Below are 288,358 nucleotides of genomic sequence, written 5' to 3' on the forward strand. Positions count from 1 at the left end.
CTTGAGCAAGAAAGAAGGTGCTCACAGATGTGAATATTAACAAACTATCAGTCATGCTTGCAATATATTGAGACGAATTGTTTGCAGATGAATGGAAATACTAGCAGAAGCTAACCCTGAAGAAGATCACTTTGGACTGCCGAGAAATGTAGGTACACTCGAGGCAATATTTCACCTACAACTTATTTTACAAGATAGATTAAAGAAAGACAAAATTAAGTTTATAGCATTTGTAACTACTGGCCAAGAGAAATGTGCTATATCGGACATAGGCCATAATCTGAGGAAGAAATTTCTGAGAATGTACGTTGGATCACAGCATTGTGTGGTAGTGGCACATAGACTGTGGCAACAGCAGAACAGAAGAGAATGGAAAAATCTGAGAAGTAGTGTTACAAAAGAATGCTAAAAATAACGCGTACTGATAAGGTAAGGAATGAGGAGTTTCTCCGTCGAGGATGCGAGGAAAGGAATACATGGAAAAACTGACAAGAAGAAGGGACAGGATCGTCATCTGTTAAGGCATCATGGTATAACTTCCATGATATAGAGGCAGCTGTAGGGGGTAAAAACTGTAGGGGAAGACAGGGATTGTAATACATCCAGCAAGTAATTGAGGACGTAGGTTGCTGGTGCTACTCTGAAATGAAAAGATTCGCAAAGGAGAGGGATTCGTGGCGAGTCGCATCAAGACAGGTAAATCAAAAAATTGAAAATTGAAAATATTTATAGAAAGCTTTTGTCAGTGTTGACGGGAGTACATTCTGAAATCGTGAAGGCAGCAATCATGAAATGCAATGCGCGAAATCATATCAACAGTTTGTACTGCAATCAGTGTGCGTTTATGATAGCGAAGGGCATGAAAGGAAAGCGGTAGTTGGGAAAGGAGTCAGACCGGGTAGCAGCCTCCCCCCCCCCCCTCCCCCCAGCGTTAATCAATCTTTACATTGAGCTAGCAATAAATGAAACCAAAGGAAAAAGTGCAGAAGCTGTTAATGTTCAGAGAGAATAAATGAAAACTTTGAGATCTGTCGATGACACTGTGATTTTGTCAGATACAGCAAATAACTTGGAAGAGCAGTTAACGGAATATATAATGTCTTGACAAGTTGCTGTAAATTCAGTACCAACAAGAGTAAAATACGGGTATTAAAATGTAGTTGAAGTAAATCAATCATACTGAATGAATTAATTTAGTAAATGAGACTCTAGGAGTAGGAGATAAATTTCGCTATTTGGGCTGGAAGATAACTTACGACAGCCGAAGTGGAGAGGACACAGAAAGCAGACTGTCGAGGAGTTATTAACGTACTACTGGAAGAACGTACGCCTTTATGATGAAAAAGAAGTTGATGAAGAGGATGAAATGAGTCAGAATCCAGAATATCGTCCTGAGCGAGAGAACTGAATACATATCCGTAGATACTGTCAACCTATTGCCAATCCAGCCGCATCAGTACTTTCACTATAACATTCCGTCCAGGAACAGTTTACTGAAACTGTTTCTATTTTTATATAATTCCCTAAAAACATTCGGAGAGTAAAGTTCCCTGCAAATTTAAGTACCTTAAGTGGCAAAACAGTCTAGAAAACCACAAGCCTTGTATAACACAGCATACTTTTTAGTTGCTTTCTTGAATGCTAGCTCACTTGGATTGGTCTGAGGCCTGCAAAAAACATGTTAGCTAGGGGCCTATTCTGGGACTGGACGTATCTGACGCCATCCACAACTTCAGTGTAGTTCATGAGTACACAGTTAGGATCCAAAAATAAGAGGAAGTTGAGGAAGGCAACCTCGAAAGGAAAGGGTCCTCCATTAAGAAATAAATAAGAAGACTGACACCCGGGCAAAGAAGGAAACGACTGAAAGAAACGACATTCCCCACACATAAGCACTCTCACGGATTACAGTCAAAGTGCTTAGCAATGTACTGATAATGGGAAGTGTATGATTCAATTTAATACACTATCAATCGTGAAGTTATCGAAGTAAATAGTTTGTTACTATTACAAGGGGTGGTTGTGATAAAAGTGCAGCTACTCGGGGAGGTCCAGTGTGAACTGTAATTATCGTAGGGGAAGCGAAGGTTGGTAGGTATGCTAATGCTTTCATGTTGATCTGATCGACGCTGGACAAAAATTTGTTCCAGTATTGGCCACCAAGTGCAAATGTGCTGTACATTGTGTGACCGTATGGCAGCCACGCTGTCATTTGACAAGCCATAACGGGAATGAACTGTATGGCTATCTCAAAGAGAGACCGTGCGCTATTAAGTGAAACTCGTTTGCGTGAACGGCAGCAATTATAGTTTTGCATTGAGACAGTAACGCCGACTGAAAGGTCTGAGGAGATAGTTTAAAGAAGATGCTAATGAAATTCCAAAACACAAGTGACCTTGTAGTGGAAGAGGAAGGCATCCTATCCCAGTAGGAGTTATGGACGAGCTTGCTGTTGGCCATGCAGCACATGCCCCGTGCAGTGCTAGCACTTGGCAGTGTCACAAGAATTGTTCATCCCATGGTCAACAGCATGGAAAGTTTTGCTGTCTGTTTTGCACTGGTACCCGTTCAAGATACAGACGATGTAGCAACTAAAACCTCATGCTCTGCAGCAACGTTCTGAATTTGCTCTTCGGTTACTGTGACGGATCGAAGTTGACAATATGTGACTGGACAATATTCTGTAGAGTGGTGAGGCACGTCTTTAAAGGTACTGGGTGAAGTGAACACACATATCTGCCGAATCTGAGGTACTGCTAAAGCACGTGTTGTGCACGAAGAGCCTTTGCAGCTGCAGTATGCTACTGTGTGGTGTGGATTCACTAGCATCTTTATTCTCGATCCGTCCGTCTTTGAAGAGAATACATCCAGATGGCCAATCATATGGATCGATTTCATTCAAACTTGGTACACATATTACTTACTCTGGAAAAAAAATAGTGGGGTGGGTGAAACCAGCAGTCTCCTATTGGGTTGGGGGGTGGTAACATGGAGGCAGAAAGGGAGACACACACAGAGTTAGAAGGGAGATGGACAGAGATAAAAGGAGGAGGAGGTGGATAGGGAGAGGAGGAGGGGGAATGGACAGCGAAAGGAAGTGGAAGAGATGGAAAGGGAGGGTGGAGAAGGAGACAGGGCGAGGAGACAGGTAGTAGAAGGAAGTGAACAGAGGGAAGGAGCCTATGGAGAGAGGGGGAAGAGTAGATGGACAGAGAGAGTGGGGTTAGGAGGAGATGGTCAGAGAGAGAAGGGGAGTAGCAGATGGGGAGAGAGAGGGGGGGGGCAAGGGGTTATGGACACAGAGTACAGGGTGGAAAACTTGCACGTACGGAGAGGAAGAAATATATGGGCAGAGAGGGAGATGGACTAATGGAATACATACTTACCCACATAACACAGTGTACTCAGGTAGTTAAGATAAAAACTAACTATGCTTAGGAATACAAGGCTTTTAATTTCAAAAGGTATGTATTTTACTTTAATACACTTACAACCTTGGAGTACTTTTTACATTTAACTTTAGGATCAACGCTTTTATTTCCGTTTCATAGCCGCGCGGGATTAGCCGAGCGGTCTAGGGCGATGCAGTCACGGACTGTGAGTCTGCTCCCGGCGGAGGTTCGAGTCTCCCTCGGGCATGGGCGAGTGTGTTTGTCCTTAGGATAATTTAGGTTAAGTGGTGTGTAAGCTTAAGGACTGATGACCTTGACAGTTAAGTCCCGTAAGATATCACACACATTTGAACATTTTTCCCTTTCATAAACGTTAATGTGCTCTCCGCTGGCCGCATGACAAACCTCCAAACGATAGTCAAACTTATACTTTCGCCAGCATTGCTTCAGTTACTGCATTCACTGCTATCTCTATCCGACTTCGCAGCTCACCTAAATCTGTTAGAAGGATAGAATAGAAACCAAGCCTTTAACAAAAACCCTGGAAAGAAAATCATATAAGGTAAGATCAGGCTACATTGGAGGTGAATAGTGGAATGCAAGTTCGTTACGTCCCCTAGGGCCGATGCATCACTGAGGAACCACACTGTTCACAGATGCTCTTACACTCAGGTGGCATCGAGGTGGTTCTTACGTCCCATTGAAAACTTAAATTTTTAGCTTATTCTTGCAAATGGGAGAAAAGACAGAACACCAACATACCCAGCTGGATGATTTATGTAACCGTACGCAAAAGAGGAATTGGCCGTAAATTTTTTCATGGGAACGCCGGAAAAACGCGAGAGGTTTTAGAGGATTTCCCTTGGTATGTGGCTGCTATGTTCTCCATATCCTTGCTGTAGCAGTTAGCTTTCCCACTGAAATGCAACGTAATCTCATGACTGAACACTACAAGTGAAAGTAAGTTACACTACATCTCGACACATAGAAAGCATTCAGAAAACTCTACACGTTGTTGTTTACCACCATCATGAAAGGCTTGCACCAACTGAATCGTGTGTGTTTCGAAATATAAACTTCGCTACACAACACGTCAGACATATTCAAGAAAAATGTATGAGGGCTGTTTAAGACGTAAGATCCCATGGGTCGCGAAATGAAAACCACAGTGAAAATCAAAATTTTTTTATCCACAACCGTTAGCCACACCTTCCACCTACCTCTCTAAATAGTCGCCACCCCGACTTAGACACTTATGTGGCGTTGAAGAAACTATCTGGTATCCTCGTCACAGGAAGCAGCCGCCTGTGCTTTCTGTCAACTCTCTACGCTTGTCTGCCTTTCGTTGTTTATGCCAAAATATTTTCCTCGTAGCCAGCGGTTCATATGAGCAGAGATAAACAATGAAGGGATGTGTTGTTGGTGATCAAACACTTTCCATCGAAAACGCTGCAGGTGTGTCTACATTGCCCCTGCACAATGCAGCTGAAAATTGTGTTGAAGAAAGAAAGGCATCACATTTATGTTATGTGGGCAGCATAGCTTCAGGAGAAATCTCCCATCAGATACACATACTTGGTGGAAAACACTGTTGTTTCAGGCATTTCTACTTAATTACCGAGCTCTGAACTGAAAAGAGCGACGTGAACCGATCGACAGGCACACTAAAGACACTGCCCAAGAGATCTGTACGAAGTACCACAGTGGTTTCCATTTTGCGCCTAATCGGACATTACTTTCCGAATACGCCTCGTGTAATTCTTGGCTGACATGGCGAGTAGACTCCTGTGAACTACGTATTCAACTCTGGTGAACGAGCGCTACGTGTAGACCTAACCCATGCGGGCAACTTGTGGATTCCCAATTACATAAACAAAAACTGCCTTGAAACTTCCTGGCAGATTAAAACTGTGTGCCCGACCGAGACTCGAACTCGGGACCTTTGCCTTTCACAGGCAAGTGCTCTACCAACTGAGCTACCAAAGCACGACTCACGCCCGGTACTCACAGCTTTACTTCTGCCAGTACCTCGTCTCCTACCTTCCCGAGTTCGAGTCTCGGTCGGGCACACAGTTTTAATCTGCCAGGAAGTTTCATATCAGCGCACACTCCGCTGCAGAGTGAAAATCTCATTCTGGAAAAACTGCCTTGAAAATGCTTATGCCATTTTGGTTGGTTTGAGGGTGTGCATTATTTTAATCTCGAAGAAAATGACATTCCAGACGTAACTGAACTAAACTTGTTGAAACAGAAAACGCACAATACTGTTTCTTCCCATGTTATTCACATTCAATCTACGATAGCTAACGAAAGAGTAATGGCGTCAAGGTAAACCTGTTGAGCCGTGCCCCTCGGGCGCGATTTAAGCATGTGCGCAGCTCAGACTTGAAGTCGGTCTGCTAGGGGTGCGGGGAGGGGGAGCTGACTTAGTTGACTTGGTAGAACCCTAGAGCTTCCTAGCCGAAGAGGTCTACCCGCTGCAGTTGGATACCAGATGTTTACTCTGAGGAGCATACTGGAGAGTCGCTACTTTCGCTCTGTCTGTGCAGTAGCAAGCCACACTCTGCTGTTCGACTTCCTGTCTCCTGCTGCGCTGATTGATCGATGTGGCTGCGTACGCCGTCGTTATTCTCCTAGGTATGACGCAGGAATGACGGCGGGCACCGTTTCTTGCGAGCAGTTAAGTGCCCGCCCCGGATCGTGAAAATCCCTGTGCTTTGCTTCTCATTTTATGGTCTTGCCGAAAGCGGTTTTTACTTGTATGGCTGACCGATGCTTTGACTAAAGCCCTCAACATTAATCAGGATACCGGTAATAAGGACGCGCTCGAGTTACACATTTATTCGGTTTCATTTTATCTCTCTATGTTCTTCTTGCATCTACTAGCATTACTGGTGCGAATGGTTTATAGGTTTAGCTGCCTATAGATTTATTCGTTGTCAGTTAACTTGGATCTAAAAAATTATCCTTTACCTGCTCCACTCGAGCATGCCCCGTAGGAGATTAGGCATCTCTTTCATTCACAGTTAAACTTAGAAGGCCCATATGTATTTTGTGAATTTATTTAGTTATGTAAAGAGTATAAACATTTCGGTCTTCGTAAGTTTTTTTCAAGTAGCCAAAACTGTTGTAAATGCCAGTAAACGCCTTTGAGACGAATTTCTAGTGTGGTACACTGGGGTGATAAAAGTCATGTCATAGCTTCATGAACATATACAGATGACTGTAGTATCACGTATACAAGGTATAAAAGGCCACTGCGTTGGCGGAGCTGTCATTTTTACTCATGTGATTTATGTGAAAAGGTTTCCGACGTGATTATAATCGCACGATGGAAATAAACAGACTTTGAAGGGGGAATGGAGATAGACGTGTGGAATATTCCATCTCGGAAATCGTTACGGAATTCATTATTCCGCGATCCACAGTGTCACGAGTGTGCCAAGAACTGCAAATTCCAGACATTACCTCTCACCATGGACGACGCAGTTGCCAACGGCCTTCACTTAACGGCGGAGGACAAAGACGATTGCGTAGAGTTGTCACCGCTAACAGACAAGCAACAGTGCGTGAAATACGCTCAGAAATCAATTCAGTACGATGAATGTATCCGTTACTACAGCACAGCGAAATTTGGCGTTAATGGGCTATGGCAGCAGACGACCGACGTGAGTGTCGTTGCCAAGTGCACGACATCGCATGCAGCGCCTTTCTTGACGGGTTCTCTTGTCCAACTGCTCCGATCATTGATTTGGAACGGTTATTTACGGCTACTTGGAGACCATTTGGAGCCATTCATGGACTTCATGTTCCCAAATAATTATGGAAACTTTATGGATGACAATGCTCCATCACACTAGGCCACAACTGTTCGCGATTGGTTTGAAGAACATTCTAGACAATTATAAACAATGATTTGTCCACCAAGATCGTCTGATGTGAATTCCATCGAACGTTTGTGGAACATAATCGAGAGGACAGTTCGCGCACGAAGTCCTGCACCTGCAACACTTCCGCGGTTATGGATGTTTGCAGAGGCAGCACGTTCAGTATTTCTTCGGGAGACTGCCAACAACTTGTTGTGTCCACATCACGTCGAGTTGCTGCACTAGGACGGGCAAAAGGAGGATCGACACGATGTTATAAGGTATCCCATGACTTTTGCCACATCGATACAGAATTCTAAGAGTTTCTTTGGTTTCAAAATTATAAATACTATTACAGAAACTGTAATTCAGAATTTAGCCTTCGTAATAAATAAACATGTTTAAAGATTATTATTCTTATGCTTAGCACCATACCACTTACAGGTCGTTGGCTTCCTACCTTTTCCACTCAAATATCGACTCCTCAGTTATACTCATGTAGAATATATAGTCTTGTGTGAGTGCATGAATTTTTTTGATGCATCCAATATATTTCGTTCGGTACGCTTACTCTCTGTTGCACTCCACCGTCCACCCAGCAAAAAATTTTTGAGCCTTTGCTTAACTGTTACTCTTACTGCTGGCAAACCTTTCGGGACTTGACGTCTTTGTCCAAGAAACTCTTCCGTTTCTGACGTTTCATCCAGGACTGCGCTCTCCTGTTGAGTTTTGCCGACTGACTGGTCGGACGTCCGAGAGCGACATATATACTGTAGGAAAGGGGGCGGGATCGAAGTATCACGTGATGAGCGAAGATAATCCTTGTCAAAGATTCACAAATATCGGACGTATTATAGTATTTGAGAGTTGTAGCATCGCGTTTTAGTAACTGAATGGTGTAAATAAAAAAAGGCGCCTTTCTTAGCAATGATATACAACCGCTCACTTGACGAAAGATCTGTTCCTAGAGACTGGAAAGTAGCGCAGGTCACACCAATATTCAAGAAAGGAAATAGGAGTAACGCATTGAATTACAGACCCTTATCACTGACCTCAATTTGCAGTAGGACTTTGGAGCAAATAGTATACTCGAACATTATGAATCACCTTGAAGAAAATGACTTATTGATACATAACCAACACGGATTCAGAAAGTATCTTCGTTGTGTAACACAGCTAGCTCTTTATTTCCATGAAGTAATGAGTACTGTCGACAAGGGATCTCAGATCGATTCCATGTTCCTAGATTTCCAGAAGGCTTTTGATACCGTTCCTCATAGGCGACTATTAATCAAATTGCGTGCATATGGAGTATCGTCTCAGTTGTGTGACTGGATTCGTGATTTCCTCTCAGAAAAGTCACATTTCGTAGTGATGGACGGTAAATCATCGAGTACAACAGGACTGATATCTGGCGTTCCGCAAGGTAGTATCATAGTCCCTCTGCCGTTCCTGATTTACATAAATGATCTAGCTGATAATCTGAGCAGCCCTCTTAGACTGTTTGCAAATGACGCTGTAATTTACCGTCTAGTAAAATGATCAGACGATCAATTCCAAATACAAAATAATCCAGAGAGGATTTCTGTATGGTGCGAAAAGTGGCAATTAGCACGAAACAAAGAAAAGTGCGAGGTCATCCACATGGGTACTAAAAGAAATCCGAAAAATTTTGGGTATACGATAAATCGCACAAATCTAAGGGATGTCAATTCGACTAAATACCTAGGAATTACAATTACGATCAACTTAAATTGGAAAGACCACATAGATAATATTGTGGGGAAGGCGAAACAAAGACTGCGCTTTGTTGGCAGAACACTTAGAAAATGCGACAAACCCACCAAAGAGACAGCCTACATTACACTTGTCCGTCCTCTGCTGGAATACTGCTGCGTGGAGTAGGATCCTTACCAGGTAGGATTGACGGAGAACATCGAAAACTGCAAAGAAAGGCAGCTCGTTTCGTGTTACCGCGCAGTAGGGGTGAGAGTGTCACTGATATGATACACGAGTTGGGGTGACAGTCACTGAAACAAAGGCGGTTTTCTTTGCGGTGAGATCTGTTTACGAAATTTCAATCACCAAATTTCTCTTCCAAATGCGAAAATATTTTGTTGACACCCACCTACGTAGGGAGAAATCATCATCATAATAAAATAAGAGAAATCACAGTTCGAACGGAAAGATTTAGGTGTTCCTTTCTCCCACTCGCCATTCGAGAGTGGAATGGTAGAAATGTACTATGAATGGTTCGTTGAAACCTCTGCCAGGCACTTAAGTGCGAATTGCAGAGTAACCATGTAGATGTAGATGTAGAAAGATAAAACTCAAATATCGATTAACGTCTTGCCAAAGATAAAATTGTCTAGCAGTTCTGTAGAGCTACTGTCCATATGTCGCTAAGTTTCATACGCGGCTAAAAGAGAACAAAAGTCTTTGCCGACTAGGAAAAATAGAGAAATCAGCTATAGCAGAACATGCTCTTCAGTCAGGAAACCATGAAGTGAAGTTTTCTGTAACAGAAATTTTAACTTCAATTATTATCCACGACTTTGTAAGGAAGCCATTGAAATTTATAAGCATCAGGATAATTTTAATAGAAAAGAGTAGGGCAATGAAACTTAGCGACATATGGACACCAACTCTACAGAATTTCTAGACAATTTTATCTTTGACAAGACGACAATCGATAGTTAAGTTTTATCTTTGACAATGATTATTTCCACTCATCACGTGTTATTTCGACCATGCCCCATTTCCTACAGTATACAGGGTGAGTCACCTAACATTACCGATGGATATATTTCGTAAACCACATCAAATACTGACGAATCGAACGTGAGGAGACGGGCTAGTGTAACTGGTTAATACAAACCATAAAAAAATGCACGGCAGTATGTTTTTTAACACAAACCTACGTTTTTTTAATGGAACCACGTTAGTTTTCTTAGCACATCCGAACATATAAACATATACGTAATCAGTGCCGTTTTTTGCATTGTAAAATGTTAATTACATCCGGAGATATTGTAACCTAAAGTTGACGCTTGAGTACCACTCCTCCGCTGTTCGATCGTGTGTATCGGAGAGCACCGAATTACGTAGGGATCCAAAGGGAAGGGTGATGGACCTTAGGTACAGAAGAGAATGGAACAGCACATTACGTCCACATGCTAACACCTTTTTATTGATCTTTTTCACCGACGCACATGTACATTACCATGAGGGGTGAGGTACACGTACACACGTGGTTTCCGTTTTCAATTACAGAGTGGAATAGAGTGTGTCCCGACATGTCAGGCCAATAGATGTTCAATGTGGTGGCCATCATTTGCTGCACACAATTGCAATCTCTGGCGTAATGAATGTCGTACACGCCGCAGTACATTTGGTGCAATGTCGCCGCAGGCTGCCACAATACGTTGTTTCATATCCTCTGGGGTTGTAGGCACATCACGGTACACATTCTCATTTAACGTACTCCACAGAAAGAAGTCCAGAGGTGTAAGATCAGGAGAACGGGCTGGCCAATTTATGCGTCCTCCACGTCCTATGAAACGCCCGTCGAACATCCTGTCAAAGGTCAGCCTAGTGTTAATTGCGGAATGTGCAGGTGCACCATAATGCTGATACCACATACATCGACGCGTTTCCAGTGGGACATTTTCGAGCAACGTTGGCAGATCATTCTGTAGAAACGCGATGTATGTTGCAACTGAACGTCGGAGGTTTCAAGCGTCAACTTTAGGTTACAATATCTCCGGATGTAATTAACATTTTACAATGCAACAAACGGCACTGATTACGTATATGTTTATATGTTCAGATGTGCTAACAAAACTAACGTGGTTCCATTTCAAAAAACGTAGGTTTGTGTTAAAAAACATACTTCCGTGCATTTTTGTACGGTTTATATTAAACAATTACACTAGCCCCTCTCCTCATGTTCGGTCTGTGGAATCGGTTCGTCAGTAGTTGATGTGGTTTACGAAATATATCCAGCGGTAACGTTAGGTGACTCACCCTGTATATGTCGCTCTCGGACGTCCGGCCAATCAGTCGGTTAGACTAAGCGGAAGAGTGCCTCTGAGGATGTCGAGCGCAGTCCTGAACGAAATGTCAGGAGCGGAAGAGTTTGTTCGACCACGACCTAACATCCCGAAAGGTTTACCAGCAGCTTTGTCATCCGGTCGTGAAAGCCTTCATTCTATGTTATTCTCGTCATACACCGTTGCAGCTGCGCGTCATCTTTTCCCTTCATAATCGTTCTACATCCTTCATAAAGGAGGTACTATTTTTTTCGGCGTAACCACTACTCGATAAACATGAACTACACACCTACACACACACACACACACACACACACACACACACACACACACACACACACACACACACGGAGAGAGAGGACAGATTGGTAATTTCCTCCGTGTATTTATATACCGGTGTAGTTTAGGGTACAGAATCACGACTTCACATAAAACAGCAGTTGCCTTCGTTTTAGAAATATATAAATATTGCAGCACCTTCTATACTAATACCTGGTTTCGAGCAACTGAATTCCTCTCCTTAAGAGTACGATGATAGCAGCAAAAACTGCTATAATTAATGTGTTAAAAAACATAGCTGATACTGATACCTCTCTGATTAAGATACTGGAGCTTGGCAACCGCAGAGCCTTTTGTTTTCAGACACTTCGTTCCTCCGTGGCGGATTGATTTGATTTGGTGTATCTTGCAGGATCGCTGAGCCTGTATGAGACCGGCAGACGCTGGGTCGCCGGTCGCTGGTGCGTGGCGCGACAGAGTCGCTGCTCGTCGAACATAGTGACCGCATCGGTCGCGCACCGGACGGAAGGAACCCGAGCGGAAGATGGCAGCACCGCTGGCGGTGCGATATTTGCATACGGGGTCATCTGATTAGGCGGCTGCTGGCGCCAGCTGCAGATCAGTATCTGCAATTTACAACAACGTGTTGCGCGCCGCTCGACCGCGGGATCGATATGCGCCGACAGCGGCGGCGCTGACCGAACGACAACACCGCGGGAATCGCAATCAGTGTCGTTCGCCTCTGATGCGCTCTATTTGCACCGTGATCGACCTGGCCAGCTCGACCTGAGCTAAAGTCTGAATGTCACCGGGAGGAAATAAATTTCCCGAATGGTACGCGTTCCTCGACTTCAAACAACGAGCAAGTCACGACCAATTCTAGGCCAGTACCCCACGTGGAACATAGATCGATTCCTGTCAACACTAAAGGCTATACTCGCACGAATTTCTTGCAAGGATTTCAGATGATTCTCGAATTACGTCGTTTGGCAGTATTGCGTGGAAGGTCCGGGGGGCAGGTTCAGCCGCCTAACGGAAAACGCGAACAACTTTCTGGGGAGGCCAACCACAGCCCAGAGACATTGCGAAAACAATAAAAAACACTCAACACTCAATAACCATTCAAAATATAATAACAATCAGAGCAATTAGAAAAGTCAACAATAACCGCATAGCTTTGTGAAGGCGTTTCATTCGCAAATTCCTGTTTCATGTCATTATAGACGCATTATCTGGTTTATCTGCCAGATATGCAAATTACTGTGTGAAATTGTTTGAAATTGTAGAAGTACAGTAGCGCAATGCTGGCATTCAACAAGAAACAATAGCAAATACTCGCAAACACTTACCTTTTTTGTTCGCTGCCAACACTGGTTCTGTATACAAATCACTGTGTGAATTTTTTTTAAATGATATAAATACAGAATCATAGTGTTGGCATTGAACAAAACACGATGACTAGCACACATTTATTTGTGTACTTGGCAGATAGACCTGAAGATGTGTCTATATAGACATGAAACTTGTAGTTGCACATAAAACACCTTCAAATAGCTGCGCGGCCATTGCAAACACCTCCTAATTTCAGATGGTTTTAATTGCTATAATTTTTACGATAATTTGAATGGTTTTTTAGTGTTAAGTGTTTTTTATTGTTATTCGTAATGGAACAAGTTTTCTTCCTCCATTTATAATGGTCCCCTTTCCGCCCTGTGAGTGATGTTTATGTCTTAAGCGCATATGTTGACTGTAATGGACGTTTTAACAAATAAAGAGTTATGGCTACTTCCTGGACAGATCGAATTTGCGAAAACACATTTGTTTCAGTAATGTTTATTCCGATTTTCTGCTCCAGAGCACGAGATTCACGTTTCTCAAGTAATTACGCATAACACACATGCATTTACTGAATTTTATTCTTCCAAATCTTTCGATGTTACTCTTAGTTAATCTTGGCCTGTCAAAATTATTTATCCTACAGACATCATTTCATAATGACCTAGATTCAAAGTACAGCACGCACCTATGCAAAACGTAAGCTGTTTTTTTTATTTATTTTTTCTTGATATTCATAACAAATGCTACTTGTACGGAGTTTATTTTACGTGATGTCAAACAAAAGTTTATTGCTCACCAAACAAATAATCTATTTTATACTTCAAAGTCATAGGTAACGAAATCAGGAATAACATAACTTGATTTGAAGGCTAAATATATGCTTTGTTTTTGACTGATACATTCCACAATTTCAAAAGTTGTATTTAGTTATTATGAAAAATAACTTATGTTAATACATAAAGTTTTGGAAACATCGAAATACGCAGATGAATAACGTATTTCTCTTACTGTTGTGATAAATCAGCATGATTAAAGAGGCTTGTGTAGCGGTAGGATGAAAAAGCGTTTTCACTTAGTTATATAAGACCCTGGGCCTCTGATCAGCTCTTAGAGAATACGACAAGCCTGAATCATGGACAGGTTAAAAGATGATTTTAATTAACATTAATAATTACTTAGAAGGGCAAATATGTACTGAAATTATTAAGATACAAAACACCAATGTAACATAAGGAAGAGCGAAATTACAGTGTACATTGTGTGGTGTCGTGAGTGTGTTTTATTACGAAGAGACAAGAGAAAGGGAGAAACACAGTGTCGAAACATAATCTATTTCTGTTGATGTAAATGTTTTATTCTCTCGAATAGCGCAAAGGGTACCGAACAGCTTAGTGTCCCCAGCTGACAATCAGAACACCATCAACGGTTTGACGTGCTCTCACTACGTGAGACGCAGCGGGGTGCTGTGGAATATAATCGAGGACATTGGCACAAAATGTGATAATCAATAACTGTGCGTAACCGGTCCTCCACCCCTTGGCTGAAAACACTGGCAGAGACAGTTTAGTTTACCTGTCTTACCTCTGTCATTAGGATGAGCACTGCCACACAGTTGCCTTCTGCAGATACGTCTGCAGAGGAAGATATTGAACTGAGACTCATTGTTCATCAAGATAGTTACTCTCGATCCATCCGGCCACAACGATGTCGAATTTGTGAATATATTCAGTTTATTATCCAAACACTTTACGGGACGAATTAAAAATAATAAATGCAATGCTCAAAAGAATTACAGGATCACGTGCTTCAACGTCCTGTATGTTAAATCTCTTTAGATACAGGCAGTACCCACATCTTATTGGATTGCTTGGTATCTTCACTTTCAAGGTATGCAATAAAAAAAGCTATTCATCATCTGTCGGCTGAGTGATGTATTTTAGTATTAGGAGATCCCGCAGAAAGAGGTCACTGTTGGTGGCCCAGTGTTCCCTAGTAAGATGGCTCGAAATGGTTCAAATGGCTCTGAGCGCCATGGGACCTAACATCTGAGGTCATCAGTCCCCTAGAACTTAGAACTACTTAAACCTAACTAACCTAAGGACATCACACACACCCATGCCCGAGGCAGGATTCAAGCCGGCGACCGTAGCGATCACGTGGTTCCAGACTGAAGCGCCTAGAACCGCTCGGCCACACCGGCCGGCCTTCCACTTTGAATTTTATTTCCACTCCTGAACCTTTCTTTATTTCCATCATTGCTTCTTGGAATAGAGATTGAACAGTAGGTGCGTAAGACTACATCCCTGTCTTACACCTCTGGATAGCAATCTCATCAGCGAATCGTATCACTGATATCCTTTCACTTTGGTTCAAATGGTTCAAATGGCTCTGAGCACTATGGGACTTGACTTATGAGGTCATCAGTCCCCTATAACTTAGAACTGCTTAAACCTAACTAACCTAAGGACATCACACACATCCATGCCCGAGGCAGGATTCGAACCTGCGACCGTAGTGGTCGCGCGGTTCCAGACTGAAGTGCCTAGAACCTCTCGCCAACGGCGGCGGCTCTAGTAAGATGCTCAGACGACAGTTTCCATTTGTGGACGTTGTCTTCAACATCACACAATGCGACATTTCAGTGTAGTGCAATGATGCAATGATCCAAGAACAATCGACTCTCTGTAGTGTTGTTGTAGCTGCCAGTGTCACATCATCTGTCATCCATTGGTTGTGGGCACGCTGCAGGGAGACAGGTCACTATACAAGGCGAATTCGGAACACCATTATGGTATTACCTATATTGGACTTATCAAGCTTATTTCTCTGTTTTTGCTTTATTTGACTTCTGTACAACAAAATTCTTTGATGTAGCACACGTTCAATGGTTTTATTCAACATTTATGATAATTTATGTAATTGTAATTAATATATCAATAAAATTTAAAAAGTAATGTGCTGTAAAAATGTAAATGAAATACTGTAGTTGTAATACTGGTTCATGCATATGGAAAGTATGTTTCTAATCATGTAAAACTTGGAGGCAAGTCCCTCCGCAATGGAACTGGCTAGGCGGAAATTGAAAAGGTGGAACTGGCGGTCGAACTGCAAAGCTCCTGTGCGGCATGAGTTAGTCGGTGGCTAGAATGAAATGGGCGTGCGTCTTGTGAACTGAAAGACACGAGTAGAACTGCAAGATTATTTAATATAGCCTCAGATGCAGAAGTAATGCGGCTCTTCATTCACGACATGCACTGGTTAGCTGTGTACTATGAAAGAGAATTCTCAGAGCTTGTTGCACAGGAAGAGACATGCACACTTTTGCCGCCATTTTCGAATAGCACAGGAGATCGACGTTGACATCACCTTCATGTCAAATTATCAATTGAATACTGTATAACTCAATGGATCAGTTATGTGATTTCACTTTCAATAATAAGTTTGTGTTCTGTAAACTTTGTATTGATTCAGTCTTTAACCCTTTGCTATTTACCTAGACATGGTCCTATCCCAAGAGTTACGATGAATATGAGTATCCTGTTTTACTGAGCTGAAAAGCAGTTATTTTCCTCAACAAAAGTTAATAGATTTTGTGGTATAGTAAAGTTCATAATTATTTAGTGAGCATAAGTTTTGAAATACTCCATGTTCTTTGCATAAATGGGAAGTGAAAGTATTTAGTTAAAAGGTTTGTCTCATGAGAAGTAACAGTGTTTACAATATCATGTGTTATGTAGGTAACTGGGAGATGAAGAAGCTTGCACAGGATAGAGTAGCATGGAGAGCTGCATCAAACCAGTCTCATGACTGAAGATCACAACAAACATGTAGGTCACAGTGTTTCCCATATTGTGCTGCGTGTAAAGGTTTCAGCCACTATCTGAATCTATCGATAAAGTAGTTTATGGGTCCCTTTGTTAATAGTTGAGCCAGATATGTATGTCATAGTACAATGACAGCAATCAAGTATAAGCAAATGGTTACAGGAAGTCAATTTATGCTAGATCCATGTATCACAAATTCCACTTGAGCTAAATAAGGAAATGAACGTTCCTTTAGAATGCAAATAATAATCAGCACAAAAGATACAGTTACTTCATAACTATTTCCGTAGTAGTAATTTCCTATAATTAAACCGACAAAAAATCTTCTTGCCCAGATCAGTAGTAAACCACCATTAGTAATAATTTACATATAATTATGATTATATTTCTACTGTAATGTACAAACAGTGTTATTGAGAGCCAATTGCTGCCTGAACGTATTAATATTCCTCCCTGAAGTTCAAATGAAATCAAAGTTACATTAATTGCTAAACTGTGCTATCATCTTGTGTCTTATCAGAAAAACAAAACCGGAGTTCAGTATAAAGTCAACCTCAGTAGTTAACTTCCTTTATGAACAATGTTAGTACTGTGTTGCCTGATTTGGTCGGCTAATGTTTCTTTCAATGTAATTATAGTTTACTAGATTACTGATAAAACCTTGGTGCGATTCCCGTTTACCTTGCTATTGCTTTCTTTCGCTAGAAGCCTTTCGGGAAACAAAATTAGTCCGATACCTTATCACTACTCACAGTCATGGTACCAAACATAAAAGTCCTTCCACAAGAGTAACATTATCGATATATTTCAATGTTAGTAGAAGCCGGTAGGCTTATACGTGGCTTTTCCCATGACAGAACTATTTTCGGGAAGGTTTCAATTCAGCGTCACCGATGGATCACCGTCTTACTGTCTGGGTGGATGGTAAAAGCGTATCTACAGTGATATCATTCCAAGGACACTACTGGAGTGCACGTTGAGGGTGTGGATACCACCCTCCGACAGTGGACGTACACGGTCAAATACAGGCCATAATATACGTATTAAGCGCGAAATAAGTGTATTTCGAGCACAGAATGTCCAGCGACACGAACTTGCAGTAAATTTAATAAAACAAATAATAGCAAATATTAAGGAAATTTAGAAAATAAACTGCAATTCATATTCAGTACAAAATTGATCCAAAAATCTGTAGTAGACAGAAGCGAACACAAGGAGATGCTACGGGGCGTACGGAGAAATATCATTGGTCCCGATAGCGGTTACCGAAATGGGTGCACTGACAGCTCCATAGAACGACAGTTGGAGGCCCTCACAAATAAAATAGGAACCAAAGCACGGAACGAATGAGGAAACTTACGAGGAAGATAATGATTATGTAACTGAATTAACTGATATGTTCAGTACCTCGCAAACAGAGAAAGAAACGACACAATCACATGACGTAGAATCAGAGCATGAGGATACAGAAGAGCGGGATAGCGAAAAACCCTTAAACATGAACGACCTATTTAAACTTTTGTCTGTACAGATTTAAGATCAGAATAAAGCACAAGTTTATATCATTATCAGTGAAATTAAGGCAGAAGCTAGTGGTCCTGATAACCAACTCAAAACACAACTTAGAGGTCTGTAGAATCAACTGACAACAGAGGAAAGTGGTATTAGTAGCCTCAATAATCAAATGAAAACACAGAGGGTATAGATCAGTAAACAGATCAACAAAACAGACGAGGAAGGAAGTGTTTTGAGCTCTGCAATCAAAGACATGAAACTTGAAATAAATACCATAAACGTCAATGCGGCCATTATGCAGGGGCAGGTCAGTATGTCAACGAAAGATTCGTTTTAGAAACTATAAAGATACAAGTGGACGAAAAAGTTTTCATTCTGAAAATCGAAATTGTTGACTAACGTAGAAATTAAATCTAACGTTTGAGAGAGATAGTGGTTGATTCTGACAAAGAAATAAGCAAACAGGTAAATATCTGTGTACAGAAGAGTAACCCGAACACTTCACAAATTCAAGGCAAGATCTGCTACCTTGAAATGAAAATACGAGACAAGCTTAGTTGCGTCAATGATACGATATCTCATAACAATTAGAGGGTGAAGAACGCTTTGATCCTTCCAAAAGACGTACTGGCTGCCACCCAATGGATTTTCTGAAAAGGTTAACGTAGTTAACAGTGTATTAGCAGGTGATGTTAAGCGATGGGGACTAAATCTGAACACTGATCAAATGACTTTTAACAAATTAAAACAAAAGTCTACCAAGGAATGCTGGTCAGAATAAAACCAAGACTGTTTATGGCGAGAATTCATAATTGCTGTATTACATGACAGTAGGGGCAAAAACTCTATGAAAGATTTCTGTGAATCCTGGTACCGAAAATTGACATATTTAAGAAATAAACGATCCAAATGCGAGTTTATTTGGGTGCTGTGGAAACAGCTGCCAGAGGATTTTAAGAGATACGTATGAAGCAATCATAAAATATTTTCTACGTTTTAGGAAGAGTAGAGAATGGCGAAGTAATCGTGATTATCGCTATAATAACAACAATGGGGCTAACCACAATGATAATAAAGAAAATAACGGCGCTAGGTATTACGGTATAATTGTTTCACGATATGAGGGCAGTGGTCGAGGTACATCAAGCGTTCATCGAAGATAATTTGCACCGTGACTTTACAACGACAGCAAGAATGCAGAAAAATGACGACCAGTTATCTTGCAAGAAAAAGTAAGGAGGACAAATTTTCATGGCCCAAATGTAAGAAACAGTGCCGGCATAGACATAATGATTCTTATACTTTCGGCAGATAACGATACTGGGGCAAGAGAAAACGTGAACGTGTTCGTAGGTTAGGATGAAAGCGCCGACGACAGTTTGAATAACGATAAAATTTGCGAAAGTGAGATGTAAGGGATTACTTGTTGGTGTGAACAGATCGATGATCTGTACTAAGGGCTAAAGCAGTACTAGTGGGATGAGTTCAATAGGAATCTTATGACCAAAAGGTTAGGTAGTAGTGAAAGGAGAAAAAGGGACGACGAGAATAGTAAGTGGCCGGTAGCAAGGAGGAAATGAAAATGTGTAGCACCTCGCAAAGTTCGCGAGCAGCAGCTAGTAAAGAGGTGGCAAGTAGTGAGAAAAAGGGCACCGTGTAAATTACGCGAGCTGCCAGTAATACTGAGATTGATAATAAGAAATACGGTCTCACTGAGGGGAATGGAAGAAGATGAAATACTCAGCGTTGCTGAAGAAGCATTTCGGATTAACGAATCGCCAACAGTACAATCTGTTGTTAGAAGGTCGGAAGAAGTAGATCCAGACGATTCTTTACGAATCACTGATGTTCAGGAACACTACACAAAAAACGAAGTAAAGGTAGACGTCGTCAGAGCCGATGTAAATGACAGTTCAGACGAAGACCCTGCTGTGAAAGAAACAGAACTAACAACATTAGGAAGAAACCGAGAGCCTGAGTATTTAAGAATCGACAAAAGTTGTATTAGAAAATTAACATGTGTCGAAGAAAAGTGTTTCTGTTTGAAGCAAACGGTGACCCAGATTGGTCAGAGATAGGAAACACTTCGGATGAAGATTCTATTGAAGAGACAGAAATCGGAGAAGGAGTGACGAAATGTTGTTTTGTAGCACCAGACGAAACAAGTTCAAAACAAGAACCGAAAGTAAACACAGAACCAAGGAAGAAAGGACCTCCAAATTTTAAGATACCTAGCGAACAACAAATTCAAGCCATAAAAGACTTTGAAATCCGAAAACCGAAAAAAATCCCAGACATATGATTTGCAGGTGAATAACATGTCTTGCAATGATCTTATAGTTGACCAAGATTTGTTATGGGAAGAACAAAATAACTCCGACAGTAGAAAAAGTAAACATACCGTCATTAATGTCGAAATTTACGATGTTAGAATAGAAGTCCTTGTAGACACTGGGTCACAAGTCAGTGCCATATCACTGTCATTTCTTGACTATATTTCAGACAAACCTGGATAAGTAATGATACCCGAAAACAGCGTCAAAGTCGTAGGGGCTACTGGCAAAACCAGTAGGCAAATTAAAACTCAAATATTGGCAGAATTCAAAATTAAAAGAAGAAAATTTGAACACGATTTCCTTGGTCGTTCCAGGTTTGAACGCCAAAATGATCTTGGGTATCGATTGGTTGGGTAAAAAAAAGATGGTTGCTGACTGCAGTAAGGAAGTTGTCAGAATTACCAGTAAATGCAATAATTTGGAAGTAGGGTTTTAAGAAACTGAAATTTCTCAAGACGCTAAATTCGAGTAATTGCAATTACAAATTGACCCTGTAAACGAAGGTTCGTCTAGAATTTTTTGAATGTACTATGTTAAAAGCTTAATTGATAACAGTTGGAAAGAGGATGATTTTAAGGAAATCATTGAGAACTTACAGGACCTTACATTAGAACAAAAGTCTGACCTGTTTAGTATTAGATAGAAACCAGAATGTATTTTCGGACAAACCTGGACTAGTTAAGATTTTTGAGTACTGTGTCGAAACTCTGGCACACAAACCTTTTTAAGAGAGACCGTATTTTAAGTCGTTGCCTAAGAAGCAAGCTTCACAGGCAGAAATAGATAGATTGATCGATTGGGGGTGACTGAACGAAGCAACGGACAATATAATAGCACTCTCAATAAGAAAGATGGGGGGATGCGAGTGGTGACTAACGCAGGAACTTTAAAAAAGATTGTCAAAAGTAGACTGATCGGAAAATTTGGATGAAATCTTGCAAAAATTTGATAATGTGCAGTAGTGAACAAGCCTTGATTTGACGGCTGGGTATTGGCGGACTCAGCTGAATGCAGGATCTCGGAGCAAATATAGGCATTTTTAACTGCTGGAGAGTGTTAATAGTTGTCTGTTTTGGTCTTAAAACGTCGGTCTGGGCATTTATCAAGGCTTAAGATTCAGTACTAGAACGGAAACTAAGTTCTAGATTGATAATATATGTAGACCACTTGTTGATTGCCACAGAAGATTGCCATGAACACTGTGAACTGTTAAACAAAGTCTTCTCTGCTCTTCAAGCAGGGGGAATGACATTAAAACTGAAAAACTCTGTATTTCTTGAAGGAAAGGTTAAGTTCCTGGAACATATCATTACCTTTTCTGGGATTGGCGAGGTCCCAGAAAAATTAAATACTGTCGAAAAATGCTCTCCACCCAAGGAAAAATGCAACTTAAAGCCTTCCCTGGGATTTGCGGGTTTTATCACAAACTGGCAAAGAGACAAGCATTTAACAGTCACTCATTTAAACAGCCTGCTTAGAAAGGACAGTGATTTTATTTAGATTAAAGAATGTCAGGATGACTTTGAAAAATTAAGAAGTGAACTAATGAGGAATAATGTTTTGTACCACCCAGTATTAACATAACGCTTTCACACAGGTGCAGATAGCAGTGTGTATGGAATTGGGGTTGAAGTTTTCAAGGAGGAGAAGAACCATGTGACAAAGCAATAGCATTCGCAAGTATATCGTTAACTAGGTGTGAAAGGAATTACATCATATCACAAAAAGAAGCCTTAGAAATAATATGGGATTTGATGAAGTCCGCACTTATTTATGGCGACATAAAATAAGCATACATACTGATCATAACGCACTGACATTTCTGAAGGACTGTCGCCTACTAGTCGGCACATTATGTAGCAGATACGTTACTAGATTACTAGAATATCTAAACTGTGTGCAAAATGAAAGTAATGAGGACTCTACTTTCCAAATAAGGTTCGTTAAAGAGCGAATGGAAAAAGAAAAATTAAACAGATTTATAAAAGCATGAGATATTACAAAATGAAGATAAAGTTAGTTTTTGCAGTGCGAATTATCCCCAAACTGCTATATATTACAAAATCTGTAAAGACCTCTTATGTAAACTACAAAATCTGGATAGGGAGGACTAGGAAGAGAGTTGTCCGTCTCAGTTCGAGACTAGAGTGATGGACTACTTTCACCTCGCATTAGAAAACTGTGGACCCAAAAAATTTGTTGAAAAGCATTCATGTGTAACGGCAATAATCAGTAACGTGACCAGGAAAGTAACTGACTGTATAAAGTCGTGTGACATTAGCCGAAACTAATCAAGGTTCTATGCAAAACAACACACCGGAAGATACACTGGAGTTACTCTCCGTGGATTTTTGTGGGCCCCTTCTAAAAACTTCTTGAATATATATATATATATATATATACCTATATATATATATATATATATATATATATATATATATATATATATATATAGGTAGTATATTGGTAGTATTGCAAGTGTTTTCATGAGTTGTAAAACTTTTCCATGTCAAGAAGGCAAAAGATAAAGCAATACTGAATAGCAATGACAGAATACTTTAATAACACAGAAAAACCTAAATTAGTGTTATCAGTAATGTGCCTCAGTTTATATGAAAGATTTGGAAAGAATGTAGAATGCTGTACAGTGTCCAAGTAGACAGTGTCAGACTATCACCCAGAAAGTAGCCGTGTTGAACGATATATGTGTCAACCAGGTATATTATGCATACTTTACTGCCACCACAACCATAGGGCGTGGAGCATATTTATGTCGAAATTTGAAGTTGTCATAAACGTTCTACACCATGAATCCACAGGCTTTACACCAGAACAAAATTTTGCTAAATAGTAAAAGAAAAAGCATATTAGAAGAGACCTCAGAATTGACACCATACATATACCTGGGACTGGACCGAAAAAAGTATTTGGTGGGAGAGAGAATGAAGCAGAAAACGGAGGCCAGATCCAAGAGGCATGATAAAAACCTCAAAATTACGAAATTCAAAATTGGAGATTTTATTATTGTTAAAACTCACGAGAAATCTAGCGAACTGAATCATGAAATTTCAAAACGTTAATATATTTACATTTGCCCATTTGAAGTGCAAGGAACTTCATGAACTGACGCATACTATCTGGTGTACCCAAAATCAAAGAGGCCCTTAGGTGTTTGATACACATTATCTTGAAACCTTATGTCCAATGAAGAGAACAAAAACCAGCAGTGTTTGTAAACATGTCACGAATAATATGTATTGTATTGCAATATGTTTATATTTTTTACAAAATATGTTTAGCTATTGATGTTACAATCTCGTGAAAAATTATTGCTTAGTTTTGCCAGCATATGTTTGTTAATTTCAGATTCGTAACGATGTAGCTCTGTGTATAGAGTGAAAAGGATATTTCAAAAAAGTAAAATGACATACTAGAAGGCTGCACTGCATGTAAGCTGCAGTTTCATAAAAATGTACTGCCAATGCGTGAAATAGGTAGCATAATTTCTTGCTACATGACTAGAGCAAGAAGGTAGTTTAAAAGTGACTACCAAAAATCTCAGTGGGCAGCCAAGTGATCCCTTGGGAAAGCAAAGTTTGTAAATGAAGATGTTGATGTGGACTGCCTGGAATTATGGAGGGGCAGTGAGAAGGTTTATTCTTATTGTAAATAGTGTTCCATTATTTTGCTGAACTGCATTAAATTAAGGCAGCTAAAAACACTTATCTGGTGAAATTAAGATTTTTTCCTAATTGCTTTCATCTAACATATAGGTATAGCCATTCTTATACACTCCTCTGCGTAATGCAAAATTTTTTCCCATGGTGAAATATTATATAAAATGTAACTAGTTTTCTTCTTGTGTGAATGAGGTGAAATGGTGTTCTTTGTTTTTGTATTCTTATTTATGTAAGGTGAATGTTGTTGTGATGTGTTTGTAAAAAAATTTTCTTTCGCCCAACACTGTTTGAATTGTTACGGATGTTTCAATGAAGTAACCCTAACTGGAAGCATCTCTGAAAACTGGGGCATGTGTGACACTTTTATCCATATTACCTATAATGGGCGTATCTAACTTCTTGGTCTGTTTTTACTTAATGTGACTTTCGTACAACCAAGACCTTTGATGTAATATCGATGTAAATGTTTTATTCGTTATTTATGATAGTTTATGTAACTGTAATTAATCCGTCGATGTATATTCAAAAGTAATGTGCTGTAAAAATGTAAATGTTAATACTTTAATTGTAATACTGACTCATGAACAGGGAAAGTAGGTTTGTAATCATGTAAAATTTGGAGGGAAGTCCCTCCGCAATGGAACTGGCTAGGCGAAAATAGATAGATGGATCTAGCGGTGGAATGCAAAGCCCCTGTGTGGCATGAGTCAGTCGGTGACGAGCAAGCAATGGGTGTGCATCTTTTGAACTGAAAGAGGCGAGAAAAACTTAAAGATTTTGTAACATAGTCTCGTATGTGGAAGTAATGCAGGTTATTACTCGTGGCATACTATGATTATCTCTGTGGTATGAAAACCCGACGCTAAGAAAAGAATTCACGGAGCTTGTTGCACAGGAAGAGACATGGATACCTTTGGCAGCTTTCTTGAATAGCACAGAGATCGATAGTGACACCACCTTCATCTCAAATTATCAATTGTGTGCTGTATAACTCTATGGATCAATTATGTGGTTTCGTTTTCAGTAATAACTTTATATTGTGTAAACTTTGTGTTGATCCACCATATTTAACACTTAGTCATTTATCTACACAGGACCCTATGCCAAGAGCTACGACGAACCAGATTATCCTGTTTTACTGAACTGAAAAGTTAGTAAACGTTGTGGAGCTGTAGAGAATATAATTATTTACCGAACATAGATTTTGAAATACTCCACGTAGTTTTCATAAGTGTACTTTAAAGTATCCAGTTCAAAAATTTTTCTCATTGAAATAACAGTGTTTACAATTTCATGTGTTATGTAGATAACAGTGTTTCCCATAATGTGTTGTGACTAGAGAGTTCATCCACGATCTGAATCTACCGGCAAATTAGTTCCTAGGTCCCCACGCTAATAGTTAAGTGAGATTCGTGTGTTACAGTACAATAACAGCAATCGATAATAAGTAAACGGCTACAAATGTTCAAACTATACTAGACCCTGTTATCACATGTTCCACTCGAGCTAAATACGGAAGAGAATGTTCCTTGAGAATAATGGGTACAAAAGACACAATTACTTAGTAACTGTTTTAGTAGTAGTAATCTCCTGTAACTGAACTGACAAAAAACTTTTTGTCAGAATCGGTACTGCTACACCATTAGTAATCATTTGACTATAATTTTTGTTATATTCCTACTGTACCGTACAGACAGAATTTATCAGAGCCAGTTGTTGCCTAAACCGGTGTAGGTAAAAACAAATCACTGGTATATTAATTGTTAAATTGTGGTACTGCTTTTTACCGTACCAGCAAAACAGGAGTTCAGTGTAAAGCAAAGTCAACCCCAGTTGTTAACTTTCTTTATCAACCATGATGGTAGTGAGTACAACTTTGCTTAATTAGACTGGCTACCGTTTCTTTAGACGGAATTACAGTTTACTATATTACTAGTACAACCTTGGTTCGATTCCATTTTGTTTTGCTATTGCTTTCTTTCAATAGAGACCTTTACAGAAATAAAAGTAGTCCGAGACGTTACCACGATAACACACCGTCGCAGTAACGAAAATAAAAGTCCTTTCATAGGAGCAACATTATCGGTATATTACTATGTTAATAACAGCTGGTGGTGTTATAAGCTGTACAAGGTCGCCGATACATCAAGATCGCTGTCTGACCATATGTGCGATGTATGGCTACCGCCTGACCACTGGGTGACTGGAGCCGCTCTGTCGGACCTCACGTTAAGGAACAGCTAAAGGGAAAGGGTTTAATATTCAAATTGTTCGAGTACCCGGCTTGACACGATAACGTCTCTCACCTCGCCTTCTGTTCTGCCGTTCACAAGTCAACTGGCAAACGTGATAATCACAGACAAGTCCAGGTTTCCTCTGACGCAAGTTGATGGCCATATTCGTGTATGGAGATTCCGTGGTGATCGGTAACTGCCAAAATAATGTTGCCCATGGAATTTTTTTGTGTCCCAGGTACAAACTACCAAATGGAAATTCTGAATTAATTACAACTTAGAAGATTTATTTTGAAAACAAGGAGAAACGTAACTTAGCGTAATCACTCGTGTCTAGGTTCGTAGCCAAAGTTCATCTCCCGTAAACACTTTCACAGTAACAGCGTCGCGACTGAGAGGAAACCTGCTCCATACTTCAGGAGGCCCACTAGGCGACTCTCCTTCCGGGCTGCGACTGCGCGACTTAATCACGTGGGGCTGCATCCTAATTGGCTCCGTAGGCTCCAGCGGTATGCCTCTGCATCTCTTCCGGCGCTTCCACTGTGAGCACTTTGAAGTATGCCGGGCTCCTGCCACTGGAGCGTTGGCACACGGTGCTCGAGAAGGCGGCGGCGACCGCACTTTATGAACGCACGCCAAAACAAAAGCAACAGATTCGGACAAGGTTCTGCAATGGTGTGTGTGTGTGGGAGGGGCGGGGGGAGGGGGGGGGGTATTAGTGCTGACCGCCTTACGGATCTTGTCTTCGTTCATTATCGCCTTACCACCAGACAGTACAACGAACATTGCTGCACCATGTGGTGGCTGCTGGATGCGGTGGGCACGAATTACTTGTCAAACACACGGTAATCCCAATGTGGCGGGCGTCACAAAGAGTGTCCAGCAAAGTCTTGACACTGCAGTAATGGAACGGCCACGGGTGTGTCCCGACTTGGACGCTATTGAACATGTGTGCGACATGCGTCACAGCCGTTTTCATGGCCGTCTTGTTCCACCACAGACTTTACAAGAACTCCCAATGGCTCTCATTGAAGAATGGGAACGATTAGCACAGGGGAGCTTCCGAACACTTCTATGAGGCATGCCACGTAGGTGTCAGGCAGTGATAAACGTTCACGGAGAGTGTAGACGTTACTGATGCTATCAAAGTTCGACGAACAGCACCCTGCGATAACGGTTTGAACAAATCGTCAGAGGTGACATTAATTGGTGTTATCAGTGCAAACCTACCACGAAACGACAAACTGTAGGATAAGTCTCCGGTGGTTCGCCAAGCCCGAATGAAGGTAATGCGTGAGTCGAGCAACATCCGAAGGAAGGACGTTTCCAACAGTTGTACATGTCTGTTTGAACTTTCTTACGATGTACTCAAGTGGGAGGGGTTCGGGGGACTAGGTAGAAGACCGACAGCATTAAAACCACCATCTTAACGTATCTCTACTTTTTATTAAGACAGCTTCTAAACATTTTTGAGTTGACAGGGTATAATTTATCCTATAAGAAGCAATTCTTACTTCTTTGTTTATTTGTAAGTGAGATCAGTGCCACGTCATTTTGCTAATAGTGTATTTCCTATTTACCATATACTTCAAAGGGTGCAAGGCGTGCCTTGAACAATAAAACATAGCTGATTTTGGATTTCCACAACCGTTTTCGATATACTGAAGTTAGCACCTAACTGTGAGCAACGGTGCGTTTAAGTTAAATGAAACGATGCAATGGAGTACACACACACACACACACACACACACACACACACACACACACTTAAAATGATACTGAAGATCTAGAAGCAACAAGTTGCTCTGCTGCAATTAAGGAGCATTTTATCAAGGGTCTAACCAGAGCGGAAAAGGTGAAGTATGCAGCAAGGTATAGTAACGACGAAAAGAACATCCTCAAGGAAAAGTTACATGTGGCGCGGCTGCGCTGACGGAGACTGACAGAGAACGACGGCATCACTTATCATTAATGAGATGCTCACGGATTATAGCTTCACAGCTCTGCTCAAATTTCTCTATTGAGCATGTCTCCCAACATCTGCCTCCAGCAAACCAAAATCACCTCCGATTCTTATCTTGCCCAAGCCAAGGGCAGGCACCTCACACAGAGGGGCCGAAAGTAGTGGGTGTTCCTTGCGTGCTATACCCTTACCGCGACTGGGAGTCTAGGTGTGCCTCCGCGTAAGGGACAAAATTGGTTTCCTTTTCCCATATCAAGACTTTCTAAGCAGCTCTCCTGCTCTCATGTGCGCAGTTACTTTCAACTTCAATAAATATGATATCGATGTCGCACCTCATGGGACCGTTTAGTGAGGAGACAGGCTGTCATTGGAATTTAAAATTATTACGCATAATTAACCGATTAAAGATTGGTAATAAAAGGTGACACAGTCTTAAATTAATTATTTGAGCTACGCACTCTTAAAGAGGGAACGTCAGCTGCAGTTTTTTAGCACCTTTTTCGAAACGAAGTGCTACAATTTGTTAGGTGGCGCAGCCTCTTCCAGTGTGGTCAAACGAGGCGGCAGCGGTCGTTTAACTATGTCAGCCCAACCGGATTAGTTCCTTCGTCACCTAATAACCAAGAATGAGTGATGACTGTATCAGTATGACTAAGAGAGGAAGGGGCGGATCAAGCATTGGAAACATTTGTATTCACCACTGCCGGAAAAGATGAAGGCACAACAATTATCAGGAAAAGTTGTGCTTCACTTATTTTGGGTTTTGGTGTGTTGCTAACAGTCTGTGATCTTAAGGAACAAACGGTCACTGTAGCATACCGTAGAAATCTCGTGACGCGTTAACAGCAAGCTGTCAAGCTGCTCGGGAAGCTGTCTGAAGGGCTGGTTTTACCCTGTGAAAATGTCCGAGCCCTTTCTGCACAAGACACACTGTGTCTGCTTCCTCAGGCTATTAAATTTTACCTCACCGCCACCCCCCACACCAACCCCCTCATTTGTGTTCACTCCTGACGTGACATCCATTGATCCCTGTCCCCTCCCCCTATCCCTCGGATGAAGAAAGCGTTATGTGACAGGCATTCCAGAATGTCTGCAGCTCGTGGTCTAGAGCTGATGGCCCGGTAGCTGAGCATGTTTGCACTGTAGTAAATAAAAATAAATAAGACTGAAGTTCCCGTCGATGGAACTCGAAAGATATTAGGTCTACAACTTCCGCCGTTTTATCTCTCTGTTTGAGGCTTTATTGTGAAAAACAATCAACAAATTTACGAAACACGTGTTGTCAACGGCTGGCCACTACTGCCAAACATCTTTCGGGCAACATACGAATCCCGCGGAGAAAGAACTGGCGTCTTTCCAGGAGACCCATGAATCCATCAAATTTTCGCTTGATCACATGACCGGAGGTGCCGGTCAGCCAAACGATGCTCCACTGATCCAAGAAGGTCGTAGGCAGAGGGAGCAATTTTTGGAGAATACGGCGGTTGGGGTAGGACTTCACATTTCAACGTTTCCAACTTATTTCCGCTTTTCACTCTTAAAACTGCAGTTTCGATATGTTGTCATTTTCAAGCATATTGGGATGTTGTAACCCACTCGGTAATATAAAGCTGTGCTACACTGTATAAGAGCCGTTGAATGAGGTGTTGTGAATTTATCAGCTGTTACATATATTATAAACGCTATAGAGCCGGTGAGATAATGATGTAAACAATGAATCTTTTCCGATTCATTTATCACACCTAGCACATAAAATTTAATTTTCAGTGTTTACATCATTATTTCATCATCTCTACAACGTATGTAGTGTATGCAACCGCTGATAAATCCAGAACACGTCATACAGCTTCTCTTACACATCAGTGTACAGCTTTATATTATTGAGAGGGTTACAACATTTCACGAAGCCTGAAAATGACAACAAATCGAAATTGAAATTGCAATAAATAATGTTTTGACATCCAAAAGCGGAAATAATTCCATTTAAAAATTTTACAGAGGCTGGGGACCTAGTTATCATCAAAACTTCTGTTCCTAAGTGTGTTTGGAAGGGTTCTGCGACATGGGATCGAGCATTTCAGTGCTACAAAACCAGCTTCTCATGCCTGTCGTTGTGTTGTGGCCGTTTGTCTTTCAATGTTCGGCTCAGACGCATCAACTGTTTTCGATAATGAACTCCGCTTTTTCTGTCGATTTCAGTAGTTTCGACAGCCTTCTCTCTTCCACTGTCAAGCCGGTCTTCGACGTCAACATCACAGATCTAGTAGCGTTGAAACCATTCTCTGCACGTTCTTCTACTAATAGGGGTCTCACCGCAGGCCTTACCCAGTAATTTACGAGCCGCAGCCACAGATTTCTTCTTGTTAAAGCAGAAAACTGAAACTTCCCGCAAACGACGAGAAGTAGGCTCGTAAATTGACATATTTGCTGAAGAACAACTTCATGATGGTATCACAAAGCGACTAATATTTTGATGGCGTTATGTTTACAGATTCATAAGCGACCTACCACCTTTGCCACTACTTGCAGCTGTTGCCATTTATTGCAATAGAACGGTAGTAAAGTTGTCGACCTAACGTCATGCCACATCCGCGCAGAGACACTACTGAAAAATTGAAGAAGAAACATATCGAAAGAATGAAGTCCAGAACATAGCTATTTGCGTCAGTGCCTCCTGATTGCGGGGTTCCGGGTCCCATTTCCGGCCAGGTCGGAGATTTTGATCGTTCGGGTATTGGGTGTTCTTGTTGTCTTAAGCATTCTGTCTCATTTTCACCGACGCGGAAGTTCGTCGAAGTGACATTAATAGAAATCCGAATAACCCTAGGTACCAGTAATGCCATATGATCATTTCATTTTCCCTTAATAATGATGGGGTGATTTCTAGTTAGAAAGTTTTCTCAAAAAACAAAATTCAGGTTTTCGTAATTGAGGTGTCCGCCAAAGTCATCGATCGTTGGGAAAAAAAGTGTCGCATTGAAAGGTTGTAGAGAACGACTTACACGATGGCTGCATCTTGGTTTCTTTTTTTTTTTTTTTTCCTTTCAAAATTAAATTTTTATAACTACCGCTCGTGTAGGGGCTGTTATCTGTCGTTTCTTGCCCGCACATCGTTCACGAGTATATCAGCGTGTAGTCTTCATCTCACACTGCAGCGTGTCTGGACACATGCAGATTAAACTCCTGCTGCAACGTCTATGGGTCGTGACGCACTGTCTGTGTGTCACACACAGTAAAGTGCGCTTGTGACGGGTGACACGCCTTGTGACGTCAGCGGCAGGGCTGGCATCTTCCCGATTCGCCGCCATTTCCGGCGTCGAGACAGACTGCGGCCGGATGTGGAGTAATTATGCGCCGGGCGACCGCATCCGCCGGCGGCCGCGATTAACTGCGGAGTCTCTGCGCGGTGCACTTCTTCCCCAACTTGCGAGGGGGACTCATTAGGGAACAGACGGAGACAGAGGCAGAGCCGGGCGGGACGGGGAACTCACCGCCATGATCCTAGCGCCGCGCTTTTCGGCTGCTTACAGGTTCAATTTCCTGCGACTTTTTCGGGTCGTCTCGCTGCGTGCAGTTCTCTTCCCAGAGTGAAATGAAAATTTCCATCAGCCACAATGACGGCTCTTCTGAGACTTCACATTAAATGCATTCCCCACTCTCTTTATAACCAAAAAGGGGGTAATTCTTTTCCGAGTTCCTTTTTGAACGGTGTCCTATAATTTGTTTATTTGATTCTGTCAACAGCTATTTTCATCCGTGGGATAGATTGAAATAATCCGTTTTAATCCGCCAGACAATTATCTGTTGGATAAATCAGTTAATCAAATTAGCATTTTCAGGCTTAACTAAAAAAATTTTAACGTGTTTTCGCAGTGCTTGCTCGCCTATTTTGTTTGTAAACACTCATAAACGCGTAAACATAAATAAACTTCGCCATTAATTTGCCACTACAACGATCTTACCTAACTATAGGCAGCCACTGGTGCTTCAACCTTCATGACCATTAGCTGAATTATGAGCATACTTACTAATCTCAAACGACCTGTAGCATCGATGGTGACAGGATCAACCTAATTTTACTACCTCTGAGCCAACTCTTGCAGAAAACATGAGAAACATGTTTTCCATTTATCACCGTGAGTTCGTTTGCGCCCATTAATGTGAGCTATGCTTACAATAGTGAGAGGCTGTTTTGACTGACGCGTCTTCGGACTTGTGGTGAAGAATGAAAAATACATTTATCACGCTCTCTGTCGGTGGATGAAGCATATGGAAGATTTAGGTTAATTTCTGCTTCTTTATAAGCTACCTAAATATGAAGAAATTTGCCTTTTTAAAAATGTAAATAGTATAAATTTGACATTAATATATACATACCAGTTGAAAAAGGGAATGAAAAGAAAATTAACTTTCCTTCTCTGATTGTTATCAGAATGATGCATTAAAAGTTTCTGTACAAGTACAGCTTTTCTGCTGAAATACTGCTGCCTTTTTTTCTGAAAAAGGTACGTAAACAGCGGCTAAATATTGCATCCAAGTTGGGTACTTCAGGCAACAGTGTAATTTCCTCCTAAGTCCATCTACCAACATTTCATAGGAAAATCGACTGTTGGTAGACCTCTGTATGATCTCCTGTTGCCCTGATTTTCTCGTCCTTGTCATTCCAAGATAAGTGTATGTGGGAAGTAATACTTCCCCCGGATCTTCTTTGGTCGTACGCTGTCGGAAGCTCAGCTGAAATCCTCACCGTGGTGTACAACGCCTCTCTTGTACAATCTGCCACTGGAGTTCACTGATGATCTCCGGAACGCTCTCGTACCGACGAAATGATCGTATGACGAACGATCCGCTCATCATTGGGTCTTCTCTGCCGCTTCCGTTAATCCAAACTAGTAATGATTCCACAGACGAGCAATACTCAGTAATCAGCCTATTCTCATCGTTGTTCTTTCTTTGGTGGATGAATGACGATTCTTAAATACCTATGCTTTCACTTAATCTAAGTCAGATAATTACCAATTGTTTATTGTCAATAGTAACGAGTAGTACTTTACATTTCTTTACGTTGAGGATCAGCTGCCTGACCTGAAGCAATAGTCGATGTTCTGCAGGTTTTCCTGCATGTCTTCTGCCGTTGCAAACTTCCTATCGACATCAGCACCTTCCGCGAACCGCCTTGTGAATCTGGAGACCCTATACTGCTCCTTTATGGTACTACCGAAGTTATTTTTATACGTGTATGTCAGTTTCTTTAGCAAAGAAGTGTTGCATTCCATTCGTAGGGAAGTCCTTACTACAGTCACAAATCAGGTCTGATATAAGTCAGTTTCGTTAGCAAAGGAGTGTTGAATTCCATCTCCAAGGAATTCCTCCCTACAGTGACAAATATGGTCGGATATCCGATAAGCTCGTAATTTGCTCACTAAACAACATTTCGGAATTGTACCGAATGCCTTCCAGAAGCCATTCCTTCAAACTGGGCGTCCTTGTTCACTGCACTGTGGATCTCCTGGACGAACGAAGTGTGTTGAGTTTCGGAAGCATGTCGCTTTTTTTTATGGGAGATATGAATTATCCAAAATTATCTTCGCACATGAGCGTAATACGTTTTCCTCAATTTCAACAGATACATCTCAAACATTAGTCAATAATTACGTATATCTATTCGAAGATGTTTCTTAAATACTTCTTAGGACTTTTCATCAGATTGGTTAGGAAAGTTTTGCTTCTAATTTCTCACAATGCGCTCCTTATGCTAAGTTAGCTTCGTTCAAGAATTTTTTCCAACAGTGCTTGGTTTCATTTGAGTATTTGATGAAACTTGTGGACAAACAGGTGAGGACTTCTACCAGTCTCAGCCAGTTTTCAGAACACGGACAACCACACTGTCCGTTGACAGAACCGGGAGTGTGGCGGTGATGCCACAGATCGTTGTGTACTCATTTACAGTCTCTAAGGAAAGCTTGTGCAGCAAGTATAATGTCGTCAATGCATAAAGAGTACCGAAGACGCATGTTTTCCAAGGTATCTTCAAAATTATATACCTCGTGATATAATAGTGTTTATAGACGTGTTAATGGCTGCTAGGGAGCGGAGTTAGAGGGGTATAATCCAGCAATAGTCTGATGGCATATGCAGCAAACGTTCCATATGCTCATGTGCAAATAACGTGCAATTTGGTCAAGTTGTTGTGAAGTTAATGTTTCACTAAGTACTGAAAAATCTGTTTGGATCTTGTACCGATCATTTTAAGCCGTCAGTACAGGTTTTTGAAGTATTGTACGTTACAGATATAGGTAGGGTTGTGTGGTTCTGAACCAATGTAAAGTTAGTATTGAGATGAAATGAAGTCCTTATGAATTCTTATACAGCCCACAGGTGACCATCCAACATCCTCAACAAATTTCTGTACCTTTGTTTTGGAGACTTGGGCTATACATTTTGCTGGGCATTGCCCTGCAAAAAATTTATGAATGGTAAGAAAATTAGAAAGCCATAGGAGAGGTCCAAAACTGAGACTGCATCCACGTTTTGTGTGAACTTAGATGATCTTTAATCATACAATATTGGTGGACTTAAAAAAAAATCTACCTACTTGATTTCGGACACACAATTTTGTCAAATAACTGAAGCACTGAAAACATTAGAAACTGTTTCTCGAGTAGTGTAAACATATAATACTACATGGCAAATGGGTTCTTTTCATATTAAGAGAATTTGATTGTGCTTTGAGTGTTAACGAATCCATTTTAGAAAGAACTATTAACTGACTTTTGTTGACATAACTTCCAGTTTCTCCATTAATTTTTAAAGTTATGGCGAGTGCAGGCTCCGAATGAGGGGACAACTACGTTGATTTACTGCATAAAAATTGCGGTAAAAGCCTTGGTAGTTTTATATGGTTTTAAACAGTTGGTTTCAGAGTATATCAAGTGATCTACAGAGCGTGTTTCTCTTGTCTGTAGCCAGTTGCCACACATGAACCTGTTTCATAGCTGCAAATGCGGAGCTGTTTTTCCAGGGATAACACCTGCAGGATTCTGCAAGTAGTAAGATAGTAGGATTTGCATTTCTTTAATTAATTTTCAGGTGACAAAACCATCCGTCTTAGACGCCCCGTATAGTGGGATCGACGGTTAACATAATCGTAACTACGAACGGCGGCGATAGAACAACTATGCATCTCCGCAAGCACTTTTCGCATTTTTAGCGACTTTCTAACACGACTATCGAACAGCAGCGTCTGTTTCCCTTTCCTGGGAACTTTGAACGGCACATACCTACAGCATTGAGGTTTATACATTTGTCCTCCAAATCTCCGAACCAAAACCTAAATATCTGATGTTGACCACTTAATTACCTTACAGATTTTTTCTATCACTATGATAAATATATTTTCGCCTCTACCATAAAATTCCTTGCAAGACCCGGAATCGCTCATGCTACTGCAGCCTGAGGGTCACAGGTTCACTTCTGCACGTTAACTGAATCAAAACGTTAGGTATGTTTTTGCTCCCAGAAATTCGTCCACAAATTTTTGTTTTTTTTTCGCCGAGTAACGTTGAGATTAATAAGCCACGATTTACTGTTTCCGGCAGTAATTTTAATTCCATGACTCTCCAATTTCATAATTGGAGAGCTGAAGTGTCCTATTTCAGTATCGTGGCCAGGAAGGAAACTTCTCACTGTATACTGCCAGTTTTCTCTGAAGTGATATACCATTACAACTCCTCAGGCAGGTGGTCCATAAAAGCATCTGATTACCACCTTTGAGGAATCAATGCTGCTTTACTTCCCCTAGATTATTTTACTCTCGAAATCTCAGTATTTACACATGTTATCATCACATAATGTATTAGCTACAGTATTATTATAGCTCTGTGCTCAATTACAATACTCCCTACATATGTTCTTATAATACTATATCATACAAAAAAAATTCTCGGCTCACTCTGTGCCTGAGTCTGAGAGTATGTATATTATTCCGTTCACCCCCATAACCAGTCACTTTACACACAAGTAAATGGTAGATTGATTAGATTTCCCCATACTCACTTTCAGGACTGTCGGATGCGGCCCATTCGTTCATTAGTTGTATATGGTTCAAATGGCTCTGAGCATTATGCGACTTAACGTCTGAGGTCATCAGTCGCCTAGAACTTAGAACTAATTAAACCTAACTAACCTAAGGACATCAGACACATCAATGCCCGAGGGAGGATTCGAACCTGCGACCGTAGCGGTCGCTCGGTTCCAGACAGTACTCATTCAGGCACGGTTCGAAGCTGTTCACAATTTCATATGGAGGTTGAATCCATCGATCTTCTTGTTGGGGTCGCCCACTTAATTTCGATTCTTAGTTCCACTTGCAGCCCATAATTCGTTTCAAACTGTCTCTGAGTTGAAGCCTTGCAGTCTCCGTCGATTTTCCAAAACTAATGGCACCATTCGCCTCTAGCCTACCGTTGCAACGTATATTTCAGTCTGAATTTAGAGTTTCTGTGCTACTCACTTTCGGCTTCAGCCAGCTTTCTATTCCAAATACAGCGCATTCATTATTTTTTCAGTGAACAAGATTACTTCTGTTACCTTATCATGGATGTGCCTGCAGTTTACTAATACTACATTAAATTTTCTCCTTCTGATTTGCAAGGACGAAAACTCTCCTCTGAGAGCAACGAAAGAGACCTTTCTCCACAAGACAACGAAGGTCTCGAAATTTGCAGAATCATTTGAGTCTAAGCTTTAGACCCTCCACTCACTTGCAAACGACATAACTGCTGCCGGTTCTTGGTACGACGCTGCAGATAGCGTGAAGTGCTACACCTTTTGTGACGCCACCAGTCTTCAACAATGCATCCAACCACCTAAGGGAACCTAGAATGACCACAGACTGCAGGCGGAATGCGTCATTTGCGGATCTGCTGTTTGCAGCCTGTTGTACACAGTGCGCCCAATAGACACCGGCAAAACTTCAGCCACATCTCGGACGAGGATTCTCTGAAAAAACACTGAGCACACACTGGTCTTCATTCCCAATCTGCCTGCTTAAAACTGGAGCTCCCAGTGACCAATGCGCATATGTTCTGAGCTTCTCCACACTTCGCACAAGGCAGCAATTCATATCTGCTGCTATGGTGTAAGAAGACAGCTGCACAACCAACTCTCACACTTACGTACGACCCATACGAGATCCCTTCACTGTCTACAGCTCACTCCTGAGTTCGGATAACCAGTCAGATTTTGCTTATCATTGACAGTGCCACGAGGATTTTCAGGGGGTTCCAGAGGCACCAGAGGTGTTACAGCCATTAGACAGGAAGCAACGGGAGAGATGGTAAATGATATTTTACAAAGAATTATAAAATTATTCCAGAAAATTGACTCCCTCTATATTCTATATTCATTTCTGTACAAATGGTCTCATGCCAGAAACTGAGGTAGCATATGAGCTGGAGTCAAAAAAAGAGTAGAATGCTCTGTATTTTTGGGTGTACATATCGATGATGACTTGAACTGAAAAAAATATATTACTGAGCTTCTTAACCATTTGTGTTTAACTCAGAGAGGAGTTCAGTAAGCAGCAGCAAAAAAATTTTTCCCATTTGCCCGATAACACAAAATGTTTGACGTAATTGTTCATTAATGTTAACACTAATCATGTGTAGGTATCCCATAAACTGACTCGTTCAATAAATGATAAGCACCGGTTTGCTTTTGTTCTACAATATTGTTCTACAATATTGTAGAACAAAAGCAATATTGTACAATAGAACAAAAGCAAACTGGTGCTTTTCATTTATTGTAATGTTGTTCCACCAAGAACCGACGGAAGATTCTGTTAATATGACTCGTTCAACATCATTGCGATACAAGAATCGTTCAAATGATCTGTGGACAATTTAACTAGCTAACCAGACAGTATGTGGCTACCCTTACACGCACAAAATTCATGAGCATTGTGCGCACAAAGAATGTGAACCAAGAGACACCTGCAATGGTATTGGGATCAATACTGCCGGATAACCGACGACGGTGGAATTTTCCTGAGGCCTGAAAATCGTGTGTCGATGTGGCAGGTCCCAATGAATACCTCAGGCATGCAGACCAGTGGCTCAATGGGGGTTAGTGGATTAGTGATGTTTTGGAATGGTATCATGAATAGAAGGATTTCCGACACCTGTCGTTACATTTGAGGCTACTCTGAGGACTGTGCAGCATCGGTACAGAATCCTGCAGCACATTCCTGCCTGCTGAAAGAAGGTGTGCGTTGTGCTCGCGCATTATCACATCTAAAGAGGAATTCACAGCCGAAGTGGTACTATAAGGCTCGATAATGTGTTGCAGGATTCTGTACCGATGCTACACAGTCCTCAAATTAGCCTCGACTGTGATCTACGGTTTCTGCTGATACGAACACGAGTGATAATGCTTGTGACCACTTATGATTATCGGCGCGCTGTCGCAGGAATTCTCCACGCCCGCTAGAAGAGCACGGTCCAGCCACAGCAAAAGATCGTTACAGGTTTGGGCAGTGACGCCTCGACAACGTTATGGACGCATATGAAGCAGGATCCAAGGATCTTCTCATACACAAGATGAAACAACACGGTACTGAGTGTTCACCAGCCGCACATTTTTACTTCACAGACATTCTTATTCGGACAGTCTCCCTTCATTTCTTTTTCACCCATAGTTTAGGCTCCACAAATGTTGTTCTTTCATTATCTGCGCGGGCGTCGTGTCGAATTAGGACGTTTACAGACGAGGACGATCAATATGGCACCTCAGCAAACTTGGGGTTAGGGTGGAAATCTGTGTAGACTTCACGACCCCACCAGAAGACTAGCCAACTTTTTTACTATGTACAAGCCTGTCAGTGACAATTTTAACTTAAATTATCACAATAAGCTACAGTAATCTGGCTTATCTCTCTGATGGTGGATCCAATCATTTTTAAAATTATTGACTGAAAGACATATTACCAAGAGTTTCCTAAAAAAACTCTCGCCTGTTCCCTATCCACACATCACCTCCCATCCCTCTTCATTCCCCATGACCCGCTCTTCCGTCCCTCGTACATCATAACAGTCTGACAACAAGCACCTTACCTCTCTGGTCTTCTCTTTCGTAACTTTATAGGAGCTTGCAGCCTTGGCTGTCAGTGTGGATGAGCAATTATAAAGAGTTCATACAAAACTTCACTGAAATAGCAATTCAGGGCCGACTGATTACGCTTTGCTTCAGCGTTAAATCGTATATGGGAAAAATGCATTAAAATTTTTAAGGACAATGCAGTTGAGATTTCATAAATAAAATGAATGTGTAAAAATGTAACGAAAACCAAGGAACATATACACACGCCGTATCTCCGACCGAAACTCAACTCAAGCCAGTGTTAAGAAACAATGGCATATTTGTACCACATTGCGACTGCTACTGTTCGCTGATGCCGCGCCATAGAAACGAAGCTGCAAGAGATTAAAACCAAACAAAATAATTAATTATATTTAAGGAAAAATAAAAGTATTGTGCTACAAGTGCGTTTTCTGCAAGTGTTCGACTTTCTCATTCCAGTTAGCATTCCTCCACAAATTTGTTTTTCTACGCTAATTGCTTTTGTTTGTCTTTCCGTGCCGTGAAGCTTCTCAATTCTTAGAAGAGCTTTGATAGCAATCTGAAGCTTCTCAATTCTTAGAAGAGCTTTGGTAGCAATCCATTTGTTTTCCATCGTAAACGCAGATTTCGGAAAAAGAACTGAAGGGTACAACGTTGACTCGTGAGACTAAAATCGACACACATCGTTAGGCCGTCGGAACGTGGGTCATAGAATCCTTCGTGCCAGCAGTGTATTCAGGATATAACGTATTCTGACCAGCTCCATATTACTTCTGACACTGTACGATCTGCTTAATATCGAACCCAATTAATGAATACATGTTTCCTCAATAAATTCTATCACTATATGTCTATAGTAATCAACGGCATTACGGCAATTAGAAACAAGGAGTTCCCTTAATACAAGACGTATGGGAGGTTGTTCCTAAAGTAAGACCAGAAACAAGGAGTTCCCTTAATACAAGACGTATGGGAGATTGTTCCTAAAGTAAAACCAGAGTCAACCCCATATTCGAGAAATGAGGGATAGTGTAGACGCTTGGAATTCCAAAATGCCGCCCTCAACAATGTAAAAGTGGATGTGGTCTCTCGTTCGCTTTCTCAAAGTCGGTTTTGGTCAAGTGTGTATATGTATTTTGTGTACGATTATGATGAATGCTTGTGTAGTGTAATGACTGTGACTTAATGGTTGAAGCAAAGGGAGAAGACGACAACCAACACTTGCACAGAGCGCACTATTGTCAAATACCAACAAGGGCAGTGCCAGGCTTAACGGCCGCATCCGATGGACGGATTATCATCAAGAGCAAATCGTTCGCTCTCTGTGAGACACTTTGGACCCTCCACTTTCCGATCAAAATTTAGTGTAGAAAACTTCTTCCACCAAAAGGATTCGAACTGATTAACTCTATTCGAACACCACTGCACAGTAGTGAGAAGGTTGTATATAAAAAAGCAGCAAATTCTCTCATTACACTAATTTTTTTAACGTGCTCTCATGTCGATTTTCGAAAAGGAGCGTTAACAAGAATGTTGTTTAGTCTCTTGTGTGAAAGGCAGTAGCTCTGTTCAACGGTAAGTTGAGAACTGTGGGTACTGAAATGGGTACCTGGCTTTTTCCTTTTTTCTTTGCCAATCGGGTGTCGTTAACTTTTACATTATTATAATTAACCCAAGACATCATTGGATCATGACACTGGAGAGCCAAAGAAACTGGTACACCTACCAACTATCGTTTAGGGCGGCCGTGAGCACACAGAAGTGGGGCAAAACGACGTGGCATGGACTCAATTAACGTCTGTAGTAGCGCTGCAGGGAATTGACACCATGAATCCTACAGGACTGTCCAGAAATCCGTAAGAGTACGAGGGGGCTGGAGATCTCTTCTGAACAGAATGTTGCAAGGCATCCCAGATATGCTCAGTAATGTGGATTTCTTGGGAATTTGGTGGCCAGCAGAAATGTTAGAACTCAGAAGAGTGTTGCTGGAGACACCCCGTAGAAATTATGGACGTGTGGGCTGTCACCTTGTCCTACTGGAATTTCCCAAGTCCGTCGGAAGGCACAATGGACACGAATGGATGCAGGTGATCAGACAGGACGCTTACGTACATGTCACCTGTTAGAGTCTTATCTAGACGTGCTCGATAATACGTTTCTTGGAAGTACTACATCCAGGATATTGTACAGAAACTGACTGACGCCATCTTCAATGTAAGAATTGTCTACAAAAAGTACATAGTAACCATAAATATGCGCACCTAACTTCCATGGTCTCTTCCAATACTAATCCTTGACCTCAGACACTGCACTATTTTAATGCCTTTACTATAACATGTTACTTATTATTTATATGTGCCACTGAATGGCCACGACACAGTAGCTTGTCTCATGATATGACAGATAGAAAGGAATGACCTGGAACTGTCAGGAGAGATTTTAACTTTTCTGTTATATGACTTTACATTAATTTCAGCAATATATACTCGTATTGGGTGCTGTCTTAGGCAGTGGGGGTCGAGAGGGTGGTTGCATAAGGTATAATTGTCTACCCTGATGTTACACCATATTGTCATTGAAATGGGCCATACAAAAGGAAATCTTAAACCCAGAAAATAAAAGGAAAAACCAATGACACCAGTGTAGAGTATAGTAAAAGTTCATTGCATCATACCTCTTCATTTTTCAGTTGCCAGGATGAGACTGAAGTGGGATGAAGGTGGAATACTTCCAGTCCTCATCGGTAGTACCCTATATGATTTAATCTGGTTTCCATATATTACATGTTTATAGTTTCTAATTAAATTCTTCTATCTATAGAATTCACAGTTATTCGGGAAGCACGACCTACAGCAATCAAATGTGATTCTATTTTTCATTACCACATTTTTAACAACTTTTCATTTTTATGTTGATAATTTCCAACAAGTTATGTTACATCTAAGCTTTCAATTGAATGAAGTCTGTCATTATTTTTCCATTCTGTTACACTTATCTTTCGTTTTTCCTAACAATTTTTAATACTTGAGGTGTATTTCATACATTCTTAGATGATTAATCATTTGTATCACATTCATCATGAATACCCTTGATATCTGCATACACATTCTCACATTCTATATTGTATGTGACCCTAAGTATGTCGGTAAGTTTCTTAATAACATAGTTCAATTTTTGTGTCATACTAATGTTTCTTTACCTTGTAATGAAAAGTATACATTAAAACATTTGATTTGTCTAAAATACATATACCAATCTAGTTTGTCTTACTGTATTTAATTTTAATTTTAGTCACATACTTGCTGCTAGATTTTCACTAAATGTTGTTTTTTGTTTGAAATTTACCTTCACTATTAATTTATCACATTTTTTCCTCTGTAATACAAATTTCATATTGACTTGATTCTGTACATTTTGCACTGTTTCTCAAAGAGGCTATTATTCATGAGTTTATAGAAATCTTTTACAGATTCCTTGTTTCCTTCCATTCTTATTTCTGTATTGTTATCTATATATTTTTGAAACCAATTACATTCACTAAATTTTAATATTCTATGTATTTTAATTAATGTTAGTCCTAATTTAAATATTGTTTTAAATTTCTGTAATATACCAGATATCAATATTAATTTTCTCAATATAGTTAATAGTTTTTTTTATTTTCAGGTGCAAATGGTAGATCTTTATGACTATCATGTAGCTCATTTCGATATTCCATATCAACTTCTAATATGTATCCAATATCTTAATTATTTTCACACTTAGATACATATTTATCTTTTACTAGACACAATAATTATTAGGTATTTCTATCAGCTGTTAGATTAAAACAAATTAATTATTATACAACTAGATACAAATGCAGCAAATTGATATAAAAGTTATTACGAAATTTTAGTACCTGTGCAGCTCTTATGACTTAATGTTCTTACGTGTCATTTGGACATACATCTTTCTACATGTCTACCACATTCACATGTAACCTTTTCTAAAAGTGTTATCTTTGTGAAGATCATAATATCTCATAGTACCATGTGAGGAGTCCGGTAGGAAAGGTGAGTGGTCGACTTCTGCTTGATGGAAGGACTCGGTGGTGTGGCTCATCTGTAAAGGAGTTTGAAGTGCTATATCTGTTCCATTTTTTTTGTTATTTAGGGTTTGATGTAGCTCCTGGCTCGGTCTTTGTAGCTGAAGCTGAGTTAGAACACCTCATGAAATCTGTCACCTGATGTAACATCTGATTTCTTTACCTTTTTCTTTTAGTCTGGTGGCCGTAGTTGATTCCAACATCACTTCTACTCATATTATGAGAAAGCATGTCCACTACTTTCTTTCTACAAACATATCTTCCTTAAATGGGTGTACATATCATTAATGTGGCATATGAATTTGAGTAGAACACACTTTCATACGACATAAGCATCAAAGGCTCAATGTGACAAACCAGATTACAGTATGTTTTGTTTGTTACCAAGCCATCTTGTCTTGTGTTTTAATTTTTGGAGAGTGTGGTTTCTCTTTGACATTCAAATCACCACCAAGCCACAGCATCAAAATGGAAAAGGACCTGCTGTCAGCAGCTGAAGCCATTTATTTGTCACCAAATCTTGCCATTTTTTGGTATTCCATTACTCCCCTTAATGTCTGCACATATGAAACCAAACATGAACGCACTGTATTTGTTTCACAACTTACTCCCTACTTCATACTATTTTGTTAGGATCATTTTCTCTTGTACCTCACAAGGAATGTGTAATGTTATTTTCCTAAATAGTATGTAACACTTCATATTCCCCCACTTAGAGGAACGATTATGGGACATCTCATAATCTCAAAAAAAATTCTTATTAACATACAACTGTAAACAACCTAATTACTTAAAAACACTGAATATGATGTTCTTCTTTAAAAAGGAATATAATTTCATTTTTAATTAGAAGTCTTTTCAGTTTTGTTGTTTCATTTCAGGTAAATTCTGCTAAACAGTGTTAGTCTACTTTGTGTAGCTTCCTCTTATTAACTTCACATCTTGATCTTGTGTAATGTGAAAAATTGTCCAGTAATATATATATATATATATATATATATATATATATATATATATATATATGTATATATATATATATATATATCTGTATATCTGTGTGTGTGTGTGTGTGTGTGTATTGTGTTAACTTACGGTTATTGCATCTATTCATTTATTTAATATTGTATTTCCTTCAATCCAGTACACCCAACGTTTTACTTTCTATGTCTTGTTTCTTACATTATTATTACCTGAGGAGTTGCATTTTGGGTATATGCCTACTATTCGTTCTCTAGTCAAATCTCACTCAGTACAGGCTCTAGTCATCAAGCTTGGAACATTCCTGCTCCAACCATTTTCACCTCTAGTTCCAGGTAAGTCTATTCGATTATAGAACTAGTTTGGAGAAAACCTTCATATCTTTACCACCAGTCCTTATACAGCTTCATGCTTCTGTATTCACTGAACCTATACTCCTTCTAAGGTCAATCACTTCGTCAAACCTCGGTATCATTGTAGAAGTGGGTTTACTCTTATTTCCCTAAAAAAGAATATGGTACCAATCATTCTCTTAATGGATTCAACTGAGCAAGGTATAGATCATCCCTTCTAAGGGTCAGTTTGACCTTTCCTCTTCCCTACCTACATACAGTAGTACAGGGCATTTCTCCCAAGGATTCACTTGATGAAGGTACAGGCCACTCCTCCAATGGATCCACCTACCCTCTTCCTCTCCCATGCCTCATCCGCTAGTTGGGCATGTCTGTTCTTCACTTCATCAGCATATACAATTACTAACCCCCGTTTTCTATCTTTTCTCATCAAAACAGTAAGAAAGTAAAGGACAGGTTACTTTCTTATAATTTCTAGATTTGGACAATAGACCTTCTATGTCTCTTGTTAGCTATGAAGATCATGTTTCTTACTTGGCTAAGCATATTAGCATACCATGGGTTTGTCCTTCTTTCCACTTGAACTCTTCATCCCTGCAATGTGTGGTGTGATTAACATATATCACTTCCTTGAAATGTTAACTTACAGTTAAGTTTCTTAACTAAGCTCATAGCTATCTTCATAAATGTGCCAATGCTGTTATTATTTAATAGACACTCGATGATATGTGTACAGGTGTTGGGGTCGCATATTTAGTTCTATTTCTGGAAGAAGTGGTAGTATATGGTGTAATATTGATAAAAGATAATACAATAGCCAAACAAGAAGGAAATATGGAAACAATTAAACTCGAACGCCCAGTGTCATCAATCCACCAAATTTGCAAAGACAGCAAACTCTCCATCGGCTTTTAATCATACCTATACCGTATAATCTCTTATCCTGTTGTGTATCAATGTCTGTTAGATATATTGCTTTTGGATGGGGTGTACTGTGAACTTGAAAAGGTCCACCATAAATCTGAAAAAAATTTCTCATTTCCTTCTTTAAATTCGAGCTATGACGAAAATCGCATACTAATACCAAATTCTTTATTTGGAAGTTGGGTACAATAGCTCATTATTAAAACTTCTGACTCCTTTTTGTACCTGTGCAATCATATTCTCTTGTACTTCTGCAGCAACTTTTCCAGATCAGGTACTGAATTTGGGCATGTAAACCATTTTAATAATGACTCTCCTCTAACTGCTTTATTGATTATTTCTACAGGAGGCAATCCTGTTGACATATCTGGTAATTCCTTAAGATTTACTTGAAATTCCAGCACTAGTTGTGATCAGGTTGACCTCTTGGATCAGCATGTCTTACACTGTCATCCTAATTCCTTCATAATACTTTCACAAGTATTAGTTTGTAGAGTACACTTTCATATAGTTACATGCATACCCCTTTCCAAGCCAATAATTCCTTACACTTATGGCTTTTAAATTGTGGGCCATTATCATTTAATAAGCATTGGGGTTTACCCACATCTTGAAAATACTCTTACAAACAATGCACTTCTGTATTTATATTTGCTTGTTTGGTGCGATAATGTTTAACATACTATGCCCAACATTTCAACCAACACCAATACGTAATTTATTTTTCCCTTACCTGTGGGAAAATGTCCAAAGAAGTCCACTCCTGTTAATTCATGTATACCTATCAGAATTACTGGGTGCAATTTGTAGTGCACATGACTATTATCCTCTTTAATGAGCTGAAAGGTCGTACAAGATCTCAACATAGTGACTATGTTCTGACTCATATTCTTGAAACAAAAAAAATTACACATGTGTTTATTACACATCTTCATTCCAGTTTGTGCATAAACCATATTAACACTGTTTCTGCATTACATGGAATGTGCAGTCTCCATCTTGACTGATCTGACAGCACTTTCCAAAATAACACATATTTTATGCTCATCCATTCATAATTTTCCGACTGGGAATGATAGTTCTTTACAACTGTTATATGTATCGGTAAAGTAAGGGTTCTCTTTCATGTCTTGTTTTATCTTTAAGACTAGAATCGTTACAGCATTGTTGTGTAGCTTAATCCCAAAAAACTGATGGCAAAAATCACTTCTGGACCTTCACCCATACCTACTGGTAATTGTGAAACACATTAGGAACTATATTATGCAATCCTTTTCTGTAGTAAATATTTATATGGCTATTTGACAGAATATAGCACAGTGAATGAGTCTTTGATGAAATAACCTGATTTCAATCAAAAACTGCAATGTTCGATGGACTGTATGGATAATAACCTGTGATCTCCATACTAGGGTCTGGAATTTTTTGATACTCCACACTATTACTGACAGTTCTTTCTTGTGGCTGTCTAGTTCATTTCATACATGATGGTACTTCTACTAGCAAAGGCTATCGTTCTGTGTTCCCCATTTCAGGATTCCACTCCCCTAGGAATAGTTCTCCCATGATTCTGTACTCTGATGCATTTGTGGCTAGCTTAAATAGCTCATTCATTATAGGATGACTGAGGAGAGAGGCATATACCAGCCTGTTTAATATTTGTAAATGCTTTCACTGCACCTTCATCCCACGACCTCAAAGACTATAGCTTTAAAAGATGTAGTAAATTTGAATCATCAATGCTTGTCCCTCAATATATCGACAGTAGAACCCCAAGAATCTAAAAGTCAACGCCATGTTTTATCTTTTGAGGTTCTAGACACTACTGTATCACTCTTATTCATTCTGGGCTTGGCTTCATGCCCTTAACCCCAATTAAGGGTCCCAAAACTTTTATTATTCCCTCACAAAATGTGATTTTAACAATTTTATTGTTATTCTCTTTTCATTGAACTTTTTCAGATTTTTCGTGAGTAAATAGCAATGGTCTTCTCGAGTTTTCGATACTAGTAAAATGTCATATACACAAATAATAAGTTCTTGTAACACTTCTTCACATAACTCTTCACTGTACATCTGAATGAAAACCGACTGAATGTTAATACTCTAAATGGGAAAGATTTACCATCAAATTAAAAATGTGGTATATTTTTTAGAGTTATCGTGTTGCCTCATCTGCCAAATACCATTTGTGGCAGATATGTAGGCGAAATATTTGGCCTCTTCGAAATTGGTTAGTAACTACTTTATACTAACATTTTCTATACAGGGTGTTACAAAAAGGTACGGCCAAACTTTAAGGAAATATTCCTCACACACAAAGAAAGAAAATATGTTATGTGGACATGTGTCCGGAAATGCTTACTTTCCATGTTAGAGCTCATTTTATTACTTCTCTTCAAATCACATTAATCATGGAATGGAAACACACAGCAACAGAACGTACCAGCGTTACTTCAAACACTTTGTTACAGGAAATGTTCAAAATGTCCTTCGTTAGCGAGGATACATGCATCCACCCTCTGTCGCATGGAATCCCTGATGCGCTGATGCAGCCCTGGAGAATGGCGTATTGTATCACAGCCATCCACAATACGAGCACGAAGAGTCTCTACATTTGGTACCAGGGTTGCGTAGACAAGAGCTTTCAAATGCCCCCTTAAAAGAAAGTCAAGAGGGTTGAGGTCAGGAGAGCGTGGAGGCCATGGAATCGGTCCGCTTCCACCAATCCATCGGTCACCGAATCTGTTGTTGAGAAGCGTACGAACGCTTCGACTGAAATGTGCAGGATCTCCATCGTGCATTAACCACATGTTGTGTCGTACTTGTAAAGGCACATATTCTAGCAGCACAGGTAGAGTATCCCGTATGAAATCTTGATAACGTGCTCCACTGAGCGTAGGTGGAAGAACAAGGGGCCCAATCAAGACATCACCAACAATGCCTGCCCAATCGTTCACAGAAAATCTGTGTTGATGACGTGATTGAACAATTGCGTGCGGATTCTCGTCAGCCCACACATGTTGATTGTGAAAATTTACAATTTGATCACGTTGGAATGAAGCCTCATCCGTAAAGAGAACATTTGCTCTCAAATGAGGATCGACACATTGTTGGATGAACCATTCGCAGAAGTGTACCCGTGGAGGCTAATCAGCTGCTGATAGTGCCTGCACACGCTATAGATGGTACGGAAACAACTGGTTCTCCCGTAGCACTCTTTATACAGTGACGTGGTCAACGTTACCTTGTACAGCAGTAACTTCTCTGACGCTCACATGAGGGTTATCGTCAACTGCACGAAAAATTGCCTCGTCCATTGCAGGTGTCCTCGTCGTTCTAGGTCTTCCCCAGTCGCGAGTCATAGGCTGGAATGTTCCATGCTCCCTAAGACGCCGATCAATTACTTCGAACGTCTTCCTGTCGGGATACCTTCGTTCTGGAAATCTGTCTCGATACAAACGTACCGCGCCACGGCATTACCCCATGCTAATCCATACATCAAATGGGCATCTGCCAACTCCGCATTTGTAAACATTGCACTGACTGCAAAGCCACGTTCGTGATGAACACTAACTTGTTGATGCTACATACTGATGTGCTTGATGATAGTACTGTAGAGCAATGAGTCACATGTCAACACAAGCATCGAAGTCAACATTACCTTCCTTCAATTGGGCCAACTGGCGGTGAATCGAGTAAGTACAGTACATATTGACGAAACTAAAATGTGCTCTAACATGGAAATTAAGCGTTTCCAAACACATGTCGACATAACATATTTTTTTTCTTTGTGTGTGAGGAATGTTTCCTGAAAGTTTGGCCGTACCTTTTTGTAACACCCTATATAATAATTTAATGTATAAAATAATTTAATGTATGATCAGCAATACTAAACGAACGCCTCATGTAGCCTTTTGCACCACAAGTAATGGATTATTATATACGCTCAAACTTTGTTTGATAACTTCATTACCTACAAAATTTTTGATTTCCACTGGAAATGCTGCTCTACTTATATGTACTGCATATGGATTACAAAACAAAGGATTTGAATCTGTTGTCTAAAATTTACATCTATAATTCCCTATAATTCCTGCTTTGTCAGAAAATACGTTTATATATATATTCATATATATGTATATATATATATATATATATATATATATATATAATGATAATTTTATGTAACTTTATCTTTTGCTCTGCAGTTAACAATGGTGATTTATAAGCTATGTTAAATATTAGCTTTTAAAGAGTTACTATGTCATCTTGCAAAATTAACTCAGTAGTCTCTATTACATATATTTTCGTGTTTAAGGGAAGGGTTGGTTTTATCTCAGCATCTGACTTAAATGATATTTCACTATTACTTCCACTGAAATTACAAAAATGTCTTCATATCAAAATTTTTGACTATGTTTTACTGTAACAACTATTCCACACCAAGCAACATAGGTATATTTATATTTGACACTATTAATAAAGTATATAAAAATTTATGTTCTCCAATGGTTATAGATATCCTACTTTTTGCTTTCTTCTTCTTCTAATAATCATTCTCTTGTAGGCATCTTATGGGTAAAGGAAATTATCTTTTCAATGTATGGGCCTGCTAGATGTTGGTTACATACTTGGTTGTGGCCCCTGTTCCAGGGCATTCCCTGTTTTCCATAATTATTATAGAATAATGCTTTGAAATCACTGCATTCTCTGTTCCTCTCAGATTTCCCAGTGTTCTGTCGTTGTCACTAGTAGCTAATACTTCATGAAGACATATTGATGTTTTGACACTCTTAGCTGTCTAGTGGGCAGGAAATATTTTGCCCACTCATAGGTGCAGTCCTATTTTGATTTCTCTTCATACTTGTCGAAAATTACTATTTTGTTTATTAATGAATTTGTCTGGGAATCGTTTGTTATTCATAACATTACTTCCCCTGTTATCCTCTGGCATATGTTCATTCCTTTCTTTCGTCGGTGTATCTAATTCCTCAGCAAAAGTTAATAAATCATTAATGGTAAACCAGCCTCTACACCACACATCCTTTTGTAGATACAATACCTCCATACCAATATTATAATTAAACTGGACTGCTCTATTGTCTTATTAAAATATTTAAAATGAGTGAAGTGTCATTCAGTATACTTCTTGAAATTTCCCTAAGAATTCTTGTAGTATTTTGGGTGTAATTAGGTAATGTCAATTTCTCTTCAGTGCTAGTAGACCAATATTTTCTTCTAAATTTCTCCTTAAAATCCTTCCAAGACGAAAATTATTCAGAAGGCGCAGAATCTCGTTCTGTTGTATCACTATCAGGGCTGCATCTATCTTTTCGCTATACTCCCAGGTTTTTGGTGAAGATCTAGAAAATAATCTCAAAAAACAGATAAGGTGAACTTCTCCATCATGTTTGAATCTCGGAAATTGCTATAATAAATTCATATTACTTCCCAAATGTAACTCCTCTTATAAAGCACTCGACAACCCACTGTTATCTACACCTACCTTCTTATGGGTTTTCTGTTTAGTACTCTCAACAGCCACCCATAGTCTCCTTAGTTATATTTTATGTAAATTCTTGTAATCGTTCCTCCATATTAGATAGTGTTTTAGGTGTGTTAGCTGTTTCTCTAAACTCTTTTCATTGTTCTAAAGCAGTTACTAGCTCTCAGATTTTTTTCTTTTATGACACATTGAACTAATTTGTTAATTTTACCATCTAATTCTATGACTTGGGCTTTCACTTAATCTCGGACTAAACTGCATTGGTTATTGATCTTATCCTTCAATTCTTGAGGTAACTGGGTCAAAGCCCTTGCAGTGGTAATTAATTTAGGTTCTATTTCCTGTCTGATGTGTTCTTTTATCTCTAATTTAATTCTTCATTAGTATTTCCTATTCTGACAGTGAATTTATTACTTTTAGACTCTGCTTTGACAGATAATTAAATCCCAGTGTCAGATGACTCATTCCTAGTCTCATATCGTTTCTTATTTGTTGAATCTATTATGTTAGATAATATCCAAAAATTAGAATCTACTTTGTCAGGCAGTTCCTTAATATTAGAATCTCCTTTGTCAGATATTTTTTTCCTAAAATACTTCAAATAATTCTGGAGCATTTGCAGCCATTCTTCTAATAATGACTGGCATATAACGCAAATATTACCTGTTATGTACAATTTACTATTTCCTTGAGTCATCAGTCTTCTGACTGGTTTGTTGTGGCCCTCCATGAATTCCTTTTATGTGCCAACCTACTCATCTCAGAGTAGCACTTGCAACCTGCATCCTCAATTATTTGCTGGATGTATTCCAACCTGGGTCTCCCTCTACAGTTTTTTCCTCCTCTACAGTTCCCTCTAGTACTATGGAAATCATTTTCTGATGTCTTAACACATGCCCTATCATCCTGTCCATTCTCCTTTCCTATCTGATTCCGCACAGAACATTCTCATTCCCAACCTTATCAGTCCACCTAATTTTCAATATTCGTCTCTAACACCACTACTCAAATGCCTCGATTCTTCTCTTCCTGTTTTCCCACAAACCATCTCTTACTACAATGCAATGCGGTCCTCCTAACATACGTTCTTAGAAATTTCTTCCACAAATTTAAGGCCTATGTTTGATAATAGTAGATTTCTGTTTGCCAAAAACGCCCTTCTTGCCAGTGTCTACTTTTGATGTCCCCCTTGCTCCATCCATCATTCGTTATTTTGTTGCCAATGTAGCTGGATTTCTTAATTGCATTTACTTCATCACCATCAGTCCTGATGTTAGGTTTCCTACCGTTCTCATGTCTGCTACTTCTCATTACTGTCGTTTCTTCGATTTACTCTAAACCCTTATTCTGGATTCAGTAGATATTTCATTCCATTCAACGGATCGTGTAATTCTTCTTCACTTTCACTCAGGACAGCAATGTCATCAGTGAATCGTATCGCTGGTATCCTTTAACCTTGATTTGTAATTCCACTCCTGACCCTATCTTTTATTTTTGTCATTGCTTCTTCGATATAAAAACTGAACAGTAGGGGTGAAACAATTCATCCCTGTCTTTCACCCTTTTTAATCCGAGAAATTCTTCCTTGGTCGTCCACTCTTCCCTCTTCAGTCTTGTACATATTGGATACTACCTGTCTCTCCTTACGGCTTACTGCTGGTTGTCTCACAATTTCGAAAATCTTGAACCATTTTACAGTGTCGATCGTTTTTTCCAGGTTTTCAAATCCTATGAACTTGCCTTGATTTTCCTTTAGCCTTACTTCCATTATTAACCACAACATCAGAACTGCCTCTTTGGCGCCTTTACCTTTCCTAAAGCCAAACTGATCGTCATCTAACACAGGCTCAGTTTTCTTTTCCAGTCTTCCTTATATTATTCATGTAAGCGACTTGGATGCAGGAGCTGTTAAGCTCATTGTGAGATAAATCTCGTACTTGTCAGCTCTTACAGCCTTCAGAATTTAGTGGATGATATTTTCTCAAATGCCAGATGGTATGTCACCAAACTCATACATTCTACTCACCAACATGAATAATCGTTTTCTTGCCACATCCCCCAGTGATTTTAGAAATTGTGATGAATGTTATCTATGCCTTTCGTCTTATTTGTTCTGAAGTCCTTCAAAGCTCTTGGAAACTCTGATTTTAATATTGGATCCCCTATGACTACTCAATGGACTCCTGAGGCTTCTTCTATCAAATCACACAAATCTTCCTCCTCATAGAAGGCTTCAGCATACTCTTTCACCTATCTGCTCTCTTCGCTGCCTTTAACACTGGAATTCCCACTGCGCTCTTAATGTTATACCCTTGCTTTTAATTTCATTCAACGTTGTTTTGACTTTCCTACATCCTGAGACAGTTCTTTCGACAATCTTTTCTTTTTCGATTTCTTCGCATTTGTCAAGCAGCCATTATGTCTTAGCTTCTCTGCACTTTCTATTTACTTCACTCCTCGGAGACTTGTATTTCTGGATTCCTGAATTTCCCTGAATATTTTTGTACTTTCTTCTTTCATCGATCAACTGAAGTATTTCCTCTGTTACCCCTGTTTACTTTGCAATTACCTTTCTTGTAACTGTGTTTTCTTTCCAACTTCTGTGACTGCCAGTTTTTAGAGATGTCCGTTCCTCTTAAACTGTACTGCTTACTGTGCTATTCCTTGCTGCTATGTCTATAGCTTAGAAAACTTCAAGCATATATTGTCATTCCTTAGTACTTCTTCAGGTATTCACTCTTCCTGATTACTCTCTTAAAGTTCAGCCTACTCTTCAGCACTTCTGCATTGTGATCCAAGTCTGTATCTGTACCTGGATACGCCTTAAAATCCAGTATCTGATTTAGGAATCTCTGCCTTACCATGATCTGATCTAACTGGAATCTTCCTGTGTCATGCTGCCTTTTCCAAGAATACCACCTCCTCTTGTGATTCATGAACATTATTTGCTATTACTAGATGAAATTTATTACAGTGCTCAGTCTCCTATAACTGTGTTTCTTAACTCCTTCCTCAACGGCTGCATTGCAATTACCCCTGACGATTAGATTTCATTTTCATTCATGTACTGTATTACCCTTTCAATATCCTCATATTCTTCTCTTCATCTTCGGCTTGCGACATCGGCACATATATCTGAACTATTGTTGTCAGTGTTGGTTTGTTGCTGGTTCTAATAAGAACAACTGTTCCACTGCACTGTTCGCAGTAACACTCTCTGTGCCCTACCTAATATATATATATATATATATATATATATATATATATATATATGTGTGTGTGTGTGTGTGTGTGTGTGTGTGTGTGTGTGTGTGTGTGTGTGTGTGTGTGTGTAAATATGATTATTTATATTATTTTAGTTTTTTAAAAATTTTTGTTGAACTGAATTGAGATAGGCTGAAGTATATATAGGGTTTCCCAGCTATCTTGTCCACCCAAAATATCTCTGGAACAATAACAGATATTGGAAAACGACTTTCACCGGTATCAATGTAGGGCTGGCGCCCACAAATGTACATATTTGGAAACATTCTGAAACGAATGCATATGTGTTTTTTGACACAAAGTTATGTTTTTTTTTTTTAATGGACCTCCTATATTTTTTCTTCAGCAATCCATAGCATGACAAAGCACATACACAACGGCGTTGGTTACATCGCAATATTCCCATTACATCCCGAGATATTAAGACGCGAAGTTGACGCTTGAAACACCCGACATGCGCTGCTAGCGCACGTCCTGAGGCTCAGGCGTGAACCCCATGCTGCCCGTAATCGCGATGTGATTGACATGCGTAACCACACTTCCATACTTATCAAAAGGTCCGAAACGAATAACACGGTCTGCTGCCATCCTGCATTAACGTCGTACATTCCAGCAGGTATTTATCCCATAGGCTAGGGGTGATGCGGTTCTGTAACATATCTGTGTGTAACCTCCCCTCACTTATCGACCTTAATGACAGTGAAAAATTAAACCGCGTGTACCTAATGGAAATTTGGGAAAAACAATCGTCACCGAAGTTAATCTGTCGGTAAAGTGGGAGGAAAGGGTTACGTCTAAATGAAAGGAAAAATGCAAATGAAACTGGTGGAAATTAATTTTCAAAAGGGGTAAAGTTAGTAAAGAAAGTAAATGGGTGGCCATTACGTTAACAATTAACTAGCGATAACTAGATATTTAAGATTTGGGGGAAATTACGGTCGCCAGTCCTATGGACCATTACTATAATAACTGAAAAAGAACGGTTATTACACATAAAATTAGCATTAGAAGCGTGGCAACTGGAGGTTGACATGTGTAGTGTGAAAACTGAAAGTTTGTCTGAAGTAATAAATTTCGCTACACTCTGACTTAATTTAGCAAAAGAATTAATAAAACCGAAAATTTGAAAGTTAATTTAGTGACTGAAATTAATAGGGAGCTTTGTTTTTGAAGCACATGGAAATTCAGCAAAATACGGTTAGTATTGGGCTACCTCAACAATCATTTCTAAAGCTACTTGAATCTACACAATTTAGAAATAAGAGATTTAACTTATAACTTGAATTAAATGATTCTGAACAATTAACAATAGTGACATTTAGTACGTACCAAGTCACAGGTAAGCTAAAATATGGTAACAAAACTCTGACTCTTAAATTCTGCTTGCGTAATCTAAATATTGTAGCCAGCTATGAATACTTTAATTGAACTTTGAAATTAAATCAGTGAAGTGGAATGATATTACTTTAATGATGGCGTTTGAATTTCAACGACACTCAGGTTCATTCCAGAAAAGGAAGGGACCCTGCTTGGTAATGCAATCGGGACAATGAGCAACAAAGGTTCATGCTAAGTTGCTGTATTTTTGTGATGCAACAGTTTTAAATGCTGAGGTCTGTCACACAGTTCTAAAACTTTACGTGCTTCCAGTCTTCCTTGTTGGTTGATTAAAAGTTTGAAGCCGTCGATCGAGGAGGTGGCGACAGTCACTCATTGTCGGCCGTCGCTGTTGCAGAAGCTAGATGTTGGCGCGCCTTCTTCTCGACACGGTCACCAGGCGAAATTGGCTCTTGATGTGCGCCAGCTAATGCTTCCCGTCCGCGACACCTTGTCAGAAAGTAACATAGCAAGTCGAGCGCAAATACATGCTGCCAAACCCGGAAAGCGCGGCAACTCGCGTGAGCGTCACAGAACACACCTGCTCCACTGCCCTTCTCCAGCCAGACTCTCCTCTGCTCTGCCCGCGCTCCACGCAGCAGAGTTAACACTACCAAAGATCCTAAACACTTAGGTTCTCCACACGACCTATCGATGTATTCATTCGATAGCATAGTTTACCCTAGGCAAGACCCAACGTAAAATACAAATAATATTTACAAAACAAACCAATTATACATCGACATAGATGCATGATTATATATATATATATATATATATATATATACACACACAGATAGTAAAACAACTGCAATATATAAAGGCACAGAAATGTCTTATATTCAGGTAACAAAATAAGGAAAAATCTATAGTACAATAGATGGAAATAGAGGGATATGCATTTCCGGCGTTACACGTGCCCCACATTGTCTGAGGATGTTCGTGTAACGTAAACAGACTCAGAAAATGTCTTAAAAAGGAAAAAAAACAGCGGAAATGCATATGCTCAAAACATCAAGAATATTTTGCATTAAGCTAATTAACCATAAACCAATTTCTAGACCAAAATAATTGAGTGGAGACACTCCTAATCTTATTCCACTCTGTCATCTTACACAAAAGAAAACAGGTTGACAACATATTAAAATTCATAGAAAACATAGAAACAATTCCTAACAGTATCCAGAAATGGAATACTATTTACAAAATTAACCAGAGTACATGGCCATTAAAAACAGGTATATCAAAATACGAAAATTAATAATTAATTACATAGAATACACATTTACATAATTAATATTCTCGTCATGAGAGTCCACTTAACGCTAAACAAGAAAATAATATACAGCAGATCGCCAAAAACATAAATATTGACAACAGAATTCTTTCACATAGGCTGTGCGGGAAAAAAAACAACTCCGCCTTCTGTACCCGCAAGTGCAAAGAATGCCGACAGCGGCACAAGAGCCGACAGCGGCACAAGAGCCGACAGCGGCTCCGCCACGCCAGTATTGTTGCGCCCGCCTGTGCGGCACGGTTGATCTCACTCGCCCTTGTAACGGCATTTCCAGAACGTCCGTTTCACTGAATTCTTTCGGAAAAAGTCACTCTCGAGTAATCTCAAAGAGTCCATTAACACTATCACAGTGGATAACTCAACATTGTCCATCATCACACGCATGTACTAGCCTGAAACTTAAAACAGCGTCTAAGTACATCGGCAATGACTAGTAAATCACATATTTATGAGATATTACAGCTAGTTGCAAAATCATATTTACATTCCTTAATCTACTGTGACTCAGCTTGGATTTTTCAATCGATTAACAATCAGTTACTCTTAAATCATTTAATCAAATTAATTACTTTTTAATGACAACTTCTTTAACGACCTCTAGGTCAGGCAAAAGCATCGCAACATGGCACATCCTTAAATCTTACACTCTATATTCACATACTGTACAAATCACCCTTTCTGTGCTATTAATCCTTGGTTGGTACAATTTCAGGTCTACGATGTTCCGTATACCTAATAGCTTTCCAGAGCTTGGATACTCTAAGCAATAAGCATTTGTGTGAGGTATGCCAATGACTTTATATGGTCCGTTATAAACAAACTTAAATTTAGAGATTTCAATGTCTATCGCGCTCGATTTCTCATGAGCTTTTACAAGTACTAAGTCTCCGATTGCAAACTTAGCAAAACGCGCTTTAGCGTCATGACGACGTATGCGAGCATCGGGTTTTAGCTTCATTATTTCTCGCAAACGATCTTTTCTCACACCAACACTAATGTCAATCCGTGGATTCCTCACGTAACAGTAGTTCAGATTCATGCCTACATCAATGGTATCCGGCCAGTTAACAATGTGTATAGGCTGGTATTGCCTATGCACACCATCTCCTGCCTCTATAAAACTAACCACTATCGTTTTATGTTGTGACGTACATGTCAAAGTTTTGCTTTCGCAATTAATCACTGCACGGTACTTTAATAGCCAATCTAACCCAATAATTATTTTCGTAGTTAAGTCTTGCACGATGACAAACTCTTGTTCAACTCGTGCCCCACATATCTCGAAGTGGACAAAAATCTGTTTTGTGACCGGTTTACTGGCCTTCCCAGTAGGACCGATAAATTTCACCCCTGTTACTGGCTTAACTACGATGCCAGGTCTGTCTTTCAGTAACTGAAATATTTTTCCAGATACAGCACTCAGTTCTGCACCGGTGCCAATCAACACGTTTAGTTGTAGGCCGTGCATATTAACAGACACTACTATCTGTCTACACTCGTCCTCGACTGTTTCTTTATTTTTCCACTGTAACTCCTCGTCTATATCCAGGTCATTCCAGAAAAAAACCATCTGGCTTTGATCCTAATTCGCGGCTTTTTCAGCCTCTGTTCACATACAGTTTTAATTTCAACACGTTTGTCCTGAGGCTTCGTCTGTAGCTCTGCCTCCAATATCGAAACATTGCCGGCCGGTGTGGCCGTGCGGTTCTAGGCGCTTAAGTCTGGAACCGCGTGACCGCAACGGTCGCAGGTTCGAATCCTGCCTCGGGCATGGATGTGTATGATGTCATTAGGTTAGTTAGGTTTAAGTGGTTCTAAGTTCTAGGGGACTGATGACCTTAGATGTTAAGTCCCATAGTGCTCAGAGCCATTTGAACCATTTGAACCGAAACCTTTTCCTGTAACTCGTCAACTAGTGAGTGTTGCTTTGCTATCAATTCACTAATTGTCAACTTCGTTGATTCCTCTTTGGTCAGATTGATCTCATCTGCCAATCTACCTGGAGGAATGTGCCCAGTAGTATCTGCAATTACTTCCTCTGGATATGCGCAACCCACACTGCTACCGTCTGACCGTATAACGTCAGCTCTAACCTCATACACGCTGTAATTTACGTGCTTTTCTACCAATCGTGTCCAGCTATCACTAAAATTCTCGTAATCTTTCTCCTCAATACTTTCGCAATGTTTAAACTGGAGTTTTGCGTCGGATGGGTCGGCCACTTCTAACACTATAACATTCGGTAAAGTCTGCCGGTCAGGGTCAGAACTTTCCGTTACTACTTCAACATCCAACTCTTGCGGTATGAAACACGACGAATCTTGCTGGTGCTCCCCATTAACATCAACTATTTCTGGTAAAGTCTGCCGGTTAGGGCCAGAACTTTCTATCATTTCACAAACGCTATCTTCCTGCGGGACGAGACGCGGAAAATCCTGCACGCGCTCCCCATAAACATTTCTCCCTTACAGGCCCCTATAACCTCTTAGTTCGTTCGCATAAGTGACCGAACTGTCTTAACCAGACCTCATCCCTCTCTGAATCCCCTCGCTCGATGTCGGACGTTTTATCCGACATCTGATCTTCTCTCAACACTTGCGAATCATTCTTAAACTCAATCTCCAGTTTCGCTGTGGGTGTTACAGCTGCCACTTTATAATCGATTTCCGGAACACTGCTTAAATTGTTCTCACTGACAGTGAATGTATGTTCTGCTGCCGTGTCTACAGCTGATCTACTACTTGTGGGCGCACTCCTTTCTCTTAACACTGGCACACACTCCCGCCGTTGATTATTCCATACGGAATTTTCATAACGACGACACCTGGGTTTTCTCCTGTTATTGGACCGCCAAAATTTCTCCACGCCCTGTCGGCCCCTCACCGGTGCGGCTAATGGTTCCCTGTCTCGTCCCAGCAGATTTGTCCTCGTTCTCCACTCTTTCCAGGAAATTAATGATTGTCCAGTAATTGCTTCCTACGTAGCGTTTTGTATCATCTGGAAGCTTCTTGTAGAGTTCCCAGACTATTTCGGATTCCGTGCGGTGATCACGCAAATATTCCAACTTGCAGATCCAGCCCTCACAAAACTCCTTCATCGAGCCACGCGAATTCCCATCGAAAGGCCTCGATACGACAAATTCGCGCCAGACACTTTGTTGTTTTTGCTGTGACCAGTATGCAGCCAGAAACAAATTTTTAAACTCGTCAAAAGTCAGGTTCGTAATGTTGAGGTTTAAGCCCCAACGCTTGGCATCACCAGCCAACACGTCAATAACAGCATTAATTTTTCTCTCATTAGTCCATGTTCTGGGTAAAACTCTTTCACAATTTATAATGAAATCCATCGCGTGTATGTCGCTTTTTTTCAAGGGGTTGAACCGCTCCTCTTACGTCAACAATTTCGAACTATGTACACAGATTGTCACACAGCTCTGTTTTGCGTCAAGTTTCTTTTCTAATTCCGACACTCTCGTAATTACTTGGCAAGTGGTTGTCGCAAGCTTTTCCACTTCCCTCTTTTTCTCTTCGCAAGTATTAGCCTGCTTCCTCACTTTAGTATCTACTTCGGATACTGAAGCCTTTAAAGTTTCCGTCTTCTGTTGATCTCTTTTTTCACTAACTGAATTTGTTCCGTCACCTTATTCTCGATGATCGGAGCAACTGCTTCTCCTACACTTTTCTCGATTCTGCTAATTTCGGAATCAAAACGAGTATTTATGCTCGCAATTTCCGCCTGAACGCCTATCATTTCCTGTTTAAGATTACCAATTTCGGTATTAATTACAACAATATCTTCTTTGGTTTTATCAACTTTTGTGTTAACAACTCCAACATTGTTCTTAACAACATTAATAGCTTTGTTCTGATTGTCTAGCTTCCTGTCAACTTTTTCAGACTGAGCTTTAATTTCTGCCGATTGACTCTTGATTTCGTTAATCAAAACATTCAATAAATCAGTTAAATTCCCGGAAACTACCGGTTTACTTCAGTAGCGGCTTCCTCTTTAATTGTTCACCCGTATTCGTCATCAAGGGGTTCAGATTTGGCTTTCACTACCGATTCCGAAACATTTTCTTAAGTTTGGAATTCCATTTCTGGTCTTTGTTGCGTTTCGGCGGTGGCGTCTTTCATGCTAGCCGCCTGCCCCAGAACAATGGGTTCGGCGGTGCGCGTTTCCCACTTTTCGACCGATTGTTCCGTACCCAAGTCTAACAAATTCTGGTAATTGTAGCCTTTACTCACTTTACCAATTTTCAATATAAATGCCAAATCTCAAATCTAACTAGGATTCCTCCCACTACTTCTTCTCGCTGACGTAACGAGCTGTTTGTAACCAGTACTTTGTTATGAGATTTGCACAGTGCAAAACTCGTGTCCAGAACAACCTCAAAATTGAAGTTTGTCCTGTCACCAGGTCGCCACGTGTAATCTCCCCCTCACTTATCGATCTTAATGACAGTGAAAAATTAAACCGCGTGTATCCAACGGAAATTTGGGAAAAACAATCGTCACCGAAGTTAATCTGTCGGTAAAGGGGGAGGAAAGGGTTACATCTAAATGAAAGGAAAAATGCAAATGAAATTGGTGGAAATTAATTCTGAAAAGAGGTAAAGTTAATAAAGGAAGTAAATGTGCGGTCGTTACGTTAACAATTAACTAGCGATAACTAGATATTTGAGATTTGGGGGAAATTACGGTCGCCAGTCCTATGGACCATTACTATAGTAACTGAAAAAGAAAGGTTATTACACATAAAATTAGCACTAGAAGCGTGGCAACTGGAGGTTGACACGTGTAGTGTGAAAACTGAAAGTTTGTCAGAAGTAATAAATTTCGCTACACTCTGACTTAATTTAGCAAAAGAATTAATAAAACCGAAAATTTGAAAGTTAATTTAGTGACTGAAAGTATTAGTGAGCTTTGTTTCTGAACCACATCGAAATTCAGTAAAATAAGGTTAGTCGTGGGTTACCTCAACAATCGTTTCAAAAGCAACTTGAATCTACACAATTTAGAAATAAGAGATTTAAGTTTTAACTTGAATTAAATGATTCTGAACAATTAACAATAGTAACATTTAGTACGTACCAAGCCGAGCTGCAGTCACAGGTAAGCTAAAATATGGTAACAAAACTCTGACTCTTAATTTCTGCTTGCGTAATCTAAATATTGTAGCCAGCTATGAATACTTTAACTGAACTTTGAAATTAAAGCAGTGAAATGGAATGATATTACTTTAATGATGGCGTTTGAATTTCAACGACACTTGGGTTCATTCCAAAAAAGGAAGGGACCCTGCTTGGTAATGCAATCGGGACAATGAGCAACAAAGGTTCATGCTAAGTTGCTGTATTTTTGTGATGCAACAGTTTTAAAAGCTGAGGTCTGTCATACAGTTCTAAAACTTTACGTGCTTCCAGTCTTCCTTGTTGGTTCATTGAAAGTTCGAAGCCGTCGATCGAGGAGGTGGCGACAGTCACTCATTGTCGGCCGTCGCTGTTGCAGAAGCTGGATGTTGGCGCGCCTTCTTCTCGACACGGTCACCAGGCGAAACGGGCTCTTGATGTGCGCCAGCTAATGCTTCCCGTCCGCGACACCGTGTCAGAAAGTAACATAGCAAGTCGAGAGCAATTACATGTTGCCAAACCCCGAAAGCGCGGCAACCCGCGTGAGCATCACACAACACACCTGCTCCACTGCCCTCCTCCAGCCAGTCTCTCCTCTGCTCTGCCCGCGCTCCACGCAGCAGAGTTAACACTACCAAAGATCCTAAACACTTAGGTTCTCCACACGACCTATCGATGTATTCGTTCGATAGCATAGTTTTCCCTAGGCAAGACCCAGCGTAAAATACAAATAATATTTACAAAACAAACCAATTATACATCGACATAGATGCATTAATATATATGTATATACAAATAGTAATACAATTACAATATATAAAGGAACAGAAATGTCATATATTCAGGTAACAAAATGAGGAAAAATCTGTAGTACAATAGATAGAAATAGAAGGATATGCCTTTCCGGCGTTACATGTGTACCACAACTTCAGTCACAAAGTTAACTTTCCTTATCGTTAACCCGTTACTAAAAAGGTAATGCCGTTCAACGTTGATACTTTACTTTACTGTAGATCTACCGCAAGTGACAGTTAATCATTCACTCGTAATTGTAAAATTCATGTTGATGGTTTTAGTGAAACGAGCAAGTGGACTAAAAGTTTTACCGTTGTTAGGTAAAAATGTTTTGATTTGGGAAGTTCAGGTAGGACACAGAAGATGAATGTAAACATGTTTAACCAATTAATTTTGTTATCACATAATTATCAATGTTATGTTTAACTAATGCATTAAATGGCAAATTGTTGCAAACAAATGTTTCTTAACATCACTGGGTAAAATAGCCCTTTGTAGAAACTTCCACTGTGATATCAGCGCTACGTACTAAACATAGCGTTCACATCTCATGCTCAAAGTGATGCTCATTGGCTTGCATACAGAGGGTCACTCTGCGGATGAAGGATGCCCTACTAGATCCGGTAATGGTATCTCCAATAATCCCAGACCAAACATTAACTTTCCACGGACATTGATGCTCTACCTGACGGAGCCATTTTGGATTGTCTGCGGACCAATAATGCATATTCCTCATATTGACAATTCCTTTGTTGGAGATTGATGCCTCGTCGGTAAAGAGAACATCTGCAAAAAAATTTGGATTAGTCAGAAGTTTTTGCTGAGCCCACCGACTAAATGTTACCCTATTGCGGAAGTCATTTCCATGAAGATCCTGGTTTAAATGAACAAGGTAAGCATGAAATTTATGACATTTAAGAACACACTGTGCACTTGATTTCGACACACCAACTTCACATTCAATTTGACGTGTGCTGATTTGAGGATTCAGAGCTATGGTAGCGAGCACAGCAACTTTAGCACGTTCATCTGTGCGTGTTCTAGTACGATGTCGAGGTCTTAGATTTAAGCTTCCCGTTTCACGTAGACGAGATGTGAGACGACCAAACATCCGGCGCAAAGGCGATGGCTTGTCAGGGAATCGTCTTCTGTACAGTCGTTCTGCCTGAACAGCATTTCGTCCACCTACAACGGGGTACAGTACAGGTATGCAGAGTAGGGTAGAAAGCAGACCTATTTACTTAATGATCATAATGTTCGCTAACAGTACTATCAACAAACAAGCAATCTCATAACGTATTTCCCGTCAACGTACATTCTCCATAGATAAGCAGCATTTCTACCATATCTTCATGTGTGTACATTATACTGTACAGTATAAGTTCCACAACACGTAGTTTATTCACAATGTGTACTACCTCCGTGCCGTCACTAGATTACTCTGATGCACGACTACACTGGCAAGCGGTATACGGCACGCCAAAGCAACAAACAAATGGGATGCTCAGAGGATGGTGGAGTACAGGAGTTTGCATGGATCGCAAATCATAAACAAGGCGAGGTGGTAACTGTGGCAGTAGTGGGAACTACGTTGGACAATTGACTACGTAGAGCCAGGCCCTGTGCGACACGCACAGTGGGTCATAAAATGCATTAGATAAACCTTATTTTGGGTGTGCAGGATAAATAAGACAACATGACGGGTGTACACCGATCGGTACTACTTCATATTGTGTACGTAGATACGTAAAACGTGCAAGAGGGAAACCAATATCTGCTTATGAGAGTTGATGGCAGCAGACCGTATTATTCGTTTCGGACTTTTTGATAAGTATGGAGGTGTGATTACACATGTCAATCACATCGCGATTACGGGCAGCATGGGGTTCACGTCTGAGCCTCAGGACGTGCGCTAGCAGCGCATGTCGGGTGTTTCAAGCGTCAACTTCGCGTCTTAATATCTCGGGATGTAATGGGAATATTGCGATGTAATCAACGCCATTGTGTATGAGCTTTGTCATGCTATGGATTGCTGAAGAAAAAATATAGGAGGTCCATTTAAAAAACATAAATTTGTGTTAAAAAACACATATGTTTTCGTTTTAGAATGTTTCCAAATATGTACGTTCATGGGCCCCAGCCCTACATTGATACTGGTGAAAGTCGTTTTCCAATAGCTGTTATTGTTCCAGAGATATTTTGGGTAGGCAAGATAGCTGGGACACCATGTATATATATATATATATATATATATATATATATATATATATATATATATATATATATATATAATTATATATATATATATATCTCGGGGCGGTTAGTAGACCCGCAACCGAGCGCCTCCCCAGGTGGCGGATAGGGGAATGCCTCCTAGATATAGGTGGTACCGAGGAAATGAAATACTCGGGGCGGACCAAAACTACTAGTAGCGTCTGTTCCCACAGTGGGCGGCTACAAAAGGCGTCTGCTCCACATGTCAGTGGCGGCCTCAACCAACCTCCTGATCTGGAAAGTCAGGTTGTACTCGGCAGCATGCCATACATCCAACTACTAAACATCATGATGGTACAACGAGAAAAATCTCATTACCCCGGGCCCCAGTCAATAGACTGGGATTGTCGTGAGCATCGGATTCCGGGGGCTCACGGACATCATGAGAAGAATCGGAGCTTCTCAAACTCCCTCAAGACCAAACGCAAACACTACATCGGCACACTCAACGTGAACACACTGATGAAGACAGGAAAGATGAAACAACTGACAGACACTCTCGAAAAATTTCAAATCAAAATATGTGCACTGCAAGAAACACGATTCACAGACGAAGACCATTTCAACACGGAGAATTTCAGAATATACAAAGGAAAACCATCGAGACAACTGAAAAACCTAAGGCTTTTTGGCACAGGATTTGCAGTACACAGGTCCATCACGGACAGCATAATCGACTTTTCGTCACCAAACGAAAGAATCAGCACCATCACAGTGAAATCAGCCAATAAATCCTACACAATAATCAACGCACATGCACCAACTAATGACTACAACAGGAAAAACCCGGACGAAATTGATGACTTCTGGACGACAATGGAAGAAACTATCAGAAAAATTCCTGCACATAGAGTCAAAATAATACTGGGAGACTTCAACGCCAAACTCGGAAAGAAAAGATATACAGACATATCACAGGAAAACATACTCCACACAAGGACACCAACAAAAACGGAAAACATCTGATAGACTTTTGCAAAAGCCACGACCTCGCCATTATGTCAACAAAATTCAAGAAACCAACACGAAAACTTACCACATGGAAATTCCCCAGCGGAAAGCAAGAACTACAAATCGACCACGTAATAGTGCAGAAAGACTCACAAAAAGAAATTTTGAACATAGACACCCGTAAAGGCTACTTCGACTCAGACCACCACCTACTACAGATCAGGATTCGTCCTTTGCCCAAGAAAAAGCTCCAGAAGAACAAAATTGTTAGACCAGATCCAGAATACGTTACTTTAAACCAGACACAAATATTACACAAAATTAAAATGGAGAAAACGACAGACTGGACACAACTTTCACGAAGAATCCGAGAGGCCATGAAACTAGCACAAGCACCACGAACACGGAAACACCGTTGGTGGAACCACACATGTGACCAAGCTATTGACCAACGAATCAGTGCATGGAAAAAATTTAGTTGCCATAAATCCCAAGAGAATTGGATGAACTTCTTGAAAACACAGAAGCAATCAAGCAAAATCATTCGCAGTGAAAAACGACAGTATGACAAACGGCGACTGACAGAGATCGAATCAGACTTCATGAAGAACAATACAAGAAACTTCTACAGAACGTTCAGAGAAAATATGACTGGATATCAACCACCCAACTTGTGCTTCAGAAGACCGGATGGAACCCTAGAAACCAATACCAAAAACAATTGTGACATTCTGGCAAAGTACTTTGAAAAACTGCTCAACACGGACCCCCCCATGGAAGAAATGATGACAGAAACGAGCACATACAATCCAGATAGTGAACCTCCAACTCTAGAAGAAGTTAAAGAAATAATAAAGTCACTCAAGAATCGTAGAGCACCAGGAGAAGATGGCATCATCGCGGAAATCTGGAAGTTACAAGACCCAGAACTCACCATAGACATCCACAGGATCTTGGAAGACATCTGGAAGACCATGAAAATTCCTGACGACTGGAAAACTGCCCTGATACACCCACTACACAAAAAAGGTGACAAGACTAACCCGAACAACTACAGAGGAATATCCCTACTACCGGTCACATACAAGATCCTCTCTAAAGCTTTACTGAACAGACTAGAATGCCAAACCGACCACTTGATTGGGGAATACCAAGCAGGCTTCCGTAAAGGGCGGTCTTGTGCGGAACCAATTTGGAACCTGAAAATGATTTTACAACACAAACAGAACCTGATCATTACCTTTGTTGACTTCAAAAAGGCGTACGACTCTATCGACCGGAAAACTCTCTTCAAAATTCTAGCAGAATACAAAGTAGACAACAAAACACGGGCTATCATAGAGCAAACTTTAACCAACACGACCTCCAAAGTAAAGTTCTGTGGGGAACTATCAGAGCCCTTTGAAATTCGCACAGGTGTCCGACAAGGCGATGGCCTCTCACCTCTCCTTTTCAATCTGGTGTTAGATAAGGTCATAAGAGAATGGGAAACATCACAACAGGGGATAACCTTAGGAAACCTACAGATTAAATGCCTGGCTTTTGCAGACGATTTGGCGATTGTCACGAAAGGTATAAAGGAAACAAAAGACGCTATTGAAAAACTGCACGAAATCGCTTCCAAAACTGGACTACAGATCTCTTACGAAAAGACACAGTTTATGAGCACAAAGAAACTCTCATCTCTGAACACAAAGTATGGCACGATTTACAAAACAGCAAACTTCAAATACCTCGGTGAAACACTACAAATGAGTGGACATAACAGAGACTCAAATGAAGAAAGAAAGACTAAACTGGACAAGGCATACAAAGTAGTGTGGAATCATTACAACAAGAAGTCTATCTCACAAAAAGCCAAATTACGCCATTACGACACGGTGGTGCTCCCCGAGGCACTATATGCAGCAGAGACCACACTAATCCGAGGGCATACACGTATCAGACAATTAGAAAAAGTAGAACGGAAAATACTTAGGAAAATATTTGGCGCAACTAACAACAATGGAATATGGATCAAGAAACCTACAGAGGAACTGTACAAACATACGGAGACAATCACAGAAAAGATTAGAAAACGCAGACTACAATTCTATGGACACCTATACAGAATGCCATCACACAGGCTGACCAAACAGATCTTTGACTGGGTAACCACTAGAAACAACAAATGGGTGGCAGAGGTAGAAAACGACCTGAACCAGCTCAACATAACAGCAGACACAATAAACGACAGAATAAAGTTCAGAAACATCATTAAGAAAAGTAAACTACATGAGATACAATGCGACAAACGAACAGGCATAAAATGGACCGAAGAACGCAAGCAAAATCACAGCCAGAAGATGAAAGAAATATGGGCAACCAAAAAGGCAATCAAGATGAAGCCGAAGACACGAAGCCGACAAGAAGCATGGACAGAGGACCGGAAACAGAAACACAGCGAGCGAATGAGGGAAGTTTGGGCAGCAAGGAAGGCAGCAAAAGGAACTGGCCATGTAGTTTAGTCCAAATGCGCTCTTTAAGGGCAAAACACCAATAATAATAATATATATATATATATAAAACAATATTTCCATTTACAAATGTAAAATCATCAAATATTACTGCTGAATTTTCTTCAGGTTCATCTAATTGTATAATATCGACAGTGTTACTAATAACTGCCACTATTTCATCACCTGGTTTAGATTCAGTTACTTTACATATTTTGGTTGATCTGAATGTTTGAAATAAAGAAATAAATGATTAATTTTATTCTAGTTTAACTACCCTTGTGCTAATATTTATGTATGTATTCTTAATGTTGTTTTGCTGCAGCCACTTATTCCAATAACTGCAAATCTTATAGAATTAGATATTAATTTATCGTGACTATTGTTATAGTTTTTCTGGAATTCTTATTTTTGGATTCCAATCTGTCTTCATTTTATTACTAATCAGTGAGTAAACTACTTCAACTGAGCAGTAATTAAGCAGTGCTAAAGAAAAGAGTAACAATACCTATAACAGACAGGTAAGAAGTGCGACATGAGTTGGATTTTATAAAACAGTTTTAACTCAAAGTGTTACATCGGAAAATAACCAATTATAATGTAACAGTGAAACAATAATAAATCCTATTGTTCAGTAATCGTTGGGAAACTTAGGATAATAAATTCATGAATAAAACCTAACACATGCATTAAAGGCGATGAATGTTTAAATAGAAGAGATTGTTGCTGTTGATATTCCTTAAGTTATTCCATTTGAATTGATTAATATTAATTTTAGTGTCATTCTTTGATAAATATTTAGTATTTAAGCTATCACTGCAGTAAAATGTTTATATAGTAAGGCTTTGTCTTCCCAGAATTTCTTTAATATATTTAACAACTCTGTAGTATTATACATTCATCTGATTTAAACATAAACATATGGATTCCTCCACCAGTTGTTTTACAAAAATTCATTAACTGCTGGTTATGAAAATATTTTAATCTGTATAACTAATTGCTATATGGAGGATGTAAAATTTGTACCCTCACTGTGCCACTGCATCCTGACAAAAATCTTGTGTAATATATTAAGATAGATCACATAGCTCAATCACAGCAGCTTTTTGAATCATGTTATATATCATCACTAGTTGAATTACATCATCATCAATGCATACATTTATTTTATTAATTGTTATCAGTAGATGTGTGTATTCCTCACAACTATTTTTATGTATTTCATCCCCATTTGTTTTCATTTATCATCATTCATACATCAAAAAGAGATTTCCAAAAATGTGGTCATTGGATACAAACAGTCTATGGACACATTTTACAGAATTTGTAAATTCTGATAAAATGTCTAAAATTACCCTGTAATTGTATAAAAATGACTCATAGTGGAAAATGAGTTTCACTTATACTGAAACGCTGCATGTCAGCCACTGTGCCTGACACTAAATCTCCATTCATAACAGAACTGTCAATTTCAATTGAATCTTATCAGATGCCACCATATGCTGTGCTTAACCCTTTAATAATGATACTATTATATCAAGTGATGGTTATGACAGCAATTTGACAACAGAAATGGATAAAATTGGAAAACTGTTTGATTGTAATGGTAGATTATCTGACTCAACTCCAGTAAGAGCTGCTTCAACATTTTCACCCAACTGGTGTGAAGATGTTTCCCATTTTGAAATATTCCAGTGAAATTAGAAGAAAACCCAGAGATACAGGTTAATTTATAAAATTCTGATAATAAAAAATACATACCCAGCCTTTACTCACAAACAATCTGTTATTACACTTATATACAAAACAGGAAAGATGTATAGTGAAGTCAGGCAAGAAAACAGATAAAGTAACTTCAACTGGTATGACATAACCATTCATGAACTAAAATGTTTAATAGGAATGCTTACTTCGATAGGTATGCATCAACTCTGAAAATATTAGAGTAGCTATCCTGTTCTTGGTGTGCCTGCTATCTCATCAGTGATGATAAATCATTGATACAAAAAAATTGTTGAGAATCTGCACTGCAATGACAACTGAACAAGTGTAAAGAAAGATACAACACTGACATGACAAGATGCACAATATCCGGTCAGTCATCAGCTTTGTAACAAAGAAGCTGTGTGAAGTAGACAAACCTTCTTCTTTTTTACTAGTTGACGAATGTATGATGCCATTCAAAGGACGTTTAGCACTAAAACAGTATATGCCAATGAAACCAGTAAAGTGTGGGTAGAAAGTGTGCTGCTTAGCTGATGCAAGTGTGGGTACACTATAAACTTTGACAACTGCTCTGGAAAAAAGATAAAGATAATAGGTCTCAGTTCTCATTTGGTAAAGACAATGTACTTACCCTAACAAATTCAATGGGTGGAAGTAAAAGGCTAGTGGCATTTGATAATACTCCTACAACATTTCGAATAATGGAAGTGTTAAAGTCTCATAGACTTTATGATTTTGACACTGTTTGTCCAAACGAGAAGGATCTGCCAGACATACTGAAAAAAAATTTAGCAGAGGAGAGTTCGAATTTGTTGTCAGGTCATGTGTTGCAGCATTTAAGTGGCAGGATAGTAAACCTATGTGTATACTATCAAATTATCACAATCCCAAAAACACAACAATTGTTTTGAGAACAAACAAAGGTGGTGGCAGAAGTGAAGTATTCTACCCTTTGCCCGTGGCAGAGTACAATAAATTAATTAGAGGGGTTGATAGATTTCATCAGCTGCGAGAATGGTATGCCGCATGTCATCGTTTATTGGAGTGGTGGCAGAGACTGTTTTTCTCTCTAGTAGATTTGGCAGTTATCAATTTCTACATTATATAGAAGTTTCAAAAGACAGAATCAGACTAACTATTCAGTTACGGCTGGCAAGACAGCTTATATGTGATTTCTCAAGTCGTAAGCGAAGAGGAAGCCCCGTCCATTTCGAAACACCGAAAAGAGGCGTGTGTGGAGCGCCAGATAAGGTTCGTCTGCAGAAAGTTGGGTCTCATGTGCCCATAGAAGGTGCAACAAGCAGAAGATGCCGCAAATGTAGCACGAAGAACAAAGAAAATAGAACAAAAAGACTACGTAGCATCTGTCGTGTGCCTTTGTGCAAAGCACCATGCTTCTCTAACTTCCATGGCACATCACCTTAGTGAACTCAAAGAACAACAGAACGTAATGCATGAAAACATGAATATTTAAGCCTTTTTTCATAATCACAAATAAACAATAATTTTCTTTTTTTTCAAATCTTCAGGAGCAATCATTCCAGAGTTCAGTGGGAACATTATTTCACACTATTTTTATACCTATAGGCTAACATCTGAGTTTCAAGATTTAAGGTACGATTTTGTATGTGGTTTCTTAGCCCACTAAAGTGCTGATATAAAGTCCACAACTTCTGTAAATCATTTGGTCACGAAAGAGTTCACCAGATCCTCACTGCAGTTTTAGATGCAAACACTGAAGTTGTGATGGTATTCTCTGTCTTGCTGATATTTCTGCTGCGGCAGTCTCCATACTTCCATCGTCTGGTAGTATCTGTTATTTTAAAGCAAATCGTGAGAAACTCAAATGCATTTGCTGCATCACAAGCTTTTGTTCTAACAACTGCTCAAACTTCCCATAGATATCGGAAAATCAAATTGCAAATTTACTGCTTTATGTGTGTACGATAAAAATGTGTGTCCTGCACCAAGGGAATCTGGACTATGCCCCGGGTAATACTGAGTGAATGTTCGGCATTCTGCCCTATATACAGCATTCTTCTCGTAAAATATTATGTTATCTTGATTAATTACCCACTTTGACCAGTGTATACGCAAGATTATAGTCAATACACGTTATTGTTCTAAGAAAATAGCATGATAAAGTGAATCAGTTCCGATTTTTCACCAGTAAAGATGGAGGATATCTCTCTATATGTGAACGAATAAACACTGCGGTCACTAAAGTCATGGTATAGTGATACACACATGTAGTGATGACGGTTGTATCGCGTACACAACTTATAAAGGGGCAGTGCAGTGGTGAAGCTGTTACTTGTACTTACGTGATTCATGAAAAAGGTTTCTTGCATGATGACTATCACCAGATTTTGAATGTGGAATGACAGTTGGAGCATAAAATTTCGGAAATCGTTAATAAATTAAACTTTTCCAGATCCACACTGTAACAGTGTACCAAGATAACCACATTTCAGATATTACCTCTCATCATGGAGAACACAGTGGCGTTTGTGTACAGTTGTCATTGCTAACAGACATGCAACAATGCGTGAAATAACTGCAGAAATCAATGTTGGACGTACGACGAACATGTCCGTTAGGGCGTTAATGGGCTATGGCAGCAGATTAGCGACGTCATTGCACTTTCTAACAACACGTAGTTGCGTGCAGCGTCTCTCCTGGGCTCGTGACGACATCGGTTGGACCCTGGATGACTGGAAACAGTGGCTCAGTCGGATGAATCCCAATTTCAGTTTATAAGAGCTGATGGTAGGGTTCGAGTGTAGCGCAGAACCCCACGAAGCCATGGACCCAAGTTGTCAAGGAACTGTGCAAGCTGGCGGTAGCTCCATAATGGTGTGAGCTGTGATTACATGAAGTGCACTGGGTCCTCTGGTGCAATTTAACCAATCATTGACTGGAAAAGGTTTTGTTTGGCTACTTGGAGACCATTTACATACGTTCAACGATGGAAATTTTTGTGGATGACAATGCGTCCTGTCACTAGGTCACAATTGTTCGTGATTGATTTGCAAAAATACATGGCAGTTCGAGCGAATAATTTTGCCACCCAGATTTCCCGACATGAGTACCAAAGAACTTTTATGGGACTTAATCGAGAGGTCAGTTCGTGCACAAAATCCACCATTGGCAACACTTTCGCAGGTATGAACGGCTATAGAGGCCTTAAGAGTGCATCCAGAATTCCATTGTTAAAGGCAGAGAAAAGAGGGGATAGATGGAAAAAGTACATTGAAGGCCTCTATGAGGGGGAAGATTTGTCTGATGTGGCAGAAGAAGAAACAGGAGTCTATCTAGGGGAGATAGGAACCCAGTATTAGAACCAGCATTTAAGAGAGCTTTCGAGGACTTAAGATCATGTACGGCAGAAACGATAGATAACGCTCCATCAGAATTTCTAAATTCATTGTGGGAAGCGGCAACAAAATCACCATTCACGTTGGTGTGTAGAGAGTATGATTCTAGCCACAAACCATCTTATTTCGAATAAATATCATCCACATAGTCCCAAAGACAGCAAGACCTAATAGGTACGAGAATTATCGCACAATCAGCTTGACACCTCATGCATCAAGTTGCTGACAAGAATAATATACCGAATAATGGAAAATAAAAATGAGGATGTTGAAACCTACAATTATGGATAAAGAAATGTAAGGCAAAAGGTTAGGACCCATATATCATAATGGGTCATTTCATATTACTACCTTTTTGGCATAAATACCTCTGAAACAGACAGGCCTTTGGCAATCACAATTTCAGTTAATTACAACACAGATCGAGTAGGATAACAGATCTCAATAATAGGGCAATAAAAATAGGTAGACTTTGATTAATGACAGTTTCTGCTAACCCAAATTATGAAATAGCCCTCAGTTTAGTTAAAAGTGAACAGACAGGCCTTCAGTAATAACAGCTTCAGTTAATCGAAATTACCAAATAGAAAACAGTTGGCCTCCAATGACAGCAGCTTCAGTTAGGTCAAATTACCAAACAGAGAACAGGCAAGCCTCCAATGATAACAGTTGCAGTTAAGTGGGGTTACCAAAAAGAATACAGGCGTGCCTTCTTTAATAAAAGTTTCAGTTAAATGAAATAAAAAAAACTGGAAACTGGGGGCCTCCTTTAATAACAGCTTCAGCTAAGTAAAATTACAATAAAAAACAGGCAGGCCTTCCTTAATGATAGCTTCAGCTAAGCAAAATTACCAATTACAAAACAGGCAGGCCTTAAATAATAGCAGTGTCAGTTGAGTAAAATTACCAAAACAGAAAACAGGCAGGCCTTTAATAACAGCTTTAGTTCAATAACATTACCAAATAGAAAACAGGTAGGCTTCCTTAAATAACAGCTTCAGTTATGTAAAATCACGAGACAGAAAAGAGGAAGGCCTTCTTAAATTACAGCTTCAATTAAGTAAATTACCAAACAGAAAAGTGCAGGCCTTTAACATTACAAGTTTCAATTAAGCAAAATTACCAAATGCAAAACAAGCAGACCATCAGTAATAACAGTTTCAGTTAAATAAAATTACCATATATAGAACAGATAGGCCTACAGTGATAACAGCTTCAGTTTAGTGAAATTGTCAAATATAAAACAGGCAGGCCATTTGCATTATCAGATTAAGTTAGGTAAAATCACCAAACAGAAAACAGACAAGACTTCTTTAATAATAGGCTCAGTAAAGTAAAATTACCAAACAGAAAACAGTAAGCCTTCTTGAATAACCACTTCAGTTAAGAAAAATTACCAAGTAGAAAACAGGCTGTCCTTTACTAATAACAGCTTAAATTAAGGAAAATTACCAAATAGAAAAACGGACAGGTCAGCTTTAATAACAGCTTAAGTTAAGCAAAATTACCAAATAGAAAATAGGCAGGCCTTCTTTAATTACACTTTCAGCAAAGTAAAATTCCCAATAAATAAAACAGGCAGGCCTTCAGTGATAACAGCTTCGGTAAAATAAAATTACCAGATGCAAAACAGGCAGGCTATCAGTAATAACAGATTCAGTTAAGTAAAATTACCTAGTATAAAACAGTTAGCCCTACAGTGATAGCACCTTCAGTTAAGTGGAATTGTCAAACAGAAATCAAGCAGACTTTCTTGATTAACTGTTTCAGTTAAGTAACCAGGAGTTTGAATTACCTCCTCACAAGTGGTGCACCAGAAGATTTATACCCAAGAGCACATGACTACACCAAATAGGAAGCCCAAGGAAGGTTACAACGAGAGGATCGGCCTTCCAAGGCCTTTTTCGTTGGGTACAGACCGGCGAAAAAATATCAACAAAGCAAGATTAATTACGTGGAAGCAAAAATAACTAGCCGAACTGTATAACGTGTCACTTCAAGATGCAGCCTCTACAACAACGGCGGAACCCCCGAAAGAAAACTAGGCTGTCAATTTCAATCATATAGTCTTAGAAATTGCAAATTTTGAGACACAGACACCTCCTAACCCAATATAATTAACACAGCAATGGCGTCTGCAATGCCTGAAGGTATCACGAAACCGGTACCTGGAAATAATACAAGGGAAAGGTACTTATGTGCTTGTCTGGTGTTCGAAGATATTTGCCAAGGATGTCGGCTAAAACCTAACCATTTAAGTACTGCGTGAGGGGGGGGGGGGGGGGTGAGGGGTGGCATTCTGGCCACAACGTAGAAGAAACACGTCATCGCTGCATCTCAGAAAACACTATCGGCTGACAAAGTTTCGGATATCCTGCTAACAAACAACCAAGGCCAGTACCGACTCAGAAAAAAGCAAACAACAGCCACAATTCACGGAACCAAACGGTAGAGAAACAGATAAGCTAAGAAACCGCAATGATCGCAACAGACCTATATGTGTCAATAAGAAAATAACAGTTGAGACCTCAAAATCCAAAACTTAACTGAAGTTCGTGATTCGAAGGTGGCCCAGAATTCAGCACAGCGAAACTGGCCTGAACTCTCTCATCAGTGTGCCACGTCCCAGAAATGGCTGGTCAGGATACTCACGAAGACAACACTTGAAGTCAGTTAGGGATTCAAATCGGCCCACAAATAATCCAGCAACCACTCACCGAACTCTGTGGCCAAGACGTCTGCGCATGTGCTCGCCTTACACACCGGACTGACATCTCACACCGTCGTCCTAGCTGCATTACTACTCTCCAACGCTCTACGCCACAACACGCCTCGTACCCATCAACAGCCTCGAGAAAACGCCTAAGTGGTCTCAGATCAGAGGGACATTACACGACAGTTCGAGCTAGTGGCGACAGGAATTCGAAAGGCAACGTGAGCAACACCGCCACGGCTTGAATGTCTCTGGCCTTAGGAAAGGTAAGGCACCTGGGATGCAATTATGATGTTGCGATTGACGATGGAAGTAAGATCAAAGACAAACAAGATAATATCATACAATTTGTCGACCCGGAGAAAGCGTTCGACAATGTAAAATGGAGCACGACGTTCGAAATTCTGAGAAGAATACGGGTAAGCTATAGGGAGAGACGGGTGATGTACAAAATGTACAAGAGCCAAGAGGGAATAATGACTGGACGACCAAGAAAAAAGTACTCGAATTAAAAAGGGTATAAGACGGGGATGTAATCTTTCGCCCCTACTGTTCAATCTGCATATCGGAGAAGCAATGATGAAAATAAAAGATAGGGTCAGGAGTGGAGTTAAAATTCAAGGTGAAAGGATATCATTGATAAAATTCGCTGATGAAATTCAAGGATTAAATGGTCTGCTGAATGGAATGAAGAGTCTAATGAGTACAGAATACGGATTGAGAGTAAATCGAAGCTGTACGAAAGTAATGAGGAATAGCAGAAATGAGAACAGTAGGAAAGTTAACATCAGGATTGATGGACACGAAACAGATGAAGTTAGAGAATTTTACTATCTACACAACAGAATAACCAACGACGAACAGAGCAATAGGATATCAAAAGCAGACTAGCACTGGCAAAAAGGGCACTCCTGGCCAAGATAAGTCTAGTAGTATCAAACATAGGCCTTAATTTGTGGAAGAAATTTGTGAGAGTGCTTGGAGCGCCGCATTTTATGGTAGTAAAACATGGACTGTGGAAAAACCGGGAGAGAAGAGAATCAAAGCATTTTATATGTGGTGCTGCAGACGAATGTTGAAAATTAGGTGGACCGATCAGGAATGGAATGAGGAGGTTGTGTGCAGACTCGAAGAGGACAGGAATATGTGGAGAACACTGAAAAGGGGAAGGGACGGGATGATAGGACAGCTGTTAAGACATGACTGAATGACTTCCACGGTGCTAGAGGGAGCTGTAGAGGGCAAAAACTGTAGCTGAAGGTAGAAATTGGAGAATATCCAGCAAGTAATTGAGGGATTAGGCTGCATTTGCTACTTATAGATGAAGAGGTTCGCATAGGAGAGGAATTCGTGACTGACCGCATCAAACCAGTCAAAAGAATGATGACTCAAAAAGGAAAATAGAGATATCATGGCTCAACATTTCTGCGGCGCACTCCCAACCTTTGTTGAGTCATGCCACGTCAAGTTGCTGCAAAAACGGAGCAAAATGAAGTCCGGCACGATATTCGGAGGTTTCGCATGAGGTTCGTCACCTATCCTTATAATATTACACAAGGAATCGCATAACAAATGGTTCAAATGGCTCTGAGCACTATGGGACTTAAGATCTCTGGTCATCAGTCCCCTAGAAATTAGGATTACTTAAACCTAACCAACCTAAGGACATCACACACATCCATGCCCGAGGCAGGATTCGAACCTGCGACCGTAGCGGTCACGCGGTTCCAGACTGAAGCGCCTAGAACCGCACGGCCACACCGGCCGGCGGAATCGTATAACGGGTACATTTGGTAACATCTATAAGGCTGAGTGAATGAGACGTACAAAGCAATCATTAAATAATATTGCCTTGTGGTGCTTTCGCAATTGTAGAGTACTACAGAAGAAAATAAAGGAGACAACTGATTCTGTGTTAGAGTTGAACTTATGTGTTTGTTACTATGAACTAAAAGAGGTCGATAGGATTTTTGTACCCGAAAATCTCCAGAACACCGATACCACGGTGCGTGTGAATTGAGTGGTTTCCTGCTTAAGAGATGAAAACATATTTTGTTCTCATGGTGACACTGCGTCAACACAACTATCTGAATTTCCACACCTGATTGCGAGCGATGTGTTCAATTCATTGTCGCCAAGTCTTTGTGGGTCGGATTCTGAAAATACAGCAGCAGCAGAGACAATGGTTACTAGCGCGAGAATGGAACGGGGGGGAAAAAAAATTACGCTGCCCGATAGAAACACTGCAGTACCGCGCTCGCGAAAAATCCCTCAACGCAGTAAATAAAATTCACGCTGCCAGTAAATCCTGGCTACATAAAATACTTGACCCGCTGCCGCAGCGGCGGCAGGAAGCGAGTGCGTCTGCTGCTTCCCGACCCGGCCGGAGATGATTTAGATGCCGCTGCGGCACCGGAATGAATGAGCGCCGCTTGCTTAAAGTTATAATGGCTGCTCAATTTGTATAAAAGTAGCATTTCCTGGCCAGTGTCCGGCAGACTGTGACAAATGCGGCGGCCTCTGTGAAATATGTCAGCTCGGCAGACTCGGGCTGTGGCTGGCGGAACGGTGACCGCCGGCGCCTGGACCACACAGCTGCTCCGTTCTCAGCCACAGCCAATGGCGCGTCACTTATCCCGCTGACAACTCGCTTCCTGCCTACTACGCGTACAGATAAATCATTTCCGTGCCACTCTGAACAAAGGTGGATTGTAATTAATTCTGACTGGTCACCCAGGTATATTTGTCGCAAAACTACTAAACTGTTTCGTCATCTTTAAACTAAAATGTTTCGTCCCCGTGCCCTTCAGTTCAAATCCTTGGTACGCTCTTGCTTACGTCATGACTCTATCCAGTAGGAAACGGTGAAAATCTTTGGCTTCCAATCAGTGTCATATCCAGTATATTTTTTTCGTAGACGCACTGCAGTATCGTCAGAGGTTGGAACAGCAATTGACTGGCTCGAGACACTGCGAAGTATAAGCAGTTTTTTTCGCCTGTATGGCTATATCTAGTCTCTCATTGAGTGCGAACAACTATCCTCCGGTGTTGCACGAAGCTGTGTTGCTCGTCTTAGCTTTTCCTCCTACCTCCTTACAATTTGTGGACTGGGGTTTCAACGCGGTGACGCAGTTTCTGACGAAATCAAGAAGAGAAGCTTAGGAATGTGAGATTCCAGTTGACTAAGATGGAAAAAATTGGTTCAAATGGCTCTGAGCACTATGGGACTCAACATCTTAGGTCATAAGTCCCCCAGAACTTAGAACTACGTAAACCTAACTAACCTAAGGACATCACACACACCCATGCCCGAGGCAGGATTCGAACCTGCGACCGTAGCGGTCCCGCGGTTCCGGACTGCAGCGCCAGAACCGCACGGCCACCGCGGCCGGCGACTAAGATGGACCTAGATATGTACTCATCAGGTGAGTCGAAACCACTAAAGACATAGATTAAAGTGACTCTTGTAACAGGCATTAGTATTAAAAACCTCGAATTCTTGATGCTCCGCAACTTGAAGATATTTGTTAAGGGACAGCTTCCATACAGCATGAGCCGAACTAGAAATTTCTATTTGTCAAATCCGGCTTTCGGGTTTATAACCCACTATCAGTTATATCTGATACAGAGGAACAAATAAATTTATGTACTTCTATTTCTATAAAATGACAACTGTGTTCGAGTATATAGTAGAAGAAATATAAGTCTACTTATATTATGTACCTCCATAGTAGTGAAATTCGTGTAAGCTAATACTATAAGCTATAAAATCTGTCCTATCACGTAATATATAGGTTGTCATGTATTTTACTGCTGCCAGATCTTAGGTAGTGACAATTTTTTATTACATTTAACGTAGCTATTATATAGCGCAAGCACGGAACTGAATGGTCAAAGGGTCTACATTACCTGTCCTGTATTATTTTTAATATCATATTTATATACGTCTGTGACATGCATTCACATGGGTGGCTATTATTTCACAACACTTTCTGCAAACGTGACTTCGTTCTGACTTCACGCGCAATATCAACCACAGGAAGTGCTATCGACTTTCCGACACTGAAGAATGCGAATGTTATTGCTCCCCGTTCCACTCGCAGCAATTGAAACTGTTATCTTACGTTCTTGCCTAATCACATACTAGGAGATCGCCACATAGTCGGAAATAAAGAGCCAAATATTTGTAAGAAGGAAGTATACGAATTTTATTGCTGAGAGTGAAACGAGCAGCAATTCAAACTGTCCCCTTATTTTTCTGCCTAACCACACCCTCAAAAATCGCCAAATATTTGTTTCATCCTTCTCTCATCTGACGGAAATGTAAATACCATCGAATATTGTAGAACATAACTGTATAACATTTGAAAGAAAGTCACGGATCAAAAATATATTTGCATATAACGGGATGCGAAACTACGTACATCTTTAGACTCCATAAACCATAACATTATCATTGACGCTAGTATTTCGTCTTATTCTGTTCGTCTCCTGTCTTGATTCTCACATGTCTTGAAGGCTTATAGAGCTGATGCACTATTAATTGACATTGATGATAGTGGTAACATGTTTGTGACATATTTTCAACACACTTTGTTTCAACGCGGTACGCATCACCTATAAAGACAATTGTCTGGCGCAATTGTTAGATCGGTTACTACTGCTCTAATGGCAAGTTATCAAGATTAAAGAGAGTTTCAACGTCGTGTTACAGTCGGCGCACGAGTGATGGGACACATCATCTCCGACGTATCGATAAAGTGAGGATTTTCCGGTACTACCATTTCACGAGTGTATCCTGAATATCGGGAATCCGGTAAAACATCAAATCTCTGGCTGGAAAAAAATCTTGCAAGATCGGGACCATCGACAACTGTAGAGAATCGTTCAACGTGACAGAAGTGCTGCAACACTTCCACAAATTGCTGCAGATTTCAATGCTGGACCACCAACAAGTATCAGCGTGCGAACCATTCAGCGAAACATCATCGGCATGGCCTTTCCTAGCGGAAGGCTAACTCATGTACCCTTGATGACTGCACGACACAAAGCTTTACGTATCGCCTGAGCACGTCAAACCGACAATGGACTGTTGATGACTGGAAACATGTTGCCTGGTCGAACGAGTCTCGTTTCAAATTGTATCGAGCGGATGGACGTGTACGGGTATGGAGACAGCCCCGTGAATCCATGGACCCTGCATGTCAGCAGGAGACTAAGCTGGTGGAGTCTCTGTAACAGTGAGGGGCGTGTGCAGCTGAGTGATATGGGACTCCTGACACACCTAGATACGACTCTGACAGGTAACATGTACGTAAGCAACCTGTCTGATCACCTGCATTCATTCATGTCGATTGTGCATTCCTATGGACTTGGGCAATTCCAGCAGGACAGTGAGGCACCCACACGTCCAGAACTGCTATAGAGTGGCTCCAGGAACACTCTTCTGACTTTAAACACTTCCGCTGGCCACCAAACTCCCCAGATTACGTATCATATCTGGGATGCCTTGCAACGTGCTGTTCAAAAGAGATCTCCACTCCCTCGTACTCTTACGGATTTACGGAGAGCCCTGCAGGATTCATGGTGTCAGTTCCCACCAGTAACTGTCGTAACTGCCGTCTGCTTCACGTCTGCTGTGCAGCGAGCTACCTTAATTTAAGTATTAACTGTATTTTTCTTACTTGTCACTTCTTCTTCCGTGTGTATTTGCTTTTAGGAAGCTTTAATTGTCTGGTGCTATTAATAGTGTTCCATAGATTTCGTGTTTGTTTTGAATACAGTCAGAGAGTCCCTTTAGTCAGCCATAGTGCCAGTAGAGTCAGTGTCGTCGTAACTGCCGTCTGCTTCATGTCTGCTGTGCAGCGAGCTACCTTAATTTAAGTATTAACTGTATTTTTCTTACTTGTCACTTCTTCTTCCGTGTGTATTTGCTTTTAGGAAGCTTTAATTGTCTGGTGCTATTAATAGTGCTCCATAGATTTCGTGTTTGTTTTGAATACAGTCAGAGAGTCCCTTTAGTCAACCATAGTGCCAGTAGTGCTAGTGTTTGTTTTCAATACAGTCCAGAGACAGGTAGTGCAATTTTCATTGTTTTCTACAAGAAGTGGCTAGCAACCCCAGTTTAGTGAATAAACAGCCGCCTTTAGTGAATTAGCAGTCTAGTTAAAGGTTGAACAACTCTCTTCAGTAAATTGATTCCTTAGGATGGATAGGATGTGTGACTGCTGTGTACGGACGCAGGAGGAGCTGGCCACTGTTCGCGAACAGCTGAGCGTGTTGATGGCCGCGGTCAGCCGTCTTCAGGCTGCTGCCTCGGAGTGTAGCGGCAGTGGGGAGTCTGGTGCGTCGCAGGGTACACCCCAGGTGTTACATGCTTCACACACTGTCCCTGCTGTCGAGACATCTTCGCCGGTACCGGGCGCCGTTGGGCCACCCTCTCCCCAAGGGGAGTGGCGGGTTCAGCGGCGTTCGCGGCGCACGAGGCGGAGGGTCAATGTGGAGGCTGGCCGTGTGGCATCGCCCGCTCTGCCTGTGAGTGGACATGTGGCTGCTCCTTCAGCAAGGTCCGAGCAGGCACAGGGGGGGAGGGGTTTATTAGTTATTGGGAGCTCCAGCGTTAGGCGGGTGATGGAGCCCCTTAGGGAAATAGCGGGAAGGTCGGGGAAGAAGGCCAGTGTTCACTCTGTCTGCTTGCCGGGGGGCCTCATCCGAGATGTGGAGGAGGCCCTACCGGCGGCGATAGAGAGCACTGGGTGCACCCGACTGCAAATTGTTGCTCATGTCGGCACCAATGACTCCTGCCGTCTGGGTTCAGAGGTCATCCTCAGTTCGTACAGGCGGTTGGCGGAATTGGTGAAGGCGGAAAGCCTCGCTCGCGGGGTGGAATCAGAGCTAACAATTTGTAGTATCGTTCCCAGAACCGATCGCGGTCCTCTGGTTTGGAGCCGAGTGGAAGGCTTAAACCAGAGACTCACACGATTCTGCGGAGATCTGGGGTGCAAATTTCTCGACCTCCGCTATCGGGTGGAGAAATGTAGGGTCCCCCTGAATAGGTCAGGCGTGCACTACACGCCGGAAGCGGCTACAAGGGTAGCGGAGTACGTGTGGAGTGCACATGGGGGTTTTTTAGGTTAGAGAATCCCCTCCCTAGGCCCGACAAGACGCCTCCTGAGACGCGGCAAGGTAGGAGTAGGCAAAATGCAACAGGGAATAACAATATTAATGTGCTAATAGTAAACTGCAGGAGCGTCTATAGAAAGGTCCCAGAACTGCTCTCATTAATAAACGGTCACAATGCCCATATAGTACTAGGGACAGAAAGTTGGCTGAAACCAGACGTAAACAGTAATGAAATCCTAAATTCAGATTGGAATGTATACCGTAGAGACAGGCTGAACAGTGAAGGGGGAGGCGTGTTTATAGCGATAAGAAGTGCAATAGTATCGAAGGAAATTGACGGAGATCCGAAATGTGAAATGATTTGGGTGAAGGTCACGGTTAAAGCAGGCTCAGACATGGTAACTGGATGTCTCTATAGGCCCCCTGGCTCAACAGCTGTTGTGGCTGAGCACCTGAAGGATAATTTGGAAAATATTTCGAGTAGATTTCCCCACCATGTTATAGTTCTGGGTGGAGATTTTAATTTGCCAGATATAGACTGGGAGACTCAAACGTTCATAACGGGTGGCAGGGACAAAGAATCCTGTGAAATTTTTTTAAGTGCTTTATCTGAAAACTACCTTGAGCAGTTAAACAGAGAACCGACTCGTGGGGATAACATATTAGACCTTCTGGTGACAAACAGACCCGAGCTATTTGAAAAAGTTAACGCAGAACAGGGAATCAGCGATCATAAAGCGGTTACGGCATCGATGATTTCAGCCGTAAATAGGAATATTAAAAAGGGTAGGAAGATTTTTCTGTTTAGAAAAAGTGACAAAAAGCAGATTTCAGAGTACCTGTTGGCTCAACACAAAAGTTTTGTCTCAAGTACAGATAGTGTTGAGGATCAGTGGACAAAGTTCAAAACCGTCGTACATTATGCGTTAGATGAGTATGTGCCAAGCAAGATCGTAAGAGATGGGAAAGAGCCACCGTGGTACAACAACCGAGTTAGAAAACTGCTGCGGAAGCAAAGAGAACTTCACAGCAAACATAAACATAGCCAAAGCCTTGCAGACAAACAAAAATTACGCGAAGCGAAATGTAGTGTGAGGAGGGCTATGCGAGAGGCGTTCAATGAATTCGAAAGTAAATCCTAAGAAATTTTGGTCTTATGTCAAAGCGGTAGGTGGATCAAAACAAAATGTCCAGACACTCTGTGACCAAAATGGTACTGAAACAGAGGATGACAGACTAAAGGCCGAAATACTAAATGTCTTTTTCCAAAGTTGTTTCACAGAGGAAGACTGCACTGTAGTTCCTTCTCTAGATTGTCGCACAGATGACAAAATGGTAGATATCGAAATAGACGACAGAGGGATAGAGAAACAATTAAAATCGCTCAAAAGAGGAAAGGCCTCTGGACCTGATGGGATACCAGTTCAATTTTACACAGAGTACGCGAAGGAACTTGCCCCCCTTCTTGCAGCGGTGTACCGTAGGTCTCTAGAAGAGCGTAGCGTTCCAAAGGATTGGAAAAGGGCACAGGTCATCCCCGTTTTCAAGAAGGGACGTCAAACAGATGTGCAGAACTATAGACCTATATCTCTAACGTCGATCAGTTGCAGAATTTTGGAACACGTATTGTGTTCGAGTATAATGACTTTTCTGGAGACTAGAAATCTACTCTGTAGGAATCAACATGGGTTTCGAAAAAGACGGTCATGTGAAACCCAGCTCGCGCTATTCGTCCACGAGACTCAGAGGGCCATAGACACGGGTTCACAGGTAGATGCCGTGTTTCTTGACTTCCGCAAGGCGTTCGATACAGTTCCCCACAGTCGTTTAATGAACAAAGTAAGAGCATATGGACTATCAGACCAATTGTGTGATTGGATTGAGGAGTTCCTAGATAACAGGACGCAGCATGTTATTCTCAATGGAGAGAAGTCTTCCAAAGTAAGAGTAATTTCAGGTGTGCCGCAGGGGAGTGTCATAGGACCGTTGCTATTCACAATATACATAAATGACCTGGTGGATGACATCGGAAGTTCACTGAGGCTTTTTGCAGATGATGCTGTGGTGTACCGAGAGGTTGTAACAATGGAAAATTGTATTGAAATGCAGGAGGATCTGCAGCGAATTGACGCATGGTGCAGGGAATGGCAATTGAATCTCAATGTAGACAAGTGTAATGTGCTGCGAATATACAGAAAGATAGATCCTTTATCATTTAGCTACAAAATAGCAGGTCAGCAACTGGAAGCAGTTAATACCATAAATTATCTGGGAGTACGCATTAGGAGTGATTTAAAATGGAATGATCATATAATGTTGATCGTCGGTAAAGCAGATGCCAGACTAAGATTCATTGGAAGAATCCTAAGGAAATGCAATCCGAAAACAAAGGAAGTAGGTTACAGTACGCTTGTTCGCCCACTGCTTGAATACTGCTCAGCAGTGTGGGATCCGTACCAGATAGGGTTGATAGAAGAGATAGAGAAGATCCAACGGAGAGCAGCGCGCTTCGTTACGGGATCATTTAGTAATCGCGAAAGCGTTACGGAGATGATAGATAAACTCCAGTGGAAGACTCTGCAGGAGAGACGCTCAGTAGCTCGGTACGGGCTTTTATTGAAGTTTCGAGAACATACCTTCACCGAAGAGTCAAGCAGTATATTGCTCCCTCCTACGTATATCTCGCGAAGAGACCATGAGGATAAAACCAGAGAGATTAGAGCCCACACAGAGGCATACCGACAGTCCTTCTTTCCACGAACAATACGAGACTGGAATAGAAGGGAGAACCGATAGAGGTACTGAAGGTACCCTCCGCCACACACCGTCAGGTGGCTTGCGGAGTATGGACGTAGATGTAGATGTAGATGTACTACTTCACACATCAGTCGAGTCCATGCCACGTCGTGTTGCGGCACTTCTGCGTGCTCGCGGGGGGCCCTACGCGATTTTAGGCATGTGTACCAGTTTCTGTTTCTCTTCAGTGTACAATAGTAGTGTGTTTCATGGTTAATTTTTAAAGTATTGATTATTACAACTCACTTTTAGGGCAGTATTCTTATATGAAAGCGTTGTTGTTGTTGCCATCTTCAGTCTAGAGACTGCTTAAAGAATTAGGCGTCGATAAATGGTTGTAACGTTTAACTATAATAATACTCTTAACAAATCGTACCAATAACAGCGTATTTTTGTAAATCTCCGATACATGTGCATGAAGTCTTGTAAGAAGCCCGTATCGATTACTAACGAAAGTCGATAACAGTTTCTGCGGTTGTCGAGTGTGAGTTAATGAGTATTTCGCTCTCATTTAAGTATATGGCCGAAAAAGTCAGTCTTCAGGAATTGTGAAACGGACCCTGTCGTCCAGAACCGGATGCCACAAAGGGCGCAGATTCACCACAACATGGGGAAACTCACAGGCGAATGTTGTCTGGTTCAAATGGCTCTGAGCACTACGCGACTTAACTTCTGAGGACATCATGCACATCCATGCGCGAGGCAGGATTCGAACCTGCGACCGTAGCGTTCGCTAGGTTCCACACTGTAGCGCCTAGAACCGCATGGCCACTCCGGCCGGCGGATATTGTCTATTGAGGCCTAAGCGCTGCAGTGTGCAAGTGAGAAAGACGGGAAACTACGTCTTAGGGAAACCCAGTAGGCTTATGTAGCCAAGGAGACGTAGCAGTGTTAAATATGGTGGACCTAAGATCGGCCATAAAGGGAAACATTTATGAAAACTATTTTATTCTGTAGTAGTCCAGGGAATGAAGCCGCAGTAATTTTAACCTGCCGACCTCCATAAAATTTCATGGTGATCACATTAAAACTTGAATATTGATCATATATGTAATAGTTTAGGATTTACTGTTAAAGTGAAACTAACAAGTTTTGTAATAAAGGCCTGAATGCTAAAATCTGAAGGCTTTGGTCGATCTTAACGATCGACATTTCATATAAAAGCGCATCATTAAAATGACAAATGTTGTAAATATCAACTCTGTAACTTTATTTTTTTAAAGGTATAACAAATTTAAATTACCATTATTTTCAGTTAAGCATCAGATCATCATCTCCCCCTCACAAAACACATTGAACGATGACAGCATGACACCTTATTGAACCATTAGGTAATAGAATATTTGTTGCAAAGTTTAGTGCATAATAGTTACTTTTGTTCTTTATTTATTTATCAGAAAACACATTAGTGCAAGGCTACTGGAAGTGACATTCAAAGATAAGAAGAAAATTGTATTGGTTTTAAATAAAAGAATTTAACGTTTATTATGTAATGGATATTATTGTTACTTTGTTGAGAATGTGAAAGTGGTCAAGGTTTGATTATTTAAATATATTAAAATGTAAAATAATGTAGACTAAGCTGCAGTCAATCACATGGACGGCTTCAGGGAGGGGAACTCCCCTAGTCAGTTGAGCGACGATGCTCGGCACGCCGGAAACGCGGCCGGGGACGGGCAGAGGGAGTGCTGGTGCCGACGCGAAAGCGGACATTTCGGCTGTATTAACCAAAGGGTACAGTTCGTATTGAGACGCGAAAGCGGACAGTCGGTATTTAGGTAGCTAGGAAGTGAAACGACTTGAAAAATTTCGCGTTGTGTGGTATCACGGAACTTAGTCTCTAAGCGGTGAGCAGCCTTGTGCCTGGTGTGAACTCAAAGTTTTCGCATAGTTAACGAGGTGGAGTATCGAACTTGTATTTCGCGATGAGATTGCGAATGATCGAAATGTATCAAATGGATATGCGCTCAAGTGTAACAGTAACTCTAAATACGACAAGTTTTGCTATTAGTTTGTCTTTTGAATAAACATTATTCTAACCAAATCGCAACTGTGTGGCCTACATCATTTATGGGTCGTTAATTTGGTTCCCGATATTGATGTTATTATATGTTATGTTAACTTTGTATTTCGCAAACTTGCCATCAGCTAGACAATTTAACCAAAGGATCACATGTGTATAATTTAGGGCGCGTAATGCGACATGTGCGGTTCAACCCCAAGACGAGTTTGAGCCAAGACATTTCGACGAAGAGGAACCGCATGTGAGCCCGAACATCTTTGGGATGTTAACTCGGGCGATGTTGTTCGTATGTCAAAATGACGTCATGTTTGCAGAAAGTCTTGTGGAATTAGTATTACCTCTTTCAGATGTGTAAATTACACTTTTATACCTATGATACATTCTACCTTCATATAACAATTGTCGAAATATTGCAATTTACATACATGAAGGCATGTCAAAAATTTATGTAAATATTATCTCAGAACTAACAAAAGACCGTTAATGCTGATTATTTGACCTGTCAGTTATATGTTTAAACTACACGCTTGTTATGTCAAATGTGATCAACAACTGTCACTGCCTAACACTACCTTTAAGTGCGACTCATCTTCCGAATCCCGAAAATCGAATTTCGGAAACCGTTTTTGCTGTCGTGTTTGCATGTTAATGTCTGAAGGCGATTTGATAGCCCCGTTAAATGTGGCGCCTGAGAAACAGCAGTTACAGTTTGATTTGGTCAGCACAACCGCTCATTCTCTTCGCTTAACTGTTGGAGGTAGACAGATTCATAATTAGTCTAATATTTCTGTTTCTTACGATTCTCCAGTGACTTGGGTTCGTGTAGCTGCTCGAAGTGTTGCTGGGGCGAAGAGCAGAGAGTGGAGTGCTTAAGAGAAGGCGGATATGATTAGCTTTCCTTCACTTCTAATTCCTATTTATTGCGTTCAGTTTGTTACTATTTGTTAAGTTCAACTAGCGGTATTTTTCTTGCCTCGTGGCCGCCAACGCCCCAGTTACCTGCCCTGGGGGTTAGGGTATGTAACCACAGTGTACGTTTCCTCGCCTTACCGCTGCTGTCCGGTGAGGCATGTAGTTTTGACAGCTTTCTTGATTGTAGGGTGGTTGGCGATTCTTCTACTCTAGTGGTAGTGATTCCTTTCTCGTTCCGGGCGCTCTAAGCACAGTATTCTGCGGATGGAGTCCAGACCGCCGGTTCCGGCTTTGGCATATTTTTGCATCTTGCATTTGGTTTATTGGACGTCAGGTAGCCTCAGCAAGATCATTATTAGTCATTCGTTAGACTGCCACTAGTCTGAATTACCATCGTGTGAAGTGAATGCAACTCTTGACTGCCAATCTCATCACTCGCGAATGTGTTTTTTTCCGGACCTACTCAGAGGTCGATTCCTGGTGCACCGTCTGTGACTGGCCTTGCGTTTTATTATTGTATTTGCTGTTTTATTGTTGTTTCTACATTTTTTAATATAATTTCCATTTTTGGCGTTACAGCAGGTTTAAATCATTGTGCTACCAAGTTTACTATCATTTTGCCTCGCCCGTTTTGTGATCAGTTTCCTGTCTTTTGAAATTAACTTTTGCTATTACATTGCCGTTTTACAGTGTGCTTGTTAATTTTTTTTATAATTGCCGTTCTTGGCGTTAAACGTCTTCAGCCATGACTGTGGTTACTTGCCTTAAAACTCTAATTGAGATCACATTGGCTTGTTTTTAAAACATTATTTGCTGTGTCTGTATGTTATGCTCATTTGGTAAATTCTAACGCACTGAAAGCACTATTAATTCAGATGGTTGAAATGGCTCTGAGCACTGTGGGACTTAACATCTGAGGTCATCAGTGCCCTACAACTTAGAACTACTTAAACCTAACTAACCTAAGGACATCACACACATCCATGCCCGAGGCAGGATTCGAACCTGCGACCGTAGCGGTCGCGCGGTTGCAGACTGAAGCGCTTAGAACCGCTCGGCCACCAGCGACCGACCACTATTAATTACACAGTTGTTTATTCTTTCATTAATAACGTGTGATATCTTTATTTATTGCTGAGTCTGGAATCACCGTTAAAATAAATGTGTAATTGCAAAGGGAATCGTAGCTTATTACGGCCCAGTCCACAATCGTAACCGAATCCTGCCTTCCTTGTCTACCAGGTTCCAACCGCATCTCAAATGCTTCTATTTTCTTCTGTTCCAGTCTTATCACAGTCCATACTTCACTACCATACAATGCTGAGCGCCAAACATACTTTCTCAGAAATCTGTTTCACAAATTAAGGCCTTTGTTCAATACTATTAAACCTCTCTTGACCAGGAATGACCTTTTCGCGAGTGCTAGTCTGCTTTCGATCTTTCTCCGTCAGTCACTGGTTATTTTGCTGTCTAGGTGGTAGAGTTCCTTAACTTCATCTACTTCGTGACAGTCAACCCTGATAAGTTTCTCGCTACTCTCATTTCTGCTACATCTCATTACTTTCGTTGTTCTTAGATTTATTCACAGTCCACATTCTGTATTTGTTGGATTGTTCATTCCTTTCAGCAGATCATGTAATTCTTCTTCAGTTTCGCTGAGGAGAACAATGTCATAGCCGGCCGAAGTAGCCGTGCGGTTAAAGGCGCTGCAGTCCGGAACCGCGAGACCGCTACGGTCGAAGGTTCGAATCCTGCCTCGGGCATGGATGTTTGTGATGTCCTTAGGTTAGTTAGGTTTAACTAGTTCTAAGTTCTAGGGGACTAATGACCTCAGCAGTTGAGTCCCATAGTGCTCAGAGCCATTTGAACCATTTTTGAGAACAATGTCATCAGCGAATCGTATCATTGACATCCTTTCATCTTGAACTTTAATTCCAGTCCTGTACCTTTCTTTTATATCCATCAATGCTTCTTCGATGTACAGATTGAACAGTAGGGACGAAAGAGTACATCCCTGTCTTACACCCTTTTTAATCCGAGCACTTCGTTCTTGGTCGTCCACTTGTACATGTTGTATATTACCCGTCTCTCCCTGTAGCTTACCCCTATTGTTCTCAGAATTTCGAACATCTTGTTTATTTTACAATGTAGGACGCTTTTTTGGGATCGACAAACCCTATGAACGTGTCTTGATTTTCCTTTGGTCTTGCTTCCATTATCAACCGCAGCGTCAGAACTGCCTCTCTCGTGCCTTTACTTTTTCTTAAGCCAAACTAATCATCATTTAGCACAACCTCAATTTTCTTTTCCATTCTTCTGTTTATAATTCTTGACAGCAACTTGGATGCATAAGCTGTTAAGCTGATAGTGAGACAAAACGTACGTTATCCTTTCGATGGTTATTCATGCTTTTTCTCATGATCACCTCCCCCTTAGCTGTCCCCTCCCGGAGATCCGAATGGGGGACTATTCCGGAATCTTTTGACAATGGAGATACCATCATGACACTCTTTCAATTACAGGGCACATGTCCTGCCGATATACGTCACCCGTCAGCTCTTACAGTCTTCGGAACTGTGTGGGCGATATTTTTCCTAAGTCAATTGGTATGTCACCAGATTCATACATTCTACACACTTTCGTGAATATTCGTTTTGTTGCCACTTCCTCCAATGATTTTAGAAATTCAGATGGAATGTTATCGATCCCTTCTGTCTTATTTGATCTTAAGTGCTCCAAAGCTCTTTTGAATTCTGATTCTAATACTGGATCCCCTATCTCTTCTAAATCTATGGATCACATCAGACAAACTTTCGCTCACTTAGAGGCCTTCAATGTCCTCTTTAAACCTATCAGCTATCTCTTCTGCATTTAGCAGTGGAATTTCTGTTGCGCTCTTCATGTTACCACCCACGCTTTTAATTTCACCGAAGATTGTTTTGACTTTTCTGCATGCTGAGTCATTTCTTTTTTGATTTCTTTTCATTTTTTATGCAGCCATTTCGTCATAGCTCCCTGAACTTACTATTGATTTCATTCGTCAGCGACTGGTATTTCTGAGTTGTCCGAAACATTTTGTACTTCCTCCTTTCATTGATCAACTGAGGTTTTTTTCCGTTGCCTATTGTTTCTTCGCAGACAGATTCTTCGTACCAATGTTTTTCGCTGAAACTTCTGTAATGGCCCTTTTTAGAGAAGTCCATTCCTCTTCAACTGTACTTCTCACTTACCTATTCATTATTGTTCATCTGTAGCATTAGAGAACTATAAGTGTATCTCGTCATTCCTTAGCACCTCCTTATCCCACTTCTTTGCGTATTGATCCTCCCTGACTAATGTCTTAAACTTCAGCCTACTCTTCATCACTACTACACTCCTGGAAATTGAAATAAGAACACCGTGAATTCATTGTCCCAGGATGGGGAAACTTTATTGACACATTCCTGGGGTCAGATACATCACATGATCACACTGACAGAACCACAGGCACATAGACACAGGCAACAGAGCATGCACAATGTCGGCACTAGTACAGTGTATATCCACCTTTCGCAGCAATGCAGGCTGCTATTCTCCCATGGAGACGATCGTAGAGATGCTGGATGTAGTCCTGTGGAACGGCTTGCCGTGCCATTTCCACCTGGCGCCTCAGTTGGACCAGCGTTCGTGCTGGACGTGCAGACCGCGTGAGACGACGCTTCATCCAGTCCCAAACATGCTCAATGGGGGACAGATCCGGAGATCTTGCTGGCCAGGGTAGTTGACTTACACCTTCTAGAGCACGTTGGGTGGCACGGGATACATGCGGACGTGCATTGTCCTGTTGGAACAGCAAGTTCCCTTGCCGGTCTAGGAATGGTAGAACGACGAGTTCGATGACGGTTTGGATGTACCGTGCACTATTCAGTGTCCGCTCGACGATCACCAGTGGTGTACGGCCAGTGTAGGAGATCGCTCCCCACACCATGATGCCGGGTGTTGGCCCTGTGTGCCTCGGTCGTATGCAGTCCTGATTGTGGCGCTCACCTGCACGGCGCCAAACACGCATACGACCATCATTGGCACCAAGAAAGAAGCGACTCTCATCGCTGAAGACGACACGTCTCCATTCGTCCCTCCATTCACGCCTGTCGCGACACCACTGGAGGCGGGCTGAACGATGTTGGGGCGTGAGCGGAAGACGGCCTAACGGTGTGCGGGACCGTAGCCCAGCTTCATGGAGACGGTTGCGAATGGTCCTCGCCGATACCCCAGGAGCAACAGTGTCCCTAATTTGCTGGGAAGTGGCGGTGCGGTCCCCTACGGCACTGCGTAGGATCCTATGGTCTTGGCTTGCATCCGTGCGTCGCTGCGGTCCAGTCCCAGGTCGACGGGCACGTGCACCTTCCGCCGACCACTGTCGACAACATCGATGTACTGTGGAGACCTCACGCCCCACGTGTTGAGCAATTCGGCGGTACGTCCACCCGGCCTCCCGCATGCCCACTATACGCCCTCGCTCAAAGTCCGTCAACTGCACATACGGTTCACGTCCACGCTGTCGCGACATGCTACCAGTGTTAAAGACTGCGATGGAGCTCCGTATGCCACGGCAAACTGGCTGACACTGACGGCGGCGGTGCACAAATGCTGCGCAGCTAGCGCCATTCGACGGCCAATACCGCGGTTCCGGGTGTGTCCGCTGTGCCGTGCGTGTGATCATTGCTTGTATAGCCCTCTCGCAGTTTCCGGAGCAAGTATGGTGGGTCTGACACACCGGTGTCAATGTGTTCTTTTTTCCATTTCCAGGTGTGTATATTTTGATCTGAGTCAGTAACTGCTCCTGGGTACGCTTTACAGTCTAGTATCTGATTTCAGAATCTCTGTCTGACCATGATGTAATCTGACATCTTCCTGTATCACCCGGCCTTTGCCAAGTATACCCCATCTTGTGATTCTTGAGTAGAGTGTGCGCTATTACTAACTGAAATTTATACAAAATTCAATTAGTCTTTCTCCTTTCTCATTCCTTGTCCCAAGCCAATATTATCCTGTAACCTTTCCTTCGACCCTTTCTAGTCCCCCATGACTATTAGTTCTTCATCGCCCATTTACGTACTTTACTGCCCTTTCATTGTCGTCATATTCTTTCTCTGCAATTTCTTCTTCAGCTTGCGACGTCGGCATGTATACCTGAACTATCGTTTTGGTGTTGGTTTGCTGTCGAGTCTGATAAGAACAACCCTATTACTGCACTGTTCACAGAAACACACTCTCTGCCCTACCTTTCTATTGATATTAATCTTACTCCCTTTATACCATTTTCTGCTGCTGTGGATACTACACTATACTCATCTGCCGAAAAACCCTTGCCTTCTATCCATTTCACTTCACTGACCCCTACTGTATCTATATTAAGCCTTTACATTCCCTTTTTCAGATTTTCTAGTTTCCCTACCAACTTCAAGCTTCTGTCATTCCACGCCCCGATTCGTAGAACGTTATCCTTTCGTTGTTTATTCATGCTTTTTCTCATGGTCACCTCCCCCTTTGCTGTCCCCTCCCGGAGGTTCGAATGGGGGACTATTCCGGAATCTTTTGACAATTGAGATATCATCATGACACTTTTTCAATTACAGGGCACATGTCCTGTGGATATACGTTACGTGTCTTAATGCAGTGGTTTCCACTGTCTTTTGCATCCTCATGCCGTTGATCATTGCTGATTCTTCCGCCTTTAGCGGAAGTTTCCCACCCCTAGGACAAGTAAGTGCCCTGAACCTTTGTTCGCTCCTCCGCCCTCATTGACAAGGCCGTTGGAAGAATGAGGCTGACTTCTTACACCGGAAGCCTTCGTCCGCCAGTGCAGATTATTGATCAAAATTTAAGCAGAGGCGTGTTTCGAACCCGGGATTGAGAGGTCTCGATTACTAATTAAAGACGCTACCCTTTTCCTTTTTTTCTTCTTTTTTCTTTTTTTTAGAGGGATCTTCCCGGGACGAAAAGGGAGGAGTTTGAGTACAATGAACATCGTTTATTTATTGGCTTTCCTTTTCGTTCCTTTTCATTTTGTTTATTTATTTTTGTTATTAATACCAGCGGGAAATCAGGAAACTGGCGGAACGCGAGGAGGAGGGTGCAACAAGACGTCAGACTAATTTAGACTATCAACGTATAGTTTTTCCGGGAAGAACATTCCGATGACCGGTGAATAATCGGTTCTAAGTGTGGAAGAGGTGGGGATCAACTCATCATGACAGGCACACCACAGCTCTGGGGTACGTTAGCGATGATACTGCAAGGGAAAGTGGAGAGAAATGGTCTGTATTTTGGACTGCGGACAACTGCAGAATGGCGTTCAGTAACGAATGGCCAAAAGTGAAGGATACTTTTTTCTCCATCAACAAACAAGTAGTGTGCTGCGTGTCCACAAATCCATTTCACATAGGTCTTCGCTTGCGGGAAGTATCTCGCCTTCGGAAACAGGAGCAGCTGAGTAAGTATCAGATGAGGAGTCGTACGGGCAATTAGGCACAACATCTGTCGCACCAAGAACCAGATAACTCTCGCCGATCTGCACACCAGACGGTGCTCGTCTGTGTCCATAACATCACAGTCGACACACAACGGGGTATCTGCGAGGTGAATCCCGTGAAGGCGTGACTAGCTAACCATTGGCAGCAAGGTACCATGCAGACTGGACGTCACTATTAAGATAAGGAGCTCACACAGATCGCCAAACGGCACGCTAGTCGACATGGGGAAGTTTCCCCTCAGCCACATTCGGTGACCTGCGCTGCTGAAGGAAACCATAGATCACCTTCGTGGATGTCAATTGCTACGGCGGTATCACAGTACGGACGTAGCCCAGTTCAAGGAAAAAGTGGCGAAAGTAAAACAAGGGTGGCGTGATTTCCGAAAGCTGGATAGGTGCGGAGAAAGAGCGTGGTACAAGGGCCTCCAGCAATAGGCTGGTAAGGCACGTAGGACTACGGCTCCACAACGTCATGTCAGTGCCAATTAAAAGTGCTACCGCTCTATCAGCCACACGATACAGACCTCAACCATCCCTGCACCGCGGCAGGATGAGGATCTCGTATCTTATCTTGAACAGCAAGCCGTGGTAAACAACGAAGCCAGTACCGCTATCATGCGGCGGGCCATGGATGGCGGAATAGGAAGTGTCTCTGACACGTTGGGGATACGTGACGCCAATTATACATTTACGTATTGTGTCTGTTGCAGAGGATCGAGTGCTCGTAAACGATGGACTACCCAGTTCTTAGTTGGGAAAGTAGACTCGGCATTCGAGGACAACTGTCCGCCACAGATCACTTGCGAAATCGAGTACTAATCATTGGAGAGTATCAGCTACACGCAAAGGAGCAGCACTGTTCACTGGAAGTCCCTCACCTATAGCCATGGCGTTCTGTTTGCGGACGTCAAGGCAGCTACCAGAAGCTTCGTCGTAGGTGTTAACCCATTCCAGTGACTTCTGGACCTCATCACCGCTACGAAGAACGATGAGAAGATCGTCTGCTTAAGCAGAGCAGCTGAATACATGGTCACCGAGAGACATCCCAGAGAGGCGTTGACGGAGGCCGCAGGGCAACGGTTCCATGGCGAATGCATACAACATTGCAGGTAGTCGTGATCGACTCGATCGAGGGTGTGGTTGAAGTTAAGAGCTGCCAAAAGTCCAGGCATACGACGAGCGTGGGCAACAGCGATTATCTCTCGACAGCGGCAGATGGCAGTGTGGATGTTACAGGCACCTCCCAAAGAAGTTTGATCGGGGCAAACCACGTACCGAGCTGTCCGTTTGAGCCGCGCAGCCAACAGCCGGGTAAAGATCTTTGTATCGCTATTGAGTAACGTCAAGGGGCGGTAATCGCATATCGATGAAGTACCCCTAGGCTTGTGTATGGGAATGGGGTAACCATTGAGGAAATCGTCTGGGGTCGGCCTGGGATAAGGTCCCGACAAATTTCCGTCCACACTGGCGTCAGAAAAGGGAGACCGTCTGGTCCGGCGACCTTTTCTGAGAACCCGCCTGGATAGCGTCATGGACTTCGTGACGTAAGCATTCAAATCCATCTTCGCATCCGCGGGAAGCGAGTCAAAGGAGAGTCTGGAGACCATCGTAATGTTGGCAGGGCGTAGCCGTTGTTATGAGTACAGCATAACGAAATTCGCATGCAGCGCAGAACCGATATCCCGTCGGGTATCAAAACGCTGCCCATCATCACTTGTAAGAACATTAATTAAAATTCCTCCGATGGTGGTGTAGCTCTGCTATGACATGATACATAGATGGACGCTCTTGTATCAAACCATCGTGTCTGCGCGCTTTGATCATAGCTCTTTCAAGCTGGCGGCGAGAGAGAGATGTGAGCTGTGCCTTGGCACGATTTGCCATCATCTGACGCTCTGGCGAATACCGCAGCATAGTACATCCCCGGAGAATGGTGAAATGGAATTCCTGAGTCCGGTGCCGCCATGCCGAAATCTCCCTTCCGTAACCATTCAAGGTCTTGCGGAGGGCAGGCTTTGCACAGGACACCCACAATAACAGGACAGACTGATACGGTGCCGGCGACAAGCTGCGCACATGGTCGCGATGAGTCGCCGGCAGCCAGGGGAGGTAAGGTGGATGGTGTTCAGTTTCCATGGTCCACGGCCGCGTCACATCTTTTGTCGGTAGAGATTGATGACGCAGATATATGTGCCATGGTCAGAGAGCGCAAGGGGTCAGACTTCAGCAGCCTACACCTCACTGAAAATAGCGCTGGAGATGTAAAGACGATCGAATCGGCTGGAAAAATGGCTAGTGAAATGCATGAACTCCGGACTGGCTCTGAGCACTATGGGACTCAACTGCTGAGGTCATTAGTCCCCTAGAACTTAGAACTAGTTAAACCTAACTAACCTAAGGACATCACAAACATCCATGCCCGAGGCAGGATTCGAACCTGCGACCGTAGCGGTCTTGCGGTTCCAGACTGCAGCGCCTTTAACTGCACGGCCACTTCGGCCGGCTGAACTCCGGACTATCGCAGTGAACATCCACCCAAGAATCCACTAGGCTGAGGTGATGGATAATTGTCACTAGCGCCCCGCACTACCGCCGCGCATGGAGAGTAACGTGGTAGTTTGTCTTTGGGTGCCTCGGTGCAGGTGGAGTTGCCTCCCATGATCAATGCATCCTACCGACACAGGAAGAGAGGCTTGACTGTCTCTGAGAACACGGTCGAACGTTCACGGCGGCGATCCGAACCTGATGGCAGATAGACACTGACGGTCCTAACGCAACTAAACGTGAGAGCCATACCTCTGGCATCAAGGAGATAGGCAACTGCATCAGCGAGAACACCGTCACGTAAGAGATCCGCCACACCACTACCAGTAGGGGAAACGTCAGAGATATGTGATGTAAAACCCTAGGGAGCACAAAAAGTTGAAATATGCACCTCCTGAAGGAGAGCTACATCTATATACGCGGCATACAGTGTGTCATGGAGTAATACCAGTTTGTGGCGATGCGAATTGTCTTGATACTGACCGCAGCTATGCGATAAGTCTGGAAAGCTGCCATCGACAGGAAGACAGGCGATTCAAACACGGGTGAAGGACAGGGAATTCCCTGTTGGGCCCCCATGGAAGGGCACATCACCGTGACGAGGAGGAACCCGACTCCATCAACGGGGTTCCATCGTTCCAGGATATCCATCATTGCGCCGTTTCAGTAAAACAGTATCAGAGCTGCGCCCACAGGTTGCATCAGACATAGAAAGGGAGGCAACTGCATCAGTCGCAGGCGGGGGAAGGTCGGTGTCCAGAGGTGGACGCTGGCTGGAGATGGAGACGGGGAAGGACGTCACGTCGTAAGGTGTCTGAGCGTAAGAGAAGAGCGCACCATCAGTAGCAGGGGCGTCATCCTGTGCAGACTTCCGATGGACGCATTCGTTAGAAGGGGTACGGCGTTGTCTCTTCCGTTTCCTCGGCGACCGTTGCATCCTAATATGGTGTTCCGTGTCCGGATGGCGGGTGGCTATCGTCCGGCATGTGGCCAGATGGCAGAAGGGCGGAGGTAGGTACAGCTCCTTGATCGATAACCATGTGGCTGGGACAGACAGCTTGTCCCTGCTGATGGTCGTCGTTCATTTGTATTGCTTCCGGCAGGGGTGTAGAAGAGATAGGCGATACGTCTATCGCGTCGTCGAGAGGGACCGACACCGGTACAGACTGATTCAGAGGGGGAGTAGCAGGCAGCACCGTCGCAAACGCATAAGACAGAGGTGACACAGTAGGCGCCGCAGGAAGAGCAACATCTCCGATCGACGTCTGAACCAGTCTACGTCGGAGACATTCAGAACGTACACCGGAAGTTGAGATGGTTACCGTGGCGACGCACACCGTCGGCGCACAGCTCGTCATACGCGAGCTTTATCTACACAATGGTACTGAGGATCGTAAAAATATATTCTGAGAACATCTTGTGGCGGGAGTCACATTTCATCCCGTATCAAACATTCAACTTCATACGCCTTCGGTCGCTCTTGATCTAACGGAAAATTTAATTTAACTGCGTCTTGGCGATAAGAAAACGCCAGAATGATCAATGAAGTAGGGCTCTGAGACAAGCCGCTAGACGGAAGTAGACAAAAGCTGGCACGCAAGCAGCACAACAGAGGAGACGCAAACAAGGCATGCGTGCCTCACCACAGCCAAAGGCCGACTTCCACTAGACCACGACTGTTTTTCCTTTACTGCACAATAAGTCACCCCGTAAACATTAGTCGAATATTTTGAAATCATGACGTAACCTTACAATCCAAGCACGTTTCAAAAGTGGTTGCGCCTTTAAATGGGAGCGAAAATTGATTGTGGAATTTAAAAACCGACAACTAGAGGCACGTTTCCAGGATCGATTTTGAAGTATTTACATGATAAACCGTAAGTGATAAACGGAAAGTTTACAAAACCCGTTTTTGGGAGCCCCATGTGAACGGGGAGTAGGATTGTACAGCAGCAACAAACATGACAACCTGTATACTACGCGACACGACAGATTTCATATAAAGTCGTATTAACTGACATGCTTGTCACTGCTGTAGAGGTACATAATGTAAAAGACTCATATTTCTGCTGTTATACAGAATGGCCCATTTATCATGACGATCCTAAATAACTGACTGTCCAGACGCAAATTCCAAAATGTTTCAAGCAAATGTTCTTTAGCCGTCAGGGCGACATCAGTCAGCATCATTGTCTTCGTTGTAGCTCTGTTTTTTACAGAGATATGAACAGCAGTTTGACTTTTTTAAAGGGAACCCTATATTTTTTATTCGGTAATTTATTTCCTCTCCTAAAGACCTATTCAAAAATGTATCACCGTGTACCATTCACTTAAACACAACATTATTAATTACATAACACAACAATGACGTTGACGCCCCGAGTGCTTAGTGCACGTACTTGGGGTAATGGAAATCATCCACGTGCTCACGTTGACAGAGGACAAATGTAAACATAAGTAGATTGCAAACCCGTCGTTCCGTCAACCATCGTCCGTTGAAGAGTTGTGTGAGTAGAATGTACACCATCGGAGAGAAGGTAGAAATGCTACCCATCTATGGGGAATGTAAGCTAGCAAAACAGTAATTGCAATACTGTTTTCTTATGTATGGGTGCATTTAGTACAGTAGTTCTTCCTACAAACTGCATCGGCCTAACGTTTCTTTTATTTTGGTTGTTGAACGTAGGCAAAATGCTACACAGGCAGTGGAACTATACAGAGAGCGATATCCTGACAAGAACCCACCTTCCCAACGGATGTTATCTCGTCTAGTTACGACGCTTCAGGAAACGGAAAGTTTCAATGAACGACAAAGCAATTGTCGTAGCAATCGCACAGACGAAGCTGCCGAAGTTTCTGTTCTAGCTTCGTTGCTATGAATCCACATGTGAGCACACGACAGCTTGAACACGAGATTGGCGTTCCTAAAAGCAGTGTACATCGTATTCTTACACGACACCAATGCCGGCCGGAGTGGCCGTGCGGTTCTGGGCGCTACAGTCTGGAACCGAGCGACCGCTACGGTCGCAGGTTCGAATCCTGCCTCGGGCATGGATGTGTGTGATGTCCTTAGGTTAGTTAGGTTTAATTAGTTCTAAGTTCTAGGCGACTGATGACCTGAGAAGTTAAGTCGCCAACCACGACACCAGTGAGCTGTGTGCGGCTCGCGTTCATGCCGTTTGTTCTTTGGCATTTTGTCACATCGAGTGGCGTCTTGTTTCTTCCTTACTTACTGGCGTAACGAAGTTGCTGGCTTGCCTCCTTGAGTGGCAACAGCAGCGCTTATCGATACTAGTACTGTCGTACTATCTGTGGTGTGACCACTAGCAGTTCCAGGTGGTGGTGGTGTGTGTGGTGGTCAGTTGGTTGGGACAGAGTAGCGAGGAAGTCTCCATGGCGTGACGCCGGGCCGGGACTGCTTGCGGCATGCACGCGCTGTCGGATCGTGAGGCGCTAGCTGCGAGAGCGACAAAGTTCGTTGCCCACCGAACCTGGACGCTGAAGTTGAGTGATCAGTTAACCTGGTATGAAATCACAGCTATTGTGACATCTCTTCATTCACTTGCTGGTTGTTGCTCCCTGGGCCATTCGGGCTAGCAGCATCATATGATGTGTTGGAGTCGGCGAAATCTTGCAGCTGTCTTCCAATATTGTGATTAAGTTTTAAATTGACTGTTACTGGCCAGTGAAGTGCACCAGCGGTATTTTCTGCCCTGTGGCCGTTAACGGCCCATTTACCTGTCCTGGTCGTTAGCGTAGTTTTCCGGCAGTGTGCCTTTCCTCGTCGTGTTGATGCTGTCTGGCATAGCGTGTAGTTGGACAGCCTTTTAAGTTGTTTGGTTCATATTTTGATTAGAGTGGTTATTGCTCCCTTGGCTGTTTTTAGATGCCAATTTCTGAACACATAGTGCTGTTTGTATCCTCGTCCTCTTCCGATATTTTCCATCATTCTGCCGTTGGCCGGACTGAAGGGAATTGGTTAAATAGTTGGTCGGTCCTTGGGCCGTCCCTGGTCTGAATTTCCATCCGATTATTTGACTTCAACTCTTAGCCGCCTGTCTCACTTCACCTTACGTTTGAGCTACCTTCTCAGGCTGACCCTTGGAACACTTCTGAGCACCACTTGCTTGTTTGTTTTATATTGTGATTTTCATTTTAGTTTGAAGTATTGTGCGAGGCCTTCGGCTGTTATTAATTCAGTTCTTTTTAAATTTTACATAAAGGCCTTTAGCTGTGTTAAATTAAAATTTTGAAGACTGATTTTACTTAAAAGGAATATTTCTCCTTAAAATTTGTTCTATCTGAAATTGTTTGTAATCCAGTCCCTAAGTTGTTAGTTGTTCGATGTGTTATGTGTGGCCTTCATCCAAGGATTTACGTGAGACCCTTTTGCTAAGGCCTTCAGCCGTGTGTATTCTTTGAAGGAAAATTTTTTATAGGAAGAAAGGGGTTTATTTTAAATTGCTTGTCTGACTTGCTGATCAGGCCTTCAGCCGTTGTTTCAAATTTGTTTGTGGCATCAACCATGCAATAAGTTAATATTTCTTTAATTGGGCTTTCGGCCGTTCTGTTGTAAGTTTAAAAAGAAATTTATTGGTTAGAAAAAAATGTTTATTAATGTGTTTTAATTATAGATGTCCTTCAGACGTGTAGTGTAGGCCTTCAGCCGCTAATTGTTTTCAATTGCATGTTTTTTTCTTGAAATTTTACCTTCTCTTTTAATTGCTTTTGATTTCTAAGCCAGGCCTTCAGCCGTTCTTGTTTTTGGTGTGGTTTTGGGCCTTCAGCCCAGAAAGAATCTCAAGTTTTATTTAAGTAGGCATTCAGTCGTACTGTCTGATTGTGATCTTTTAAAGCAATGTGTAAATAAGTGGTTCTTAGAAAAATAAAATTTTGTGTTTGATTGTGCAACTCACAGTAACTGTTTACGGCTCCAACCACAATTGTAACCTCATCCTGTGCGCTCTCTGAGTACCTACCAACCAGCTTTCAACTGGTTCCATCCGTCACATGTAAACCTACATCAAGAATTGCATGGGAATCATTCCCAGAATCGTGTTCAGTTCGGTCAGTGGGCACAGCAGTAAATCCTCGCCGACTCGAACTTCTTCTCCAATGTCCTATTTACCGATGAATGTTGCTTCTCAAACAAAGGACAGGTGAATACCAGGAACATGCATTATTGGTCCAGCGGCAACCCACGATGGAACATCAGCGTCAATGGAGAGTTAACGTCTAGTTTGGGATGCTTTGTACTACAATTACTGACACTTACTTCGTCAATGTTAGTCTAAACGGCACAGAGTATGCCAACTTTCTCAGACTAATTCTTCCTCCTCTTCTGCATGAAGTGCCGCTAAGAACCAGAATGATTATGTGGCATCAACACGACGGTTGTCCAGCACATAATGCCTTGCGTGCGCGTCGTGTTCTGAACCGAACGTATCCTGCCAGATGTATTGGTCGAGGAGGAACAGTTACTTGGCCTGCCGGGTCTCCTGATTTAAATCTTCTGGATTTTTTTCTTTGGGGGTGCATTAAACACGTTGTCTATCGCGATTTACCAACAACTCCAGAGAACATGCAGGAAAGTATCGTACATGCTTGTAATTATCTTCAGCAGGCAACACAGGAAGCAGTAAATAATTCTTTCATTCAACGAGTGCACCAGTGTATCGGTGTCCAGGGTCACCACTCTGAGCACCTTTGAATGTTCTACTCCGGAGCAATGGTACAGGAGAGTCAAAGTGAATTTTGTGTTACGTTTTTACTTGGTTTTCATTTGTCTTCTGACAACTCCTGCAACTGGACGAGATTGTGATCCCGGGCTCAAAGTCAGTGTTGTGTTATGTAATTAATAACGTTGTGTTTCAGTGAACGGTACACTGTGATACATTTTTGAATAGGTCTTTAGGAGTTGAAATGAATTACCGAATAAAATATACTGCGTGCCATTTAAAAAGTCATACCACTGATCATATCTTTGTAAAAAACAAAGCTACAGCGAAAACAATCATGCTGATTGATGGCCCCCCGATGGTTAAAGAACATTTGTTTGAAACATTTTGTAATTAGCATGTGGACAAACAATTATTTAGGGTGGTCAAGATAAATGGGACACCCTGTATATGCAGTTTCATTTTGTAGAAACAGATGTAAATGCTGTTTTTTGTTCCTCTCTAATAGCCGCACGGGGCATCCGTGCGTTCTGAGGTGCCTTGTCACGTTTCGCGCGTTTCCCCCCGTCGGAGGTTCGAGTCTCCCTCGGGCATGGGTGTGTGTGTTGCCCTTAGCGTAAGTCAGTTTACGTTAGATTAAAGTAGTGTGTAAGCCTAGGGATCGATGAGCTCAGCAGTTTTCTCCTATAGGAACTTTCCACCAAAACTTTCCTCTCTAACAGATTTCACTGATCGTTCATTGCAAACCTCCGTACTTGTTCTGGCAAGCAAATTTTTCTAGTGCAATTTATGGTGTACTGAAGATGTTGAAGTTTATATTAATTGCCTATGTATAATATGTATCTTCCATTTTCTTTTTTTCTACGTTTTTATCAAATGGTAGTTAAAATTTGAATTATTCATTCTTACTAAGAAATACATCCAGAAAATTTAGTTACGCATATGATATCACTCTTGCATGCCAACATACTAATATGACTGCGCTTGAACAAACTCTCACCCAAGATCTGGAATTGATGGCTGAGTACTTCAGGAAATGGCAACTAATACCAAGTGCACTTAAAACGGAGACCTTATGCTTCCATCTAAATAATACGCTGGCTGGAACACCTCTACAGATACATCTGAATGGTACTGCGCTTCCTTACAATTCCCATCCAAAATATCTTGACGTAACATGGGATCGCGTTCTCTCTCATAAAAAAAAAACACCTACCAAACCTGGCTGCAAAACTGAAATCCCAATAAAACATCCTCCACAAATAAGCGGGAACGACCTGAGGAGCTGGTGCAGAGACACTCCGTAACACCGCTCTAAACTTAGTCTACTGAACAGCTGAATACCCGGCATCGGCGTGGTTAAACAATCCGCACGTGGGGAAAGCAGATGTGGTGCTAAATCAGACGATGCGAATAATTGCTGGAGTATTAAAATCACTCCACTCTCTGGCTACCAGTCCTCAGTAACATCGATCCGCCTTATATACGACGATGCAACATACTCGTAAGAGAGTTTGAAAAGATCTCCAGTGATACCACCAAGACTCAAATCTAGAAATCCCCCTGTGAAAACTGCACAGCAACTTCTGAGCCAAAACTATAATGACCCTCAAAGCTGGCGAACGGACTGGAGAAACAGAGCCAGTCCAGGATGGCATACTTTATTTGAGACTCCCAACCATCCAGCTGGCTTTCACCTCCCAACGAAAACCTGGGCAACACTGAACAGAGTACGGACAGGTCATGGCCGATGCGTTTCCTCAATGTACAGATAGAACTTGAGACCTGGCCCTGGATGCGACTGTGGTGCCAAAGAACAAACCATCCACGAGTGTCCACTGAGGGCGTTCACCGGCACTGATGACGACTTCCTGAGGTCAACACCACAAGCTGTGTAGCGGCTGCAGAATATCAGTGTGGAATTGTTATTGCTTAAAATACTGGAATGAGAACTTTATGCAATATTATTGTTTTGTAATGTAGTTATACATTTATCGTTATGTGCCAATGTTCAGTTTACATTATATTATTATGTCTGTGTCCTAAATTTTAACAACATATATTTTCTCTTAAACTGTTTCCAAAGTAGTGTGTCATGCCATAAGCTAAATAAATAACTAAGAAATGTCTTCCCTGTCAGAACTTAATGTGTCAAATACTTAGCTCTTTTTAATAATTCACGTCTGATTGCCATAACTTTTTGATAATTTTCACAATTAGTACTAATCTCTCAGTAAAAACAACTTTTACAAAAGTGAGTACAAAAATGAGTACCATTGCTGCAGTACAAGAGTTTAAACATTTTGTTATATTTGTCTTCACATAAGGTTACCAAGTACAAAAAGCTTCCGACTGTTCGAGATATGACAGTGACAATATCATATCATACAAAGGTAAACTTTAACTGGCTTTAAACTAGGAAGACTGGTCTTGGTGAGGATTGTTGGATGGAGTGGGGAGGGGGATGTTAGTCAGCATCCCAAGACAGTAAGGGGGCTCTGAGCTGAAACAGGTTGTTGGGAGCACTGCTCTGAACACTTCACTACTCTAAATTTTGCTTGAACTGCTGCTAAGGGAAGAAGTTATCAGTCCCCATGCTGATTGTCATCTCGTCGTTATTTCTATTCTGTGAGGTTTCGAGATGTTGAACTTGATTTCACTTATGACCAGATGTATAAATATGCTTTCCTTTTATCTAAGTGAGTAGCAAATAATTTTTGAGGTATGTACGTGAGTTATATCAATCGCTTTACTTCAAAACTCCGATCTGTATGCCCTTTTCAGAACCGCAGCCGCTCCATATCAGAAACAGGGCTTTAATCTGGTCGTATCTGACTAAAACAAACGCCTCCGTTTGGTAAAAACACACTTTCGTAATAGGATTCGCTACATATGTTAGTGTGTTTCTCTCTAGCAGAGGAATAACCTTCTACCATTATAATCTGAAGGACAGCTAAAGTACAGTTTCAGCCGCATTGATTTTTCGTGGTTTTTCTCATATAAATCGATTAAGGATCACACCGTATTGATGTCTTTGATAAGGAAATGTTTGATTTCTTTCCTTGTTCTCATCCATTCCGTAACCTATAATTTCTGGTTGAAATTATATATGAATATCCTGGAACAAATCAATTTTCACATTATCTTAAAATTTTCTCCATTCTTATTAATGAGTGTCTCACTTCGTAGCTGAGTAGTCATGATAGATAGCTGATATGCGGATACCCATGTTCGATCCCAGTACTGCCAAGGATTGTTCTGTGATTGTAGGACTGGTGTGCGGTGTACTCAGCCTCGTGATACCCATTGAGGAGCTATGTGAATATGGAGTACCGGGTCCACGGACTGGAAAGTCCAGAAGCACCTGAAAGAGAGGCGTGCTTATCACAAGATCCTCCATACTGCACCCGCTTGATGCCGCAAGGCACGGGATGACACGGCGGCCGGTCTACATCACTTGTACTTTCAGGGTCTGAATGAGGAGCTCGTTTTTAGGGGTCTTTATCTCAGTTTCGTGTACGATGAGCATCACCTTGAATGGTGCCCAGAAAATAATGCGAAATCCACTTCGGTAACGATTTTTTGGGCCGTTTCAAAAACAGCACAGCTGATCTTATGTGCCTGTTTGTTCCTACTGATCAAACATGGATTCGCTGTTTCACCCCAGAAACAAAAACCAATTGAAGTTGTGGGTAGAAGCTGGTGTACTGCATAAAACAACACGAAATCGTCTTAACTGATAGTTCCCTAAAATACAAAAGGGCCAGGACAGGAAAGACGCAGTTGTAATGGGTATACCAATAACATGATGTACCAGTTGTGATCATTCTCCCAGTCCGCACGAATATTCCAGCGTACTGAAACCGTGTACATTATTGTCTTTGAATGTTCGATCGCATGGCACGTTGCATGGGGGCTTAATTAAATAGAATGCAAATAATTTTAATTTTAGTCGCTGTCTGTCCGGTTTCGCAGTCTCGTAACCGGTTGGCCCTGACTAGTATTAGTACGCAATCTGACTGCATAGAATAACAACAAAGAATGAAAGGAAATTTCCGTTACCACAATTAATTAATTAAGTCCCCAGCAACTATAAAAGCTACGAAACAAAAACTACGAACAACAAAGCACAAGTGTAACTGTTCTGTGTGTTGAAGTGTGATTCAACGTACACATCTGGCACGGTTCTTCCTCATTAAGACAAGATATTTTAAACACCATTTACACTGAATTAATTAAATAAAACTGAATTACTATAATTGCACATAGAAACCCGAATCACAGTCTAATACATGAACACAAGCCAGATGCTTTGTTGATTGAATCTGTGACCAAGAGGCATTGTTAGTTAGGAAATTTAAAAAACAATAAAAACATGTTTTTTACCTTCACATATATTGATTAAAAATACACTCCATTCGAACAACATCTGCTGTCTAGCCAATCAAAACAACTGCACACGACATGGCCTCAAATAGTACAGCTATCAACATCCTCTCATCAAAGCACTAACCACCACAACTTCTGAACAAGCACTGCCAGTGGAGGCGGCGGAATAAAACTCTTTGGCGCGATCTCTGGCGCTGTGACTCAGTGTAGCCACCTTTCATATGCCCCTCCTTCACGGGCTAGAATTTGATGGTATTTTTGCCAGCATTGGTGGTGAAAATACCACCAAATTCGTCAAAAAAATACAGACAAAAATAAAAGATAATATTAATAAGTAAATATCACATAACTAGATAAATTTTGGCTTTGGACTGACCCTTCAATAACCTAATATATAAAATACAGTAAGGAATACAAATGCTTGCATCCATGTGATTTTACATAATAGTTTACACAAATATCATGTGGTTAAACAATTCAATCAATAGCGTCAGCAATTACGAATAGGTGCAGGTAAGAGTCTCAGAACATTTCATAAACAGAAAATACACAAAAAATCAGTTTATACAAATATTCACATAAAATATTGTCAATAGTTCAATAAACAAGTAGCACTCCTCAGAGTAGTTGACAGTTCCAACAGTGGCACCTAGAAATGGCGAGCAGGTGCAGACACCAACAAGTGACACAATTTCAGTAGAAGCAGTTCCATCAGTGGTACCCAGCAATGTTGAACAGGTGCAGACACCAACAAGTTACATCATTTCAGTAGAAGCAGTTCCATCAGTGGCACCTAGCAATGTTGAACAGGTGTAGACAGCAACAAGTGACCTCATCAGTAGTAGCAGTTCCATCAGTGGCGCCCAGCAATGTTGAGCAGGTGCAGACACCAACAAGTGACATCATTTCAGTAGAAGCAGTTCCATCAATGGCACCCAGCAATGTTGAACAGGTGCAGACAGCAACAAGTGACATCATTTCATTAGAAGCAGTTCCATTAGTGACACCCAGTAATGTTGACAGGTGCAGACAGCAACCAGTAACATCTCATCACTGGTTGAGCATTTCCAAAAGTGGCACCCAGCAATGGTCAACAGCTGCAGGCACCAACAAGTGACATCATTTCAGTAGAAGCAGTTCCATCAGTGGAATCCAGCAATGTTGAACAGGTGCAGACACCAACAAGTGACATTATTTCAGTAGAAGCAGTTCCATCAGTGGCACCCAGCAACATTGAGCAGGTGCAGACAGCAACATCATTTCAGTAGAAGCAGTTCCATCAGTGGCATCCAGCAATGTTGAACAGGTGCAGACACCAACAAGTGACATTATTTCAGTAGAAGCAGTTCCATCAGTGGCATCCAGTAATGTTGAGCATGTGCAGGTAACAGTCCATAGTATTCACTATCACTAATCAGACAGTTCATCAGAGTTCATTAGCACAAATTAAACATTTCCAAGTGGCACCCATCATGTTGAACAAGTGCAGGTAACAGTCAATAATATTCACTATCACTAATTAGACAGTTCATCAGGGTTCATTAGCATAAATTAAACATTTGTAAGTGGCACCCATCAATGTTGAACAGGTGCAAGCACGAACAACAGTTTGAATGCACACACAATTGCTATTACAAAATTATTATCAATGTTCTTACACTAAACACACAAATGATGTCGGATAATTGTCATACTAAATATTACAAATACACAAATATCAGTAAACCTATAACATTTATGGGTGTCAGTGCAAGCCACCAAAAACAAGTAAAATAATATTTAGGAGATAGGTCGGTGCCAATTATTTGGGATTAGGAAAGGAAAACACACAAAACACACTCACTCATCTTTCATCCACATTAAGTGCTACTGTGTAATTGAATAGTGTTAACTGTGTAAATGCAATTCTGTCAAAGATTTGATGTTCGACACGTGTATCAAGTAGTAGTGGCAGCAATGTATAACAGTCAATAATAGTTAGTCAACGTCATAGTCATCATGTCAAGACCAATGTTTGCCAAGCCAAATCAAATGTACGGTTCCTGAACAACTGTCAGAGTGCCAAGATATGCAAATACTTTCTCTCTCCAAAAAAGTATGTACTGCTTATTGATTTAACAAAGTGTGTGTAGACAATCTTCCTTCCACTTGAGTGTTCTAGTCTGCCATCTTCATCCTCCTTGTTCCATATAAACCAACAAAAAATATGCTCCTCACTTACTTTACCTCTTATCCACCAAAACTCCAATAATCATCAGCATCACATAATCTTAATACTTCAATAATACCTCTTACGTCGATACATATCAACCTTATCATCAATATCATTTACCTTACCTCTTGTCCACCAAAACTCCAATAATCATCAACTTCACACAATCTCAATACCTCAATAATACCTCTTCAATACGTCGACACATATAAACCTTACCACCAATATCATTTCACTTCCATAACAACTCTTTCCTCTAGTCAGTCTCCTAGAACAAGTACAGATGAAATTCTAGTGGAAACCTCAATTCATCATCCCATGCAATCCGAAGACACAATGTAGACACACAACCTCTGTGTAATCCATCTGACCCAAATCTTCTACTCAATATGAATTATAAAATACATTTTGGTTACCTTGTCCAATATTAAATAAAAGAAATGCATACATGACCTCTAACAGCCTTTAGTTTGAATAACTCTCAGTAATTAAGTACGAATACGGAGTGTGAATGATCGTAATATTGCACAGTGTGTACACCACTACAAGAATCATGGCAAAACAGAAGCAAACATGTGGAGTATTTCTTGTGTCAAGTGTCACTTGCTATTTCAATTGCTCACGAAGAATGCAGTGTAATAACTGTCAATGGTCTAAACCTAGTGTTGGTATGTCATGTCGTTAGCTTCCTCCCTATTAGCATAAATTTATACAGCTTCCATAAAACCTCCAGCTCATGTGACTTCAATGAAGTTTCTTGTACCAATGTCGTTCGTAGAATTATAGCAGTTAATTTTCTTATCTTAAAATATAAAGCACTGAGCGCAAGCAAAACATGCAATTGCGAGACAATATACCAGTAGAGAACATAATGTCAACAAGTGGATGCAGCACAATTCCTACAACGAGGCTCTGCCAAGTGAACAATCTATAATTAATACCATAATGTGACCTAAACTCTATGTTTGTACACAGTATATCAGCATTTCCATATACCAAATTAAAGAGTAGTTATGACAACAAAACAGAAATGTGTAAATATGCAATCCATACGCAAAGCAGCAAATATATATCTTACATAATAAACAGGTCATTAGCATCATATCTGCATAAGCAAATAAATGTTCATATGTCATCTTAATAAGTAAACATGAAGGCGCAAGCAGATAAGTCACAAACTATAACTTACATACATATCCACAGTCAGCACAATTAATCAGGTGACAATTATAATTTAAATAAATAAGCACAGCAGGTACATAACAAAAAAATATGACATCAGTGAAAAAGCAGTGCAGCCAAGCGATGCATAATATACATAAGTAACAACCCTGTTCATTAATCAGTCATTGTCAAAATCAGTTAATGTACGCAAGCACGTCGCTTCACAAGTAAATTCATAGAACATGAAATTTAGCACAAAGTATGAATCACGTTATCGCGAGCAGCAAATTACGTCTAAAGGACGTACCTAAGTGGAAATATGTTACCTGAAAAATAAACTCAATTAGTAGTTACCTTTTTAGTTAATTAGTTTCTTCTTCGAAATTACATTCTTCCTGAAAATTTCTCGATAGCAAGTCCTCTTAACGTCGGACACACACAGAATTTACCTGAAGTTCTTAAATATTTTGTGCAACCGTATCCTGAAAAATACTGAACGTTAATAACATAATTTATCAAGTCACTATAGCTTTATACTGAATTTAATCAGATAAATTAGACTGTGTATTTGTTTACGGCTGTCAGTGCATTCGCACTGAGCGCTCGATCAGCTGTAGGTACGCGTAACGTAGGAAGTAACTGTTTGCTATCATTGACTGCCTTATGCGCCGCGCAGACTTGACTGTTGCTTTGAGGTTGTGCCGCCGCGGGAACACGGCGCGGTATCCTTGTACACTCCGTGTGTTTACGTATAACTGTTAGTTTCTCTAAAGTATGTCACTCCACAAAAATTTTAACGTTCGATATATGATGTATTCCCTTAGAGCGTCGAGATTTAAGAGTTTCCACTTCGACAGTGTTATCATGAATAATTTTGCGAACTCTATATGGACCGTTATAAAGCAGAAAAAATTTGCGACACAAGCCTTTTCCTTTGTGAGACAAACGGTGAGACTTAATTAACACCTTTTGACCAACTGACAAGGTTTTTAAACGACCAGGCCGATCAGCTGATTTCTGTCTTCTAGAAGCCGCAGATGCAATATTTTGCAGAGCCAGGTTCACAACTTCAGAATGCCGCAGTTTCCGTGTAGGCGGAAAAGGAGCGATTTCAGAAATGCGATTTGTCGGTGCTTTGTTTTTTAATATCAATATAGGCGGTAAAGAAGTTGAATCATTAGGGAGTTCATTCAGAATGTTTTGAAAAATATGAAGATACTGATCCCACGTTCTGTGATTCTGATGACAATAAAGTCGACACAATTTATTGATTTCCTTCATCCATCTCTCTGAAGCATTAGATTGAGGGTGAAAAAGGGAAATGAAAAATGATTTAATATTACGACGCCGTACAGTACGAAGCAAATTTTAGAGCGAAACTGTGATCCATTATCTGATATAACCTTATCAACATGACCCACTTCTTTAAGAAAATGTTTGATGAAAGCGTTAGATACTGAACGAACTGTTGCTTTGCGTAAAACACACATATTTTGATGTCAATTCTACTGCTACCAAAATGTACGCTATACCATTAGTAGAACGAACCACTGGACCGAACAAATCGACTGCAGCCATGTCCTTTAACTTCGCTGGAATGATAGGAAACAACGGTTCTCTGTGAGAAATAGTTGGCGGCTTAGCCTTTTGACATAATTTGCATTTGGCAAGAACAGATCGAATACGTTCTTCCATATTACTGAAGTACCAAATTTCTCGTAATTTATGAAACCATTTTCTGGGACGAAAGTGTGCATAACTGAAATGTGTATACCAAATCAATTTATTAACCCACTCTTCAGGAATACAAACCAACCAAACAGAGTTGTCGACCGATTTTCGTTTAAAAAGAATATCATTGCGAACTAAATAATACTGTCTAATCGCTACGCTTTCCTTTCTCCTCCACTTCTCCTTAATGTCCTTGCAGATTGGATCCTTATTTTGCTCCTTAGCGATGTCCTGGAGCAAAGACAAAATAAAATTCTCAAACGCAACACCTTAAATATACATCAAACAATAATTGTTTTCTTTGCAGTCCTCCTCAGCACTTTGTTTCAAACCCATAGGTGCACGTGATAAAGTATCAGCAATAATATTTGAAGAACCCTGTATGTAAACAATACTAAAATAAAATTCCTGTAGATACAGCACCCATCGTGACAATCTTCCATGTGTTAATTTTGTTGACATAAGAAATTCCAGAGCTCGATGATCGGTGTAAACCTTAGTATGCCTGCCATACAAAAATATGCGAAATTTTGTGAAAGCCCAAACAACAGCCAAGGCTTCAAGCTCCGTAATCGAATAATTCTTTTCTGATTTAGAGAGAACACGACTTCCAAATGCAGTAGTTTTCTGTACTACAACGCCATTTTCTTCTATCTCTTGAAATAAATGTGCACCTAGGCCTTTGTATGATGAGTCCGTCGACAGACAAAAATCTTTAGATAAATCCGGATGTGAAAGAAGTGGAGCAGCAACTAAAGCATCACGAAGTTGTTCAAATTCTGACTGAGCTTCCTCATCCCAACACCAATTAGAATTCTTTCCAGATAGTTCACATAAACGAGGTGTGGCCAAATTGTCCAATCTAACAAAGCGTCTAAGAAAATTACAGACACCAAGGAAACTACGAACATCACGTTTTGTAGTAGGAACAGCATAATTACGAATTGCGTCTAGCTTCTCTGTATCAGGGAGAATACCTTCTGTAGAAGTAATATGACCAAGAAATTTCACCTGAGAACGACCAAATTCAGATTTTTCCAAATTCACTGTAATGCCAACTCTTGCAAAATTACGTAATAATGAATCCAAAATTTTGTTATGCTCACTCCAAGAACGTTTAGCAATAAGAATATCGTCAACATATGAAGTAATATTGTCACGAAGATAAACAGATAAAATTTCGTTTAAATTACGAATGAATGCTGCTGAAGATACAGTAAGCCCAAACGGTAATTTCCGAAATTAATAACAGTTACCAAAGGCTAAAAAGGCAGTGTATTTTCTACAATAAGGGTGAAGTTCTATTTGCCAAAAGTTTGCGCGCATATCAATCGTGGATAAAACTTTAATTCCATGGAAACGTTGAAGAAGTTCATCTAAATTTTGTGGGCGGTCAGTTTCAGGAATAATGATATTATTTATGTCTCTGGAATCCAGAACCAAACGAATTGACCCACCCTTTTTAAGAACGACGTGTAATGGGCTAGTATAAGGACTGACTGCTGGCTCAATAATGCCTTGATCTAACATGCATTGAAGTTCACTCCTAACCATGTCTCTGTAAGCCAAAGGAACAGTGTACGTTTTTCCTCGAAATGGTGTGTGCTCTTTTACTTTAAATAAATATTGTAAGTCTTGTATAGTTCCTGTGTGATGACTAAATACTGTAGCGTGTGAAGTCAAAATTTGGTGCAGTTCTTCTCTTGCAACGTCATCTGGCACTTCAGCTTTCTTAACCTTTACATTAATTAATTCTTCGCTATTAATTATATCATCTATCCCGTCTTTGTATCTATTGTCGTTGTCATGAATGAACACATTGTCGTCATAATACTCAGCGAAAACATCAGAAGTAAGAAACCTTAAACATTTTGTGTCTGATTCAGATTTTGTTAAACACTCGAAAAATTTCAAACATTTCGGCATTCCGGCAACAGTCAAATTCACACTTCCTTCTTTAAAGTTTAAAATTGCCTTACTTGTGTTAAGAAACTCCATACCTAATATAATTTGTGTACTGAGTAATGGAACAATAATAAGATTAGCAGAAAATTCGTATCGTTGACAAATGAAATTTAGGTTGGTCTGTTGTTTGACTTCCATACTTTTTCCAGAAATAGCTCCTCGAATTGTAGTTTTAGAAACAGGCAACACAGGACAAGCAACAGTTCTTACACATATACGAAAAACTGATTCACTAATAACATTCAATGTGCTCTCAGAATCTAAAACCGCAGTGAACTTATTCTTACCCACACATACTTCAATAACAGGATGTAAAAATGCGTCTACATTATTTTCCTTTTCGTCTAGCAAAATGTCTCTCAGGTCTTCCAGGCGTACGTAGTGTAAACTCGTAGTGTCATCACTTTCTGAACCGCCTATATTGCTGCCAGAAGCCGAAGCTACAAATCATTGTCGATAGTTTGCGTCACGTCTTTGATTATTCGCGTCATGTCGCGGATCAATTTCTACGATTTGCACTTGTCTCTCGGAATTTCTGTCGCACGGAGGATGCCAATTAGGTCCCTCCTGTCTGTTAGATGTAAATTCTTGGTTGTGTCTGTTATAAAAATTTTTGTTTTTCTGTCTATCTGCATGACTACTTCTTGCGTAATTTCGACTGTCACTTCTGAAATTACTGTTAGATCTACAACCCCGGTTATTTCTGTTGTAAGAATTTCTATTATTGTATGAATAATTTCTGTCTTGATGATACCGATTACTGTTTCCGTATGATTGATCATTCCGGTAGGAATTTCTGTTATTATAATTGTCTGTGTAATTTCTGTTAGAACGGCTGTTATTGTCATAAGGCTGGTATCTATTGTCCTGTCTGTTTCGTCTGTCATTCTCAAAATTACCCATATAACGTCCGTTCCGATCATTATCCCTTCTCACTGAAAATCTATTGTGATTACCGTTACTGAAAAAATTACAAGAAGTCCCGTCGTCGTTGTCATACTCAAGTTCTTGTAGCAAAGTCTTAAAAGTCTCAATGTCGTCTTTACATCTTCCGGCTAAAGCAATTTGTCTTATGGATTGTGGCAGCTTAGTTAAACAAATGCGAATTAATTCAGTCGGGCTATAAGGGCTGGAAAGGAACTGATTCTTTCGAATCATGTCTTCAAAGTATTCTGCTGGCGTGCGGAACTCAGACTGTTTAAAATTACGCTGCATAATAAGACTATGTTTGACTCTGTCTTGCGTGTTTTCGGACCAATATGCCGATAGAAATGCATGATAAAAATCATTTAAATTTTTACAATCTCTAATAAGTGCGCGCATGCGCGTCGCAGGTTCGTTCTCTAAATATCCACACATAAATTCCAGTTTGTGACTTAGTGGCCAATTTGGTGGAAGTGCGAACATAAATTGATCTAACCATGAACATGGATGTATGTCATTCTTAGAATTGCGAAAGATCTTAAATTTCCGAACAGTTAAAAAGTGTTTATGGTCAAAGTTTTCGCCTCGTGGCGATAAAGACCTACCGCGTCTGTCCCAGTCCCAATGTCGATTATTGTCAAGTTCGCGCGCCTGGCGCTCTTTTGTTGCTTCTCGTAAATGAAATAAATTATTTTCTTCAAGGCCCTCTGCTATCGGTGATTCCAAATTTCTTCTACCGTCTTTTCCTACGATTTCGCTTTCAATTTGTTTGACTTGCTTTCGTAACGCCTCAAATTCCCTTTATACGCGTTCGTTAAATTTTCCCTGATTTTCAACATGTTCATTAATGTTCTGGTACTCTTCGGTTTCTGCAAATGGCAAATGTATCATCTGAATCTCTGTCATCGTGTAAACTAAGATTTGTCATTTTATCTGAAATCTCCTTAACTCTTTCCGATAAGTCACCTATTTTTTCTTTCTGTTTATTTACGTCTTCCGTAAGTGTCGCGACTCGGGTTTCAGTATTGACACAGTTAGTAGTTAACAGTTCATATTGTTGTGTTAGGTTATTTATTCTGTCATTTGGTACGGATTCCTCGATTCTCCCAAATATTTCTTTCTTATCGTGTGCACGTTGTAAATTTAACTCTGAAAATTTTTGTACCATCACGCGATCTCTTTCTTCCTGTTCTCTATCCTGTTCATTTTGTCTAATTTCTACTGAAATTAATCTATTATTATGAGCATTCAATATCGGTTGTACTTCTTCTCTAATTTCTTTCTTTAATTCATCTTTCATATTTTTGAAACATGTCCCTACTCGTGAGTCTAACCATGTTTCCATTGTTTCCATCTCTGTTTTAATTGTTCCTATTTGTGAGTCTAACCGTGTTTCCATTGACCCATCTCAGTTTTAATTGTTCCTATGTGTGAGTCTAACCATGTTGCCAAAGTTCCCATCTCTGTTTTTAATTCAGATCCTAACTCCGATCCCAGTGACTCTAACCGTGTTTCCATTGTTCCCATATCTGTTTATAACCGTGTTGCAAATGTTCCCATATCTGTTTTAATTGTTCCTATTTGTGAGTCTAACTGTGATGCCAAATTTAATACTGCACTCATCAACTACTCCATATTAACTTGTACGAAATTCTTTTCGCCCCTAACATTTTCCGCAAAATCAACTTCTTCCATCAAAGCTGTAAAGCTATCTGTGTTCGACACTATTCCAGAGTCTTCCGTCATTAATCTCGTATTCTGAAAATTTTTTGATTGTGAAAAATTTTGAACTGCTTCCGGACTATTTTCCAGATTTACTAAATTGTTTTCTACTTCATTATTCATCATACTGTTCTCCTGTGTGGCGAGTTCGCCATGTAAACAATTTCGTCATTCTCACTATCCATCATTTTTGCCTTTTTCATCGATCGCGTAATCATTGACAAAACATACAAAACTCGTCACTATACGAAAATTACACACAATATGACACTTTATCACCAACAATACCATTCACACGAAATGCTTCCCAACAAACACGATTAACGAACAATTGAAATCTTCATAATTGCACAAAATTATCAAATGCGTATACAAGACATCAAAAATTATATTCTGCAAAAATATCATTAGAAGAAAGACAAGACAACTACAAATGTTCATTACCAAATCTACACATGCAATATAGACTACAATTACTAAACTACAAATTACTACAACAATACTACTGTCTGCTTTTTTTACTATCAAAAGAATTCCAAGGGACGATCCGAAGCAGCGGTCGCCACGTGCATGGGGGCTTAATTAAATAGAACGCAAATAATTTTAATTTTAGTCGCTGTCTATCCGTTTACGCAGTCTCGTAACCGGTTGGCCCTGACTAGTATTAGTACGCAATCTGACTGCATAGAATAACAACAAAGAATGAAAGGAAATTTCCGTTACCACAATTAATTAATTAAGTCCCCAGCAACTATAAAAGCTACGAAACAAAAACTACGAACAACAAAGCACAAGTGTAACTGTTCTGTGTGTAGAAGTGTGATTCAACGTACACATCTGGCACGGTTCTTCCTCAATAAGACAAGATATTTTAAATACCATTTACACTGAATTAATTAAATAAAACTGAAATACTATAATTGCACATAGAAACCGGAATCACAGTCTAATACATGAACACAAGCCAGATGCTTTGTTGACTGAACCTATGACCAAGAGGCATTGTTAGTTAGGAAATTTAAAAAAAAATTAAAAATTGTTTTTTACCTTCATATATATTGACTAAAAAACACTCTGATCATTACAACATCTCCATTCGAACAACATCTGCTGTCTAGCCCATCAAAACAACTGCCACACGACATGGCCTCAAATAGTACAGCTATCAACATCCTCTCAGCAAAGCACTAACCACCACAACTTCTGAAGAAGCACTGCCAGTGGAGGCAGCGATCTCTGGCGCTGTGACTCAGTGTAGCCACCTTTCAACGTGCCATTCCTGGGATATCCCAGCTGACGCGCGGATAGTGAAACACGCTTCCTAAGTAGTTGGCAGAGTAGGTTCTATATTTATTATGACATAGTTCATATTGTTTTTGTAGGTATATCCAGCCAAGGACCCGTGGTCTAGGGGTAGCGTCTTTGATTCGTAATCAAAGCGCCTCGGTCCCGGGTTCGATCCCCCCCACTGCCTAAATTTTCATAAATAATCAGCATTCGCGGCCGAAGACTTCCGGCATAAGAAGTCAGCCTCATTCTGCCAACAGCCTTCTCAAAGAGGGCGGAGGAGCGGATAGAGGGGTGGGAAATTGCCCCTAAAGGCGGAAGAATCAGCAATGATCAACGACATGAGGATGCAGAAGGCAATGGAAACCACTGCATTAAAGACACGTAACGTGTATCCACAGGACATGTGGCCTGTAATCGAAGAACTATCATGATGATCTCTCCATTGGCAAAAGATTCCGGAATAGTCCCCCATTCGGATCTCCCGGAGGGGACTGCCAAGGGGGAGGTTACCATGAGAAAAAGACTGAATAATCAACGAAAGGATAACATTCTACGAGTCGCGACGTGGAATGTCAGAAGCTTGAACGTGGTAGGGAAACTAGAAAATCTGAAAAGGGAAATGCAAAGGCTCAATCTAGATATAATAGGGGTCAGTAAAGTGAAGTGGAAGGAAGACTAGGATATCTGGTCAGATGAGTATCGGGTAACATCAACAGCAGCAGAAAATGGTATAACAGGTGTAGGATTCGTTATGAAAAGGAAGGTAGGGCAGAGGGTGTGTTACTGTGAACAGTTCAGTGACCGGGTTGTTCCAATCAGAATCGACAGCAGACCAACACCGACAACGATAGTTCAGGTATACATGCCGACGTCGCAAGCTGAAGATGAACAGATAGAGAAAGTGTATGAGGATATTGAAAGGGTAATGCAATATGTAAAGGGGGACGAAAATCTAATAGTCATGGGCGACTGGAATGCAGTTGTAGGGGAAGGAGTAGAAGAAAAAGTTACAGGAGAATATGGGTTTGGGACAAGGAATGAAAGAGGAGAAAGACTAATTGAGTTCCGTAACAAGTTTCAGCTAGTAACAGCGAATACCCTGTTCAAGAATCACAAGAGGAGGAGGTATACTTGGAAAAGGCCGGGAGATACGGGAAGATTTCAATTAGATTACATCATGGTTAGACAGAGATTCCGAAATCAGATACTGGATTGTAAGGCGTACCCAGGAGCAGATATAGGCTCAGATCTCAATATAGTAGTGACGAAGTGTAGGCTGAAGTTCAAGACATTAGTCAGGAAGAATCAATACGCAAAGAAGTGGGATACGGAAGTACTAAGGAATGACGAGATACGTTTGAAGTTCTCTAACGCTGTAGAGACAGCAATAAGGAATAGTGCAGTAGGCAGTACAGTTGAAGAGGAATGGACATCTCAAAAAAGGGCCATCACAGAAGTGGGGAAGGAAAACATAGGTACAAAGAAGGTAGCTGCGAAGAAACCATGGGTATCAGAAGAAATACTTCAGTTGATTGATGAAAGGAGAAAGTACAAACATGTTCCGGGAAAATCAGGAATACAGAAATACAAGGCGCTGAGGAATGAAATAAATAGGAAGTGAAGGGAACCTTAGACGAAATGGCTGCAGGAAAAATGTGAAGACATCGAAAAAGTTATGATTGACGGAAGGACAGACTAGCATACAGGAAAGCCAAAACAACCTTTGCTGACATTAAAAGCAACGGTCATAACATTAAGAGTGCAACGGGAATTCCACTGTTAAATGCAGAGGAGAGAGCAGATAGGTGGAAAGAATACATTGAAAGCCTCTATGAGGGCGAAGATTTGTCTGATGTGATGGAAGAAGAAACAGGAGTCGATTTAGAAGAGATAGGGGATCCAGTATTAGAATCGGAATTTAAAAGAGCTTTGGAGGACTTACGGTCAAATAAGGCAGAAAGGATAGATAACATTCTATCAGGATTTCTAAAATCATTGGGGGAAGTGGCAACAAAACGACAGTTCACGTTGGTGTGTAGAATATATGTCTGACTTTCGGAAAAGCATCATCCACACAATTCCGAAGTCGGTAAGAGCTGACAAGTGCGAGAATTATCGCACAATCAGCTTAACACCTCATGCATTGAAGCTGCTTACAAGAATAATATACTGAAGAATGGAAAAGAAAATTGAGAATGCGCTAGGTGACGATCAGTTTGGCTATTGGAAAAGTAAAGGGACGAGAGAGGCAATTCTGACGTTACGGCTAATAATGGAAGCAAGGCTAAAGAAAAATCAAGACACTTTCATAGGATTTGTCGACCTGGAAAAAGCTTTCGACAATATAAAATGGTGCAAGCTGTTCGAGATTCTGAAAAAGTAGGGGTAAGCTATAGGAAGAGACGGGTCATATACAATATGTACAACAACCAAGAACGAATAACAAGAGTTGACGATCAAGAACGAAGTGCTCGTATTAAGAAGGGTGTAAGACAAGTATGTAGCCTTTCGCCCCTACTCTTCATTCTGTGCATCGAGGAAGCAATGATGGAAATAAAAGGAAGGCTCATGAGTGGAATTAAAATACAAGGTAAAAGGATATCAATGATACGATTCGCTGATGACATTGGTATCCTGAGTGAAAGTGAAGAAGAATTAAATGATCTGCTGAAAGGAATGAACAGTCTAAGGAGTACACAGTATGGTTTGAGAGTAAATCGGAGAAAGACGAAGGTAATGAGAAGTAGTAGAAATGAGAACTGCGAGAAACTTAACATCAGGATTGATGGTCACGAAGTCAATGAAGCTAAGGAATTCTGCTACATAGGCAGTAAAATAACCAATGACGGACGGAGCAAGGAGGACATCAAAAGAAGACTCGCTATGGCAAAACGGCATTTCTGGCCAAGAGAAGTCTACTAATATCAAATATCGGCCTTAATTTGAGGAAGAAGTTTCTGAGGATGTACGTCTGGAGTACAGCATTGTACGGTAGTGAAACATGGACTGTGGGAAACCCGGAACAGAAGAGAATCGAAGAATTTGGGATGTGGTGCTATAGAGGAATGTTGAAAATTAGGTGGACTGATAAGGTAAGGAATGAGGAGGTTCTACGCAGAATCGGAGAGGAAAGGAATATGTGGAAAGCACTGATAAGGAGAAGGGACAGGATGATAGGACATCTGCTAAGACATGAGGGAATCACTTCCATGGTACTAGAGGGAGCTGTAGAGGGCAAAAACTGTAGAGGAAGACAGAGATTGGAATACGTCAAGCAAATAATTGAGGATGTAGGTTTCAAGTGCTACTCTGAGATGAAGAGGTTAGCACAGGAAAGGAATTCGTGGCGGGCCTCATCAAACCAGTCAGTAGACTGATGACAAAACAAAAAAAAAAGTATATCCAATTATGCATCGCACACAATACATAGTGTGAAAACGTGTGTTACGTGTCTGTCCAGCCTTCCAGTTAACCGCAAACGTCTTATGTTTGAGAATGAACGTCGTGCCCGGTAAGAAAAGTGCAAGCGACGTTATCTCTGTATGGTTGGAGTACCGATGCAAGACCAATATTCGACACTTCATCATCCAAATATCCCTCACAGCACCACACACTAAGCCATGTTCTTCCGTGTCCAACAACCATACAAATAGCATATAATCGGTTGCGTGTGACAATTTTACGGTTGATGAGGATCTACACGACAGGATCTCCACGACAGATATGCTGCCAAGCTCTCGTTGGACGTTTGATTTCCATGACGTTGCGGCCTTGGTAACCCATCAAGCAGCGATCGATTTCCTGTCGTGGGCTGTCTCATGGAACGAACTGTTGCTTATAGAAAATCGGACATTCTGAAGTAGTCATCAATAACTCGTCGCTGGTGACAGTCTCAAAGAACGAGTAAATATGAGCCATGAGCATCGCAGTTTCCACAGTCTGATACGGAACTGAAACGTCTTGCAGACCTCGTCCAAAGTTTACTATTCTACAGTTTGTCGTGATAACGACACTATTCTGCCGCCATCCCGCAAGTGCTGAAATGCCCTATAGCCTGACGCACTTGATGTCCTGGACGGACGGAGTATAAGGTCGTCCGCATAGGCACATAGATTGAATGAGATCTTATGTAGCGCGATTTCAGTGAGAGGGCGTCGTATAATATGCGTCATCGGCTCGACTGCTTTCCCGAAGTACCACTGAAAGCGGGCACCGTTGATGAACCGGTCTGTACATGTGAACTGAGCCCGCTTCCCGGCCGTTTGCCTTCGACGTAGACTGTCGGATTCCTTAGGCAAGCCTTCCCGTTGGAGATAGTTCCCTATATCACCAGTTTAAGACGAGACGCTAGTAGCCGTATAAAGATTTTTTAGTCGCTATTTAGCATTGTGAGAGACCGAAATTGATTGACATTGCGACGCCCCTCCGGCCTTGGAACGGAAATAATAAAACCCGTCATAAAATCCGGCGGCAGGAGGACAACACAACACCCTGCTCATGGCTGCATAAAGTCTCCGACCAGGCCAGGAGTCGAACCCGCATCCCATTACGAACCAATACTAAGTCCACTGAAAGAATTTTAGATTTACGTGTGACAGATCGTACCAAAGCAAGTGTATGATGTATGCGATTGTAGCCCATGGATACATCATAAACTGACGTAATGTGGCCTAGAGATACGAAAGAAAAGAACGTGTAAGTAATTTCTCAGAAATACATTGCAAGCCAACCTGAACTTGTTGGCATTTTTCGATTCGTGAAATGACGCAGGTAAGTTTGAGACCAGTACCAGATAAGAATGGCATCACCCAATTCGGAGCGGTCAAGCTACATAATTTTTTAGAAGCGAAATGCTATATGTAAATCTTGAAATTTATGTATGTAAAGTAACTGCACTTCAAACAACGAAACGCAACGACACATTCTTGTGGAAGAACAACTGAGTTTCTTTACAGCATTAGAATCAACGCTACATAACATTCTTGATTGCGCCAAAGTCTCCCTCCATTTGTGCTCTAATTGTTCGGTATGTAGCCGCGTGTGATACGTTACAGCAGTCAAGTGGGACAAGAGGAATGTTTTCCTCTGATTTGTAATACTGACACTAGAACGTCTGTCGGCGAAAAAATAGACTGTTAGAAAAGTATTAGTTCGTGTACTTTCTAGTGAATGGTTGCGATATGTAAAGATTCTATCCCGACTGGGAATAAGGAAATTTAGGAATACAATAACTAAAACAAATTCGTGAAAATATGTTTGATAATGAAACTATTTTGAAGATCTGCATCCCATACAACAATATAAACGCGAATGATAAATAAAGCAGAATCACATTGAGTCATGGATAATACTGATATACATGTTTCCATATTTCTGTTTCATGGAAACACACAACAGCCGTTTGTTAGCAATAAAATCCATGATCACAGCAGAAATGCGCAAAGGATACGCAAGTAATATAGATGAACAGTCGCCTCCCCAAACTTCAGATGCTACATACGAGTTTTGTTGATAAACAGATCCTGCTTCCTCACGATTAGTCCATAAAATTGTTCAGAGATTCACTTAAAGGTACAAAGAAATCCTTATACTTCTCTAGGCCTCGTTTGTTAGGTATAAGTTGATTATGCAAAGGAATTGTTAGCGTGACATTAATAATCACGTGATGTTCAAAATGACGAGTTACAAAAAGTTTTCGAAATTGAGTAATATACAATATATGGAATCTTCGTTCTTTGCTCCAGTATATCATTTATTACCAATTTTTCGTGTTTAAGAAGATAACGGACAACAAAATCTTTAGGTTTCTTGAAACTGAATATTCCGTCAAGCGCAATATATCTTAACCGGCATGAGAGAATTTCTGTTTGGTCATAGGTTCGGTGCCTCCTCATCTCAAAGTCTTCACAATGGAAGCATGAATACAGCGTAGGCAGCAGTGAATCTTACACAAACTGCGTGGATAACGTACTACGAATTCTGGCTCTTTTTCTTTCACCTCGTTAAAAGCAGACGCTACAGCGACCGCGCTTCCAGAAAACAGGCGAACAGTTCCCCGTGTTTAAGCCCACAATGATGTTTATATTGCGGGCATGTCCTGTTTGCGGAAGCACCACGGACGATGAGTGCGATTCAGTGTGTTGACACACGTGCGTACAACGTTTTATTTGTTGCTGCTCTAAGCTTATTTGCCCACATAACGACAGGTGAATGTATTACGTGAATTTTGCGCGGCTGCAATACTAAAGTCGTCCTTCATAAGAACGGTGTGCTCACCTATTTCATGTCTCTGCGCTGTGAGAAAATAAAATGTTAGGTAGCTGCAGCCTGTTTACAAATATTTATGAAGCTCTCAGTTTGTTGGTAACTGAAATCAGCGACGTTCAGTATTAAGAGATATAAACAATAAAAATTATCATAGCCGTTATCTTTTATATGCGCTGTCTCTTTCCATACCATATATACAGCAACATGTACTGATTTCTTTATTGTTCCATGATCTTGAGGTGCAAACATGGGGAATATCTCATACTGTCATTTGCACCCCACTAGCGCTATTTATAGAATCATAGAAGTTAAATCGTCGAGCGAAATGGCGCAGTGGTTTTCACACTGGACTCACATTCGACAGGACGACGATCCAAATACCTAATTTAGGTTTTCCGTGATTTCCCTAAATCGCTTCAGGCAAATGCCGAGATGGTTTCTTTGAAAGGGCCCGCCCGATTTCCTAACCTAATCTGAGCTTGTGATCCAATGACTTGTTTTCCACGGGACATTAATTTCCTCCTAATCCTCCCGATAAAAGTAAAATCCTTTATACTTTCTCATAGAAACCGTATTTCTGAAATCATGTCTCTAATTTTTATGTAGAGAAAATGACATTTTGCAGGGGCATATACATTCGTTCTCTGGTTATATTATCAACAATTTCAGAGCAACCCTGTAGTCTGCGTAGGTCTCAGAAGATGTGTCATTTTGTACATGGTTTTTTGAATAGATTTACGTGCATAAATAATTTTTATTCGTTACTGATAATAGGGTTTACGATCTTACTGTCATAAATATGTCAAATAAAAAATTGCTATTACTCTGGCAAACACCAACGGGGTCTTGATTTACGACATGGGTAATTCTAATTCGCACAGAATTTTTTAGTTTTGATATCCTATTATAAAATAGCCTTTTTTTGTAATAAAGGCTATGCCTCGTGTGAGTAACAAGGATCATGGGAATTTCTATTTAAATTGTTAATGTACTTACGAACGTGGTAACACGAGTTACCGTATACGATGTAAATATTACGTATTTCTTTAATGCTGCACCTAGCCAGCGAGACTATCATGTAATTAGTAATACATTTGGGAGGTAAAGGTTACGTACTAACGTTAGCCAAAGCGAATATTGGGAAATATTCTGGAACGGCGTGATGTGTAATTCACAGTGATTAAATAATGATCAATGATAATGCGGCAATACGAAGTCAAGCAGAAACATACCACTTAATATTCACTGGAACACTTCACAGGTTCACAGAAAACAAATGTTAATATTGTAACAAAATGCATTATATCGCGTAAATTTCTAGTATGGAACATGCACTGGGAGAGTAATAAGACAACATTCATTTTAGGCCAAATATGTAGCACATTTACTGATCAAAGAGAAGATAATATTATCTCTCTCCTTAACTTTTTGACTTACGTATATGTAATTCTCATTTACATTAATTTTGCACTTTCTGTTAATATCACCTCTAAACGTATGCGACTGGCTTCCTTTCTTACCCTACCTGGTCTCAAATTATATTCTTTGATACGTAAGCAGTGTAATTTTTTTTTACATATCCTTGCTTTGATGAATCTACAATCACCTCTCCAAGCAACATTATATTTTTCATTATATTTCTCACTCTTTTCGAAAACTTCAATATTTGTCCTAACTCCAACACATTACCTTGGATTATATCAGTTTCTTCTCACTTTTTCTAAATTTTTTAACGTCTCAAACACCCAAGTGCCACCATTTTGTTGTTATTTTTATATTCAACCGACAGTACATAATTGCTCTGTTGCGACCTCTATCCGTATCTACTCCCGAGTATACTTTCCAATCCACTGAATGCTTCCTAAATTTTTGGATGCACGGGAAGTAATGAAACTGATATCCTCTCATTTCCCTAGATCTTTTCTAAGTATGAATTTCTATTTTGCGACTTTGGAAGAGGAGCAGCAGCGATCTGAAGCCTGTGATAGAACGCTAGAAGTTTCTCTCACTCCACGTTTTTCGTCCCTGACAATTCCCATTCCTCTTTCTACCGGCATTGTTCTACCTTTTACTGTTATCCAGTAATCCGGCACTATAAGGTATTCCTGTGCTCTGACATGTTTTAACATTTCCGTAACGTATTGACCTATTCACGATTGTTAGTTTATGAGCTAGTAAAACCACGCTGTACAGTAGTGGTTGACATTGTTATTATTTCTATAAATAGAATAATAATTTTCTCATGGTGGTGCTCTTTCTAATTCACTCTATTGAGAACGATCTGCACCTAACAATGCCAACTCATCCAGCACCATTTACTGATGTGATTTGATTACTGTCTTTTGAGTAAACTTTGTTTCTACAACCACTTAAAGTTACTAGCCCTTTGTAACATACCGTACCGATGGCGTTCCGAGTTACACCCAAACAACATTAATACGAAAGGCTTTCTGCCAAATACAAATGACCCTTATCGCTGTAGTGTTCAGACATCCTTTAAATAAGGCTGGTATTTCAAATGCAACAATGATGACCAAAAATCGTTCATTTGCAAGCATACATTTCCTCGGACATAAAATTTTTTCATTTGAAAGTAAACTACGTGCAAGTGATTCCCGTGGTTGTGTGATGAGTCACCGATTTTACATAACAAAGACTGCAATCTTAATTCAGTTTACACACTGTAATTTATACGGTCTGCTATATCACGTAACGTGCCTATTCCGAAGAAACTGCAACAGAGCATTCGAAATGTGTGGCACTTCTCGATACGAGTGCCATTGTACGGCGTACTGTGCTCGGTAACACTATAAGATGTAAATAAAATTCATTAATCATGCATCGATAAACAATACTCGTGTCCAACGGTAATATTACACCAATTAGTGTACAGGAGCTCATTAGTTTACATACTAACACAAACATCAATATTCCGTAAAATATTTACCACACAGCAGTAATAATGCAACACAGCATACTCAGAGACCAGGAAAACCTCTGTGCTCCCATCCAGCTTTTGCTCCCCTCCAGCTTTTACTCTCTACAGTTCTCGCTAGTACAATGGAAATTATTCTCTAATAACATATGTCCTATCATCCAGTCCCTTTTTATCATATATTCTCCGAAGAACCTTCTCAACCCTTACATGTCCACTTAATTTTCTCCTCTCTTCTTTTCTGGATCTCCCATAGTCCATGATTCATTGCCATAAATGCAGCGCTTCGGATGTAAATTCTCATAAATTTCTTCTCCAGGTTGAGGTCTAAGCTAGTAGAGTTCTTTTAGCCAGAAATACCTTCTTTGCCTGTGCTGCTCTGCTTTTTATGTCCTTCTTGCTTCATCCGTTATACTTTATTTTGATTTCAAGACAGCAGAATTCCTTAACTTTGTCTAATTTGTTGCCAACGATTTTGATGCCAATGGAAACACCAGTCTCATTACTCTCATCTTTATTCGATTTACACTCAATCCGTATTTTGTACTCACTACATTCATGTCTACTATTCTTCTTCAGTTTCTGTTAGGATATCAACAGATAGAAGGTTGATTGCTTACACATGTTCTTGGGACGATCGTTAAGCGTAGGCCTTCGGCCACTGTGTTGCCGTGGTGTGAGGTAATGCGTGAAAATTGCTGTTCTACATCTACATCTACATTTATACTCCGCAAGCCACCCAACGGTGTGTGGCGGAGGGCACTTTACGTGCCACTGTCATTACCTCCCTTTTCTGTTCCAGTCGCGTATGGTTCGCGGGAAGAACGACTAACTGAAAGCCACCGTACGCGCTCGAATCTCTCTAATTTTACATTCGTGATCTCCTCGGGAGGTATAAGTAGCGGGAAGCAATATATTCAATACCTCATCCAGAAACGCACCCTCTTGAAACCTGGCGAGCAAGCTACACTGCGATGCAGAGCGCCTCTCTTGCAGAGTCTGTCACTTGAGTTTGCTAAACATCTCCGTAACGCTATCACGGTTACCAAATAACCCTGTGACGAAACGCGTGGCTCTTCTTTGGATCTTCTCTATCTCCTCCGTCAACCCGATCTGGTACGGATCCCACACTGATGAGCAATACTCAAGTATAGGTCGAACGAGTGTTTTGTAAGCAATCTCCTTTGTTGATGGACTACATTTTCTAAGGACTCTCCCAATGAATCTCAACCTGGTACCCGCCTTACCAACAATTAACTTTACATGATCATTCCACTTCAAATCGTTCCGCACGCATACTCCCAGATATTTTACGGGAGTAACTGCTACCAGTGTTTGTTCCGCTATCATATAATTATACAATAAAGGATCCTTCTTTCTATGTATTCGCAATACATTACGTTTGTCTATGTTAAGGGTCAGTTGCCACTCCCTGCACCAAGTGCCTATCCGCTGCATATCTTCCTGCATTTCGCTATAATTTTCTAATGCTGCAACTTCTCTGTATACTACAGCATCATACGCGAAAAGCCGCATGGAACTTCCGACACTATCTACTAGGTCATTTATATATATTGTGAAAAACAATGGTCCCATAACATTCCCCTGTGACACGCCAGAGGTTACTTTAAAGTCTGTAGACGTCTCTCCATTGATAACAACATGCTGTGTTCTGTTTGCTAAAAACTCTTCAATCCAGCCACACAGCTGGTCTGATATTCCGTAGGCTCTTACTTTGTTTATCAGGCGACAGTGCGGAGCTGTATCGAACTCCTTCCGGAAGTCAAGGAAAATAGCATCTACCTGGGAGCCTGTATCTGATATTTTCTTGGTCTCATGAACAAATAAAGCGAGTTCGGTCTCACACGATCGGTGTTTCGGGAATCCATGTTGATTCCTACAAAGTAGATTCTCGGTTTCCAAAAACGACATGATACTCGAGCAAAAAACATGTTCTAAAATTCTACAACAGATCAACGTCAGAGATATAGGCCTATAGTTTTGCGCATCTGCTCGACGACCCTTCCTGAAGACTGGGACTACCTGTGCTCTTTTCCAATCATTTGCAACCTTCCGTTCCTCTAGAGACTTGCGGTACACGGCTGTTAGAAGGGGGCAAGTTCTTTCGCGTACTCTGTGTAGAATCGAACTGGTATCCCGTCAGGTCCAGTGGACTTTCCTCTGTTGAGTGATTCCAGCTGCTTTTCTATTCCTCGGACACTTATTTCGATGTCAGCCATTTTTTCCTTTGTGCGAGGATTTAGAGAAGGAACTACTGTGCGGTTTCCCTCTGTGAAACAGCTTTGGACAAAGGTGTTTAGTATTTCTGCTTTACGCGTGTCATCCTGTGTTTCAATGCCATCATCATCCCGGAGTGTCTGGATATGCTGTTTCGAGCCACTTACTGATTTAACGTAAGACCAGAACTTCCTAGGATTTTCTGTCAAGTCGGTACATACAATTTTACTTTCGAATTCACTGAACGCTTCACGCATAGCCCTCCTTACGCTAACTTTGACATCGTTTAGCTTCTGTTTGTCTGAGAGATTTTGGCTGCGTTTAAACTTGGAGTGAAGCTCTCTTTGCTTTCGCAGTAGTTTCCTAACTTTGTTGTTGTACCACTGTGGGTTTTTCCCGTCCCTCACAGTTATACTCGGCACGTACTTGTCTAAAACGCATTTTACGATTGCCTTGAACTTTTTCCATAAACACTCAACATTATCAGTGTCGGAACAGAAATTTTTGTTTTGATCTGTTAGGTAGGCTGAAATCTGCCTTCTATTACTCTTGCTAAACAGATAAACCTTCCTCCCTTTTTTTATATTCCTATTAACTTCCATATTCAGGGATGCTGCAACGGCCTTATGATCACTGATTCCCTGTTCTGCACTAACAGAGTCGAAAAGCTCGGGTCTGTTTGTTATCAGTAGGTCCAAGGTGTTATCTCCACGAGTCGGTTCTCTGTTTAATTGCTCGAGGTAATTTTCGGATAGTTCACTCAGTATAATGTCACTGGATGCTCTATCCCTACCACGCGTCCTAAACATCTCGGGACATTCTTGACACTATGGATCTTCGGAACACTGAATTCCCTAACGATTATCCAAATGGTATGTCCCATGCGTTCAAAGTCCGTTAATTCAATTCGCGGGGCCATAACCTCGTCGGAAACCTTTCCACATAAATCACCAAGGGAACCTCCCCATCGCACCCCCCTCAGATTTAGTTATAAGTTGGCACAGTTGATAGGCCTTGAAAAACTGAACACAGATCAATCGAGAAAACAGGAAGAAGTTGTGTGGAACTATGAAAAAATAAGCAAAATATACAAACTGAGTAGTCCATGTGCAAGATAAGCAACATCAAGGAGAGAGTGAACTCAAGAGGGCCGTGGGCTCGTGGTTAGCGTGAGCATTTGAGGAACGAGATGTCATTGGTTTAAGTCGGAGTCAAAAGTTTAATTTTTTATTTTCAGACAATTATTATCTGTCCGTCCGTCCGTCCGATGCGAGGTAACTGCAAAGTCGTATGGGGACGCTACACCTAAACAAACATCGAAACACACGACGTCAGTCGATTACAGCGCACGGAAGAGAGAGTATTCCTGCTAACGAGGCTCCATGACTGGCAGTTGACTGTTCGCTACTTTGGACGAGAGTGCATTTAATATGTGAGATGTATTCCGTGGGCAATATGAATCCAGCAAATGTAGCTCGCGACTTCAATAACAAGGTCAATGGATATTTTCCGAACTGTAAGGAATCGGCCGGCCGGAGTGGCCGAGCGGTTCTAGGCGCTACAGTCTGTAGCTCCGCGACCGCCACGGTCGCAGGTTCGAATCCTGCCTCGGACATGGATGTGTGTAATGTCCTTAGGTTAGTTAGGTTTAAGTAGTTCTAAGTTCTAGGGGACTGATGACCTCAGCAGTTAAGTCCCATAGCGCTCAGAGCCATTTTAACCATTTTTTGTAAGGAATCAGAAAGTTCCTTAAGGGATCGAACGATTGTCGAACATTTGTATGATTATTTCCTTGATGTTGCCTATCTTGCGCATGAACTACTCAGTTTGTATATTTTGCTTATTTTTTTCGTAGTTCCACAAAACTTCTTCCTTTTTTCTCGATTGATCTGTGTTCAGTTTTTCAAGGCCTATCCACTGTGCCAACTTATAACTAAATGTGAGGGGGGTGCGATGGGGAGGTTCCCTTGTGACTAGAAATGGTAACTCTGCCATTTCACTACCGCCTTCCGTATGTGAGCATCATATCACTAAACTACGCCATGACTTTTATCACCTCAGTGTGTTATAATCATCTGAGTACATTCATTCTGTTTGACGCTATACTGGGATCTGCATTGTGGTGATGATTTCTTCTGACGGATTTGGGTACTTTTTTTTTAAATGTATCATTAACTTGTCTGGCTGTCTTGGCAGTACTATTTCTCTTGTTCCACGTAGTGTTGTTATTTAATCAATTCTTGTCAAAGTATGCTCTTGAGGCACTTTTCAGTGTCACTAAAAGCGAAGCTATTAACAACTGTGAAGTCTCAGAAGTGGCCGGCAATTGGTAATTCTATAAGGTTGGTGCGGATAGTGTTTCGGTCTGGGCCACTTCTGTTAAGTGTACTGAGCTGGGAATATTGATGTGTAATGGTTGCCGTCTCTGTTTGAAGTTGGATCTTATGTAAGCTCCCCGAATAGTTTGAATTTATTTGGTTACTATGCATTGATGGGGCTGGGGAAGGTACGGACCCTCTGTTCCGGCCTCCGGGATTCGACACACTGGGTTCATAGCTAGAGGCGCGAATAGCTGCATGGGTCGACGGAAATTGTAAGAGTGTGTAAATCACATATTGTAAAATTTTGGACGAAACACCTTTTAGTGAATACCTAATTAGGTTCCCTGTAAGAAGTGAAAGGCGAAGATATATACACCTTTGTTTCTTTGTGGTGTCTCAGATTTACATCGATGCCTCCAGTGCGTGTTTAAACTGTGCTTTTATTTCTTTTCTGTGGATGTGAAGAATAGGACATACATGATGCTTGTAGGAGAATACTTGATCTTTTCTTCCTTTTCTTTGTGATTAGATTGGTCTCTGGTTAGTCTCTGAAGTCTGATTAACTGAGCCTAGTGGAATTCTTAACATGTTATTTTGCAGGTGGTGTGTTGTTTTTAAGTAGCTAACACAAAAGGGGAAGTAAAACTTTTCCTTATGTTAATATTAAATAAAATGTTATTTGACGGGTACCGGTACCTTAACGCTCTCAACCCAGTCATAACCTTACAGCCTCAGAGGGAAAGCTACAGTTAATTTTTCGTCTCTAGCAAAGTTGTTATCTGTGACGTGATCTGTTACCCCTAGACGTTTTGTGCAAAGAGCTAGAAACTAACCATATATATAAAAGTTAAGCTGAATATCACTGCCGCGTGCGATTAGCCGAGCGGTCTGGGGCGCTGTAGTCATGGACTGTGCGGTTGTTCCCGGTGTAGGTTCGAGTCTTCCCTAGGGCATGGATGTGTGTGTTTGTCCTTAGGATAATTTATGTTAAATAGTGTGTAAGCTTAGGGACTGATGATCTTAGCAGTTAAATCCCATACGATTTCACACACATTTGAACGTTTTGAATATCACTTACAATAAGTTATTTAATTACTCACTTCACTGTATAACTTTAAAACTCGCTGCAGAGTAATGTGGAAACTACAAAATAAAACTTTTAGAAAAAAAGAGTGTAACATCACTGCATCCAGTGCAATTAAAATTCAAACACTGATATGTACAACAACGAGGAGAACCAAACCGTAGTCAGTAGAAGCTGCTGTTGTTAAATAACTGATTCAGTACAGAAGAACAGGATGACAATTTGGAGCAGTGTATTTGCAATCAGATATGACGCTAGTTCTCCAGACTTTCCCGGCGTGTAATGCGAAGGAAAAGACCACGGACGAAGAGAACGATCGCTGTAGCAGATATTTCGACAACAGAACGAGTTGTCATCAATAGGCGCATTATACATTCATCTTTTCCTTTTAGGACGTGCACTGTCCCCGGTTTTGGTGAGGTATCAACACTGTGTTTTTCCTGCAGTCGACGTCTAGAAGTAATTTTTGACTATCTTTTTGTTTACTCTGTTTCCTTATGCATATTTATCAGGTGGGTTTCTGTCTCATTGGAAACGATCTTGACCAGGGGTAGACGTTCAGTGCCACAGCACATCAGGTTATCGGTTCCCCCTGCACCAGTGGAGTCGACGACCTAGGGTACGGATGTTATCATTGGTGGCATCCTCATTCTTGGCATAGAACGACTATACTGTGTGCTTTAGTATCGGTGAGTACACCCAGCTGTTGGTCTGGATATTCCCAGGGAAAGTGAAAAAATATGGAAAGGGGCCTGTTCTGAATCCTCTTAAGTTTGCTGCCATGGATATAAATGACGTCTCCCCATACAATAGCCGCGTGCTGCAGTCTTATGAGGCTTTTATAGATGACAAGCTGGTCGCTGCTGGCCATGTTGACCTATCAGTTAGTATTCGGTAGAGGTCTTCAATCTTCCCAGTGGTTTGCACTGTAGTACGATGATCTGGCGCCATGATGAATGCCTCTCCAGTGTGACTCCAAAGTAGAGATTTGCTGCGTTCCATGCAACTGGACTACCTCGGGCGCAGCGGAATGGTAGGCTGCAGGAACTCTCCGCTGTGTGGCGATGGCTGCTTGCGTTTTCGCCACGTTGAACGCAAGCTTACACATCGATAGTCATTGGGTAGTGATGTAGGTGGCAGAGTCGTGTTGTCAGAATACAATGCCGGCTGAACTTTTCGTGTCTGTGGCAAGTTCAGTGAATACAAAATATACAGATTTGGGATCAATACAAATCCTAGAGGTTCGTCAGCCAGGATCTGGAGTCCTTTAGAGATCCTATTCCTAGCACAGACGTAGAAGCTGCTTTGTGGAAGGTCGCTGCAGAAGAGCCTCACATGTGACATTGAGTTTCCAGTGGTCCCTCATGCCACACCAGGCGCAGGAGTCATCAAGGAGAATGATACCGAAGAACTCTTGGCGATCAGCGGCTTTCTTCGCTTCATTAGAGAGCCGCGGCACCTGTTGAGTGGTCGAGTGACCACTCCTAAACTCGAAGTGGCTGTTTGAGAAGATGACTCCTTCTTCAATTTGCTGCAGCAGGCTCTGCGAATAAAGTCGTTCAGACACCTTCGACATCGCTGTATAAATGATTATGTGTCTTCAGCTTTGTGGTGATCGCAAATAATTTCCTGGTTTAGGAATGGCGACCATCTCTGCGCGCTTCCTTGGTGCTGGATATTCGGCTGGTTCCAGAATGTCGTAGAAGAGACTCGTATTGTTGTTAGTGGCTGTGGGTGGCACCTGCTTAAGCAGTGGATTGAAGACTGTATGCTTCACTCAACTTCTTCAGGCTGAGCTGAACGAGTTAGCAGCGTACCTTATCTGCCAGGATCTGTTGAATATGTTCTTCTTCCTCTTTGGTACCCAAGAACTGAGGAAGACACTGACTGACCAGAGCAACTTAAGCCGTATCCACGGGATCTTCAGCAGAGTTAAGTTGTCCACAACGACATCTGTGACAGCATCAGCTTTGGCTTCGATATCGCTGGCGACCAAGTACTGGATGTGAAGTTGTGGGATTTGGAGGTGTACCTCGGGTCGTACCACACATAATGCCTCGACCCTAATGTCCAACACCTGGTCATCAATTTCTTTGCGAATGTCACACTGTATTCTTTGAATCAGGCTTTTCGTGGCAGAATTCCATGTAAGCTACCATTCGCGTCGACCCCTGTTCTTCTCTGATTTGGCTGCCAAAAGCTGGTGAAGCGCACTCAAATCTGCCGGCATGATACGTCATGAGTCACACGCCGGGTTTGCTGGCGCGGTATTCCCTTTTCATGGGGGGTGGTGCCTCTAGCGGCGTACAGCATCTCTTTGCATGAGGGTAAAGTGCTTCTTCTGTTCTAATCTTCTGAGTTGGCAGAGAGCAATGGTCAGCGAAGAGTTCAGTAGCTGTTCCAGTTCGTCCTCTTTGAGTTAAAGGCACTTGTGGTTGTCCATGAGCTAGCTGTATAAGTATTAAAGATAGCAGGAGAATGATCTGGAGCCAACACATCCAGGACTTCTGCAATGATGTAAAAGGCCAGACACTTCACTAGAATTGCAGCTGCCAAATTCTCTCCAGTTATAGGTTTGTGGTCGAGATGACTCTAGCTCCAACACGTCCTCTTGCTCAACGACGCATAGCAACCTTCCACGATTGCGATTGGCGGTCATTGACTTCCAAGCAACATGCTTTGCATTAATGTCTCTTGCTAGGAATAGCATGCATATATGTCTCAGCAATACTTCATTGTTAATGGTGTCCAGAAATGCTTTTGTCGGTCATTCGCCTGCTGTCGACGATATTAGACCATGCCTGGTGTCGATGATTATGGCTATTGCCTCAGCTGTTGTTGTAGGTGTAAGAGGTCGTGATTCAATGTGGAGTGTGTGTAGACTACTGAGACGCCACCAACAGCCAGACGATCTGTGCAGTGTAATTGGTAGTTGTAGTATGAACTCCTTACTTCAGATGCGCCATAGAAACGATTTATCAACCAGGTCTCGTGGTATTGTTCTTGTTGCAGATGGATTTCATTGACATTCCATACGATGTCTGCTTAGACCATATAATACGAAAAGATACTGCTGTCTGAAGCTTCCCACCTGACTCCTTCTGAAGCTGGACTGGTCTGCAGATTCAATCTTTTGCGGAGAAGAGGGGATGTCATCTTGGTTAACGTCTCCGGCATTGTGCCGTGATGGCCGTCACTTGGTTGAAGCAAGCTGCAATGCTGAGTGGGACGCGCTGCTGTACTTTCAGGTCGTTGTACAGTTTGCTTAGGGCGACTGATGGTGTTGCAATCATGCAGAGTCGCGACTTGGTTTGTTAAGAAACGTACATTTCTCTTCTGCTCTGGCTGGTTGCAACGACTACATTGCCGTTTGTTTCTTTATGTACACCCGTTGCACTTTCATTCGGCGAAGCCGTTTGGGGGGGGGGGGGGTCTGTTCTGTTGTCTTCGTAGTGCGCCCTCTGCCGAGTCGAAGATTACGCGGTTTTTTATGACTAGACGGCTGCAGTGTAAGATAATCCAGGACGTGCATTACCTATTCATCTTCTATTTGTATGCTAGCAGGCCGCAACTGCTTTGTGGAATGAGCATCCCTCCTCAAGGCTGACAGACAGCCTTCTGTACCCGGCGGTCGGTGGTGCACTCGTTGGGATGGTGAGGTTCTGTCTACTTCACGTATTTTAGTGGCCTACCACAGAGCAACAAGTCACAGACCTCGGCAGTATAAGCGATGAAGATGTCTTCGATTAGCCGGCAGTTCCTCGGAAGTCATCTCACAGCTAGTTTGGCGCCTTGGTATATCTTCTTGTTGCGCTCAGTATCGGAAAGGGTTATAGGGATTTATGGCATCTCCCTCCGCGCCGGCTACTTGAGGCGAGTTACGGATCTCACTATACATCCAACATCTTCCAAAAACTGCTAGACGTTTTTGACGTCGTACTTGAAACCCTCGAGATATTGGTTCGAGTCTTCTCCGGCACTGTTGCATATGTATGGAAGCCAGTCCCCTTCTTGGAGCATAGTGGTTCTCATCTATGTAGTCACAACAGCACTCCGCCACAAGTAGCAGTGGAGTTGAGCATCTCCCATGGGCTACACAGCAATTTTGTTCGTTATTTTTCAGGGCGGTTAAAGTACACACCGTGCATAGTACTGGCGATGGAGTTCGAAGTTTAGCAGCTGGCACTGGGTTTCGTGACGTGATGAATCTGTCAACAGCGGTGCTTCTTCCATTTGACCTATTGGTTAGCCTCTGGTTTTCATTGCTAGCAGACCTCGTAGTCGCAATCGCCACATCGGTAGTGAATTTTTTGCACACCTCTTTTGTGTACCGTCGTTATCACTTTCCATGTCGTTGTCGCTCAGTTCTGGCGGCTAATGGAGCAGCTAGAGCTGCCTGTAGCTGTCATCTTGCCTTATTCAAGTTGCAATGGGGAGCACTCTCCGACAAATTCTGTGAGAATTTCCTAGGTGTTTATGCATAAACGCTTGTCTATTGAGGTGAACCACACTCACCTTGGCGGTGCTGCTACTGTTTCTACCTGCGGGCGATGTCGGCGGGTCAGGCGATCCATACCTGGTCCACTCTCCTGTCCCGTGCTTCATTTGCTGTAGTTAACGTGCGGCATACCCAGCATTACTCTGTCCTTGTTCGATTGTAGAACTGCTTGCGGTGAGATAAACGTTGCTGCAGATACAGACCTCCAACTTCTGGGAATTTGTCATAACAGGATACACTCACGGAAAGTCTTGATTCAGTCTCCTGAATAAAACTTATAATCCCTTGATGGACTCAAGAAACAGGGGGAATCTAGACCAGAGTGTGAGAGTGGAAAAACAAACGAGAAACTTCTAGATGGCCACTTGCCTCACATTAAACTCATTTGCTCTTGCTCGATTCTGTCACCACGCACTATCCCTTTATATACTTGTATTGCATTGTACTGTATGGAACTGGAGACCTAGAAACGACGGAGAGGCTTCGTCCCCGCTGTAGCCCTCAGTGGTATACAACCCCACAACAGGCTACAGCAGTCCACTCACCCCACCGCTACCCCACATCGAACCCGGGTTATTGTGCGGTTCGGCCCCCAGTGGACCCCACCGGGAACGTCTCGCGCCAGACGAGTGTAACACCAACGCTTGCGTGGTAGAATAATTATGGTGTACACGTACGTGGAGTAAGTGTTTGCGCAGCAATCGCCGACATAGTGTAACTGAGGGAACCATCCAGCATTCGTCGAGGCAGATGGACAACCGCCTTAAAAACTATCCACAGACTGTCAGGCACACCGCACCTCGACACTAATCCGCCGGGCGGATTCGTGCCAGGGACCGGCACATCTTCCCGCCCGGAACCTTTAAACGATTACTCATAGTTCGTTCTTCACACGCCCTTTCCTTTGTGCAGGTTCTTCATTCCATGCTGTTCTTCATCTGCTACATTCGACGTTTTCACGAGATTCTCATAAAGTAGCAATACCAACGTGGGCCGGTCGGAGTGGCCGAGCGGTTCTAGGCGCCTCAGTCTGGAACCGCGCGACCGCTACGGTCGCAGGTTCGAATCCTGCCTCGGGCATTGGTGTGTGTGATGTCCTTAGGTTAGTTAGGTTTAAGTAGTTCTAAGTTCTAGGGGACTGATGAACTCCGATGTTAAGTCCCATAGTGCTCAGAGCCATTACCAACGTGGTCACTGATCATTTCACGCAAATAAGATTCCTTTGTTACCAACTCCATGTCTGTGCCGGGCTCAGATCGTGCCTCAGAAATGGCTGAGGTGAGCTTTTTCTGTGCAGCACAATTTGATACACATTCCGTGATGTTTATGTGGCCACTGAAGAGGAAGTTCACTGTTCCAACAGTTTGTCATTCATTTTCAGTAAGTTTTCTAGTTATTCCTGTGAAACCATTTTAAAAAATTTGACGAGTATTCCACCACTGTAATCATTTTTAAATAGGTATTAAAGAGTGTTAACAAAACTACATCGGTTTGGTCTCGCAGCTAAAAAAATTAGGTGTTTAGTCCACACTACTAAATACCTGTCACGTTGCCTACCATCATTTTTAAAACGTTATGTCCGTATCTTGAGTCTTTGATGGGAAGGGGTGTCAAAGTTACGTGCGACATTCCGCAAATTTATTTCCGAGCAGTGATGAAAAGCTGCTACTCGTGCATTACTTGTGAAATATCATCTAACACTCTGCAACCGCAATGGTTTCCGAAACTATATCACTTGCATTTTGTAGGACTATATTACGTCGCTTGAGAAGATATTTTAGGTATCAGAGGTAGTATGTGTAGTAATTCATTTAACACTCCGGACGGCATGTCTTATTTGACTTGTAACTGTGCCTACTTACTTACCAAAGTAGATTCACAGCGAAGGATTTAGGGTGGAGTGGGGTTCAGGATAGTTGTTGTACAGAGGTGAATCTCATCTATTATTTTAACTAATGACAACAGAATAGAAACACACTTTCACCAGCCGGCCGCGGTGGTCTCGCGGTTCTAGGCGCTCAGTCCGGAACCGCGCGACTGCTACGGTCGCAGGTTCGAATCCTGCCTCGGGCATGGATGTGTGTGATGTCCTTAGGTTAGTTAGGTTTAAGTAGTTCTAAGTTCTAGGGGACTGATGACCTAAGATGTTAAGTCCCATAGTGCTCAGAGCCATTTGAACCATTTTTGAACACTTTCACCAAAGTAAAATATGGCTCTAACCTGTGAAGGACCTTAAGTAGATTTCCGCACAACCAATAGACAAATCTCTACCATTAAATAAAAGATTAAAATACTATCTTTGTCTTAATACACATAACCAGGCCAGAGTATTAACAGTTCACAGTGCCGGGTCCTCAGCCATAACCGGACATCATATCTGAGACAATTTCCGCATTAAAACATAAAATGATAAAACAGCTATGAAAGTTAACTAGAATCATGACACACAACTATGTAATGGTCTACTGCTACTACCGTCATCAGATAGCTACAACAACAAGCCAGAAAATTTCTACCAAACTGCCTATGCATATGTCTTAAAAAAAATTAATACAATTACACAAACTATTGATTATTCTCAAATAAAAAATAACACGATGAGTTTTAAGCGGTCACTCTCACGGCGTGGTTTAAACAAAAGACTTTAGGATGAAGACGGCTAATCATATATAGTTAACAAGAAGAAATACGCTGCTAACAAAGCACGCCACCACGCTCGTGTGTGCCTTCAATAAGCAATTCCAATCCGTCACTCGACAACCACAGGACTCCGTGCAGCATATTGTCGCTAGCAAATACACCCAATACACCGCTCGTATAATACACAGTGCAGTGTGTAAATCACAGAAACTCCAGCGTGAAAAATTCAGCTGTGTTCCTCTTGGCATACAGAAGCTTATTTCTCCGCATTCACTGAAATTTTTAGGATGTCGTACGAATTCCTATTGAACCAGTAAAATTATTAAAATTTTATGTAGTATGAATTTCAAGACGGTATATGTCTGATTTGGATTTGATGATGGATTTACTTTAAATAAAATAATCTGATCGATTGCTGATGTTTTCAGACGAAAAGACGCCGGCTTAATTTGTCATTACCAAGTTTTTTATGTACATCGAAAACACAGTGTATGAAAGGGGTGTTCTACAGAGAAAAATGAAATTAAAACTCTGTGGCAACATGGTGATTGCTACCAGTTTTAGAGATAGCTTGTGTTATTCAAAGGTGACGATCCCGTAATCGTCCACTCGACGCATGATATAGCTACAGTTTGAGATCTGTATGTGAACAATACTATCTTATACAGCTGTTCAGTGATACTGGCCTTACTGCACGACGTGAACAGCTAACTGGTTGCTGTTCTTCGTGTTGCATTCAATTATTTTATATGCATATTGCTGAAGCGTACCATAAAATCTGGCGACGGCAACTTTTAAATTGTTCTACTGTAATTCAGTGATTAATACGAAACAGTTCCCTGTGGCAGACAGACGTCATTCCCTTACAGCCCTACCTTTTTCTTTGACAGTAGCACTATAATACGATACGTAGTGTCTTGCACAAGGTGATAAGTGTTTTTAAAGAACATTACGATGAAAAAATTTGAAAAATGTAGTATTCTTTCGTAATAATTTTCAAACAATTTTGGTTCTAAATAGCTGGGCACCACGTTTTGCGTCGTGAAAATGAAAAAAAGCACTTTTATATATAAGTTGAAACTTATTGAAATTTATTTTCTTCATTACAATGTTAATAAGATATTATTAACATATCAGGTAGCGTATTTGCTTCTTTATTAGCAGTTGTTCAGTTTTCCAGTGGCGTTAAGACTGATGATGTACTCGAAAGGGTGAAATGCGTGAAACAACTTTACATAAAAAGAAATAAACAAATAGAACTCGGGTCAATTCAGCGGTAGTAATTTTATGATATCTTCCTTTTGAAACTCTGGATGTGAGATTTTTTTTCCTTCAGTTTCCTGGCAATGTGAGGGTTATCTGGGACATCCTGATTGTGGACAGGATTGTGAGATGAACTATTATAAAATTGAAATTGATAGAACGGCTAACCTGTATTTACCTTCACAAGGTTAAATAGCAGTACACTCGATGCATACATTTGTGAGTGAATTCCTCTTAACCTCTGGGCTAAGTGATCTGTCCCTCAGTCCCATCCTTAATTGACTTTCCCTCGGTTCCTGCCATGAGGAAGGAACTGATAGTTTTGAAAGCTAGAAATAGTTCTTTCACTTTTAAGTCTACGAGAGGACAGTACTATACTTGCGAATTTTATAGTTTTCTCAACAGTTTTCAAAAGGAAAATCTTTTTGATACACCCATGTCAATAAGAAAATTATTGGCTGCTCACCGGTATTTGTATGTATGTCTGTCTGTCTGTGTGTGTGTGTCATGAAATGCACAGTACGTGACAGGTAAACCGTCTTGCCAGTATACTTGCTACCCATGTGGGACACAGCGCGCATAACATAAGGAATATGGCCGACTGCGACAGCCGAATTAAGCGCCTGCACCTTGGAGACGATGATACTCGATGAGGTATCATTATTCACTCATGTTTTTGAAAAACACTTGCTATATCTGATCGCAGTTCCTTCACAGCACGATAGTGGTTATACTGAAGCACATCCTGTCGTCGTCAAGTTTGCAACCGGTTTATGATCTTTCAGGACATCACCCCGGTCGTGGATTCCACGAAGTCAAGTTTTATTACAACTATGTTGAGAACACATTCGCAGTCTCGTCGCACGGATATGAAAAACTGCAAAGTACTTGTTATAGTTTAGCAGCACCCATTACCGAAATTCACGATGGATTTAGGAAAAGGCGGTGTCTTGCCTCTCATTTACGTTATAGTTAGCCGATAACTACATGGACGTCGCACGCATAATGTACACAGAAAATGTGGTGTCACCGCCAGACACCACACTTGCTAGGTGGTAGCTTAAATCGGCCGCGGTCCATTTAGTACATGTCGGACCCGCGTGTCGCCACTGTGTGATCGCAGACCGAGCGCCACCACAAGGCAGGTCTCGAGATACGGACGAGCACTCGCCCAGTTGTACGGACGACATTGCTAGCGACAATACGGACGAAGCCTTCCTCTCATTTGTCGAGAGACAGTTAGAATAGCCTTCTGCTGAGTCCATGGCTACGACCTAGCAAGGCGCCAATTGTAACAGTGCATGTATCTTACGAGTCTCATTTGTATAGTCAAGAGAGATGTATCACAAGGAGTGATTAAAAGTTAAGTATATTCCAAAGCTACGTATTTTCTTTATAGCAGTCATAACGTATCCTGTTCCAGACTTGACGCCAGTCGGCGTGTGTGTACGCGTGCCGTTCGGCTCCCTTCCCAGTGTGGCGTAGCTAGCTTGTTACGCCACAACAGAAAATATGACGATCAAAAACACTATGAGCACTGCCTGGTGTCGCTGGGGCACTTGAGGTGGAAAAAATACACTGCCTGAGAAAAGGTAGAACACGTAGAACACATGGTCGGTTGTCTTCGTACACGTGCACGTCATCAGCGAGTACGTAAAGGATTAGGATTAGCGCCCACGGGTGATACATGTTATCGTGACTGTTTTGTCACTCTTGTCCAGACACACAGATGCGAATTTTTTACGGCTGGGTTACACTTTTGTACGTCGCTTCTCCAACAAACCTGTGACAAAACTGTCGCTGCGCTGCTAGGCTTTGATAGTCACGCGCGCACGCGTGACATAATTGTCATTCGTCATTCGTTTCCCGCTCCCCATTAGCTTTCCAATTTCCGACACCGTGACACGCAAACATAGCATCAACGTCTTCGCCCAACGTGACTGTGCACGAAGCCGAAATCAGTAATGATATTCTTAGATAAAAGGTGTCCGCAGCTCGTGGTCTCGCGGTAGCGTTCTCGCTTCCCGAGCACGGGGTTTCGAGTTCGATTCCCGGCAAGGTCAGGGATTTTTCTGCCTCGAGATGACAGGGTGTTGTTGTGTCGTCTTCCTCATCATCATTCATCCCCGTTGCGGGCGGAGGAAGGCAATGGCAAACCACCTCCACTAGGACCTTGCCTAGTAAGGCGGCGCGGGTCTCCCGCGTCGCTCCCCTACGCTCTGTAAATAAGTATGGGACTCATCATCAGATAATAGATAGACCAACACATAGCGACAAAAGTTTGAAGAATTATTTGGACATAAATATGAAAATTAAATAGATGGGAAGAAATCCGAAGAATAATATTTTCAGGTGGGTGGAACATACAATCTCATGTTTTATTTTTATATATTAATGCAGGTAAAGTGCGAAATAACTCAACAAAAATTTCAACACTCATTGGAAAATATTATAAAAATTTGTTTGGATGTTGTCGAAGTTTATGAAACATTCTGTAAGAGTTTCCTTATTTGCCTGTCAATCATAAGTGGGTGCACCCACCATTATTTTATCTTAAATTTTCATTTACGTCTAATAAAATGGAAATAAATAATGTCTCTTCAAAATCCATGTCAAGAAGTAACGCTTGGATTTCAAACAAAGTTTGATTATTGTTATTCTTCGTGAGCGCACTTCATTTTGTTAAAGTAGCATGGCAGCGACGGAAAATTCTTTGTTACGGTGACAATTAAACGTGCGCGCTAGCCCTAAGAGTTGCAGTTCACGACAAGGAACCCATTTAGGGCGAGGTCGCAAGCTCAATCTTTCGCAAGGCTCATCTGTTGTGTTAACAATTATGACATGAACAATATTGACTGCTAATGACTCAAGAGGGCGACAGAAAATAAGGGGCGGCGGGGGGGGGGGGGGGCAGGGGGGCGAGGAGTTGCTGAAATCAGTCTTCTATGGGACGTAAGTATTACACTTTACAAAATGGACATTCAAGAAATGTTCAAAACAAACCACTGCCCGGTGTCATGAACACCGACCGAAAAATGGCGCGCAACAGTGATCACCGTGCATGACGCTCAGGTATGTATCCACTCTTCAAGAACACATGTAGGATCACTGGATCATTTTGGTGTAACGGAGTAAAGAGAACTGACGGAATGTCATGGCATGCAAACGAATGGGAAATAGACTGTCGTGGAGCATATCGTGAAACTGGCTATCCCTTAACGCGTAGCTTCAGATAGTGAGATAATGTGTTTTATTGGCACGTAAAAAACAAAGATCCAGAAGCTCAGTTTGTCCAGTGCTTCCAGATGGTATGAACTGAAATTTCACACTCTTTTCAGGAGGGGTACTTTTCTCTAAAGGAGCATTATTTTTATGTGCCGACCAGAAACCAAACAAAATCAGTTTTTTTGGCCAGATATTAGACGAAAGCAGTGCGAGTATCATAGTTCATATCTTACACCCATTCCCCCCCCCCCCCCAAAAAAAAAATGTTCAAATGTGTGTGAAATCTTATGGGACTTAACTGTTAAGGTCATTAGTCCCTAAGCTTACACACTACTTAACCTAAATTATCCTAAGGACAAACACACACACCCATGCCCGAGAGAGGTCTCAAACCTCCGCCGGGACCAGCCGCACAGTCCATGACTGCAGCCCCTTAGACCGCTCGGCTAATCCCGCGCGGCCCATTTTCCCACTTTTGCTCGCTGTAACGTAAATATTCCTTACTGTACTTTCAAGATCACGCACAAGAGAAATAATCGTAGGGGGCAGAGCCCTCAAACTTCTCGCAGCACATTAAACAACTTTCCATCGTCAAGTTGACGCTTTGTTTGGAATTTAGTTACTTTACGTCTTCCAGTTATGCAGCTCTGTTTGAAGACACGCAGACGTCGACTTCTTCTATTGAAACCACTGTAATCAATGTCATTCCCAATTATGTGCATGACGTAAAAGGTCACTATCGTGCACATCGTGTAAATTGGTTCGAGCATCCTTGACACGCGCTAACACCAGTTTTTGTAATAACTGCGCCTTGTCCTCCCTTGAATATCCACAATTATTCTTACGCACCACACGGTTACATTGCTGCTAAATTATTCGAAATCTATTCATAATTGTTCTTTTACTATGCTGTGGATGATTTTCCTTGTACGTTTTTATGTTTGGTATCCTTTCCTTGGACAACGGTTGTCCTTTACTACTTTTTTCTGGAGACAGAATTTGTGGCTCGCTTTCCGACGAAGATAATTAACTGCGTAGTTTAACATCTCTTCCATCATCATTTTCACTTTTTAGCACGCATCTTCATCATTATACTCCTCATGTACATTGTTCACATAGTCCAGCGTATACGACACCCCACATTCCACTAACCCATCTTGCAGAAACGCCAATATTTCATCGGCCACTTCTTTCTCACCATGAAATTCCTTGGGTTTCTTCTTTTTGACGTAATGTAACCATCGACACCTGTTTCTGTAGATATACTTCAATGCACTGTTGTGATTTACTCATCGACTAAGCAGTTCAGCCGCGCACCGTAGCCTCATGTTGTGCTCGTCATTGGATACCTCCAGTTCCGCCCCGCCCGCTCCCCCACCACCCCTCCCATCCTCCTCTACCGTTGTCATTAGCAGCAAATATTGTGGTTGCATGATAGGCAGTATGTGGGTCGTCGAATGTCGTAAACATCATTGGCCATTTTGCACCTTCACACTTAAGGCATTCCTTGTGTGATAGCAAGAACGGTCACCATAGAGTATTAGCTCAGTTCTCGTTTAGTTTTGTTACCTGGCTTGGTAGAGCATGTATAGGGCATGAACAATGTCAGATATTGAGTAATCACTGTGAAGGACTAGTAGACACTGCGTTCTCATGTGAGACAGCGTTAGCAGATAGAATAAGATGTTCTTGAGCTCCCAATCGCATCAAGTGAATAAAATTCCACAAGCTTCCACTAGAGCACTCCTAGGGACTGTCAAATGGAATGACAGCCGACGGGCTGCTGATAGGTCTTCGTATACTCTAGCTGCCGCCTGTGGCGTCACTGGTGCTCATGGCATCGTCATATGTGGACGTACAGTGACTCTGTGTTGGATGCCTCGGTTTCAAGCTCGGGGTCGCTGGATTCCACCCTGCACTGAGCTGTAGGCCACTGCCTCTATGAAGGGTGTTTTTTTTTTATTTTATTGTTATTTTGACACCTGAACAATCAGGTAGGCTGGCAGCAGCACAATACGCCGCTCTTCAGCCGAAGAGAGTACAAGGAGATAAACAAAGAAGAGACATCACTTAGAAAAACGGCGGGTAAAAACAGGAGACACAAGAACATAAAAGCACAGGAAGCCGTTCACACTTGATGACAATCCACACTACAAACTGGAGACCCGACGCACAAACACTCAAGAAGACGATGGCACTGGTGAACAATGGAGCGTGACGGCGAAACTGAACACTAAACATGACGGCACACACGATACACTGATGGCGGTGATCTCCGGCGCGCGAATGTCCACTGAGCGTGTGCGAGTCCGGGGACCTGCCAAGAGGTGAACAGGGGTGAGGAGGGGGAGAGGGGAGGAAAGGAGGATGCCATGGCTTAGGAGACGGGGACAGGAGGAGAGGGACAGGGGAGGGGAGGCCCGGGGGACGAGGGGGGAGAAAGGGAGGAGTGAAAGGTGTTATCGGCGATTTTTATTTCGATTGGCTCCTTTAATTACAGAGTTCGAGAATCCGCTAGTGCGAGCCATGGACGTGGTTTTGACAACTTTGATCTGGTGAGCATTTCCTAGAGTAAGATAAATCGGGGTTTTTGAGGTTGTGAAGGCTAGAAAATCTGACTCCTTCCTCTTTTGTTCCACAGAGCGCACTGTTTCTCCGATGTAATACACGCCGCACTCGCAAGGTTTCTTGCAGACAACGGGTGTTCTTGGAACTGACGCATCTTTTATTGGTTTCGACAACTGCCGGATTCTTGTTGGAGGCCTTCAGATCAACGTTACTTTGTGTCCTTTCTATAAGCGACTTATCTTCCCCGTCGAAGAGCTTCAGAATAGCTAACAAGCAAGTCTCTTTTCCGGTTCCTCGTGGGTGGTCTTTTTCTGATTCCTGCTTGAGATGGATGGCTTCATTTATCTGATGAATGTGCCAGCCGTTGTTCCTAAAGACTTTGTGTAGGTGGCTCAGCTTATAGACCACTTTATCAGCTCTGTTATCATTGTCGTTGTTGCATGATGTACCAATGTTCGTAACAGAGTGCGGTTCTATACAGGGAGATGATGACGATGGCGTGCCAGTATAGATTGGTATTCGTAGCTTATCTATAGACACTGTGGCCAATGTGTCTATTTAGTTTGAGGTGGACGAGGACTACGAGGAAGAACCATCGAAGTGAGAAACTTGTCGATTTCTTGGAACACGTCAACGGCATCAACAGCAACAAAATTTATTATTATTTAGTCTTGCGTGTGTGAGATTTCTCAATCGATTTTGAACATTTCGATGCAATTACTAGTATGAGATAGTCATATGTAAATTTAAGGTTTATTTCAGTGTCTTTTTATCCGATCATATCTGTAATAGAGTAGTAACCCAGTCAAAGAAGACCGAAAACCGTCGACTTGGGGAAAGATTCGCGTTGTCGCAAATTTTTGTGCAGTGGTCGGGAGGAGTGTAATGAGTAACATAGTGAAACTGCTGACCGGTGGGGTATAGGTGTGAGTGGGGTGGGTTGGGGTCAGGTAGAAAGCGTTTAAACATCGCATTTATGGTGTAAAATGGAAGTCTAATGTTAAATAAAGAGGTTTAAGAACAAATATTAACTGTGTGCATTAAAACCGGTTCAGGGGTAAGCTGTGTTCTTTGTGTGAGATGGGCTGGAGCGACTTCGTGGCCGGGGATGGTTGGAGAGTAGACGGCTGAGGGAAGGCAGGTCGCCAGATTGTGGTCATGCTTCCTTCCCTTATAGGTCTGCGACCGAGTATGGAGTAGGCGATGATTCCCGACTATCTCTACCCCACTACGCCACAAAAAGCAACTACACGCTGTTTCACAAAGTAATAGCCACCCTTCCGCAGCTCCTATACGAATCACTGGCGACGCAGTGAGCAGGCACTCCGGTGGGGGAGGGGTATTTTCCACGAAGTGTAATAACAATGTATTAAATAGAGATATCAATTGCTAAGTGGAGTTTTAATACTAACGCTACGTAAGTAGAAAAAATGACTTCATTGACCTTCTGTTTATGTAGTGGGGTTATTTAAGGTTTATTAAATGAGAACTTAGTTGTAACTGTTAAGTGAGTTTTATCGTAGAATACGTTTCTATAAACGATGGATGAGAATGTTTGATTTGTAGGTGTGATGTTGAGTGATCTATTTAGTGTTGGTGGGAAAGGGAGTGGATTGGTAAATATGGCACCTTGCTTCTCTCTGTCGTCAACAGCATATTGTAAATCGATGTAGCTATGTTGTAATCACATGGTTGCGAATTAATGAATGACGACGAAGTTACTTCACCTCCATTACCATTAGTTGTTTTACTTGTAGACTACATAATCTCTTCAATTAAGGAATTATGGCAGTTGCAGTGTGAGCTGCACTGAGTGGAGCCACATAAAACTTCCACAGCATACATTTTTCGAAGGTAGGAGTCAATACGGCTGATCATGTTCAAATCTAATAATAATCCAATGTAAAGTGATCCTTAGACTGAAATTTCTGAAGTTCCAAAGCACCTTGGTGACCGACGTTTGTTACAGAGGCAGCCAGTTTAAGCATCTGGGTCTTTTCAGATGATGGGAGTGCTGAATGAGTGTGATGGGTTTAATATCTCTCATTCTGCGGATAATATTCCAGCCAATAATAGTGGACACAATGAAATCAACATTGCAAAATACACTTCTCTAGACTTGCGACAGACTCTTCAGGGTTGCAGACAGTTGATAGTTCCAGATGCGGCGGTTTTTTACATAGTGGCTCACTTAACTACAGCAGATAAATACTCTCTTAATTCACTGAAAGTAACTTCACCATATAAACACGAGAGAAATGAACACGGAAAGTGGGGGACGTATAACACGAGAGAAATCAACACGAAAAGCAGGGGACGTACAGTTTTTTTCGTAAACTGAAAAGCAAGCAGTGCTCGTGGTGGGGGAAGTTTCCTTTCCCAGCAGAACGCTTCAGCGGCAGTACAGGATGACTAAGAATCAGTTTCTCCTCTAGCAGTGTAGAGCAGCGTGCAGAGATTTACGTTCTCGTAGATACTGTGCTTAACGTATTTCTTGTGTTAATATTATTAGTAATTCATATCTGTATTTCATGTAGTGTTAACGCACTTTTTGTGGAACATAAAAACTTCCAGTCGATCTACACGCTACTTCGCCAGTGATTCATAGGGCGAGCTGCGGGAGGCTCGGTCTATGCTTTTTAAGCACACTGTAGTTGCTCTTTGTGATGTGGTGGGGCTCGTAAAGTGAGAATCGCCTGCTCGCTCTTCAGTCTGGAGACCATGAATGAGGGAAGTGCATGACCGGAATCCAGTGGCGTATCTCTCCTCAGACTTCTAACTTACATTCACCCTTTACTCTCTGTTACAGCCCTAGAATACAGTGTATCCCTTAATAAGGTTCTCCCTCATTTGTATATGGTACATGTTTAATATTTTTTATCAATCCACTTCATTTAAGAGCGAAGACCAACTTTATACTGTTAAAACAGTATTTTTAATAATCTGCGATTTTTATATCCACTGCAATACAGAAACATTAGTTCTAGGGCAACAACGAATATACCTTTTTGTAGGCAATTTGATGCAGTTTAATTTTGTACTGTGAAACATTATCGCCAGAAGCCACGGTTTTCTATGTTTTTGAGAAAAAGATGAACAAGTAACTTTTACACTCCGCCCACGGTCACACTCCACAAGTCAAGATTTTTAGTATCTTGTTTACAAAAGCCTCCCCTCTTCACTTAATTTTCCTTCATTGATTGGACTATAGTGTTGTACCTACCAACTAAAAATATAATAGTCTGTTTAACTGTTCATCATCATCATCATCATCATCATCATCATTTAAGACTGATTATGCCTTTCAGCATTCAGTCTGGAGCAAAGCCCCCCTTATAAAATTCCTCCAAGATCCCCTATTCAGTGCTAACATTGGTGCCTCTTCTGATGTTAAACCTATTACTTCAAAATCATTCTTAACCGAATCCAGATACCTTCTCCTTGGTCTGCCCTGACTCCTCCTACCCTCTACTGCTGAACCCATGAGTCTCTTGGGTAACCTTGCTTCTCCCATGCGTGTAACATGACCCCACCATCTAAGCCTGTTCGCCCTGACTGCTACATCTATAGAGTTCATTCCCAGTTTTTCTTTGATTTCCTCATTGTGGACACCCTCCTGCCATTGTTCCCATCTACTAGTACCTGCAATCATCCTAGCTACTTTCATATCCGTAACCTCAACCTTATTGATAAGGTAATCTGAATCCACCCAGCTTTCGCTCCCATACAACAAAGTTGGTCGAAAGATTGAACGGTGCACAGATAACTTAGTCTTGGTACTGACTTCCTTCTTGCAGAAGAGAGTAGATCGTAGCTGAGCGCTCACTGCATTAGCCTTGCTACACCTCGCTTCCAGTTCTTTCACTATGTTGCCATCCTGTGAGAATATGCATCCTAAGCACTTGAAACCGTCCACCTGTTCTAACTTTGTTCCTCCTATTTGGCACTCAATCCGTTTATATTTCTTTCCCACTGACATTACTTTCGTTTTGGAGATGCTAATCTTCATACCATAGTCCTTACATTTCTGATCTAGCTCTGAAATATTACTCTGCAAACTTTCAATCGAATCTGCCATCACAACTAAGTCATCCGCATATGCAAGACTGCTTATTTTGTGTTCACATATCTTAATCTCACCCAGCCAGTCTATTGTTTTCAACATATGATCCATAAATAATATGAACAACAGTGGAGACAGGTTGCAGCCTTGTCTTACCCCTGAAACTACTCTGAATCATGAACTCAGTTTACCGTCAACTCTAACTGCTGCCTGACTATCCATGTAAAGACCATTAATTGGTTGCAAATGTTTGCCTCCTATTGCATAATCTCGTAGAACAGACAATAACTTCCTCCTAGGAACCCGGTCATATGCCTTTTCTAGATCTATAAAGCATAGATACAATTCCCTATTCCACTCATAACACTTCTCCATTATTTGTCGTAAGCTAAAGATCTTGTCCTGACAACCTCTAAGAGGCCTAAACCCACACTGATTTTCATCCAATTGCTCCTCAACTAATACTCGCACTTTCCTTTCAACAATACCTGAGAAGATTTTACCCACAACGCTGATTAAATAGATACCTCTGTAGTTGTTACAATCTTTTCTGTTTCCATGTTTAAAGATTGGTGTGATTACTGCTTTTGTCCAGTCTGATGGAACCTGTCCCGACTCCCAGGCCATTTCAATTATCCTGTGTAGCCATTTAAGACCTGACATTCCACTGTACTTGATGAGTTCCGACTTAATTTCATCCACCCCAGCTGCTTTATTGCACTGCAATCTATTGACCATTTTCTCCACTTCCTCAAACGTGATCCTATTTCCATCATCTTTCCTATCCCATTCTACCTCGAAATCTGAAACATTACTGATCGTATTTTCACCTACATTGAGCAACTCTTCAAAATATTCCCTCCATCTGCCTAAGGCATCCACAGGATTCACCAGCAGTTTTCCTGACCTGTCCAAAATACTTGTCATTTCCTTCTTACCTCCCTTTCGAAGACTGCTAATTACACTCCAGAATGGTTTTCCAGCAGCTTGACCCAATGTCTCCAACCTGTTTCCAAAGTCTTCCCAAGATTTCTTCTTGTATGCTGCAATTATCTGTTTGGCTTTGTTTCTTTCTTCAACATAACTTTCTCTGTCTACCTGAGTTCTAGTATGTAGCCATTTTTTATACGCCTTCTTTTTCCTTTTACAGGCTGCCTTGACTGTGTCATTCCACCAAGCTGTTTGCTTCCTCCTACTTTTACACACTACTGTTCCAAGACATTCTTTAGCCACTTCTAGTACTGTGTCCCTGTACCTTGTCCATTCCTTTTCCAATGACTGTAATTGACTACATTCAACCAACTGGTACCTTTCTGAGATCGCTGTTATGTACTTGTGCCTGATTTCCTTATCCTGAAGTTTCTCCACTCTTATCTTCCTACATATGGACCTGACCTCCTGCACTTTCGGCCTCGCAATCCCAATTTCACTGCAGATTAAATAATGATCAGTGTCATCAAAGAATCCCCTGAATACACGTGTGTCCCTCACAGCCTTCCTGAATTCCTGATCTGTTATTATATAGTCAATGACAGATCTGGTTCCCCTGCTTTCCCAAGTATACCGGTAAATGTTCTTATGTTTAAAAAAGGAGTTTGTGATTACTAAGCCCATACTGGCACAGAAATCCAAGAGTTGCTGCCCGTTCCTGTTGGCCTCCATATCCTCTCCAAATTTACCCATAACCTTTTCATACCCTTCTGTTCGATTTCCAATCCTGGCGTTAAAATCACCCATGAGCAGAACACTGTCCTTGTCCTTTACTCTAACAACTACATCACTGAGTGCCTCATAAAAACTATCCATCTTATCTTGATCAGTCCCTTCACAATGCGAATATACTGACACAATCCTAATTTTCTTGCTAGACACTGTCAAATCTATCCACATCAGTCGTTCGTTTACATACCTTATTGCAACTACGCTGGGTTCCATTTCTTTCCTGATGTAAAGCCCTACACCCCATTGTGCTATTCCTGCTTTGACTCCTGACAAGTAGACCTTGTATTCTCCCACTTCTTCTTCTTTCTCACCCCTTACCCGAATGTCACTAACAGCTAAAACGTCCAGCCTCATCTTACTTGCATCCTCTGCCAGCTCTACCTTCTTCCAAGAGTAGCCCCCATTGATATTAATAGCTCCCCATCTCATTACCATTTGTTTGCCAAGTCGTATCTTAGGAGTCCCTGGTTTGTCAGTTAGAGGTGGGACTCCATCACCTCCAAAGGTCCGAGGCATTTTGCTCTGATTGTTGCCAGCATCATATTTAAAGTACCAGGGAAGCAGGTTGCTAGCCTTACTTGCCCCGAGTTCCATTAGGTTTTACCCCTAACGGCTGTTGTTTCTCTAAAATACTTTTTGTGATTTGGTATGATTTTCTGTAACATTTTTGTTTTTATTGTTGCAAAGTATTGTGACAGGAATCTGACAAGGATCGGTAATGACTCAATGAAGCAGCAGGTACTGTCTTTCCAGTCAAGGGCCGTCAACAGCCGTAAGTGAACAGGAGGACAACAACAAGAGTGAAATGGACAATGAAGACGGCACTCCAAAGTAAATAATTGCAAACGAGCGATCGAAGAGCAAAACCTAAGGCGTAACGAAATCTGAGATCAAGCAATGGAGCTATAAAACATAAACAAGAGCAATAATAATACAGAGCGGAAGACAGAGTTGCGGAGCAAGTAGATTTATAACGCATCCAAGAGTGATAATTGGCCGAAAAGGTGGGCTCGACCCTACAGTTGCGCTCTGGCACCTGACAGAGCCGTCTAGGCGCCGTCGTCGAGTTCCAAGCATATCGCCTGAAGTGCATTGGATACTAACTGCACAACACGCTGATCCTGCAGGGCAGCTAAGATGTCATGTATTACCAAAACCTCTTTAAAAAACGTTCAGATGTTTGTGAATTCCTGCTGGGGACATCAGTCCCTACACTTACATACTACTTCCAATAACTTGCACTAACTTATGCTAAGAACAATACACACACACTCATGCCCGAGGGAGGACTCGAAGCTCCGACGGGAGGGCTCGCGCAATCCGTGCCACGGAGCTAACCGCGCGGCCACACCACCCGGCATCTTTTCGCCGCTGATTTTTACAAGCAGACGGAAACGTAGAATGAAAATTTGTTGCAAGGCTGGGATTCGAAACCAAGTCTCCTGTCCACTAGGAAGATGTGTCTAACACTAGACCACTCTGCCACAGTGGCTTTGAATAACTGAACAGACAACCTAGCTTGGCTCCCTCCTCAGTCCAAATTCCCATACACACTTGAGCCCCCTTGAGGAGGGCGGCATGCTAGTCTGTGCAGTTGTGGAAAACCAAAAGCCACTGTGCTAGGTGGCGTAGTGGTTAGTGCATCTACTCAGTGAGTGGGAGACCCAGGTCCAAAGCCCAGCCTTGGCACGAATTTTCATTCATCGCTTCAACCTATATCATAATAGATGTCTGAGACTTGTAAAGGTCTCTAGAATCATGTAATATCATTTAATTTTCACCCCTGCCCCCGCCCCCCACCACCGCAAGCAATATTAGAGCTAGGTGGTCAGAGAGACAAGAAATCTAATTAATATTGCAATGACATCCACTTAGGAGTTATGTTTAAAATTTCAAGTATCTAGCACATCGGGTACTTCAAAATAAGTTGCAGAATTTGTACTAAAGAGGTCGACAGACGAGAAAGCGAGCTAATTAAAAAATGTTAAAATCAGTTCACTAAATGCAGCGCTCGTTAGTTGTGTGTGCTGACATACACTGACTCACAAAATATTAAGATACAGATGAGAAAGAATAAGTAATCAACTAAAGTCAAAGAAGAGATGGGCATCACAATGGACAAGTCCCTAGTGCTAGATGGAGAGAAGAAGAGAGGGGAAAACAACGATCCGCCCAATTACAAGCGATCAGCGCTCTGTCCGTCGTAGGCCGTTTTCCGCCGTTGGAGAGCATAGCGCTTCAGACAGTGCTCGACTACCTTTCAGGCCCAGACTCGATACGGCGCTCACATGCAGGCGCCGTGTCGTAATTAACGTGATGTTTAATCTCGGGCAGGCGGAAGGGCCTAATAAAGCGGCGCTTTGTATCGCCGGTGCGTTACGCAGGGCCGGCCGAATTTATCGCCGCCGCGGCCGCAACCGAGCCTAATCTACTTTGCGAGCGGAGCGGAGGCGTAGCGGCGGCCGGCAGGGGGAGGCGGCAGATGGAGGCGGTAGCTGGAGCTGCCTCCCGCCTTATCAATTTGGCGGCCGCCTCTGCGGTCTGGCGCGGCCGGTGAGCGCCCACCAGCTCTGCTCCGCCGCACCCAGAGCGATGGCCGCCGCAGACGAACGACTCGCCAGTAGCGGCGCCGCCCCTCCTCTACACGCTGTTCGTTCGAGCGGTCGCTGCCCGAAGCTTCCCGCTATACCCTGCGAAAACCTCTCTTGGGCGGAAACGAGTTTCAACAGTGGGGTGCTTCAACAACAGGGAGCCGGATAAGCATTGTCAAATAACGGCGTACAGGAGAACTCATGATGAAAATTGCTCTAGACAGAATGGATTTTTTATCGGGAACAGATACAAAACCAGAAGAAATTATAGAGTAAAAATCACAAGGAAGGAAGAAAGAAAGATTGGGTTCAATGTCCTGTCGACATCGAGGGCATTAGAGACGGAGCACAAGTTCGGATTTTGTCAAAGATGTGGAAGGAAAGCGGTCGTGCTGTTTCGAAGGATCCTCCCCAGCATATGACTGGAGCGCTTTAGGGTAATCACAGAGAAGGCAAATCTCGATGGCTGGACGCGGGTTTGAAATGTGGTCCTCCGGAATGCGAGGCCACTGCGCCACCTCACACAGTCTGATCAACAGTATCCGTACACCAATTACCGGACTGTAGGTTGGCGTGTGTCCACCTTTCGGCCTTGCGTCTGTGGAGGAACAGAATCTAATTTTTCAACACGACCCGGAACGAAGAAGGTAGTGATGTTCGATGCTGGGTTGTGGAGTGTAGTCCACGTTCTGAATCATCCCAAAGTTCTTCCATTTCGTTCAGGTCGGGACTCTAGTGCCGAGTCACGACAGAGAGTAAGAAGGACAGGTTTTCATTGAGAAGGGCTCACCTCGAACGATGCAATCGAAGAGCGGCTTTCGTGTGGGCAGCTTACAGGACTGAAACCTGTAAAGAATCTACAAGCTGGAAGGGTGTTGGGAGACACAGATATCGGTGTAATTCTCAAGGAAACTCGGGCCTATTAAACTCCGAATAACAAAGTTTAATGTGAGTATAGTTCTGGAACTCATTGCACGCTATTGCTGTATATGGCTTATTCAGCTCTACTAGTCAGCTGCCTCCGAACTCGCGAACCCGTGTCTCAGTGATGCTACCCTCTCGACATTCACCAAAAGATCGAAGCCAGCAGCCTGGCGACGACCGAAACGGGATTGCATCCCAGACGACTACTAAACTGTCCTTCCATCGCTTCAAACCGAGTCCTCTCTTTATACCACTCACTAAGTTTGTAGACGACTCCCTCCGACGTATATAACGGCCATGTGTGTGGTGAAAATTACCATATCGTCCGTCCCGATAGCTGAGTGGTCAGCGTGACAGATTGCCGTCCTACGGGCCCGGGTTCGATTCCCGGCTAGGTCGGGGATTTTCTCCGCTCTGGGACTGGGTGTTGTGCTGTCTTCATCATCATTTCATCCCCATACGACGCACAGGTTGCCCAATGTGGCGTCGAATGTAATAAGACCTGCACCAAGGCGGCCAGACCTGCCCTGCAAGGGGCCTCCCGGCCAATGACGCCAAACGCTCATTTCCACTTCATTTCCATTACCATATTTGGGGTAGATCATTAGGCACATACGCCGCTGTCACGCGCTCGGCACGGGACTGATTCACGCACTCGCTGATCGTTTGCCTCCCCACGTGTGCATAAACTGTGTTCGGTCCGGCGCCGAGCAGACGCTGTTTAAGTAAACGATTGCGGAAACGCTTCCGTTGTCTTCTCAAGACAGCTCATAGCCACAACATGAACTTAATAACATAATTTCATAAATAATCTTGTCCACAAGTCATTGCCTCACAGATGCTGCTTCACCACAGGATGAATTGTCGAGTCGATACAACCAGTCATTGTATCCCTACTGTACCTCTGTTGTACACAATACGCAATGCTGTAAAAGTTTTTCATATCCTTCAGCATTTAGCGTTTTCTCAAGCGCAGTAAGTGAATCATATTCTGACGGCGAAACATATCCCCATACAGTAACACCACCTCCATCACACTTCACTATTGGCACTAGACATAACAGAGCTCTCCACGCATTCGCTATAGTCAAACCATTCATCGGATTACCAGGGAGTGTGGTGTGATTTATCATTTCACATCACTCGTTTCCAGTCATCGCTCATCAGGCTTACAGAATCTCAGGCGTCACTTGGCATGTTACTGCAGAATTACGTGGCTTATGAGCAGCTGTTTGACCACTGTACAACTTTCTTTTAAATCCATACACACAGTCATTGTGCTGGCAGCACTCTTAACTCATGCGTGATTGTTTCCCCAGATTTAATTCGAAATTTTTTACAGCCATCTTCCGCAATACCCTACCGTCCATGTCTGTCAGTACATGAGTATGCTTGGTCTTGGTTTAGCTGTGATGGTTTCTTTGCATTTCTACTTTACAATCACTTCATCAACAGTCTACATGAGCAATTTATAGGGATGTGAGTGTTATTGTGAGTCTATTGAACCAGGGACCTAGAAACGACGGAGAGGCTTCGTCCCGCCATAGCCCTCAGTGGTTCACAACCCCGGGCCACAGCAGTTCACCCACCCCGTAACAAACCCAGGGTTCCAGGGTTATTGTGAGTTTCGGCCCCTCCCCCCCCCCCCCCTTCCAAGGAACGTCTCATCCCAAACGAGTGTAACCCGAAACGTTTGCGTGGTGGTAGAGTAATTATGGTGTACGCGTACGTGGACACAGTGTTTGCGCAGCAATCGAAGACATAGTGTAACTGAGGCGGAATAAGGGGAACCAGCCCGCATTTGCCAAGGCAGACAGAAAACCGCCTTATAAACAACCCACAGGCTAGCCGGTACACTGGACCTCGACGCTAATCGACCGGGCGGATTCGTGCCGGGGACCGGCATGCCTTCCTGCTCGGGAAGCAGCGCGTTAGACCGTGCGGCTAGCCGGGCGGGCTTATAAGTATTCTGCTGTTACTACTTCACGATACTCACCCACCTCCCTTTAGTGGCACGTCCTCTTGTGACAAAGCAGAACACCCCTCGCATATCAGTCAACTAGAAATGATTGTGAACGTCTACTAAAAGTGAAGGAACCCTGATACGTCCCCTCTGGTTTCTGAAGTACTTGGGTTTTGGAATAACTGAAACCAAGAGCATTGAATGTTTCTCCAGGATTTACTAAATATTACGCTCACACATGTGAGCGAGGCTCATTATACCACATGACAAGTGCTCACCCATCTGCCAAAGTAAAAATGTTTCCCTCTAACAAAGTATTTCAACAAACACACTGGACCGGTCGTGGTGGGGTATGACTGTCTGCTGACGTAATGGCGGACACTGAACAACGCGCGTATTTCATCAGCACACGACAATAATCCACAAGAGAACTGGCGCAAAAACAAAGGAACACGCAAATAAAAGAATTACAACAGAAAACAACCTAAGTAAACATGCAAGTTATTAAAAAGCGAATGAAAAATAGAGACTGAATAAGTTTTGTTTCGTTAATAATGATAACAATTATTTCCAATTATAAGGACGTGTCGAAAGTTAGTGGGACTGTAAAATTATAACATCTGTAGCAAGAAATGTTTTAATGAACGGAAAAAGTTTTAATTGCAATTCTGAATCTTACTAATAAACTGCAGTTCAATGTGATCATTGTAACTGCGACCCGGTCGGTCGCGGGGTTGAAATGACGGAAAGCGCGGCGGGACTCGCGGAGAGGCCCGCGAACAACAACACCACGGTAGCATGATAATGAAACAAAGTGACGAGCAAAAGAGAGAGGTCACAGAGACACAAAAAACACGGAGTCGTTCACACGTGACGAGAACAACACTGAAAACACGTTGGCACGGCGCACAGAACACTGACGAATCCGACGGCACAAGTGAACGTAGTAGTGGGACGGCGGACACCAAAAAACACTAGACGACGTCACACACACGAGACACAGAAGGCGATGATCTCCGGCGTGCGAATGTTCACTATGCGTGTGCGAGTCCGGGGACCTGCCAAGAGAGGAGGAGGAGGAAGGGGAGTGGGAGAGCGAGAGGGGAGAGCAGAGATGCCACGGGCAGGGGAGAGAGGGGGGGAGGGAGAAAGGGGGAGAGGAAGCCCGGGGGAAGAGGGGGGAGGGAGGGGACAGGGAAATGGAAAAAGAAGGGAAGAGAAGAGAAAGGAGGGAGGGTGCCGAAAGGAAGGGACACCGGAAGTGGGGGGCGGGACAGGGTCAAAGTTGATAGGAGGGGTAGATAGAGGGGACGAGGACATCATCAGAGAGAGGGAGCTGGCGGAAGCCACCTTGGGAGAGAGTAAGGAGGGTGGAGAGATGGAGACCGGGCGGGACTTGGGAATACAGGCGCGGCAGCGGGCAGGGATGGGAGAGGATCGGGGATACGAGCGGGTGAGGAGGATCAAGTTTACGGGAGGTGTACAGGATCCGTATCCTTTCAAGGAAAAGGAGGAGGTGGGGGAAGGGACGAGATCATACAGGATCCGCGTGGGGGAGGGGAGACGGATGCGATAAGCGAGGCGGAGAGCATGGCGTTCAAGGATTTGGAGGGATTTATAAAAGGTAGGGGGAGCGGAGATCCATGCTGGATGGGCATAACAAAGGATAGGGCGGATGAGGGATTTATAGGTGTGGAGGATGGTAAGGGGTCCAGACCCCACGAATGGCTGGAAAGGAGCTTGAGGAGACGGAGTCAGGAACGTGCCTTGGCTTAGATTGTCTCGAGATGGGGAGTCCTGGAGAGGCGACGGTTGAGGGTGACGCCAAGGTATTTAAGTGTGGGAGTGAGGGCGATAGGACGGCCATAGACGGTGAGATAGAAATCAAGGAGGCGGAAGGAAGGTGTGGTTTTGCCTACAATGATCGCCTGGGTTTTGGAAGGATTGACCTTGAGCAACCACTGGTTGCACCAAGCGGTGAACCGGTCAAGATGGGATTGGAGAAGGCGTTGGGAGCGTTGCAGGGTGGGGGCAAGGGCAAGGAAGGCGGTGTCAGCGGCAAACTGGAGAAGGTGGATGGGGGGTGACGGCGGTGGCATGTCCGACGTGTACAACAGATACAGAAGGGGGGAGAGGACGGAGCCTTGGGGCACACCGGCGGAGGGGAAAAAGGTGTAGGAATCGGTGTTATGAATGGTGACATAGGAAGGACGGTGGGAGAGAAAGGAACCGATCAGACGGACGTAGCTAATGGGAAGGGCAAAGGTTTGGAGCTTGAAGAGGAGACCGGAATGCCATACGCGGTCATAAGCGCGTTCGAGGTCAAGAGAGAGAAAGATTGCGGAGAGACGGGAATTGAGCTGTTTGGAATGGAGATGAGTGAGGTGAAGGAGAAGATCGTCGGAAGAGAAGGATGGCCAAAGGCCACACTGGGTAACGGGAAGGAGGCGGTGCTGGCGGAGATGCTGGTGGATGCGTTGGGTGACGATAGATTCCAGGACCTTGCTGAAGACCGAGGTAAGGCTGATGGGACGGTAGGAGGAGACGGCGGACGGCGGTTTGCCGGGTTTAAGGAACATGAGGATACGGGAGGTTTTCCACAGGTCGGGGTAGTAACCGGTGGACAGGACTACATTGTAGAGCCTGGCCAGGGCGGAGAGAAAAGAGACAGGAGCTTCAAGAAGGTGACGGTAGGTGACACGATCGTGACCAGGAGCGGTGTTGCATTTTGTGCAGAGTGTAGCAATGAGATCCTGTGTAGTGATAGGAGTATTGAGGTCCGTGTGTGCAATGTTGTCCAAGTACTGGAAACCAGTGGCGAGGGGAGGGACAGAGATGTCAGTTCGATCTCGGATATCCGGGAAGAGGGAGTAGTTGAACTGGGGATCATCGGGGATGGAAAACATATCGGACAGGTACGAGGCAAAGTGGTTGGCCTTACTAAGGGCGTCAGGGAAGGGGTGATCATCATGGAGAAGAGGATAGTAGGGGGAGGGCTTAGTTCCGGTAAGGCGACGGGAGGCGGACCAGAACTTGGACGAGTTTGTAGGGAAGGTAGCATGTAAACAGGTGCATGTCTGTCGCCAGTCCCGGTGTTTCTTAGCCGCGAGCAAATTACGAACGTGTCGCTGGAGTTGCCGGTGGCGTCATAGTGTGTCCGGGTCACGCGTGCGGAGGAAGGCACGGTAGAGACGACGGGATTCACGGAGGAGGAGGACGGCCTGTGGAGGTAAGGTAGGATGGTGGGGGTGGATGGCAATAGTAGGGACGTGGGCCTCCACGGCCCCAAACAAGGTCTGCTGGAGAAAGGAGGCGGCATGGGTGACATCATCGGGAAGGCGATAGGTGAGAGGGTGGCTATCGACCTGGGTGGAGAGGGTATCCCGGTAGGCATTCCAGTTGGCACAGGAATAGTCATGGATGTACTTAGGGGGAGGGTCATTACGAGGGTCAGGGCGGGGGCGACGACCTTCTGAAACGGTGAGGAGGACAGGGAGATGGTCACTACCAATAGGCTCCAGGACATCCACCGTAATGCGACCAAGGAGGTTGGGGGAGGAGAGAATAACATCGGGAGTGGAGTTGGATTCGGGATGGGTGTGCTGGGGGATGGGGATGAGGTCGCCTTGAAGGGAGGAGAGGAACCGATGCCACCGCCGTAACTGGGCAGCGGAGCGACTATGGATGTTGAGGTCGGTGGCGATCACGTAGGAGGAGAAGGTACGGTCGATGTGGGAGAGTAAGTCGAAAGGAAGAGGGGTGTTGGGGCGGACATAGATGGTGGCACAGGTAATGGTAAGGCCGGGGAAGAAGAGACTAAGGATCAGGTGTTCGGTGGGGTCGGGAAGGAGAGGTTGGAGCCAAACGGGGATCTGGCGGTGGTGACCAATGGCAACTCCACCACGCGCAACTGGGAGGGGATTATTGGAGCGGTGGAGGAGATAGGGGGAGGTGTGGATGGAGTGGTGGGGTTGGAGGAAGGTTTCATTGAGGAGGAAGGCATCCACATGGCGGGTAGCAAGGGTGTGCAGGAAGAGGTTCTTGTTGGTGGGAAGGGAGCGGATATTGTTGAAAAGGATATGGTGCTGTCGCGCCATGACAGGGATTTAGACGAGGGTGTCAAGACGGGAGAAGGTGAAATGGGGCTGGTTGTTGGAATAGGTGGCGTACATTTTAAGGTGAAAAATGGAACGGGCGGCGAGGGAGATCTGTTGTGTGGGGGCGCTGAAAGGGATGAACATTCTGGAGGACGATGGTGAGGAACCTGATGATGTCCTCAGCGGTGGGGGGGGGGGCAAAGGGAATTGCCAGGAGGGGTGGGGGAGTCCAGAGGACGGGCAGGTACGGTGAGGTCAGGAGTGGTTGGAGGGGGGCCAGGCTTTACACATTTGGGAGTAGGTGGGATGGGGGAGATTGCAGGTATTACAGGAGGGAGGGGATTGGAGGTTAGGGCACTGCCAGAGGAAGTGCGCTTGCCGACAATGCGGGCAGGTGGGGGCCTCGCGGCACTCAGCTGTTGGGTGTGCATTATAGCGCAGACACCTCTGGCAGCGCAGGGATTGAGGAGGGGAACGGGAGGGGTCGACCTTGTACTGCTGGTGGAAGAGGAGGGCACCCTCCTTCAGGAGATGGTCAATGGAGGGGGCGTCCTCAGAGAAGACCCGCATAAGGCAGGTGGGGCCGGCCGAGTTGAAAATGCGGCGGACCGCCCGCACCTCCAGCGTGGGATGGGCCTTGAGCTCCGCCAAAACCTCCTCCTCTGTGATCGACGGACTGAGCCGCGTGATCACGGCGATGAGGGTCGGCGGGCGACGCGGGGGTTGGGGTTGGCGGGTAGGAGATGGAGAAGGAGCAGGGGTAAGGGAGGTGTTGGGACCAAAACGGGTGATGGGGAGGCGGGAGAGGATGTCGGTATGGAGGGTTGAGCTGGGGTAGGAGATGAGAACAGAATCCCGTCTGGGAGTAAGGAGAGAGATGGGGGCACCAGGGAAATGTTGGCGGAGGAGGAGGGAGAGATTCCGGGCCTCAAGAAAGGAAGGATCGGGATGGGACAGGAGATATTTGTATAAACTGGGGGGGGAGGAGGAGGAGGAGGAGGAGGAGGAGGTGGGAGCAGGGCCAGGCGGGGAGACATCCACGGCACCCTGGGGGGGATGGAGGTCAGGGCGGGGCCTTTTTGGGAGCAGAGGAGGTGGGGGTGCCACTAGGGCGTTTGACGGCGGCAGAAGGGCGGGTGGTGACATGACGGACGGGAGCGATGGGGAGGTGGTGGGAAGGGACAGGTCCCGGCGTGGACGCAGCAGTCGGCGCCGGAGATGGTGACGGTGACGGTGAAGGCGAAGGCGACGGTGACGGCGACGATGATGACAGTGGTGGCGGTGATGGCAAAGGCGACGGGGAGAGCTGGGCGTGGACAGTGGCCCGACGGGCCACCACCCTAGCCGGAGCTGCAGTGACAGGCTGGGGGAGTGGGGGGAAAGGATCAGAACGAGAGGAGCGAGAGGAAGAAGGGGGAGAGGGGGCGACAAAGAGCGAGGGCGAAGGGAGAGTGAGGAGAGGTGGGATGGAAGGAGGGGGGTGTGACTGGGCACATCAAGTTATAGTGGTGGAGGCGGCGGAAGGGGATGTATAGACGATGGCGGTGGTGGTCGTGGTGGCGGTGGTGGTGGGGGCGGACATGACGACAGGGAGAAAAAACGCACAGCACGAAAAGGAAAGGACACAAACTGGGAACAGACGAAGACGCAGACGAACGAAGACCAGGGTCGGACGACCAGGGTCGGACGGCGACAGCGACGGCGACGGCGACGGCGACGGCGACGGCGGGTGGCAGGAACGCCGCAGCTGCTACTGCCGCGGACGGGGCCAGAGCTGCTGCTGCTGCTGCTGCTGCTGCTGCTGGCTGGACCGCTGCTACTACTGCTGCTGCTGCTGCTGCCACAGGAGGAGGACTGACTGGCTGGCTGGCTGGCTGGCTGCTGCCGGTGGGACCGCTGCTTCAGGCCGGGACCGGGACCGGGACCGCTGCTGCTGCTGCTGCTGCTGCTGGACCGCGGCGGCTCTGCTGGGCTGGCTGGCTGGCTGGCTGGCTGGCTGGCTGGCACCTGTAACACCTAGCACTTCGATGAGCGCTGGAATCGCACTATCGAAGGTCGGCAACCTTTCGGTGTACCGCCAGAGATTCGTTGGCTGGCTGAGCGAGAGGCTGGCGCTTAAGTACTCTATCAGGGGCGCCGCTATTGGCCGCTGGAACCACGTGTTCCACTGTGGAGCCCTCACACTAACAGATTCCCGCTCAGGCTGCGGAGAGGTCGCTGTTGTCACTGTTGCTCCTCGAGATGTCGGGAGGCGGAAGGGGACGCAAAGCTGCAGCCCTAGCGGAGTTGCTGCTCACGCTAGCAGGAACGTCCGGCAACAAGAAGAAGAAGACTGCAGCGCAGTGCTTTCGCTGCCAAAAGCTTGGCCACGTCGCCAAGCACTGCAGCGGCACAGTTGCGTGCTTGAAGTGTGTGCAAGCACATACACATGTACCTGCAAGAAGGAGGACACCCCTTGTACCTGCGTCAACTGCGGCGGCGCACACGCTGCGAACGCCCGTTCCTGTGCCTACAGGAGGAATTGGCGCGGACCGGACAAGAAGAAGACGCAGATGCAAGTGACCACCACACATGAAGAGGTGGTCTCTTGTACAGAAGAAGACGTCTCCAGGCGTCTAAAGGACGCTGTACAAGAAGCCATGTCCGCCTTCAAATCCGCCGTGGCGGAAGAGAGGGCGGCCATGTTGGCGGAACTGGGTGAGGCTCGGCGTCAGGTTGCTGTACTGACTCAGGAACTTCGCTCAGCTAAAGAAGACTCCGCCACAAGAGAAGACACCGCCACCCAGACGACTCCTGCACGAGAGAAGGAATTCGCAACGGTAGCCACGCAAACTGACGAGCCTGCCGAAGGGGAGGCGACGCAGCAAAAGGACACCGAAGCAGCTGCACAAGAGGAAGAAGAGTGGGAAGAAGTACCATTCCTCCCGCTTCCGGACATGTACAGCGCAAGTGCTGTAATGAAGAAGATTGGTAGTTCGCTTCGCGACGTTACATACCGCCACCACGAAAACCCCTATTCTTTTGTCCCACCAAACCATCCAATACCGCCACCCCCACATCGAGAAGTTAGCTATCCTGAAGGCCTTCCAGGACTTACCAGGGAGGATTATGAGCTCATCAATTCCTACCTTATCTTCACTGCAATGCAGATGCGTTGTCTAATCACTACTCTGGTTTGCGGAGAAAACCTGAAGGTTGAATACGCTACGCATCAAGCCAACACCGAGGAACAATCCTCAGTCACCAGTAAGAAGAAAAAGAAAAAGCGTCACATCGACAAATACCAGAAATACATCATCGGCACTCCTTGCCAAATGGCTCTGAGCACTATGGGACTTAACATTTAAGGTCATCAGTCCCCTAGATCTTAGAACTACTTAAACCTAACTAACCGAAGGACGTCACACATATCCATGCACGAGGCAGGATTCGAACATGCGATCGTATCGGTCGCGCGGCTCCAGACTGTAGCGCCTAGAACCGCTCGGCCACCTCGGCTGTCACTCCTTGCCAGTTCCAGATGTAACCCAATAGTACAAGAAACAAGATTAATCAAGATTCTTAGGGGAGTAAAGGCCAACAGGCCACAAACTTCCACTTGAACTTCCTCACAGAGAGGGAAGTCAAAAAGGAGCAGCGAGACCTCACACTAAAGCGGGCCAGGAGGCGCGCGCCGCCACAGCTTTCGGCGCGATGGTGCAGAGACCTCTAGGGGTCTTCGACGTCCTTGACGTCTGGCGCGGATTCAAATTCCGCTGCGCGCGGTACCAGAGTGATGATTTGCATTTACTTATAATCATAGATAATGAGAAATTACCCCTGCTTCTGCAAAGGCTTTTAGATGATTATTTGGGAGACAGTTCGCTAGGGTTGAACTTTCTAGCAATGTTTTTCAAAGTCAGCTGCCATTTAGCTGGTGCTGCCGGTGAAACGTAGTCGTTCGCTTCGTTGGTTCAGAACCCTTGAGCTTACAGTGCAGAATTATCGTCATCTTGCTGTGCCTCCCGACCGTAGCTAAACAGTTGTGAACGCATCAGGGATGCACGACGTTTGTAGAATTATCTCAATTGGCGCTTCTACACGCAGCGACGAAAGTGAGACAAGCTGCATTCACTTAGCGCGTGACGAATCCCGACGTCATAATGTTCGTTAGCCGTGTCTGGTCACAGATTTATGGTTTATCCGTTCGACCGTGGCTCGGCAACCTTCAACGGAATAACAGTAAACAGCGTTAATAACTTTGTAGCTTGAATTAACAACCACGCTATACATCAGACAATCCGTACCGTGCAGAACACTCACTGTAGTCACCCCAATTGAATGGCGATCGGCTCACCATACAGTCAAGATTAATGTTCTTAACGTCAGTGTGTGACAAGGAAGTGCGTTACCACACTTCTGTTTCATTTTACTGGCTGTGGGATCAACTAAATAGTCCGCTGCTATCTACAATCATGTATCACAGCATTCACGCAGCTCTACGGTCTTTACATCAGTTTTTTGGATTAATGAACCGAGTACCAGTTCCGACCAATAAGCTAGGATAGATATAGTCATTTAGTACTTTATACACAGGACACAACGAAACAACAAAAAGTATCACTGTTCAGTTATTTTACATCGGTCTTACACACAGTACACACTAGCAGAACGACTGTCATGTTGTTGATGATTTTCTCCACCAGCCTTTCGATACATTTCCAAAGCGCTCAATACATCTCGCTTCACTATACATTTTCCACATGTCTTCCAACCGTTCTATATGGAAAAGCCCTCACCTTCTTTCTTCTCTCTCCTTGCACTCAATCTGACACATGTCTTCCAACAGCTGTGAGTAACAGTAAGAACATTTAACATTTTATAACCATTGAAAATTGAAGGGGGCTACACTGAGTCACAGCGCCAGAGATTGCGCCAAAGAGTATCATTCAGCCGCCTCCACTGACAGTTTTAGTTCAGAAGTTACCGTGGGCAGTAGTAGTGCAGAGGTTGCCGTGGGCAGTGCTTGTTGAGAGGATGTCGATAGCTGTACTAGTTAAGGCCATGTCGTGTGCAGTTGTTCTGTTGGGTGAGACAGCAGATGTTGTTTAATTGGGGATGTTGCAATGATCACAGTGTATTTTTCGTCAATATATATGAAGGTAACAAAAAATTTTTTATTTCAAATTTCCTAAATAACAATGCCTCTTGATCACATGTTCAGTCAGCAAAGCATCTGGATGGTGTTCATGTATTAGACTGTAATTCTGGTTTCTATATGCAATTATAGTATTTCTGGTTTTTTAATTACTTCATTGTAAATGCTGTTTAAAATATCTTGTCGTATTGAGGAAAAACCGTGCCAGATGTGTGCGTTGAATCACACTTCCACACACAGAACAGTTACTCTTGTGCTTTGTTGTTTCGTAGCTTTTATAGTTGCTGGGGACTTAATTAATCAATTGTGTTAACGCAAATTTCCTTTCATTCTTTATTGTTATTCTCTGCAGTCAGATTGCGTACTAATACTACTTAGGGCCAACCGGTTACGAGACTTCGTAACCAGACATACAGCTACTAAAAATATTTTCATTTAAAAATAATTAAGCCCCCATGCACGTGGCGCCCGCTGCTTCGGATCGTCCCTTGGAATTCTTTTGATAGTAAAAATAGCAGACAGTAGGATTGTTGTAGTGATTTGTAGTTTAGTAATTGTAGTCTATATTGCATGTATAGATTCTGCAATTGAACATTTGTAGTTGTCTTGTCATTCTTCTGACGGTATTTTTGTGGAATTTAATTTTTGATAAGTCGTATACGGATTTGACAATTTTCTGCAATTGTGAAGGTTTTAATTGTTCGTTAGGCGTGTTTCTCGGGAAACATTTCGTGTGAATGGTATTGTTGGCGATAAAGTGTCAAATTGTTTGTAATTTTCGTATAGTGACGAGTTTTGTATGTTTTGTAAATGATTACGCGATCGATGACAAAGGCATAAATGATGGATAGTCAGAATGACGGATTTGTTAACATGGTGAACTCGCCTACACAGGAGAACAGTATGATGAATAATGAAGTAGAAAATAATTTCATAAGCAGGGAAAATAGGCCGGAACCAGTTGAAAATGTTTCACAATCAAAAAATTTTCAGAATACGAGATTAACGACAGAAGATTCTGGAATAGTATCGAACACGGATAGCTTTACAGCTATGACGAAGGAAGCTGGTTTTGCGGGAAATGTTAGGGGCGAAAAGAATTTCGAACCAGTTATAATGAAGCAGTTGATGAGCGCAATATTAAATTTGGGATCTGCATTAAAAACAGTGGGACCACAAATAGGAACAATTAAAACTGATATGGGAACTTTAGCAACACGGTTAGAAATTGACATGGGAACAATGGAAACACGGTTAGACTCAAGAATAGGGACATGTCTCAAAAACATGATAGATGAATTAAAGAAAGAAATTAGAGAAGAAGTACAACCGATTCTGAATTCTCACAATAATAGATTAATTTCAATAGAAATTAGACAAAAGGAACAGGGTACAGAACAGGAAGAAAGAGATCGCGTGATAGTACAAAAATTCTCAGAGTTAAATTTACAACATGACCATGATAAGGAAGAAATATTAGAAAGAATCGAGGGATCCGTACCAAATGAAAGAATAAATAACCTAACACAACAATATGAACAGTTAACTACTAAATGTGTCAATACTGAAACCCGAGTCGCGACACTTACGGAAGACGTAAATAAACAGAAAGAACAAATAGGTGACTTATCGGAAAGAGTTGAGGAGATTTCAGATAAATTGACAAGTCTTACTTTAAATCGGGACACAGATTCAGATTATACAGCTCCATTGCCATTTGCAGAAACCGAAGAGTACCAGAACATGAATAAGCATGTTGAAAATCAGGGAAAATTTAATGAACGCGTTAAAAGGGAATCTGAGGCGTTACGAAAGCAAGTCAAACAAATTGAAAACGAAATCGCAGGAAATGACAGTAGAAGAAATCTAGTATCACAGGTATCAGCGGGTTTTGAAGAAAATAATTTATTTCATTTACGAGATGCAACAAGAGAGCGCCAGGTGCGCGAACTTGACAATAATCGACATTCGGACTGGGACAGACGCGGTAGGTCTTTGTCGCCACGAGGCGAAAACTTTGACTATAAACACTTTTTAACTGTTCGGAAATTTAAGATCTTTCGCAATTCTAAGATTGACATACATCCATGTTCATGGTCAGATCAATTTATGTACGCACTTCCACCAAATTGGCCACTAAGTCACAAACTGGAATTTATGTGTGGATATTTAGAAAACGAACCGGCGACGCGGATGCGCGCACTTATTAGAGATTGTAATAATTTAAATGATTTTTATCATGCATTTCTATCGGCATATTGGTCCGAAAACACGCAAGACAGAGTCAAACATAGTCTTATCATGCAGAGTAATTTTAAACAGTCTGAGTTCCGCACTCCAGCAGAATATTTTGAAGACATGATTCGAAAGAATCAGTTCCTTTCTAACCTTTATAGCCCGACAGAATTAATTCGCATTTGTTTAACTACACTGCCAAAATCCATAAGACAAATTGCTTTAGCCGGAAGATGTAAAGACGACATTAAGACTTTTAAGACTTTGCTAGAGGAACTTGAGTATGACAATGACGACGGAACTTCTTGTAATTTTTTCAGTAACATTAATTAAAATAGATTTTCAGAGAAAAGGGATAATGATCGGAACGGACGTTATAGCGGTAATTTTGAAAATGACAGACGAAACAGACAGGACAATAGATACCAGCCTTATGATAGTAACAGACCTTCTAACAGAAATTACACAGACAATTATAATAACGGAAAGTCCTACCGGAAAGATCAATCATACGGAAACAGTAATCGGTATCATCAAGAAAGAAATTATTCATACAATAAGAGGAATTCTTACTACAGAAACAACCAGGGTAGTAGATATAACAATAATTTCAGAAGTGACAGTCGAAATTACATAAGAAGTGGTCATGCAGATAGCCAGGAAAATAGAAATTTTAATAAGAATTTACATGTAACAGACAGGAGGGACATAATTGGCATCCTCCGCGTGACAGAAATTCAGAGAGACAAGTGCAAATCGTAGAAATTGATCCGCGAAATGACGGGAATAATCAAAGACGTGACGCGAACAATCGACAATGTCTTGTAGCTTCGGCTTCTGGCAGCAATATAGACGGTTCAGAAAGCAATGACACTATGACTTTACACTACGTACGCCTGGAAGACATGAGAGACATTTTGCTAGACGATAGGGAAAGTAATGTAGACGCATTTTTACATCCTGTTATTGAAGTCTGTGTGGGTAAGAATAAGTTCACTGCGGTTTTAGATTCTGGGAGCCCATTGAATGTTATTAGTGAATCAGTTTTTCGTATATGTGTAAGAACTATTGCTTGTCCTGTGTTGCCTGTTTCTAAAATTACAATTCGAGGAGCTATTTCTGGAAAAAGTGTGGAAGTCAAACAACAGACCTACTTAAATTTTATTTGTCAAGGATATGAATTTTCTGCTAATTTTATTGTTGTTCCATTACTCAGTACACAAATTGTATTAGGTATGGAGTTTCTTAACACACATAAGGCAATTTTAAACTTTGAAGAAGGAAGTGTGAATTTGACTGTTGCCGGAATGCCGAAATGTTTGAAATTTTTCGAGTGTTTAACAAAATCTGAATCAGACGCAAAATGTTTAAGGTTTCTTACTTCAGATGTTTTCGCTGAGCATTATGACGACAATGTGTTCATTCATGACAACGACAATAGATACAGAGACGGGATGGATGATATAATTAATAGCGAAGAATTAATTAATGAAAAGGTTAACAAAACTGAAGTGCCAGATGGCGTTGCAAGAGAAGAACTGCACCAAATTTTGACTTCACATGCTATAGTATTTAGTCATCACACAGGAACTATACAAGGCTTACAATATTTATTTAAAGTAAAAGAACACCCACCATTTCGAGGAAAAACGTACGCTATTCCTTTGGCTTATAGAGACAAGGTTAAGAGTGAACTTCAATGCATGTTAGATCAAGGCATTATTGAGCCAGCAGCCAGTCCTTATACCAGCCCATTACATGTCGTTCTTAAAAAGGAGGGGTCAATTCGTTTGGTTCTGGATTCCAGACAATAAATAATATCATCATTCCTGAAACTGACCGTCCACAAAAGTTTGATGAACTTCTTCAACATTTCCATGGAATTAAAGTTTTATCCACGATTGCACTGCCTTTGTAGCCTTTGGTAACTGTTATCAATTTCGGAAATTACCGTTTGGACTTACTGTATCTTCAGCAGCATTCATTTGTAGTTTAAACGAAATTTTACCTGTTTATCTTCGTGACAATATTACTTCATATGTTCTCTCCCTGGAGGCACCACCCTATCGTAGCACTGTCCGTGCAGGTGGGAGAGTTTGCGTGTTCCTGTGATGCTGAGAGCTATACCGGTGGTAGCGTAGCTATTGGCAGGTTCAACCTAGCCGGTCAGGTTTCAGCAGAGGAGCCAGACGAAGTGTGCCTCACAACGACCTACCGTCCTTTCCTCCCTTTCCCTTCCAGTCCCTTCCCTTTCCTTCTTCCCTTCTGTCAGTCTCTTCATCGGTGTAGGAGGCGGGTAATATCGATAGGTAAACACTCATGGCTTCTGTACCGACGAAGCAAGGCACCTGTGATGTGCCTTAAGGGCGTATGTCAGGATACTTCCAGTGGCATATGGCCATTCACTGCATCCCCTGCCTCTTGCCAGTCGTATCGGCCCTACGATCCACTGCCAACCAGAGGCAGAGGACGAGAGAGTGGATCTGCATCTGCGCAACTGCTTGCCCGCTTTAAATACCTTCACGCGCAGATGACTCCGGCAAAGTTTCAATGGACTATGAGCTTTGAAAGTCCTGCGGCGATGGAGTACTGATGGTGAGGCAAGGGTTTGGTGTACCAGAACCTTAGTTGGTGCTCTGCACGTTAGGTGGTCAGACGGTGATGGTCGTTCTGGTACTCGTGAGAGACGGGAGGACTGGTTCGGCAGCTCGTCAGACGACAAAGCAGCCCTATTTAGGATCGCTCTGCTTTCCCTAATCCAGGGAGAGGCCTAGAAAAGGTGGCCTAAACATAGCCCGTCTCAACCCAGCACAAGTGGCAAACTGCGGTCACTTGTTCACTAACATATGCGGTCAAAAAAAATAATAAAATAAACAGTTACCTTAAATATCTAATGATTGGAGTCTGGAACGTCCGTACTTTACAGGATAACGACCATAATCAGTGCCCAGAGAGAAAGACAGGACTTATCGCAAGGGAATTGGCTAGATATAACATCGACATTACCGCCATAACTGAAACACATCTTAGTGACTCTGGACAGTTATGTGAACCGCTCGGAGGTTATACCTACTACTGGAGTGGAAAATCATCCACTGAAAGGGCGGAAAGTGGGGTAGGCTTTGCCATACGCAATAAATTGGCATGTTCACTAACAGAACTCCCAAAAGGTATCAGTGACAGAATAATAACACTCAGACTTCACCTGGCATCCAAGAAATATCTTCATTTGATCAATGTACACGCACCTACATTGCCATCTCCGGATGAAGAGAAGAACAAGTTCTACCAAGACCTCCGACATGTCCTTAGGGATATTCCTTCTGCAGATAAACTTCTGTTACTTGGTGATTTTAATGCTCGTGTTGGGAATGATTTCAGTGCTTGGAATGGAGTCCTCGGTCGCCATGGGATCGGAAAATGCAACTCGAATGGTTTGGCTCTATGTGCCGAGTTTGAACTCTGTCTGACAAATACATATTTTCGTCTGCCTGAAAAATATAAAACGACATGGGTGCATCCGCGATCTAAACACTGGCACCTTCTGGATTATGTGATAGTACGGAAAAAAGATCTTGGTGACGTACTGGTCACACGTGAAATGAGAGGCGCTCAGGGATGGACAGACCATCGACTCGTGAGGTCCAAATTAAAGATAACTTTGAAGGCACCGCACCAAGCTTCACACAAAATACCAACAAAATTGTCCTGCAAAATCTTGGCCAATGATCAGACTATGAGAGCAAAACTGGACGAAAAATTTGGTGTCGATGGCCTTTTGATATCTGAATCTGCCCCTGTAGATGAACAGTGGAGTGCATACGCTAGCAGACTGGGTGGCTGTCCTTCAGAAGTCTTGGAAAAGCCTCAGAAGAAGCACCAGGACTGGTTTGACGACTCAGATCCAGAGATCAGAAAGCTAATTAATGATTTCAGAACCTCTCTTCGCACCCCTGATGATAACAAGCGTAGAGCAGCGCATTACAATCTGAAATTAGATTAGATTAGATTTACTTTCATTCCAATTGATCCGTAGTGAGGAGGTCCTCCAGGATGTGGAACATGTCAGAAAAACAACAATACATGACAAATATTTAAACTAAAACAAATAAGCTAATGTACCATTCCACAGGTCCCAAGTGGAATGATCGTCATTTTTTAATGAACACTAAGGGTCATTTTACAAATACTATTGCACTGAATTTAAAATAAAAAAGTTTTATATTTATTTATAAGGTAAGAAACATGTAATACAACTACTGTAATACTTATTTACAATGAACACATTACTGCACTGAAATGGTGCAGAAGTTAGATTATACTTACACACACACACACACACACACACACACACACACACACACACACACACACACACACAAATTTTCAGTGAACACATTACTGCACTGAAATTGTGCAGAAGTTATGTTGTACTTATATACAAATCAGTTGGTTTTCCTCAGAAATTCATCAATGGAGTAGAAGGAGTTGGCCACCAATAAATCCTTTAGGCTTCTCTTAAACTGAATTTCATTGGTTGTTAAGCTTTTTATGGCTGCTGGCAAGTTATTGAAAATGTGTGTTCCTGAATAATGCACACCTTTTTGTACAAGACTAAGTGACTTTAAATCCTTGTGAAGATTATTCTTATTTCTAGTATTGATTCCATGAATTGAGCTGTTGGTTTGAAAAAGTGATATATTTTTAATGACAAATTTCATTAAGGAATAAATATATTGGGAAGCTGTAGTTAGTATCCCTAGTTCCCTAAACAGGCTTCTGCAGGATGTTCTTGAGTTCACACCACATATAATTCTTACTGCACGTTTTTGTGCCCGGAAAACTTTAGCTTGGCTTGATGAATTACCCCAGAAAATAATCCCATATGACATTATGGAATGAAAGTAAGCATAGTATGCCAGCTTTTTCATTTTTATATCCCCTATGTCTGACAAAATTCGCATTGCAAACAGAGATTTGTTAAGACGCTTCAGCAGTTCTGTGGTGTGCTCCTCCCAGTTGAATTTATTATCAAGCTGTAATCCCAAGAATTTAACACCGTCCACTTCTTCTATCTTCTTGTCATCATATGTTAGACATATACTCTTGGGACACCCCTTACAAGTTCTGAACTGCATGTAGTGTGTTTTTTCAAAGTTTAGTGACAAAGAATTGGCTAGGAACCAGTGATTAATGTCTACAAATATTTTATTGGCTGATCTTTCTAAGACTACACTTGATTTGCTATTTATTGCAATGTTTGTATCATCAGCAAACAAAACAAACTTGGCATCTGGTAATGTTACTGATGAAAGGTCATTGATATACACAAGAAAAAGTAAGGGCCCCAAAATGGAACCTTGTGGGACCCCACATGTAATTAGTTCCCAGTTGGATGATGCCTGATAGCTTGATACATGTCTCTTTCCTAATAACACCCTTTGTTTCCTGCCAGAGATATAAGATTTGAACCATTTTGCAGCATTTCCTGTTACACTATAATATTCTAGTTTACTTAAAAGGATATTGTGATTTACACAGTCAAATGCCTTTGACAGATCACAAAATATACCAGTTGCCTGCAATTTTTTGTCTAATGAATTAAGTACATTTTCACTGTAAGTGTAGATAGCCTTCTCAATATCAGAACCTTTTAGAAATCCAAACTGTGACTTTGACAGTATGTTATTTGAGATAAGATGGTTATAAAGACGACTGTACATTACTTTTTCGAAAATTTTTGAGAATGCTGGCAACAGAGAAATTGGACGGAAATTTGATGCTATTTCTTTATCTCCCTTCTTAAACAGTGGCTTAACTTCAGCATATTTCAGCCATTCGGGAAATATTCCACTGATAAACGACTGGTTACACAGATAGCTTAATATGTTACTTAGCTCAGAATCACATTCTTTAATTAACTTTGTTGATATTTCATCATACCCACTAGATGTTTTTGATTTTAAAGATTTTATGATGGACATTATTTCTGTTGGGGTAGTGAGGGTCAAATTCATATTATGGAAGTTACTTGAAATGTCTGGTCTAAGGTAATCCATAGCAGCATCTACCGAACCTGACAACCCCATCTTTTCAGTAACAGTTATAAAATGTTTGTTAAAAAGTTCTGCAACACTATACACATCTGTCACCAATGCATCATTTACTCTTAATGCTATTTGTTCCTCTTCATGTCTGGTTCTACCGGTCTCCTCCTTCACTATATCCCATATTGTCTTTATTTTGTTATCTGATATGACTATCTTTTCCTTGTAATATATTTGCTTTGACATCCGTATTACAGTCTTTAATATTTTGCAGTATTTCTTATAATGTGCTATAGCATCAACATTGGAAATGTTTCGGATTGACAGATACAGTTTTCTTTTTGTTTTACAAGATACCCCTATTCCTCGAGTAATCCATGGCTTCTTTGTAGACTTTGCTCTAACCTTGGTAAGTTTTGGGGGAAAGCAGTGTTCAAATAAGGTAAGCACTTTATTAGCAAAAATGTTATATTTTTCATTCATGCCATGAGCACTGTAAACATCAGTCCAGTGAATGTCTCTGAGGAGTGTCCTAAAATAATCAATTTTTGGCTTACTGATTACCCTCTTGAGCTCAGATTTAACAGATTTTATATCCTGTTCAGTATTAACATTTAACAGAAGGAACTGCATGTCATGGTCTGAGAGGCCATTGACTATTGGTTTTGTAATATAATTTTGTTCATTTGACTTTTCTATAAAGATATTATCAATGGCTGTTTGTGAGCAAGTGGTTATCCTAGTGGGGAACTTTACTGTGGGAATTAAGTTGAATGATAGTGTTACTAACTCAAATAGGTTCTTATTGGGAGAGTCTTTAAGGAAATCTACATTGAAATCACCAGCAACCACTATTTCTTTGTTTTTGGTTGTTAAATGGGCCAGTACAGCTTCAAGGTGGTTTACAAACAGATTAAAGTTACCTGCAGGTGCTCGATATACACTTAATATTATGAAAGATTTTTTGTGAAAATCTAATTCTGTTGCACATGCTTCCATATGCTGTTCTAGGCAAAATTTATGAATGTCTATGTTCTTAAATTTATGACAGTTCCTGATGAATGTGGCAACTCCTCCTTTCTCCATTTCTGATCTACAATAGTGAGATGCTAATCTAAACCCTGTAACACTTAAAAGTTCTATACCAGTGGTCACATGATGTTCAGAGAGGCAGATTATGTCAGCTGGGTTTGAAGACTCTAATTCATCTATGCAGATAGTTAATTCATTAATTTTATTTCTCAGTCCTCGAATATTTTGATGCAATAAAGATAGCTGACATTTCACATTGACTGACTTAAAATTGGATGGAGTTAAAATATCTGCTGACAGTTGAAAATTCTTAACCAATGGCTGTTTATGTTGATGTAATAAGCTGGAATTATGTTTTTTGATTTCTTTCTCAAACTGAAGGTTTGTCTCAGTTCTAACCTCTCTTAAAATTTGTTTTCTTTCTGTCCTCCCTACCCTAAAAAAGGGTCTTTTCTGAATCCTATAACCACTGGTATTTTACCACTCATGACAGTGCCTCCCCCCTTTAACTTTCCTGCTATTTCCCCAGCCAATTTACCCTTCCCCTTCCTGTTGAGGTGAAGGCCATGCCTAGTATAATCCCACCTACTGACAGAATCAACATGAACCACACCAATGTGTGACCCCGCACCCGACATGAGCAGCCGTTCCAGCTCCAAATTAACTCTCTTGACAGAAGAGTTCAAATGAGGTCGGTCATGGCGCCCAAGAACAGATACAAACTCAACACTGGTATGCCTCGATGCTGATGCAATCTTCGCCAGGTCACACTCTATGCTGTACCCAGGATCTCTGTCAATACTGTTACCTGCCCCACCCACTATAACCACGGTGTCTTCCTTAGTGAAATCTTTGCAAAGTGATCCTAAATCCTCTGTCACCTGCTCCAGACCAGCACTAGGTTTAAAAAAATTGGTGACCTGGTATTCTGATCCTAGTTCATCCTGCAAGAGTTGGCCAACACCTCTTCCATGGGAACTACCTAACAACAACACTTTCTTTCTCTTTACTGATTTCCCTACATTCTTACTTTTCAATTTGCTGCTGAAAGTTTGTTGTGCCCTGTCTACACCTGTAACTGCTTGAGGCTCACCAGCTTCTAACTGAAGCAACAGGTCAAATCTATTTTCCACATTCACCATAAAGCTGTCAGACAAAGTTCTAGGCCTGTTCCTCCTGTTGCCTGTTGCCACTTCCCACCTCTCTTTACCCTTCTCCCTCCTTAACCTGTCAAGATCTCCCCTGGCCTTGTCTAACTCAGCCTGAAGGGCAGCAATTTTCCCCTCCTGTTCCAGTATCTTCCTATCTCTACTACAAATCCTACAAAACCACTGATGAGTCTCATTTACTTCCCCTATTCCCACGCCACTACAGTCACCCACATGGAAAAAACTACAGCACCCATCACACCAAAGCCCCGACCTAACAATTCTACGGCAAGTCAAGCACTTTTCACTCATGACAAACGTAATAATTTATTAAGAATAAGTCAGTTAAATTACAGATAAACGCGAAAATATGGTTACACAAATTTGGCCTATACGCAACTGTGTGTAAACAAAAACAAATGTGCAAAGTTTCTGAAACAACAAGTTAAACTTTACGCTACTTTCCGGAAATGCTAGTTAAATAATGAAGAGGTACGCTAAGTTAAATTGCTGGAGAGAGCAAGGAACAACTAAACGAAATTCTATAGATTTGCTGCAGCAGAACGTAAACAGAAAATACGACTGTACGGTCTTTTCGCGTTTTCTGCTATATTACGTAATGAGAAATGAAACCTTTAATGGTACACTTAAACGGCACACTAATACACTTATTTACCACGTAATCAGTACTAATCTATGTGTTTTATAATCTAAAATAACTTATCTTTACGAGAACACCAAACCTCGCGCTAGTCGCTTGGCTGCAGGGCTGAAGGTACGTGCTCTCAAAGACAGTTGGTGGGCAAATAAAGCAAATGAAATACAGTTATATGCCGACACACACCAAACGGGCAGATTATTTGAGTCCCTGAAAACTATCTTTGGGCCAAGAGTTGGGAAGATAGCACCAGTCTATAACAAAGATAAAAGTTGTCGGCTGACGCAACAGAGTGACATCCTGTCTCGGTGGGCGGAACATTTTAATGACGTTCTTAATCCCGACCATCAGACAACCGATATTCCATACATAGAAGCACTTGAAGACCTGCCAGTTGAGGAACAACTTGCGGATGCCCCTTCCTACGATGAATTCATTTCAGCACTGGCTAAGCTGAAAAATGACAAAACAGCAGGATTAGATAACTTGCCATCAGAGCTATATAAATAGGGGGGGTCAAACATCAAGAAACCATTGTTTGCTATGATCTTAAGGATTTGGGAGTATGAAATGATTCCACAAGACTGGAAAGATGCTTGTATTTCCAAGATCTATAAAGGCAAGGGTGACGTATCAGACTGCAGCTCCCACAGGGGCATTTCTCTTCTCTCAGCAGCGGGAAAAGTCCTTGCCCACATAATTAACACCCGGTTAACACACTTTGCAGAAAAACTGCTACCAGAGACCCAGTGTGGCTTTCGCCCAAACAGAGGCACAGTGGATGCCATATTTGTTGTCAAACAAATGCAAGAGAAAAGCTTAGAGCAACATCGACCTTTGTTCTTGTGCTTTGTAGACCTGGAAAAAGCTTTTGATCGTGTCCCACGGGAAGCTCTCTGGATCATACTAAAGAAAACTGGGTGCCCTGACAAAATTGTCAGTTTGATTCGGCATTTTCATGAAAACATGATGGCAAAAATCCGCCATGAGGACAAGCTCTCAGAACAGTTTCCCGTGACATGTGGTGTAAAACAAGGATGTGTTCTGGCTCCCACACTCTTCTCACTATACTTCGCAGTTGTTATGAGAGACGCGACCTAAGCCTGTAGTAATCAAATTAGTCTCGACACAAGGACAGACAAAAGTGTCTTCAACATCTCTCGCCTCAGAACAAAAAGTCGCGTAACCAAATTATCCATCTTAGAGATTCTCTACGCGGATGATGTATGTATGATGGCTAATTCTTGCGAAACTCTTCAGACTTACGTAAATCTGCTAAATGCCTCCTGCAGAAGATTTGGCTTAGCCATTAGCATCACTAAGACGCAAGTTCTCAAACAGCCACTTAGAGGTCTTAATGCAGATGACTCCAGTATTGAGATAAATAACAAACCCTTGCAAAATGTGTCAAAATTCAAATACCTGGGAAGCCAAATTAGAAGTGACAACAGCCTGACAACGGAAATCGCAGCACGTATAGCCAGCGCAGCCTCAGCCTTCGGTAAGCTTAATGACCGAGTATGGAAATCACATGATCTCAAACTACAAACAAAAATTGCAGTCTACAAAGCAGTAGTATTATCCACCTTACTCTATGCCTCGGAAACCTGGTGCTGTTACAAAGCTGACATTAAGAAGCTAGATAAATGTCATCTTCGATGTCTGAGATCAAGTCTGCGTATCAAATGGGAAGACCGTGTCCCAAACACGGAGATTTTGCGCCGCGTGAAACTGGCTGGTATTGAAGCTTTAATAATGAAACATCAACTGAGATGGAGTGGTCACATAGTACGCATGGATGACAGTAGGCTACCTAAAGCGGTGTTCTACGCGCAGCTCTCGTGCGGGAAGAGGAGGAAAGGTGGTCAACACCTGCGATATAAAGACACCATTAAACGCCACCTTGCAGCCTGTGGAATTCCAAGCAACCGTTGGGAGGAGCTAGCATTGCGCCGATCGGAGTGGCGATCAACTGTACATAAGAGCATCGAACAATTCGAGCAAAAGCGTCTGATGAACCTGGATGCTAAAAGAGAGCTCCGAAAATCTCAGCTCAAGCCTGTCTACACGTATACTTACAACTCTGCTGGTCAACTTCACTGTGCTTCATGCAACAGGATATTCAAAGCGAAATTCGGATTCGCGAGCCACATCCGAGCCTACCACAACAAGGACAGAGAAGACTGAAGAAGTCGCTGTCGCCGGACACGGCGAGGAGGACATCATCACTTCATATGTTGACGATATTCTTATTGCTAAACGTTCTTGGAGTGAGCATAACAAAATTTTGAATTCATTATTACGTATTTTTGCAAGAGTTGGCATTACAGTGAACTTGGAAAAATCTGAATATGGTCGTTCTCAGGTGAAATTTCTTGGTCACATTATTTCTACAGAAGGTATTCTTCCTGATCCAGAGAAACTAGACGCTATTCGTAATTATGCTGTTCCTACTACAAAATGTGATGTTCGTAGTTTCCTTGGTGTCTGTAATTTTCTTAGACGCTTTGTTAGATTGGACAATTTGGCCACACCTCGTTGATGTGAACTGTCTGGAAAGAATTCTAATTGGTATTGGAATGGGGCAGCTCAGTCAGAATTTGAACAACTTTGTGATGCTTTAGCTGCTGCTCCACTTCTTTCACATCCGGAATTATCTAAAGATTTTTGTTTGGCGACGGACTCATCATACAAAAGCCTAGGTGCACACTTATCTCAAGAGGTAGAAGAAAACGGCGTTGTAGCACAGAAAACTATTGCATTTGGAAGTCGTGTTCTCTCTAAATCAGAAAAGAATTATTCGATTACGGAACTTGGAAGCCTTGGCTGTTGTTTGGGCTTTCACAGAATTTCGCATATTTTTGTATGGCAGACGTACTAAGGTTTACATTATCGTCGAGCTCTGGAATTTCTTATGTCAACAAAATTAACACATGGAAGATTGCCACGATGGGCGCTGTATCTACAGGAATTTGATTTTAGTATTGTTTACATACAGGGTTGTTCAAATATTATTGCTGATGCTTTATCACGTGCACATATGGGCTTGAAACAAAGTGCTGAGGAGGACTGCTAAGAAAACAATTATTGTTTGATGTACATTCAAGATGTTGCGTTTGAAAATTTTATTTCGTCTTTGTCCCAGGACACCGCTAAGGAGCAAAATAAGGATCCAATCTGGAAGGACATTAAGGAGAAGTGGAGGAGAAAGGAAAGCGTAGCGATTAGAAAGTATTTTTTAGTTCCCGATAATATTCTTTTTAAACGAAAATCTGTCGACAACTCTGTTTGGTTAGTTTGCATTCCTGATGAGTGGGTTAATAAATTGATTTGGTATACACATTTCAGTTATGCACACTTTCGTCCCAGAAAATGCTTTCATAAATTACGAGAAAATTGCTGCTTCAGTAATATGGAAAAACGTATTCGATCTGTTCTTGCCAAATGCAAATTATGTCAAAAGGCTAAGCCGCCAACTATTTCTCACAGAGCACCGTTATTTCCTATCATTCCAGCGAAATTAAAGGACATGGCTGCAGTCGATTTGTTCGGTCCAGTGGTTCGTTCTGCTAATGGTTTTGTGTATTGTTTGGTTGCAGTGGAATTGACATCAAAATATGTGTGTTTTACACCTTTAAGCAAAGCAACAGCTCGTTCAGTATCTAATGCTTTCATCAAACATTTTCGTAAAGATGTGGGTCATGTGGATAAGGTTATATCACATAATGGATCACAGTTTCGCTCTAAAATTTGGCTTCGTACTCTACGGTGTCGTAAGATTAAACCAATTTTCATTTCACTTTTTCACCCTCAATCTAACGCTTCAGAGAGATGGATGAAGGAAATCAATAAATTGTGTCGACTTTATTGTCATCAGAATCACAGAACGTGGGATCAGTATCTTCATATTTTTCAAAACATTCTGATTGAACTCCCTAATGATTCAACTTCTTTACCGCCTATATTGATGTCAAAAAATAAAGCACCGACAAACCGCATTTCTGAAATCGTTCCTTTTCCGCCTTCACGGAAACTGTGGCGTTCTGAAGTTGTCAACCAGGCTCTACAAAATATTGCATCTGCGGCTGCTAGAAGAGAGAAATCAGCTAAACGTCCTGGTCGTTTAAAAACCTTGTCAGTTGGTCAAAAGGTGTTAATTAAGTTTCAGCGTTTGTCTCACAAAGGAAAAGGCTTGTGTCGCAAATTTGTTCTGCTTTGTAACGGTCCATATAGAGTTCGCAAAATTATTCATGATAACACTGTCGAAGTAGAAACTCTTAAATCTCGACGCTCTAAGGGAATACATCATATATCGAACGTTAAAATTTTTGTGGAATGACATACTTTTGAGAAACTAACAGTTATACGTACACACGCAGAGAATACAAGGATACCGCGCCGTGTTCTGGCGGCAGCACATACTCAAACCAACAGTCAAATCTGCGCGCAGCACAAGGCAGTCGTTGACCGCAAACAATTACTTCCTACGTCACGCGTACCTATAGCTGATCTAGCGCTCAGTGCGAATGCACTGACAGCCGTAAGCAAATACACAATCTAATTTCTCTGATTAAATTCAGTATAAAGCTTTAGTGACTTGATAAATTATGTTATTAACGTTCAGTTTTTTCAGGATACAGTTGTATAAAATATTTAAGAACTTCAGCTAAATTCTGTGTGTGTCCGACCTTAAGAGGACTTGCTATCGAGAAAATTTCAGGAAGAATGCAATTTCGAAGAAGAAAGTAATGAACTAAAAAGGTAACTATTAAGTGAATTTATTTTACAGGAAACATATTTCCACTTAGGTACGTACTTTAGACGTAATTTGCTGCTCGCGATTACGTGTTTATACTTTGTGTTATCTGATTTTGACAATGATTGATTAATGAACAGGGTTGTTACGTATATTATGCTTCGCTTCGCTGCACTGCTTTTTCACTGATGTCACTTTTTTTATTATGTGCCTGCTGTGCTTGTTTATTTAAATTATAATTGGTCACCTGATTAATTGTGCTGATATAGTTATGTATGTAGGTTATAATTTGTGATTTATCTGCTTGCGCCTTCATGTTTACTTATTAAGATTACATATGAACAAATATTTGCTTATCCTGATATGATGCTAATGACCTGTTTATTATGTAAGATATATATATTTGCTGCTTTGCGTATAGATTGCATATTTACACATTTCTATTTTGTTGTCATAACTACTCTTCAATTTGGTATATAGAAATGCTGATATACGGCGTACGAACATGGAGTTTAGGTCACACTATGGTATTAATTATACATTGTTCGCTTGGCAGAGCCTCGTTATAGGGATTGTGCTACATCCACTTGTTAACATTCTGTTCTCTACTGGTACATTTACTCGCTATTGCATGTTTTGCTTACAAGAAACTTCATTGAAGTCACATGAGCTGGAGGTTTTATGGAAGCTGTATAAATTTATGTTAATAGGAAGGAAGCTAACGACATGACATACCAGCACTAGGTTTAGACCATTGACAGTTATTACACTGCATTCTTCGTGAACAATTGAAATAACAAGTGACACTTGACACAAGAAATACTCCACATGTTTGCTTCTGTTTTGCCATGTTTCTTGAAGTGGTGTACACACTGTGAAATATACGATCATTCACACTCCGTACTCGTACTTACTTACTGAAAGTTATTCAAACTAAAGGCTGTTAGAGGTCATGTATGCATTTCTTTTATTTAATGATGGACAAGGTAACCAAAATGTATTTTATAATTGATAATGAGTAGAAGATTTGGGTCAGATGGATTACACAGAGGTTGTGTGTGGACATTGTGTCTTCGGATTGTATGGGATGAGGAATTGAAGTTTGCATTAGGATTTTATCTGTACTTGTCCGAGGAGACTGACTAGAGAAAAGAGTTGTTATGGAAGTGAAATGATATTGGCGATAAGGTTTATATGTATCGATATATTGAAGAGGTATTATTGAGGTATTGAGATTGTGTGAAGTAGATGATTATTGGAGTTTTGGTGGACAAGAGGTAAGGTAAATGATATTGATGATAAGATTTATATGTATTGACGTAAGAGGTATTGTTGAAGTATTAAGATTATGTGATGCTGATGATTATTGGAGTTTTGGTGGATAAGAGGTAAAGTAAGTGAGGAGCATTTTTTTTTGTTGGTTTATATGGAACAAGGAGGATGAAGATGACAGACTAGAACACTCAAGTGGAAGGAAGATTGTCTACACACGCACTTTCTTAAATCAATAAGCAGTATATACTTTTTTTTTTTTTTTTTGGAGAGAGGAAGTATTTGCATATCTTGGCACACTGACAGTTGTTCAGCAACCGTACATTTGATTTGGCTTGGCAAACATTGGTCTTGACATGATGACTATGACGTTGACTAACTATTATTGACTGTTACACACTGCTGCCACTACTACTTGATACACATGTCGAACATCAAATTTTTGACAGAATTGCATTTACACAGTTAACACTATTAAAAAGATGAGTGAGTGTGTTTTGTCTGTTTTCGTTTCCCAATCCCAAATAATTGGTACCGACCTACCTCCTAAATATTATTTTACTTGTTTGTAGTGGCTTGCACTGACACCCATAAATATTATAGGTTTACTGTTATTAGTGTATTGTAATAGTTAATATGACAATTATCTTATATCATTTGTGTGTTTGTTATAATTTGTATGTTTAGTGTAAGAGCATTGATAATGATTTTGTAAAAGCAATTGTGTGTGCATTCAAACTGCTGTTCGAGCTTGCACCTATCGTCAGTGATGGGTGTCACTTGGAAATGTTTAATTTCTGCTGATAAACTCTTATGAACTGTCTGATTGGTGATAGTGAATATTATGGACTGTTACCTGCACTTGTTTTACATGATGGGTGTCACTTGGAAATGTTTAATTTCTGCTGATAAACTCTGATGAACTGCCTGTTTAGTGATAGAGAATATTATGGACTGTTACCTGCACCTGTTCAACATTACTGGGTGCCACTGATGGAACGTCTTCTACTGAATAATGTCACTTGTTGCTGTCTGCACCTGTTCAACATTGCTGGGTGCCACTGATGGAACTGCTTCTACTGAGATAATGTCACTTGTTGGTGTCTGCGCCTGCTCGCCATTTCTGGGTGCCACTGTTGGAGCTGTTTAAATACTGCTGATGAAATGTTATGAGACTGCTATTTACACCCGTTGACCATTTCTGGATGCTACTGTTGGAACTGTCAACTACTCTGAGGAGTGCTACTTGTTTATTGAACTATTGAAAAGATTTTATGTGAATATTTGTATAAACTGATTTTTTGTGTATTTACTGTTTATGAAATTTTATGAGACTCTTACCTGCACCTATTCGTCATTGCTGGTGCTATTGTATTTTATATATTAGGTTATTGAAGGGTCAGTGCAAAGGCAAACTTTATTAAGTTATGTGATATTTACTTATTAATATTATCTTTTATTTTTGTCTGTATTTTTTGGACGAATTTGATGGTATTTTCACCACCAATGCTGGCAAAAATACCATCAAATTCTAGCCCTTCGACGAGGGGCATATGAAAGGTGGCTACACTGAGTCACAGCGCCAGAGATTGCGCCAAAGAGTATTATTCAGCCGCCTCCACTGGCAGTTTTAGTTCAGAAGTTGCCGTGGCAGTAGTAGTTCAGAGGTTGCCGTGGGCAGTGCTTGTTGAGAGGATGTCGATAGCTGTACTAGTTGAGGCCATGTCGTGTGCAGTTGTTCTGTTGGGTGAGACAGCAGATGTTGTTTGATTGGGGATGTTGCAATGATCACAGTGTATTTTTCGGCAATATATATGAAAGTAACATAAAAAATTTTATTTCAAATTTCCTAAATAACAATGCCTCTTGGTCACAGGTTCAGTCAACAACGCATCTGGCTGGTGTTCATGTATTAGACTGTAATTCTGGTTTCTATATGCAATTATAGTATTTCTGGTTTTTTAATTACTTCATTGTAAATGCTGTTTAAAATATCTTGTCGTATTGAGGAAGAACCGTGCCAGATGTGTGCGTTGAATCACACTTCCACACACAGAACAGCAGTTACTCATGTGCTTTGTTGTTTCGTAGCTTTTATAGTTGCTGGTGACTTAATTAATCAATTGTGTTAACGCAAATTTCCTTTCATTCTTTATTGTTATTCTCTGCAGTCAGATTGCGTACTAATACTACTCAGGGCCAACCGGTTACGAGACTTCGTAACCGGACATACAGCTACTAAAAATATTTTCATTTAAAAATAATTAAGCCCCCATGCAAAATATCACAAATATTATGACTGTTTAAACGTCAAGAATGACGAGGTGTTTCCAAAAGCCACATATCTCTATGAAGGTGCTTCATTCGCAACTACCGGTTTCACGTCGGTATAGGCGTATCTTCAAGTTCATGTGTCAAGAATACAAATCGCTGTGTGAAACTTTTCAAGTGGTAGAAATACAGAACCATATTGTTGGCTTTCAACAAAAAAACAATGACACGTACTCCTAGTCGTTATATTTACTTAGTATAGATGGACAATTACGGAGTCTCAGTTTTCGGGAAGTTATTCTCGTTAAGAGCCAAACCACATTTTTTGGTTGTCATAATAAAATTCAAGACACTGAAAAGATACTTACAAAATGTACAAAGCATGACAGCTGAGTGAGTCAAGCCTAGAAAAAAAGCGGAAAAAAAACAAATAATGAATGGGGAACTACTGTGAAAGGGGTAAACTGCCTTTTTTAACTAACATCTAGGGAAAGCGAAATATCATCCAAAAATAATGCTCTAGTATGGATGAAATCAGAAAAATAGCTTTCCGAATAACAGCCCTTAGGTTATGTTATAAGACACAGTAGATAACAGCTATATAAAAAAAATGGTTCAAATGGCTCTGAGAACTATGGGACTTAACATCTATGGTCATCAGTCCCCTATAACTTAGAACTACTTAAACCTAACTAACCTAACGACATCACACAACACCCAGTCATCACGAGGCAGAGAAAATCCCTGACCCCACCGGGAATCGAGAACGCTCCCTCATACCACGAGCTGCGGACTAACAGCTACATAAAACAAACAAAGTAAAGCTTACTACATTTACTAGTTTTAACTCCTGCTACATTAGTGACTAATTTTGGTTTCCCAATTTGACAAGCGAGTTTATTCACGGTTGTCCCATAATCAGTCTTACTATTGTTATTCATCCATTCCCCCTTTTCGCACATATTGTCCATTTCCGATTGGACAATACCTGCTTCCCACGTCCCTGCTTCCTTGCCCTCTATTTCAGTAGTTATGTCCTCCTGGTCTCCGCGACAATAGCTGTAATATACTTCCGTAAATATTTTCTCCATGCTATTAAATCTGGCCTGTGCTTGCTTATCGCCTCTGATATCACTTTGCGGTTCTTGCAGTGCAGTTGGTGCATGGCCTCTTCTAGTTTTGTCTTCATTGTTTCCTCAAATTGGCCCATACGCTCCTTCAACTTGCCCACTAGTCTCTCCCGTACCCCTTGTCGCTTCTCCCAGATGTCGATTGTATTCTCTAGTTTCAATATTGCCTCCCGGCTCATCTCCTTCATATCCTTACACTATTCATTTCCCTTTATTGCTATTTGTTTGCGTCTTGGGCTCCGTCTTTCACTTCCTGAACGATTTCCTTTTTTCCCTCCACAGTTTTGTCAGTTTTCTCCGTATCTCACTTTATTTCTCGAATTTAATTTTCTACCCTCCCTCCAACGTCTTTTGTTCCTTTCCTCATTGGTTGTATCTCGTCTTCCATGTTCTTACTTTCTTCCCTCATTTCAATTTCATGGTACTGAACTCATCTTCTGACGTTTCACTTGTTGTGTATGGTGAAACTGCGAGTGGTCCTGCCAGTGTAACATCTAACGCCTTCTGACTCGACTTTGTGCACTCCTCTTATATGGTTGTGAATTCATTCCTATGCATATCTCGTTGCGCTTCCTCTTCATCAGCTCTTCGATAGACTGTCTCTCCACATGTCCATCGACAATCGTGATCTGTGGCACACGATTGGTTATGTATTCCATTATCTTCCCCTGGGCCGGATCTAATTCATCGATCATTACTATTTTCTTTCTCGTGCAGATCAACTTTCATCCCGTTTCTGTACTCCTTCATAAATACCTTGTAACCATAATCTATCTCGTCGTACAGCTAATTTGCATCGTCTTACGGTTTATGTCGAAAACACACTTCTCCTAAGTGCGGCATGCGTCTGTTATCATCTTTCAGATCACCTTCTCCTTAAAATTGTATCGTGCCACATGAATGTACTCTCAAAAATGATATACGTGAGTACTGACTTTGCGAATTCATTTGGTGCTACGTTCAAACCTCGATTTAATGCTATGAAGTACGTTGCGTCCGGCAATAGAGATTCACTGAGCTTGAGCCCTTGAAAGCTGTTGCACTCACTATTACCATTTAATTATTCATTGCGGCACAAAATGACAGAAAAATGAAAACAAAATTTCGACCACCACGTATCTTCTGGCCAATCATAAATCAATTACTACACAAACATTTTACGCTTTTCGTTTATCCCTCACTCTTGTAGTTCGTCAGTAACCTTATCTGATACAGATATTGTTCCTTGGTATTTGAAGATAAGTTCTCACCTGCACATACTACATTAGATACTATTCAAATCTTTCCAAATAGACGTCTTCCCTTTTGAACTTATCTCTAAATTCTTCTTGCTAATCGATCTACGTTCATCACCTATAGCTCCGTGTCTGCCACACTCACTGATACCGGTATTTCTTCTTCCTCAGACATAGCCACATGCAGCTGTTGATTCCTGAGCACAGTTTCCGTTCTGTTGGCACATTGCGAAAATGGTGCAGATGGCTCTAAACACTACGGGACTTAACAACTGAGGTCATCAGTCCCCTAGGCTTAGAACTACTGAAACCTAACAATCCTAAGGACATCACACACACATCCATGCCCGAGTCAGGATTCGAACCTGCGACCGCAGCAGCAGCGCGGTTCCGGACTGGCACATTGCACAAACCTCTTGTGTCTCCTGATTACATGGCGCGCAATGACCGCTCAAATTGCGCTACATGTACTTTTTAGGATGTAGGTTATACGTTCTGTGTGAGTTCCCTTTGTACTAACTCAAATCCAGTAGCCGATGAAGAAAATGTCACGACAGCATTGTAATTCCATACACACAATGAATTGTATCCATCTCTTTTACACATTACTTAAATCCACAACACTGTTATGATGTGCAGATTACATAATCAGATATGAAACGCGAAGCAGAATCCAAAAGATGATGGACGTGAACTTACAGAACAGAAATCGCATGACCCATTAATTCACAATGGCAAGTAGTAGGAAATTACGATGTTTTTGTCTACTATCTGTAATACGAGGTGCGACAATAAAGTAATGAGACTGATTTCCTTTGCAAGATGTGGTAACGCTGCAAACTTGCGTAGACACAATATCTTTGACCTTGGTCTATGAACTGCTTCTAGTCCAAGCGGCACATCGATGCAACTGCTCAGTCGTGAGTTGTGCTGTAATAAGTTAACACAAGTTTGTGGCTCTCGTCACAGAAATGGAATCGCATAATATTGCGCAGTGGTATGCCATTTCTTTTTGCGTTAAATTGGGTGAAAACGCGAAGACAACTTATGGCAAGCTTCAGAAGGCTTTTGGAGAGGAGGTTATGTCAAGAGCTCAAGTTTTTCATTGGCATAAAATGTTTAGTGAAGGCAGAACGAATGTTGAAGATGAAGACCGCAGTGGACGACCATCAACCTCACGGATGGGTGTCAATTTGGCCAGGGTGCGTGAACTTGTACGATCTGATCGAAGATTATCCGTGAAAACGATTGCAGAAGAACTGAACATCAATCTAGAAGCGGTTCGTCTAATAATAACTGAAGATCTTGGCATGAGAAAGATGCGCCATCTCATACTGCTCTGTCAGTGCAGCAATTTTTAACCTCAAAACAAATTTCCGTACTACCTCAGCCACCTTATTCACTAGATATTGCTCCGTGCGACTTTTTTCTATTTCCAAGAGTCAAAACGGCGTTCTAGGGACACAATTTTCAAACAACACAAGATGTCCAAAATGCTGTGACGAGGGTCTTGGAGGATATTACAGAAGATGAGTTTCAGAAATGTTGCCATCAATGGCAGAAGCGCTGGAAAAATTGTGTGCAATCAGAAGGGAACTACTTTGAAAGAGACAACACTAAACTTGACTAAAATGGTAAGCAACATTTTTTTTTTCACATCAGTCTCATTACTTTATTGTCGCTCCTTGAAGCGTAACAAAAAGACTGATGTTGATACTGACTGCGATTCAGGAAATCCAAAGAAAGGAGCATATAGTCAGGACCGTTATTTATTGTGAAAACCCAGGGGTGCGGAAAGTTACTCAAACACAGAAAACTATTAATGAGCTGGCCACAGCCTTAAGAAGTAAGCTAAGAACTTTAATACACACAACTTTAATGAATAACGCGGTTTTTGAGGATTTTGCTGTAGATCCTAAAGTGGAGATTTACACAAAGAATATTTTAGTGTGATAAAAGCTGTCTAACTGAAACACCCTTTCAGTGAATACATTAATTTATTCTATAAACATTTTCTTATTGAACAGAATATGAAAGATTGTGGAATGGGTCGCACGCTCCATAAATATACTTTCTAATTAGAAGCTTTCTGTTGATTGAAAGACTTACTTGACTGTATGAAAAAATTATGCCCTTCTATCCCTCGTATAGATAAAAAACAGTGATTGTAAAAATGCTGGTTGATCAAGAAGCTGAAAGATTCATTACAAGAATAGATGACTTGAGACAGGTGACCACGAAGATGTCTGCAAGTGCACACCAAGAGATGTCCTATCATGACGATGCTATCACTCATTCTCACTGCAATTATTCACGGACAGCCGTGGAGTCCGCCCCCGTCATGAGAGTGGCTCTGCTGTACAGAAGCCAAGGCCGAGTGTCTGCTGCCGCAAATTTTAACACCACTCGTCCCCTAAGTTGCGCTAATCTCCGTTTCCAGTGTAATTGACTGATATGCACGGTCTGACGTCCGCTGCGATCCGCTCTCCTACAAGTATAGCCACTCATTCTACTAATTTTCACTGAGTCTTATGCCTGGTATCATTTACCGCTAGATTCCGTATGTCCACCAAAAGAGCGGATCCTTCCTGCGCACAAATTCCCGTCAAGACAACACCGACGTGGTACAAGGCCAACGCTGCCCGCTTCTAAAAACCGACCGCAGCAGCTATGTCTCTGTGACGTCATTGACTAATTTGGCAAAGGCGTAGCTTCGCGCCCAGTACCGAGATCACAAGAGAGGTCCTCTGAATTCGGAAAGCAGCTGAAAACCCGCGTTTATTTTGGAATGTGAACTATAGTTGCCTACAAAAAGTCATCAGAAAAGCATGAGAGAGCGGCACTCTCCTGCTACTAGCAAAACGTCCTGCCCACAGTTTGGCCACTGGGCAGGGCCCAGGCTGTAAATACACAATAGCCAGCAGCCCCTGGGCTCGCCACTGGTGTCCCGATTTTCACGAAGACTGATACCCGAACCGCCAGGCTGCACTGACGGCACTGTTAAGGGCATTTGCTTCACTGATGAGTGATTTTGGAAATCCAGAATGCCCTGCTATTTCTTGCTTGTGGAGCTGCCTTTAGTTTGTTTTCGTCCTGATATGGTTTGCGTCTATGACATTCAGTTCTGCGGTAACTTCTGCAGATGTCATCTTTTTTTCTCCTTGCTTGCAGTCACGTATTCGTAGTACGGGACAACTCCTTATATACAGGGTGAGAGTTATTGAACTATATGAAAAAAAGGTAAATTAGTTACAAACTACAGCGTGCACACACTTTATTCGGCATGTAGACATCGCTAAAGATATTGGGATTTAGGTTACGACATGTTCGATACGCCTGCCATCATTGCCGATGACGTGGCGCAGACGAATAACGAAATTCTGCATGATCCACTGAAGTGACGGAATATCGATGCTGTCCATGACTTCCTGAATGGCTGTTTTCACCTCTGAAATGGTTTTGTAATTATTGTTCTACACGTTGTCTGTAACACAGCCCCGCAAAAAGGGGTCGCTTCTGTGCAGATTCGGAGAATATGGCTGCCAGTCGACGCCCATGACAGTAGCCTCTGGGTACCCCAGAGCCAGAAAACGGTTCCCATACTGCTTCTCCAGGATATCAAACACTCTCCTTCTTCGATGGAGTCGAGCTCCGTCTTGTATGAACGACATCTTGCCGAAATTAGGGTCAGTTTAGATAATGCGGATAAAGTCATCTTCCAAAACCTTCACATACCGTTTGGTAGTCACTGTGTCACCAAGGACTATCGCACCGATTGGTCCGTTAATGGACATTGTACACCACACAGTCATCCTCTGTGGGTGAAGAGAGTTCTCGATCGCGAAATGCGCGGTTTCAGTTCCCCAAATGCGCCAATTTTGCTTACTGACGAACCCATCCAAAAGAAAGTGGGCTTCAGCGCTCAACCAAGCGATATTCACATCGAAGTCCTATTCGTCAATTCTGTGGAAAACTGTGACAGTGAGCTACTACAGCTGACCTACCACAATTAATAAAACACACCGGGCTATTATGCCATGGTCTAAGGGATTTCACTTCATATCCAGACGTTTCGTCCCTATCTTCGGAGGACATTTTCAAGTGGAATCGTAGCTTTGTGGAACATGAGATTCACACATTGGCTCGCTACTGACTACAGCAAAATTTCGCTTCCGTGAACTTCCGCGCAGTGGCGTAACGTCATATGTTTTGAATACGCGAACGCAACTGGCCGTTGTAGACTGCCGTCGTCCGCTGTTACTATCTTCCCATGGTGGAAGACAGATACACATCTTCCTCAGCACCGAAATTCAGATTTCATTCAATTGGACGCCCTATTCCTTCCTATTAAAATTCCTGGGGTGTTTCACAATCTATATGGCCTCACTGTGTCAGGTTTCGTGGTATCTGTTGCTTCTGGTACTAGAGTCTGGTCAAAATAAATGTGATGGTCTCCTGGTTGTAAAGCATGTTCCGCAACAGCTGATCTGTCAACCTCCCATCTTCTGCAGTTTCCCTTGTGCTCTTCGAGTCGTTTTTTGACAATTCTTTTTCTAGTACCCACGTACACCTCCCCACAACTACACGGAATCTTATAAACTCCAGCTTTTTTCCAGTGGCTGACGAGCATCCTTGGCCGATTTTAGATGATCTTGTATCTTCCATGTGGGTGCGTAAATCACCGCGACGTTCCGCTTTTTCAAGACTTTTCCTATGCGGTTAATCACGTCCTTAAGGAACGAGAGGAAAACTTTCGATTTCACCGGCGCTTGAGTATCGCTATGATTTCTAAGCTGTGGTCTAAGAGGATGTGTACCAGTATTCCACCATTTGATGAGCGTAATAGCGGACGACGGCAGTCGACAATGGCCAGTTGCTCTCGTGTATTCAAAACATGTGACGTCACGCCATTGCGCGGAAGCTCACGGTATCGGAATTTTGCTGTAGTCAGTGGCGATCCGAGGTGTTAATCGGACGTTCAACAAAGCTACGATCCTCCTTGAAAGAGTGAAACCCCAGAATATTTTATTAATTGTGACAATTCCAGCCGTGAAAGTTTACATTTTGCAGTTGAGCTATCGCAAACTCAACTGGTAATTTTTATGAATATTACATGAATTGCAGAACTCAGTGAACAAATACTGCGGACAATAGTTTCAGAGAAACTATCAACGAAAATTGAATTCGCTTTACAAATTACGATCACTCCGAGTCGTTTTATCTGTTTACCGATGTGCCGCCATATTCTCAAAAGTTTTAAATGGAAATAACCGATAGCACTTCACATTTGATAACTGTTAATCAAGCGTCTGTGGTCCGAATTAATACTTCACTGTTTATTATTGCAGAAGAAAGAATATTTTTTACGACTTACCATGTGCACTGTCTATAAATACTAGTGTCGCACTGCCGCAAAACATTTTTACACACAAAAAGTACCATTCAGTTTAGTAATGTACTACGGATTTTCAGTGTTACAGTCAGAAATATGTTGGTAATAATGTGTGTTTGCGTGTACATAAACATTACGAGCAAAGACCCATTCCATTTGGTAGTGAACATGGTACACTTCTGTGAAAATACTTTCGTTGTCTTCTTCACAGTATTAAAACTGTACTGTAAGAAAGTATTATTAGAAATACTATCACTTTCCACAAAACGCGGTTATATAACGACATGGCAAAGACTTACCGACGAGAGAGTGCCAGATCAGGCGACACTCTCTCAAATCAAATTGCAAGTGCTGGCGCTCTACTTACACATTCAAATCTTGCGTGAAGTGGGTTGAAACTACACTCACATCTTCATGCCAGGGTCCACACATACTTTCTGGTAATTATTTCTACTGTTTCTTATACAATAATATGTACTCTATAGGTATCTCTAATTTCTGGCTTGAAATGATTGAGGACTTAATACCCCGTTATCTGTCGGCAGAGGACGTGCGACAAGAGATATTCACTGCCCTTCATACCCTTGAAAGTTATCGTACTCATGATTACTACGTAAATATTAACTGTGGCACAAAATGACATAACGATGCACACAAAATTTCGCACTCCACGGAAAATGAAAATGTAAGTTCATTAATGCTGAATGGGAACGCTAACCTTAAACCTGCTGGTTAATCAAGAAGCTGAAATATTCACTAGAACAACAGTTGACCTGGGATACGTGATCAGGCAGATGTCTGCAAGTGCAGACCAGGAGATGTCCTACCGTGTCGACGCTGTCTCTTATTCACACGAACAGCAACGCTGACCATCACCGTCATGCAAATGACTCTGCAGTACAGAAGCAAAGGGCGTATTTCTGCTGCCGCAATCCTGGACACCATCCGTTTCCTAAGATGAGCTAATCTCCATCTCCAACATGTATCACTGATATGACACGCCTCCTCCGAACCGCTCTCCTAAGCGTGTAGACACTCATTCTAATAATTTTCACTGATTCTTATATCTGCTATCATTTCCCACCAGATGTTGTAGCCCACCTAAAGCGAAAAATGTATACACAGTGGCTCAATAGAGTGGTTCCTTTTGGCACACAAAATCCTCCAAAACAACACGAATCATTTGACAAAACGCCTTCCTACTTCCTATAATCTGGCCGCTGCCGCTACATCTCCTTGACGTCACTGACTATTTTACAAGTGGCGCAGTATCGCGTCCAGCACCTGGATCACATCAGAGGTCCTCTGAATCTAGAAAGCAGCTCACAAGCAGCATTTCTTTTGGAAAACAAAAGACTACCATTAAAACAAGAGGGAGCGGCACTCTCCTGCTCCTAGCATACCGTCCCGGCCGCAATTCGACCTCCCAGCAGGGCCCAAGTTGTATATACACAATAGACAGCAACACATTGGCTCGCAACTGGTGTCCCGATTTCGACGAAGACTGACACCCAGGGCTCCAGGCGGCACTGACGCCAGTGACTGCTTTCTTCTTAGCATTCTCTGCCGAAAGCATCTCAAATCCAACATTTTGTGCTTTCCCTGTAAATAAAAATCATTCAGAAAGCAAGCAATCCCAGCACATTGGCTTAAGGGGAGCCGGAGGTGCCTATGCTGCCCATGTTAAAATCACTGAGTTTGAGGAACATTTATGAATAAACTACCAAATAGAAAAATTTGAATTTTTTTTTACATATAGAGTGGTTTAGTATTGCAGTTATGACAGAGGGATTTTGGAGTATCTTTTCTAGTTTCCTTCCAATTATTTCTTTTATTAATGACCCTTTTTTTTACAAATAATTTCTTTATAATTAAACTGAAATGAAACTACTGAACATATTACCAAATGGCTGTGTTACAATGTAAGTTTGACCACTAGGAGTGCTGTATAAAAATTTCATCTCTCTAGCTTGAGTGGATTTTGAGAAAATGTTCCTTATATTCGAAAAATTCTAATTTATGGGAAATGGCTATCAAAGTTTCTCAATACATTCCTGCACTATAGGATGGATTATCAGGGTCTTCTTCTTCATCCTCCAAAAGCTTCCTCTAATGTCTTCTTTTCTGGCCTGTTGTTCCATCATACTTCATATGCCTTTCTCTTCTTTCTGCTCCTCTTATCCTTTCTCTGTCAATATTTCTTAGTGCTCATACAGAGTTCACCACAGCTGTAAATCCTAATGCCTTCAGAACTTCACACTTCACACTGTTCCCTTGGTTGTAGGTTGCTATTGCATCATAAATGACAAAGTGCAGTGTTTTTATGCTTACAAACACCCTTTTAGGAATCACTTTCCAAATCAAATGGTTTACGCTCTCATTAGGATTCTGCGTCTTTCCGTGTAGACATTTATGTAACAATTCTGGCTGTGCTAAGTCATAAAAAATTGGTTATATTGCATTTATCACAGCTGCTGGCAAACCATGTTTGTGATCATAGTCCTTTTTTGGATTATATTTGCACCAGGAATCTTTTGGGCACAGGCTGTGTTGAGGGTATTTATTTCCGGCAGTATGAAGGAACAATGCCCACACTGCTTTTCGCATGTCACTAACATTACTGGTGTTTTGCCTTATAGCATACCCATAGTATCTCTGTAGACGTTCAATCACCTCATCAGTAAGCCTGCCTCTCCCTCCTATTGTCTTTCCATCACTGAGCTTACTTGAACCCAAAGTTTGTCTGAGCCTTCGAAGCCGTGCACCCATACACTTTTGCACATGCCCAATGCATTCCAACTTTTCAACTACAAATTCATTTCCATATGGTTTCAGTTCCTCTATAGTCTTGAAACCTTTGGAGTCACCATCCCCAAGGTAGTATTTGTACCTAACATTGTATCTGGGAACTGAACGTTCAAAAATTTGTTTCACTCCATCCACTTCCATTGCTCCACTTGATCCAATAAAATTTGCCTCACAGGTTCCACTATGCTCTCCTTTGATTTTATTTTTGCACCTACAATGTTTTGATAATATTGCAACATCTATCACTTTTGCACTATCACCACAAGTAGCAGTTACAACCCCATTCAGGTATTTATGACCCCTCTTTTGCCAGGAACCATCTAATGCCACTACCAAATCCCTTGAACCACCGTTCATTTCTACAGATTCCTCCACTGCTTCCTTCATGGTTTTCAAAGCCACATCTTCAACAGAGGATCCTACCAGTTCACAGTAGTACCCAAATTTGGTTGGAGTCGATGGCAAGTTCATAATACCAAAACAGTTTACCAGCAGCAGACCCTTTTCCAATGGATCGAAGACCATACACAAGTCGAACATTCACATCAAACACTCTAGATCGTCCATTTTCACCAAAGAGACTGGCATATGAATTGTACAAAGTCACTTGGTACTTGCAACATGCACAGATTATCTTCATCTCACAAGCTAAACCAAAGTGCTTTGTTATCTCTAGTCCCACTCCTACACTTGAACACATTTTGCACAAAACACTTTCTTTCAACACAGAAGATAATAATCCAATATTCAGCACTTCGTTAATATCATCTCTGTCACTAACATATTCACGGAATCTGTCACTTCCACCAGTCAGCTTCTTGCTAGAAGATGTCACAGGGCTATGGCCGGCCATATGTTGCTTAGCAGAAGAACGCACTGTTTCAGTAACTGTAGTATCGCAACTTGGTATTAGTGTTAATTTCCTTTTCCCTACGTTCTTCCTCTTCTTATATACACGGTTACTAAAACGTGGCATCGTAACCAGAACAACGCCTTACACAAGAAGTATAATACTACCAACAACAGGCGCAACACTGAACTAATTCGAAATGGTAAACAGGAAAGGGATGATGTTCCGCGCTCTTAGCGCTTCATTTGTCACAGAAAACAATGTAGCCAACCCTTGCACACTCGCTGTATGCGTAACATAAGGCGCTGTATGCCTAACAGGCCGAGAAAATCCCAAGCAGTTCGCCAGGAAGTCACGAGAGGGTGTTAGATGCATTCAGCGGCCGCCCATTTCCTCTGCAGGCGTGGGGGAAAATGGTAATAACTCCACCTCTAGGGCGAGTAGAACAATAATTCAAAGTTTACATTAAAGAGGAATGTTCCACTTAATTTTCGGTAGCAAAAAAAAAAAAAAGAAACGTAATTTTTTGGATTTGACCACCTCCGGCTCCCCTTAATGAAAGGAAATGAGCATAGAATGAGCTTAGTATGTATACTTTCGATAAAAACACTGCACGAGGATTCAACACAATTTTCTCGTTCTAGTCACCTAATCAAGTAGTAACTAAATTAAAAAGGCATGCGAAATTACTTGCCAGGTTTCAGTGATATGAATGTCATACCATAGGATAGAATGGTCAGAAATAAAGGTCACATAATTCTTAGCAATAATTCGGCGTTTCAGGGTAATCTCAGGGCCCATGCAATATTATTATGTGGCTGCCCAAATCATCTCGGAACCTGCGTCACGCGTCACTCTTGGTACTTAATCTCAACCAGAAGTTGTAAACGGTGCGCAACAAGATTCATTGGACCAAATGACTTTCCTCCATTGTTCTATGGTCCAGGGTTTATCCTTGGCACCAAGTTTCTCTGTTAAGGGCATTTGCTTCACTGATGCGTGATTTTGGAATTCCAGCCTTCCCTGCTTTTCCCTGCTGATGAAAATACCTTCAGTTGGTTCCCGTACTGATAGGGTTTGGGTTCGTAACATTTGCTCTGCACTGACTTTTGCCGATGTCGTCTTGTTTCTTTATTTGTTTTTCTTTTTTTTTTTTTTTTTTTTTTTTTTGTTAAAATTTCACATTCGTAATACAGCACAACTCCTGATACAACTAGAGAAACTTTACGTGAGTGGTGTTTGATACAGTATCGTAGTACCACTCCCATTCTAATAACTGAAGTGCGTTAGTGACCACTCTTCATAAAAAATAACTAAACGTTCATTGGTACTTTGTTTCCAAAAACGACAGAGCTCGTGCCTTGTTTCCAAAAACTACTGTATCTAAAACAGATGTCACTGTGCCAAGCGCCTCTCATGTTTTATACGTACATGGGGCTATTCCTGTTATGGCAGATATCCATGTTGTCCTTACCTGCACATGGCGCATTACGAAATAATACGTGCGTGGTTCATTCGTACTCGTGCGTTCACTAACGTCCAGTCAGAGCACATCACAGCTTATATCGGTCGCTCATACGTCGGAGGGATTGATAAAGGAGTGGTCCAGTCCGACATGTCGAAATGCAGCCTGAAATTTCTTATGTAACAAGAATACAACGAAAGAAATGCGCTGTCAGAGTTTTAGCTGCTAAGGCCCACTGCAAGTATTTTTTTCGTTTTTTTTTTTGTGTCGAAGTTACTGGTCTTTGTCGCACGAAAACCTCTTTTGAGACCTGTTTGAACTGCCGTTCTTCCCTTTGTGAGGTCGGCTGTGACAATATAATGTAGCGCCGCGTAGTTCTGTTATCGAGACAGATAAAAGAGAATTTATAGCCGGCGTAGGTCAGTGAAAATTAGTAGGCTGAGTGGCTATACGCTTAGAAGAGCGGCGGACTGAAGGAGACGTGAGACTCTGCACGAAAGTCACATATGTTGGAGACGGAGATTTGCGCACCTTAGGAGACGAGTTGTGGCATCAGGAACGCGGCCTTGCCTTCTGTCCGGCAGAGCCATTCGCATGACAGTGGCGATCACCACGTCTGGCTGTCACTAATTGCAGTGAGAAGTGACAGCATCGGTATCTCTTGGTCTGCTCTTGCATATATCTCTATGATCACCTATCTAAGGTCAACTATTGTTGTACTGAACGTTTCTGCTTCTTGATTAACTAGCAGTCACTGTTTCCCTTTAGGATTAATGAATTTTGAAATTCATTTTCTGATAACTACAAGTGCTGGAAGGGCATACTTTATTATGGAGGCAAGTAAGTCTTTGAATCAACAGAAAGTCCAAATTAGAATTTGTATATATGGAGTGTGTGAATCATTCCACATAATCTGTTCCATATGAATATGTTTATCGAATAAATTAATATATTATCTGAAAAATTTTTTTTAGTCAGACACCTTTTATTATATTAAAACATTCGTTGTGTTAATCTCCGCTTAAGGAACCACACCAAGGACCTTAAAAATCTCGTTGTTCATTAAAGTTGTGCATACTAAAATTTATAGCTTACGTCTTGAGCGTGTGACCGCCCACAATTAGTTTTCTGTCTCTGGGTAACTTTACGAATGTCCAGGGTTTCGCAATAAATGGCAACCCTGCCTGTACACTGTTTCCATTAGGTCTCCTGATTCTCAGACAGAATCAGTTATGTCAGTTTTTTTGTTTATTCTTGTCACGTAATTTGGATAGTGACAGAAACGTAGCAATAGATGACGAACGCATGTAACTTGTATAGTATTGGGAAAGACTTGTCTAGTATTTTATATAGTATCTGTGGGAGAAAATTTATCTTCAAATCGACCTACTACGGCAGGATCACTACGACAATAGGTTACCGACGAACTGGCCAGTGAATCTCTCTTTTCGTCCGTCCTCTACCGATACGTGCTGGAGTATCATGCTCTCAATCATTTCAAGCCAGAAATTGGAGATACCTATAGAATACGTATGACTGAATAAGAAATTATAGAGATCATTACCAGGAGGGACGTTTGGATGCTGGCATGAAAATGTGCGAGTACTGTCAACCCACCTTACGCAATATTTAATGGTGTAACTTGGCTGCCAGCGCTAGCAATTCGATATGAGGCTCGGCCGAACGAGCTTGCAGTCTCCTGTAGCCAGCACGGGCATGAGGCAGTCAGCTTATACTGGGGACTGCGTCAGCTGCAAGTTAGAGCCACATCATTGTATAATCGCTGTATGTAAAAAGTGGTAATATTTCTAACAACGTTTGTTACAGTGCAGTTTGAATACTGTGAATAATACGACGAAAGTATTTTATTGAAGTTTGCTGTATTCGCTACCTAATACAATGTGTAGTTTTTATGTACATGCAGATATGAATTATTGCCGAGACATTTATGACTGTACCAACGAGGAGCCGAAGCATATTAGTAAACCGAAAGGTGCTTCTTGAATACAACGTGTTTACCGACGGTATGACACCAGTATTTATGAAAAGCATTACTCAATAAGACGCAAAAGAAATATTCTTAACACACTTCTGCATTAAAGAACAATGAAGTATTCGTTCTGGTGACACATGCACGATTAACAATTATCGACAGTTACTTTCATTGAAATTTTTTTAAGAATATACACGAGTACATCTTCGAGTTTGCGGTACACATGAGGTACGATCTGTTGCAGTGTGGACCGTGGATATCCGTAGCCTACAAGGGAACAGTCGAATCCGACATGTCGAAATATACAAGGAAAATTTTTATGCGAGAGGAATGCATCGAGAGAAAATTTGGATATTTGTGGTATGTTCCTATGGGACGAAACCGCTGAGATCATCGATCCCTAGGCTTACACACTACTTAATCTAACTTAAACTAACTTACACGAAGGACAAAATACACACCCATGACCGAGGGAGGACTCGAACCTCCGACGGGTGTAGCCGCGCGAACCGTGGCAAGGCGCCCAAAGACCACGCGGCTACCCGCGCGTCATGCCTAGAGAAAGGCCCTATCCAAATGTTTGCTGTTAAGATTCACGGCAAGTATTTTCTAGTTAAACTGAGTATTGTCTAATTCGAAGCACGCCAGGCGGCTGGTGGGTTGTACACACTTACCAGACTGCGCATGTGCAACATCGTAGGTACATATTCCTAGCTGACGGCGCATCGCTGAACAGATAACACGAATGGACGCCGGTGTGGCCGTGCGGTTCTAGGCGCGTGACCGCTACGGTCGCAGGTTCGAATCCTGCCTCGGGCATGGATGTGTGTGATGTCCTTAGGTTAGTTAGGCTTAAGTAGTTCAACGTTCTAGGGGACTGATGATCACAGATGTTAAGTAACATAGTGCTCAGAGCCATTTGAACCACATCCACATCACTGCCCGAAAAAGCTGTCATTATTTGATAAAAACTAATCTGAAACAGATCGGCAGTTTTTCCACACCAAATACACCTTTGAAGATGTTTTTTATTTTTGTTTCAAGATGAATGTGTAGCTTCTCAATCATGTATATTGTGATGAAATAGCTTTCTGCTATCTGACATGCTCTTGCATACATATACAGTAACTAATATACGGACACTGTTATTAACAGTATCTATAAACGCTTGTAAAGTATTTTTTGCTATTAACTATAGAATTATTCGGCCTCCATTTTCTTCCTCTCTTAATAGGTGAGAAGTCCAACTAATCTTTTCTTGTTTGTGAAAGTTCTGCTTGTTCGTTCTTTCAGGTTATATTTTCCTCTAGGTGCTTCATCCTTTCTAGTTAATTCTCTGACATTCCATACTTCTACATTGGAAGTTTCTATTACTCCTAAATGTTTTCCCTTTAAAAGTTTGTGGTTTCTACCACAAGATTCGAACGATGTATTTTTGGATTGATTTTTGAAACATCAGGTAAAATTTTCTTATTTACAATCCGAGAACCACGGAGAACCCAGATCTGCTGTGGGGTTATTCCCCGAGTTTTGAGGTAATCAAATCTGCTCCTCTTGCCGCCTACTGAGTGCCGTTATTATATACAGTAGGATGTACGAGGTTATTCGTTTTATGGACAAGGAAGCACCATTTGTATGCAGACTCAAACTAGTGAAAATTCTCCCTTAAAACTGTACAATTGATACAAGCAGCGGTGACTTATATTGGAATGATGTGTGATGAACAGTTGGTAAAGAGAAGTGTGGCGTACAAAACAGAGACCATGTACTGTCCAGCAACTACTGTCGGCCCGGTTGGTACTGAAAACCGTTAACCTATTTCAAGTTCTCGTCAGTGATGACTATTACTTGATTAGGCATATAGAAGCATATTAAATCACCAACCAACGGCCTTTCCTCCTCGGCGACCATAAAGGTTCCTAACTACAGGTTTCCATTTGCAGCCAGTGATGGGCAATTTACTCTGAGCTCGGTCGTCGCAGCTGCGTCATACAGCAGGAGTGGCCGAGATGAGACGAGCTTCCCAACGGCCAGTAAAAAATCTGCTTTCCTCTCTTACGAGCTAATCTGTGCCGGTACTTCAACGTTTCATGTAAGTCATAATAAACCGCTTGGTCACCTCTCGCAGACGTGTCGAGAAACTGATTTTCTAGCTTACGAAATACATGTAAAACATTTTTGAAAAGGATTACGGAACATATATTGAACATAGATATAACTGTACAAAGGTTTTTTATTCAAGCTGGAAAGACAGAATTTCACAATAATTGAACTGTGAATTACTTTCAAAATCTTTTCTTAAAGAATTTACTTTATTTACTAACGATCCATCAAGAACATTAACACATTTAATCACGCTATGTGAGCGTGGAAGTAGTTGCCAGTGGCTAACTGATGAAAACAAATTAAATTTCAAGGAATGGAATTTTTATTCCTAAAAACCCTTTCTTTTTTAAAAAAAAAAAAAAAAAAGACAGATTTAAAAATTATAATCAGAAAGCACCCTGTAAATATCAAGTTACAATTTATTCAGAGACAGAAATAACGATTTTAATTTTTTTGACAATATGAGCTTTTGGGCTGAGAAGCTTCCCGCTCCCTTTTAACACGGCCGTAGTCACGGCCGCTCACAACAACCTCTGAAAGATTACACTGGTGCTAATCTGCAACACACCAGATTACTTAAAAACTAAATGTTTTAACAACTCACACAAACACATAAACTATGCAACCCGTAGGAGGGATGGAAATGGTACAAAACACTCACAAAAAAATTACTTGCCACCCAAAGTGCATCTTGTTTTTAAAAGAAAACTCTTACGGTGGAAGGGTGGAGACTTATATTCTAAAATGACCATGTAAATAAAAACCCATGAAATGTAGTCTTACATAAAATGTACAAACATGCTCTACGTTACACATATACCGCCTCTCAAGATGACAGGCAAAATAAAAACATATTTAAGGAATTTGGCCTTTACACCTTAAGCAATAAATTCGTTAACACCGAATCCGACAAACATGACAGAAGCAGCTGTTAACGTACGGCAGACCGACAGACAGACAGACAGACAGACACTAACTGCCTAACAAATGCGGACGGGAGACAGACGAGCAAGCTGGGGACGAGAGACTGACCAAGGAAGCAAGTAGCATTTAACAAGTAAATGAAACAACATATCACGAGTCACTTAACTTCTAAAAAACTGCGATGTCTGGCGAAGACCTGACGCAGCACCCCCAAAACGCTCTCCCGAATCGTCCGCTGTCAGTCGCTTCAACAGACGCAGGAAGCCGCGCCTATCTCCCGTCTCGCGGCGTCGCTGCTCGCACCGGGCAGACCGATGTCGTAGGTGGCTCCTGTTGCTCTCGTGTCGGCCGCAAAGGCACTCCCCTCGCTATAGGGCGCGGGCCACTGGACTCACGTGGCGACCTCACATGCGCCGACGCTCAAGCCGGACAAGTCATCTTGTGTCCCAGTGCGCGACCGATCAACCGATCGATCCAACCGCCAATGACCATTGACTGAACAAACTCGAGCAGACTGGCGACCTAGCACATACTAGCACTCCAGACGACAGACAGACACTGACTGCCCCACACTGACACGGCTGACCAACTGCCCAGGGTCCCTCCGACAGCGCCGACTCAGACTGACCAACTGCCGAGCTCATAGCGCCCCTTAAATGCGCGTGAACAGGCAACCTTTCCCCTTTCCCACCAGAGGGAGACACCAAAGCTGTGACTGCCACAGCGGCGTCACCGCCAGAAACGGAGGGCGACTGCTTTACACTACGCGCTGCGGCGCGCTCTTCAGAACAGCTGATTTTATCACGGCTCAATAATAACACACTTATTAGTTGGTTACTAAGGTGTTCGATGTAGTAAAACATCTACAGTGACATAACTAGCGACAACTCAACGAAGTAAAGAAAAGAGTTACTGACTATAAGGTTACGAAAGACCATGTGTTATTTGTTCTGGCAAAGACAATAAAGGAGATACCAAATGTCTGAAATTTCTTCCAGTTTTCACGCAGAAAACTGACAGAGCACGTTTCGTAAAATTTCCTTAAATCGTGTGCCATAGATTGCGTAAAAGATGTTTTCTTGTAAAATAACTACACCAAGCTCAATAAGCTTTTTCGTTTTTTAATCTGCAGCTAGTTTTGACCTGCAACGTGGAGAGAAATTTTTATGCAACTGCTTCTCTCCTTCTTTTGGTATAACCCTAGAAATATGTAAAAACCTTTTCACTGAACATTTAGGTTAACAAGTTTCAGGACTCGTGTTCTGTAGTTAAGCAGGTTTTTTCTTGACTAAAGCAACCTGTCTGTTCGTAAGTCTGTCTCAGTGTTTCCTTCAGGCAGTATACTTACTCTTTGTGAGATGATATATTTCATACATTTTTAAGGTCTAATCACATAAATGCTCCACGATATGCTTTGTCGTACAAAATCTCGGAACAAAACTCTTTTTTCTTATTCTTTTCTAGGGTTGCTGGTGTCTTCCACGCAGGATGACAAACCAAGTGCTGAACTCTAGCGAGCCAAATCCAGTCTATGTCGCTTAGATAAACCACATGCAATTATATTTTTACTTCACGTTACTCACAACTAAATCTAGCAACACCTTTTCCACATTTTTAAGATTTCAATGTAGACTTACACGTATTTCTTTTCCTGTTTCAGAAATACTGCAAATGTATGGCCTGTCAGTTATGGTGGTTATAGGTAGGTTATGTTATACACTGAGGTAACAAAAGTCACGACCGCTACGGTCGCAGGTTCGAATCCTGCTTCGGGCATGGATGTGTGTGATGTCCTTAGGTTAGTTAGGTTTAACTAGTGCTAAGTTCTAGGCGACTGATGACTTCAGAAGTTAAGTCGCATAATGCTCAGAGCCATTTGAACAAAGTCATGGGATACATCCTAATACCGTGTCGGACCTCCTTTTGCCGGCGTACTGCAGCAATTTATGGGGCATGGACTCAAAAAGTCGTTGTAATTTCTCTGCAGAAATAATGAGCCATACTGCTTCTACAGCCGTCCATATTTGCGAAAGAGTTGCACGAAGTGGTCTCTCGATTATGTGCCATGAATAATAATCGATGGCATTTATGTTGGGCGATCTGCGTAGCCATACCATTCGTTCGAATTGTCCAGAACGTTCTTCAAACCAATCGGGGACAATTTTGGTATGGTGACATGGTGCATTGTCATCCACAAGAACTCCATCGTTGTTTGAAGACATGAAGTCCATGAAAGGCTGTAAATGCTGTCCAGGTAGCCGAATGTAACCTTTTGCAGTCAATGATAGGTACAGTTGAACCAGAGGGCCCAGTCCATTCCATGTACCGACAGTCCGCACTGTTATGTTGCCACCAACAGCTTTCACAACGCCTTGTTGACAACTTGGATCCATGGCTTCATGGGGTCAGCAGCACACTCAGAACCTACCATTAGCTCGTACCAACTGAAATCAGTACTTATCTGACAAGCTCACCTTTTTCCAGTCGTCTACGGTACAACTGATTTGCTCATGAACCCAGGAGAGGTGCTGCAGGGGATATCGTGCTGTTAGGAAAGGCACTGGCCTCTGTCGTCTGCTGCCACAGCTCATTGATGCCACATTTCGCCACACTGACATAACGGATACATCGGTCGTATGTTCCATATTAATTTCTGTGTTTGTTTCACGCAGTGTTGCTTGTCTGTTAGCACTGTTATTGTTCTCGATCTGTTGTTTAAGTGAAAGCCGTCGGCCACTGCACCACTGCGTTGTCCCTGGTGAGAGGTAATGCTTGAAATTTGCTGTTCTCGACCCACTCTTGCCACTGTGGATCTCAGAGTACTCAATTCCCAAATGATTTTCGAAACGGAATGTCCCATGCGTCTAGCTACAACTACCATTCCACATTCAAAGTCTGTTAATTCTCATCGTGCGGCCGCAATCACGTCGGAAGCCTATTCACGTGAATCACCTGAATACAAATGGCACCTCCGCCAATGCACTGCCCCTTTGCGCCTTGTATGCGCGATATTTCCGCCCTCTGGAGATGTCTATATCGTTACCCCACGACTTTTGTCACGTCAGTGTAGTGTTCAAACACAAAGGAGTCTGTAATAGATCTGTCACTCAGTAAATAGCCATAAAATGCTTCATGTGATTTTGCTTTTTGGCAACAGCAGCCTCACACTATGCACCGCCTGTGAGCGTTTAATGGGAATATGCCATTCCATTTCTTTCATCACCACAATGCAGAACTTCACACACTCGCCTTAAAACTTACAGGAAGTAATACTGGATAACTGATACATAGCATTAAAAATTCACTGTGAAAAAGAAAACAACATTGGTTCCATTTCGGATCTCACCTGTTTCGATTTCTTTGGTTATAGAGAGGAAGCAGTACGCCATTGGGTTGTTAGTGGTCTCTGTACCATTTTTTGCCGTCACTAGATGTCACACGTCCGCAGCAATTTAAATGGCCACACAAACAAAGCTCTGGTTGCACAATCTCGGAAACGTAAGAACGCTGTCACTGGGAGAGACGCTTCGCCAGCACCACCCGGAGCTAAGATGGGAGGCCGCTGTGCACCACGGAGAGAACGTGAAGTACCTTAGACACCGAATAACATTGACCACCAGAAACCAGAGCGAAACAGTCGGACGGGAAGTAGTGATGGAGACATTTGGGTAACCGTTGGGTGGTTGATGGCCATGAAGATGAACTTATTACTTGATGGAAGCAAGTGCGGCAGGTCTGGCGTGGTTTCAGTAAAGCAGCCTGTACTGTGCAGTTATTGAGTGTCAGAACTGGTATTGGTCTTGAGCTGTTTTGCATGTAGCTGTCTCCAGGCTCCGATGTCTGTTCCAAATCTGCCTGGGGGATGGACAGTGTCATATTTACAGGAAGTAGAGCGCAGCATTGTATAGTGGATACAAGTAATCGCGCTGTGTGAGTTTGCCGACACTAATTTACACCGCTATAAATGTTCGTGCGACTGATTTTCAGTAGAAGCTTTAAGCTGGATTGTAGATTTACGTGACGGTGATCACTGAATTATTCTGGCTTTGTCTTACCATTGGATATGTACGAGGGTTGAATGAAAAATAATGCCTCCACCTTCGTTAACTCTGTTTGAATGGCAATATTTTAATGACTCAAACGCAGAAATAATCCTTAGAATGTGATCTTTAATTAAAAATATTCACTTTTCCACATAATCACCAGCCAGTTGGATACATTTCTCCTAACGACAAACATGTTTTCTGAAGCCGTCACGGAAGAAGTCGACAATGTTCCCGCAACCACACGCCGGCCGCGGTGGTCTAGCGGTTCTAGGCGCGCAGTCCGGAACCGCGCGACTGCTACGGTCGCAAGTTCGAATCCTGCCTCGGGCATGGATGTGTGTGATGTCCTTAGGTTAGTTAGGTTTAAGTAGTTCAAAGTTCTAGGGGACTGATGACCACAGATGTTAAGTCCCATAGTGCTCAGAGCCATTTGAACTATTTGAACCCGCAACCACAGTTCTCTCAACGTCTTCATCAGAAGCATAATGATGTCCCCGCAGATCTTCTTTCGTTATCGGGAACAGATGAAAGTCACACGGTGCTAAATATCGACTGTATTGAGGATGCCGTACGGTGGTGAGATCCAGTCTCTGATGTTCTGCTGTGATGTCACGTGAAGTGTGTGGTTCGGCATTGTTATGACCCATATGTTCTTGTGAAAGGCCGATTGTGCTTGCAATTTCTCTCTGAGTGATACGATGATCGTCCTGAATCAATCTGTCAACATTTTGCCTGCGTAATTCGGTCGTTGTTGTCACAGGACGTCCAACTCTTTGTTTGTCATACAGGTCAGATGTTCCCGCCTCAACGTCTTTAAACTTACTCGCCCAGCGACGCACAGTACTCACATCAGCGCAATCAGTATAAACTGCTTTCATTCTCTGATGAATCTCCTTTGGCATGACACCTTCTGCTGTCAATAATTCAGTGACTGCACATTGCTTAAATCGGATTGACCGACCGTCTGCGCGGGGTTCCATACTTTACACTGTAACAACACAGCCGTTCACTGTTAAGGCTTCCTGCTAAACGGAGCTGTAGAGAAGAGGTTACGGAACATGCCCGTACCTACCGCATACCAGTGTTGCGAACTGTTGAAGAGTTACGAAGGTGGAGGCATTACTTTTCAGCCAACCCTCGAACACGAGCAGTGGACTGTTCGACATCCTCGTATGTCAGGCACAGTGGTAATTCTGATTAATTTGTAGGCCTCAGGTTCTATTAACTGATGCTGAACTTTCTGGGTCTCTGTTGGCTAATTTTATTTGGTTCTTTGCTTTCATTTGCATTCACTGTGATGGTGTAAATTTATATTTTGATTTTAATATTTTAATTGTTACCGAATACTGCATATTTTGTACAATGAAATTCTGTTTGGCACTCTGTTTTTAGTAGCGTAAACTCATTATCCCATTTTAATAAATTTGATAATTATAGCTTTTGCTCCCTGGGGTTGTGCAATCACTGTAATTTAAATTTCTCATTAGGGAGTATTTTCTAGTCAGTAAATTCTTCTTGTCATTTTCGCTATCCAGTTGACTGATTCTAAATTAAAAACATTTTACTGACATTTTGTAAACTGAGATTTCATGTGGTTACTAAATAAATAGTCAGATGAATATGTTCACTCACAGCTGATCATTTCTACTATCACCACTACAATTTCCACATCACTGTGTCTCTCATCAGGTGTCTAATCTTTACCCGATGTATTTGTGTAAAAGCAATATATTTCGTTTACTTTGCAATCATGATCTCACTGCACCTTCAAGAAATCGAGTAGTAGATTCAAGGCCTTTCTTGAGTATCATGCAGAATTGTAACAGAACTTCATTAGGTGAGATGGATCATTTCGCTAATTTGTAACTAATCCGCTTGAACGCGTCACCGACGGTCTTGTAGCAACGTGGCGGATGAGATAAGAGAGTCTTGCATTTTTAATATTTCTTTTTGTAAGTTCCCTGTCGATAAACTGCGTAAATGGGAATGAAAGTATGCGAAAGTTTTGTCTCCACCTACAATAAAAGTTCAGCCCTCCCGCCCACCAACATCATTTATTGTAAGCTCACTACCGTCCAATAATCGTTCAGTCGTGTACCTTACGACCATAGTTGTGAGATTAGAAGCGTCTCCCAGTACCAGGGCAACCATGGCGGCCTGCTCATTTCTCCCAGAATCTCAGTAGAGTTGGATCACTAAACTGTTCAAGCTGTTCACTGATGTTGTACAAAATTGTAGTTTTGATCAGTACCTTTAACTATTATACTTTCAAAAATAAACACTACAAACAACATAACTAAAATTAATCATTTAATATCCTTTGTGTGTTTAATAGTTTCTGTGTAACATTAGTCTTCTATTTTAACTTTTGTTTTTAGTTGAATTATATTAAATAAATTTTTGTTTTTGAAATTAGATGGTGAATGTAATTTTTGACTTAATTGTTATAGTTTGGTACAAGCTAACGTTATAATACGCAGTCATCCTCCTGAACTTTTCATTGTAATTGCCTGGATGTAAATGCTGGTTCTTACTAATTTTTTATGTTCTCACTTGTGGAGTAAAATGTCGACATGTTATGAAAGAAACGCATGTTCCGTAAGGGGATGCTGAAGCGAAGAAACTCTGCAAAGTCTACAATGCTACGAAAAACCGCGCTTGGTTGTCAGTGCAGCTGCCAGAGATTACTACGTGCTGTAAAACACATTAAAAACCAAGATAAAAATCCGGCATCATTTCTAAGGTTCGTCTTGGGCCACCACCTGTTCTTGGGAAATATGCTGAGAAAAAGATGATGTTGCACTTAGTGAAAGTATAGTCCAGCGGTTTCTAATCTAATAGTGACATAGTTCGAATGGCGCCTTTAAAATGAGCTGAACGTCTCAAACGTCCCCGTAATTTTAAGAAGAAACGCCAGAGAGCAGCTTATAAGTGGCTTGAAAGTTCCTTAGCACGGAACCCCTAGTTATCAGTTACAACAGCTAAAGGAGTGTCGGTAAACAGAGCTGTAAGGATGAAAAAATAAACAGTAGGAAACTATTTCGCCGTGCTGGAAAGACTCATTCGGGACTATGATCTCATAGGGAAACCAGGATAGATGTTTAATGTAGATGAGAATAGTTTATAGCTGAATAATAAAACGGGGTAAGTAACAGCGAAGAGAGGCTCAAGAAATGTGAGCACCACTTCCAGTGGTGAAAAAGGCGAAACAATTTCAGTGCTGAAGGGCTGAACATGCATCCCTAGTACATTTTAGACGGGAAGAATACGAAACGAGAGTTTACTGACGCAATGCAACTGGATCACAATTTGTGATGATTGAGAAGGCAGCCTACGTGACTTCTGATATATACCGGGTGATCAAAAAGTCAGTATAAATTTGAAAACTGAATAAACAACGGAATAATGTAGATAGAGAGGTAAAAATTGACACACGTGCTTGGAATGACATGGGGTTTTATTAGAACCGAAAAAAAACACCGCATATTGCTAGACGCGTGAAAGATCTCTTACGCGCATCGTTTGGTGATGATCGTGTGCTCAGCTGCCACTTTCGTCATGCTTGGCCTGCCAGGTCCCCAGACCTCAGTCCGTGCGATTGTTGGCTTTGGGGCCACCTGAAGTCGCAAGTGTATCGTGATCGACCGACATCTCTAGGCATGCTGAAAGACAACATCCGACACCAATGCCTCACCATAACTCCGGACATACTTTACAGTGCTGTTCGCAACATTATTTCTCGACTACAGCTATTGTTGAGGAATGATGGTGGACATATTGAACATTTCCTGTAAAGAATATCATCTTTGCTTTGTCCTACTTTGTTACGCTAATTATTGCTATTCTGATCAAATGAAGCGCCATCTGTCGGACATTTTTTTGAACGATTGTATTTTTTCAGTTCTAATAAAACCCCATGTCATTCCAAGCATGTGTGTCAATTTGTATCTCTCTATCTACATTATTCCGTGACTAATTCAGTTTTCAAATATATGCTGACTTTTTGATCACCCGGTATTTTCTTGGCTCGGTGATCATTTTCTTCCGAGGAAACCAACTGCAAAAGTCCATATTTTGGACGGGCATGCTTCGTATTGCTCAATGGTCTACGTGTTAGTTCCCAGAGGTTAATGACGTTATGTTGTTAGATCTGTTAAGTCATGCGACCCGCTTCCTGCAGCCTCTTGACCGTTGTTTCTCCAAGTCATTGAAGGATTTTACTACTCCGCTTGAAACATGTTCATCTACAATAACCCCGACAGACAAATAACCAGGTTGCAGTTCAGTGACTTGTTGGGATCTGCTTGGGCAAAAGCAGCAACAGTAACGAACACCATATATGGACTTATGGCAACTGGCAACGTAACTTTCGATATGGCAACTATTCCAGAGCACGTGTTCCACACCATCGAAGAGTCAGCACAACCAACACTGGAAGAAACACCACCTATCACCAGTGAAGAAACTAGCAGTACTCCTTCAAACCGCTTTCAAGAAATCCTAGAGGAGGTAGTGGATCCAGAAGTAGTCCAATCACCAACGCAAGTCCTCAGTAAAATTCTCCAATCGTGGAGGTGAAAAAAAAATCACATCGCAATGTGCTACTACAAGCGTTGCTAGAATTTTAAATGCTACGGAAAACAGCAAATTGCAAACTGATAAAGCCAATGAGACAAAGAAAAGAAAACAAGGAGTTAAATAGGAAAAAAATGAAGAAGCCGACAGCTCCACCAGCGAAGAAGAGTAGAAGCGACACCTCTGGCTCAGAGTCCGATTCCAATCCGGATGATAGAGAACGCAGTGACGAGGACTTTCGTGGGGGCTGTGGGGAGGACGGCTATTCCACAACAGCGAAGCTGATTGGCGCGAATGTTTTATCTGCAGCCGCTGGTTGCATTAAAGATGCACAAAATTCGATAAAACTTGTGACGTTTATTATAAATTTCAGAAGCTAAGAAAGAGGTATGAAACAAAGTTTCAATTTTGCTGAGTTTCATAATTTTAAATGTTGCCCGTTTTAAAGCTGATGGGCACTGGAAAGACTTTTGTTTGCGACTAATCGCCTCTTTGTTTACTTTGAATGTCTCCTACGATTTATTTCGTATGTAATCAATGAAGCATTGCACATATTCGCGTACTGTTTTGAATTTGTTACTTAGTTATTGACGGTATATCTCATGCCACCTAGATGGTCCAGGCTACATGGAACAATAACTTTTTTCATTTTTTTTACCCTGGTATCCTAGTCGACAATTTACGGAAGTTTCCCGTGAATATAGTAATTACATTTAGTATTAGATAACTGTGTATCTTTTTAATTATTATAAAATGGCTGGGGTGCCCCCTGATCGCATTACAAAAGGGGTGAGCCATCTCTCTAGGAATTTCCCTAATTGTTAATATATTGAATTGCTATGTTAAACTGCAATTTTGTGCCCCTAGTGATGAACGGTCCCAAGTTTACAAATACAATTGGAACATAAGCGTGGATGTGGTGTTTCATTAGCTTCCCATGCGCAATGTAACTACGATACGAAGGTGATTTGTTACTACCAGAGCTTTTTATAAACTACTTATGCAATATCTTTCACCATCTTCTTGAATAAATAATTGTATTTACCAAACTGGCGTTAATAGATCACTTCCTGTTCATTATTTCAAACCCAGGTTACGACCTATCCTGCTGTAAGCCTGTGGATAGCTTACAACTAAGCGCTCTGGCTCCAGGCTGTCGTTCACTGTTAATCGTTGGATGCCACTGATAAAAATTACGCAGCAATAGGGTGAACTCACAGCGAATGTACTGTAGAGCATTTGTGGTAATTCTCCATTGATACACGAATCAAGAGATGGACTCGATAGTGAACACTGAATGGCAGTTTGTATGTCATGGCTAAATCTGTTATTAGACCACTAATGATTGCAGAAATTAATAAAAGGCACATGGTGCTACGGAAAATGCAAAGCTAGTCAACAAACAGAGAGTACAGATAAAACTATTTAAATATGGACAAATCGATAACAGGACTCGGATTTGTGGAATATCGCGCAATGTATGAGATCTGAAATCGTGTAGCTACGTGATCAAAACCAGTATAGACGTCGGTAAACAGCAAATAACAGAGCAGGACGAGGATCGAATAGCATTAATTCTCAAAAATTTGAGAAACTACACAAGTTATTCACCGCAATTACCTACAAAATCGAAGAATAATTTGCAATAGTACACGAGAAATTTGTGATCGAGAGACGGGGTGTGAAAAAATAATTGAAGAGGGAGAAATAAGAATCTATAAAATAAATGATAACTGGTGTTGATAATGCAACAAAAAGCGTGAGAAAACATTTTTCCAATTGAAGTGAAGTTATAGAAAAACAGAATTTAAAACTGAACGTGACAGTTATATGAGGTATGATGATGAGTAGATAATGAGTACAACAACCAACAATTGAAGACTTTTCGTAGAAATTATGCACAAAGACAAGGGTGATACTTGAAGACATGAAAATCAAATGAGTAGTTTTAACGTCAGGTACAATGGTAGGCAGCTATCCGGATTTCATATATCAGCATACAGTGCTCCTCTAGAATCTCTACGGTAGTAGTTTCATGCAGGAGGTGAGTCACAGGTCCCTCGTGAGAGATGTTTATCCAAAACAGCCATCTTTGTGCTAGTGCTCAAGGCTCCAACCCAAAGATGTCACTACTGCACTGGCAACGAAATAGTAAGAACGCTATTGTAAAACTGAATGCAACATTTCCCATATATCAAACGGAACAACCCTTCATACTATGTCGACATACATCAATAACTAACACCCTTGTAAATTTCAGCGTAATATTTGTTGTGGTATCCTGCCCAATCGTCTCTTATAGGGTGCCTAGGAAGCTGTTTTCTCGGATAGCTAGACAACATACAAGCAAATCATATTAATGGAGTTTGTTACAATAATTGAATTGACAATACTTAACTTGCGTATGTACAAGGTGGTATAGCAAGCAATTGGCGATATGCAAATACTCAGTGTCCTTCAAAATATTTCCATGCAAAGTAATCACACAAGTTCATAAGTAACTGCTATCGTTAATGTCACTGCTCTCCTAGTGCAGCTCTTCTAGTGCGACCGAGTTTAGGCGGGGCGTCACTTTTATTCTCTTCTTGTAGAGGCCGTTCTTGTCGTGGTGACGTTCCAGTCATCGTGCTATTGGCTGACGCCGTCTCGCAGCCCTCTCTGCTGTATTTTTATTGATCTTCGTGTCGGCGCTTGTCGTTACGCCGGTACATTTGTCATAATTTTGGAGATGCGAATAACACTAAAAATGCAAAATTTAAAGCTTACGTGAATCAGTAACGTCTTTTAAATTACATTAAGAATTTTATGACCAAATGTAAATAAGTCTGACGGCACTTTTAGCTTTTTAGTAACAAAGGAAAGAAACTTTGTATAAAACGCTATTTCTCGAATATAACTTTTATCGTATGCAGATATTATGTTTTACGTTAAGTACTGCTTAGCTCATGCTCTGATTATTGGCGTGGATGAAAGAATAAATGTGATGTATGTGACAAATGAATATTTGCATTTGTATTGGGTATATGACAAAGTGGGAACATGTATCTCACTTGCTTCTGTGAGTCACACACATCTGGTAAATTTGTGATTTTGTAATTCGCCAGCTCATGAAACTGCGGAAACGAAAATCATACTCAGATAATAATTCATTTCAGAAAGGGTGGACCTTAGTTTATTATTACTGGAGATACGAAATTGTTTATTTAATAATGTGCCTTGATGAGATATTTACAACGCAATTGCTACAAGGTAAAAGACACAATGAGATTTCGACCTGCCAGCTGACTGGCTATGACGGATTTCAGCCAATCAAAAGAATAAGCTTTCGTACGTATTTTGTGAACAGAGGTCTGCTTGCTAGTCTAAAAAGTACTTCGGACCTCTTATGCCGCTCGAACGAGTTAACACTGTGCTCTGAAAATATGTTATAATTTTGAGCACCTGTGGTCGGAAAAATATCGTGGAGATCCGCAAAGCATTAATGGACGAACGTTGCAGACGAATTCGCAAATTTAGGATCTTCTGTGTAAACTGTGGCCTTTTGAATACTTTTAATCCATGCGACATATCGTATGGGATGTGACCATGAGCTCTTAGTTCAAATTACATTGATAGATCTATCCACAGCCAATCTGTGTGTAACTTTTTCGGTAACAGATTAAGGTGTACATCATAAGCTAGGTACTGAATGTGATAGTGACAACGTGTGAATGTTCTAATTTCAACTCTAAATTAATTCCGACTTTCTAGTGAAACTGTGTGGAAGAAGTGACAGTATATCGAAATGTTTTATGTGATAACTTTCTGTCATTTAGTGCTTAGCCAGACCTGTACCTAGAAAGCATTATATGCTCATTGTAGTTAAATTTAGTGTAGATAGTTTCTGCTATAGTTTCTCTAGCCGAGATACAGCTGATCGTCAATTCAGGGAAGGCCTACTGCAGAAGAACATCATCGAAACACGAGTGAAATATTTTTGTGAAGGCAAAACATACTGCACCATCGCACCTAGTGACGACTCGTCTGGGAAACATAAAAGCTGCAGTAGGTCTAGCCGGCCGGAGTGGCCGAATGGTTCTGGGCGCTACAGTCTGGAACCGCGTGACCGCTACGGTCGCAGGTTCGAATCCTGTTTCAGGCATGGATGTGTGTGATGTCCTTAGGTTAGTTAGGTTTAAGTAGTTCTAAGTTCTAGGGGACTTATGACCTCAGCAGTTGAGTCCCCTAGTGCTCAGAGTCATTTGAACCATTTGAACCAGTAAGTCTAAATCGCGATTAGAGGTGATTATGAAAAAGGACAACGAGCAAAATGCAGTACGATATTGAGCACAAGAAAGTGAAAAAGAAGACTGACGCAGCGGCAACGCGATCGTTACGATGAGAAGTGGAAGGTGAACGTTGTCTACATTTGGAAGACGTGGCGTAGAATTGGAGGAGGAAGCGGAATATTTTGCAGTCAGTGGCCTGCAGAGCAGCGCTGACGGCGTATGGAGTGGACGGGGGCCCCGAAATTGGCAAAGCCGAAGATAGAAACTGGAACCATTGAGACGACACGCTGCTACCACAGCTAACCACTGGATATAAGTTTATCTTGCGTTGTGTTTGATTGTATTAAAACACTTGCCATGACCGAAGAGAGTCACCATTCTGTAGTTGCGAAAGCAAAGGACGTGGTTCGCATCATTGTGAGCGCAAATCAAAGACGCACTTTCGAGCAAATGCAAGGAGGTGAATTAGAACGTAATGATGTTTCAGTTGTTAATGGAGTCATCTCCAATTGTGTTGATATGGAAGAAAAGTGTACAACAAATGTAACTATAGTTCATACCTCCAATTCTTTCAAAAATTGCTTTGGTAATATCAGTGATACGATTTTTTAGATATGAATTGGTCTGACGTAAACGAACAGTTACCTATGGAACAAGATGCCAAATGTAGTCTATCGCCTGTAAGGCACTTCGAATCGAGCAGGAAGTTACACAAGAGGTAAATGAACCAGAAAAATTGTACAGAAATCAATGTTTAAGAAACACAAAACATTTTTCGAGGTAAGTAAAAGCGTTAAATAATAGACAGAAGCAAATAAAAGTTTGGCTAATGATCTTAAGAAGTTTAAATCTGTAATTAATGGAAAGAAATGCCGGGTTTCTGAGTCAAAGAAAATGTGGGAGAAAGATTTGCGTTTCTTTGACCCTAATATCAAGGAAAGTGGTTTCCAAGTTTAGAAAAAAGTATGAAAAATGATGTAACAGAGGAAAGGCCGCTGGACCTGATGGGATACCAGTTCGATTTTACACAGAGCACGCGAAGGAACTTGCCCCCCTTCTTGCAGCGGTGTACCGTAGGTCTCTAGAAGAGCGTAGCGTTCCAAAGGATTGGAAAAGGGCACAGGTCATCCCAGTTTTCAAAAAGGGACGTCGAACAGATGTGCAGAACTATAGACCTATATCTCTAATGTCGATCAGTTGTAAAATTATGGAACACGTATTATGTTCGAGTATAATGACTTTTCTGGAGACTAGAAATCTACTCCGTAGGAATCAGCATGGGTTTCGAAAAAGACGGTGGTGTGAAACCCAGCTCGCGCTATTCGTCCACGAGACACGGGTTCACAGGTAGTTACCGTGTTTCTTGACTTCCGCAAGGCGTTCGATACAGTTCCCCACAGTCGTTTAAGGAACAAAGTAAGAGCATATGGACTATCAGACCAATTGTGTGATTGGATTGAGGAGTTCCTAGATAACAGAACGCAGCATGTCATTCTCAATAGAGAGAAGTCTTCCGAAGTAAGAGTGATTTCAGGTGTGCCGCAGGGGAGTGTCATAGGACCGTTGCTATTCACACTATACATAAATGACCTGGTGGATGACATCGGAAGTTCACTGAGGCTTTTTGCAGATGATGCTGTGGTGTATCGAGAGGTTGTTACAATGGAAAATTGTACTGAAATGCAGGAGGATCTGCAGCGATTTGACGCATGGTGCAGGGAATGGCAATTGAATCTCAATGTAGACAAGTGTAATGTGCTGCGAATACATAGAAAGATAGATCCCTTATCATTCAGCTACAAAATAGCAGGTCAGCAACTGGAAGCAGTTAATTCCATAAATTATCTGGGAGTACGCATTAGGAGTGATTTAAAATGGAATGATCATATAAAGTTGATCGTCGGTAAAGCAGCTGCCAGACTGAGATTCATTGGAAGAATCCTAAGGAAATGTAATCCGAAAACAAAGGAAGCAAGTTACAGTACGCTTGTTCGCCCACTGTTTGAATATTGCTCACCAGTGTGGGATCCGTACCAGATAGGGTTGATAGAAGAGATAGAGAAGATCCAACGGAGAGCAGCGCGCTTCGTTACAGGATCATTTAGTAATCGCGAAAGCGTTACGGAGATGATAGATAAACTCCAGTGGAAGACTCTGCAGGAGAGACGCTCAGTAGCTCGGTACGGGCTTTTGTTAAAGTTTCGAGAACATACCTTCACCGAAGAGTCAAGCAGTATTTTGCTCTCTCCTCCGTATATCTCGCGAAGAGACCATGAGGATAAAATCAGAGAGATTAGAGCCCACACAGAAGCATACCGACAATCCTTCTTTCCACGAACAATACGAGACTGGAATAGAAGGGAGAACCGATAGAGGTACTCAGGGTACCCTCCGCCACACACCGTCAGGTGGCTTGCGGAGTATGGATGTAGATGTAGATGTAGACTACTGATAGGGCGACTAATGGAAGTGAGCAAAGGGTAGATCAGTTAAAAAGAATGTAAATAAAGTCAAGTAGAAAGTTTCTGCTGTGTAGCTATTTGTGAAGATGGACATAAAGCTTTGAACAGTAAGTAACGCGGAAAGTGTAAATTGTTTCAGATCCGTAAGGGTTGTGTGTGATCATATAGATGTGGCAGAACGTAGTATAGGTCAGCTAACTAACCAGACAGAGAGTAGAAATTTGAGTGTATGGCAATAGAGAGTCTACGGTAGAGACCAATGTTAGAATAGGTACTAACACCTTGTCACTGTATCATTTCAGGTTGCTTATCTCTCTAGTAAACAATATTTAAGTTTAGATACATCGGGAAATGTGAATCAAGAACTCTAGAATTGTTTCCAAAATGTGTAGGCTAGATTGTCGAGTGATCAACAAATGATCGGTTTTCTAACTTCAAAACTTTTAGGATAAAACGGAACATGTGGAGTAACTGCTGCTGAGCAGTATAATACCTTAGAAAATTCGAGGAATCATTTCTCAAAGAATATTGGTTTATACAAAAGCAACTACAATTGCAAAATAGTTTTCATTGTGGAAAAAAGTTAAGTCACAGATAAGAGCGTATAAATGTTTGCTTTAAAGTGGGTTATGAATTTATAGTATTTAATGAATAAATAGGCGACAGAACAGATTATTATGCGTTTGGATGAAATACTACCGATGAATCGGGATAATAGATTAATTTCTTCTCTCAAAGCCAACATTAATATATGTATTAATTATTAGGGACGGTAGAAAAACTGTTGGAGAAACAGGAGCAAGGAAATGGGAAGTTTACTCCTCAGGGAAGTGTGTAATTCCACTAGGGTGTTAATGCAAACAAACTAACAGAGAGCAAGGACTTGTATAAAGTTCGCACTCAACAATGCATGGCGATGACAATCCACTAAAGGCAGCAGGTGAGTGTATGATATTGAAATGACGCAGAATTGCAGAATGTGGAAAGCTAGATCCCGATTGCGAAGTTTCTAGAAGTTGCAAAATGAGTAGCAGGAACTCAAAACCACTATTTATATTTTCTCTGTAGAAACAAGTATATGTAATATACATGTGATGACAGAAAGCATACAACCGAGATTAACAAGACTAGTGAAGTTAGAAAATGCGTATTTGATGGCATCTTGGAACAATTTTTGAACAGAATCTGGCGATAAGGACACAGCAGTAATGATAATTTTTAGATCATTATATGGAGAGTGACAAAGAATCTGATAAACAGGTAAGCATGTAAAGTGGAAATCCTAAGGAATCTTGTGACAAGGAATTGGAGAGCACTGGAGAGAACAGGTAAGGAAGGATTGTATGTTCTAGAGAAACGAAATTGTAGGAAACGTTGAAGGTGTGTAATAGGATTTAGCTGTAGTAAAGGTAGATGTGCAGAAAGAGGATGACTAAAATAGGAGTCAGCCAATTAGTGGAAGCGTGGAGGATGATGAAGTTGAAATTGAATTTGAAGATACAGAGAGAGAGAGAGAAAGATTTACTGAAGTGTTTTAATTTGTGTTTATTAGCGAGGTTGACCAATGTAACGATGATGAATAACGAGCCGATCCTTCAAACACATGTATAACCTCTAGACACAGAGATAGTTCTGAGGGAAGGAAAATTGTCCATGATTTACTGGAAGAATCTGAAGTCAATAACTGTGGTGTGCGTACTGTAAGACCTTTGGTACACACACCATCAGATTATTTGACTTGTCGCTCTAACGAAGTAGGCGAGTGTCGGCAATATGTCTCGTGGTCTTATCGTGGCGTGTTTATCTTCTACCGTTAGGTCAGACGATGGAAATGCCACTTGCACGCTTAGAGTAGCAGATTGACGGTGACCAACTTTATACAGATCTTGATTAATTTTCACACACATTTATTAAAATAATAAAAGCATAAAATTACTTAATTGATTCTGGATGCTATTTAAAATTGACAATCTGAAGTTCCTTTTGTCTTGTTACGTTAATCTTATTCTCACATATCTCTGATACTTGACAAAGCGTCTATACATTTATCTTCATGACTATGTACAGGGATATGGTAATCTTATTAGGCGCAGACTGAAACTTGACTGCAGACTAATGCAGAGTAACTAATCAGAGGTCTGTACACTCATTATAATACCTCGAGCATTCAGGTATCACTGCGCGAGTGTGATCCGCGAGGAGAAAAGGTCCTACGTTAGCAGTAATCTCATTGGTTGCGTTACACCGTCTCTATGACAGCGCCATCTCGTAGTGCGGAGACGAGCGTTGCGCCTGCGCTGTTGTGCTTAGCGGGGCGCGCTCTAGTGGGAAAGTTGTGTATGCGCTGACTACGCGGAACTATGTACTTGCGGGGGGAGAAAAAAAAGCTTTTGAAGTTTGCTTGAAAAGCCTTTTTCTCTGCTTCCTTGCTTTCCGGCGTGCGTATGTCTGTGGGTGCACACATGTTGCTCCCCGCGGCATTCGTCCGCGGTCCGCCAGGAAAACCCACTCAAAACCTACGGAACAGGGAACCGGAGAAGCAAAAATTTTGTTACATAATTGCATTTCAACATCGGTACATTGGTCATAGTTTAAATCTAATTATTCTTCGACGTCCATCTTCTCGGGGGATGTCGGCTGTGGACGGCTGGTGTAGTCGGCTGCCCCTGGAGGTGCTGCGTCGGCGTCGGCGGCGGTGGCTGCGTTGGCTGCGGCGGCGTCGGCTGCCGGTGACGGCGTCTGGAACCCTGCGAGCTGCTCGGATGCTTCTGAGTCTGCAAAATGAAACAGCCTGGGAGTTATGCCTATATGTGACTGCTGTCTTTGCTGCCGTAATTGATTAGTATGGCGAATAACTATGCCGCTTTGCGTTCTTATCTATACATGACATTTCCAGTGCATTCTACAATGATTCCTTGTGTCCAAGTACGCTTTCCTTGACTGTAGACAGTTACGAGGACTTTGTCGTTTACGTGGAATCGTCGTCCTTTCGACGTTCGTTGATCATTTTCTGGATGCATTGTGGGTTTTAGGATAGACATCAAAGTCCTGTGTTGTCACCCATGCAGTTTTCCTGCTGGTGACTGTGCGTCGTGCGGAGTAGCTCTGTATTGTGACAGAAAAATTAATAAGGAGGTCTCTTTGTTGTACTGTTGCACCAACTTCGTCATGTGTGCCTTGAACGTTCGTACGAATCGTTCGGCGAGGCCATTAGCCTCAGGGTGAAATGATGCCGTCCTGTAATGTGCAATTCTGTTCATCTGACAGAATGACGAATTCTTGCGACGTAAATTGAGTGCCGTTATCGGTGACTATGGTTTCAGGCAATCCTTCAATGGAAAAGATCTTTGACAACGCTTGAATTGTTGCCGCTGAAGAAGTTGTACGCATTTGTAGTACAAAAGGGATTTTGAAAATGCATCAATGGCATTTAACCAAGAAGTTTCAAGAAAAGGACCTGCATAGTCAATATGCAATCTTGACCAAGGTTCTGTTGCCTGTGGCCACGGAAAATATTGTCTTGGCGGGGCTGATTGATGCGTCTGACATAATTTACAATTAGAAAGCATTGTCTCAATATCTTTATCAATGTTCTTCCAGTAGCAATGTTCTCTGCCATGCGTTTCGTGCGTACTATGCCCCAATGATATTTGTGTAACATTTTTAACACTTTATTCCTGAGAGCTTTGGATATAACTACTCTTGTTTTTCCCGTTTCACTGTGAACTAATATGACGCCTTTGTGCACTGTGAGAGCATGTCTCATGTTCCAATAAGATTTCACTTCCGGGTGAGCTAACATGTTCTTATCGGTTGGCCATTCCGTAAGAATATACTGCTTTATCTTTGATAACACTGGATCTTTGGGCACTAACTTAGTTATTAAGGTGGCATTGACGGGAAAATTTTCCACGACGTCCTCACTGATTACGTCTATCTGAAAACATACGTCCTCTGATTTGTCAAAATGTTCATCTTGACCCGCCGGTAGACGTGAAAGTACATCGGCGTTGGCATGTTTTGCCGTCGATCTATATAAGATCTCGTAGTTGTAATTAGACAGTAGCATTGCCCAACGTCGTAAACGCTGTGCTGTCTTATGTGATACACTATTATGTGGTCCGAATATTGTCACCAACGGCTTATGGTCTGTCAGCAGAATAAATTTTCTTCCGGATATGTAGTTATGAAACTTCTTCAATGCAAAGATAATTGCTAGTGCCTCTTTTTGTACTTGGCTATAGTTTCGTTGACTGGAGTTTAATGTTTTCGACGCGTGTGCAATCGGTCGTTCATTTCCATGACGTTTATGGGACATGACTGCACCGATCCCGTAATCTGACGAGTCCGCTGCAATAGTGATCAACTTTTGCGGGTCATATGTCGTAAGACATTTTGCGTCTACTAATCTTTGTTTCAGTTTGTCGAATGCGTGCTGGCATTCTTTGGACCAATGCCACGCGACTCCCTTGCGAAGCAATCTGTGCAACGGTTCGGAAATTTCAGCTGCTTTGGTTCAAATGGTTCAAATGGCTCTGAGCACTATGCGACTCAACTTCTGAGGTCATCAGTCGCCTAGAACTTAGAACTAATTAAACCTAACTAACCTAAGGACATCACACACATCCATGCCCGAGGCAGGATTGGAACCTGTGACCGTAGTGGTCACGCGGTTCCAGACTGAAGCGCCTTTAACCGCACGGCCACACCAGCCGGCTCAGCTGATTTCGGTTTGAATTTTCGGTAATAATTAATTTGGCCTAATAAAGCTCTTAGTTGCTTTAAGTCTTTCGGAGCTGGCAATTTCTGTATTGCTTCTATATGCTGTGGTGTCGGACTGATTCCGTTATTTGACAATATATGTCCTAAGTGCTGAATTTTCTTGACGAAAATATACATTTGTTCTTGTTGCACCTGAGATTGGCCTTTCTGAGAACCTTGAACAGTTCTTCCAGGTTATCTAGTAAATCTTGTAGAGTATTTATGACCATAAACTTTTGTGTATCTTTGTCTAAAGGGATCTGCAGATATGCTTCCTGTAAATCCAGTTTGGCGAAATACACACCTCCTGCTAATTTGTACATTAGTTCTTCCGGTTTCGGAATCGGGTATGTATCTATAATGCACTGTGAATTGACAGTATTCTTGAAATCTCCACAGATACGTAATGATCCATTTGGATTTTCGATGACAACGATTGGTGTTGCCCAGGCGCTACATGTGACTGGTTCGATAATACCATTGCCTTCTAAACGGCCAAGTTTTTGTTTTACGCGTTCTTTCATTGTGTAAGGGACAGTTCTAGCTTTGCAAAACTTCGGCACTGCATTCGGTGTCAGCGTAATGTGTGCCTGGTAATTTGTTGCACTGCCTGTCGCGGAGGAAAAAATACCTTCGTACTTCAGCAACACTGTTTGTAATTTTCCTTTCGGAGCTTCATGTGTGACCTGTTTCGCTTCATAGATTGTGAAGCCTAGTGCGTTAAATAGATCCAGACCCAGCAAGTTTGATGCCTTATAGGTGTTAACTACTGTTTAAGTAGCAGTCTTGGTAAACTGTTTGTAAGTTACTTCCGTCGTCAGTGCACCTTTGACTGGAATTTGTTCATTACTGTAGCTGTACAGTGAACTGTCAAAATGCTGCTATTTAGGAGAACCTAGTCGTTTATGCGCGTGCATATTTATGATAGAGATCGACGATCCTGTGTCAATCTGGAATTTGATAGGTACTGTGTTCACCAGTAATGTGACAGACAAAGATTTGTTCCTGTTTTGTAGAATAGCATTAACTTTATGTTGAACTTCTGAAACCCGAATATAGTCTTGCCTATTCATATCGTCATACACATTGGAGATATACTTTTTAAAATTAAGCACTTTCTTACTCCTAAACTTATTTCTACACTGTACACTTTTCTTACTACACACTTCTGATTTGTGCCCTTTACGTTTGCGAAAGTCACAAGGTGCGTTACGATAGTAGTAATTGTCTCTGTGATGATTGATTTCACATTTAAGACATGATTTCAACTTTAGTCTTTTAGTTTGGGTGTGTGATCCGTTCTTAGATCGCGTGAGCCTAGCGTTGCTGTCCTGTTTACGGCCTTGGGTATGCGGGCCGCGCTGCCCCGTTCCGCGTGCCTGTGTCGCGAACACGTCACAGCCGTCGTCTTGTACCACACTCACAGAAGCTTGGCTTTGTTCGTGTGTTCGAATGATTGGTAAACAATCTTGCAAGGATGCATTCATTAAACTAAGGAGCTTTTTCCTTAATTTCTCGTCTGGTGAATGCATTATGAGCATATCACGTATTAAAGAATCTGCATATGACTTTTTACACTTTTCGGTTTCACAAATAAATTTGCAGTTCCTAGTTAATCCTTGCAACTGTGTAATCCATTCCGTGTATGTCTGCTGTGCCTTTTTCTTGCGTAAGTAAAATTTATGCCATGCAGCAGCGACATGCGTTTGCTTGTCGAAGTATTTTTCGAGCAAATCTTTAATAGCTGGGAATGAAAAATTTGTCGGTTCACAAGTCGGACTCAGTTTTAAGAGAAGGTTGTAGATAGCTGCGCCGCAATTTCCCAAAAAATAAGATCGTTTTTCTACATCAGCTGATATCTGGTGTGTGAGGAAGTGCTGTTCCAGGCGTGCTGCATAGTCCGACCTCGCTTCTTCCTTCCTGTTGTAAACTACGAAAGGTGGTGGCGGAAGTTTTTTTGTAGCGGAGACGCTACGGCAGGCTGCGACTCCAAACGTTCCACTCTTGTAAGCAACGCCTGTTGCATCTGTTGTATTTGTGCCATGAGATTTACGATCTGCGCCGTGAGGTCCATGGTTATCTGAAAATTCCAAGTGCGACTAGATTACTGCAACAATGATATTTTAGCTACAAGAGAGCGGGTTAACAGTCAAGTATGTAGCTTCCCGAAGGCCACTGTAATTCTATCTTATTTCAGGCAATCCGTAATCGTGCTGAAATCATCTGTTTCCGTAGTACCTCGTCGCCAATGTGGTGTGCGTACTGTAAGACCTTCGGTACACACACCATCAGATTATTTGACTTGTCGCTCTAACGAAGTAGGCGAGTGTCAGCAATATGTCTCGTGGTGTTATCGTGGCGTGTTTATCTTCTACCGTTAGGTAACTTGCACGCTTAGAGTAGCAGATTGACGGAGACCAACTTCAAACAGAACTTGATTAATTTTCACACACATTTATTAAAATAATAAAAGCATAAAATTACTTAACTTGATTCTGGATGCTATTTACAATTGACAATCTGAAGTTCCTTTGGTCTTGTTACGTTAATCTTATTCTCACATATCTCTGATACTTGAGAAAGTGTCTATACATTTATCTTCATGGCTATGTACAGGAATATGGTAATCTTCTTGGGCACAGACTGAAACTTGACTGCAGACTAATGCAGACTAACTAATCGGAGGTCTGTACACTTTTTATAATAACTCGAGCGTTCAGGTATCACTGCGCGAGTGTGATCCGCGTGGAGAAAAAGTTCTGCGTTAGCAGCAATCTTATTGGTTGCGTTACACATTAATACGCGGATCGGCGGAAGCAGAATTTGGTCCGTCTCTATGACAGCGCCATCTCGTAGTGCGGAGACGGACGAGCGCTGCACCTGCGCTGTTGTGCTTAGCGGGGCGCGCTCTAGTGGGAAAGTTGTGTACGCGCTGACTACGCGGAACTATGTACGGTGACCAACTTCAAACAGAACTTGATTAATTTTCACACACATTCATTAAAATAATAAAAGCATAAAATTACTTAACTTGATTCTGGATGCTATTTACAATTGACAATCTGAAGTTCCTTTGGTCTTGTTACGTAAATCTTATTCTCACATATCTCTGATAATTGACAAAGTGTCTATACATTTATCTTCATGGCTATGTACAGGAATATGTTACACTTTTTCGTGATGAATAAATCAGTTCCAGTTATACTTGACCACACGACCCAGGTTTTTGGATGTAAATCTCATAATCAGGCGATTGATTGCTCACGAAAATGTCCTATCACACATGTAAAAACTACAGAAAATTTGCATCCTACTTGATAAATTCGCTAGATTTTATACACAACTGGTGCGACTTTCTCGTCCACTATCTAGTGCCTGAAGATCGGATTTACATTCTGAAACCCAAGTCATGTGAACAATTTTAGACAAATAAAGGATTAGTCAGATACCCTGGAGTGGATTTATCCATTATGACTAATTAATTTGTTACTTTACGGTGAAAAAGTGCAGTGTTTAGCTGACAGTGGAGTGATTCTTGTGCTGTTAGATTTTTTTACGTGATAACGAAACACTGGAAAGAAATATGTTGAATATGAAGTGATGTTACCTATAGAAGTAAAGGATATCCATTTGCATCGCAACTTCCTTATAATTTCAAGTTTTAGTGATGGAATATTAATGGATTTAGACTTTTTTAATAAATGTCAAGGTAAATTGTACCTTAATATGCATTTTGTGACTTTGGAAATGAAGAGGGGAAAGTAACGGTATCATTTGCGAGTAAAAAGACACAACTGAGGAACCTGATAATATTCTTATAAGGTATTTTGACACAAAAAAAGAATTGGAATGGTATAACGAATATGGTGATGAAATAGGAGTCGATCCAGAGGAATTTCTGGTAGTACCACATACAATAGAGCACAAATTCAAAGTACTTCACAATTATCTAACAGCTGGAGGAAAACACATCGGAGACCTCTGCTGTCTTCGTAATGTTGTGTCTGTGTGTGTGTGTGTGTGTGTGTGTGTGTGTGTGGTTTGAGGTTTTCGGGCGCTAAACAGCGTGGTCATCAGCGCCAAAACGCATAGAAACAGTATCACATGCGGTGAAGGGACGAAGACCGACAGCGAACAAGGAGAACAGCTAAAAGACACAGACCTGACGCAGTTCCAAATCCTCACATACAGAGGCAAAACAAGAGGAGAAGAAACGCATTAAAAGGAAAGGAAACACAAGGAAAAGAGAACAGAAATCGAAGGGAACCTAGTAGGTAATCGTGACTGGCGGACCTCTCACCTAAAACCTGGGTGAGCCAGTCACCCACAGCACATTAAAATCCTCTCCCTAAAATCCGAGGCATCAAATTGGACTGGACACAAAACCTTAAGACCTTAACCACAGTCGTTGCGTCGTCTTGCAAAATAGAGGGCAAATCCGGTGGCAAGGAAACCACCGCCATCTGGTCAGAGAATAAAGGACAATCAAGTAAAATGTGGCGGACAGTAATCTGGACGCCACAAGCACTGCAGATTAGGGGGTCCTCCCGCCGGAGTAAAAAACCATGCGTTAAGGGACTGTGCCCGATGCGGAGGCGAGTGAGGAGAACCTTATCCCGCCTGCATGACTGGTAGGACGTACGCCACGGCCGCGTGGTGGCCTTGACCAGACGCAGCTTATTTTCACCGACTGCCAGCCACTCCTCTTCCCATTGACGCATAACACGAAAACGCAAAAGGGAGGTAACAGCATGGAGGGGGACGGCACATTCAACAACGTGAGGGAGGGAACATGCATCTTTGGCAGCCACATCCGCCAGTTCGTTTCCCCTAATACCCACGTGCCCCGGCACCCAGCAGAAAGAAACCTCCTTCCCCTGCCGTTGCAGCTGGAGTAGGGCATCTTGGATGTTCTGGACGACCGTATCCACTGGGTACAAGTGCTGCATGGTCTGAATGGCACTCAGGGAGTCAGAACAGATGAGAAAATTAAGACTGGGAACACATCTCATCTGCTCCAATGACCGCAAGATCGCAAACAATTCGGCATCAAAGATGGTAAACGCCGCAGGAAGCCGTAACTTTACGAATCGATCAGGGAAAACAACAGCACAACCAACAGAGTCCCCCTGTTTAGACCCATCCGTAAATACTGGTACATGGTCGGGATGCTGGTTTAAGATATCGTAAAGTAAGGAGGTAAAAACAAACACAGGAGTGCAGCTCCTCCGGTACTCACATTCAACAACGTGAGGGAGGGAACATGCATCTTTGGCAGCCACATCCGCCAGTTCGTTTCCCCTAATACCCACGTGCCCCGGCACCCAGCAGAAAGAAACCTCCTTCCCCTGCCGTTGCAGCTGGAGTAGGGCATCATGGATGTTCTGGACGACCGTATCCACTGGGTAAAAGTGCTGCATGGTCTGAAGGGCACTCAGGGAGTCAGAACAGATGAGAAAATTAAGACTGGGAACACATCTCATCTGCTCCAATGCCCGCAAGATCGCAAACAATTCGGCATCAAAGATGGTAAACGCCGCAGGAAGCCGTAACTTTACGAATCGATCAGGGAAAACAACAGCACAACCAACAGAGTCCCCCTGTTTACACCCATCCGTAAATGCTGGTACATGGTCGGGATGCTGGTTTAAAATATCGTAAAATAAGGAGGTAAAAACAAACGCAGGAATGCAGCTCCTCCGGTACTCTGACAAGTCTAAAAGGACGCTGGACCTCTGGAGCAACTAGGGAGGGAGGCAGGCGGGTAAAACCCTGGAGTTGGGGTGCCACACGCTCCACACCAACGGACTCTAGCAAATGCTTGGCACGAATCCCAAATGGTCTCGTTGCCCTGGGACGACTGGAAAAGAGACGTTCCATAGGCGGTCGGGCAACGGTAGGGTAGGCAGGGAAGGTAGGACAGGCAAGGAATTGACACACCCGTAGCACCATGAGGAGTTTCCGCCGGATGGCGATCGGCGGTTCCCCTGCCTCAGCACACAGGCTGGGGATGGGACTGGTACGGAAGGCACCAGTGGCCAGCCTGATACCCTCATGGTGTACTGCGTCAAGAATCTTCAGATACGAAGGCCTCGATGACCAATACATGGTGCATCCATAGTCAAGACGCGACCAGACGAAAGCCCTATAAAACTGCAGCAGACGTGCCCGATCTACTCCACAGGACCGATGGCTCAGACACTTGAAAATATTCAGTGCCTTCAGGGCCGGCACCTTGAGGTCTTTAAGGTGCGGCAACCATGACGACTTGGAATCAAAAGTGAGGCCCAGGAACCTCACAGTGTCGCTAAAAGGAAGAATGGTGTCCCTCAGACGCAATTCAGTGGAGGTAAAAAGACGTCGAGAACGATTAAAATGAACACACAAACATTTGTCTGCAGAAAAGGTGAAACCCGTCTTCGCAGTCCATGCGTCTAATGGCTTTATTGTAAGCTGCAACTGCCGACTAGCAGTGACAAGACTGGAGGAAGATCATAAAACAGCATAATCGTGCACAAACAAGGAGCACTGGGCAGGACTCCGGATAGTGGACGTGATACTGTTAATGGCGACGGCAAATAGGGTGACACTTAAAACGCTTCCCTGAGGCACACCATTCTCCTGCACGTACAAATCAGATAGCGCATCACCAACCCGATATCGAAAGAGGCGGTGGGAAAGAAAGGACCGAATGAAGATGGGGAGATGGCCACGAAAGCCCCACTGATGGAGTTGATTGAGGATAAGGCGGCGCCAAGTAGTGTCATACGCCTTATTAATGTCAAAGAATACACCTAGACAATACTGGTTACGTAGGAAGGCCTGCTGGATGGCCGCCTCAAGCAGGGTAAAGTTGTCTATAGTTGAACGACATCTCCGAAAGCCACACTGAGAGTGGCTAAGGAGCTGCCTGGTCTCGAGCAGCCAAACCACGCGACGGTTGACCATGCGTTCCAACGTCTTCCCGACACAACTCGTCAAAGCAATACTCCGATAACTACTGGGATGCTTTTGGTCCTTCCCCGGTTTGACGAGGGGAATCAAAATCTCCTCCCTGCATGAGTCAGGGAACGTGCCGGATAACCATATCATATTAAAACAATTCAGGAGAACTTCCTTGGATGGCAGCAACAAGTGCTGCAGCATGCTGTACAGGATTTGATCATGACCGGGCGCAGTATCATGAGCCACAGACAGCGCCGAATCCAGTTCCCACATTGTGAAGGGGCAGTTGTAGGGTTCAGAATTTGGAGACCGGAAGTCCAAGTGACCCGTCTCGATGGCAGTGCGGTAGCGGCAGATATCTGGATCACAGTTAAGAGTGGCGATTGATTTCGCAAAATGCATGGCCAGTGTCTGGGCAATGTCTCTTGGCGCTGTGAGGAGACATCCCTGATGCAGCAATGCCGTGACAAGTAGTTGGCTGTGTTTCCCGGAGATCCTCCTGATGGTTTCCCATACTTTCGTAGAACTAGTGGAGTGGGAGATGGAGTTCAAGAACGATTGCCATGACCGTAGTTTGCTCTCTTTAATCACTCGCCGCGCCTTGGCCCTTGCCACCCGAAAGGCCGCAAGATTGTCAGCTGAGGGACGGCACTTGAAGCGGCGCAGGGCTGCACGGCGGGCTCGAATGGCTGAGAGGCACTCAGTGGTCCACCAAGTGACAGGACGCCTCTGGGATGACCTGAGGACCGTGGTGTCGACAATTCAGCAGAAAGGGAGATCACGGCTGTAACATGGTTGACCCATTCGTGGACGCTGGCACGGTGATCCAAAACAGCCAGCTGGCTGAAAAGTGTCCAGTCAGCTCTGCAGAGGTGCCACCTGGGCGGCACTGGTAATGCCACAGCCTCATCCAGGAGGCGAATCCAAATGGGGTAGTGGTCACTAGAATGAAGGTCAGCAGCAACCTCCCACAGAGCAGAATCCGTGAGTGCTGGAGAGCAAAAGGAAAGGTCAATAGCTGACGACGACCCAGAAGCAGTACACAAATGGGTGGGAGCACCAGAGTTGAGGATGCACTGTTCCTCGGACGTCATGAGGCTTTCCAGAACGCGACCCCTGGGGCAAGTAGTCGTGGAGCCCCATAAGACATTATGAGCATTGAAGTCCCCCAGAAGGATAAATGGGCGGGGGAGTTGGCTGATAAGTCTGTGAGAGCCTCAGAGTCTATTGCATCCTGAGGCGGTATGTAAGCGGAACAGATTGTGAGCCTCCGCCCCACAAGAAGGTCAACTGCAACAGCTTGCAAGTCCGTAACGAGAGGGAGCACAGATGAGTGGTGCATGTCACGGACAAAAACCGCAACACCACCCTTTGCCCTTTCCCCCATCAGATAATCTTTTCGATACACGGTATAGCCCCATAAAGAAGGAGCATCAGTGGCCCGAAAATGTATCTCTTGGAGACATAAGCACAAGGGGCGCTCTCGTACAAGAAGTTGTAATTCGACCACATGCGTCCTGAACCCTTTCAGGTTCCACTGTAATATGGGAGCCAGTGATCAGGGTGGCTGAACTTTCACCCTGCCTCTGTGCTTTGGAGGAGAGCCCGTACTGGCCAGAGATTTATTCCTGGGGCGAAAAGCTCGCCCCCGGTCGACATCAATGTCCATCAGCTCCGATGGCGACCCAAGGGAGATGTCAGACAGTACGATGGCCTCGTCATCGGACCAACCCTGACTAGTCTCCTCAGGTGGCAAAACCTTCACCTTCGGCGTTTTTGTCTTGGGGGGCTTAGAATGCAGAACCTTGTCAACAGTTGGAGCTTTACTCGCTTGGGCAGAAGGCGCCATATGGGGAGGGGCAGGAAATATCCCAATGTCAGCAACCACGGCCTTGTCCGACGTTGTGGGGAGTGCTGCAGGGTGCAAAACAACCGCAGCAGCACAAGTGCACTGGCAAACGCAGGTATTAATGCTCACACTAGCAACCTCCGTTTGTGTAGCAACAGTGGCCAACTGTACCAGTTTCTGCAGAGCGGAAGCGAAAGATGTTGTAAACACAGTAGGCTGCATGGCCTTAAAGAGCTTCTTGGCCTCACCATAGGGGATGCGCTTAGATGTTTTGATCTCCTGTATCTTCCGTTCCTCGAGATAGATGGGGCAGACCTGACTCTAGACAGGGTGACTCCCAGCGCAATTCACGCACTTCACAGGCGATGAACAATCGGATCCTTAGTGGGCAGGTTGACCACATTTACCACAAGTGGCTATCCGATTGCACCCCAACGTAGTATGCCCAAAGCGCTGATATTTAAAACAGCGCATTGGGTTGGGGAAATATAGCCGTACTGGCAAACGTAAGAACATGCTCTGGGAGTCTCAGGCAATTGAACGTGAGAACAAACGAGTCGGATTTGACTAGGTCCCCATCGACTCGTTTCATTATATGCTGCACGTCAACAATACCTTTGTCAGTCCACTGAGATTTCAACTCGTCTTTGGGGATATCCACCAAGTCCCTACATGTCACAACACCCTTACTATAGTTAAAAGTGGAGTGGAGCTCGGTCTCGATAGCTACTAGCCAAGACAGGTTGCTTTCCGAAGAGAAGTGACTTGACGGGAACTAGAAGTCTCAACTAACAGAGTCCCATTGCGCAGTCGCTTCACAGTTTTCAGTGTTCCTGCAATTCCCTCAAGACCCTTGTGGATGTAAAAGGGAGAAGCCCTCTCAAAGCTACCCTCCTACCGTTTGACAATCAAGAACACATTCTGGTTATCAGCATGTACTCTGTCACGACAGTCTGATAAATCTCTAGTAACACCAGGCGCTGGACGACTCGCAGCACGAAGTCGCTTTTTCGATGGGGTGTGTTTTCCTATCAGTGGCCAACCCAATCCACTGGTAGGGGGAAATGTAGAGGTCGAAGGGTCCATTGCGGTCCCACGAGCAGCTAGGGAACTAAAGGTCCGCTCAGACAGAGCCCCGCGTGCCTGAGTAAGCCTTATACAACTGGGGTGCGGCAGGTGCCCCAGAGGTTGCCCGACTGCGACTGTTCCACCCCAACAGCCATGCATCTTATAGGCGCGCAGTACATCGTAAGATTGAGGGTTTTTTATGGAGGTTGACCTTCCTCGCAATCCAGTCGGTCAAGCCAAGATTACCATTCCCCGCAGCACACAACATTCCACCGCCGCGCCATACGGTGGTCGCTGAAGCATGTCCGGGGGTTACGGTGACAGGAGACTGGCGGCGCTGACCAGTCCCCAGCTCAGGACCCCGGGATCGCCAAGCCCGTACTCAACAAATGAATGCTGAGCCTCTGGGGCCTTTGTAATGTTAGATGATTGACAATCACCAGGTACTAGAGTTATTGGCAATATTACTTAATTTTCTTTTCATATTGTCAGTCTTCCCCTTCCGTTATTCTGAAATTCGTCTGTCATCATTAACATTCTTTGCTACAGCAAGGAGATAGAATTATCAGGTTTTGCTGTCACTCTGAAAGCCAACTACAGATTGTAGTGTGTATTCAGATGAAACAGGAAACATCAATGACTTTTGAAAACCAGGAATAACAAATGCACTTAGTGAAGAAAAGTTATTAGTGATGAAATAAGGTTACTTGTTGCAGGCAGACATGTCGATTCAATGAAGAATAGACGGTGGATTTTGAAATAGTGAAGTAATAATTTCCATATGCGATGTTTAAATCAACCAATTAGTGCAATAAAACTAACTGTAGATATAATTTGCGGATCAAGTTGCAAACTGACATAAAAAGTGTTAGAAGAATAGATGGTTACAAGTAGTAACTAGATGTTTAAGGAAAAGTTGTAGGGGTGTAAGCTGAAAGTAATTAGTTCCTATACTTGAAGAAGATTGAATTTATAGCAACAGATTGTGACATAGAGGTTTTATTATGGATGTGTTGTATACATCACATCATAACATCAACGTAACTAACCTCAGAGTGTTAGAGAATGAGAATGATCTCAAAATGTGAGAGAATAAGAATGAAAAAGAGTGATATGAAGATACTGTCAATAATTTCATGAATTAGGGTATATGTGTTTTTGTATTACATTAAAATGTTGTTCTCCCGATTTTGCGAAACACTGTGGCTTTCTTACACTATATGTGACTTTCTATAAAGTTAAGAGAAGAAACTGTTAAAAAACAATGGTAGCAATGCCTTATTATAAACATTGTAAACGACGATTCATCCAAGATATGAGTATATGAAGATTTGAAGAACCAGCGTAAAATATGTATTCTGAACTAACCAAGAAAGTGTAGGGATGCTTCCAATACTTAGTTACTGACTTTTTCTAGCTGTAAGAAAAGCCTTTTCAAGTAACTTCAGTTTAGCGCTACTTGAGTGCAGCAGTGTAAGGACTTCTGTATTAATGTATTTCCATTGAGGAGGACATGAAAAAAATAGACATAAAATGTCATTATTAATGTACAGAAGAAGTGTAGTTTTATGGAAGGAATATGCAATATTTTTATCTTTCAGGAAGCTGTTGTGTAAATTAGTACTACTAGGCAAAGGTGTGTTTGCAGAAAAAACAGCAGAAGTCTTCACTGTGGTTACAGTGAAGGTGAAGTGTTATGCATGCCGCAACAATGTAAGAAAATGACTCATACTATCAAAAGACGCTAGAAAAGCGCTGATTGTAAGGCAGTATTCATACATGTAACACAGGTGCACTACAAAGCGGAAAGGGTAGGGGATATTGGAATTGTGGTGATTTAAATTCTAAAGGTGTACACGAAAGCAAATGAGAAAGTAAAGAGTTTGAGATTTGGAAATATTAAATAAAGTGCATAAATAAAGCTTTGTAAATATCTTGAAGTGTTCTGAAAACAGACTGAAGATTATCATTTGAAAGAAAATTTGCATACCACGTGATTTTTTAAACAACTATTGTAAAAATACTAGGGGAAACTACAGCCGTAATTTTTCTCGAGGGCATGCAGCTTTACTGTACGGTTAAATGATGATGGCGTCCTCTTGGGTAAAATATTCCGGAGGTAAAATAGTCCCCCATTCGGATCTCCGGGGGGGGGGGGGGGGGGGGCGGGGCTGCTCAAGAGGACGTCGTTATCAGGAGAAAGAAAACTGGCGTTCTACGGATCGGAGCGTGGAATGTCAGATCCCTTAATCGGGCAGGTAGGTTAGAAAATTTAAAAAGGGAAATGGATAGGTTAAAGTTAGATATAGTGGGAATTAGTGAAGTTCGGTGGCAGGAGGAACAAGACTTTTGGTCAGGTGATTACAGGGTTATAAACACAAAATCAAATATGGGTAATGCAGGAGTAGGTTTAACAATGAATAAAAAAAATAGGAGTGCGGGTTAGCTACTACAAACATCATATTGAACGCATTATTGTGGCCAAGATAGACACAAAGCCCATGCCTACTACAGTAGTACAAGTTTATATGCCAACTAGCTATGCAGATGATGATGAAATAGATGAAATGTATGATGAAATAAAAGAAATTATTCAGGTAGTGAAGGGAGACGAAAATTTAATAGTCATGGGTGACTGGAATTCGTCAGTAGGAAAAGGGAGAGAAGGAAACATAGTAGGTGAATATGGATTGGGGGGAAGAAATGAAAGAGGAAGCCGCCTTGTAGAATTTTGCACAGAGCGTAACTTAATCATAGCTAACACTTGGTTCAAGAATCATAAAAGAAGGTTGTATACCTGGAAGAATCCTGGAGAGACTAAAAGGTATCAGATAGATTATATAATGGTAAGATAGAGATTTAGGAACCAGGTTCTAAACTGTAAGACATTTCCAGGGGCAGATGTGGATTCTGACCACAATCTATTGGTTATGAACTGCAGATTGAAACTGAAGAAACTGCAAAAAGGTGGGAATTTAAGGTGATGGGACCTGGATAAACTGAAAGAACCAGAGGTTGTAGAGAGTTTCAGGGAGAGCATAAGGGAACAATTGACAGGAATGGGGGAAAGAAATACAGTAGAAGAAGAATGGGCAGCTCTGAGGGATGAAGTAGTGAAGGCAGCAGACGATCAAGTAGGTAAAAAGACGTGGGCTAATAGAAATCCTTGGGTAACAGAAGAAGTATTGAATTTAATTGATGAAAGGAGAAAATATAAAAATGCGGTAAATGAGGCAGGCAAAAAGGAATACAAACATCTCAAAAATGAGATCGACAGGAAGTGCAAAATGGCTAAGCAGGGATGGCTAGAGGACAAATGTAAGGATGTAGAGGCTTGTCTCACTAGGGGTAAGATAGATACTGCCTACAGGGAAATTAAAGAGACCTTTGGAGAGAAGAGAACCACTTGTACGAATATCAAGAGCTCAGATGGCAACCCAGTTCTAAGCAAAGATGAGAAGGCAGAAAGGTGGAAGGAGTATATAGAGGGTTTATACAAGGGCGATGTACTTGAGGACAATATTATGGAAATGGAAGAGGATGTAGATGAAGACGAAATGGGAGATAAGATACTGCGTGAAGAGTTTGACAGAGCACTGAAAGACCTGAGTCGAAACAAGGCCCCAGGAGTAGACAACATTCCATTAGAACTACTGATGGCCTTGGGAGAGCCATTCATGACAAAACTCTACCATCTGGTGAGGAAGATGTATGAGACAGACGAAATAACCTCAGACTTCAAGAAGAATATAATAATTCCAATCCCAAAGAAAGCAGGTGTTGACAGATGTGAAAATTACCGAACTATCAGTTTAATAAGTCACAGCTGCAAAATACTAACGCGAATTCTTTACAGACGAATGGAAAAACTGGTAGAAGCGGACCTCAGGGAAGATCAGTTTGGATTCCGTAGACATGTTGGAACACGTGAGGCAATACCAACCTTAAGACTTATCTTAGAAGAAAGATTAAGAAAAGGCAAACCTACGTATCTAGCATTTGTAGACTTAGAGAAAGCTTTTGACAATGTTAACTGGAACACTCTCTTTCAAATTCTGAAGGTGGCAGGGGTAAAATACAGGGAGCGAAAGGCTATTTACAATTTGTACAGAAACCAGATGGCAGTTATAAGAGCCGAGGGGCACGAAAGGGAAGCAGTGGTTGGGAAAGGAGTGAGACAGGGTTGTAGCCTCTCCCCGATGTTATTCAATCTGTATATTGAGCAATCAGTAAAGGAAACAAAAGAAAAATTCGGAGTAGGTATTAAAATTCATGGAGAAGAAGTAAAAACTTTGAGTTTCGCCGATGACATTGTAATTCTGTCAGATACAGCAAAGGACTTGGAAGTGCAGTTGAACGGAATGGACAGTGTCTTGAAAGGAGGATATAAGATGAACATCAACAAAAGCAAAACGAGGATAATGGAATGTAGTCAAATTAAATCAGGTGATGCTGAGGGAATTAGATTAGGAAATGAGACACTTAAAGTAGCAAAGGAGTTTTGCTATTTAGGGAGCAAAATAACTGATGGTGGTCGAAGTAGAGAGGATATAAAATGTAGACTGGCAATGGGAAGGAAAGCGTTTCTGAAGAAGAGAAATTTGTTAACATCGAGTATAGATTTAAGCGTCAGGAAGTCGTTTCTGAAAGTATTTGTATGGAGTGTAGCCAAGTATGGAAGTGAAACATGGACGATAACTAGTTTGGACAAGAAGAGAATAGAAGATTTCGAAATGTGGTGCTACAGAAGAATGCTGAAGATAAGGTGGGTAGATCACGTAACTAATGAGGAGGTATTGAATAGAATTGGGGAGAAGAGAAGTTTGTGGCACAACTTGACTAGAAGAAGAGATCGGTTGGTAGGACATGTTTTGAGGCATCAAGGGATCACAAATTTAGCATTGGAGAGCACCGTGGAGGGTAAAAATCGTAGAGGGAGACCAAGAGATGAATACACTAAGCAGATTCAGAAGGATGTAGGTTGCAGTAGGTACTGGGAGATGAAGGAGCTTGCACAGGATAGAGTAGCATGGAGAGGTGCATCAAACCAGTCTCAAGTCTGAAGACCACAACAACAACAACAACATTGTAAAAAAACGAAATTTTGTAAAATAATAGACTTAGTTTTAGAACTGACAAGTCCAAAGAGGGGAATTATGTCACGTAATTTTCTTTTGATTTTATTTTGTTTTGGAAATTTTTAAGATTTTAAAATCGTATATGCCATTTTGTATAGTTCTGAAAAATTTTTTTGGGAAAATTAATTTTCAGAGTTATAGGAGATGTGTATGGTAACACCATACATTGCTCCTTTAGCAATCTTGTGACAGCCAGTGGCTTCACACATATGGGGAGTCACTGCTCCCTCATGACAGATGTTCATATGAGTCAGCTATCTGCTAATAACTGTATTAAGCATTGCTAATTTCATGTTTCGATTATCGATGTGAGTGAAGGGATAAATGTGATATGTGAATATTTGCACTTGTACTAAGTATGTGACTGGGTGGGAACTTACATCTCAGTCTGTCGTTCAGACATATACATCAAGGAAATTCATACCTATAAGTTTCTACAGTTTATAACAAATGGAAGCATATATCTAAGAAATTATCTAAACGTAGTGGTCCGCTGCTCGTGGTCGTGCGGTAGCATTCTCCCGGGTTCGATTCCCGGCGGGGTCAGGGATTTTCTCTGCCTCGTGATGACTGGGTGTTGTGTGCTGTCCTTAGGTTAGTTAGGTTTAACTAGTTCTAAGTTCTAGGGGATTGATGACCATAGATGTTAAGTCCCATGTGCTCAGAGACATTTTTTGAATGTTGTTGGGATGCATTTGCTAAAGTCTGGCATGACGGAGCTCGTGTTGTTTACAGCCGCTCAGTATTGTCAAGAGTTAGCACAATATGATCTTATCAAAAGTGTTCGGGACTGTAGTAGGCTGCAGTACTTACTGCAACAATATCTTAAAAGTGAAGGGTAAAAAGATATTTTATTGGAAGGCAGCCAGTTACAGCACAGATGTTGTCACCAATAAAACATTTTGACACAGATAAAATCTATCAATTCTTGGTCGTAAAGGAGTCATTTAATGACGACAGAAAAACTAATGCACACAATAACCGCAAAAGAAGCGAAAGAGAAATGTGGAACAACCGACCAGAGACAATGGAAACACTCATGAAAGCTTTCTGCGGAAGTGAAAATGCAGCAATGAAGATGCAAGGTGCAGAGATGAATACTGGAGATAACAGTACAAATATGACTACAGCGAATGAAGAGCGTATCAACACGGCTAATGTGTGCCAGATATATCACCTGTCAGAGATAAAAATGACGAGTGCACATTGATGCAACACGAATAGATAAACTAATAGAGATTTCAAATATTACATTTTCCAGAATACAGATGGAAAATGAAATATCACCTTACATTAGTGAGGAATCTGTGTTTAAATTCGCGAGAATCTGCTGTGCAATGAAGAAACCAAAACTGTAAATGCCAGTAGTGGGGATAAAGACTTTCGGTCAAAAGATTAATTCCCTCTTGTAAAGTGGTAACAAGGTTAGTGTCACATCTCCTTTATATATATACAGTATATATATGTAGGGTGGTCCATTGATAGTGGCCGGGCCAAATATCTCACGAAATAAGCATCAAACTAAAAACTACAAAGAACGAAATTCGTCTAGCTTGAAGGGAGAAACCAGTTGGCGCTGTGGTTGGCCCGCTAGATGACGCTGCCATAGGTCAAACGGATATCAAATGCGTTTTTTAAAATATGAACCCCCATTTTTTATTACATATTCGTGTAGTACGTAAAGAAATAGGAATGTTTTAGTTGGACCACTTTTTTCGCTTTCTGATAGATGGCGCTGTAATAGTGACAAACGTATAAGTACGTAGTATCACGTAACATTTCGCCAGTGCAGACGGTATTTGCTTCGTGATACACTACCCGTGTTAAAATGGACCGTTTACCAATTGCGGAAAAGGTCGATATCGTGTTGATGTTTGGCTATTGTGATCAAAATGCCCAACGGGCGTGTGCTGTGTAAGCTGCTCGGTATCCTGGACGACATCATCCAAGTCCTCGCCGGATAGATATGTTATTTAAGGAGACAGGAAGGGTTCAGCCACATATGAAACGTCAACCACGACCTGCAACAAATAATGATGCCCAAGTATGTGTTTTAGCTGCTGTCGCGACTAATCCGCACATCAGTAGCAGACATATTGGGCGATAATCGGGAATATCAAAAACGTCGGTGTTGAGAATGCTACATCAACATCGACTGCACCCGTACCATATTTCTATGCACCAGGAATTGCACGGCGACGACTTTGAACGTCGAATACAGTTCTGCCACTGGACACAAGAGAACTTACGGGACGATGACAGATTTTTTGCACGCGTCCTATTTAGCGACGAAGCGTCATTCACCAACAGCGGTAACGTAAACCGGCATAATATGCACTATTGGGCAACGGAAAATCCACGATGGCTGTGACGAGTGGAACATCAGCGACCTTGGTGGGTTAATATATGGTGCGGCATTATGGGAGGAGGGATAAAAATGGCTCTGAGCACTATGGGACTTAACATCTGAGGTCATCAGTCCCCTAGAACTTAGAATTACTTAAACCGGACTAACCTAAGGACATCAAACACATCCATGCCCGAAGCAGGATTTGACCCTGCGACCGTAGCGGTCGCGCGGTTCCAGACTGAAGCGCTTAGAACCGCTCGGCCACACTGGCCGGCGGACGAAGGATAATTGGCCACCATTTTATCGATGGCAATCTAAATGATGCAATGTATGCTGATTTCCTACGTAATGTTCTACCGATGTTACTGCAAGATGTTTCACTGCATGACAGAATGGCGATGTACTTCCAACATTATAGATGTCCGGCACATGGCTCGCGTGCGGTTGAAGCGGTACTGAACAGCATATTTCATGACAGGTGGATTGGTCGTCGAAGCACCATACCATGGCCCCCACGTTCACCGGACCTGACGTCCCCGGATTTCTTCCTGTAGGGAAAGTTGAAGGATATTTGCTATCGTGATCCACCGACAACGCCCGACAACATGCGTCAGCGCATTGTCAGTGCATGTGCTAACATTACGGAAGGCGAAATCGTCGCTGTTGAGAGGAATGTCGTTACACGTATTGCCAAATCCATTGAGGTTGACGGACATCATTCTGAGCATTTATTGCATTAATGTGGTAATTACGCTGTAACAGCAGGCGTTGTCAGAAATGATATGTTCAAAAAGGTACACGTATCAAATTGGAACAACCGAAATAAAATATTCACACATACCTACGTTCTGTATTTCAATTTAAAAAACCTACCTGTTACCAACTGTTCGTAAAATATTGTGAGTCATATGTTTGTGTCCATTACAGCGCCATCTATCACAAAGCGAAAAAAGTGGTCCAAGTAAAACATTCATATTTCTTTACGTACTACACGAATACGTAATAAAAAATGGGTGGACATCACTTTGCCTGCAGAATACTTCTTTGACGGAGAATCTGCATGTCGCCATTCCGTGTACTGTCTTTTGGATTCCGGCCCCACAGTGGTGACACCACGTCTCATCGTCGGTGACGATGCTATTCAGAAAATTATCACCTTCAGCTTCATATTCGTCCAGCAGGTCCCGATTCGAATTACCGTCTCCTTTTCCCGCCCGCGGCAGTCCATCTCCCGCATCGGCGGCCCAGGTCAGGGCTAATGATTGCGGTTCGCATGCTGTCTCTTCTCTCCGAACTGGAGTCTTTTCCTTTACCATCTCTACTTGCGGTCTGATCACGTACGCCTCCATGGTGTACACCTCGGCCGCAGCTTCTTCTGCACCTTTAAAGTGGCCTTTAGGACTCCGTTAACCCTGCGGCTCTCCACTGTCACTTTCTCTCGATTCTTGATGTGTTCCGGGGCTCTGAAGTGGTTTCACCGACGGCCCGATGGCTATTACTCACGTAGGCTTTGCATATGTTCATGGAGGACATATTGAACAGCACTCCTTGCCAGATGGCTGCAGTGTTTTAACTGCAGAGCTGGCGGCCATATCTCGTGCTCTTGAGCTCATCCGCTCATGATCTGGGGCGTCATTTCTGCTGTGTACTGACTCATTGAGCAGCCTACAAGCTGTCGACCAGTGTTACCCTCGCCATCCTCTGGTAGCGTCCATCCAGGAGTCCATCTATGCCCTGTAACGGTCCCGTCGCTCAGTGGTGTTTGTCTGGACCCCTGGACACGTCCGAATCCCAGGCAGCGAACTTGTCGACAGGCTGGCCAAACAGGCGACGCAGAAACCGCTTCTGGAGATGAGCAACTCAGAATCTGACCCGCATTCTGTCTTACGCCGCAGGGAGTTCAGGCTCTGGGAGACAGTATGGCATAACAGTACGCACAACAAGCTGCGTATCATTAAGGAGACGCCGAATGTGTGGAAGTCTTCCATGCGGTCCTCTCGCAGGGAATAAGTTGTCCTCTGCCGGCTCCGCATTGGCCGTACATGACCAACGTATGGTCACCTACTCCGTCGCGAGGACCCACCTGTGTGTCGCTGTGACTCCCAAATGACAGTCGTCCACCTCTTGCTGGACTGCCCACTTTTAATTTTCCCAGCTCCCTACCTTCGGTGTTGGGCGACGATGCCTCAGCAGCAGCTTTAGTTTTACGTTTTAGCCACGAGAGTGGGTTTTATACTTCTATGTAGGTTTTAGCGCATGTCCTTTGTCCCTCTGTGTCCTCCACCTTAGTGCTTTTAGGGTGGAAGTTTTAATGTGTTGCAGAGTGACTGGCTTCTCTTTTTTATTGTCATGGTCGGCCAGCCACTGTAATTTGATTTCTTGTTTTACTCTCTTCTGTTTCTAGCTTCTCTGTTGTTTTCTTGTCCTCTTTCGTTCCTTTTAGGGTTCGTTGCCTTTCCTTCGTTCTTATGGTTTTTCCTTTCTTTCTGTTTTCGGTTATTTCTCGTCCGCTTTATTCTCACACTTGTGGCATTCTTTTACTAGGAACAAGGGACCGATGACCTCACAGTGTGGTCCCTACCCACCTCTTTTAAACCAACCAACCACCCAAACATCTCGCACAGATTTTCCGATAACCAATATGTTCCAACATTGTTTCCAAGATAATACAGTCGACATTCAGCTTTTCACACAATTCACTGGTGGCTGCCAGCCGATCAGCACAAATGAGTTGATTGACAAGGGACGCCAGCTGTGCAGGGTCGACAGGGCCGTGACTTGTCATACGCACCCTTTTCATCACTTCGGAAATGGTGTACCCATCGTCTCACATTGCTCACGCCTATTGCATCGCCTCCATACACCACAAAGAAATAGGAGACATTAATTTCGAAACGACCCTCGTAGTTGCGTAACTTATCGCCATGTTACACGCTACAATTTGGAGCCGTCTGCCGGCAGAGGGCTGCAACTGTGTAGCCATGAAGAAGAGTAAAGATGTATAATGTTAATAACATTTGTTATGTTCAAAAAGAACTCTGAGTTTTCAACAAAAAAATCTCGTAGCAATTACTTTTCAGCACGTCCCCGTAAAAACGTCACAGAGATGTTACAAGAAAAATAAAAAGAACTTTTTTAAAAGAACATTTATTATGGAGGGCTTCATATCAAACGTAATATCTTCTCTTTCTAGCACAACTTTAGCCCATGCGACTTGGAAAGAGGAGTATGATATGGAAAGAATCCTTGAAGATGAAAGTATGCAACGTTCCAACAGTTCCTATACTAACATGCTGCATATTATAAGGGAAAGAACTATTGTGTTTTCATAGTAATTGTTGACACAGCGATCAGTTGGTTTATACTATCACACGAAGAAAGATCTGGAATCTTAGAAGAGCTGTTGTAGTAAATTTAGTGAATAACGTTGCGAGCTAACATCCCAAAGACATTCGGCCTCACATGCGGTTCCTCTTAGTCGAAATGTCTTGGCTCTGACTCGCCTAGGGGTTGAACCGCATGTGTCGCATTAACGCTCTAAATTAGACACTTGTGACCTCTGGTTAAACTGTCTGTCTGATGGTAAGTTTGCGAAACTGTATGAAACATACAGTGTTAATATAACATATGACAACAGTAATAATAATATCGGGAGCTAAATTAACGACCCATAAATGATGTAGGCCACACAGTTGCGATTTGGTCAGAATAATGTTTATTCAGAAAGCAAACTAATAGCGAATGTGGTCGAATTTAGAATTACTATTACACTCGAGCTCATATCCATTTGACACCGTTCGATCATTCACAATGTCATAGAGAATTACGATCCAATACTCCACGTCGTTAACTACGCGAAAAGTTAGAGTTCACACCAGGCGCACGGCTGCTCACCTCTCACGGACTAAGTCCCCTGATACCACACAACGCTAAACTTTCTAAGTCGCTTCACTTCCTAGCTGTCTAAAGACCGACCGTCCGCTTTCATGTCTCCACTGGCACTGTCGCTCTGCCCGTCCCCTGTCGTGTTTCCCTCGATCAACTGACTAGGGCAGTTCCCTTTCTTGAAGCCGTGCATCTGGTTGGCTACAGCTTACTCTACATTATTCTCCGTTTTAACATATTTAAATAATTAAAGCTCGACCACTTTCACGTTCTTAATAAAGTAACAATAATATCCATTACATAATGAACGTTAAATTCTTTTACTTAAAACCAATATAATTTCCCTCTTAAGTTTGAACGTCACGGCCGATAGCCTTGCACCATTATGCTTTCTGATAAATAAATACAGAACAACAGTAACTATTATGCACTGAACATTACAACAAATATTCTATTACCTAAAGATTCAGTAAAGTGTCTTGCTGTCATATTTCAATGTGTTTTGTGCGGAGGAAATGATCTGATGTTTAACTGAAAATACTGATAATTTAAATTTACTGCATCTTTTAAACAAATAAAGTTACAGAGTTGATATTTACAACGTTTGTCATTTTAATGATGGGCTTCTATATGAAATGTCGATCGTTAAAAATCTACCAAAGCGTTCAGATTTTAGCATTCAGGTCTTCGTTACAAAACTTGTTAATTTCGCTTAAACAGTAAATCCTAAACTATTATAGATATGATCAATATTCTAGTTTTATAGGTATTACGAGGAAAATTTATTACTACAGAGTTAAATAATTTTCATAAATGTTTCCCTTTATGGCCGATCTTAGGTCCGCCATATTTAACGCTGCTACGCCTCTCTGGCCACGAACAGCTTCTAGTGGGTTTCCCTATAACGTAGGTTCTCGTCTGTCTCACTCACACACTACAGCGCCTAGGCCTCATTCAGCACAATAGATTCCTGTGAATTTCCCCAACTCGTGGCGAAGCTGCGCTCTTTGGGGTGGTATACGGTTCTGGACGACAGGGTTCGTTTCACAATTCCTAAAGGCTTACTCTTTCGGCCATATACTTAAATGAGAGCGAAATGCTCGTTAAGTCACAACGTTTCTGCACACCTCTGACGTAACGAATGGTTATTGACAACACTACACAGCAGAGCGCAGAGCATCCTTGTTTTGTGTATCAAACAGTGAGGTCACCTACTCCTGCGGCAGCATCCCCTACTGACCCTTAAGCATGCCAGCACCGCCTGCTTATCGCACACTTGCCTTGCTGCTACCAGCAGACTCTTCTACTAGCTAGAGCTTCAACCACACCAATCCTGTCACTCATCCTTCAGTGTGGCCCATAAGTAGAGTATTGATGTTTTTTTAGAAGTTTCGACAAAGCAAAAACTCTTCCCCAGAACATAAAGATCAAAAGACAGAGCATCTATAAAGCAGTGCTTCCTATTTAGTTTCTCGTACTCCCCTTTTGAAGAACATACACAAGTTCTATCATTGTACTTTTTGGTTGTTGTTGTTGTGGTCTTCAGTCCTGAGACTGGTTTGATGCAGCTCTCCATGCTACTCTATCCTGTGCAAGCTTTTTCATCTCCCAGTACCAACTGCAACCTACATCCTTCTGAATCTGCTTAGTGTATTCATCTCTTGGTCTCCCTCTACGATATCTACCCTCCACGCTGCCCTCCAATACTAAATTGGTGATCCCTTGATGCCTCAGAACATGTCCTACCAACCGACCCCTTCTTCTGGTCAAGTTGTGCCACAAACTTCTCTTCTCCCCAATCCTATTCAATACTTCCTCATTAGTTATGTGAGCTACCCATCTAATCTTCTGCATTCTTCTGTAGCACCACATTTCGAAAGCTTCTATTCTCTTCTTGTCCAAACTATTTTGGACTTGTCCGTACTTTTTGGTATATATCGTTTCCGGAAGTAGTAATAAATTTCCCTTCCTAGTGTAACGATGTTTTGTACTTGACTGTGTTCAAATGACATGATACTGTTTAGTATATACGCCTTGAAGTAATGTAAAATTAAATTGAAAATTACAGCATAATAATATTCATATTAAAGGTAATCACACAATGTTAATGGTTTTAATGCAACAGTTCGAATTGAATAGCGCTACAGTAATAACAAATCTTTCCATGAAGTTGCATGTGGAACACTGTACCATTTAACAGAATTATACAAATAAGATAAACATTTATTTAACTACATGTTAAATATGTGTATAAAAGAGGTACTTAAAAAGAAGTCGTAACAGTTCTACGTTCGATGATTTCTCAGAAAAAGCGTAGAAATTGTTAGTTACGAACATTTTATACCTTACACTGCTGAGTCGAAACATTATGACCACCTGCTTAATAGCTTATTTGTCCTCCTTTTGAATGAAATACCTTACTGATTCCGCATGTTAGGGATCCGAAACATTTTTGGTAGGTTTGTGGAATGTATATCGTATTATAAGTCTACGTACAGGTCGTGTAATTCTAGTACCTAACGGGCCGCTTATATGCGTACTCGGCGAAGGCACCCTATAGTGACCCAGATGGTTTCCATAAGATGTACATCAGAAGGATCAGCGTGCATTCGCTACAACGCTCCTAAATCCACCGTAGCACGGTTGTGGCTCCGAGACACGGACAATTATACTGCTGAAAGTATAAATCACCGTTGGGGAAGACATCAAGCGTGAAGAGATACAGGTGGTTCGCAGCTGTCCGCGTATCTTCGATTACTACCACATGTCCCATGCAATCGCAACAGAATGTCTCCATAACATAATACTGCCTCCACCAGCCTGCGTCCGTGGCGCGTTGCACGTTTCGAGCCGCCGTTCATCTCGGTGGTGGCGTTTGTGGACACGCCCATCGATCTGGTGTAGCAAAAATTTGATTCATCCAAAGAGCCGTCCAGTTTCCAGTGATCGACGGTCGAATTCCGATGGTCTCGTGCCCACTGAAATCGTAAATGACGATGTCGTTGGGGTAACATGTGAATACGTGGGTCTGATCCCTTGCAGAGCACCATGTTCAACAACGTACGATGAACGGTATGCTCCGAAGAACTTGTGCCTGCACCAGCATTATGCTCCTCCGGTAGAGATACCATCGATCACCATCTATCCTATTTAACAAAGCAGACAATCCTCCGAACCCCACGATCTGTGAAGAGTCGTGGACGTCAACCATTAGGTCCTAGTGATAGTTTCACTGTTCTCCTGCCTCTTTCCGTGGATGCTCATGAGGTAGCATGTGAAAAATAGACGAGCTTCACCGATTTCGAGATACTCGTTCACAGATTCTACCTAATAATAATCTGTCCTTTGTCAAAGTCGTTTATCTCAATTGATTTCCCCATTTGTAACTCATATCTTCGCTGGGGTTATCTACTGCCCGTGTGTTCGCCGCTTACATACTTTTGCTACCGTGTCACGCGATCGCAACATCACCAGGCAGTATCCAACATCGCAGTGGGTTGTGGTGCTAATGTTTCGACTTATCACCGTATAGTGTACATAGTTTTACCATACGCTCTCTGTGAGTCCAGCTAGGTAATTTCATATTTGGTAGGCGAAAAATACACACTGTTTGTAAAACAAAAGAAATTATATTTTGAAAATAAACCCATGACAGTATTCTAATCATTAGACTCGATTAGCTGGTTGGATTTAATTTTTTGATGCCTTAGTACAGGGCTTCCCAATCTTTTTAGCTGGTGGACCCCTTCTTCAGTCGAAAATCCATGGCGGACCCCTAGTCAGTCAAGAGCACAGTAACTTTAAATTTCAGAGCGAAACCCATGGGAACTGAAAGCTTCTTAATACAAGTTCCATGTTCCCAATGACCCCCATCCCCCCCCCCCCTCTCCCGCCCCATTCCATCCTCTGAAGTATCAATAGTCTTTGGTTTACAGATGAATGAAAACAACTTGAAAGTCAAAAATCGACTTGTGAGATAGGTAGTGCACTGACAAAGCAAGTTTAACATTTAATGTTGCCGGGGGCCGCATACATGCCAGCGAGCGCGGTGATTGGTCGACAAAGCTCGCTCCGCGCATGCGTAAAAGGTTTCAGCGCATCTACCACCGTGAGCCGGCGCACAAACGAACCCCGTATTGTTGCGAAACAATCAGAGAAGCCGCATTCTCCGGCACTAAACTGTGTATGCGTTCTCACTTAGGAACCGCAAAGGATGTTTGGGAAAACGACGTGAAGTAAATGTACACATGTTTTTCACACGAAAAAAAAGTGAGGAATTAGATTATCACATTTCATTCAATAGTTTTACTCATTACTTTACACGATTTGGTGAAGGGTGGCCGCGGACCCCCTAGAAAGAGTCGACGGACCCATAAGGGGTCCGCGGACCACACGTTGGGAAGCCCTGCCTTAGTCCAAAATATATTTGGCAGATTTGTCTTATATTTATTGACTGAAGAATGGAATAGTCAACATGCTGTGTAACTTTTTAAAATCAGTGAAAATGTGTTTATGATAGCTCCTGAATATTCGTGGGTAATAAATCACAATCTTTCGCGTAGAACGAGTAATATTCCTGCAGTAATCACTGTTCAAAGAGCAACATTCTTTGGCTCACTGAAACGTTCTTCAACTTTCTTCAGTTCTTCCCCCACGTTGATGGATGATGGTCTGCTCCCTGCGCTCATTGATTAGGCCACTAAAAGACTTTCTGGATGAAGGCACCCACAGATGCTCAGATGGCGGTACCCTGGCTCAGAGCTGGAACATTCTGCTCCATCAAAGATTGGTCTACAATCTTCCTTGTCGGCATCCCACTCCCCCCTTCTGTTGCATTCTTACCTGCTTTTCAAGTCTCTGCGATCCCAGGAAAAGACTTAATATTAGTCAATTACTAAAATGTGTTATTCCACGGCGCTTCACTTCCAAAGCTGTGCAAGTCGACCGCTGCTGATCTGACTGTGAAAAGGAAACGTGAAGGAACAACCGCAGCTAGACCAAGACTCTACTTATGTACAGGGACATGGAGGGTGGATGTAAGAAATCGTATGGAATCAGGGGAAGGAATCACTTGTGAGTTGCACAGTGCTACTAGCACTTCTCCTAGCACGACGGTGTGTAGGTAATTATAAGTGAAAAGGGCTTGTCCTATTTGCCATGACGATTTTCAGCTAGTTTTGGCTGTAAATGTGAATGAAGCTGCGAATTTGATAAATGTACTCATCCTCTGTAATGTTATAGTTTTTGGTCAGAGATGTTACTTCTTTTGAAGAGAACAGCATTGTGCATGTTGGACAATCTGGCTATGTACTTGGTATTTAAAGGATGGAAGCTGGCCTGCCGTATAGTGGCTTTCAAGCCAATATGTTTTCAGGAAAGAAAATGAGATTATATTAATGGAAGAACTTCAAAGTGCCAATTTTTAAGGTAATCCTGTTTTTTTATATTTTTGTAACAGTATTCTGTAATCTGTGGTAAGGTCTTATCGGACCAAAGTAACAGTATTGCTTCTTATTGTTAGAGCATTGCGTATGGTTGAAGTTTATTGTAGAAATCTTATAATGCAACTTATGGTTTTCTCTTATAGTTCAAAACAAGTGTCAATCAAAGAAATTCTGCACAGGAAAGTTATTAGGTATGATAACTATATGCAAAGGTGTTTTGTTGCCATGGCATAATGAATCACAGTTGAACGTGGAGCCTTTGTTCTATTTCATAGTCGGTAAGCCAGTTCCCTACCTTCATTTACATTCGTGACTCTGTTTGCACACTCGCATTGCACATCGCGAGTGGTGCATTGAGAAGTATTTTTATGAAAATTAGTAAGATACCATCTTGGAATGCACATGGCAAGCACGGTAAATGACATTTGATTTTTTATTGTGTCATCATTACGCTAATAGTGGCAGGTTGCAGAGCAGACGATTTAAGTTCATGTCAACGATAAGGTTCAGTGATTTTCAGAGTGTTTTTGTGAAAATATCAGTATCAATTCTGATGCTTAATACCATTATAAGATTTAAATAAAACGCTATCTTAAGCATTTTTAAGCAGTTTCATTAGAAAGCCAGATGCGTTAATTTTTATGTTCATTTACTGAGTAATTACGAGTACAATAACAGTTCTGGTACTGTTATTGTTTGAAAGACCAAGGCAAAGATTAGCTATATTCAGGGCCAACATTTTAATCAGAATCACTTGTTTTGCGGTCAAACAGAATATGTAAATTTCATTGGAAACGGATTACTTTCTCGCACACGAATTGTTTGATCTACCGGCTAGCCTGGATTTCGCGTTGTGTAGAGTGAGCTCCACATATTTCCGTTCAAAATCAATTTTCCTGTGGTTTTGTTGCTCTGCATTTCGATATCAAAATAAGATTTATAAATTTTTCAGACACGAACTTCGAAATTTACACATTTCGATATCAAGATAAGATTTACAAATTTTTAAGACACGAACTTGACACTTACGAGTTTAGAAAAATAACAGTTAGGGATGTGCACAACTGTACAGCAACTCTTCGTAAGCCACTCATTTGTGTAGCCAATGCCAAGCGATGCTTGAAGTTGATGCGAAGAGCGGCGCTGCTGTGCAGTGAAATGAAATGAAATGGGGTGTGACGAGGGTCTCCCGTCGGGTAGACCGCTCGCCTGGTGCAAGTCTTTCGATTTGACGCCACTTCGGCGACTTGCGCGTCGATGGGGATGAAATGATGGTGATTAGGACAACACAACACCCAGCCCCTAAGCGGAGAAAATCTCCGACCCAGCCGGGAATCGAACCCGGGCCCTTAGTATTGACAGTCCGTCGCGCTGACCACTCAGCTACCGGGGGCGGACTGCTGTGCAGTGGAGGACTGCAAATGACAGGTCTGGAGTGGTGAACCACTTTGTACTCTATGGTGTTTCGATAGATGGATTTGGGTTTGGCAAATTACAAGTAAACGTTACCTGCCATCATGTGAACTGCCGACAGTGAAGGAAAGAGGAGGTCATGTTACAGTACAGGGCTGTTTTTGTGGTTGTGTTGTAGTCCCCTTATGGAGCTTAAGAAACTGCTGAATGCGGAAGGGTACGGACGTATTTTACAGCATTGTGTATTGCTTAGAGGAACAGTTCGGAGCATGACAAGCATCCTGTCTTAAAGCAGCGTCTGTGGGGCAATGCTTTGGGGTCGAGATCATTCGTGAAAAGGGCTAGCCTGCCCAGTGAGCTGGTGGGTTTCTGGCGCCAGGCGATATCGATTCTTACTTCCATCTTTGATCGTTGTCCCTGTGCCTTGTTCTCTTTGCGTCTTTGAGGCAGGCTATTTATGGTGGCGCGCGTGCGCGAGTCGAGGAGAGTGGGCCCGCGCATGAGCCGAGTCAGTCTGTGATGTGACGTGCTTTCGATGTTGTCGTTGTGGGGAGTTGGCGACACCATGTGACATGGCACGGCCGTATGCCGTGAGAACCAGTTGTGTTGGAGCAACGAAGAAGCATGGGCCGCTGCCGGAAAGTGTTGAAGTTGTATTGACGCGGCTGGCCACTGGCGAGAAGGATTTTGTAATACCTCGAGAGCAATGTGGATGGATGGGGTGTGAATTTCACATGAAGAAGAAAAAATTAATCGCCAAGCTTTCGTGGTGGGTTCCTCCTCCTATATGTAGTGAATATTATTGTGTACTCAAGGACTGTTGACTGTTGTAGTTGCTCGTGCTAGTGGCCAGCGAAGCTTTCACTGCAGTGGTGGCGAGGTGAGTTATGTTCTGTAGTGGCACGCTGAAGGTAGCTGGTTCACTTGAACGTCATTTTTTAATTTAGTTATAGATTTAGAATTTTCTGGTTTTACGAATTAGTGGTAGTTGTTGTTTCTTAATAATTTCTTATGTGTATGGACGGCATGTGGCCATGATAAATATAGGTCACATTGTGTTTTATGGTCGAATAGGGGCCATGTGTATTTTGGTCTCTGGCCATAGGGGCCGTGCTTATTGTATTAGCGACCTACTGAAGTGACATTAGTGTTCTACTGCAATTTCAAATATATATCAGAAGGTTGATTGTCACGTTAGGTACTGCACGTTTGATTTATGTGGTGTCATCCATTCAGCAAAGACAAATTATCTTGTAAGGGGGACCTGAAGTCAATGGGTATGGACTGACACATCTTTTCAAGTAGCATCTAGAGGTGTTTTTTTTTTTTTTTTTTGGCTCAAAGGAAACTAAGCTCCTTAACTCTGTTCATTGGTTAACTTGTAATATGTTAAGGTATTGCTTTTCTATATATATGAACTTGTATATACTACAGTGTGTCTGCCGTTCATGTTTTCCTGTTTTCAGAAACGTGTATAGTGGTCGACGCGAGCAAACCTCGCCCCGCGAGCTTGCAGTGTGACGGAAATCTCAGGCTTTGAACTCAGGGCCGTCCGGACCCCGTTAAAGTGTGATTTCTCTATTCCATTGAACGAGAGGCTTATTTTAGGCAGAAGATTTCTACTGCCCGAAGTTGAGTATAAATTCACCCTTTGTATCGTGTGTTTGTGAAATCGAATAGATTAACGTTTGCTCGCGTCCATCACATGTTCATCAAATTGACGTTTTGCCTTAAGTCTGCATAAAGTCTAGAATCTTTCGGACGTTGAGTGTAGTAGAATGCTAAGTATAAACAGAACGATTAATAGTACCCTTCAGGTCAGATAGCATTAAATTAATTTTACCTTTTCAGTAAGCGCAAAACTGAGTGATAAAGGCGATAGCCGACATTGTAAACATTTGGTTATCTGTTATTTTGTTGTTGTTACCGACACGTAAAGGGGCCGTTGTCACAAGTATGACGGTTAATATTGTAAATACTAAGTGTGGATAGGGCATTGATATGCAAATGTTGTTAATTGATTATTACTGCGGATGAATTCACGTGTATGTGTGATCAATAAAGAAGTGTTGCAACTACAAACTAGTAGTGTTACTGGTGTACAAGGTTAGAGTGTGCAACCGCCACACCACCCAGTGTCTCTGCCTGAACCCAGTGGAACACGTTTGAGATGAGATCGTCCATTCGCTCCGGAAACCAGCGTCTATCATCACTACCAACTCTTGATTCAGCTGTTGAGGAATGTAAAGTATGAAGTTATAAACGAGACTTCTAAGCAGCAGAGAAGCACTACGACGGAACCAGGCCACCACCAAGTTGGTCGCAGCTGGCGAGTGGACTGAGAGGTTAGTGGTTGAGCAACGTCCACACCTGCCGTCATGTGTGACGCTGTCTGTAAATGCACTGCAGCCCAACTATGACAGCTGGGATTGGCGACACGTTTCAGACGATTCATCGCCACACAATAACAAATGCAAAGAACAGAAATCAGCAGGGACAAGCAGTATTCAAGCACTGCCGAACCAGCTCACCATCGCCCCCAGCTGGGCAGTAAGTGACGTCCGGTCTGTGTCAATCGGAGCCACATCATGTTAATGCACACTAATAGGTGTCTTGATACTTCAGATCAGTTTAATACATCATTCTTAATTTCAGATTTGCTGTCTTGTTTTCTTTCTCGGTAACTTGAAGACAGAAAGATTTTCGGTTGCTGGACTCCCATACCCAGCCTTGCAGTACACGTTAAGAAATTTCCGTGAAAAGCATTGCTTCAATGTCATTTAAGCGTTCTCTTAAGCATATAGGCACGCAAGAACTTCCTAATATCCAGATGAAGATTTCCGCCTATCTCGATTTTGTAGGGCTCGTCCCTACTTTTTTAAAATTGTCCAATGTCCCTACATAAGTGTGACTCAACACCTTCAAGTCCTACCCCTTTTGTTTACTTTTACACTTGTACATTTTTACATAATATTTCATAATATTTAATTTCATATTGTTACGTTTATCACATTATTCTTGTTAGCCAACGCCAATACGTGTAAAACACACGAGAGGGCAACCAAACAATGGGGTTGAAAGTCAACTGCTTCGCCACCTCGTTGGTCGAAAAGACAGTTGTGTGTATCGAGTGTCCAAGTAAAGGAGTATTGACATGTTTTGTACTTTCACTGTTCCGTAAGAGCAAATCATTATTAATATCACGGTGATTTTTACCGTTTCCGAAGTGTGAGTCATATTTAGTTTTGAAACCTCGCCTTTTGGGAAATTTGACGAGATGCCTTTATATCCTTATAGATATTGTAAATGAGTGTAGTATAAATGTAAACAGTGACAAATTGTATCATGTATTAGCAGCGATGAGAAATGCCGCTGAAACTCTTAAGATTTTAGAGTTACCAACAGACCAAAGACGTGTTATCTTCTTTAGTAAAACTGCAGTCCCAAGCTTACTGAGGATAGCGAAATTTGTGTTTTTTATTCCTGTGGGCAACGCACAATTACAATGAGTATTTTCGCTGATGAAAAACTTGTGGACCGATGATGGAAACAACCTTATGATGAAATTTGTGGGAAATGAACTTCTTCTTAAAATAAAGTATAATATGAGCTACTCAGTTCCATCAGCATTTTCGAGGTGAAGGAACTTCTAAAGGCAGTTATGTCAGACATACATCAGACAACAAGTATGTCTGAAGTTCCAGCCCCGACTCCCTGATTTTTACCATCGCATAAGATAAAAAATGTTAACTTGGTACATGGTACATGTAGTTTAGTTTTGGTGTGTGGATAAAAACTGACGAACGTTAGTGAGAACTGAACATTTAATACACTAAGAGCTAGGTCGTGTTTCAGAATCTTCGAATTTTGACTTGACAAAGGTGACAGTGGCCGAATTTTGACTTGCCAAACGTAGAAACCCTAATTCAAATATGAAGGCGGAAGTGACTCTATAAATAATTTTACGTTTCGTTTCATTGTTGCATGGCACTGACTTCGACTGTGTTCTCATGACGCACAGAACCTGATTGAATTAATTCATCAGTTATTCGCGATACATTACGAGATATACAATTTTTCCCACCACCTAGAATGCCATGAAGAGAATTCTAACAAACCGTGGCAAGTGTTTTGGTTTTTTCACATCACGTTTTACCTGCATTATAATTTTAGGTTGTTTCAGGAATAACACTGTAGAATTTCAAAATAAAATGGCCAGTTTGATTTTAGTTTTATTGTTGTAGAACAAGTAGTTAAATAGCTTTATATTGTCATCGTCAATAAACAGCAGTTAAAATTTGAATGGTGCTTATTTTCCAAAATCCTGGAATCTGAGGAAGCAAAATTTGGAAGTTAGCTGTAAACAAGAACGCTAAATAATATTTGCTGACACAACAACGTAAATATATTGGCTACAACTAACATTCTTATCGTTAACTCCCCTCTTTTCGTGTAAAACACACTTTCTAGTTCCATTCTTCCCTTCTTAGAGCCTTATTATTATACCCACAGGCAATATCTTGAATCCTTAAAAGCTGCTCCAGTGTTGCGGAGACTTACTGTCACGTTTACTGACTATTTCCCAATAGTATCATAGCTCATTTGATAGACTGTGGAAGCAACAGACCAGAGAAGCAACTACTCCCACCGCTGTGAGACTTCCTCGAAATGAAGAGCTCGTTGTTGGGCTTCCGGTCGGCGTCTCACGGAAGACGGAACATCGGTTAACTGCTAGCCAATTTCCTTAATGAGTAACGGCTCTGGGGGAGAAGACTGCATTCAGAGCTGCGAACTCTGATTCCGCCGTTAGGAGTGAGGGCACAGGCGAATCAATTAAGGTCTGACACGAAGCGTTCAGGTATTAGGCGATTCCGTGTTCCCTGGGCTTTAATCTCCGCAGTCTAATTTGGACGCCTTTTCCTCTCCAAGTTTGAGCAATGGCCAAAATGCGTGAAACGAACTGAATTACACTCTAAATTTAACATCGCCTCTTTCCGACAGAAATTCACTTCTGCAGGTACACACAGTACTTCAATCTACAGAAAACAGAGTACAGAGCTATGTAATAATTATAATATTTGAGGCATTATATAAGCAACTAACTGAACTAAACATGCTATCAAACTGAGTAATGAGTACGCTTCAGTTGATATTATAGTCGTACACGTTTCGATTCTTAGATATCTTTAAGTGGCTGACCGTCGAAAAGATTGCTTTACAAGACACAACCAAAGTCGTTTCCCAGAGGTAGCCGTCAAATTTTAATTATCACGAAAAAAAATGAAGCTGCAGCCATGAGGTTGATGTTCGTATTGCTCCTTCTCTTCAGACCGTAATGGAACTGACCAACACATCTCGTTTGCCGCGAAGTATAAAAGCACACGATACAACGGAAACTGGAGTAATTACTCCTGATACATTTTTGCAGATAATGGTGGAATGAGGTGGAGGTTTGCATGAGGTGCTCGACTGAAAATTCGTTTTGTAAATAATTTCACAAAATTGTGAACAAGTATGCTGACTGCTATGCAGTGAAGGATTGGTCGTCAATTAAAAAGTTCATGTGAAGAAAATAACCTGATTAATTATATCGTTTCTAACTACCTATAACAAGGCAAGGATCCGGTTTTCTTACAGGTAGCAGGATCATTGGTCTAGACGAACAGCCAGACAGCAATTTCAGCGTTAATGAGCATAAGTGGACTCATTAACAATGTTTGACTTTCACTAGCTCATAATAATTTTGGAATTATGACACAAATGAAAGCATGTTTGTACATTGTCAATTCCTTTAATATTTCGATTATTGAAGTCAAAAGAGCCAGGGAAAGGTTAAAAGATTCACCATTTAACGGGACACGTTTTTTTTTCAATAACGGATGACTTGGCGGAGATCTTGGTTACAGAAGTCTTCATTCTAGCTGTTCAGCAAACTTTACACCACGAAAATAAAGAATTCTGGAACTGCCTCCGACGTAGGAGGTTTTTTTTCCAAGGGAGCAGGAAAAAGCCACTGGATGTCAAGGGGATATAGCGAGTGAGGCAAAATTTGGCAGCCCAAAGAGGCAGCATGTGCAGCTTGACCTGTGCAAGTTGAGCTGGGGCGTTGTTGTTGAGCCAAACGACCTCTCCTGACACTGTCAGGAGATATCGGTAGTTTTCTTCTCTGAGAGCGTTCCTCTTACGAGTGTAATCTCTTAGAACCTCGGTGGCAGTCCTAACAACAAAATCACCTTCCTCAACAACGTGAGCCTCCGACTTTTTAGGCGATGGTGAATCACCATGACTCCATTGTTTGTCTCGGGGATCATTGTGATTCACCTGGCATTCGTCCATGGCGATTAGACGGTTGAGGATGTCACCAGAAATGGGCTGAACAGCTGTAACATTTGTGTTGCTGCCTCGTTTAGACGGACTTTTTAAAAGTGTGTCAGCAGTCGTGGAACCCAGCTGGTGGCGACATTTTTCGTGTTCAAAATGTCGCACATGTTTAAAACAGATCCATAAGTGATCTTCACTTTTTTCCACTATCGCCTCGAATGTGGAGTGATGGTCTTCATTTGTGATTCGCCAATCTAAGAACAAATAATTCCTTCTTCGTAATTCAGACTTGCATTACAGAACATTGGTCTGAAACACTATACCATTGTGTCTTACGATGGTGCATTGTTGCCGGATACTTCTGTCAACTTTGCAGGGACGGTTGTAGCGTCATTCCCCTTATAATGCAGATAAAGATCTACTTTCGATGTTCCACTTCATCAATAGGCTTCCCTTTTGTTCTCTGTACTCTGACGACGGGCAACGGTATTATGCCGCGAGTGTTTCCATGTGTGCCAGTACTGTAGACAAATACCTGCAAATAACCAATGATGTTGGAAAAATTGAGTGAAAAAACAACTTTACATATTAAGACAGGTCGCACTTGCAAATGATTATGACCCAGATGTAGTTAACTCCATACACAGAAAAATTAAAAAGAAGATAATAAGGAGCGAGAAACGGCAGGTAGAACCGACATCCGAAAAGGATAAGCACGCCATTATGAAATATGTAGGCAAAACATCAGACAAAATCGAACATATATTCCGAAGAACCAGGGTTAAAATTGCATTCAGGACTTCCGACAATTTCAAAACGCTAGTGCGCCATAACTTGCCACGGAATAGTAATAAATATGGTACATCGGGGATCTACAAAATATCATGTCATGAATGCGAAAAAAGCTGTATAGACAGGCAGGACCTTTGATGTAAGGTTTAAAGTACTAGAAATTTTTCCATTGCCACCGACAGTTCTAACACCGCTTTAAGTGTACACATTTTTCAGGAAATTGAAGAAGGCGGTACTACAGTAATTAAAAACATCGCCTTTGCAAGTCGCATTTTGTCACCTGCTGAACGCAATTGTTCTGTCACAAAACTTGAAACATTATGTGTTGTATGGGCATTTACCAGATTTAGGCATTTTCCTTATGGAAGACACACTACCGTTTACACAGACCATAGAGCTATCCAGTTTTTACTTTCAGCAAAATTTACACACGACAGATTAAGCAAATGGAAACTTTATTTACAGGAATTTAACTTTACGATTGTTCACATTCCCAGTACACAAAATATTGTAGCAGGCGCACTATCCCGTTTTCTCAGCAACAATCAGCAAGACATCGCAACCAACTTCTGCCAAGCAAATTTTAGAGTCATGTATATTCAACAAGTCGCATTTGAAAACTTCATTTCATCGTCATTACGAGAGCAGAGCAAAGACAACGTATGGAAAGAAATTAAACGCCTTTGACAAGATAGGAATAATGTTACAATCAGAAACCATTACACTGTACGCAATAACATTCTGTTTCGCCGCTCTCACACTGACAACAACAATTGGTTACCATGCATTCCTGACGAACTTGTTAACAAATTAATTTGGTATACTCATTTAAGTTAAGCACATTACGGAGCCAGAAAATGTTTTCTTATACTGAGACAGAACTGTCATTTTGCTAACATGGAGAAACGTATTCGACGAGTTTTAGCGTCATGTAAAATCTGCCAGAAAGCTAAATCATACATGACTTCACATATTCCTCCGTTACATCCCATTGTACCCGTTAAATTGAGACACATGGCCGCTGTAGACATTTTTGGTCCGATTCCCAGAACAAATAGAGGTTTTTGCTACATCTTTGTCGCTGTTGAACTCACTTCGAAATTTGTAACCTTCTCTCCGTTACCCAAAGCTACTGCTAAATCTGTTTCGAATGCATTTGTAAGACATTTTTTATTTCATGTAGCACATGTATTGAAAGTAATTTCCGACAATGGACCACAATTTCGATCTGCTATAAGGACACATATGTTACGAGCTAGAAACATTTCTCCGATCTATATATCCAGGTATCACGCTTCTTCGAACCCTTGTGAACGACTAATGCAAGAAATTGGTAAACTATGTAGAATATACTGCCATAAAAAACATATTGATTGGGACACACACATACTCTCATTCCAGGATGTAATTAACTCCATACTAAATGAATCTACTATGTTATCTCCGACTGTTATATTGAAAAGTGTTGAACCACCCAACAAAATTAAAGAATTCATATCTTTTCCTACATCTCGTCGACTACGCCACCGTGAAATAATTGACATTGCGCTGAACAACATCAAACGTGCCGCAGAGCGCCGGAGGAGACAGCAAAAACAGGTTTGTACACGCCGTGACTTTCACATTGGACAGAAGATATTAGTATGCACACATTATTTATCCAGCAGAGGAAAAAGTAGATGCAGCAAATTTGAGCTTCTGTACGCAGGTCCATATCGAATTCGCAGCATTCCTCACCCCAATGTAGTACACGTCGAAACTCTGAGAACCAGAAAAAGCAAAGGCAATCACCATGTCTCCAATATTAAACCTTTAATTGAATGAATATACTTTATGATTTATCACACTGTACTGCCATTTGCAGATATTTATATCAACACTTACTGATGATTATCATATTTTTTCTTGGCAAGTGCCCGGCAAGGTAAGGTTAAGCAGGTCGCTTTTCTTGTCGTTACACATCAGACCGGGCACATTTTTCATTTTTTCGTGTATGTATGATTGTTTTCCTATCGAAAGTACAATTTTTGTCTGTATGCACTATGTTATCTTTAAGATATAACAAACACCAGTTGACTTTGACATTTTTTCTTATGATATCTCAATATCTTGACTGTTCTACAGTTTTTGCCACTACATTATGATACTGTGTGTACATTTCTTGCACTTGAAAACTATGTTTTTGACCTAATACGTTTTCTGTCATGCTATGCTGTATGCTTAGTTGTATCACTAGAAACAAGTTTTTATTTAATGGGTATACGTTTTAAATGCAAGATATTAATCCTTATTCATCACTTTCAAAAAGCAATGACGTGTACAAGAAATAAATTAAACAAAACACAGTGAACTACTATGAAATGGGAATTTCATCTTGGGAATGAACGAAAGAAAATGCAATATCTTGTCATGAAGAGTAAATGGATCAGAATTAACAAGCATTAACCAGAATATACTATACACATCGTATGATAGCAGTCTTAACTAATTATTTTTCTTTCAGAATACGAGGCGATTGATGCAGGCTGTCAGACAGAACTACACATCTTAGTTTTAGTGATGAAATATGCTAGAAATAAGAAACTCTATAGTATGAATAGTTGTATGAAGTAAATGGTAATATGAATAATGCATAATGAAGTGTCCTCTTTTGCAGATGATAATAAACGATGATGAATAGTTATATGAAGAATATGCTAATATGAATAATGTAGTTTTTCTTTGCAGGTGATGATAGTGATGAAGTTATGGTAATATGAATAATGAAGTTTTTCCTTGCAAATGAGAATAATGATGAAGTTTATATATTTACTATTAGTTAAGAGGGGGCAAATTACAAAGTATTCATATAGTTTTGCAAAACATTATTCAGTATTATTCAGGAGTCATCATTCAAAATGAGTTAATTATTGGCATAGCATTTATACATAATTCATCTAATTATAGTAATCATTGGCATTCATTGGCCAGTTACTAAACATGTAGCAAGTACTGAATATTACAAAACACTATTCATAACTCATCTGATTGCGGTAATTATTGGCACTATTGGCCAGTTACAAAGTATTCATATAGTTTTACAAAACATTATTCAGTATTATTCGGAAGTCATCATTCAAGACAAGAGTTAATTATTGGCATAGCATTTATAGAGTATAACAAAAATATTATTTATAGAAATTATTGTCATAGCATTTATGCATTATTACAAAACATCATTCAGTATTACTCAGAACTCATAATTCAAGTGACATAGGACATATTTAAAATGTAACACACTGTAACTATTACTCAATGTCTGTGGTCCAATAATACATAGATATAATGGATTCAATACATCTGAGAAAGTTGCATTATATTTAGAACTAGAAATATATCTTAAACTGGTAGCATTATTTGGTTGTATACCGGTAATAGTTGGGACTGGTAATAATTTTTTTTTTTTTTTGCTAGCAATGGATTGCGTTGTGATCGATAATTGCTGGGGCATGAAAATATATGCTTTTGACTTACGCTATGTAGTTATATAAGTATTTGTTGCAGTTCCTTTTGACAGTATGCCTTATGTCACATGGTGTAATGACTGAATGTTTTGGAAAGGACAGCTAGAGTACATACATATTGAGTACACGTTTCATTACCTGTTAATTCGAAGTTCACTACTTTTCAGCATAATATGCATTTCTTCTTTCAGCTCAGTAATCCATTTTGTATTTTTTCCAGGAAAGCTATTCATGAAATTAATGTGCTATAGGCAGTTAGTCATTAAACCTGTTGTAGTACTTGCATTTTGTTTACCCATTTGTGTGTATTGTTCATGAATGTGATCACATATACTCTACTTGTTTCATAACCTTGCCACAGCTGACTCATGACGAATGACGTTATTAATCCTTATTTCCAGCAATAAGTCAAAAGCAAATATTTTCATGCCCCAGCAATTAATTATCGATCCCAACGCAATGCATTGCTAGCAATCCATTATATCTATGTATTATTGGACCACAGACCTTGAGTAATAGTTACAGTGTGTTACATTTTAAATATGTCCTATGTCACTTGAATGATGAGTTCTGAGTAATACTGAATGATGTTTTGTAATAATGCATAAATGCTATGCCAATAATTTCTATAAATAATATTTTTGTTATACTCTATAAATGCTATGTCCATAATTAACTCTTGTTTTGAATGATGACTTCTGAATAATACATAATAATGTTTTGTAAAACTATATGAATACTTTGTAACTGGCCAATGAGTGCCAATAATTACTATATTGAGATGACCTATGAATAATGTTCTGTAATACTCCATACATACTACTTAAATGCTGTGTAAATAGCCAATGAATGCCAATAATTACTCAAATCGGTTGATAGATTAGTGTAATTCTCAATTATGACTAGCATAAGACTTAATATCCTTCACCTTCTGACCCAATTACCAGAAATTACTGCAATATCCGTTTGTCCTGTCCATCCTCATGATCATGGAGCACTATATTTGGTTTTTGCACTAATTCTCTGTTGATGTGAGAGTATGGATTCTACAAGAATGTAGTGTTGACATATCAAGCTGTCCACCACCTTGCACGATGGAGATGTCATTATGGTCCTGCTGTTTGGTGTACCTAATGTACTACCAAAATGATAGCGTTGAATATTAATACAACTTTTCAGTGTCTTGGCTACACTGATAAATACTTCAGGGAAGAGAACTTCAGATTGTCTCACTTGGTGCTGTGTTTCTGTAGAAAGATATGGACTTTCAGTGCAGCTACGTGCAACCTACTGTGCTACAACCATGATGCAATCCTTCCCATTCCTTTCCTAGTTCTTGTAAAATGGTAAGGACTTATACAGTGCGTTTAAATTCTTGTAAAATGATAAAGACATATACAGTGTGTGTGCACTTTATTTCATTTGTTAATATGATCAGTCGTCCTAAATACGCTAAAGACTTCTACAGTGCATGTGCACTTTATTTCATTTTTAGGATAATCAGTTCTTGTAAAATGCTAAAGATTTTTTCAGTGCGTGTGCACTTTATTTCATTTGTTAATAAGATCAGTTGTCCTAAAAATACTAATGACTTATACAGTGCGTGTGCACTTTATGTCATTTGTTACTATATTTTGTATTCAGTGCGTGTGCACTTTATTTCACTTCATGATATGTTATGTAAAAATGCTGCAGACTTATACAGTACGTGTGAACTTTGCCATTTGTTAATATCTTTTGTACTCATTGCGTATACATTTTGTCATTTCTTGATATGTTCTGTACTCAGTGCATGTACACTCTATTTCATTTCATGTTCTGCACTTATATATACATGTATATTCTCTGTGACTGTAGACTTAGTTAATTAAGTCGATTATAGAAAAATTTGTTGCTCATGGCAAGTCCAATTGACTCACCATCGCTGCCAAATTTTTGACCCCCCCCCCCAGTGGAGGGTTATGTAAGAGGTCCGAGCAGATGTAATTTCTCACGCGCTGCCTGTGATATGTAAGGTATAAGAGAATCTCAGACCAGAGAGCAGTGTTGACTGCTGTAGGAACTATGTAGCTGTAGCAGTAAGTTGTTGATAGCGAGCAGTCTAGTCGTGTGTATCGAGTTGGCTGGGCCGGTCGTGGTGCACCGATGGCGGAGCCTGAGCGTTATAGTATAAGGTAAAAGCAGCATCGCGCATATGTAGTATTGTTGTATCAAGTCTCATGTAAATGTTTAAAAAATCTCTTAATAATAATCTTTCTCATAAAAAGTAATTTTTGACAATCACTCATCTCAATTTAAAGAATTTACTAATTTCCCCAATCCATGGTCATCCCGATTATTGCTAAGAAAACTCAGTTGTTCTTTTTATGCATGACAAATCTATCGGGCAGCATTGCACAGAGCTGAGCCAGAAAATTTTCTTATAGGAGCAGATATATATGCGTTATCCGGCGACTAGACTGAGGTAAGAATTTTCAATTTATTCAGTATGATCTTTCAGGACCATGATGCAGCACTGCTGACGTCCAAAATTTACCAGTTTAAATTGACAGTCAATTATTGAAAGGTTATAAGTGAGTGACAATTTAATTGAGAGGTTAGTTACATTGTATTATTACCAGGTTACTGAATTTATTTTTGTTGGGACGTTACACTGAATGTGAACGACATAATTATAATTTTTACTGTTGAGAAGTTTAGAAATTCTTCTGTTTTGAGGTTACACTAAATGTGAATGAATTTTGTGGGGAGGTTACAGCCGCAATATTGAGAACAAGCGTTCTGGTGTTCCTGTGGTTAGCGGCAATGTGCAGAAAAATTTGAGCACCTTAAGACTGCAGGAAAAAATGATTTCATTACATACGTACATAAGGATGTTATAAAACTGATGGCAGTAAGTAACGATCTTTCTAGTTAAGGGAAATTCTTCTCAACATTTACAGTACATTGAAGATAGTCTCTGGTGATCCGTCAACATCATTATACTATAGCATAAACACTAGTTTGCTTGTTTTCTTCGGATGGTAGCACTATGTTTCTCGGTAATGAAATCTGTGTTTCTTAGGAGTCACTTATGATTTAAAAACCTATTCATGAGCTGGCGAAAGAAGCTGTCTATAGAAGATAGAAAAACTGAAGGCCTGAAATACTCTTCAGGACTCTCTGTGCTGTGTTTGTGCCCCTTAGTTCTTGGAATTTCTAGCTTAATTCCAGTAGGTTCAGTCACACTTTCTGACTCCTTGTTTAATGGTTGAAAGTGTGATCGAAAAATCTTCCATTCCCTTTTGTAGATTCGTACGCAGTCCAGAACATATGCTGAGGTCTATCTATTCTGGGTGTAGTAAACCAACTGAATAAGCCCGAAACCTGACTAGTTACAACCATTGACACCAGAAATGTCGGTCCATATTGCTGTCAAAAATGAACATATTTGGCTTGAAGTTCCTTGAATTTTGCCTAAGAATCAATGAAAAGTGGAAACAGTTTGACTACAATAAAGTTGCATCCCACGTTTCTACCCTACTGGTCTGGCAGAATTTCATATGCCTCGTTCTTCTTGCTTTTGTACGAACTTGCAATATTTTATCTTTCAACACGTTTTATCTCTTAGGGGAAACTCTGAAGGATATGATGATATTGTTTCTGCTGCCTGAAGAGTTATTCATTACAGAAACACTATATGAATGACTAAGAGCACAGTGAACGTAAATTGCTTGCCGATAAGACTCTTGGCATTTTGCGGCAGATCCCTTGAAAAAATCGCTAATATTTGCTGCCCCAGTGAAGCCTAGTCCACAAGCACTGGTCACATTTATTCTCAGATCATGAATGTTTTCTTTTAACATCGGCCAAGCCAGTATACGAAGATCATAAACAGGAACAAATCTGAGGAAATCTTCACGAATTTTGTCTTCATCAACATATCGAGCACAAAGATCAAACTGTTGAATTCCACAAACGTCAGCAGTTTCATCTGCCAGCACTCTGAAAAATCTACATCAGTGATTCATCGTGTTACAGAACTTCACCGAAGTCAATCTTCCATCGAAAAAGAGTTACCGAACCTTGGATATATTTCAACCAGCAACGAATACAATCCTAATATTAAAGACGATCTCTATGAACAAAAAACCAATCCCGATGAATGTACATCTGTTATTCGCTAATACTAAAGTTGCTAAAATCTCTTTTGTATGTACTTTATCGTAGTACTTCGCAAAATTATTTATAAAATACGGTATGGAGTCGCCTTTTCGGCGACGCATAAGGTCCAGCATTGGTACATTCATAACGAACTATCTACCAAAACCAAATACGCGGACTCCGAAGTTTATAGAACTGAGTGAGTTAACTGTGAAGCCTCGTATGTGGGCCGCAGTGGTAGAAAATTTCGTACAAGATTTAGTGAACAGTTGCATAAGACAGCAAGGACCGATTAAATAGCATTTGGCTTTTGGTGATCGCTTAAAATCTAGTAGCCATCGGCCCCCGATGTTGAAGAGTTTACAAATACTCCGTACAACACGCACAGGAAAACAGCTAAACATTTTAGAGGAAATGGAAATTCTTAAGCACTTCAGGGCAGAAAAAGGTAGAATACTGAGTAATAAATTGCTTAGCAGAAACCAGTTTTATTATGATATTATGATAACCACTACACTAATCCGCCAATAGTTCCTTAGCGTGAGTTTGACGCTACCTTACCCGTTCCTTTATCTTCTAAACGCTTTTTTTTGTCTTCTGACTTGTTAAGTTTACTTATTTTAAGTTTTATTGTTAGGCAGGTTTTAACAGTTTCATACTTTACAGAGGTTATTTTACCGCTACACAGCTAGTGTCTTTGTACAAATTTAATTTTAATAATTTTACTGTTTACCTAATTTATTGTTCTCCGCTTACGTAATTTAGCTGTGCAACCGCTTTTCTTAAGTACGTTGGTTAACCAACGTCATCTACCCTCAGTGTCTGTTACTATGGTCATTTAACATTGCCTTTATGGCTCTATGTTTGTAAGGCCAGCTGCGAGGTCTGACGTATCTTGTGTTCTCGAGTGCATTACATATGTATTTACATTTCGCAACGCTCCATGCTGTGTACGCAGGAACGCAGTTGGCTCTCTGTTATATAAGCTCTTTAAAGTATTTTTCTTGGTTTGCCATAGGTCTTCTTAGTTATTCTTGGCATTTTATTCCCGGTTTCAGGTCCCTTACGCGTTTTTTTTCCCCTAATGATGATAGGACGAGGTTTCCTTATAATTTTCGTCTTAATCCCATATGCTGGCATTAAAGACATTACCTCTGACTTAATTTGACAGTTATTGTTAGTTGTAGAGACGGCTACTCTGCCTGAAACTTTGCCTCATATTATCCCCAACCCCGTTTTTAAAGTACCTAGGCCTAACAATTTTATTTTATACCTTTAGGTTAATCTGAAGATGCCTCAGAGGGGGGAAACGCGTCAATAAATAGATAAAAACAGTTTGCAGCTAACACTGTCTTATTTCAAGAAAGTAACAGACCAAAGCTGATTGTCTTTTCTTCTCTATTGCTAAATAACTAACAATGTAGCTACACTAAAACAACACACTAATCAAAAAAGTAGTGTAACCTGTTGCATGTAGCTAGATTCATTCAGAGCTGTGACGCTGCTACGACGGCAGGCAAATGGGTGACGAAATATAAGATTCTACGGCACAAAGCTAACAGACTCCATCGATTCCGCTAAATCATAAACGTTGACCACGTATTGTCACTGTTATCTTGTTCATTTGTTATAGGAAGCATCAATTAGCAACTAAATATTAATAACATGAAACACACGTGGGCGAAACTGTAATAAATAATTTGCTTTCGTTTTAGCAGGCAAGGCTGCATTCATGTATTTTTACGATAAAATTTTCGGCAGATTTTCTATTTCACAGCATCATAATTAGATTAAGAATCCAGAGCTTGCTCCATTAGACAGCCGTCAGCAAAGTGACGTTGAAGAACATACAAGAAACAGAAAGTAGACAAGTAGCATGAAACTTGATTGACCAAGGGTACAGTCAGCGCGTTGAAATGATGTTCCTTAATTTTTTGAAACTCAGATTGTCCTTTAACTAAAAATATTTCTTAAAGGCTGGGGAAAGAATGTCTGTTTTGTCAGTTTGTGCTGTCTGAGCACAAAACAACCTGGCTGATCGTAGCTTTTAAAATAGGAATGCACAATGGCACAGGTTATTCTTAAATCACTGTGATAAGAATATACTCTTGTTGCCGTTCAAAATTCATTTATTTCGGTCCAACACGTCGAGTTCTTATCGTTAATTCCAGACGGAATTACTCATTGGATACCCTTGTGCTTGTGATATGCAACTGGTTTTGTTTACGCCAGACAGATGAACTTATTCTCATTAAAGTCAGCATTTCTGTTTTAAAGGAATACTATCACATCACGATACAGATAAACGTGATTCCCTACGTTTCACTTGTTTCACAAAATACCCCCAATGTGTATCGAAAGCAAAATTAGCTGCTGGCGACACATTTGATTTCACAGTCGAAAGAGCTAAAGGCCGCAATTAATGAGTTGAGCGTTGAAAGTGAAACAGTAACTGGCTAATTATATTTTAATTAGATGGTTCACAAAAGGAATGCATCATATCTACTGAACATCTAAGCATTTATCGCACCTCAGTACAGATTTATGTGGTGACTCTGGGTCGTGGAACTGTCAGTCGCCGACAGCATTTTGTATACATACACCGAGAGGCCATAAATCAAAGGAACACATTCTGACAAGTGTCCGTCGTCGGCATTTGTCTCTATACAGTCTCGGCTGAAATGGGTTCCTAATTCCCAATATTCAAATTTGAGGCGATCTAGCTCACAGCAGAGGTTCAATCTCCTCATACGGGGCCTGCTAATGCGAAGGCGAAGCAATAGGTTATGCCTTTCATATTTCTCTGTGGACAACATGGGTTAAATTTAAAGTTTCAACTGTTCCACAGATTTCATTTTTGATTTTACTTCTTTCTTGATTTGGCATTTCTTCTACACGTATTATATGTTTATTGATTTTAGTTTTCCTTCATCTCTTCTACTGCCAGCTTGTAAGTTACTGCTGATTTGGCAACTCTTTGCGTGACCTACCCACTGTATGCGAGTTACCAGGCATCATAGTGATTAACTGTTCCACTTTTTAATATATCTAAATCTTGTAGCACTGTAACGTTTTTATGGGGTCTGTTCTTGACTAATGTTTGTGTAATTGTCCCAAGATAACCACTTCAGATGTATGTTGTTTGAACAGTTAATGCCTGCTTGATACAGACACATAGTTACCTTGATCGGCGTGCTGCAGTGGATTTCTTATCCCTGTTTTAAGCTCTGTTGTCACTGAAGTATGTCATGCTTAGGTGCTTTGATGAGAAGTTTCTATACATATGTTTTTAAGAGTTTTCGATTAACCTCCAGCAATTTGTACTAGCAAAATGTCTGTGGCACGCAGAGTCTCTCCAAGCCGTTCGTGGCATTTTCTTCCATGTTGCTTTCGTGCCAGGATCCGTCTTATTTTCTTTCATCTTCTACAAATATTATTCCTGTGTCCCATGATAGTATGATCTTACGCCTTGTTCCACAGACGTGAGAGAATTAGACACCTCAAAAATCCCTTCTGTTCGAAAACCTCGTCTGTAAGGTCGAAGATATAATCGGTACTCTAAATCATTTTAACATTGAAAGGAATCTGTTTTATTGCAAGACCAAGTATAGGCGAAATATCTGCGTCCAGGCCTTGTAAGAAAAGCCGCAAACCATTGGATTCTGACCATCCTGGTACTGTCTATCAGATTACTAACGGAACAAGGAGACTTGAGGCCCCAAGGGCGTACACAGTCGTAATTCCGCGACTATCACTTGTGTTGCCAAAACTACTGGGACGCTGTGTGACATTCAGGATTGTGGAACGAAAGAAACAGAATTGCGTAGGCCTCTGCGGCCAGAGTCAGTCGACATAAAAGTTTTCTGGGAATGGAACCACGTCATGATGTATAAAACTACTGCTGTTGGACCAACGTTTCGGCCATGGTTGCAGCGGCCTTCTTCTGGGTCTAATTGTGCGTTTTATTTTGTTGTTCACTGCGCATGCCATTACGTCATAATTTTAAAAAGATAGTTTCAGGCAACAGTGCGCTTATGTGAAAAATGTCACTGACCGAATAGGCAGACACCTTCGCCGGGTTGGTGTGTAGCCTGTCTTCTATAGTGGTCGTAGGATCCAGGACGTGCTAGTTTCCACTAAGGACAAGGTGGATGCATTACACACTGCAGGCGTTTACAAGGTGGAATGCGAATGTGGAGAAGCATACATCGGCGAGATTGATAGGTCAACAGCAACGCGCATTCGGGAACACGAGAGCTATATTCGTCTAGGGCAACACAACAAATCTGTAGTGGCAAAACATCATCAAGACAGCGGAAAAGAAATAAAATTCAGCGAAGCCTATGTGTTGGCCAAGCAGCCGATTATGACGAAACGCAAAATCAGAGAGGCCACCGAAATACTTAAACACCCTAATAACATGAACAGGGAGGATGGACTCAAGCTTGTTCCATCTTGGCTGCCAACAGTCAGAGCCCAACAGACCGCACTGTCAACATGAGGCACGAGCACTACCGACGAGTAACTGCCGCCGCGCGGCCGACGTCCAGCATTTGGTAAACGGCAACCAACTTCTCATTCGACGGTGACCACCAATCATGGCACATAACACAAGAGCCTATAGACAGCAGAAGTTGCGTTCTCCTTCCACCGCAATAACCTATTAAAATTAAATTCCCTCTCCTTCTTTCTTAAGTGACCAATGAAACTAACTACCTTCTTAAAATTATGACGTAACGGCATGCGCAGTGAACAGTAGCAACAAAATATAAAGGACACTGGATAGCTATAACGCACCATTAGACCCAGAAGAAGGCCGCTGCAACTGTGGCCGAAGCGTTGTTTTTTTTTTCCAACAGGAGTAGTTTTATACATTACGGCGCGGTACCATACCCAGAAAACTTTTATGCCTAAGAAACAAACTTTGTCCATCTTCCCTTTTTCTTCTTTCTGCGTCTCTCTACACTTTCTCTCCCTACCTTGTAGTCTTTTTCTGTCTGTTGGTTTTTCATAAGTGCTAGTTGCATGTAACTGTGAACTCAATGCACAAAACTACGATGAATTAAGCAGTGTAATATAAGTTAAAATGGATCATGGAAGACTGATCTGTTGAACCCCTGTAAGCTGTTATGTGGGGATATAATGACTTTCAGCTGTTATCCCCAAGAGGACAGGAAAGTTCTGTTGATATGAAAATAGGTGTGAGGTTGTCTTTTTGTATTTATTTGAGAGCATGCAAGAGCTCTTGTGGTTAATGTGGTTGAAGGTACTTATGTGCTGTCAGGGGTTCTTGTCTCAGCAGTTTTAAGTGATGCTGTTTCTGTTGCGCAGATTATGAATTTTTTTAGAGGAAGCTATGGAGGATATATTTCCGATACTACAGAATTAACTGGCTGATGTTAAACAGTGTATTTTACGCTGTTACCCCCAGGGGTCAGAGTTAAACCGTTAAACATGTTTCATATTACCGAGCAGCGAGTTTCCAGTTGAGGCATCAGTGTTTTTTGGAATCATTCAGATTTCAGCCAGTCACGCTACCACTTCCCTAACCCTTCTTCGTCTTGCCTGCAGTAATTAAGTCTCGATTTCTAATCGTATAGATTCTCAGTGAGCATAAACCGTAATGAACTTTGAACGAAACTATTGCATCATCTTTGATGTCCTAGACTGGCCTACACTTGGTAGCTTCCTACTCTAAAATTTTCTTTAAATGACCTAATTTCCTGTTCTGTCATCTAACATCAGCCCTGGACGCCCCACCAATAAGTTCTGACCGCCTCCACATTGTCTGCAGAAGGTTGAATCCCCATCTTACTCGCACTTCCACAAGGATTTTGTAAACGTTCAGAAAAAAGTTACAGCAACCTATAGTACACAGACAAAAAGACTGACACATCAACGCTGTGTTTCTCACAGAAGAAATAAATCGTATTACTTTCATGAAAGGTACATAATGAGAGCAATAATCCCCTAAATAATAAGAGAAATACGTCCCTAAATCGTTGTGCTTCATTAAGAAAGAAAAAGGATGCAGATTTTATATTAAAAATAATAACGTCAAAGAAGTCAAAATACATACGTAATAGCTGAAGTAGCAAGTTGTCCTGTGCGGAACAATAGGACTAAATTCTGACCAATGAACGCTGTGTGTGGTGTGTCAAGAAATAGAAGAACTTTGTAAATACATTCACGCCACTTACTCTACCGGTGGACCGAAGAAAGGACGGTCGAAGGGAACTACAAGATTATTATACCTTTAACAACACGCTGAGAGAGTTGTGATCAATAAAGTGAGCCGTGCACGGCTCGTGTTCGTACCATTTATTGTTTGCCATCTTGTATTATGGTACTGCCGCCTCGTTTTCCTATTCTATTTACTGGCGTCACTAACTTCCTGCCTTACTTGTCCGTGATCGGCAGCAGCAGCTCGTATCGATAAGTGCACTCTCGTACCATCTCTGGAGCGACAGATAGTATTTCCGGGTCGTCGTGTGTCTGACTAGTCGGTTAGGGACGGATCAGCAGTGCAATTAGGACCAACGGGGTGAAAGCTGTATGGGCGAAGAGGCAACAAGCCACGTAGTTCCATTCCAGACCACTAGAGACGCTAGGGGTCAAACGAAGCTGGATTTGACCAACGAGAGCTGTCTAAATTCCAATGGTAGTTGTTTTGAAATATTCTATCGTCTTGCTCTGCACTGAAGTCTGCGATCCTCCGTTACAGTCGTCTTTGTATTTGTTTCATATTTACATACTACTCATCTTCATTATAAACAGATTTTTTTTACTTTAAATTCATAAAGCTCACAGTGGAATTGAAGAAATTTCCTGCTGAAAAATGCCCGCAGTTAATTGTAATGTAAGTCATTTAATTTTTCATTAAATAATCTCGTAGCTTATAAATGAAATGTATTCTCTTCTAGCAGCGCGGGATTAGCCGAGCGGTCTAAAGCGCTGCAGTCATGGACTGTGCGGTTGGTAACAGCGGAGGTTCGAGTCCTCCCTGGGGCATGGGTGTGTGTGTTTGTCCTTAGGATAATTTAGGTTAAGTTGTGTGTAAGCTTAGAGACTGATGACCTTAGCAGTTAAGTCCCATATGATTTGACACACATTTGAACATTTTTGTATTCTCTTCTATCGTGAATTAAGCAGTGTGGTTTCCGTTTGTTTATTTAAATAACTTTGATATGTCTGTAGTAGTTTTATTTAATGAAGACGTTTATGTTTGTTTCAGAATATTCAACACAACAAATTGACGTTGAAATACTCCTGCAAGTTCCCCGGCTGTTCATGTGGCTATTACGTTGGTTCAACGGAGAAAATTTGCAACAAGCATTTCTACATGTTTCCAAAACAACCTCAAGAGTTGCTTCTAAAGTGGAAGAGTGTTTGTAAACTGTCACCAGATGTGAACTGTGCGTCTTATTTTGTTTGTGAAGATCATTTTTTCGAAGAAGATTTTATGAATAAAAGTAGGCATAGGCTAAACAGGGATGTGTTTCCAAGACATGTGACAGGTGTTCCTTGTGAAATTGCCAAAATCGGTAGTGAACCAGGTGACACTGTTGTTAATAGTGAATTGGCCTACCAAGCACTAGTGGTGCTATGGCAACTGTTCATTTTACGGATGCCAATACCAGAAGTGAAACTGGTGTTAATGAACTACAAAGCCTTAGTTGTGCTGTGGCAAGTAGTTCTCATGTAGGTGTTTGTACCAGAAGTGGATCAGGTGAAACTGGTATTAATACTGAATTAGACTTACCAAGCACTAGTGGTACCATGGAAAATCTTTATTATACAGTGCCAATACCAGAGGTGAAACTGGTGTTAGAGAATTTCCTAGCACTAGTTGTCTGAGCACAGTAATTCATTGAGTGACGAACCTCTTAAATTTTTTATCTCCTCTCAAAATAAATCTGCAGATAGCGAGTACACATTCTTATCTGAAACATTTTGTAATGAGGAAAGTGGGTTTTTAGGTACAAGGGTTTCAAAAGCAGACTTAACTCCAACAAAATCAAAAATGTACAAGATTCATAGGAATACTGTAACAAGGCTATCAAAACTGAAAGCAAAGTTACATCATGAAAAATCAGAACTGAAAGCACTTAAAGATTTATGACAGCAATACTTTCTCTGTCATAGAATCTAATTTAAACTCTGTTGCCAAAGATTTCATAAACAGCCAATTGCGAAATGCTCATCGATCAGCAAATGCAAGGCGATGGACACCCGAGGACAAGGTATTTCCTTTATCCTTATACAAACGTAGTCCCTGCCTATACAAATGTTTGTCAGTTCATTTTTATCTTTCTTCTGTGAAGTATCTGAAATTTCTGTTGTCTTCTATATCTATATCTATTGAATATTCGGTGATGAATGTGATGAAAGCAGAAGCTGAAGTAATGAACAACAGTGACAAATATTGTGCTTTGTTGTTTGATGAAATGTCTTTAGAAACAGTGTTGTATTATAATTCAAGCAAACACGAAATTTCAGGGTTTCAAGATTTAGGGCATTTATGGAGGTCAAATGTTCATGCTAATCATGCATTAGTTTTCATGGTTAGAGGCATACATAAAAGCTGGAAGCAGGTTGTTGCTTATTATTTCACTCACAACTCAGTTTCAAGTATCACTTTAAAAAGTCTTATTACCTATGTCTTAAGGCAATTGCAAGAAATAGGGCTAAAGGTAGTTTGTACAGTTTGTGACCAGGATGCAACCAACCAGAGAGCACTGAAGGAACTCTGCTGTGAGAAATCTACTGAGTTCAGTCAATTTCATTTTGTAGTCAGAGGTGAACCTATTGCAGTCATTTATGATGTCCCACATCTAATAAAAAATAATAGAAATGCTCTGTTAGGAAATAAAATACAGTTTGGGTTTAAAAAAGAGGCCAGTTTTTAATATATTCTCAGGACTTTTCTTTTGGATCAGCAGAAGATGTTTAAGACATTGCTAAAACTACATAGGAATCATTTGAATTAAAGGATTCTTTTACTGAAATGAAAGTCAAGGTAGCTGCAGCTCAGCTTAGTCATACAGTTGCTGCAGTTATTGAAACTTATGTGGCATTTAATATCTTACCTGCTGAGGCAATATACACTGCAGAATTTGTTGAAAAGATGGATTGTTTATTTGACTCACTGAACAGTTCCTATTGTTATCCACAAGATGGCAAGTCTTATAAGTGTGCCCTCTCTGCAGAGTCTCCACATATTGAAATGTGGTGCAGTCTGTTAAAGGAAATGGAAAATTGGAAAGTGTTGGAGCTAGGCACAGAGAGAGATAAGACAAAGATGTTCAGTTTCATAAGTGGGTGGCAAACTATAATAAGATCACTGATGTTCATTTGTAACAGATTACAAAATGGTTTTAATTTTTTAAGCATGAGGGCTTTCAGTCAAGACCCAGTGGAGAATGTATTTTGTTGTGAGAGGCAGCATGGTGTTGCAAACACCAACCCAACTTGTTTTCAGTTCAAAGCAGCATTGAAAACAGTTATAGTCAATAACATGTCCTTACCTACAAAGTCACTAGGTAATTGTGAGGATGATAGATGCATGCTATTAAGCAATTTAAGGCAATTTTTGGGAGCTAGTGATGACAACTTTCTTGACTCCACAACAGACCATTCCATTATAGATCAAAGTGCTTTAAATTGTGCCCTTGCTAATAATGAAGCTGCTGCTGGTAGTGGTGGGGGTGATGTAAGAAATGACAGACAAGCCCTAGCAAATGTAGATGGTTACATTCTACGAAAGATGGGTGTAACACCTGAAACCAACTGTAGTGACTGTAAAACTACTCTGTACTCACCAACACCCACAGAGCATCATTTATTTACAAGTTTCAAAGAATATGATGCTTCATACCCAAAATAATTGTATGCTAGTGACAGCTTAATGTCTGTTGTAGTAAATGTTCATAGTCAGTTGTATGCATTCTTAGATAAATGTGGACACCAGGAACAGCTGGAGAATATATTCTGTTCACTGTTTAAGTTTCCAGAGGAAATAACATTTTGCAAGGCCCATTTTCCTGAACAGTATATTTTAAGACAATGTGTGCCTCTATTGATTTACAAGAATGTGAAAGATTGGAAACACACCCTCAGTAATAAAAGACTTGATATTGTTAAAGACAAATTCAGTAAACGCTTTAAAGCTTTATAACAGTTAAAAGAAAATTTTTCTTGTGTGCTTGAGAAATAAAAAGTAAGTTTTGTTTTCATTCCACTGTTTTCATTTCACTGTTTTTATCTACCTTTCCTGCTTTTGGTACTTGGTTTTGATATTTTCTTTCTTGTCTAGAAGCATTTACAGTAGTAAGATGTAGGAACCTTTTTAAGAAATTAATGGCCAGTAGTGCAAGTTATCTGGGCAGTTACTCAGAACTTATAGTCCTGAAACATAGTTGTAACAAATTTTAGAATTCTTCATTAATTAATACTGTGATAAATATTTCTTAATTGAACTCTTTAACTGCTGCTTATTCTCTTAATAATAGGCTTTTTTCTCCATTGATCCAGCAGCTTGTATGACGTAAAAATTATGACATTATTCGGGAATATTTGTAGCTCAGTTTAGCTGCTACAATGATATTTTTCTTTTGCTTCAATTATTTACACTACAAGCTTGTTTCGACTTACTCTCAGTTTCAAGTGTTGCATCTAGTTCTTATGAGCCATAAAACATGCTGGAGCTTTTACATGTTGATAGATAACAATACAAGCATGTCAATGTAAAAGTCTATTTTTGACGTTTGCGCCTGACAGTCGCTGCTCCTATCATGTTTTCTTGTCTGTTAGACGCAAACGTCAAAAATAGACTGAAAATATTACTGAATAAGTTTCTCTCTGCTGTAGTACAGTGTGCTATAGCTGTGTTTCAATTATTTTATTATGATGCCAGCCAAAATAATTACATAGCACGCCCAGAAAAATAAGGTAATAGAATTAAAAGAAAAAGAAAAACCTACAGTGTAAGTAAACTAGGGGGGGGGGGATGCAACCCGCAATGTTTTATATTTTAGTTCATCTCCATACCACTTGAGGCGCTGCTGTCGGTCTGTGTTTCCCACTTTTAAAACGGGAGTTGCGTTTCTCTTTTTTCTTGTTCTGTGGTTGGGACACAGCAGCAGTGAAGTCGGGGGACGGAGCGCCGGTGAGGCGCCGACACCCAGTGCTTGCCGACCTCTGGCGACACACATGAACTGTCCGACGGAGGGAGATTGGAGCGGGACGACCGTTGGTTGGTCGTTCGGTTGGTCGTCTCATCGGCCGACGTATACTTGGTCCTTTCACCGTTTCCGGGCCTAGGCAGTCAGTCGGTTGACGTGGAGCAGCGACGAATTCTCCGCGGGACGTAGTTTGGCCGGGGCCCCTGGCAGTCTCTACACGGTGCAGGAGTGTGTGGGGCTGATCCCATTGCTGCGAGGTCGTTGGCTCACCGACCCTGGACACGAAAGTTGTATTTTGATGTAATCTACCAGCAAGTCTGTTCACATTGTGTCGTTTGCAGTTCGTTGTTGGCTGTTGGGATATTCCGGAGAGCAACAACGTGATTTTAAAGTTGGAAAACTCTAGCCACACTCCGGTGGAGTTTCACTGTATTTGGTTATCTGGATTGAAGTGCACCAGCGGCATCTTCTGCCTTGTGGCCGTTAACGTTCTGGTTACCTGTCCTGGCCGTTGATGTAAATTTCAGGCAGTGTAGTTTCCTCACTGTGTTGTTGCTGTCCAGCATGGTGTGTAGATTGACAGCGCCATGCATGATTGGTTGTGGGAGCCAATATCTTCTACGTTGTTCCGTTGAACTCCCTGTTGTGTCGTGATCGGGTGAAGTGGAAGTTATCTTGTCGGTGAGTCCGTTGACTGTCGATCGGTTGGGTTGCATCGGATCGTGAATGATTGGACCGACTGCCTGTCTCATTTAAGCGAGCATTAGTGTTTGAATTCCAGGCAGACCCTCGAACATCTGAGCGCCCTTGGGTGTACTGTATTTTTTTATTTGTTCTTATTGTTTGTACTTGTGTGGCTTTTAGCCGATTTTTTTTTTTAAAAATTAAGGTTGTTTTGCCTTGAAGGCGTAAGATTCTTTAGGCCTTCAGCCTAATTTAAAGAACTGTTTCACGTAAAACCTCTGGCATTTTAAAGGTTTTAATGTTGTTAAATTTTAAGTGTTGGGCCTTCAGCCGATTTTAATTTTAGGTTGTTTTGCTCTTAAGGCCTTCAGCATAGTTGAAAGAACTTTTACACGTAAGGCCTATGGTATTTTAAAAATTTTAATGTTGTTGAATTTTAAATGTTGGGCCTTCAGCCGATTTTGAGTTTGAGTTGTTTTGCTCTTGAGGCCTTCAGCCTAAATTTAAAAACTGTTTCACGTAAGGCCTTCAGCCGATCTGAATTAAACTTGTTTGCTCTTGATGTTTCTGGTTCTTTGGGCCTTCAGCCTAACTAAAGAACTGTTTTAAGATAAGCCTTTGCCTTTTAAATTTCTCTTTTGGTTGAGTTTTGCCTAATTAAGAACTGTTTTACGTAAGGTCTTGTTAAAAAAATTTAATGTTGTTTAGCCTTTCAGCCTAAATGAAGAACTGTTGTGAGGTAAGGCTTGCCTTTTAAATTTCTGATTATGCTTGCGTTTTAAGTTACTGGCCTACAGTCGTATTTAAACTAAAGTGGCTTTCAGCTGGAAATTAAAGGAGAGTGGTTAAAAAAATTTTTGGGGGGGCACTTTTAATATTTGATCAAATAATAAAGTTGTATGTTCGAGTGTAACTGACAGCCCCTTCTTTTTGCCTCTTTCTAGAATTTAAACTACCTGTCCTGTCCTGCGGCTTAAGCGGGGCGTCTCATAAAGTTTTGTGACTGGAGCCAGAAAAGAAGGTCTCTACAGTTCAACAAATGGCTAACATACGACATCATTTTTACATAGCCGCGCGGAATAGCCGCGCGGTCTCAGGCGCCTTGTCACGGTCCGTGCGGCTCCCCCCGTCGGAGGTTCGAGTCCTCCCTCGGGTATGGGTGTGTGTGTTGTCCATAGCGTAAGTTAGTTCAAGTTAGGTTAAGTAGTGTGTAGGCTAAGAAACCTATGACCTCAGCAATTTGGTCTCATAAGACCTTACCACAAATTTCCAAAAATTTTACAAAATTAGAAGAAATGATCATAATATGTGCTTACTAAATACGAGGGCGTGGTGAAGGAATGACTCCAAAATTTTTATGTGAAAACTCTCAAAGCGTTTGAAGAAAGGCTAACATTATTAACATTCGCCATCTTTATTCTTCATGTCTACGTATTTTCAGCCCTCTGCTGCTAGAGGACTGCGATCTATAGAGTGTAGCACAGCACCGTGTAACCTAACTTCGTCGGTGTGTGAGAAACAGCATACTGTAAACGAGTTTCGAATACTAAGAGTTCGTTATTGAGGGACCTATCCTTCAGTATGACAGTACCTGACTGCACAAGAACACTGCTATGTATGCAACAATCCTGCGCCCTGGGTGCGGTGTCATCAAATATCCTCCACATAATCGCCGCGCGGAGTAGCCGTGCAGTCTGGGGGTCTTGTCAAGGTTCGCGCGGCTACCACCGTCGAAGGTTCAAGTCCTCCCTCGGGCATGGGTGTGCATGTTTTGTCCTTAGCATAAGTTAGTTTAAGTTAGAGTAAGTAGTGCGTAAGCGTAGGGACAGATGACCTCAGCAGTTTGGTCCCATAGTCATTACCACAAATTTCCATAAATTCCCCACTTGGCCCCATCGGATTTTCATCTCTTTCCAAAAATTAAACGACCCCTACGAGAGTCAACGGCCTTGACGCAGTGGTACCTTTGGTTCCCGTCAGATACCCGAAGTTAAGCGCTGTAGGGCTGGACTAGCACTTGGATGGGTGACCATCAGGTTTGCCGAGCGCTGTTGGGAAGAGGGGTGCACTCAGCCCATGAGAGGCAAACTGAGGAGCTACCTGGTTGAGAAGTAGCGGCTCCGGTCTCGTAAACTGACATACGGCCGGGAGAGCAGTGTGCTGACCACATGCCCCTCCAGATCCGCACCAGTGACGCCTGTGGACTGAGGATGACACGGCGGCCGGCCTTGGAAGCTAAGGCCTGTTCCGACGGAGTTAAGCGACACCTTCGAGGACCTCACTTTGCTTGCGATGAAGCGGTACAAGAACAGGTAAGGCTGTGGCTTAGTCAACAATTTCAAATCTTTTGCAGTGGCAGTATCAACATCATGGTCTCTCGTTTACAGATATGGGTTCGTCACCAGGGGCGTTATGTTCAGAAATAAATACGTAGACATGAAGAATAAAGATGTAGAATGTTAATAATGTTTGTTTTATTAAAAAAGCTTTAAGAGTTTTCACATAGAAACAAAATCGGGGGCATTGCATTCAACATGCCCTCTATGTTGATATGTCAATATCTTGGGACGCAATTTTGCTGTCGAACTTCGACGTGTCTACTTTATAACTGCTGTCGGGTATCGGCGTCCATTCATTCTTGAATGCTTAGCTAATCTTAGTTTCGAAGTTCTGTTTGTTCTGTGTTCGAGTCCCAGACGCGAAAAAATTTCATTTAGTACTACGTAACCACCACAGTTCAGTTTAAGCTTACCTACAAGATTTGCCCTTATGTAACTTCATGTCACTGCGTTTTCATCGATTTCATCCCCATCGACTGAGTCATTTCAGTTCATTGGAATTAATCAATTTGTTATTAGGCATGATAGGTTACTGAATTAATTTAATTGTTAATAATGTCTGTCACTGTAGTTGATATAATCTTCTTGAGGGATTCAGCAACTAGAAAATTAATATAATTCTCATTTATTGTTCCACCTTAGTTGCACATTTTTAATTAGGTTACATCTTTCGGTCACTCCTGATCGTCTTCAGATCTAAGCAGTTGCATCACGTTTCAGGTTTCAGAGTATTCGGTAACAAAAATTCTGTGTCATAAGAGATAATTGTTTAGTTAAAAACAAACAGTCATGCTTTAATATTAATTTAATTTCAACAATTCGAGATTTCAAATGGACAATGTTGTTAAATATCACTACAGTTTATGGTTGCACAAGACTTATACATTTATTGGAGTTACTACAGTTACCTTTCTGTGACAAAGATACTATTCCCTGTTCCTTCCCTGATTATTTGTAGCAATCTCCAACGTAAATCATACTTCAGAAGGTATTTTGCTGTTACTCTTAATATTTTCATTCCTGTTCAGGATATTTGAGACCCTTTTCTTGCAATGGAAGACCATGTCACTATGTTTAATTTTATTTCTTTCTATTCTTCATAGCACCACTTACCTGTCATGTTGATAAAGCCACATACTTTTCAATGCACCTTCCTCATTTTTATTCGTCCTCGATAAACACAAAATATTGATATTTTCTTTCTATTATGAACACAAGGGAAAGCTCACCGTTACTTCATCCATGCTGGAGAAGAAAGTGATAAGCGCCAGAATAGAAAATCGGAGATATTGAGGAGTAAAGTTTGCATTCGATCCACAAATATGAATAATTTTATTCTAAGATCCATTTAGTGGAAGTAAAAGTTGCCTGTCTGGTATCTGCTCTTGAGACATTTCAGAAAACTCGTGAGCCTGTGGTAGTGGTGTCCGGTGCGGCGTTGTACGAGATTCAGATTGCACAAGGGGTGCACGCCAGGGAAGTGGTAGATGACGACCCCTGACTGATGAACGCCGAGTTGGGCCAACGAGAATTTATACGGCGCGCCCTCCCGCGGGCTTTTACTTCTTAATGCACGCGCCGTCATTTGTTCGCGTCAGGAAGCAGTCTGTTATCATTTAGGCGTACTTTGCGTCCGATACATAATGGCTGATTTATATGGTGTACAGATTTGTCACGAGCGAAGTCGGGCCGGCGACGGGGCCCGGTATCGCCATAAATCACGGCCTCCGTCCGAGCAGGCCTCGCCTCCAAGTTGCCGCCGCTTCTGCCCGCAGCCACGAATGCGCCGCTCCAGAGTGAATTACGGCTAACCCCGCCATCAGTTTCCTTCATCGCGCGGGAGCGCCGATATTTACAACGGCCGCCTTACGACGCAGAATCGTTCATTATGTACAGTAGCCTGCCCAGTGCACACATGTGTACGGTGCGTCCGAGAAGTGCCATCCATTCCCGGACGCACTCCTCCCCGAGGTCCCGAACAACCACTGTTTAGGCTCGACTTAGTCATCGGTCACCCGTTCGTGCATGGCTTATGTTTCCGTCTCAGTACTCGATCTGAATCAATGAGATAAACTGTGCGACGTGGCGCTGACGGTAAGACTGTGGACTGCCATTGAGGAAGAACGGGCTCACATCCCAGTCCACTGTGTTGGTTTGGACTTTTCACTGTTTCTTGAGCTAATGATGCAATCAAGGGCTTTGAGGCGCCCGCTAATCCCGCTGGGCAGAACAAATGACTAGGATTTTGGAAAGAGCCAAATAAGGTGTCGGTCAGTTTCACTTCAAAATTGTAATTTATTGTAATGTAATAACACCTTTAAACCAAAACGGCACATAGACAAACCTTTACGAGTTTCAAAATACGAGGGGCGTTCAGAAAGTAAGCTCCGATCGGTCGCGAAATGGAAACGACTATGAAAATCCGATAAAGCTTTGCACAGATGTGTTGGGTAGTGTCTCTAGTATAACCCCAGTTAGCATCACGTCGCTCTTCTCATTTCTGAGCTCGCAGTGAGTGCGTAAAGATGTCTAGAAAATAGTGTCTGCCGCCAAGTACGAGGGCCTGGTGAGAAATTTCGCCTGAAGTTATGCAGCTAACATTACATAACTGTCGTGCTGTTTCGTCTTCACGACAATTCTCAGCCGCATTCTGCAGGGCAATGAAGATGCTCCTGTATCGTTTTCAAATGGAAATGTTAGATTACCCACAATACAGTCCGCAATTGACTCCCCCTGAGTTTCATCTCTGGTCACATGAACCGCTGTCTTTGAAGATAACATTTTGACACAGACAACGAGGTGTAGGCCAGCGTGGAGAATTGGCGGAAAGCACTGGCGGCTGCCTTCAATGATGAGGCTATTGAAAAGTTGGTACAACGCTATGACAACGCTAAGTCAGAACGGCGACTACGTAGAGAAGTAGCTGAAAGGTGTAGCTAATTGTTACAAGTAAAACATTTCTGATGTTCACTGTGGTTTCAATTTGGCAATCAATCGGAGCTTACTTTCTGAACAGGCCTCGTACAATTCTTTCACGGCTTAAGGCCTCCAAACAAGAAATCTTAAAAAGCAACAAGATAAATTTCAAATGACTGAAGACATGCAGTTAAAATAACAAATAAAATAATATATCACGGCTAGGCGGAAAGACTCAAGGCAAAAGTGTTAGAACAAACATACACAAGATGCAGTACAAAGGGCTGAAGGCTGCAATTAAATTTCAAAATTTTAAAATAAATTACCGTAATCTTTTAAGGCAGAAGGCCGCAATGTTTTCGGTTAAGGGGAAATTTTGAGTACGGCTTTAAGCGGCTGAAGGTCCACAGTTGATTTTCCAAAAAATCAAAAATACCTTAACCTTTAAGTTTGCATTGACGGACCGCACACTAAATGAAAAAGCAACGCAACGACAGTAACTAAATTTAAGAATAAGGTTTTAAGCGGCTCAAAGCCCACAATTGATTTACATAAAACACAATAAAAAATGTTCTTTTAAAGCATTGGCTATAATAGATTACCAACAGACCATTAAACACCCATGAAAAGGACAGTTTAGACAACGACACTCAGACGCCTCCTGGGGGAGGGGGAGGGCGGGGGGGCTGCCCTCGAAACATTAACGTTCACTTAGGCGAGACAGGTGGTGGGCCCAACTACACTTGATCCGTCGGTAACCCAACCAAGAGACAGTCACGGACCGATAGACCAAACGGCTTGCTAGCCACTAATCGGTACCTAAAAACTCAAAGACCAAACTGTTACGGACCTGATTATGCACAATGAAATATGTATTAAGCTGTCAAAACTACACACCATGTTGGACAGCGACAACAGGTGAGGAAAGGACGCTGCCTGCAATTACGTTAGTGGGCAAGGCAGGTAACCAGAACACTAACGGCCACAAGGCAGGAAATTCCACTGGTGCACTTGAATTGTAGTGAACCAATGTAGTTAATTCCACCGCACGACGGCTCGAATTCACCACTACAAACACTCGGTGTTGCTCACAGGAAAAGCTCCCCAGCAGTGAAGCACCGAAACGAACGACACAACATGAACGGACATGGCTTGGGTACTTAAGACACGATTTAACTTTGACGTCCTGGGTCGGCGAACCACGAAGCTCGTAGCGATCGGACAGCTCCACACACACTCCGACACTGCGCAGGGACCGGCGGGGACCTAGCCGACCGCACCGCACGGAGATATCCTCCCTGGTCCGCACCAACCTTCCGACCCCCTTCAGAAAGCCGACAACGTCTAAAATAGTCGTCAGTGGAAATAACACACACACATACACACACACACACACACACACACGAACGCACACGCACACACACAACCTGACAAACACTTGCACGAAGACCTGAACGATACACAACAGTAGCTAAGGACGCATGAAGACCTCTTCGTCTGCCCTTACCTGTGGAGTAACAAAGATTATTAGTATTATTATTATCATTACTGTTACTACTATTATTTCTCGTACGAACGTAAATCA

Source organism: Schistocerca piceifrons, chromosome 4, assembly GCF_021461385.2.
Source record: "Schistocerca piceifrons isolate TAMUIC-IGC-003096 chromosome 4, iqSchPice1.1, whole genome shotgun sequence".
Classification (NCBI taxonomy): Eukaryota; Metazoa; Arthropoda; class Insecta; order Orthoptera; family Acrididae; genus Schistocerca; species Schistocerca piceifrons.